Source organism: Rhea pennata, chromosome 1 (genome assembly GCF_028389875.1).
Source record: "Rhea pennata isolate bPtePen1 chromosome 1, bPtePen1.pri, whole genome shotgun sequence".
NCBI lineage: Eukaryota > Metazoa > Chordata > Aves > Rheiformes > Rheidae > Rhea > Rhea pennata.
Window position 1 is genome coordinate 179496961 of NC_084663.1, and position 288358 is coordinate 179785318.

General features: G+C 35.3%; 1 protein-coding gene across 1 annotated transcript; it reads left to right on the plus strand.

Moving 5' to 3' along the window:
* Positions 1-3588: 3588 nt before the first annotated feature.
* On the plus strand, positions 3589-232701 carry DIAPH3 (diaphanous related formin 3). The gene is made up of 29 exons (XM_062576182.1): positions 3589-3738; positions 10642-10674; positions 23841-24014; positions 29767-29871; positions 38302-38432; positions 42201-42275; positions 42378-42447; positions 42811-42947; positions 43424-43529; positions 53193-53303; positions 53731-53849; positions 53995-54111; positions 55273-55391; positions 55538-55602; positions 56247-56351; positions 58705-59037; positions 60279-60393; positions 94121-94153; positions 95903-95998; positions 96947-97041; positions 103343-103444; positions 126887-127126; positions 135730-135859; positions 149239-149363; positions 157419-157583; positions 162750-162885; positions 174646-174741; positions 175142-175201; positions 232367-232701. Exons 1-29 carry the CDS (start codon positions 3589-3591, stop codon positions 232624-232626), a joined length of 3603 nt encoding a protein of 1200 aa, XP_062432166.1. The 3' UTR covers positions 232627-232701.
* The last annotated feature ends 55657 nt before the right edge of the window (positions 232702-288358 follow it).

A 288358-nucleotide genomic window follows, 5' to 3' on the forward strand; every position in this document is an offset into this window, starting at 1 on the left:
AAAAGATATGGCAAAATTGAGGCAGCACGAATGGAGCAGCAGATTTAAAACACAAAATCCTCCCGAAATGAGGACCGATCTTTTGTGAAACAATGATGCTTTCTCAGTGACCTAATGAAAGGTTGTGGTTATAGAGGACATAGGCACTTATATATAAGAGCATTGCAGTAGGATTCAGAAATACCAATGAAGTCAATGAAGTTGGACTATGCTAATGGTTTTTGCACTAGCTGCTTTGGTGTATACAAGCAGAAGCCAATTAGGATTTTGAGACACCTAGCAAAAATGTTGTTACTTTCTGTAACAGACTCAAGAGTTTGTATCTTTGATGTAAGTGAAGAATGGTTTATTTTATTTCAATAAAAGGCATAAACACTCTTTTAATTGAATAATTACAGCAGTTATTTTGTGTTATGTGTTAGATTATACATGTCTAGTAGCCAAAAAGGATGTTTAAGCATCAGTTGGCTCGTAAGACATGAAGACAGGCTGCGTTTTTCCAACTTATTTTTTATTAGCACTATGAGTTTGGCAATATTACTACATAGTAGGGTCTAACTACTGCATTAACTGTTAGAAATAATGTATGTTAGGACTAGTGTAAAATACATATTCAATGGATATGACCTGCAAGTATCTATGCAATTTTGCTGGATTTGAGATAGAAGAATCTGTCTGATGTTTTTCATTACAGAAATGAACAGCCATTTTTCTGAAAAAGACACTTCTCTCTGTCATTCATTTTGCTTCTGCTAAGCTAAAGAAACTGTGGCTCTGGAAGGTTTTCTTGTTAGAATACTTAAGTAGTGTTAGCAATAAAGAGCATTAAACTTGTATGCTTGCTCTATAAAAACAACAAGATTGCTCACAATATCTTTCATAACTTTTATGTGACAGTTTAGGAGAATGAACCTAATTAAAGAACAGTTAATTAACTGCTTTATCTTCTTCTAATAGTGAAGAACTAGTCATCTCTGAATGAAATATGGAGTACTGCCTGAACTCCGTCAAAAGCCAGACTACACATGCTGTGCACAATGATTTATTTGAAAAACTGCCTCCCCAGGACAAGAAACCTCCAGAGGGTATTCATTTTGTTCATTCATTAGACCTGAGTCCAAAATAAGAGATTGGCAGCTGAGTTGGGAGAGTCTAGCTAAATCCACTTCAAGGGCCCAGTTCAGAAAAATCCGTATGTTTAATTTCATGCATTTGCTTTGTCGCACACATTTTTATAACTGAGAAACTCTCATTCTAGAACAAAAAGAGTGCAAAAATGCCAGGTTATATGCATACTCAGACAATACACACGCTATGACTAAGTACGATGGCTGCAAAATTATTATAAACTCTATTCTTTCGCATTCTTTTTCCCTGGCCATGATTAATCTTGACCAACTAAGCTGTTGGGTAGCTGTAGGAAAGAGTATATTTCTTCCATAAAGCACCTAACAAGTACAAGAAGGGCAGTATAAAATAATAATTGACCAAAAGTACTAACATTTATTTTCAGCTTAGTAAATTTTTTAATAAATTATTCTCTTTAGTGTTTCTCCATTATTGCAATAGAGTACTTTGATATATTGGCACAAGTCATTGCATTCTACAACACTGCAATTAGGAGGTCCATTTAAACAGCTTTATCATACACATACATAAGCTGATTAATTTTCTAATCAAATGTTCCAGGAAATCATTAACCATGGCATTAAACAGTGTTGTGCTAATTATACTCTCCATGAAGAATTCCAGTGTAAATTTACAATAAAAAGATCTATAGAAACATGCCAAAGAACAAATGATTGGATCTATACAAATAATTCTAGCATTTCCAACTCTAAATAAATCTACACTTCCCTAATACCTGGTACCACAAAGGTCCAGTTTGGGGCTGAATTCTCTTGCACTTCTCCAAGTAACTGTAGCCATTACCTTTTGTAGGAAATTGCCTGTGTAAGTCATGCTGAAAGACTGAGATCTTTACTTTTTCCATGTCACTGAATTGTAATGAAAGGCATTCAAATCATGTGAAAAAGTAAATGCAATTTTTTGCTGGGGGGGCAGTATTATTTTTACTGCATTCAAGATAAACAAAATGATAAAAAGAACACAGAAACCTTAGCATCTTTTTAATGAATGACTGAAGAAAAAAGAAAAAAAAATGTGTATTTCCCTGTAAAATGCTGTTTTGGTGTTGTTTTCTCTCTCTTGTGTTCTTCTACGTTCTTTAATCAGTACTAGCAAAGCGGTCTTGTGAGTCAATTCCTTTAGTAATAATAACTTGAGAAGTTAACAGGTGAATCATCTCACAAAACTCAAAACACTGGCTCAATGTATAAAACTGGAATTTGCACTAAACCCAGCAGTTTTTAGAAATCAGCATCTTTGGCCAAGATGAAGGGCTTGGAGTTGATCAGATGCTTCAGAAGAAAAGGCAGAAACTAAGATTCAACGAGATAAAAGTCTTTCTTGTAGGGCATGTGTGCCTTAAACGTTTAGATGGAGGCGGCTGTACCCTGAATCACAAGGATTTACCCGTGTTTTCCCAGTATTTTAACAAAATCTCCCCTGCAGCGTGACTTATGAGGGGGACTGTGCGGAATGGTTTCCCTCCCACACAGGCTGTGGGGCAGCGTGCTGCCTCCCCCTGAAAGGCGTTAACCGGCCTGCGCGCCCACGGAGCTACACGGGTGGGGTAGCGCCCTGCCACGGCAGACCCTCGTCGCAGCCATTCCCCTTGCTTTATCTTACTTCACAATAAGAAACTTTCCGGGGCCAAAAATGAAATCCTGAAACAAACAAAGAACTGCCAGAATAGACAACTCAAGCTCTGAGGAAAACCCACGCGCACCCACAAACGCCGCAGACAGCGACGCCCTGCCCCGACCGGCCTCACAGGAACGCGCAGCAGCTTCCCGCCCAGGCGCCTCGGGACTACAACTCCCGGCATGCAACCGCCGCCAGCCCGCGCGGCCCGAGCCGCGCTGCTTCCTGGGACCGGTAGTCCGGGGAAGCCGGCGTGCGTCAACAGGCGCGGTCACTGGGGCTGCTCGATGGCGCCTTGCGGGAGCAGCCGATTCACTGCAGATTGGCAGGAGGAGAGCGAATCGGAAGAAAGAGCACGGGCAGCCTGCCGCCGGGGATTGGCCATCGTGGGGACGCCGGGGGCGGGACCAGCAGTGGCGGGACGATTCGGACGGCGGCACATTCCTGCGCTCTGACAGGCGCCGGGCAGCGGCCGTTGGGAGCGCGCGCTTCTGCCCCCCGCCCCGCCCCCCCCCCCCCCCCCCCCCAACCGCCGTCTGTCCCGGTCTCGGGCGCGGCGGCGCCTCGTTCAGGGCCGCGGCCGGGCCAGCCGGGAGCGGGCGGCGGCGGCCAGCGCGGCTGCGGGGATTAGAGGATCCTCGCTAAATCCCTTTCTGGGTTGAGGCGGCCGTGGCGGCTTTAGTCCTGAGCCGCCCCCTCCCCCGCGCAGCGCCTCGGCCGGCCGGGCCTGGCTAAGCCGCGCTAATCGGAGCCGTGGCCCCACCGCGGCCAGGGAGCAGCCGCGGCCCCGGCCCCGGCCCGCTCCGCTCCGCGGGCGCCGCCATGGAGGCGCGGCGGCCGCGCTACTGCGCCCCGTCCTCGCCGCCGGGCCGCGGCGGGAGGGAGAGCAAGGGGCTGCGTCGGAAGGGCCCGCCGGGGGCCGGTAGTGCTGGCGGCCCCGAGGAGGCGGCGGACGGCAGGAAACCCAAATTCGTAAGTACCGGAGGGGCTGCCACGACCCCTCGCCTCTCCTTGGCGCTCTGGTTCAGCCTCCCGGCAGGGCCCCGCTTTATTTTTTTTTTTCAGGTCTCGCCTTGCAGTATCCTGCAGCTTAATTTTTTCAGTCCCTGTGCGACTGCTGTAGGTGGCAAGGGAAGCGGAACACCCCTTCTGCTCTAAAATGATGTTACTTGTATTAGAGGTGGATTTAGGTGGTGAAAGTTCCTCACCTTTCCAAGCATTAGGCCAGCGTAGAAATTGGGAAGCTCATGAGAGCTGGCAATTGTTTACAAGACTAGGTATGCATGAGATATGCTTTAACACCTTCCCCTCCCCCCCACATTTCCTCAGGAACACCCAATTCTTATTTAGACATGATGCCATTCCCAAGTATTAAAGCTAGGACAGATATATTTGACAGATCTTGCATCCAGGTGCATGCAGATGCACACCATGCTCCTGTTTTAGGTTTTGCACTTGTTGGTCTTCATGCTTGGCCAGCTAAGGCTGCCTGCTCTGAGCAGTTATGCACCTACAGAATAGCTACGGTATGACATGGATTAGATTCTTGATTATAAGGCCTCTTTGTGTTGCATACAGTACTGGACTGGAGTATCTGTCATTTGAGAGCAGTTTCCAAAACATATACTGTATTTCATATGAAGCTAATTAACCAGTAGCGATACTGAGCTTTAGGCTGGACAAACTACCCTGGAAGGCCACAACTTGCTCCTTGCATTCCTGTTTCCTGGAGTTTCTTTCATGTGGTAGCCATATAGATTGTCATTTGAGCAAACTAATTGTGTCTATTTTGACTTGATAGAATGTGCATGAATGTAACAGTGTATATAAGTGCGACTGACAGCAGTTTACTTACCCTCCCAACTAGCTATGCATCTACTGAGGGATGCCTGCATTTTAGTCGTGCAAGTGACATGTCTGGTCACTTGTCAGGGAACATTCTTTAGCATAGAGTCCCTAAGTAAAAACCTGTGGCTTGCCCAGTCTGAAGGTTGGGGAGTACGAGCTGATGGCTGGATCATTCCTTTAAGAGTGGGAGACAGAAATGTGTGTTTTCTTCAGATTGACATACTTATTGGTGATAACTTAATGATAAGTTCTTAGGCAAATAATGCTGCCATCAGTTTAACTTTTTTTTCCCCCTAGCCACATGTTAAAATAGAATTACAACAACTTACAAGGAGTGCAACCCTATCAGGTATGTGGTATGAGCGATGAAGAATTCTTTGAGATGAAGTCTTTTTTTCTTTTCTTTTTCTTTGTTTTTTTTAAGTGAAGGAAGGCCTTGTGTTTGATGTGGTTTCTCTCTCTTTCTTTCTTTTGAAGTCACAAAGTTGGACTTGACTCAACCACGGAAAATAAAATGGGTTGAGTTCAGGTATCTGGTTCAGTGTGTGTATGTATACACAAGAGTTTCCAATTTTTGAAACTCTTTAAGCAGGGATAACTGAGGCTTTGTCTTCAGTTCAGGAGAGCATCTTGTCAAACTCTACAAGTTATAAAAACATTTGATCTTAGACAGTAGTCCTCTTTTTCATCTTTTAAAGTAATCTCTTAAAGCAAAGATCTGACCCTTAATTATACCTGATTAATACCTGATCAGGTATTAATGGAGAATTGAGAGTGACAGTCCTCCTTCTAACCTGGACTGTGTTCTAGATATGCCATTAGTTCACTGGGGGACCTTAAGGAGAGTCACAAATAATATTCCCGGTCCACAGAGCACTTTTTTTTTCTTTTTTCTAATAGTTCACTCCTTTGAAATGTTTGGAAATCATAATGATGGGTGATAGATTACTTGATTAGGTGACTTCTATTTGTGCTTTGTTGGGACTAATTTTTGTGGATGCTAGTCCTCAAAAATATCAACTTCATTTTCTAACTATAGTTAGTGTTTCTGCTAATTTCAGTACATCATTGACTAGTCTTCAGTGACTTCCAGATTGTATTTTTAATTATTTATTTAAAAAACAAAGGAAAACTTTCTTGTTTGCACCAACCTATAAAAATAGAAAAATTAACACTTGCTTTTGACATTAATTGTAAATCAAAGAAAGATGCATTTGAGAGAAAAAGTATTCTGTTTTACTAGCACTGACAGAGGAGAAAGGTAAGAAGGATCTGTATCGATGGTTTTAATTACAAAGTGACAGAATTATTGTTGCAGTTACACTGCAGTGTAAGACCTTGAATATAAATTAGTCTTTTAAAGAAATGATTGCTGAACAGCTGTTACCTAAAACACTTTACGACAGCTTTGTAAAATTGTGTGATTCCTCATGCTGTTGTCTTTGTTGGCTTGAATTAACACTGTGGGTCATAATATCAAATTTCATCACTGTGGTGTAGCACTTTGTCATATAAAGTTACCTGTAAGCATCAATTTTGAGTTTTAACTCATCAGTGCCTAAAGAATATCAGTAGGTAGAAACTGTTGTCAAGATAATTTTGCTCCTTATTGCTTTTCGGACTGATTTCTAAAGTGTGTGTGTGTGTAAAAGGACCATTAAATAAATGCTGAAATTGTATATTAAAAAAGCATAAAATAGTTTGATGGACAACAATTCTTGAATTGTTCTTATGATGTAACATTTATTAACTTGGTAATTTTATTATGAGAAAGAAGATTGTAGACTGTAAGCTACTAATTGTAGACTGTAAGCTACTCTTAATTTATCAAAGAAACTATGCAGGTTTCCTTGCATTTGCAAGGAAGGCAAAGAATATCCAAAAAAAGGATTTAGATACCAAAATATCTTTTATGCATGTGTGGATTATTTAACTACTTCAGTATGATGGATGGAATCCTGAAATTCTTGTTTAGCAAACTGATGTTACTTTGTATGCCTAGAGCTCCTGTTCCATTGGCAAGGGCATATGGCTGGGTGCTTGTCTGGACTCTAATTCCATTTACGTTCTGCAAATGACATACTAACTAAGTCCTCTCCTCTAATGACAGACTAACAATGACCATTTCTTCCAAGCAGGATCTGAGTTTCCATACGAAACATAGCTGTTTCCATTCAGAAATTCAAATGAGTGATGTTATGTGTTTTTAAGACAGCAAATACAGTTATCTTATTAGGTGGGAGAATATGGAGATGCTGCCCCTCCGTACAGTCTAATGGTTTGATAGAGTGCTCAAACCTTTAGATTATACTCCATACTGTTTCAGGATATTGTTCATCCTTTCCAGCTCAAATTGAACTGTAGTGTTGGAGGAAAAAATAACACAGATACGGGGCTGAAAAGATAGTCTAAAATGAGAAGATGGTACCCTCCTGGTTTCTGGTGCTGTTTTCCTGGATTTTTTTTTTTTTTTTTTTGTACTGTATTTAGCTATAATTTTGTTTGTAAATATGCACGTGCAAAGATACGGAAATACATGTAATCACATAGAAGATCAAAGAAGTACTGTTGATCCATTTTGAGTGGATTTCTCACTGTTTTGCTTCACACTCTAGTGGAGCTACAGTAATCATAACAATGATGGCCAAAGTTGTTAAACTCTGTCTTGCAGATTCAAATTCCACTTCTTGTGTGTGTGCTACAAAACTGTTCATTTGGATATGCAACGTAAGATCATCTTCTTCTATACCATAATAGGATCCTTTATTGTGTAATACTGAACAGTCTTTTGACTGTCTTTCTGTAGCTGGATGTTAAGCTGCATCACATGGCTTGTGTGTGACCATTTTAAGATGCATTTTTTCCATTTTGTGGCTGGTCTGCTGCTTCTCTGAGCATATGTTGTGAACCTTGGTTGTTGTGTCCTATTGTACTCATTAGTATTTACTAAAGGCTTTCAAATCTTTTATCAGGCCTTTTGAGAGCTTATTAAGAACACTGTACCATACCATACATTGACTGTATGCATGTATCTTGTGTCCTTTCAAATCAGTTATTTATCAGTAGGCCTGATGGGTATTTTCTTTAATAAGGGATAATTGCATGTCAGATGTTTGCAAGCTTCAAAATCGTGCTTCTATGCTCTTCTTCTTAATTATTATCTGGCTTTAACAGAGCTACTTCTCTATTTCTTCATGTTCAAGCTAAAAAGCAAGTTAGCCTGGAAAATTTCATTTCAAAATGTAACTTTTATTTAAAAAAAAAAAAGTGTTTATATAGCTGAAGACTAAGTAATGGTGATACTTATGCTTCTTCCAGCTGTAGGTGCTACTGATCTATACAAATTTGGATTTTCTAAAAGCCCAAGTCAACTTCTTAATCTTTTCATGTTTTTATCGCTTTGAAAATAAAGTTAACAGTATTTTAAGTATGTAAACATTTTAGTCAGTTTGACATACCCAGCTTCTTTGTGATAATTGGATTAGAGGAATATTTTTACATAGCTTTTGTGTTCTCACAAGCAATAACTTTTACTTTTCTGGAGTAGTTCCTAGAAGGCACAAAATAGCATATTAGTATTTTCATCTATTACAAAGCAATGCCTTTCTGTAGGGTCATATAATGTTTTAGCAACAGCTGAAGATTGAAGTGGAACAGATCATCTGAGTTTTCATATTCTAACTAGCATCTCTAACTGAAATGTGATGTAACAAAATTCACAGTATAGGTCTTCCAGATATCTTTTTGCAAGTCATACAATGCTTTAATATTAAAAGTTCTAGAAGCTCTGAGCACTAGGTCTTTATAGAATTCCTAGTACTTTCTAAAGAGATCTGTAAATACAGTGTTTCCAAAGTTGCCAGGTAAGTGCTAGTTAAGTAGCACTTACTTTCAAACCACGTCTCATAATGCTGTCTGCAAGAGCTCTTACACTGGTATTTTCAGGCTTTTGCACTGTTGGTAGCCAGTAAGCTGAGGAAAAACAGGCTTAGAAGACTCATAGCTGCATATTAAGTTTCTTAAGCCATTATGGAGCCCTAAGTTGGTTGCATAGTATTTTTCACTAAGCAGTTAGATGAGTTAAGTCAGAGAGATACTTTGATGTAGAGGGTAGAGAACTTTCAGCCTTTTTCATACTAAATTCCACTGCTAAATATCAGTTTAAATGAAAGGTATGAGACTGGCTTGAACCAACCCATTAATTTTTACCTTTTCCAAAGAATGATCCCTTAATCTGAAAAAAAATACTGTCTTGATATCATGGATGATGATGGTGTTTTCTATTAAGCAGTCTAAGAACATCCAGTATCTGTTTCTAAGTAACAGTGAACCTGATATTGTGGTTCCTATGTCTGTTTAGTGGTATGTATGTGAATGAGCACCTCCTCAAACTTTCCCCTCAAAAGATGTAATGCAAAAGACTTCCATTCTAAGTAGATTACTCACTCTTGTACCATGAGCTTCACAATGATGCCTGTGCATTGCTTAAGGCTTAGGTACTCTAGTTGAGAGCATGAAAAAAGTTTAATTTTAAGACTGGATATTAGTGTTTTCTCCCTGCTGTTTTAATTACTTCAGCATAAAAGTGTTCTACTAAGAACTTGCTAAATGTAAATTAGGGGGCTCTCATGTGAATGGCTAGCTAAAGTTAGTACTCATGCTCTCTTTGCTATAGTTATAAACTCCAGCTGCACAGCAGTATGTGGAGCAAATCTTTGATCTGCCACTGCAGTGATGGAACAACAGTGGGAAGAGTAGGATGGAAAATTCTCCTGACTAGAGTTTGAAATATTCTCCCTTTTGTTACCGTCATTTCACTTCAAATGGTCTTCTGTTGGAATGTGGAAAGGATCATCATAAATGCTCAGTACTGACATAGCTCTAACTTTTTTTGTTTTAATTATTGATGGTAGAACTTGCAGTTTGTCACTGAGTACTAAGTGTTTACTCATACTTGAATTGCTTTTTATTAACTTCATAGCCTTTCATCAGACATTTCTTTAACAGTTTCCCGACAATACTAATAAGCTATCACAGTGTAGTATTTGACTTAACACACAATTTGTCAGTGCTGGGGGAAAGGCCAGTGAAGATGTTTTCAACAACAATTTGTATGTGTTGTTGATTTGATGAAGACATGGCAGGAGTTCACAAATCTGAATAGCTTGGATATAGCCATTGACTATCAGTGTGACTGCTGCCAAGTTTGTGTACCAGGCAGTGGTTATATGTACATGAAGTGAGGGAAGTGAAAGGATAGGTAAAGAGTCTGTCTTGTCAACTATGTGACTTTAGATCACTGACTTCAGTCGCCTATATTCCTCAGTGCTGCTCTTAGGTTTTGTGCAGGACCTGGGTACCCTAGCACTTAACTACGTTTGCTGTGCACAGTGCAAGAGAGTTGGATCAGGAACTGCTGTTTCATGCAGCAGTGAGCGATAATTTATAGCTTTTTGGATGTTACTAGTAATTAATGCTTGTGTGAATTTCTACTAATAGCTGCATTTTCTTCTTGCCACACTGGCATTGCTGAAGGTGGTCAACAGTCTTAATTGTTCGAGTATTGTAGCTAGGCAGTTTGAGTTTTGAACTATTGAAGAGTTCCTTGGTTGTTTGTCACAGTTTAAGACCTCTCGACTGTGGGGGCACTGCCAAAGAATTGACCGTTTTGGAGAGACATAATTTTAATTGATGAATTATGGGCAGTTCCTCTGTTCTAGTATATTTAGCTAAAAATGTGTTAAAATTTGCTTCAAGTTGTGTTTGGTTTATGTCTGCACAGTATTATTCAATACAAGGATTGGAATATCACATTTTTGAATGTATACAGTATTGTCCAAAATAACTTGCTGTGCAGTGTAAGCCAACAAAAGCACAGCTTGCCAAGAAAACTACTACTTCAAATGCCATGATTCAATACTGTTGAACTTGTACTTTTTTTTTTGAGTAACTGTAACTGACACTTTTTTTTCCTCTTTTTTTCCACTGAGTGATTGTGACATGACTGGTTTCTTCTTTGATTTACAGCATTTAAATATCAAGACACTGACAGATGATGTGGTAAGACAATTTAAGTTTTGCTTTGGCTTTGCTAAGCTAATAACCTAATTGCTATTTCAACATAAGTAACCTGGTTGCTACAAGAAACTGTCTTAATTGGGATGTTAGCTTAGCTAATTGATAAAGTCTCACTAAACTGTTAATTATCTGTAATATCCTCAATACAGACAGCAAAATTTGTGGATGACTTTGAAGCATGTTCTAATCGTGGCTAAATGAGTTTGGTGCAGATAATTTTACTAGGTGCTATGCAGTATGTGTAAGATATTATCTGTGTTTGCACGTTTAATATTAGTTACTAACACTAGGTGACTACTTTAAAACACCACATTTAACAAACTAACGGTTGCTTGTAAAAATCGTTAATGCTTGCTTCAAACAATGTTAACTATGTTGTGTCATGTTAACAGGGTGTCCCTCAAACTTCATCTGTCTCTTGATAACTGCAGATGATGTTCTGTATCACAAAGTAAATTTTTCTTGTCATTAAAATATACCTATATTTCCACTGTCTGTGCTATTCCTTTGTTGGTGTGAGCAGTTTTTCTTGAAGTGGATCATTCCATGAATTTTTGAATCAATCAGGAAATAATGTTCTGCAGACATTTAAGGTTTATCTATTATGAATTTAGTGTATTTTTTTTGTTGCACAGTATTCTTGCTTAAATACTTGTGTGCATAACCAAGTCAAAGTGCAGAGTTTTATGCTGGACAATATGCAACACACTGCACTGAGAAATTTTTTTTTTTTTTTTTTTTTTTTAACCTCAGAAACCAACAGTCTGCTTATTGCTGATCAGATATGCAAAGTTAGTTGTGTAGTACATATTACCTCCACCTACCATTTCTAGACTGTTGGACTTAGTGTTTGTTGGTATTAGAGGTGTTTCATGGGCTAGAAATAATTATGAATAAACCATTTTTATGGATGACTTGCAATAAAATCCATGTTCTCTAGACCCATGCTCTCTAGAGAGTAGAGAAAACTTTCACTTCTCTTCAGATGAAAAACTACTTTTTGGCAATCAAAACTGAGTAATTTTTCTAATGCTGCAAAAAGGTTATAGACGTGGTGTACGTGATCTTGCTGATTTACTTGTTGAAAAAGCTAACATACTGCCTTGTGGCTTTTGTCTTCATACACTATTGAACTTGTCTGACTTGTAATTTTAGCCACTACAAGTCAGCAGTTTTATTATGTTAGCTGCAATAAGGAAGAGACTAATGTCTCTGTAATAGGTGATTATTTTTTCTCTTGCTTCACATTTATTTCTCAGCACATGCAGAAAGAACTGCAGATGTGTGGCTCTGTGTAGACCAAAAATTGTCCTACTAAATAGTACTAGATTGTTGATATTAATATATCAATAAGACTTTTTTAAGAAACTGCATCTGTGAAGTAGAAGACTGATCTCAAATGTTGCAGTGGCTTACAGTTTTAAAGCTGGGTATTTTGTTCATTTGCTACTTCACCTTGGAACAAGAGTATGCTTTCCAACTGATTTTTTTTTTGGTTTAATCTTTTTGTGGCAAGTTCTGGGAAACAGCTAATAACAGGTATTTGAGTCCTAGGCAACTTAAACATGGCTTAGAGCAGAGGGGTTTTGACATTTTATCCATTTAACAGAAAAACTAGCAAAGATATATTCTGCAAGTTCTTTCTGCAGCAAGTGGGGAAATTGTAATAAGAGAAGATTAAGCAGCTGAAGATTAAGGGCTACAGAATCAAGTACTCTTAATGAAAGGATGTATTTCCTTTCCTCTCAAGAGTAGTCACTTCCATATTAACTCTCTGCTACGTAATGTGTTCTAAAATATTTATATTTTGTTTCTCTCAATCTGTTTACTAAAAATAGTGTTGCATGACAGTGGCCAGAAACCAATGGAATATGTATGCACTTTTTTTGTTGCTGCTTATCTAAGTTCTCAATGTTTTGAGAACCTAAAGTCAGGCTGCATTTCAATATTTGAAGTGTAGTAGATTGTTTCAAAGATGATGCTGATGAATTCTAGAATGAAGAATACCCACTGAGTTCAGAAACATCTCATTCTTAGAACCCAATCAATACATGAGTGCTTATTTACGAACAGGAGTCTTCTTTTTCATTATGCAGAAAAGAGGCAAGCAGGTATCTGACAGAATACCTACTTGCAAGATCACAGGCAAAATAAACTTATTTTCTATCCCAAGTGCTTTGCTTTCCAACAGTGGTTTGTAAGGCTTATAAGAAAGATTAGAATCAACATATTAACAAATTTTCATTAAAAAACAATGTAAACAGAAATAATATATATTAAAATTCCCTATTTCATTAAGTTGCTTTGATTTCATAGCAGCTGCTACAAAGATAACAAAGGCTTTATAATCTCCTGTAAAAAGAAAAAGAAGATTCAGAATAAAATATGTTCTACAGATTCAAGATGTGGCTGTGCATTGTCCTATACTCTGCAACTTTTAATCTTCCAACATTAGTTAAATGGTTTACTTTGAAGAAAGGTAAAAACATCTCTGGGAGATAAGCATGTTAGAAATAATCCAAGATGCACAGAAGAATCCTTCTGATGAGATGACTTGTTACGTAACCCTTTTCGTTACTCAGCTCTACTGCTACAAGTCAAGTTTTTCATATAATAAGTTAATCTTGTAGTAGAGCTACTTGACTGTCAAAGAAGGAATGTACTTTTTTTTTTCCCATCTTTTGGAAGAATCAAGGAGAAAAAGAAGGTAAGAGATATTACTTTAGAAGTAATTTCTTTGATCTTAGGCAAAATATTTTTGCCAATAAGAGAAAATGATGGTTTGGTTTTTACTTCCAAAGGTACTGATGCAACCTTTTTTTTTCCTTTATGTTCCCCATCCCCTAAAATTCATAACTATTTCAAATGAAGTCATAGGAGTTGTCCTAGTATGTCCTCTCCTTCCCTCCCAGGTTATTCAGAACATTAATTCTTAGTCATGTCTCCAGATCAGGGTGGTATAGCAGACTTTCAGGACTAAGCTGTTGGCTTCTGTGACTAATATGACTGGCAAAATACATGGAGGGGTAATCTATGCTGTATTACTTGAGCAGATTTTCCAGACATGAAACTGTACTTAATGAGTATATAAATATGAACTTGAAAACTGGAGAATGGAAGTACTTTGTCCCACAGATCTGTAAGGCAGAATAAGGGGAAACTCAATGAAAGAAAGAAAAGCTCTGCAGAACACTTATCTTTTATTGCATCGACCAGAGAGTGAAGATTACCTACCTGTATATTTCATACAGAATTTTTCAGTTAAATTGTGCGTAAGTGATTTTTATTTGTCTTGATTTTCTTGTCCGTTTCTCCATAAGAATGGGATAGGGAGAGGAAGAGAAAGAAGACTCTTAGTATTTCTAGTAGGTCAATTGAGGCTGAAGCAGGACAATTTTGTAATCCCACCTTTTCCTAATAAGATATCAGAAGCAGTGGACAAATTAAACATTTCATTTAGTAAGAATTTTTCTCTGGTACTGAGTGATTTTTTTTTTATTGGCAATTAAGTTTTTCCTGTAATGCAGTAATGTCTTTTAGTGATATATACTACATAAACTTGTCTAAACAGCAAACCTTCCACATTATCTGTCAAAGAAAAAAGCAGAAATCAAAACACTTCAAACTGATGATTAGCTTTGATCTGCAGCCTTAGATCAATTCTCTTCTGTAGGAACATTTCAGAGCTTGGCACAGGGACTTCAGATGGGAACAGAGGATAATCTTACAATTTTAGTCTACATTGACTTCACAGAATAGATCTGCTTTCTACAGCTGGAGAATATATTCTGTAAAAAGCTGGAGAAATATGTATATAAAATGTACATAATATGAAGAGGTAGGTGGCTATAGATCCCATGGTTGTTTAAGGAGTGTCAAATCTGTTGACTTCAACCTTTGTGTGAGAGGATTTTGCATGACTGGACTACCACACTTTACGTGGTCAGGCATCACTGTTCTTTGTGCTAAACCAGAATGCAGAGATTACAGAGCTAATGCCAGAAAGCTCAAATCCACATAGTACGGTGCAGCTGTTGTGTGGGTATGTTAGCTTGGGTCCAGACCAATGCATGTCATGTCTCATCTGATGAGTCTGTTTCCCTGAAGGAAAGGAAATGAAAAGTGTCAAGGAACTGAACACTGTGATAGAAGGAATTTTAGTCTGTCTGTCTTATTATATCACTAAGCTCTTCTACCCCAAAGACACTGTACTGTGCTACTGCTTGCCTTAGAAAAGAATAGCTATTTTTGTGGTGTCTTGTGAATTCTTCTAGAAGTCTTTTTTTTTCTTTTTCCAGTGACTTCAAGTGAGTTTTAAATTTAAGCCATAAACTCATCTCACTTAGTTATGATAGACCTCTTCCATAACTTTAAAATCCTGCACAAACCCTTCTCTAACTTTTCAACCTAGTACCTTCTCACTAGCGCAGCTATTAACTTTTTGCCAAATGGTAAAGTCCAATCACAGCAGTAAAAACAGTCTAAACAAAAGTTTAAGAAATGTAGCTTATGTTCATAGTGCTTGCCTATTTAACAAAATTTAGGTTGCCCAACCAGTGATGAGATGTTGGATTAGGTCTACAACTTTGAATACATTTAGCATCTCTTTCGAGATAAAATCCTCTTCTTGGCTAGACATGTGGACAGTGGGCTTGGTAGCTTTTTACCTTAAGAGACCTACAAGGTTGATGTAATGCTAAACCTTTTACTCCAGATGTTGGCAAGTGGAAATGCACTTTGTGTATAAAGGAAAAAATATTTAAACTCAATAGTAATCTAATCAGAATGCAACAAATAGTTGTTATGGGTCCAGTTGCATTGATGCTAACGTTCCTAGTCCAAACTATCTCAGTTTTAGTCTCATTAAAAACACTGTTGCAAGCTGTTCTACAAAAAACTTCCTAGTATTTATTTCTTTTCTGTGATGTTATGCTCATTTTTCCACTGCCTGTTTGGGTCTCATGGCTTCAGTCTGGGAGAAGGATGTAGTGAGTTGTCAGTGCCCCACCACCATCCTACTCGCCTCAGTGATGGGCTGGTGAGTTTTCTCCTTTCTGCTGGAAGGAGTATAACATTGGCTTATTTCCCATCATGCAGGGCCCACTTAGGACTATTTTTATACATTTCCTACTACACTGTGTGTTTTCTGCATCGCCTCTCAGTTCAGTGATGCATCTCTGTGTGTTATATATGGTGTGTTTTATACACATTGGCTACTTGTTCTTCATGCTCTTTGTTATTGCAAAAAAAAAAAAAAAAAAAAAAAAAAAAAAAAAAAACCTGCTATACCTGACTTCCAGGTTCATTCATGTAGGGATCACAGTAAAAGAGGAGTTGTTCATAGTTCTGACACCTCAGCTATCAGCCAGTGCCCAAACTTTCATGGCCTCTGCTGTTGTGCTATGCTTGTACTTATCAATTATTATACAATGCATACATCATTGGTCTGAGATCGTAGCTAATTCACTGTACAAAGAATAGCTGCTACCTGTTACCACTACTTATTTGTTAGCAAAGATACTCCATGAAATTGTATACAGCTAAGCAAAAGTAAAGCAAATTTGGTAATTGATCTTTAAGTATTTGTTGTTATAGCAACAAGTGGAAACGAAGTTCCACATAAGCTAAGACCAATCCAGACAAAGCAAGTTGGAGGAGCCCCAATCCTGAACCTTCGCGGGGCTGGTACCATGCTTGTGGCCTACTACTAGCAGTAGTGATACCACATTTTCTAAGTTGCAGGGCTGCTTTCTACTTTGGAAACCTATGATGTTGAGAGGGACAGTCTTCCTGTATTGCAGCAATCTATATCTAGTTGCAGTAATACTTGCTGAGCAATAGCTGGTGCACTTTGTCTGGGTGGAATAATATCCCTATCATTTCTAGAGGATTAAAAAAAAAAAAAAAAGTTTGTCAAGACACCTTAAAGATTACTGGAACACAGGAGATGCTAATTGAAATACTGATTGTAGGATTTTGATTTTTTTTTTTTTTTTTGATATCTATTCCCCCTTACTAACCATGCTGCTGTTCCTGTTAATGATGAGTTAGGATATTTATGTAAGTGCAGAAACCTAGTTATCAAGATACAGACTGACCAAAAACAGTTTGGACTTGGAGGAAGTTCCAGATTTGAACTGAGGAAACAGCTTTGATGTCAAGATTTTCTTAAGGAAATATAAGCAGCTGATATTTCCTACAAGTCTGTAGCTGTTGTGTGTCGGAACAGCCATGTTATTGCAACTGTGAACTCTGGAAGAAATATGCTACTCATAAAAGTTTTACTATTTAAAGAACTTACAATTGTTTCACCAAAATTAAGTACTCAGTTTCTTGAGAGCCTGTGAGTATTTCTAGAATCTCTTATTATTGTAGTCTGTTGAACTTTGTATTGCCAAGTTCAAGATGCTTTTTTGGCGTGCTTTTGAAGCATCTATGTCCAACACTGTCATATTTCATTTTTTTAGACTCAGTGTAATCTCTGTTACTAATTCATTTCTGTTGCTCATTTCAGTTGTTCCTTACTCTCTTTTCTGTGCTAATAAGATGAGCCATGCAGGCTGTTCCCACTTGATGTGTTGATTCCCAGAACATTCACAAAGCAGAGGGAGCTCCTCAGGAAGTAACTCATGTAGGAAGTAACTCATGTTTTCTTCTGTTTGGATGATGAGCTATTCTAGGAGTTACGGTCTGCTAACGGTTAATCAGCTTCAGCTTAGATTGCCCAGGTAACTGGGAACTGCTTCATTTTTGAATTTACAGCTGTTATTTCCAGGACTAACAAAGAGTTCAAAATCTGATACTGTTGTTAATAGCCACAGTGAAGGCGAGCGTTCTGTGAAGTTTGATGGCCAGCTTACAGGCTCGAAGCTCTATGATTATTTATTTGAAGTAGTAAAAATGCTGTTTCCATGTTAAGAATTTGTGACGTTCATACCGTGTTGGCTATGAATGTATGAGCTCTGCTAGGTAAAATAAATCTCTTTTCTATGATGCAAGAAAAGACCATTCATTTAATCTTGATCCTACTGCATGCATCTCCTCTCCTCTTGTCTTTCATAGGAATACTGGGCCTTGAAAAAACTGTTGATACCCCCTGTCAGTTGCTCCCTTTAAAGTAATATCTTTAATATAATTGTTTTAAAACTCTGATTAGAAATTAAACCCCTATGAAATTTGAACATTACTGTGTTGATACGTAATTTATAATTTTTATAATTATATTTTCTTGTATATCCACAATAAAAAAGTGCAGCTTGGATCTTTTTGACCTGCTTGCTCAACTTTTTTGTTACATGCAACTTTGTAATTTACTTGCCTATCTTTTGCAGCAGAGATGTGCGAGACAGCTCTTCACTGTGTAGTATAACTAACTATTTGCAGTGCAGTAACAACTCATATGCTGTAAGAGCCTGTTAGTAATGTCAGGTCACCATATTTAGTATCTGAATTTGTAGCTTCATTAAATTTTGAGATGAAACAGAGTACTGCAAGGAATGCTACCTTAAGACACTTTTAAAATCTATTACAGATTCTATTACAAGAAGCAACCAATGCTAGAGTTTCTACCAAGGCTCCTCTGGGATCTTAAGGTTTATAAATGTAAAGGGCTATTTAAAAGCTGGCTCACAGTAACTCATGTTTATGTTGACCATAGCTAACTTTTTCACTGTATTTCAATTCTAACATTAAGATTTTTATTTCAGTTGCTGTGCCATGTTTGTGTCTCAGAGAACAAACTGCTAGACCAAAACGTATGGCTAATTAGTGGAGTTCTAGCCTTTGGCAGTAGGTGGTATAACGACTAAAAGCTAAAGCATATATAAACAATCTATTGCTTTAAATCCAACTTTCTGAGAAAAGACTCCTCGTGCCTTTCCTGTTGAGGATCTAGTCTTAGGAGAGAAAACTGTGTGAATTACATCTTTAAAAGTTTCTCGTCTGTAAGGTCATTCTTCTCTTCTTTCTCTCTGCTTTTTTCTTCCCCCACACCCCACATCCAAAAAAAAAAAAAGGAGGGGAGGGGGCATGGAGAAGTAAGAAAAACCAACCAAACCAAAACCAAAACAAAATCTGTCCTTTTTTTTTCTTTTTTGAACGAAGTAGTGATGGATATACATTACTTCTAGAATTATGCTCTTACTCTAAGCTCTTACTGTCTTCAACTTTTTTTTTTATTGAAGTGCTTTTTATTATTTTTTTTTAATTACTTTCTTTTTCTCAATATCATCTTACTTTTAATTAAAAGAACACTATATGGGCTATTCTATGGTTATACAACCAGATTATTTTTACAATTTTTAAATTGTGAATAGCTTTTAATGAATATTTCTGCTATGTTTATTGTTCTTAGAATTTAATAGTTTTGCTTCTCTTGAAGAAAACCTATTTCAGGTACATATTTATATCTTCAGTAACACTGAAGTGCTAAGATGATAAGAATATACTTTTGTATACTTTATTAGAAACAGTTCTAACTTTTTTTTTTTGAGTGGTTAGAAGCATTTAATTGCAGTCACTTTTTGTCTCGCTCCTTACTGCCTTTGAACTTTCAACTTCTGCTAATCTTCCATCAGTGCGTCAAAATAGATCTCAGTTTAGAGAACTTCAAAGGAACTTCACTATGGAAATACTTTGCATCAAGGCTGTACAAAACAGTTCCCTCCCCCCCTTTCTTAGTTAATTTTAATGTTTGCTCTATGTAGACTTTAAAAATTTTTCCTGTTCAGAAGATTGTTATTCTTAAAAACTGTTTCTATACGGCCCTGTATATATTTATTGGAAAATGCAGGGCAGGCATCTTAAAAGATGGAAGGTCAAGCCTTCTTTAAATTGTAGCAACTTTTTTATCAAAGCTAATTCTAGATATTCTCTATTGGTTAGCCTGATTTAAAGTGTTTTTGATGTAACATGGAAGATTATTGAACTATATTTTTACCATTTCCTCCTCCTTGTGCTTGGATCACCAGTGGCATCAAGCAGTAAATTTCATTACATTCAAGCAATGAAATTTCTATTCTTTCTGCATTGTGTTTTCTGTGAACCATGAAATTATTTACTTACATAGAATAGCAATAGATGCTAACTCTTTTTAAAGCACTGTTGATGTGAAATTCGAAAGAGAAATCTATATAGAATACCCCCACTACTACTACGCAGGTGGTGGTGTGGATTTTTCATCTAAGGAGCCCTATTTTTAGGTAGTACTGTTTTAAATTATTAAAAATAACTACTTTGACATGTGTTCAAATGTGTTCTTAGGCTAGTGTCTGACTTCTACTTGACTGACTCATCTGACTTGTTCTACATGATCAAACAGGTTCCAAGAGTGTGCTTTTGTGAAAACTAATGGAATAGCCTAAACTGTAATGTTGCAAGACATCTATTCTACATGCTAACATTTTACAGGAGTTTAAAAGCAAAGAACAAAATGAAAATGTGAACAAGCAAAAGGAAGCAAAATACCACTTTTCAAGTAGTCTATGAACCTGTGCTACTCCTTCTGATGTCATAACAGTAGTTCTGGTATTTCATGGAGTATTTTGTGTCAAAGATTGGAGTGTTTCTGGCCTGCTTCCTTTTGTCTTAAAGGAACTTTTATTGGTGCTTCCATGTGAAGAGCAGCCTAACTGCTTGCGCACAGCTAAAAAGAAACATGAGAACCATGTGATGTGCAAGAGAAAGTCTCTAAATGTCCCGTGTTATATCATTGAATTAGATGATTTGATTTGCTTGGCTGAGCCAAAGATTGGCTTGCTGTTCATACATCTTGTATGTTTGTATATACTATATATAAACAATGCTCTATATAATAAAACATACGGCTAGTGGGGCCCATTTGGTGATGAAAGAGAATAAGAAGAAATAGGAGGAAAAAGTTATCATTTCATGCTGCTGTTCTAAGTGATTGTAAATTTAGGACACTACACTAATATTTTGCCAAAAATGTGCTAATGAAACTTAAGTGCTTTTTATGCCAAGAACATTCTTCCCATTCCTGCTCAATTCTGAAATATAAACAAGGGTATCTAGCTGGCTCTTCATTGAGCAAGTGTAGAAAACTTGCATCCTTCCCCTCTCCAATCTGTCCCCTCTCATTCCCTCCTTTACTGAAACCAATCTGAGAGCCCTTGTGCATCTAACTGATGCAGGCTTGCTCCATGCTGGTGTTTTTGAATTTCTAGTTCCTTTTAGAATAAAGATACTAATGAAAAATACCTAAGTTGCTCTTTAAAGTCTCTACTGTTCAATATTTTGTTCTGTTTTCACTCTCTTGACCAAGGTTTTTGTGTACATGTATGTCTTAGCAACACTTTCATGAAGTCATTTCTGCTTGTTGACACGATATTTGGACAGTATTGACTCTATTCTTTGAGGCTTGGATGTGATAATAAACAGGATTTCTTTTGTAAATGGTATGACCCACATACTAGTAATACTAGTTATCTAATCAGGATTTGGGTAGGAAAGGTCTCCATAAAAAGAAAAATGAAAATAACGGTAATTTCTCTAACTTCTAAGATTTACTCTTCTCATGACAACTGCCTTAGATCAACAGAAAAGTCCTTCTTCCAGAAAAATGTCAGAATATTTGATCTAAGTTTATATCAACCCCCAGAATAGCTGGTTTTGGAAGGGACCATCAGATCATCTGTTCCAACTTTTTGTGCTCCAGCAGGGTCAGCTACAGCAGGCTCCCCAGGACCATATTCACTCAGGCTTTGAATATCTCCAAGGATGGAGACTCCACAGCCTCTCTGGGCTTTTTTTTTTTTTTTTTTTTTTTTTTTTTTTAATACCTACAGCTTACCTTCTCCTCCCTTCCTTTTCAGTAATGCTCTTAGTGAAGTAAATGCAAGATGCTTCCTACCTCCTGTTGACTTCCAAATAGAAATTACTTATGGTTATTTGGTTATTTGCTAATAGTTATCCTAGCTTCCTATGGAAGATGATACAATTATTCTGTTTAAAATCCATTGAAACCAGCTGTTGGCTGGCTTCTGAGAGAAGACCAAACTACTGCTTTTGCTAAAAGGAAAGCTGCTGTGTGTAACCTCTTTTCATTTGTGTTGTAAAACATTGCTAGCTAATTAGGGTGTGCACTATGTTTTGTCTGCATGATGAGTTGAGAACTTGGGAAGATAAGGGTAAATAAAAGTATAAGGGATGTACAGGGGAAGGAAGATGGGAAACTTGGGAAGAAGGATTATAAAGAAGGAGCTGAAATATTTGAGGAAAGATGGGTTGGGGTTGTAGGGCACAAATCTCTTAAAGCTAACTTAAATCTGCTTACTCTGCTTACTGAGCCATGTGCTGAAATCTACCTACTGCTGCTCCAAAACTTTCTCTGTGCACTGAGAATCTTCAAATATCACAATTTGTTTCTTAGGAAAAAGGCCCTAAGAGGTAGGGCACAGGGAAGCAGCCACTGTTTAATGCACATTTTGGAACAAATATACTCTCCTGACATCTGTGCTCATTGAAATCCATTATTTAAGGAGAAGATTATCATTTGATATATTTTCTTGAGATTCTAGTCTGGTCACTTCATTCTACAATCAGGTTTCATCTCCATGCTTGCTATAGACTCCTGATTTTAAAGACAGGAAGTCAAATAGCTGCATGCTTAAGATGAGAGTTATTCTTTGCCAGAAGTAACTTACGCTTCTCTTCCAATGATATTATCCTTCCTTTGGTTTTGTTTTATTTTCTTTCTTCCTAGGTCTCATCTGTGTAATTTTTCCCGTAGTGTGATTTCTTCATTGCTCTGCTCTGGTTTGATACGATGTTGAAGGGCTCCATCTTCCATTCTGTGTGTGTTTTCTCCTCTTTTTTTTTTCTTTTATTTTTACACTATTTTTCTTCTCTACTTTTGCAAGTACTACAACCATTTGTATGTGAGTGGCTTGCAAACTAATTCTGAGTTCCAAAGATGCCCTTTTCAGTTTCAAATAGAGCAAATTACTTTTTTTTTTTTAACTTTTTTTTTGAACTTTTTGAACCTTTCCTCATGATAGTTAATTCCTGCTCTGGTTGGATTAGAGTGGAACACTGCAACCATATTTTTTGTTACCAAACACCACAGATATTATGGTAATTTGCCATTTAATTTAGTTATTTTGTTCTTAAGTGATATCTCAAAGTACTCATACACAACATATGTTGAAGTCTCAAAATATTTTTGCCTTGTATTTCAAAGACATAAGACCATACTGTTGAAATCAGGTCCAAAATCCTTCATGTATCAAGTGCTACTGGCAGTTTCTTCTGTTTTGACAAATGTAATGGTGCTGTTCTAGTCCAATGAAAAGACTTGATTATGATTTAGATCTAGCTCATCTCATTGACTGTGTCAACTTTGTGTTCTGCTTGTCAATATACATTAAAACATACAAGCTCTGTCAGTGAAAATAATTACTAAAAAATCTTTATTTAAAAAGTCACTTAAGTACCAAACCAGAAAGTAGGAGGAGGTGGGGAGAAAGCTTTTCCAAAGAAGTTTCTTTGGCTTTTCAATGGGTAAAGTTGGGGTGTTTGCCACATGCTGATGGTAAGCCCTAAGGATTATTGGTAAAACTTTAAATGCATTCTACCTAGCCTTACCAAAAGAGCTGATTTTCTTTTTGTACTTCTCCTAAATGAATTTATTTATAAAATCTAAGTTTTGGATAATATAATACAGACAAAAACTAAATAGAGAAGTATCTTAGTTATGATAACTCATCTTTTAACAAAGCTAACTTTTTTGCATATCTGTATATTTAATTACAATGTTAGGAGAACAGCAGTTCCAGACTAATGAAAAATACTTTAAAACCATGCTTTTGCATATGCTCCATGTAATGGTTAGGGAGAAGTCTTCAAAGCATTCGTTTGTTTGGTGGATAACTTTTCTTCCAAAGCTCCCTTAGAATTTTCATGTTCTACGTGATTTTTCTAAAACTTAATGTGATTCTAGTCTGTTTACTGAAGTACTAAGGCAACTGATGGTTGTGTGTGTCCTTAGGAAACTCCTTTAAAATTAGATAGCTAAACATAAAGATACTCAAGGAAAGATAAGAATGTTTAGCCTCCAAAAATGTCTGTCTGTATTAGGACTACAAGGAATGGAAATAGTATCTGATATAATATACCTTTTCTGTTTTCAGTTGGATAGGTTTGCTAGTATAAGAATTCCAGGAAGTAAAAAGGAGAGACCTCCTCTGCCACACATGAAACAATCGTACTCTACCGAGTGGTCATCATCACCTACGGATGTGGAGGATTTTGTTCCCAAACCCCTGTCAGAAAGAGAAATCATAGCACTGTTTGAAAAAATGATGGTAAGAGTCATACTACTGATCTCTTAAAGACCCACAACATAGTTAATTATCAGCTAGAAGCTTGCATTCCTGTGTTTGGATCTTTACCTGAATTATTATTATTATTGTTATTTATTTTAATGGTATGTTTTCTAAGATGCTTAGAGGGCAAAACCTCTAGATTATTTTGAGAATGTTTTGCTGCAAATGCACTTGAAGTGGAAATGAAAGGTTTCTGATATTAGAAGTGAGGTTATGCAACAGTGCTAGAGAGGACCAATGAACCTGGGAATCCTGCTTGCTTCTAAGAGGATTTGAAAAATTCATAAAGGAGTTATATGCCTTGAATATGACAGCAAAGTTTTGTTCTGGTGTTATATTCTATTTTACTTATTGCAAAAAAGCATTTAAAGCTCTTTCCTCTAAAGCAGGGTCTGTAAAAGGGCTCCAAAACCCATGCAGTCTCTTGCATGCTCAGTCTCAGGGTCATCTCCCTCCTTAGCTGCAATACTTCCATGCTATGAAGGAACAGTTGCTTCCCTGAAGCACCATGTGGCATTGGTACTCCCTCAGAAGGCTCAGAGTTTTTGGCATGAGGAAGATGATAACATTTTGGGCAATTGCAAACTAAATGTGGAGTGTCCTTGAGAGAAAAGGGTGACTGCAAGCTAAAGAGCATGAGACAGATGTTAGCAAGGGAAGTGATAACGTAGATTATTTCTTTCTCTGCCTCATAGCAAGATGCAAGTAACTGTTGCCTGTTACTGAGGAGCTAGCAGGGACCGGCATGTTGGGAAAATTAAATGGGTTATGAGAGAAGTACCTTTATGAAGTTTACAATTCCTAGTACTCAGTATGATTGAGAGATCAGTGGTAGAGTAACTTTTTTGAAAATATGTTGCTGCTGGTGTATAGTATTTCTGTTCTGTATTGATTCTGTGTGAGTTCAGACTAGTGGTAATGGTTGGTCACTGTTGCTTGTTTAATTTGAGGGAGACTTTAATGTGCTTGAAGACTGGTATCCATTCTGGTATGTATAAATGCAGGATTCAGGTTTTTGATGATGCTGGTGAAGGGAAGGGTGATTTACTATGTTGGCAACTTTTGTGTTTGTATTTTGCTCCTGTAGTGTCTGTGTGTGCGTGTGTTTTTTTTTTTTTTTTTTTTTTTTTTCCTCTTTGGTATACCTTGGTGTCTAGGATATTTTACTTACGTTAAGAAATGCTTAAATGTTAGGAAATGGGAGAAGGACTTGTTTTGAGGGGGGAGGGAAGGGGTTGTAAAAAAGTTCAAGTTGTCTCCCACCCCCAGAATGCGTTATATTTCTTTGCTACCTCATTATGAGCTACTGTGCAATATTGAGACTAGGCTATTAAAAAAAAAATGAAACTTTCAATAGATTTTCAGAACCCTAGTACTGCATGCCTAGGAAAATAGAAGTATTAAAATCTTTGGTTCCTCATGTAGTTTATTCCAATTTTATAACTTGTTTGCAAAACTATGTTAAAGTAATGATGATTTCCTGGATAAAGTGAATGCTTTCCTAGTTTCTGTAATAACAAAGCACTTACAGTAATTTATCAAAGAAGAATCAGTACTATTTTAGCCATATTATGTGACACAGAAAGGATTATTCAGGTTATCCACATTTGAATGGACCAGATCAAAGCCAGCTTAGTTATATTTAGTCACAATGGATTATATAGCTAATTATTCTAACCTTTGGTTTGCAGTTTCGATCAAACTAAGTGACTTTTTTTTTCCTCTTCCTTTGGAACAGTCTGAGTGCTGTAATCAAGTTTTTAGGGCTAGTTTTACCAAAATAAAAATAATCAGTTGGCTAGTATTTAAGAGAAGAGTATCTCTGGGTTTTAAAAACACCGTGTATATAATAATTTTAAGAAAGCTAATATTATTAAGCATACATGTAAAGCATATTTTCATGTGAAGTATTGCCGTACAGTTATGTGGCTGTGGAAAGGAATCTTGTGGCACAGTGCTCCAAAGATGGTTTTTGGAACTTATGGAAGAAAAAAGAAGTCTGTTAATGTCAACCTAGACTAATTTTTAATTTTATTATAAAAGCTGTCAGTAGTCATTTACAGTTTTGTTTGTAATGTGCGTATCATAATGGATGTGTTGCCTGGCAATAAGAGTTGTCATACATAAGTTGTCTTGCATTTAATACAGAAAGGTAGTTAATTACATTGTAATTATTTAAAATGAGAAACACCTATACAAGATAACAATTGGAAGACAAGAGAGATTGCTAACACTTTAGTATTTTTGAGTCTGGCTTTAGTTTAAAAAACAGTAAATAAACAAACTAAATAAAGAAGTGTCTTAGATATGGCACAAAGACATTCAAGCAATTCTTGTGAATTTAAATTTATAGTACTTTTTTGACTTCATGAGAATTTCTGGTTTTAAAGAAAAGTTAAGTAGTTGTTTGCAATTTACTTCAAGTGATCTGTACTTTTTTACCTGCTTTTTTTTTAGTAGCCTCTAAAGCTTTAAATTCAAAAATACAGTCATGTCCAAAGTCACAGATGTGCTGTAAAAGTCCTGACAACTTATGTAATTAATTGCTAAAAGTTTGAATAGTACACAAAAAATATTTAGATTGATTTGTTGACGAACTGATTTAAATTTTAGGTTTTGACATTACCATTTAAAAGAACATTTAATACAGGAATTTGTGTCCTTATGTTGAACAGATGATTACTGTATGTCTTTGATTTTGAAATACTAAAAACACTTTTTTGTGGTTTATAAGTCTCATCTTAAATCAGCAGTATCTTCTGAAAGTTATGATAGAAAAAAGTAATTTTGAATGACTTTCAACATTTTATTTCCCCCAAACGTGTGCGTGTAAGTAAAAGATTCTCCCTACCCCTGTTTTATGTATCTTGGAAGGTCATGCTGTTTGCTTGCAGTCTATGATCCCACCAATGTTTTAATGAATGTGTGCTTATGCTTAAAGTTTTCTACCATTGAATGGTTAGTGTCAGTGCAGTGTTCTTGGATGATGCGCTGTTTCACATCATTAAATAAATTATAATATTGTAGTTTTGTTTTTTTTTCCAAGAAAAACTAGAAATTGCAGTATTCCTTGTGAAGGTAATGCCCCCAATATTTAGTTTAATCTTAGGCAATATGCAAGTACTACATAAGACAGTTGTCAAGTTGATTCATGGATTGTGGTTGTTAAAAGGATAATGTCAGGGCCTAGCTATTTCTTCCAGATCCAGATAGATGAGAAAATAAAAGTTTTAAGAACACTTGATTTAACATTGACTGTGTTCAAGTAAACTGGATAAGAAAGATAGTAATGAGAAGAAAAATGATGAACTGGTGATATTCCCGTAACTTCTGTTATACAGAAAAATGTGGCCATCACCATGAGGAAGAGGTGTTCAAGAGTGTATGTGTTTGTGTGTCCTTATGTACTGCTAGAATTTTTTCTTGGAAATAAGCAGGTAGTTTCTTCATGAAATTTTTGATGAAAGGAATACAGTATTTTGAAGTACAGAACAGCTTTGAGAAAAGATTAGGTATGATTTTCTCTGTTTTAGTTGTTTAAGGGAATGTTTTACATTTGTTTTCAACTGTAGGAAACAATGCCAATATATAAGGTAGTTTCTGAGGAAAGAAAAAACTATATTATTAATATTGCTTGAGTGAGGGATCCTTTTACAGCATGTACTCTGTACCAAATAGGTCTAAGCAAAGACATTATTTAAGTGCATACTGCATTGAAGTGAGCAACTTCTTCTAGGCCTTAAGAAAAGCAGGCAATAACACTTGGTGGGGGAGGGGAAACAGAGTCTACACAAGATTATCCTAAATGTATTTTAAAAAAACTCAGCTTAATGAGATCAAGTATTTTTTGCGTTGTCTTCTCACAGCTCAGGCTTATACAAAACTCTAAAATTCTAAGAACTGTGCTTGATTCTACATTATTCAATGTAAATAAAATTAGTGAAAGAGAAGGAAACTAAATTATCACTGTATTATAAAATTGAAGTGTTTAATTTTCTTTCTTAAAATTTTACAGGTGTAAATATGCTTGCTGACTATTTTTTGATGTCTGACTAGGTGCAATAACTTGATATTGAGGTGGTTATCCAGTGATTTCTTATCACTATTCTAGTGAAAGCTGATGGTGATGCATCTTATAAGTCTCAGCTCAAAATTACTGCAGTTATTCTTGCTAAACTTGAGTGACTGTAAGAATATCTATGTGCATGTACATACATGTGTGTGTGTATATAAACTGTTTTTAAAGCTTTTCTTATCTCTAGCATAATAAGAAATGCCATTTCATATAGATACATGACTGATTAATGATCAGAGCATTTCTATGCTGGAACACTAGAAGTCATTGCATCAGAAATGTCAATGAATAGCTACTGTGTGGCTTTGAGTGCAGTTTTGCTTCTGTTTTTATCAACCTCTAGGTTTATGTTGGCATGAATTCATTGTAACAGTAGTTTTGACAGCAGTTGAAGATGTTGATATAATGCTCAAATCATCAAGATTTGCTGTAGAGAAGGACACCAGACCCTGATGGGTGACAAGTTGACTTTGAGCCAGCAATGTGCGCTTGTGGCCAAGAAGGCCAATGATATCCTGGGGTGCATTAGGAAGAGTGTTGCCAGCAAGTTGAGAGAGGTGATCCTTCTCCTTTACTCAGCCCTATTGAGGGCACACCTGGATTGCTGGGTCTAGTTCTGGGCTTGCCAGTACCAGAGAGACATGGAGTTACTGCAGCAAGTCCAGCAAAGGGCCACAAAGATGATTAAGGGACTGAAGCATCTCTTGTATCGGAGAAGGCTGGGAGAGCTGGGACCATTCAGCCTGGAGAAGAGAAGGCTGAGGGAGATAGGGAGGGATCTTTTCAATGCATATAAATATTTGAAGGGGGATTGTAAAGAGGATGGGACCAGACTCTTTTCAGCGGTGCCCAGAAATAGAATGAGAGGCACAAACTGAAACACAGAAAATCCCATCTGAATGTGAGGAAAAACTTCTTACTGTGAGAGTAACAGAGCACTAGAACAGGTTATCCACAGAGGTTGTGGAGTCCCTGTCCTTGGAGATATACAAAAGCCGTCTGGACACGATAATCCTGCTTGAGCAGGGGAGTTGGACTAGATAATCTCTAAAGATCCTCTCCAACCTCATCCATTCTGTGATTCTGTGAAGAAGTTAGGTCTTGCATATTGTAAGGTGACTCTTATTCTGTGAACTACTGTTGGGGCAAAGCTGATTCCACTGTCCAGGATTAAGTGTTTGGGAACTAGGGGGAAGACTTAAAGAGCAAAAGGCTGAATATCATTTAAAAATCTCTTTCGGAAGAGGCAGGCTTGGGTAAATTTATATGATTTCTAGGAAGTGTTGAATATTTTTCTTCTGGTATCTTTTTTCTCTGTATTTTTTTTTTATTACAACCATTGCTAGCATAATCTTGTCTTAAAAACTCGTTTATCTCAATGCAATTGACTAATTTTATTATGATTTACTAGGAAAAGTGGATAAACTTTTTAATAGCTTGAATTAGCATGTAGCATAAAATTGCCTGTATATTAGCTTTCAGTTGTTCAGATTCATATTTTAGTTCTTTTATTTTGCTTTAGAAGTAGAAATTTTTCCTTAGTAGTTCTTTGTTTCAAAATGTATGTACTGAAAAGCTACCTTGGAATCAGTGTCTTAACAGTATTGTTGGGAGACATTTAAAACTTTTTTTTTTCTTTTTTCTCTCCCTTATTAGGAGGATATGAATTTAAATGAAGATAAGAAGGCACCACTGAGAGAAAAGGATTTTAATACCAAAAAAGAAATGGTGATGCAATATATTAGCACTGCTTCAAAGTCTGTAAGTAGATCTCTAAAGTACGCCAAAAAAGAGTTGAAACATAAATTATTTACCACTTGAGAGGAAAAGTGGTGCAGACATATTTTTTTCTGACTGATTTTTATTTCTCACAGACAACTTCCCCCCCGCCTTTTTAAGGCAAGATTTCTTTATTTTATAAACTGCGGTGAAAGATGGCTTTTCGTACCCGAGGTGACTTCTGTATGAAGAGTAATCTTTATACTGGAGATATGACTGGTAGTGGAGACAAAGATTCTTCAGAAGCCTTTCTGTTTTTGGTGGCTCGCTTTTTCTTTCCAGTACCATTTAAAATTTTTATCTAATTGTTTAGCTTTTCTTATCCTTGATGCTGGTACATAATTTATGTAGTGATACTATGTTAACAGGTGTTGCACATGAACTCAGGTAATAGTCCTTTTTTTACATAGATTATTATTTGTAATAGTGATTTTTACTGGTTGTCTTAGAGGGTAGTGTGAAGAATTGTGTTCTAAGCAGCTTAAGAATTAAGCTGACATTAAAAAAAAAAAAAAAAAAAAACTTAATTCTTGCAAAATAGGGGCTATCCTCTGTGTTAGATGCTTATATTTTTGGACCCTTTGGTGTAGAATTGATATATTTGCATGCATGGAGCAGTGAGAATCTAAGAATCAAAGCTAGTTATTTAAAAATAGCCAGTATGTAATTATTACTAAATACTGAAAAAGGAAAACATTAAATATGATAATTTAAATGAGGTAATTATATTATTGTCTATTTAAAATGAATTATCTTATTAGTTCAGTGCTCCAGTGGTTTTAATAAACTGGTTGTCTGGTTCAGGACAGAACAGTTTGGATATTATTCTACTTAAAGATAAGGTTGTCAAAGCTGCTTGCCCGCAACTTTTATGGCTAAAAGGCCTAGTTTTAAATTCCATGATACCATGATTGGGGAGACTTCAGCAGATTTTCTTAGCTTTCTAAATTTATTTTGTATTTTTTATTTTTTTAATAAAAAGATATTTCCATGGGAAATCAGGAAACTTCAGGCTGGTAAATCTCATAGCACTCTTGATTGTGTTCCCTAGCACGTAACAGCTAAGGGTTGTATGTTGCTGATACCCCAAAATTCCTCACTTATTTTTCAGAACTGAATTGTTTGGCATAAAATATAATGTGATAATAAGATATGAACGCCTGTGCAGAGTTGCTGCATCAGTATCTTCTTCTGGAACTTTAGTATCATGATGATGTTGAGACTCTCTTCCTGCTTTCTGACCTTGGGTAGAAGCATTCTCTGATTTGTTCCAACCCACTCATTTTTCAATGTTTTACAAAAGAACCTAATAGCGTTATTTGCTTTCCATCTCCCTTTGCAGCAACCCACCCATCCCCGCTTCTGCTGTGGGAGATCATGAAAGATTGATTCATGCAGAAAAACCCTTGTCTTTCCTGAACTTAATGTCTTTACTCTTGTATCCTTTACTGAAAGTAGTGTTCAGCCACTGCACAACTGAAAGAGGCTATTTTTGTGATGCAGAAATTCAAACTTTTGAATATAGTAATGTTGTGGATGAATTTGCCTCAGTGCTGGAACTAGTGTGATAGGAAAGTTTCCTCCTCACAAACTCTTTGTTGTCAGTATGTTCTTTCATGCCCCAGGCATGCTGGCCTATCAAGGTATCTATCTAGAGAGAGTGCATGGCATGCCCAAGGTGCTTACTTAACTTTTACTTAGGCTGAGGTGATGCAAGTGGCATCATGCCTTCTTTTCAGAAGAGTTGTCTAAATGCTGCTGAATATTATTTGCAATTAATACTATCTCAGATTTCCTATGAATGATACTACAGTAACATCTTTTAATAGTTCATATTTTCTGAAGTTGATTTTACTCCCTCATCTCTCAATCTTATCTTCATTTCAAGCCAGCAGCTAATTTTAGTTTACTTTCTTCTGTCTTGAAGTCCTCTTGCCACTAATGAATGGGTCTAGATGTTATGGTTTGGAACAGTTTCATATGCTTCATTACGCTGTTGCTTCCAAACTCCTTTTCAGAGACTGGTCTTACAAGATTTTCTCTGAAAGGAGATATATTTTCTGTTGATAGTGTGACTTCTAGAGCTGATTCTTGCCCCTGCTTGGTACTCAAAAGAAAGAGAGGATGAAGTTCTAACTTCAAACCTTGGGGGCAAGTATCTTTATATCTCGTCAGAGATCCTTTTTGGCCCTTCAGAGAGACAACTGAAGGGTTATTTCATAGGCAGTAGGCTTCTTGGTGGTGTCAAACTACTTGTAATTTAGGCTTCTACTGCCTCAAATACTCTGTGGCCATGAGGAGGCCTTACCTTACTAACAATCCAACTTGAAGAGACTGGGTACAATCTAGCTGAAGAAGGAAACAGGCTAGCTGAAGAAGTTTTTCTTCTAATACAACCTGCACGCTTTTGATTACTTGACTCACCTGAGAACCTCAAGAAGTTACAGTTAAACCTGTGAGCTTAGTCCCTGAGATTTGCTGAGGTCAGTGTATGTGGTTTTTGGTTATAGTCTCCCTTTGGTTATAGTCTTCCTCAAGGTTGTTTTAAGAGCATGGCCTAGCCTTATTGGTAGGCCCTAAGTGGACCTCTAGTACAGATAGACTGTCTGGGCATGCTGTGGCGTCTATTTTGTGAGCCTTGTGTTGGGCTTTGCTTGTTGTGGACATGTCAGTGTAAGCACACTGTTGCATGTTTTCCTTGTGATAGCTTTCTTAGCATCTGTCTCCTCAGATAGATAATTGAAAATCTGAGTCAATCATCCCTATGGAAGGAGGGGGGGGGAAATATTTTGTATGAGGACAAAAAACCTCATCTTCAGCCTGTCTATAGCGTTATGACCTGGCCTCCTTTAAACTGAGAAAATAACTTAAACCCCACTGCTCCAATGAATGAATTGGTTATGCAAGCTGCATGTCTAAAGTGTCTCTGTTGTGGATTTCGTATACCGAAAACAAGGTGCAAGGTGATCAGATTTCTGTGGAAAGATCTAAAAGACAAGTTATCGTTATAAAGACAATTAAAATGAAGAACAGAGGATACAGCTTCTGAGTCACTGAAAATGTAGCGGCCTCTAATGATAAGAGTGCACTCCAATAGAGACAGTTTCATCAATGACCTCACTATCAGAATTTGTTTCACAGAGCTGCAAAACTCCTTTCCAATATTCACAAAGCATAGCTCTGCTACTGATGCATCTAGAAATTGAGCTGGGGTCAGCAAGGCTACACCTAGGTGCTAATTCATATAAGCAGCACTGAGACCTCAGTGCTTCACCCATGCATGAGATGCTGTTTAGAATGAATCCATCATTTCTGGGCTTAAAAAGGTTACTTACACATAGCCAGAGTTCCCCTGACATGCATAGTCCAATAGTCATTCATTTCACTTCCACTTTGCTTGGTGGCTATGCTTGTACATATTATCTGTAAGTATTCTGCTGTCATTACTCTTCATATCATGTTAAGGGCTCCCTGTGGAAAAACTGCTAAAGAGGAACAGTCTCAAGGTCTTGTGTGTAGTAGCACTTGGTAAAAATTTGACTGACTGCATAAATTGTATACATGGAAGAATTTTGTTTATGTACTTGAATAGTCTGCTAGTGCTTCCTCAGCAATTTACAATGTTTAGATAAAGTCATATTTCTTCCCTTAAAAAAGTCACTGTATTGCATATTGCTTAAACTATTGTGACTTGAAGATCTTGAATAAAACTTCTATCCACTGTGTCATGTCTTATTTATCAGGAAACAGCTGGAAAAAGATGTGTCGATTGTTCAGTCTGTTATGTGAGTGTGCATTCCCACCTACTAAATGTGTGGATCTGTCTGTTGTAAAAGATTATAGTGTCAGATATATCTTCCATGTTTTTATAACTGTTTGTATGTACTGTACTTCATCTGAGGTCAGATTTTAAGTGCTATGTAAGTATATACAGTTCCTACCCAGAAGAATTAAAAAAAAAAAAAATCAATTTCCACAATGTGGACTCCATACTCAAGGGGAAACAAATGTCGCATTACTATAATGTTACCCTATCATAAGTTTCACTGTTCTGTATGTTGAACATGCAGAAAATGTTTTTTTAAACAGTTGTTGCAGCTAGATTTATTTTGTTCTTGTGCAGCTTATTCCCTTGTAATGTTATAATTGAATTAATTAATGCTGACTTCATACTGCATCTGTTCACAGACCAGTTATTCTTCAGCTGAGTGATCAAATTTCTAGAGGCACTGATGCCTCAAGATATTTCCTGTTTCTCAGTTAACTCAAGCATTTTGAACTTAAACGTCTTTTCCTGTGCAGAATTATAGCTAATATAATCTGTTTCACATTAGTAACAAATACAGTTCTCATTTTACTTGAGCACTAGCAGATGTATCATATTCTTTTTATGTTGAAGAGCCTAAGTATAACTGTGAATGATAAGTGGTACTTGATACTGTGAGTGTGTTTTGCAGACATTGAGTGCTTTAAAACAAAATAAAAATAAAACTTACCACTCTCTCTTTCTAAAAGACAAAAAACCCAATAAAATAGATGCATGGTTTTGGGGCTCATTTGCACGGGTAATGGTCACATGGGAAAGTGAATTTAAAGCAGGGTGGTTGATGACTACCTGGGTGTTAATGGGAATCTCCATTGCTTGTGACAGTGTCTTCAGCTGGATCAGATGAGACTCTCTGAACCGTCATTCTTGTGAGTTCTTAAAATCCTGATCCAATTGGGCTAGATGTGGCTGCTACAGTGCATAGTCAATCCATTGCTTATGGGCTTCTTAACTATGTACAAAAGACTGTTTATATGACCATTTCTATTTCAGAAGGAACAAATTTAACTGACCATTTAGAAGTATTTTAGCTATATACAGCTTGGTCAATTTTACAGCAGGAACTGCAGGAGGAAGTCACTGAAAATGACAGGTTCTCCTCCATCCAGGATATTAATTTTTGCACTTAAGCAGACATGTAGAGCTTATCAATTAGTCTACGCACAGCAGGAGCTGTCAGGAGAATTCCCACCCGCAGAGCTCCTATAACAATTAGTCAAATGCTGGGTTGTGAGGGCAGCTAGGAGCAGAGTCAGTTGCCTGTCTCCGGTCAATCTGTTGTCTCCTCTATGCAGAGATAAGCTGGGGACTTTAATTTCTTCCTTATATCACAACCATAACTCAAATTCCATAGCGTCTGCCTGAGACACTTCTCTAGCATAGAAAAACCTAATCTTAACATGTTTGGAGATTATTTAGAAGGAGGTGTGCACTGCTTGTGCGCTGTATACAAGCCATTTACTGACACTTGTCCCTGATTCTTCTTCACCAGTTAATTTGCAGCATTCTGTGCAATCTAGAGTGTCGTAGCTTTTAAATTTCAGATTTTATCAAGTCTTTGTTATGTAGTTCTTAATGTTATGAGTGCCTTCTTTTGTTTAAGATCTTTTTCTCTCATTTTTGACCTGGAGGGTTTTTGTTTTTTTAAATACCTTTTTAGATATGGCTGTATTTAAACTGTAGGGGAGCCAGGCTCATGGAAGCACAAGTTATTATGCCATCTTGATGAGGTGGATTACTTTGGAAGCACCTTAGTTTTAGATTCATGGCTTGGAATATGATACAAAACCTGTTTATAGAATAAGCTGCCAATTAGATTTTTTAGAGAAGATGTTATCCTCTCATTATCAAATACATGCTGCTAAATCTTGGACCCAGATAATATCTGAACTGGTTAAAGTGAGTTCACCCTCTGTAGGGGTAATTCTGACCTATGTATTCTATGGGTATGAGGTGACCACGAAATGTAAAAGAAAATTGCAAACACCAAGTTTCTTTTTGCCTGTGGAGCAAGAGCATGTTACATGTTATTGGCTTATGTTCACCTTGCTGTCTGCCAGGATCCCCAGATGAGTCTCTGAAAAGCTGCTCTACACCTAGTCAGCCTCAGCCTGTTGTGGTGCATTGTGTTATTCCCTGCCAGTTGCAAGACTTTGCACTTCCCTTTGTTGAACTTCACAAGATTCTCCTCGACCTGTTTCTCCAGCTTGTCAAGATCCATCTGAATAGCAGTACAACCCCCTGATGTGTTAATTATTCTTCCCAATTTTTTTTTTTAACTTCATCTCTCTACCGGAAGCTACTCCATCCTGTTCCAGGAGGAAAGTGTAGTTTTTCCACACTTCTTGAGGACCTGTTTTCCAAAATGAGGAAAAAAAAATCTATATAAGCTATATATAATGATGTAATGAGGCTGCCTAACCACTGATAGTACATAATTTTAAGTTGTTAATGTAGTGTAAGTAATTATCTTCAGCTCCTGACTTAACAATAGGACTTGATTCTCTGCTAGGTTAAGGAACTCTCTTTAATGCTGTGTCGTAGAATAGTGTTATATGTAGGGGCTTTGGCATGTGAGCAGGAATCACATGCACACTCATAATGCCAAAGTGAAACTAATTGGGGGAAATGAGTTCGAATGATGCCTATGCAGCTGCGATCTCTTAAGGTTGAGAGCAGCAAGCGCACCGCCTGAGATCTAAATTCGAAGTGAAAGTCACACAGATCACAATGTTCATAAATTCAGACTCTTATTTTAAAGAAATAATATACAGGCATGTACAGACCTACATATCTTGTTATAGGGGTCCTTAAAAATAGTTGCTGGTAATACAGTATTTATACTACAAATGAAAAATTGTATATTTATTCAGTCCTTTGTTAATTTAGCAACTCTCAATTTAATCAAATCTTAAATTTAGTGGTTGTTGTTACTCCTGGGCTGAGTCTGGGGCACAGTTGGTAGCTGCGGTTCCTGGGAACGAGAGGGAGGTTCCAGAGAGCCATTACTGTGGAAATCCAGCCAAGGACAGGCTTATCAAGAGTTAACAGCAGGTCTTCCTAACTCTTTCTAGGTGCTGGGGGATGTCCTTCTATGGACATCTTCCAGCACCTAGTATTTCCTTCTCCTGCCTGGAAGGATAATTATACAATCACGCTCTCTTATCCCATCCTAAACTGGTATGGGAGAGCATGGAGCATCCAATTGTTTAAGAAGCATTTGCCAACAGTTCCTGTCTGACCCACCTTTAGGCACTGCTGGGCAAACATTACTGTTTAACCTTCAAAGCTTCAGTTCTGACCCTCTGCTTCAGTCAGCAAGGCCACATCAGCCCAGCTAGCCCAATTGATTGCCTGGACGCAAGCTGGGAGCTCTCATTCCAATAGATATGTCGCTGCTCACAAAAAAGGGAGACCTTCCAATTGGATCAGGCCAAATGTGGGTCTTCTCCCTCATTGTATGTGTCTCTTCTAGAGTTTATGTATGCTCTGTAGAAAATATTTGTTTTATTCCTTGTATTATAGGCAGACATTAGGTGGAGTAGACTTGTTTTCCTCTTGACTTTTGACTCTAAAAAGAATTCTGTCTTTGGTGTAATGCCTTAAAATGTAATATTCTTACATAAAGAGTCAGTGCCTTTTAGACTTACAGTTTTAATAACAAATTGTAGGATTTTATTAGTTCAGTATAGCCATTGTTTTGATTAAACAAATTGATATTTTCCAAATTAGTATGGAGTGTTAACTGAAGAAGGCATTAATATCTTGAACTTTCTTTTAGGCAATGTTTGACACCAGAAATATGATGATGAACTTGAAGTCAGTGTATTTCAACATATACTGTGCAGAGAAGATAACATTGTGTTGCACAAAGCTTCTTTCACTGTGCTGCATTAACTAGACATTGCATTTTTGCTTCTATTTCCTTGTTCTCCCTGCCCTCCTGCCTCAAAAGAGGCATTACATCAGTAGTCTTTGTGTTGTGCTGCATTGTTATGGATGGCAAATACAAGTAATAATGGGCTACGATTTATTTCACTGAAAGAACTTCAGTGGTTCTAAAGAAGTCCATGTTTTTTGAGGTTCTTTGCTTTAACCCTTAGAACTAAAGCTATTCTGTTATCATAATCCCAGTCTAATTTAGTTCTAGTCTGTTGAGATCTTTAGGGGAAAATTGTTTTACATTATTTGGGAGAACTCAAGTTACTGCAATAACATCCTGAGTACTGTTCTAAAGATCTGGTTCTTCCATCGATATTCTTACATGGATACAGGGACCCTTGTGGACATTTGCCCTGTGAAGAATGTTGTTGTTATTTCTTTTTCCTGTTGAGTATTAGAAATTAAGATGTTTGTAAAGCTGAGATAGAATACATTCTTCAGTGAGTATTTCAGTGAGTGTGTCTGATATTTTTATTTGATGAATACTGCTTTTTGACTACTGACTGGATCATAAATTGGCAAAAATGTAGTCACTGTTCAGCATACATAGTAGATGGAGAACAAATACTTAAGTGAAGGTTAGCCACTTACCTGTTTTAATTCTGTATGTACCAAAACAAAAATTAATGTACTTTGTGTTTCAGGGAAGCCTCAAGAAAAGTAGGAAGATTTCACCTCAAGAGTTTATTCAGGAATTAAAATCTGGATCAACGGATGAAAGACTAGTTACTTGCTTAGAATCTCTTCGTGTGTCCTTGACCAGTAATCCTGTCAGGTAATACAGAATTTGAGCATCATTAATTGTATTCTTATTTCTTCAGGATTTAACTAATGTTAAATGTTTTTTAGAATTTCCAGTTAATGAATTTGTATGCAATAATGAATATAATTTTTTTGCATTGATATATACCTTCTGTGGGTCTGTTTTAAGTAGTTGTAAGAGAATGTGAAACAGATATAAATCAAGACCAGTTCAGTCTGTTTTGTTGTGCTAAGCAGTCAAAAGTATGTATTTTTGGCTTTTTTTTTTTTTTTTTTTTTTTTTTTTTTTTTTTTTCAGGTGGCTGAGGGAGAGGGAGGAAGAGGGATTGTATGTAACTTATTCCATCAAGGTGATGAATAGGATAGGATATGAGATCAATAATAAGAATGATTTTGTGTGTGTGTGTGCGCGCGCGCATGTTTTAACATACATTCCTCCTTCAGTCCAGTATGCTTTAGGTATCTTCCTGACTACATGCTAGTAATTTCTGTTTTATCTGTGGAGTTTCTGTACAGGACACACGTTATTAGTTTACCTGCGTTCCTTCCTGTTTGTAATCATAACTCTGAAAAAAGTCAGTCTTTAGGTTTAATTTAGGCTTTATCCATCCCAGTTGAACTATAGAAGTTGGCTTTATTCTGTTCTGTTCTATTTACTTTACAACTTTTTGTTTTAGTGTTCCTATTTCATCCGCTGGTTGGACACATGATTTTCTGCAACTTTTTAGTGCAAAGTAATGCAGATGAACTGCTGGTGGTTAGACATTGTTTTACTTTCTGCTTTTGGCTTGAAGAATTGTTGATGTGGGCCTTTTGTAAGGGTATTTCCCTCTATTAAGGCATTTTTATATTTGATTGTCTTATTATATGTCTTAATAATATATCTATTATATGTAATGGGTCTCATGGGAGGCAACTTACTTTGCCTTAGCCTGAATACTTCTGAGAGGGGATCTTCGAAGTTATTATTTACAAGCCATGGATACAAAACTACTTTTTGGATAAAGTACTACTTTCCACTCTTTATTCAAAATAAAACAAAAAACTAGAGATCTTAAACTTGTATTGGTTTAACAGAAAAACTCCTTTGCTTGTTAACTGCTTTGGGGTAGAAATACCAAGTATATAAAATGTGTAATAATGTAAGTTTAGAGTATTCCCTCCTCTGTTTCTGACATGATTGGATGATTTCAGGGTTTTGTGCAAGATGCTTCTTTTCTTCCCTACTTCCTCTGTCTCTCCTACCCACAAAAATAAAAGTTTTTTTCTTTCTTTTTTCGACTCTGTTTTGAGGACCAAAAAAAAAAAAAATCTTCATGTGGTAGTAATTTGGCAGCACAGGATAGGGTGAGGACAGCACAGGCTTGGAAGCACAGGCTTGAAGGATGGGACAAAATGGTGTCAGGGTAAACGAATAAGTGATGTGGAGGCCAGTTACAAGAGAACAATATAGGTCTATACTTAAGACATTTTATACAAAAGGCAAGCTGAATTGGGCTATGATATTGTAATAGCATTGATCAGTATCAAAGTCTGGTGATCAGTATGATCTGGAGGAACAATGTATAGAAACTTGAAGTTTTAGAGCAACTAAATATAATGACACTTTGTCCTAAGTAGATGTTGTTATTTTTGCATCTCACTTTATGTGTAAGGAAAGGATTAGAAAGTTTGGAGGTTTGTGTTAAGAGTGAGTGAAAAAGAGCAAGTGCTTTTGTGCATGGAGAAATGAAAAAATCCTGGCATTTTCATCTTTGTAAGCCTGATGCTTTTTATCTCTAAATTATGTTATGTGATACCTATTCTTGTTACATAGTTAACTTTGTCCACTATTCAAAGCATGCTAGAAATGTATGAAATGTGGTTGAAAACAAAGTATTGCAATCATATTTTTTGAGAGTAATTTGTTAAACTTGGTAGGTACAAAACAATTCTAGCATTATAACACTGATTTTTATCTGTGTTCGATCAAATGTAATTGTAGTAGGCGGTAGAAGTAATATTAGAAAATTGATAGTTGAGTCTAAGTCCTAAGTTTACCACAGTCTATTAAAATCTAATTATATTTCAAACGCCAATCACAGTATAACAGACAATGTGCAAGAATGTAACACTTAAAAAGATTAGCTAATTGAGATACAACATTGTGTAGTCCTGAAAGGAAGTTGGAGGAAACCGGAGGTTTCAGAAATCAATCCATATGACATATTTCTATTGTTTCAGTTTGTTTTGCTTATACTGGTATCAACTGTAGAAGTGCCAGCTTTCTAAATCAAAGCAGGATAGGATGATTTCTATGTGGGAAAATAGAGTTAACATGAGGGAAAGCACAATTATATTTAAGCATTAAAATAACAGTGGAGTGAAGCTCATTAATAAGTGAATGAGTGTATGGCCTGAGTGAATCTCTGAATTTGTACGAGATTCGAATTGAAAAGGAGTGGTTGAGACTTGTAAAAATACCAGAAAAGAGTCATTTAAGTAGGACTGCAGTGTCACAAAAAGTCTCTTTTACTCGCCCGTGAATGCATTTCGGTCTGTATATCTAGTGAAGGATCCCAACCAGCAGAACATTAAGGTTCAGAAACAGTCTTCCAGTGTATTGGACAGTGCAAAAAGACACCAGCAAGCTAGACCTAACTAAACTTAAAAAAACCAAGACATTTTAAATAGTGTTAGAGAAACTAAGTTCTTTCCCAGGGGTTATTTACAGAAATATCAGAAATGTAACAGCAGTGCACTACTCTTCTTACTAAAAATTTGTGGAGCAATCATTGTTTAACCACATAACCCCTTCTTTCTAATGATTAACAACAATTGATGTTCATTGGATACAAATATAGGAGACCTGAGGCATATGATCAGCCAGATCAGATTTTGAGTGAAAACTTACTTTGACACATAAGTACTGAACTTAAGTCCAGCTGCTGAAAATCCACACTTGTGTTAAACTCCAGTTTAAAGGAACCTTTGTATGATATGGACAATGAGAAATAATTGATTTAAATTTAGAATTTGTTTTGTTATACATGACTAACAGTTTGCTAGACTTAGATTGTTTCAAAGTAATAATTAAAAAAAACCCACACAAACTATGTGTTCTATACCCACAACAGAATCTGTGTGTTGATGATGAAGACTGTGAAAAGTATTGGATCTATACACATGCTAACTCACGTCTGTTCTAAATAGGGATGATTTTGCCATCAGCTAATAGACAAAAGTGTCATGCTAATTTAAAAGTGGAGAAAAAAAGAGTATGCAAGAAATATTTATTATGAATTCATTCAGACTTGTTGGTTGAAGACAATAATGAAGAGTTCTAAGGACTTTTCTTAAGTCAATAGTACAAAATGTGGATTAGTGTCTCTGGTAACCATTTCTACAATTCCTTTAGACATTTACCCCTTCTCAGCTGTTTAGTATTAGATTTTGACCTTAGAACCTGTTACAGTTTATAACAGAAATTTCTTCCCCTTCTTCTTTTTAAATATGGTTAAAATCAATTCTGTGCCAAAGAATTTATAATTGTTCATTCTTAAATAAACTTCCTTAATTTAATGGATGTATTACACTTTTTTCTACTTCTTTATTTTCAGGTATTCTAATTGAGTCAAGGAGTGAATGGAATGTCTCAAGATCTTCTGTTTTGTAAAATGTCAATTTGGGGTTTTAAAATGATCAGTTATGCTGATTTTTATCTATGCTGAAATTTTTCATTATTGCAATTACTCTTTGAAATATCAAATTTTATTATATTGTTGTTTTTCTTTCTCTCCAGCTGGGTTGAAAATTTTGGCCGGGAAGGTCTGGGACTGTTGTTGGATGTTTTGGAAAGACTGGTTGAGGCAAAACAGTAAGAACAACTTTATATAAAAATTGTCAACTTTTCTTAATATACATTCTTAATCAGAATTTAATTACTTTTTTTTTTTTTTTTTTTTTTTTCCCGATTTAGCCAGGACAAAACTGTGAAGAGGAGTCAGCATAAAGTCATACAGTGTTTGAGAGCCTTCATGAATAATAAGGTATGGGTTTTTCTTTAATAGGGAAATTCGAGTTACTACAGTTTAATCAGATAATGCATGTGATCGATGAATATAAGTCTATGCAATTTGTAGAAGTGTTATGCTGGTCAGCTCTGATTTGGAGTTTTTTCTGCTGACACTTCGTCTCTGCAAAAATACAGTTGGATAATAATGTAAACTTCTGATGCTGATGTATGCACTTATTACAAAATAAGTGATGTGTTTTAGATCACTCTGTAATTATATTTTTTATGAAGTATTTAAAGGATTTAAATGTCATTTGAAGTACTAACTGGAAGGAAGTGGACAGTGAATATACTAAATTGGATTTCTCCCCAACCTTGCTGGCTTTTTGTTCTTTAGTATGGATTGGAGAGAATTTTGGGAGAAGAGAGAAGCCTTTTGTTGCTGACCAAAGCAATTGATCCCAGGCAAACAAACATGATGACAGACATAGTTAAACTCCTTTCTGCAATATGCATTGTTGGAGAGGAAAGCATGTAAGTACCATATATTCCCAGAAATAGTAAGATAATCTTAGGATATCCAGAATTATAGCTGTATCTAAACGAAATGCTAAAATTTCAATTTATATTTGAAAGTAGTATCTGTACTATTGTTATAGAGTCAGTTTTCAAAATCATCTTGTAATCTCTGATTTTTATTACAATCTATCAATAAAGATTTTTTTTTTTTTGGTATGCTGATGTACTAATTGGATGGAAAGAGTTATGCAACCATTCTTTGTGATTAAATTTTTTAGCAGTATTTTAAGGTATCTTAACCATTACTGTCAAGTCAGTTTTTCTCTACCTACAGAACTCTCCAAACAGAACAAATAGTGCTTGAATCTCCTAAGTTTGCACCCAAGAAAATGATGCATGTGACTACTTCAGCAGTATGACTCTTTGTATAACAAACAAACAAAAAAAGGATAAACATCTCTTCTGAGCGAAATATTTTAACTTTTTTATAGCCTTGAAAAAATTTTGGAAGCTGTAACAGCAGCAGCAGAGGAAAGGAATGTTGACAGATTCTCCCCTATTGTAGAAGGCCTTCAGGATAACTCAGTTCAGCTGCAAGTAAGCAAACATTTTGTGCAAATAGTTTACCTCAAGTGAAAATGAGATAAGATATTTTTCTGTCTTGTTCAAGTCTTTACAATAAAATAGCTTTACAATAAAATGCTGTTCCAAATCAGGTTCAAACTTTGGAATGTTGTTTACAATGTCTTTTGAAAATCAACTTGAAGATTCAGTGTTTAAAAATATTGAGTGTTACAGGGTTAATTTGTTGATTTCCATGTATCAAATCTTAGAAAGACTGTGAGAATAAAATTCAAAAGCATGAGTTGTATATTCAGATGCAAAAAGCATATCTCACTTCTGGTGATACCTGCTGAAGTTTCAAGATAAGAAATAATAGAAAAGCAAGAGTTTCTAGTGACTGCTTTTTGGTTTTGCTTTTTGTTTAAATCAGCAGGAAGACTGTCCCTTATGCCTACTTCCTATTTTCATAAAACTTAACCCAGAGAACGAGATCTTTCAACTCATTTTTAATTTTCATTCTGCTTAAGTTGGGATGTAGAGTTTAGGACTGAAAAATACACTTTCAGTATATTTGAATGATTACTATAAATCATTTTGTAAGACTAAATACTAACTCAATTTGATTTTTCATGTAATTAAGTTAAACTGAATGTTGGTCATAATTGTCATTTTCTGTGGATGTTATGAAAAATGGCAAGATGTCTCAAGTTTGGAAGGAGTTGTTTTGTTACTCCACTTTATCATTAAATAGTCCATGTCTAGTTGGCAAAGCTGCTATTTGTTTCATCTTTCTCACAGAAAAGCTAGCAATAAAGAAATTTTTAAAGATGGAGAGTCATTTGTAGTTGAATTATGCCAGGACGAATGGGATTCTCTTTGGAAATATTACCACTCTCTTACTTTTTCTAGCTTCATCTCCTTCTTAATTGATTTTATGTCTCTTCATTCTAGATTAGAGCTTCTTACTGTTACAATTACTCCTTTACTTTTCTATTTGTAGTCTGTGAATAAGTTGCTTTCTAACCCTTGAAGTAAGCTAGATAATAATTTGTAATATAATGTAATGCATATTGTTAAAATCATTACCGAAATACTCTGTTTTCAGAAGTGCATTTTGCAATACCTTTTTAAGAAAGATCTGAGAGTAGCTAAACTAAGGTCAAAGGCAGATTAGATGACTGAGGAAGCAGTCTTCCAGAATAGTTATTTAAACTCAGCTACTTTGTTCTGATAAAGTGGACTTTTATTCCTCTTCCTATTTTACTGTGCATGGATGTCCGCACTTTTTCCTGAGCTCAAGATCTAATAGCAAGATATTTTTGAATCCTGCTGTCATAGGTGTAGCAGGAGCTGGCGACTAGAAACTGAAATAGGACAAATTCAGCTTTGAATTCCTACTCACTTTTCTAACATTAGGAATAAACAACCATGGTGTAATTTGTGAGGTGAAGTGATAGCTGGGGCAAGGACGATCCTGAAAATAAGATTTGCACTAATCTTAATGCTTGTTAACTCAGCATGTGTATGTGGATTTATTACACTGAGTTTTTGATATTATGTGTGAATATCAAATCAAACAATTCATGGATTCTCTTGCTCCTTTTCATGTTTTTTCCTATCTTTCCTTTGAGACTTGGTGAAAATATGTAAATGCCTGTATTGCTTATTGCTCTCCAATATCATTGGCTGTAGTCAAATTTTGTACTTGGGAATCTTAGTACTTTAGGGTCAGAATGCTTCCCATTTCCTCCCTTCCAATAAGTTATATTGGCTAGAAATGTGGGAGATGTTGTGGGATCACTTCATATGCTGTTTTATTTGTTTTTTGAAGTATATCATTCTGATATTGGTTTAATTTGGAAGATGCTGATACTGGGATAATGCACGTTTTTATGTGTGTGTGTATATATGTGTGTCTATATATATGTATACACACCCAAACATATGTGTGTACATATATGTATACATATGTACATACATATATATATGTATGTATTTTCCATTTTTTCCATTTTCATTTCCATTAGTGCATTTTACTCATATATTCAAAATCATACTTATTGCCTTTAGGGTCAAAAAGAAGACTTTGTATTGGCAAGGCTAGAGTGGTGCTGAATGGAGAACATCACTTTTGAGAAATGCTATGTTTGAGCAACAGCTGGGGGACTTTGTCTAGGGCTTGGTCTAAAGTTGGAGTTGAGAGAGAGAGAGAGAGAGGGAGGGAGGGAGAGAGAGGAAGCTTTGAGCTTTGTAGTTGGGCTGGAAAGTGACTACAGAATGAAATTGTAGACTGCAAGAAAACAAATTTCCAGAATCTCAGAGCTCTGGAATCTGCATTTCCCAGACTGGACATAAATTTCTAATAATAAGAGAACTCTACCTTTGATATTTTTGCAAGAATTGTTACACATCTTCAATATTAATTTTAAATATATTATCTCATACATTTATCTTCTACTCTGGGAATTCTGCCTCATTTAGTTTGCAAGGTGAATGATGTTCATTTAATAAGTTCCTACTTAGTAGGATTTTTGCTCTCTATTTTAGCATCCTGGAGAGAGTAGGCAGTATAAATTTGGGCCGGCTATGAAAGCTTTTGAATGTCAGACTTTCAGAACCATTTAATTTTGGCTTACTGCTGATGGCATACAGGTTTTCTTGTATGCTTTTTATTACTTCTTACTTTGGTTGGTTACTGTGATACTAGGTTATTGTACAGTAAGTCAAAAATCTTTGACTGATCAGCCTGAAAACTGAAAATATGAAAAGTCTGATTTTTTTTCAATTTTACTTCTGTGTATTGTTTTAGTATAATCAAGAAAAGATAATTGTATGTAAAATAAATTTATTCAGAAATATGATCAGGAAAAAGACACAAAAGGTCCAAATGCTCAAATTAGTTTTAACATTGATTTAGATAGTTGAAATTTTCTTTATATTCATTGGGCAGCTTTCGCAGAATCACAGAATGTCCGAGGTTGGAAGGGACATCTAGAGATCATCTAGTGCAACCCCTCTGCACTAGTCAATCACCCCTGCTCACCCAGAGCATGCTGTCCAAGACCCTGTTCAGATGACTTTTGAATATCTGATTTAGCTCAGTTGGATAGAGCGTAGTGCTAATAATGCCAAGGTTGTGGTTTAATCCCCTACGGGCCACTCATTTGGGGGTTGGACTAGATGGTCTCCAGAGGTCCCTGCCAACCTTACCAATTCAACATTAACATGTTTCTCCAAAAGTTTAAATGCTGAGTGAGTACCAGCAAAAGTGTTTGTGCCCTTCATCTAATAAGGAAAATGAACTTGTTTTATTAATCTGCAGAATGCTTGTTGCCATATCTCTAGGATCTTTGCATTATAGATGTTTAGTTTGTGGTAGGTCTAACTACTATCAGTTTGAGATTCATTCTAGTGTTTAGCTTTCTTAAGAGCCTCTCTTCACTTGTCATATACTGAATATACTAGAAGCATGTTGCTGCTGCTGCTGTTGTTTTCCTTTCTTCTGTTCAATGACTGACACAAAGGATGATACTGTTTGCAAGGCAGTGAATTTCAGGACTGTTGCTTTAATTCTGAGCTCTTGGAGTCTTGTACCGAATGTTCAAAAATCATGTTTAGTTTCTACTCTGGAATTAAAATTCATTAGAACAACATACTTTAGCTGGGGCATGCATCCGTTAGTGTTTTTTCATGTTCTGAAATCCATAGCTCGTGTAAATTCTCATTATTGTGTATCACAGAAATTTGTTGACCTTTCAGTGATATGTAGCAGTGTGTGTCTTCACTATCCTCGTTAGACTTAGTTGAAATACTTCTAGCCTTGAATGTGATGTCTAGCTCTAACTGACATAAGGATCTCTGTTTTAGAATATGTGTGCAAAACTGCCTGTTGGTGAAAAGACTTGAATAATGTTTGCAAAGGATATCTCTTCCACCTCCTAAAGCCAATATGGTGTGTTTTTAAGTTGAGGAGCCTACTTGAAAAGACTTCAACTTAAGTTATCTTTCAATAACGTGTAGTATGGGTGCTGCTTCTCAGATAGGTTTGTTACAGCCTTTTTTGTGCATCACAGATCACTCTTCAGGTTTCTAGAGATAATACTATTTTCTGTGTCAGCTTTCAGGGTTGTGCAGAACTGCCTCTCATCCCCGGGTTCCTGGATGAAGCTGCTACCTTTAGAAACTGGTTCATAGAAGACCTTGTTCACTTGTCTTGAAATCTTTTGATAACAGATTCTGAACATTAGTAGACAGCTGCAGTCATTTCAAGCTGTTAGGATTCTCAGCTCTCCAGGAGAGAGGAGATATTTTAGTAGCAATCTTCATGTTTTTTAGCATCCTAGAAATGAAACTTCTTTATTTCATAGTGTAAAAGGATTTTTTTTTCTTTTTCCTCCCCTCAAAGTATTTTCGATATCTGGGGCAATTTAGGATGTATTCATGCAACCATGATCAAAAAACCCTAATATATGCTTCTCTTTTCCTGCACCTTTCTTTCTGAATTCTTAGTTATTCTTAGTGAGGCCTTACCCTACTCCTCCTCTTTCTAATGGAGAAGGCCGCTGAAATTTTGACTGCATGCTTTGTTCTCAAAAGTGATCTTTTCAATTGCTACTACTTCCACCAAGAAAGTAGATGTGAGGGATAGATCCTTAATGTATTGTTACAGATATATTAACTTTCAGGACTTGCCCAGAATTTTTGCTCACAATGATTTCTGACTTCTTTGGAAGCTGACTTACCTGTCTGCCCACAACCTCATGCTACCTCAACAGAAGTAACTTCATATTTTGAAGATGACATCTTTTTCATATAGGCATGACCTTACCTCCTTGTGTCCATGACTGAAAAATTCAAGACTGTCAGACTGCTTGTAGAATCTTATCAAAGGTAACTCAATGTGAAAAAATGCTATTGAATTGTCACTTCAGGTACACTTATTTGGCATGCAAGCAACGACTGTCTCCTGTGACTGCTGTGTTCCAAGAGCTTACATTTATAGAGCTGTCAATGAAAGTGTCATTTGTATTTTCAGCCAGTGTTATATACTTTGAGAACTGTCAAGGAGTGATGTTGCATTTGGGATAGCGGTCCGATTTCTCCTTAATTAGGGATATTGGAGATATCTTTCTCCCTTTAGAAGTTCTTTCTACTCTCTGGACTTGTTGGTTTACTCTTTGGTCTGCCCCTTTGTTAGCAGCATTAGAGATTGGGCTGGCGAACTTGGAAGGCTTGCTTGTGCTTTGTTCTGATAGACTCTGTGAGTAGGTAGTGAATGTAGTAGGAGAGACCTTATTTCAACAGTTTCCTGACGAACAAATCTAAAGTAAAATTCCATCTTTGGAATTTTGGAGGTTCAATATGTTTGATCTCTTTCAATGGAAGAAATTATGGTATCTGTTATTTCTGCTGTATTTCTTTAATTAGTAGCCACCCTCTAGAAGCATGGAGCAAATTCATGAGACTGTTATATCTGGAAATTTAATAATTGTAAATACTGATCTGTATTTGAGTTTATTTCTGAAGTGCTAAGCAGATATAGCACTATTTTAAGATGTGGAGTTCATAATTTAGCCTTTTCTAAAGAAAAGGCACATACCTCCATCTTTTTAATAATAATAATAATAATAAAAAAAGATGACTGATCGAAGTCTGATGTCCTTGTTAAATTTGGCATTCTGTATTTACAAGGGAGGTTTTGTATGACTTTTTTCCTTTTCCTTTTCCTTTTCTTTTTTTTCCTTTTCTTTTTTCCGTTTCTTTTCCTTTTGTGTTTTTCATTTGTCCTGCTTCTGATTAATGGAAATGATAATCCAGTATTAATATAAGAACAGTGGCAACTACAGTATACTGATCTAAAGTCTCTCTGCTGAACATAAGATGTTCCTCAGATCTCACTTTAACTTCTGGACCTTCGTAACCTTTGTTCACTTACTTTTCATTCTTGATTGTATAGTTTTGAGGCATTTTTGTGCCTTATTGAACAGTTAGACACAGATGGAACTCAAGTACAGCTCTAGGGGCAAACGAGCTTTCTAAATAACCTGCAAATCTTATATCTTCAGCAAAATAAAATGCTACAAGTAGGATTTAGCTTGCAAGTAAGCCAACTATGACTCCATTAAGCATGTGGGAAGTCAAAATTCTCATATAGCCCAGGGAACTTTGAGGCTCAATTTACTTGTCCATACATGATTATCTGTCATTTCAGATGCATTTTTTTTAAAATATGAAAAGTATCTAGAATTCTGACAGATATGACTGAGGTCATTTAGGAAGTTCTCCCTCCTCTGGACCCATATTTGGAAGCTAGGTGGGATAAAACAGCTGTAATGGTACTACATGCTCATTTTTAAGCCAGTGAATTGAGCTCCTGGTCAGGAGTTGAGTTCTTTTTTGTACCTTATGCAGACACTGCTAATTGTTCTAAACTTGCTGCTTCTGTATTGACTTACCTTCAGACGTAAGATATTATTAATGTGTTTCTTCCAACTACAAGTTTTAGAGTAGCAGAAAGTTTCTTTACTCTTTAATCTGCCCTGAGTAGTTGGTTAAGACTGGCTTTTAATAAGCCACTGTGATGTTGTTCGTCAAACTTAAAGGGAGCATCTCTTGTCTTTTTCCTGTTTTTTATGTATTCCCCAAAACTTAACTTTCAAGATTTCTAGTATTACTAAAATGTTCACAAATTTCACATTACGATAATGTATGAGTTAAGTATTGTATACTAACTGTTGCATATTATATTTTTTTAGTTTAATGAAGCAAAGATAGATATAAGCAAGACACTGCTTAGACTTGTTTACTTCAACTTGTGCAACTTTTTCTCACTCTGCTTTTTGTAGACTTGTCTTTGGAGTTTTCACTATCGATTTATCTTCTTATTCCTGTACGAATAGTTCATTAACACAATCCAGTTAATCTTTTTCTTGTTTATCCCACAAAACCCCAAATATATTCTGGTTATAATCAGCCTTGCAAATTCCTGCGTGAGTGAATTTGACTCAAATACTAGAATAACAGTAGTTTGAAAATGATACAGCTCTTGCTTTTCATGGTGGTATCTTGTCTCTGTTCTATGGCAGAGATGAACAGCACATGCACATGTACCTTGTTGATATGGCAAATTAAAAAAAAATAGCAAATATTTTAGCAGCAATTACATCTGTAGACATCCTTGCTTCTACATTGTATTGCTCCAGTAAAGACAAAACTGTAGTTTGCTCTTAATCAGGATTTTCAGTGTAGCATATGGTGTTCAGTCTCTAATTGCATCTTTGTTGATGGCTTAAATGAAATGATATGCCAGATGCTGATTTCTTGCTTAGCTGTCCATTCTTTCTAGTAACAGTTTGTGCATCCTATCAGTGACAAGGCTTCTTGTTCTAAGAGATCAAGCAACGAGAGTTTCACTTCCTTTAAAATATTCCTGTAACCTTGAAGTATTGGACTTGATATACATTTAATATTGAGCGTGTGACAGTGCTGTGCAGTGAAGTCTCTAATCAATGAAATACCTCACTAATGTTAACAGGAATATGGGTGTTTGGGCTGGAGTCTGTTTATAGACTGAACTACTGGATTTGAATGGCAGAGCTAATTGAATCAAGAAAACAAAATTGAATGAGAGAGTCAATATTCTAGAGAGAAGAAACAAAAAATGAAGATAGGGTAACAAATCTTAGCTAAATAAGCCAAGTAAAAGTTAGAGGCAGTATAATTTTTGTCTTTACTGCTGAAGAAAAAAGCAAATACTGAGAAAGTGATTTGTAAAGTAGACCCAGCCTAAAACAAATACAGAAAAGTTTAAAGATAAAGAATATAGCCCTAATTTAGTGCATAAGAGAGTGTCTTCTGTAAGTCACTTCTGCACTGAATTTTAACTGTTTAGGTTGCCTGTATGCTGCACCATTTGTTGGATCTAAGTTACAGACCAGGCTAACCAGATTTTCCAACAATTTGTTGCACAGCGACTTTGTGCAGTTTGTAGGCCTAAGGAAGACGCCTTATATTCAAAGCCAATAATGTAGTCTAACTAAAGTCTTAACAGTCTAGAATTATTATGTACGGGTCTCTCCTGTTATTCCATGCCTGTGCTCCTCTATGCTGCATTTTTGTTTAGGGTAATATTGCTATCTATTAGTTATAGAAGCTTATATAACACAGACTTGTACAAGCTAAGCAAAATCTAAAATAAGTGGGGTATTAGTCATTGATTTATTAGACAATTGCTGTTGAGGCTAAATAAGCCGAAACAGAGGTCCAGGCAGGTTAAGCCAAGTCTCAGCAAAACCTGACAAGTCCAGAAGCCTGTGTTGTTAGCTTGATACAAAGCCTATAGCCTGTTACTCGTAAAAATAACACCACTACTAAGACGTTTTATTAGTCCTACAGTTTCTCTAGAACACTACTTTTTTTTTTTTTTTTTTTTTTTGGGGGGGGAGGAGGGAGAAAGGAGGAGGGAAGAGGGAAGTGATGTATTAATTTTTAGATAGATTTAGCAAGTTGTCCTTCAAACTTTTTTCTTTTTTTAGTCTGCCTTACCTCACTTTTGTGTTTGACTGAAGTCTCCCCACACCCCAGTTTCAGTTCATTTAGGTTTTGTAGCTAGAATAATTATTATTCTAAGACTAGAGTAAGTTACAGAAGTCTGTCTTGTCATTTTTAGCCTGCTTTGTGCTGTTGATGTCAATAAAATAAAAGTAATCTTTTTCTTCATTATTATTATTATCTGAATCTGGGTACTTGCATGTACTGAGCCTCATAGCAATTTTGAAGGAATAGAACTGAATTTCAGTTCTTCATTCATGTAAGGGGAAGGAGAGAAGCTTACCCCTCCTACTGTTCCTGTTTTAAAATTTTTTGACACCAGATATGTTGTATGACAGAGCTGCATAACAATAGATGCAATCATGGTAGATTTTAACAGCTGAACTAGGTTCTAGCTGAGCTGGAGTTTTAGACCTAGAGAAGAAGACTGTGGTCCCTTTTGGTAGATTTTTTCTGGTGAATGTAACAGACAAAATTTGCCTAACAAAAATGGTGACCCATGTTGTGGTTTAAGACCAAATTACTGTGGAAACAAAGCAGATTTTGATACCTAAATACTTTAAATCACAGATCTCTGCAATTTTATGAATTTCTGCACCATAGTTATCTTCGTGTTTGCCTTTTAGCTGAAATACTGGTTCCCATCCAGTATTCTATGAAAATCAGTACTTTGAGAGTCTGCAATTCTGAAGAAAATAATAAAAAAGCCCATTCCGTTCTTTAGTTTTAGTTTAGTTTAATCAGCATTTTATCATCTAATATTTTTCATTATACACAGACTTTAGCCTTTACCATTTTTATTATGTCACTAACTTTTTATGTTTATGTATAAATAACTATATATTTACACTTTATTTTTAAAATTATGTTTATGTTTAATTATGCTTTTCGAGGTGTTCTAGTATGTACTGAATGAACTTGGTATTTTCATTAAATGGCAAAATTTACTTTCTAAGGAAACTTTATGATTAATGTTTAGTATCTACAACTCGTGGCTGATAAGTTTAAGTATCTTAATTACAAGATTACAATGGTGTGATAATTACATAGAACTTAATGTGGAATGCTTTTCAAGTAGTTCATTATGTTCTTTTAACTGTACTGAAAACTAAGAAATACAATAGTTGAATTTTTCCTCTGTTGTAGGTAGCTTGTATGCAGCTCATCAATGCTCTTGTTACATCTCCTGATGATTTGGATTTTAGGCTTCACATCAGAAACGAATTTATGCGCAGTGGATTGAAAGAGATATTGCCAGTAAGTGTCTCCTAGTCTCTATTTGCATTACTGTTTAAATTATTGTGCTATTTAAGCTTGTGAGGAGGAATGGGAGCAAATTCTAATAAATTATTCCCAGAGGCAGTTTGTGAGTGTGAGCAGTTGGATATGAGAATCAGTCTTAAAATAAGAATGAAAAGATGAGGAATGTTCTCTGAAGTTTATGCTGAATTCTCAACCTTTTAAGACTTAAATGATTGAGAATGTGCAGCAGAATATTGTGTAGATGCTAGTTAAACCATGTTGAAGCCATATTTGGCTTTTGAATATTTAATTTAACCTGTATGTTCTTGTAATTTTAAACTTTAAAATAATGTAGACTTATAGAAGCTATTAAAAAGGTAAGCTTTATTTACATACAGAAACTCTAGTTTTTGCCAGCCTTTCTACTGTTTCTTCTTTGCAGCAATTGAAATGTATAAAGAATGAAGCTCTGGATATTCAGCTGAAAGTGTTCAATGAGCATAAGGAAGAGGACATGATTGAGTTCTCTCATCGTTTAGAAGATATTAGATCTGAACTAGAATATCCTTTCTGGTATTGGCAAGAGAAATATTAATGAATAGTGTATATAATGAACATTTTTATAATATAATTTTTGTTTTAAAAAGTTACCAATCAACACTTAATTGATTTTTTTTTCTTATTTAATTTTCCTTAACACTTTTACTGAAGTAAATGATGTTTACAACATGGTGTGGAATACAGTTAAAGACACTAGTGCGGAAGGATATTTTCTTTCTATTCTCCAACATCTTTTGCTGATAAGAAATGATTATTTTGTACGGTATGTTTAACGGTAAATGTTAATTGTGAATCTGATTATTGTATAGTCATTAATGGAATATTTATTCTACCAAATTTAGTGACAAATACAGTTTAGTATTTTTCTATGCAGACTGCAATTCATAAATATCCATTTTGTAAAAACCCTCAAATCTCTGAATAAATGAGCTATACATCTTTGTCTCTCCTGCTTAGAATACAATTATATATAAATCTAGAATACTGTTGAGATCTGAAGTTATTAACTGCCAGGGTAAAGTATAACAGATTAAAAGTCCTGTCCTGATCTATTGCGGCAGTAGCGTTGCAATCTTGTGACATATATGAGACAAAAGGCAGAAATAAGTATGTACAGAAGTGGATTTCGTTATGCAAATCTGAACACGTTTAATTTAGGGTTAATTGTTCTGTTGGGAATAGCATATCCCCTACATGTCATAATTTGATATGAATATGTTAGTGTCTCTAAAATTTATCAGATAAATTTTAGGGCAATATTTAATGTTGTATGTTTGAAGCTGAAATGCTTTTTATTCAAAAAGCTACTTGCGTCCTGTTTGAAGAGGCACTGGGGCAACCAGATATAAACTGGAGAGAGAGGAAAAGCAAGCTGTTTTTTTTTTTTTTTTTTTTTTTTTTTTTTTTAAAGTGTTTACCTGAAAGGGATACAAATGTATGAGACCTTTTTCACATGGAATGGTTTGAATTCATATTTCTCATGTTCTGGACAAGTGACCCAGTTGTCATAGTATTGGGCATTTTTGAGCAGTGCTTTTCATTCCTCTTAGTGAAGCAGAGCTGCAATGCATCCATGGTTGAAATAGACACAAAAGCAGATCAAGCTAAAGGGAGAGCCTAAGAGACTTTCTATCAGGAGGAAGCAGGAAGGAGTTTTCTTTCTATTGTTCCTTAAAAGAATAGATGCAGAATTTACTATATAAGAATAGTTTATCAATAGGTTCACTGTTTTTTAAGGCTTCAACTAAACCATTAGATACTACCAGATATATTTGTCCTTCACTAAAATCAAATGAGACATTTGATTTCTTTCTATCTATCATTCTGTGGAAAAAAGTAATTCCAAATATTTTGGTCTTACTGTATTCATAGACTGGATTTTAAGTATATGCTAGTAAATAAATGATCTTACCTCTGTCTTTAGTCCACAGTATTTCAAATTAATTGAAGAGTGTGTGTCCCAGATAGTGTTGCATCGAAGTGGAACAGACCCAGATTTCGCATATCGTAAAAGATTAGATATAAATTTCAGTCACTTAGTAGGTAAGTACTGCTTGGAAATGATTATGGTATCTTTTTTTTTTTTTTTTTGGTATGGTCCAAAAACCAAGTTAAAGTTATGTATGTGATTAAGAATCTTGTGTTCCTTTGCATGTATGAGAATATGTTTGTTTGTTTATTTTTTAAAGATATTTGTGTAGATAAAGCAAGATTAGAAGAATGTGAAGAGAGGGCTTCAGAACTTTCCAGAAAAGTAAGTAATTCTGAAGTTCTGTGATCAGAAGATGGACACGGAGGATTACAGAACAGCTTCATGAATAGTCTAACTGAAAATAGGGTAGCTTTTAACTTCAAAATCCTGTAATCACTTATGTATTAGTAGAAAGTTGGATGTTTCTTCTGCCCGCTGGGAAGCAGAGAAAATTGATGTGAAGTAGTTACTATAAATAGAAGGTCTTTCTGCTATTTATTTTGACGTTTCATGTACAAATCTGTTAAAAGTCAACTGAGTGCTTGCACTGAACAGTTTTTATCAGATTCTTCAACAAGATTAGCAATGAGAAAAATAAGTATTGGCTCATTTGTATTTACAGACTCTATATTACAGAAGTTGTTTTAATTTAGACTTCTCTATACAATTCCAACTCAAATTTTCTTAATGACTTCATGCCAATTTGTAAAGACTTAAGTCTTTACAAAGTTTATGGAGATGGTACTTCATTCACCCTCAGTGGATACATGGGGAAGTTAAAGTAGAATGGCAAATACGGTGTATATCCTTAGTTTTGTTATGTGTGAGTTTAATAGTAAGAATAAAATGAAATATGAAATTGGAATCTAGAGAAACTACATAAAACTAGCAGGTTGCAACAATCTCTTTTTTCTTTTCCTTCTAAGTTTGAAAAAGATTTTATAGTTCATCAGGAGACTCAGGCCCTACTACAGAAAAAAGAAGAACGAATCAGTGAACTTGAAGCAGAATTACAGGCTTTTAAATCACAGGTATAAGATAGTTTAAAGAATATATCAATATTGTTGTTGAAACAAATTTCACTTGGTACATTTTGCATATTCAAATAGTACATTGATGTTTTTTTAAAAAAGAATCTTCTTATCTATTATTACTGACTGTTAGTTTCCTTTTTTCTGTGTTTTTTACAAAGAATTGTAGTGTGACATTAATTAGCTCTTTGAGTTCCCCGTTGATCCTTCTTGTGCCTGAGCTCTGTTAATTAAACTAGTTTCTTATGTTTCATTTGGGTTTTGCTTTCAGTGTCATGTATTTCAAAAGTAATTAACCACATAGGGTAATAAGTCTTATGCTCTTAGATTAGCATTCATCACTGTGATCTTTATCCCTCCACAGGAAAATATTCGTTATATAGTTTGCTTTGCTGAAGCCTTACCATGGATATCCAGCAGTGAAATAAATAACCTGTGGCTGGATAAGAATATTTCCTGATAATTTTTCAATTTTCAAGCTTTAATAGATACTTTAAAATATGATGGAGAGAAGAAATTGAGATTTTAAGGGATACTTCAGATAACTAGTAACTGCTTCAGCTCTAAGATCTGTATAAGGAGGCTGACCAAATGATTTTTCCTGTGCCTTACAGCAGATATAAGAGGCACAATCTAAAAATGACTAAAAAAAGACAGCATTGAGAAACATGTATAAGGAGATAATGAACGATGTATTTTGATTGTACTTTTTTTTTTTTAAAGATTATGTAATTTTTTTAATAAGTAAATTAGTTCAACTCTGTTTATGTAATGTATAAAAATGTCATTCTGATTCAGGTTTCTGGTGAGAATTTACTGTTAATGTCAGAATCTATCTTAAAAAAAAAGACAATTGCAAAACTTGTTGCTTCTCCAAAATGTTTTCTTATTGACAGCTTTATATCATACATGAAGAAAATAGTTTTATATGCATTTCCTGAAAAACCTGTTTAAATACTCATTTTTTGGCAAGCAAAATAGCTTTTTCTCTCCTGTTTTCTCCTGCTCCTATCTCTTTATGGAGATAGACAGCACAATATATGGTTATACTCACAAATGATTATTTCATGAATTTCCTATAATTAATATTTCTTGGAACACATTATAAATATCAAATAATTCATTACTTCCATTTAAATCTATCCAAAAAGTAATGTTTTGTTTTCCATTTGGCATCAGCTTCTATTTAGCATTACTATTTCTGCATGTTATGACCATATTTTTCCTGATCTCATTCTTCTTTTACTGTTCTGTATTATTTGGTGTTTATTCATATTAATTATCTTTCATTTATTAGAACTTAATTGTTCAGTGCCTGCTTGTAAGTACAAAAAATACATCTGTTCAGCAATTCAAAAAACTAATACTGTTGTGTCTTTATTTATATTCTTTGATATTCAGTTATTTCCTTTTTACAATACTTCAGTCCTTTGGTTAACATATTCCCTTCCATATTTCAAAAATTAAATGGACTATTCCAATTTGTTGAATAAGTTGATATTATCACTAGTAGATAAATATTTATTACCTATCTATTTACTTTTTATTTGTTGAGTCCTATTTAATAATATTTGAAAGCCTATGATAGAAGTTCAAACAGCAGAAACGAATATATGTTTTTAGGCTTATAGAAGTGCAATTTAAAAAGACCCATCTCTATACAGCACAGATCTTCACCATCTAAAATAATAAATCAATTGAGTATCTTAAAATTTATTAATATAGTTGTCAAAACTGCTTGATTAAGTACTATAGAATATTGTGCAGTTGCAGCATTTCTTATCGACTTTGTTATAAAAGGTAAGGTTTCCTGATTTAAAAAAAAACGGCTATTAGTTTTATGTGTCTGCAGACATAAGGCAGCACTATATATATTAAGCCTGCTTTTTTCATAATTCCTTTGCCCTTTTAATTTTGCAGAAAGAGAATACTCCTTTATAGCAAAATATCTATTCTTTAGCGCTGTTTGTTTGTTTGTTTATGTGGTGGCTCCAAAAGCAAATTACTAATCTAGTCAGATTCTGTTACTTATTCTGGATTACTAAATCCTGGTGATACTTCCCTGTTCTGTAAGGCAAGCGAGAATATTGGAGACTTTAATGTTATTTTTTAATATGAGCTAAACTCTGGTAGTCTAGATAAACTTTCCTCAAGATACCTATCAGAGACCTTTTAGATCATGATCAGTGAAATATGACAAGTGGGTTATAACATTTCAGTTTTTCATTTTTTACATGCATCTTGTGGTCTGAATGTCCATTTAGAATATAGAGACTTTCAATTAGCTACAGGTGTTGTGACATCTTGTTTATTAAAAGTTATGAATATGAATAAGAATATTTTTACTTATCAGTATGGCTCCTTGCCACCTGGATTTCTATCATCAACACGTGGAGATGCATCCATCACTGTACTGGAAGTTGCAGGACCACATCAGTTGCCTCCACCTCCTCCACCACTGCCTTCTAATGGAGCAATCCCACCACCACCTCCTCCTCCTCCTCTTCCACCATCTTTAAATGGCTTGGGAATTCCTCCAGCTTTTGGTGCTCCTACACCACCACCACCTCCACCAGGCCTGCCTGGAGCACAGTGGTCTCCACCTCCACATGCTTTGCCATTCGGCCTGAAGCCTAAAAAAGAATTCAGGCCTGAGGTTACCATGAAAAGACTAAACTGGTCCAAGGTAAGCCTGATTAATGGAAAATTTCTGATATAAAATCTAACATAGAGCTTAGTCTTATTTCTGACAACCCATTTACCCTATCTTGAGCAACTGATAAATTAGTTAAAATTATGTAAGAACTCATATGAAGACTTTGTATCTTAGATTAGTTTTATTGCTTTTTGAAAATTACATTGCACTGGGCAGATAATCTGTTGATTGTCTGAGATGTCTAGATAAGTCAGTTCTGGTCAAGAAATAATACAATCCTGATACTCCCTTGCTTCCTCGGTCCTGCTGCATCTGGTCTTACAGTAAACTGCTTACATTGGATCAGTCACTGCACTGTACCGATGGTTTCAAGAGAAGTGTCTTACATCTATACAACTACCCACTCTGGTTTGTTGAAAGAAGCACTGCAGGTCTCTATTTGTCCTCTGTATTGATGTACTCATATAAATTTAATGCTTAAAAAGTATAGATAGAATTAGGTAGAATCGTAGAATCGTAGAATCACAGAACCAGTAAGGTTGGAAGGGACCTCTGGAGATCATCTAGTCCAACTCCCCCTGCTCAAGCAGGGTCCCTTAGAGCATGTTAGACAGGGTTGCATTCAGGCAGGCTTTGAATATCTCCAGAGGAGGAGACTCCACAACCTCTCTGGGCAACCTGCTCCACTGCTCTGTCACTCTCACAGGGAAGAAAGTGTCCATCTATTTTTTTCCTCTCTGGAACACTCAGTTGAGTTTTGGAAAGTATAGCTATTTAGCACAGAATAAATCAATTTAAAGAGCTTGAGTTTTATGAAGCAATCAAAGACTATTTTTTTTAAAAAATATAGTTTTTAGTTGAACCAGCTGTGTTCAGATTATTTAAAACTTGCTCAAGTTTAAAATCTAGACCAAAAATAGTTTGCTGTATTTAGACCTTAGGTAACAGAGTATATTTTCAGTACTGCTTTATAGTCTCAGAATCATTTTGTCTAAAAGTATTTACTATAAGCTTTATTATCTTGAATCAGAAGCATTTTACTAATTCTAAAGATGAGTTACATACTTGTAACAATACTGCTTGTACCAATACTTCACATGTTTTACAGATCTCTGAAATATTTCCTTTACTCTAGTTTCTAGGTAATCAGGTTTCACAGATTTATTTTAAAAATTAAAAGTTGTGTCAATGTAAAAATAATCAGAATTCTGTGTTAATATGTAGCCTTAAAAATGTAATTAATAAATGTTTGTTCTATTTCTTACTTGTAGATCAGACCTCAGGAAATGACAGAATCCTGTTTTTGGGTTAAGGCAGAAGAGGACAAATATGAGAATGCTGACGTGCTTTGCAAATTGGAACTTACATTTTGTTGTCAAAAGAAGGGTAAGTAACTAATTGCTTTAATTTTCAGCTTTTAGAGGTGTCTTAAATACTACATGAAAGACCTCTGTATATAACATTAATGTTCTGGTTTTTGAAAGGAATGTGTAGGGAAAAAATGAAAATCCCTGAACTCCTTTTAAAAAAAAAAAGTTCAACTCTTTTACTCACCAAGCAATAACAATCATGTGACTTATAAGGAAAATCTTATCAAAAGGTCAAGAATGTGTCTTGGTGGTTCAGACATTTTATTTGGTCATATTTGAAAAATCATTTATAAAATGTTGATGGAGTAACTTAATAAAATACTATGATCCAGTCTAGAGTTCAGAAGGTGATACGTTTATCCTCAGAATACATAAGCTCACTGATGTGCTTTGGTTCCTTGGAGGAGAATAGCCTTTATGATGAGAATTTTTACTTTCTGATAAGCATGTAGCAACATAGCTCTCCCCTGACATTTTGCTTAGTTTTTTCCTGGATCAGCTTTTACAGCCTTGTGGAAGATCAAACTCTTTAAAGTACTCCTGACTTTAAACCTCTTCTTCCTTTCTAGAAGTAAATACTTTCATTAGTAGTTTAGGTTACTTCTATCCCATATATAAAATGTTCATATTTCCACTGTTATTTCTTGACACTTTGTTTGTTTGTTTGTTTTTTTCTCTTGATTGCTGTCAGAGACTTGCTATTTTGGAATAGCAAAAAAGATGCAATGATTAATTCCTTTTCAGATTTTTAATTTTCCAAAATGAAAAGAAATTATTATATGTATTTGTTTAAAAAATAATTTAGAATGAAATATGTAGCATAGTGCAAAGTGTTCTCAAACCACCACCACCCTCTTTTTTTTTCCTCATGCTTTAATATCTTGTGGATTTTTTTGACATAACCAAGAACTCTTCTGCTTTTAGCAAAGTAGTTTTTTTTTAATGTTTGTATTGCTCTAGCTCTACTTCTACTGAGTAGAGAATTGCAATTTATTAATGTTGATACATAATATTAATGTTGTGCAAAGAATAAAAGGCAAGAAAACCTCATAGATCATAAAAGTTTTTGCTTGAATCTATTTGAAAACATCTGAAAGATAATTGTGATGTGTTTATAGCATTAAGAGAATTCCTAAAAAAGTCCTCTGAATTAATAGAATGGAGAGTTTAAGAGTCACTGGAGGAAGTATCGTTTCCTATGTGTAATTAAACAGTAAAACTTGGGAGACAAGATGTTCAGGCCAAACATCTTAATATCTCAGGAGAGAATTGTGAACCTGCACAGACAGCAAGAACGTCAGAGTTAATGAGATTAACATCCCATCAGAGTTTAACTGAATGGACTGAATACATTGCTTTGACAAAATTTAACAAAGAGAGTTAGTGGGTCTACAGATTAAAAAATTTATAATCCTCTACTGCACAAGCAGGGGGAATGAAAGTGCTGTAGCCTGCAGAGACTTTTTTTTTTTTTTTTTTTTTTTTTTAACACACGGGACTTGTAGCTTGCTTTGATTTTTGAAATGATTGTCTCCTGAGCGGTACAAGAATGTGCCATCACCTTCATTTTCCAAAGGAGATGGAGAAAGTAAATATTGTGTTTGGATGAGTAGGTGTCTAATAAGTAGGTGTCTAAATAGCAACATGAAACTAAATTTCACCTTTGTTCAAGTGAGTGATTCACAAAAAATTGCATGAATGCTTAAACATGTAGGTAGACACCATTGGGTATGTTGGTGTCTGTTTTATTAACAGCATGAATTCAAGTACAAAGAACAGCAAGGCAACTGTTTTTGTACTCAGGACCTTGGGGAGAGGAGATGCTTCTTAGTAGCTTATATATAATTTGTTAGTTAGAACACCACTTGCCAAAGAATTTGGATACCTCTGTTTTTTACTCTTCTCAGACTTGAAGAGATTTAGCACTATACTTTCTAATTCAGAATCATCAAGCTGTTCACTATGCTGAATTTGGGAACAGTCCTTGACTGTTCTAAAAAGCTCAGAAGTTTTGTCTCTGACACCAGAAAATCAAGAAGATTTTTAAATAATAATATAGCCAAATGATGGGATGGAGAGAATGAGCTGGTTTCCACTATGCTAAAGGGTCTGCTTATGTATTCTCTTCATTGAAGTTACTGTATAAAAAAGGGGTAGCTAGTTGAGGAAGCAGAAACCAGAATGTTTAATGATGCTTAAGTGAATTTTATTCTGATTAAGTAAAATTAGATTGAAGTACTCACATGTTTAGTTGCTGTGTATTACCAGCTGATGTTCCAAAAGTATTTCAGCTTTGATCCAGAAGAGGAAGTCTTATATGTATATGTATAATCCATTGAGGAATTTCTACTAGAAAGTAGTAAAGAATAGTATAGAATAGATTTGAAGCTTTAGCAGATGTTTACATAGAAGTTATAAGTGATGTTGATTCTGAATAGAAATTAAAGATGTGATAGAGGTATGAAAGAAACAGTACTGGAAGTATAAAAAAGTAAAATGAGAGACTGGTTTCAGACTGTAGGAAAAATCCTGAACAGTAACATGAAACAAAGATAATACATGAGCAAAATCACTCTTGGTGATATCAGGAAGGTCAAAGAGATACTCATAAATTTGTAGAATTATTTTATGTTGGAAGGAATCTCTGGAGGACACCTGGTTCAACCCTGCTTAAAGCAGAGCCAGCCTAATTCATATGGCCTGGGTCTTTCTCCCACTGAGTTTTGTATATCTCCAAGGATGGAGATTTCATAGCCTCTATGGCAACCTCTTCCAATAGTTCAGCACTCTCATGGTGAAAACTTTTCTTAATATCTAGATGGAATATCATTTTTTGCAACTTCTGTCTGTTACTGCTTGCGTTTTTTCATTGTAGACCTCCAAGAAGAGTCTGATTCTATCTTATTTGTAGCCTCTCATTAGGTAGTTTAAAATATATGTATGAGTCCACCTGCTCTTATGCTTCTGTTCTCAAGCTCTCTCAATCATAACTCTTTTAGCCTTTTCTTATATATTGTGTGTTTCTGCCCTCTAATCGTCTTGACTTTTCTTGGAGTGGAGAGCCAAAAACTACATACCCCTCTTCCTGAGGGAGGAAGGAATTAAAGGTGAAATAATCACTTCTCTTGATTTACTGACTATAGTCTTGCCAACTTACTGGAAGAAATGTTTTCATGTTGCTCCTTTTTATTTAAAAGCAAACAAACACAAAACCCATTGATTGTTGGTGAAGAGTCCACTTAAGGAGATACGCGTGAAATGAGATAATTCCTCTTAACTTTGTACTTGTTATAAAGGTGTGTTGGTTACTTTCCAGATGTTGAACCATTCTGTGAATGTAATACTTTTCTTTAAAGTCAGATTTTTGATATAGAACAATAAGAAATACCAGAACATTAGTGACTGACTGTGTTCTTATAGCAAATTATTGGAAACAAGGCGTAATTTGTTGAAAAGCTCTTTTTCGTAACTTGGAATAAATTCATGATCTTAAAGAAATTTGTAGTTTTTGATAAGAAAATAGACAAGGGCAAAATGAAAAACCTATTCATTTGTCATAGAAAACCTCGTAGATGTACTGCTACATATGGTTTTTAGAAGGAGAACATTAGTTCAGAATCTGGGAAATATAGATCAATTTAGAATATTTTCAGTGTGACTACTTAATATTGGATTATGATTGAAAAGTATACATGTACTTTAGAACATTTGTTTAGGGGATAAAAAAGTTTATTGTGAGATGCCCCAAGAGTGTTTTAAAAGTTTCTGGAATCCTCAAATTATTAGCTTTACCTCAGCAGTTAAAGTAATACAAGTAAGGAGAAAAATCACTGCCCAACGGACATCAGTGTGGTACTGCCCCTTACTTTATAATGTGGTGGAAAAAAAAATGTTGATGATTGAGAAATTCTCAAAATAAGGTGAATGCGAATGGTCTGCACTGATGTTTTTTAGTATGCTGACAACTGTTTTTTTTGAGGGCAGAAAGAAAGATGTAATAACAAGGATAATTTGAGACTTGAAAGAGAAAGAAATAATAAGAAATAAAGTGTATAAGCTTTATCAGGATTACATTCATGGCTGCAGATCAATGTGTAAATGTGAAACAACTCTTTCTGGCACCACTGGTCTCAAGAAAATAGCTTGTGCACTATAATTTTTTAAAAACATTAAACCAGATAGATTATTTATAGTTGACTGTCGTGAAATACTGAGCAGTAAAGCTGGAGCAAAGCTTACATGTGCTTTTATATTGTCTTAAGCCTAAAACATAAGATGGAGAAACAAGAATGATTCATATCAAATGACAACTGCTCTTCATATAGTGATCGCAATCTTAATGTTGTACCAAGAGAGAGCAAGCCAAATAAATCTAGCATACAGGCATTCAACTTAAGGACAGGAAACTCAAGGAAAGAGGTAAATGATCAAGCAGACAAGATTTCCGTGCCTACAAACAACCTGATGGCTGCTCAAAAAATGCCTGCATTGTCATTCAAAAAAGCCCAACCAAAACTATTTGATTAAAAAAAAAGAAGTGTGGCTCATAGGACAGTTAAGAACAGTATCATAGGGAGGAAGAATGATATTTAAAATGGAAATGCTTACCCAAATGAAGAGAACAGGAAACCTCATTAAATGCAGCAATGTAAATATAAGTATGACATTCATTTTTCTGAATTTCTTAAGCCGATATTAAAAAGTTTATTTAAATAATCAAAATTAGGAAGTTAGCTAGGAAATTGGTAGGACAACTTGGTGTAAAGTTAGCTTTAGACAAATTCAGGGACAACAGATCCAAAACAAATAGTAAAGGAAATAGGAAAGCAGGTATTTTCTGGCAAACTTTCTTCAACATATGCAGGAGGAAGAGATTCCTCTTTGGAGAAGTGAGGAGAATGGATTATAAATGAGACTGGGAGAATCTCTCCAAGTAAGGTGTCTTACTGTTCTAGGGGACAGAGTATTTGATGCGACAGAGAATTTAGTTAGACAGATTGTTGGTTTGACCCAGTAGGACAATTTGTAGGTTCTTAATTTTCTTAATTTTGAACATAGCAAAAAGACCTGTGATTTGCTTGCAATATTTCCAAGCTACTATGTTTAAGACTTAAAATGCTTAAATAAGGTGAGTTATTATATACAGCTATTCAGCTTGGTCACTTACAGAAGAGAGAAAAGAAATGCCTTAAAGACAGGTACTGAGTTTTTGGGGATACTTTAAAGAATACTGGTATGCAGAAGATACAGCAAGAAGTTGGTGGAAATCTGTGAATAAGTGTAATTAATGTAGTAAAACTCGGGTAATTCTGCTTGATGTGGGGTAATGTGGTGGAGATAACTGATGAAAGTCATCCTTCTGATGTTGGAAATGATTTGCCAAAAGTAGTTGTAAGACTCTGGAGGTCTATGAAGTGCTCACAAAATCAATCTCTAACCAAACAGGAATCTTTGGAAGTGTTTAAATACAAAGTGGCAACTTGTTTCATGTGTGCAGAATATAGGAAAGGTGGTAGTTTTATGAAATGGATGCTTTATAATTTGTGTGCTGAGTTTATAAACATACAGCAAACAAACAATAGGTTTATGTTGAGTCAGCAAGAGTAGTTTTTTATGTGATCATTATTTCTAATATGGTATGGTCCAAATGAGAATTTGTAATTACAGATCAAATAGATAAGAAACCATTTCTAAATACTTCATTATTTTCAACAATATGCAGATAACTGCATCAACAGGAGATGACAAGGAAATTTTTTTAAAAAAATACTCTTTTTTTTCTCTAGGTATCAAAGGAACTGATCTAATAAACTGAAGAGAAAAATTGCATGATTTTATATAGCTCATTTTTATTTTTTATATTTATTGACTGGGATAGATTTTCATCCTAATTGTATTGGAGATGGCAGTGTCTGATCCCATCACTCCAGAATCCTGCCAGATTTGATTATTCAGAAATGAAGTACTTCTGGGAATATTATCTCTGTTGGCAGTTGACTTGAAAAGGTCAATATACTTCCCTCTGATTTTATCTTTTTTTTTCCCCCCTAATTCTGTCAGATTTCTCTGAAACATGCCAGAAGGAAATACTGATTTTGCTTCCATTAGTAAATGGAAATACCCTAGCTGAGTTTAGTAATATTTGGATCAATTCAAGATACAGATTAATATTAGAGCTTTAGTATGAAGACCTTTCCCTTTGCACTAACACCTGTAGTAGAGAACATTCTTTAAGAATGTATTGGACTGATTATTTTTTGCCTCTGCATATATTCAAAGGTGCTTTTCTGTTGTGTTAGTAGATAGGTTTTAAAAATGAAAACTTAAGTCTATGCAAGAAGGTTTTTTGTAGACTGATGTAATCTTTAGAATATTGAAGAGATTTTTGGTTCTGGGGTTTCACTGCAAGTTGATAAAGATCTTGTTCCCTTTGACCAAATTTATTTTTCAAAGTGTCATTTTTATATCCTAGTGATATATCCATTTGCATGTACTCTGTAGGGAAAAAAACCCAACAACAACCAAAAGACAAGCCTAAATTTCTGTGATGTCAGCTGAGTTTCTTAGTAAATACTCTAAGGATTAAGTAGAAGTCTGTATACTCATACTTTACTCATCTGGAGGGTAAGAGAGCGAGTCTACAAGTTGCACAGCCTGGAGCAACTTCTGTTCAGTGCTTTAGCACTGAGTAACTTGAGTTACCTTTTAACATAATCTTTGTGAACTGTAGTAAAGTAAAAATCAAGCTTGCTATGTGTTTAGGTTTGACTGCTTTGCAGTATTGCTCAAACTACTTTCAAATCCAAATTACTCTTAAAGATTTTTTCACATAAAATGGAGGGAGGGAATTTTATTTTTGAAGAATGTGGGAGTAAGTTGCAAGCAACATTTACAAGGGATGGCAACTGATCAGTTATTACTTTGTAAAGCACTGAAATGCAATGGCTGCAGTGGCATCTAGTAGTTTTAATAAGTCATCCTTACATGGAGAGAAGAGATGGCATATTTACTATTGTGTCAGTAGTTAAGATAGTGTAGTTATTTCTGCTCTTAACACAGATAGAATGATCTATACTTTTATCTTTATATTTGTATCAGATATATGTGCTATGTGCAGATAGACATACAAGAATCAGTGAATGAATATACTTCACACTGAAATATATGAACTGGTTCTCTGGTGGGGGAGGGCAATTTTACATTCTGGTAACACAAGGAGGACTTAGTTAACTGGTCAAGTATAAATGACACCTAGGCTGATAATGCAATTGTTATATCTGCAGGGAAATGAAAAAATGCTCATCATGATTAAGATGTAGCTTTCTGTTTCTGAAAGAAAAACAGTTTTTGATGTGCATGCGTGCAAAAAAGGCAAGCTGTCTAGATCCTCTGGAAAACCCTAATTGCATCATGAAAAAGTTCTTTTCGAAGATGCAGACTTAGATGTCAAGTATACAGAAACACAGACTTTAGAGAGGTGTCCTTCACGGATATTTACATAGGGAGCCTTCTGGTCGAAGGGAAAGGGTGAGTTTTTTGATTTAATTGTAGATTTAAGTGTAATTTTTGATTTGAGTGTAGATAAATAGGATCTTTTTAAAAATGTTTGCGCTGCTTTGGATAATTGGTATAAATACTTCGGTTTTGCTTTTGACCATAATATAATTCAAGTTAAGGGCAATTCTAGAGTAACTGGTAGAGAATGTTTTCACTCCAGGATTTATTGCATCTATAAACAGGGATGCTTGCTATTCAGTGTATCCAGAGGGCAAAAGTGTTGCATCTACAGAAGCAGCATAGATACTGACCTGGTGTCATGTAATAAGCAAAAAGGTGAACTGGAGTGCAACAGGGAGGGTTTGCAAGGAGTTTTCCACAGTCTTTCTCAGTTGTACAGATCATTTTCTTCCTTTCAGTATTTGAAGGGCCTCCTTATGGTGGAGAGATGAACCAATGGTATCCAGCAAAGGCTTTATGTTCCTGCAGTGTGTAAATATGTAATTCTTTTAGACTGTGTCTAAGAGAAGTAAAAAATAATACATATATACACACTCTAACATGCTGAATCTTCTTTTCTAATGATATCAAAACATTGTCCAAAATATAATCCATTTTAAAAAAAAATTATATGAGGGAAAAAAGTAGGCATGTTCTTTTTATAATGCTCTACCATGGGTAGGAAAAAACTTCAGTTCTTCAGACTAACTGCTAAATCTACTTGGGAAATGTAATGTGACTAACTCCTAAAACATGACTTTTGTATCCAGATAGCCCTCTCAAATATATGGCAAACAAATATTAAAAATCTGAAGAGAACATTAACATGTGATCTTTAAAATTATTTTTCTCTCGTATTTGTAACTAATGATAGAATCATATGATAATAACATTTATGCTATATATTGATTTTTTTTTAAACTAGAAATTGTGGGTTTTTCATTTTTTTCTGTGGCAGTTTGTTGGGATGAACTCACATTTTAGAAGTTTTCTTTGTTTTTGTGTCTGTGCTTTAGGCTTTTCTCCCCTTTAAGAAGTAGTTTTTACTCATCTGTTTTATATCCTTAGAGAAGACTTAGAGGGACAGCTCTTACCGTGGGTATTCTTTTGGTCTATACTTTCAAAAAAGAACCAGGAAATACTCTTTCCTCTTTTTTGTGTAATGCAGTGGAATATTCATTTTCTACCCCTCAAGCCACTGTTGAATAAGTGGGCAAATAAAGGTTACAGTAAGAAAATGTTTGGAAGAGTGGGGGGTGTTTGTTTGGGTTTGGTATGGATTATTTGTGAATTTATTTAATGTTTGTCAATTTGGCGGGATAATAAAAAATTACTGATTAGTATTTATTACTGACTGATGCTGAAAATAAACACAAAGATTTACAGGAACATATGCAGCTATTACGTTCTGTCTGCTATAAGCCTCATCGGTTAGCAGTGTGCCTGCATCCTTCTACATGGAGTAGGTTCCGTTTGGTGGTAATTGAAAAACCAAACCAAACAAAAAACAAAAAAAACCCTTAATAGGAAAGTTCCAGTATGTATTATTATTAGATGACAGGCTCTTGCCTTCTAAGAACAAACTGGTTATTATTTCCTTTCAGCTTCAAAACATATTAAAGTGTTTTGCTTTCTCCTCAGTGAAGTTTTTAGTTCAGTTTAGAGGGATTAGTTCCTATAGTTCACCTTTATCACCTTCTTCAAACAAGCAACTTTTTTTCCCTCTGCAAATTGATTTCTCCCCGAAATGCAGAGTTGTTCTGAGCTTGTGTTTGAAAAAAGTATAAAAGTGTATTCAGGCTGAAAAAACAACCCAATCCTATTCTGCAACACTGTTGGAGGGAAAGCTCTGAGCAGAAGAGGGAGGGTTGATGTTCTAGAAGCAACAAGAGTGTCCTTTTTTTGATTTCTAGTAGAGAATGCTTTTAAAAGTCAGCTCCTAGACATCATACGTCCTAAACCATAAATACCTATGGAATGAAAAGATAGTTTGGGAATTAAAATGCAACTTAAAAAAAAGCCATCATGATGCCCTTGCTCAACTTAATCAGTTGCTATTTTAAAGAAAAATACTCATTTTGTTGTGTTTCTAACATCTCATGGAATCGCAGAATCATAGAATCAGTAAGGTTGGAAGGGACCTCTAGAGATCATCTAGTCCAACCTCCCTTCTCAGCAGGGTCACCTAGAGCATGGTAGACAGAGACCGAGAGCATGTTAGACAGGGAAACTGTCTTTGTCATACTTTGTTTCTGTAATTGCAAGGGTCTTTCAAGAATTAATTTGCTATTTTTTAATGTTACAGACAACGTTTAAAATTCTACAAACCTATTTTTATGTTTTTTATGGTATTTTTTAATATGTTTATGTACTCAGTGCTTTTAATGAATTTCTAATTTTGTGTTACAAGCATTTATATCAGTCTGAAGGTAACACTATATTTGAATATAATAAAATCTTCATTACAACAGTGCTTTTATTGTCCTCTTTTCTTCACTAGGAGCTTAGAAAAATAGTGTTTGGCAAACCTCACTTGGCAAACCTTCAAAGTCACTGTTGATGAAAATTATTAACATTTAAATTTACATGAGCACTATTTTTTCCCTTAAAGAAACCTAGCTTTTAGATTCTCAGTGCATGGCTTGATCCAAAGAAAATTTTCTTTAAGGACAATGCATTTATTGAAAACAAAAACTGAGGAAATTATGTTTTAATGGAGCAGTAACTTCTGATTGGGCAGCTATAGAGAAAGTATTTGGACAAAGGCACTGGTATGCCATGCAGAGTGTGGCTGTAATGTGACAGAGCCTTTAGTTCTGTTTGAGTTTGGTTTGGTTCTGATGAGGCAATATTTTGTTAACAAAGCATTTAATTTACTCATATACAAGGAGTGGTTAGGAACATTTTTTTTCCTTACACAATGAGACTACATATACTTTTCTACCTATTAGCTCTTCTGAGCTGACCTTACATAATACCTGACTTATTTTCTTAATTAAGTGGGATCTTATATAAAGAAAAGTGAGTTGATTACTTCACATGAACATTTGAAATGCAGACGTCCATAACGGATTGCTGTTCTCATGTCCAGTTGGTATCTACACGATAAATTTCTCATATGCCTTTTTTGTTCTGAGCAGATTCTTTTAGTCTGCAAATATCTTGCCTTGACAGTTTCACAGCAGATTCATTAAAGGAGTCTTTCTAAAAACTTTGTATAAAACAGGCACCACTGTAAATAAAGAATGTATATACTATAAAGTTCTTGTAGATTTTTTTTTAACCATTAATAGCAATCAAATTACAAAGGTTATGTAAGAATGAAGAAAGCGTAATTGATCTCAAATGGTGGGAGGTTTTTGTTTTTTAACAGATTGTTCAACTTGAAGTTACTACAAAAAGTTCTCTTGCACAGGCTACAATTGAGCTACAGTATTCTGAAAACTGCTTGTTTTATTCATTATTGTTTTTTATTCTTATTAAGATTCCAGATACTTTAATGGGATGATTCTTCATCTGACCTGTCATGCGGAAAGAAATCTTTATGCAAAGAAAATGCTTAGATTCCAAAAGTTCTGCTAGGGTCTTGACCCATAGTGAAATGAAAGATCTGTTCACATGTGTGTGTGTCCTCAAAAAGATGAGCTATCAGCAACAGCTTTGGTGTTCTGCCTATTGCAAATCAGTGTTGCTATTTAATGGAGACAAAGTAAAGAGTATCAAACAGAGTTTCTGGGTTTGGAAAAAACCCTCAACTCATAGTGTTAATAGTATAAGCAGATTGGCACGTGATTGCTTTTCTTTTAAAGACTTAAAATTGTAGAGAACTTTGAAATGTTTTTGCTAGAGTCAAGTCCATTGTCATCCATTCTGGAAAAGTTTTAGAAGCTGTTTCTGTCTTAATGAAGTTCTTCATGTACAAACATCCTCAAACTAGCCTTCCTCTTCGATGAACAAGCAAAAATCCCCAAACAAATTCTTGTTTGGCAGAATGGGTAAATCTTTATAGAAAAATGAGAGATGTGAGGTTGTCAGTTGTTATTGTCAGATGCATTCTTTCTCTGGCTCAGTAACCAGTAAACTACTTCCAGTTTCATTTAAACTAAGAGAATGAAGAAAACTGACAACAATCTTCTCTAGTTCTCAACAACTTTGTATTTGTTTTATTTTTAAATATAACTCACAAGATACTTCTTTTGTAACAACCCTACCAGCCTCTAACAGCATCTGAGTAATGAAATTGAGAAACCTTATCTGCTCTATTACTCAGCCTAACAGCTGTAAAGACTTTTTTTTTTTTTTTTTTTTTTTAACTGTTGCACAGTCTGGCTTGTCCTTTGAAATGATATAGAAAATACCTTCTTTCTAAAATAGTAAATGTATATTTATAGCTTGAAAGGTTAACAGGCTAAAAAGAGCCAACTTAGGGTGACTGCTTATATTTACACTTCATTGATCATGCAGAGTGATGCCTCATGGGACTTAAAAATCTGGCTTCAGCTGCTTGAATCATGTGCTGCAGAATGCCACATTTTGTTGTTGTTGGCATTTCAGTGTAAAACCTCAAAGTACTGGGTCATCTAGTGGAAACAGTGGGAAGATGGAAAAAAACAACTAAGTGTTCAGCAAAATTACTTAAATGAAAGCTTTTATCAAAGCTGATAAAATGGGGAGTAGATATAACGAGAATGTGTGAAGGGAAACTGGAATTCAAGACTCAATTGCACATTGCTGGGGAAATCTGGGTGTATGAAGTTCAGCAGATCTATAATGCTACTGTGAAAAGAAATCAAAATTGGAAAGATACAGCTAAAAGCAAGTGAAGTTAGATCATCCGTACTGCAAGAAAGCTAAGAGAAAAAGTTTAGTTAGCGGTAATCTAGTAGTATGAGCTAAATTGTTCTTTTAATGTTCTGTAAAACAGAAGCAGCAGTGATAAATAGAGGATTAGACTTGGTCAAACTTTAAGTAAAAGGGGGAAAAGACAATACATTCACTGCTATCAGATGACATAAAATTGGCCTTGAGGGTCTTTTATTCAGCAAAATAATAAAAGAGGTAGTGAGAAAGTGGAGGAATAGTTAAGGTGTGCTGTGCAGGTGCTTGCTTTATAATAATTGTAAAGAACTTTGAACAAAAATCTTTTTTTAAGAGAAGCAACAGTAATCTGAAGATCAGAATTGTCTGCTGAGAGAAGCTGAAAATATGGACCAAAACTGAAGTATGAGGCATAGTTAGGACTGATTAAGAACATTCCTGAAGCAGTGGTGGCAAAAATAGTAGTCAGTATGAAAAGTGTAAGTGAAATTAAGAGTCAAAGATTTCTTGTGTCAAGAGGTATTTGTGCCTCTGATTTGTCAAACAAGCACTGTAGTTGATTTTGCTATACTGGTACCTACCTTTAAGGTGAAATTGAAAGTATATTACACTTAACATCCTTAAAAATAAAAAGTTTGCTCATTCATATTTATGCAAGTGTTTGGTCTGGACTGTTTATACAATTCTTGGTATAAGACTGTAGATACTGGAGATAATACCTATTCTTTCATCATCAGTTAGATTTTTTTCTATTTATTCGGGAGGTGTGGGGGGAGAGATTAGATATATGTGACATATATATTTGTGTGTATGTGTATGAAAGTACAATTTTGCTGCAAGAACCACATGTACTACTACTACTACTAATATTTCTGATAGTTATATATCCAGGTCAGTTGGAACAAATGCTCGTTTGCTTGTTCACAAGAAAAACGAGTAAATAATTTTGATATATATGAGATTAGACTAATTCTTCAAATGTCAGTGAGGTCTACTTAGTAAACAGTTACGCATATATAAACCTAACAGTGAGACAGATGATATTCTCTTCCACAGTATTTGGAGATGTTAATGTAATAGATAGTAAAAGGACTAAAATTTATACAAAACAAGACTTATTTTCTGCTTTTATCTTTCTCCACCCTTTACAAATTTGAGGGTAATATGAAGTTTTGTGATCACATAGTGAAAAAATACTATTGTTAGTGTTGTGTAATTAATGATATTTTTCTTTGTAAAAGATGCAAATAATTGAATCTGAATTCTAAATTGAGTATTAATAATCCCTTTCATAGAATTTACATTATCTTCAGTTTCAGAAAACTATAGTATGGATTTTGAAGAGTAGGAATGCAAGAAGTTCTAATAGTGTGCATGATTTTTGTGTGCCTGAATTGCTGAAGGAATTAAGTATTTTCTGGACAGGTCTTCAAATGTATGCTAATTAGGAAGCCATTTCATATGTAGTTTAACTATATTTGCAGTATTTCTCTGATGTGACAGCTTTTGTGATGTATATTAGCTTTCCTATTAGGTATTTGTAATACAGAAATAAATACCCTTTTTCAACATAGGAATTTAGAATTTGCTGTGAGTCTATGAGTGCAGGTATACCTATCTTTATAATATGATGTGGTATTTAGCCAGTGAAGGCTAGAATTCACTTGGAATTCCATCATCACCATAGTTTAGTCTCAATCAAACAATATGTAAAGATATGACAGTATAGTAGTGAGAATGAATGCTACAGTTCTTTACCATTTGCTTTTTAATATAATATTTTGAAATATTGTATCTTAAACATTTGCAATTGATGCTGTCTCAGTTTGAATTGCTTTCTCATTTTTGATTGGCAGATCACTTCATTCCTTAATGTACCACAAGAGTGTGTCATAGTACAGTAAATGATCTGTATTATTGAATATCTATTAATGATTTGGTAAAAGATGAGAGAAAACTCTAATAAATATGAATTTTGGTAGTAACATATATTATACTTCTGTAACAATGCTGAGGTAATATTGCTTTGTAATTGGAAGATGCATAGACATATTTTAAAGTGGAAAGCTTTTTTTTGGGGGGAGGGGGGAAAGTAAGCTCAATATTTCCAGTGAGTTGATATTTTCAGTGAAATTAGCAAGATTTATCTTGCAACTCAGAACTTAGTCTTCTAACTGATTCCTCTTTATTTCATTGATTTTATATTTGCCTTTGATATTAGGGAAATCTTTTAACATAATATTGTAAAGAAAATCTTACCAGATTGTCAGCTACTTATCTACTTATGCAGAATATTACACTTCATACAAAATCTTTGAATATATTTAAATATTTCTAAATACTTAGGCTATGAGCGAATGCAGAATGTTCTCTTATGGGTTAGAAATTCATGTACCTAAGTGAAATGTTTTAATTTACTAAACTTATTCTACTCTTTTAGTTTTTTATGATAACACAGTTAAAATCCTTTAATATGCAGATAGTTTAATACTGTTCTAAGATCAGAACACTAATACTTTATTGGGAAAATCATGTTGCTGATTCTATCTTTGTATCAACTTTGCATTTCTGCTTGCTGCTGCTATGTTCTCCATTTCTAAGAAAAAAGTTAAGATAACTTGCATGTATTTAATGCATAAGCATCCTTTCTAATTGTCATGTAGAAGTCAGATTTTGTTTTTTTAAACAATTAAATTTGTGTATTAACTAAACAAATAGATTTTATACTCCACTGAGTTTTCAGTGCTGGGAATTACTCCTCTTATTACATTTTACTTTACTACATATCTCATGTCACTGAGCACAAATTTATCTTTGTTCTGGGTATTATGGTGCTGTCAGCTGTTCTGAGTAAGCAGAAGAATTTGTTATTTTAAAAGGCTACAGGTAGATAGTGTTTAAGGCATATATAGTATTTCAGTGTTATTAGCTATTTAATTTACTTTCAGTTTTCCCAGAAATCCTACTGTTGGCTTTGGCTGTGGTTTGTGACCTTTCCAAAAAGCAGTTATGAAAAATGGGCTCCAAAATACGGGACAAATGATCAAAAGGGAGATAATACGAAAGTGGACTTGGAAGAAGTAGTGGTGTTTTGGAAATGTTTTTTCTATGTGATTTTTATATATCTGACTACAGCAAATGAAGATAAAAACTAATTACAGAAAATGTGTGGCTGTTTGACTGTGGAGGGAGGGTTTATTATCAGGAGGGCTAGTGTTGAACCCTGGAGAAGTATAAATACTGCTTCAGAAGGCCTGTCTACATTATAAAGTTGGACAGGATTTTCCAGTTTTTCTTGATGCAAAATAAAAACTTTCTATTGTGAACAATCATATGAAGATGGTTTTTCATTTTGCTTGGAAAAAAATTTAGTCTAGATTTCAGGAAAGAGACAGAAGAAAGCAAGGACTGTTTGCATAAAAATCAGCCTTTGAGGCAAGTTTTTTTGTGGATACATGGCAGCACTGTTAGGCTAAGCTTCCTTTGATAATGAAGTTTGTGCATTTTGCTTCAGCATCTCTTAATTCTGGAATTAAAGTATGTTTTACTTACATTAATCAAACAAGTTTTATCACTTACTGATTTTGTGGGAGAAAAAGATCCACACTACTTGTATCTTTCAAGAAATTGGAATCGTCTCTGTGTCAGGCCACACTAGGAAACTATATGCTACTTTTCTTTTTTTTTTTTTTTTTTTTCCTTTAACCAGAATTAAAAATAAAAAAGATATTGGCAAATATCTTTTGGCCTCCTCTCTACAAAATGTTGTATTTAAATATAAATGCACGCTCACACACACACACTTACACACACACATATGTATCAGGGGAGTTCTAGAGGCTTGTTTTACTTCTAGGGTGTTGAAATTATTACTTTCTTCTATTTAATAAATATTGTACTATAAGAAACTATAGCTGTAATTTACAGAGCATTGTTATACAAGTAGTACATGACAGTCTCTTTATTTCAAAGGAAAAAGAAATAATGTAGTATCTGAATAAACTGGTGCCTAAAGGTAGGTGATGTGATTTTCTCATACCGTACATACTTTCATGGGTATAGTATTGATAAAGAAATTATATCTGTTACATTTTGTAATTTAATGCTTTTCTGAGGAATTAAACTTGTGGGTATAGTTACTAGTTGCTGCTTATTTCTTTTTCTGTTTTGTTAGAAGTTTTTTTCCTCCTTTTCAAGGCTTTCTTCAAAAGAAACAGAACTTCAGCAGACATTTTATAAGGTCATAAAATTAAATAAATGATCATTGACTCATTTTATATGTTTTTCTTGGTACCTTTTATTAGTTTTTTTTCTGTATTAGAAGTGCTCAAAGTCAATACTTGAAATTGGTAGTTTTTTCAACAGCCTTGAATAACTGGCTTATTAGAGTATTTTAAAACATATAATCTAAATGAAGGTATGCTCCATTTACCTTTAGTTGCAATCTCGTTATGGCTTGAGCCTACAAGAGCTTACTACTTAATATGATGACCATGAGAATACTTAACAGTGTAATTCATATGCTTAAGCAGTATATCCTGTAACAGTATAATCTTTTGTTTGACACACAGTGCATTGCAATGTTTAAAACCTCACTAAGTATTCCTAATAACCTATCTTAACCACTGTTAGTGGACCAGGCAACCTTTAAACGTGTCCAAAGAAATCTTATAATTTGATGTAAACTCTGGTGTGTTATGTGGAATTTTCCTGCAATATTTCTGTAAATCCAGTTGTTTCCAGCTTAAGCATAGGTCAGACAGATCTTTTGACCTGTGTAAGTCCTATAGTATAATATCAAGCTTTTTCTCATCTTTTAACAAAAAACATCAAACAAAAACTATCTTTTGGAATATTTCAGTTTTTTTTGCTTTTTAATTTTCTAATGTTATTTAAAGACTTGCTTTGGAAGTAAATTAGAAGTGTTTATTAAGACAGAAGATGGGTTAAGATGGTAGAGATTCTGGGCCATAATGCAGGCACCACAGTATGCCTTAAAGTAATTTCTAAGTACCTAATGACCAAAAGGGGAAACTGAAACTGGCGAGAAAATACAGCAGCCTATGAAAAAATTGGGGATGAGTCCAGTTTAATAAACATCTCAGAAATGAATTACTAGTATTCAGACTGAAGTCTACAAGCAGTTGTCAGAAAGTTACTTTTAATATGCAGTATGACTGAAAGCCTAGTATTTATGATGGTTTTTAAATACCCATTGTAAAGTATATAAAGCAATTAACTGCTTGCTAAAGAGTTATAGTACAGAGATTTGTGCAAGGCAATTCTTTTACTACTTAACTTTTTTCTACAGAATGTAGCCTACATTGTTTATATTCACCTGTCAAGAAGTTAAGGCTGTTTGTGATGCATGAGTTATTTATTAGATATACCAGCTCTAGTAGCATGGAGATTATGTGTGACCTTAATTGACACTGAATGTAGTTAGAATTATATGTTTCTATATAACAGTTTGTTAATTCTAAAGGAACTCTGTTGTACTCTAGAGGTTTGACTTTCATTAAGTTTTTTTATTAGATTTAAAAATGAATTAATTTGTTCTTTGTTGGCTGTTGGCTAGTTTGAAAGATATATTAATGCTGTTTTTGATGAGAAAATATTTTGGGATCCTTTTAAAATTTATTTTTCTCAATTATTTTGTAGGTAGTCATACCTACTTACAAAAGATCACTTGCCTAACAAAAACTTAATGAAGATCTGGAATTATGGTTTACTGTCATGTTCTCGTAGAAATAGCCATGATAAGCTAAATGTATGTGACTTTACACTACTTCAGATTTCTCAGTAATTTTCAATATATTCCTTTATCTTCAGATTTCTATTATTCTTTAATTTCACATTATATAAAATCAGTTGTTTTAATATTTTGTTGTGTACTTGAATCACATCTTTTTGTTCTATATCCAAATACTTTTTTTCTTTTTTAACTATTTATGCATGCCATTTTGACTTTCTGCTTCCTTCTGTCTTCAACACAGCAACGAGAAGTTAGTGCATTTTCAACTTTTATTATGTCTTATATTATTTTGGCCTTTGTATATTTTAAAAAGTCTACAATTTTCTCGTGTTAAAGTCTTACTAGAAACAAATCTTAACATCATACTGAATAACTTACTAATTTGTGCGTCTCTGTACAACTTAAAAAGTCTCTTTTTGGCATATACTTAATACGTATGGGATGGTTTCAGATGTTATGAAGCAGAAATACCTAACACCCTCTGCTTTATAATTTAGAATTGTGATTTCAGATCTTTGATTGCAGTATTTACTTAAAGCTTTTATTAGCTTGCTGTATTTTGAAAGTAATGGCTACACAACTTTATTTTTTCTTTAAGTCTCTAAACAGTGACTTTTTTGATATAGTCTGTGTTTTAGTTAACTTGTGGCTCTAAATATTCTTATAGAGAATTATGGAAATGCTATGTATTATATTTTCTAATTCTGAAGCATAAGATCAACTATCTCCATAAAAAAGTTTTATAATGGTGGCTCTCAAAATAAAATTATAATGTAATATTTTGTAGATTGCACTAATGCATAAAATAGGATTTTTTAAAAAAACTCTTCAGACAAATACAATTAATAATTTAGAAATAATTGTCCTTTTATATAAATTTGATATTTTGTTTACGGTGCTCTAGTTATAGCTTTGATTATCCACTGACAAGAGCATACATTATGTCTTTGAGTACTGTGTATAGTCAATCTACATATATATGTTGATTTTAAGATAAATTGGACAAACAAAATAAGAGTATCTTAAGTATTGAACAGCAGTTTTAATATTTGTAGCTTTTGTACTTCCATCTGTATGCAGAAAGAAGATGGAAGAAAGCAACTCTGTTGATCATTTTTGTTCTGCAATAGTTTTAGTTTAGTAGAGTTATCATGTGAAGTCTCAGAACTATATTCTAGACCTCATTCCTGTTGAAAAAGTAGATTGATAGTGAGCCAAACTAAATATAAAGCGCATGTCCCAGCCACTTACTAATGAATGACTTTTGTTGCTACTGATGTTCAACACAAAGAATGACATTATAAAGCTCGAATAAGCCCATGGATTTCTAGCTTCAATGTCCTATTTCTGCAAGTGGATAGTACAGAAAGGCATTCCTTTTCAATATTTGTTTTAAGACAGCACTGAATACAGTTCATTTTGAAAATAGTTGCAATGATACAAATGCTACCGTATTTGGGGAGCTGAGGAACTTTTGGGACATTTCCTCTTTTTCTTCTAGTTGACTTGTTTCCAGTGGCAAAGGCAAATGCTTGAAGCTTTGTGGAAAAAATAGAGCTAAAGAGAATCAGAAAGATTTTGGGGGTAGGATTTTACCTTTTTTTGGTGTGTGTATCAAATACAGTACAGTCCTGACTTCCTTCTAGCTTAGTGTGAACCTTTTCGCAGTAGTCATAAAGAACTGAGGGCTCTAATTCGACGTGTGAACTTGCTGTATAGCCTCACTCTTTTCAAATAAAGGGCAGTGGAAACCCAGCCATAATTTTGTTCAGGTTGGCTGGACAAAAGATTGTGTTGGATCCAACAGCCAAATCAAATTGGAAAGGCAGAAACACCTCCTTTTCTCTTTCAGAAATAAAGGCTTCATGCTTTAGGAGGACAGAAAAGATCAATATACAAGACAGCATTATCATTTTGATTCTGAATATCAGTTAAGCCTATTCTTATATTTCTGCTTAATATTTATTTCTGTTAAAAAGCCCATTTTCCACCCTGCCCAGAATCTCTTTTTAATAATAAATCTTAAATTAAAAAAATCAAGGTTTATTAAATGTGACATGACAAATACTATCTTTTAACATGTTATCTGTCATTCTGTTCTTAGTCTGAATTTAGCACTAGAATCATAGAATCAGTAAGGTTGGAAGGGACCTCTGGAGATCATCTAGTCCAACCTCCCTGCTGGGCAGGGTCACCTAGAGCATGTTAGACAGGGTTGCATCCAGGCGGGCCTTGAAGATCTCCAGAGAAGGAGACTCCACAACCTCCCTGGGCAACCTGTGCCAGTGCTCCGTCACTCTCACAGGGAAGAAATTCCCCCTCACGCTCAGGCGGAACTGCCTGTGCTTCAATTTCTGCCCATTGCCTCTTGTCCTGTCACATGGGACAACTGAAAAGAGTTTGTCCCCGTCCCCTTGACATCCTCCCTTCAGGTACTTGTACACATTGATAAGATCCCCCCTCAGTCTTCTCTTCCCCAGGCTGAAGAGGCCCAGCTCTCGCAGCCGTTCCTCACAGGGCAGGTGCTCCAGCCCTCTGATCATCTTTGTAGCCCTACGCTGGACTCTCTCCAGTAGCTCCATGTCTCTCTTGTCCTGGGGAGCCCAGAACTGGACACAGTACTCGAGATGAGGCCTCCCCAGGGCTGAGGAGAGGGGCAGCATCACTTCCCTCGACCTGCTGGCAACACTCTTCCCAGTGCACCTCAGGAGGCCATTGGCCTTCTTGGCCACAAGGGCACATTGCTGGCTCATGGTCTACCTGTCGTCCACCAGCACTCCCAGGTCCTTCTCTGCAGCGCTGTTCTGCAGAAGGTCAGCCCCCAGCTTGTACTGGTGCCTAGGGTTATTTCTCCCTAGGTCCCTGCACTTGCCCTTGTTGAACCTCAAGAGGTTCCTCTCCGCCCAACTCTCCAGTCTGTCCAGGTCTCTCTGAATGGCAGCACAGCCCTCGGGTGTGTCAGCCACTCCTCCCAGCTAGAGATCATCAGCAAACTTGCTGAGGAGGCACTCTGTCCTCTCATCCACGTCATTGATGAAGGAGTTGAACAGGATGGGACCCAGTACTGAGCCCTGGGGGACACCACTAGCCACAGGCCTCGAACTAGACTCCACATCACTGATGACGACCCTCTGAGCTCTGCCTTTCAGCCAGTTCTCAATCCACCTCACTGTCCACTCCTCTAACCCACACTTCCTGAGCTTCTCTAGGAGGATGTTATGGGAGACAGTGTCAAAAGCCTTGCTGAAGTCAAGGTACACAATGTCCACTGCTCCACCATTAAAGAGCATGGTTCTCTAAATTCTATTATCAAAAAGGAAATGGCAAAAGAGAAATTTGACTTCATAGCTTTGTGGTCTAAGCTATAAGCATCTCCATCCTGCCTGAGTAATGGAGGCAGACCAATAGATTTGGAGGCATGCATTTTCTGTCCTGGAGCTTCTGTGCTAGTGGAAGCAGAGGGAGGCGGGGGGACAAGAAAAGAGGACAGATGACAAAGAACCCCTTCATATGGTTGCATAACATGTAGAAAAGAAGTCTTTATTTCTGAAAGCAGAAAAGAAAGAGGTTCTCCAGATGAGTTTATGGAATTCTCCTATTCTTCTTGCACTTGGTTTTGGGTAATGTTGAGTCTTTGCATAGATGCTGTGATGATGCTTGCTTTCACATTAGTGGAAGCTTTTCTATCTAAGAGTAAATTTCATCCATCCAGAATGCTCAGATTCTTTTTCCCCCCCTTCTCTTTTCTCTCCTAGTGTCCTTTCTTTCTGTAATTTCATCCCCAAAGTCTGTCCAGCTAAAATGACTATGCCTTTGTATCTTGGGACATGCTTCAAGTCCAGTGTAGCCCTAACTGGAGAAAATATTTAAATGGATAGATGGGATGGCATCTAATTGCATCTACCTTCTCTTCTCTTTTCTGTAAAACAGTTAGCATTGACCTGAGAGAGTCTTGTATTCCGGAGTAATTGGGGGAAATGTGACAATTTCCGAAGGACTGTAAAGGTGTTTAAATATGCTTCCCAATATGGTGTCTTGTACCAGAGACCCTTCTCAGTTACCACTAGTTACTGAAGGACACTCATTCGTTGTGTGCCCCTTCTGATATCAGCTTGCACCTTATGCAGCGTATATGGAGACACAGTCAGTTATCCTTTGTATACTCTGCAGAATATGCTCAAGACCTGTACATTAGTCAGTAATTAAAAATATTTGAATGCATTTGGCCGTTTACCTTGAAGTTGTTTTTAGCTCAAGTGAGGTTAAAATGAAAACACAACGCACAGAACTAATGATTAGCCATAGCCAAAATGGTGATAAAATGATTGTAAAGGGCAAAGGTGAAAATAAGAGAAATACCACCACCCACTAAGATTAAGACATCTAAAAAGATTTCCTTTCTTGCCTTACATTAAAGCAAGCCAGAACAGCACTCCTCTCCCTGACCCCACCAACCCCTGGCCAATCCATCATGACTACATTAATTTCTGGGGGTTCTGGAGGACCCGGAAGGCTTCATTTACGTTCATCAAATTTACAGTTACATTCATCAGGCAGTATTAGAAAAAGAATTGATGGGATTTGTGATGAAGAAGCACTGATTGCCATATACAGAGATGTGTGTGTTAATAGCGTGTTTCTTGGTTGCTTCAAGTGCATTTATGCTTTTATCAGCACTCTATTGCTGATATCTGCATGTATCATATTGCTTTTGAAAGAGCAATGTTTATTTTATTAAACATCAGGATGTCATTCCAGGTAAATGGTAATGTATGAAGTACTGGGCTCGCAGTATAAGCATATATACAGATAACTAACTATTCAAAATGAAGGTTATTTGTCAATAGATGGAATTCATTTAGATGTGTTATCTATGTGTACATTTGTAACTTTTCTTTCAGAATTTCTTAAGATGAGAGAAAGGGAGGGTCTTGTACCATGTTTATATATATATATAAATACATATATATATGTATATATATACACACATATTCATGCACATATATATATATGTAGATGTACCTACATACATACCTTCTGCAAGGACAGCAAGAAGAGTAAAGTTCTACTCTGTGCATTAATACAATATAAAATGTGTTTGAATTCACTGGTGAAAAGTAAGTTTATTTAAGACACTTTATTTTTCAGATCATTTATTACAGATTTTTCACATTCTTGCACCATGCATGTGTGCTTGCATTCACACTCTCGGTTCTCAAAACACCACTGATAATCTGCCACTTTTTAAGTTGTCAAATGGTCAACTACTGAAAGTCTCTATATTAAAGTATAGCAGACAGATGCTAGCATGGTCTTACAGAGATAGTAAGAAAATACCCTAACCCTAACCCCTTCTTCCCTTCTGGAACAGGTTACCCAGAGAGGTTGTGAAGTCTCCTTCTCTGGAGATATTCAAAACCCGCCTGAATGCAGTCCTGTCTAACATGCTCTAAACAGGCTTGAGCACGGAGGTTGGACTAGATGATCTCCAGAGGTCCCTTCCAACCTTACTGATTTGGTGATTTCTGTGACTGCTACAGACGTTTAATAAGAAAGATTCCTAGTTGCTCTTCCTGACCCTACACTCCCTGCTCCTCCCAACACCAGAAACCCTGTGGAGTGTTTCGGGCTGGTAGATAGCAATTAGGCAAAGACAGTAGCATTTAGTAACAGGAATAAGGAATTGAATATATGGAAGTTGTTTTGTTTAAATACAGACAACCCACATTACAACTTATTTTTTGTACAAAAAAGTCCTGTGGTACTTATATCATGGATCATGTATGCACTATGAAGAGCTTGAGATAGCTTGAGATATCCTTCGATCACACAAGAAGCTCTTTTAGAATTGACAGACTTACAAGTCATAGCAAAACTTGCCAATCACACCTAAGTATCTGGCTTTTCCCCCAAATTTAATTTAATCCTGTTTCTATTACTTAACCAGCTTCTTGTCTGCAGTAGCCTGACCTCTTTCAACTTGACGATGCCTCCAAAATCTGTCATCATACCACAAAGCTCTCCCTCTCTTAATGTGTGGAGTAACGTCATTTAGAGACTATTTAATTCAGAATTAGTCTCAAAAGAGAACCATCAGAAATGATAGCCTCATTATAGCCAAATAGAACCTTTTTCAGTATTTCACAGCTCGTCTTGAATGTATCCATTTTACAAATCTGCTACCAATTCCATTCTTCATTAATATTTTTTTCATATGTGACACAGTATCAAACATCCTATTGCAGTCCACAGAGACTAAATATACCATATTTATTTTGTTCAGGAGAGTGATTATCTTTTCAAAAGATGTCATATTCCATCAACTCAGTCTAGCATAATTTACTTTTCGCATGTTTAATCTGATCTCTTTTTTTTCCACCTCCATGTGTTTGTTTACACTTTTGTAGAAATCTGTTCAGTAGTTCTGCGTATCATTGAAATTGCACTAGCAATCCTATAATACAAAATCTCCTGTGATTTTAAATTAACTTAGAGAAGAGGTACTATAGCTTTCTTCCAATTGAAAATAAACATCAACAATCCTCAGTGTTCCCTTTCTACAACTGCACTGCAATGATCACTATAGATTATATACATTGTTGCTAATAAATTCAATAAAATGGATTTTTTAAAACTCAATATACAATTAAAAAAAGATCAACAATGCACTATAATATAATCCAAATCCATGGTTTTTACAGGCACAAGCAACCCAAATATTATACTGAAACAAAATATGACTTTAACCAACATTTTTCATTGCTAAATCAAGAGCTATCAAACAGCGCATTTGTTTATGTGGTCTCATTAGAGCACATTGCTTCAATCTCGACAGTCATAGTAAGGAATGCAGGGAGCATAACTGTATCTACTTAACCTTCATCAACCAGCATTCATGCTCCCTCATTAATTTTTTTCATCTCACTTTCAAGCATGACATGGCTCATACTAGAACAATAACTTGCTGATAATTGTTTGAGACAACAGCTGGACAGGCACAGTGCAGAGGTGAACTTTCTTGTAGATTATAGGGTGCCTGAGTGAATTACAATTAGTTTAAAAAGTCATCTGTCCTACTCAACAGTTTTGAAAAGAAGACATTTCATTAGCAACTACAGAAATCCTAACGTATTTTAGGCTTTTAATGACCCAATTGCATTGATAAAAATTTCTGCAGATCACATGACAAACCTAAAAAGGTTTGAGCTCACAGCTCAGTACAAGATCTAATATTTATGAATTATGTCATCTGACATAAACTAAAGAAGCTTAGTTTGCCACTCAGTATTACCAAATTTGGAGATTAAGACAAGAACAAGCTATACTTCTTCCAGATTGCAAACCATCTTTACAAAACTCTCTCGTGGTATCACTACTGTACTCCTTTGAAAGAAATTCAATGTCATACTAAAATGGAACATCAATATGGGAATTCAGATTATGAAGTATGCTTTGCAAAAACAAACTTCAAAGGAAAAAAGCCTATATATCTAAACCAAGAGGTGCTTACATCCAGGTGTTAAATGTGCATATGATCTTTAGATTAGGCCTAGAATCTGTGTTTTTTACTTGTGCTTATGTATCTCTATGAATATATATGTATGGATCAGATGTTTTACTTCCTACCTCCACCAAAAAAAAAAAAAAAAAAAGTGAGGGAAAAGAGAACAAATTCTGTATTTCAGTTTTAGTGTCTCAAGACTCAAGACATATTAATTTGCAGATGCATAGATCTTTGCTGCTACTGTCATCAGCTGAAGAGTTGAAATGGATTTGATTTCTTTAATTAAGTGAAAGCAAAGATCATGTAGTGCTGAGGTGTTTCCTTATTCTTTTAGATGAGCATTAGGAAGGGGAAAGAGCTATCTCATTTTATTTATGATTAGTTTATACCTGTTCTTCCTGGATTAAATTGGAGAATGATTTCAATCAACCAGATCAGAGAGATTCTGGAACACTTACGAATGTATCTTTGAGAAAAAGACCTCTCTATTTCAAAGACAGAGGTTAATAAAAATGTGAAAAGCTTATATGTTGTGCCTTCGAATAGCAATGGCTTGGTCTTTGGATTACAGCAGTTCCTATTTTATATTTATTAGATGGCACTACAAGTTAGCGTTGCTGTTGTAAAGATTCACAGCTTTCTTTCCTGCATCTTTTCTCCCCCATACACTACATAGGATGAGTTTGTATGAACAGGAAATGTAGTAGTATGTGAAGGAGACTGGACTGCAAATTGCAGGATGCAAAATCTGATCACTTGCCTGCCAGCTGTTCAGCTTTCCATAGCTGACACCATGAGCAAGTAATCTCACTCTAAAGACTCAGATGTAAGGTTTTGACCTGCAAGTCTATTCCTGTTTCCAAACTGACTTGCAGCATAAAGCTTTTGCCTTGGACATGCTGCACTTCCTGGTTATGTACAAATGTCCGATATCTTAATTTAGTAGAGATGATCCATCCACACCTCCAGGTGTTTGAGCTGGTTCAGGACTGATGTGAGGAAATGCTACTGTCTCTGATGGCCTTGGGCTGTGGAACGTAGCGGCTGGCTAATGACAGCAGCTTCCTCCTTCAGTTTCATTTGGGATAGCCTAGATCCTCCCTAGAAATCATGGTCTCCCTCAGCCCTGTCTGTGGAGTCCTGTGTGCTGCTGCTGATTCCTACAGATTAATGGTCAGTCCTCCATCGGGTTAGGACTGCCTCCTTTTTGGTACGTAGGGCGCTGATGTGTTTGAGGTGACAGTGCTGGCAGAGTAAGTTTTTGTCTCTTCTGTCAAATCATTCATTCCTGCTCTTATACTACCTCTTCTCTTGTGCTGCTTCATCCTTTTTTTTGTGTTGTCACTTGATGAATCAGATTGAAAGCTTGATCTGGTGTTTTCCTGCTGAAAAGATCTTGATTTTTATTTCTTTGAAGGTAAGATCAGTGGTTAATAAAAGAATTAAAAATAACATCGCAATATATTGTGTGCTCTTTAAATACCTGACTTTAAAGAAAGTACTGACAAAACTTTTTACTGTATAACATAAAACCTGTTTTGTGATGAAATAACTTTTACATAATAACTAGTATAAATTGTCTTTCTGTGAGTGTCTTGAGGTATCATTCATCTATAAGGATATGTAGTAAAACAGTTTAAATGATTTTGAGAGCTGAGTGCTGGCAAGACTGTACAACATATCTTGAATTTATGGAGTCAAATTAAAAGCATAGATTAAAGGAAGGAGATGAGATTTTAATGGAATCATTTTTCTGTCAGAAGTGTCTTCAACTTTGCTGTAGATATAAATGATACTTGTTAACTTTAAATCTTAGGCTAACGAAGATGAACTTATTTATGAAAAATGTTTATGTCTTATTAAGGTATTCTAATAAAACTTTCTGACAAATATCCTGTGAGAAAAAGGAAATATTTAATTGAAAGTGTAATTTTTTAATTTATAATTTATTATGTTAAATAATTTAATGGATTTCTTTTATGCCACATTTCAATGACAATTGAATCTGGCAGAGCCGGTGCTGCTAGAGAGGGGAAATCCTGTTCTCTTTCTCATTTGGCACAAGTGCTTACGAAGCATTCATTAATGAGGCAGGGAATGAGTGCAACTGAAAAATTCCTTCTGGCATTCCTGGTATAGATAAAGGTATGTGGATCAGAATGAAGGTCCAGGAAAAAGGGTGGGACAGCCTCTTTCAGATGAAGTGTTGGCTTCTGCTGAACTGGGATCCTGGGATTATGACTGTATTTCTGTGAGCAACGAAGCAGATGTCGGTTCATGGATGCTGAAAGGGAGAGGCCTCACTCATGTCCTCCTGCCTGCTCCCAGATGCATGTTCTGTCTGTTCATATGCTTGCTCTGGTGTTCTGGATTATTTCACAAGCTGATTGAACTTGCTGCCTTGGCAGAAAAATGCTTACATTTTTCAATTTTTGCTTGATAATTTTTATGCTGCATTAGTGAGTTGAAAGTTTTTCTTGAAGAGGCCTGATTTTCTGACATGTAGACACATTTGACTTAAACACTTACTTTTTAGTAAAACTTTTGTTTCAATAAGTGTTTAGATGTGTGAGAAATTTTACATGAGTCAAGAATAATTTAGAACAAAGAGATTTTAGGGGAGAGTATTGGGGGAAGCAGTGCTTTGGAGGATCTATCTCAAGTTGCATAGTCAGTAGAGGAAGCTTTAGAGTAGGCCAGTAAAATGCACAGTCGCAAATTGCTCAGAGAAGCAGATATCCACCCAAGAATTCTAAGGGAACTGATGGATGACATAACTGATCTATTAACTGTTACATGTAAACTATTATTTGAACATACGCTGTAAGTGTTGAGCCTTATTCCTCAAACAGTGAGAAACATGCTTAAATATGTTAATCTTTTTAGTCTTTGTTTTATGCAGTATATGCAGAACAGAAATGAATTCACTTTTTTGTTTCAAATACGATGACAATTTTTAAAAAGGTTTCTGGGGATGTTGAAAGATCTACAGAATATTAATTTGATATCTATGCCAGACTAATTGTAGAAATTTATTGTAAAGTGTAGAATTAGTGAACAAATAAATGATATGCCACTAAAGTCTCCTCTGTCTCAGTAATGGTTAAAAATAAGTAGGATTTGGGGAACTGTTAGGAAAAGAAAACAAAATAAAAAATACATAATGTCACTCTATAAGTCTGTTTTGTGCTTGCATCCTGCATACTTCATGTGATTTTGTTTGCTTTCTAGTAAAGGTTATAGCAGAGGTGCAGCAAAACTGACCAAGATAATCAAAACAAATAAAAAGAGGTATTTCTTTATACAATTCATAATTAAGATAGAGAACTCTGTGTCTCAGAACTTTATCAATGTCTAAAGTTTACTAGGTTGAAAAACCAATTACATAAATGCCTAGAAGAACAATCTGTCAAGGATTATTAAATAAAGATTATTAAATAAAAAGATTTTACTCTGGAATTAGGAAACCTCTAAAATACAAATAGTTGGAGACTTGCAGAGAAGCATATGCTTGACTTGTTCTTGCTTTTTTCCTGAGCATCTTAGTGATCACTGGAAGAGGCAGACTTTTGATTCAACAGACATAGCTCCTGTTATGAAGAGGTTTTCAGAGGAAGCAGTCTCCATATGTTTCTCACATTTTGTAATTGGTCCTTACTGCTGCTCTTATCTTTTCCCTCTCAGTTTGACCCATACTGGCTTCTTGTCCAAAACTCATATGTAGTTCTATACCTCCTCACAGGTATTGGACTCCAGAAGGAGGATTTTGAACAGTTGTTGTTTCATAGGATAATAAACAACTTTGATGATCCGAGGAGCGCAGTCATGTTCACCTCCCAAGTACAGCTGAACCTGTTGTTCTGCTTTAGATAGTTTCTCTCCAGTGGCAGATCAACACTCTTAAGGCCAGCAGCTTGATGGTAGGAATATACCTTATAATGTCAATATTTGAAAACTACAGGAGGACTACATGTCTACTGTAACTACACTCTAAATAAGTTTACTACTGTGTTCACCGGTATATCTGAATCTGTCTTCCCATCTGCTTCTCCCTTTCCAGGAAACGGCAGTGTAGTAGAATGTCATCTCTATCCCCCTTTTCTTTCTCCTCTCTCAGGAAGATTTCCAGGATTTAGGACTCACCATTTCAAACGGGAGCTGAATCAGTCTTGGTTAAAACCTTCAGTTCTAGTGTGGGGCAAAGGAGGTGTTCAAACTGTAAGAAGACTCTTCTGATTTATATATTTATATATATTATACATTTTTATGTATTTCTGAGAGTATTTTAGACAGTTACTTCTTGAGAAATATGATTCCAGAGTTGAATTTTATTTCAGAATTTTATTAGCTACTGTTAAAAATACAGGAGAAAGCTTAATGACATTAGCTTATCAATGAACTAACATTATTTAGAACTATTAGTATGATAACATTTCAATTTTAATAATGAAATAGAAGCTTATTTTTACTGTAAAAAGTCTTACAAAATGACTTAGTTAAGCTATTTGGCTAATCTGAAAGCAGTACTCCTTTTAACGGTAAATTGCAGTGTTCATTGTTGAAAAAGAGGGAAAACAAGTTAAAGCACAAACACAAGGCCAGTTCATTATCACTTTTGCTAATGTACTAGTTTTTTGTTGCATGATCAATCACCTTGTGCCAGTTATCACTGTCCTCCTGCAAACAAGGACCTTATATGCCCATCTTAATTATCTAATTGTAAAAGCTTCTTTTTATATTGGCCCACTGACTTATTCATTTTATGATTGTACATTATTTCAATGGGTGCTTGCAACTGTCTAGGTGCTAGGAGCTATAAAGATTCTAAGTTTAAGTGCTTGCTTTTATGTACTTAATGTGAGTGTACAAACAGAAAATTCATTTAAAGACTCCATTAAGTAATATGTATGGCGCTAGATGCTAAAACCATCTGTAATGATGTTTCAAATTGTATTTTTATTTTTTTACAGAGGTAGGAAGAAAAAGTGTTAATCCATGAAAGTATTTATAAAGGAAGTTATTGAATGCATTTAATAGCTCATTATAGAGACATGAGTTACTTAGCAGAGAAAATTAGCTTGCAGTAGCCTGTGTCAGAGATAAAATGCCAGGTTATTTGTACCTTTGGTGCCTTTGGTGTTGTCTGTTCTTATGTAGCTTTGAGCTACATAAGCTACATATTTGAGATAAAATCCTGTATTTTTACTGAGTTGTCATATTTTCTGTGTATATGAATGGATCAAATCAATAGCAGCACTGTCAAAAAAACAAATGATGCTGCATGTGTATATGACTGAGCATGTGTCTGAGGGAGGTAAGGAAGAACAGTCTCATACAAATTGCTTAAAGACAAACATTAAAATTTAAGAAATATCTCTACTCCAGCAATTAGCGTTCCAAAGATATGAGTTACTACTGAACAGAATTTGCCAAAAAGGACAGAAGCCCAAAATGCATCAGCACTGTTATATTTTCCACTTATGTATCGCAATGAAGACAAAGAATGACAAATGCCCATATTTTCTAAGAGGCTGCCATCAAACTTAATGTGAAGTATTAGTAACTTGCTCAGTTTCAGAGCTGAAACTGTGAAACATTGTGCATACTCCTACTACAATTAGCTGCTTCACACTGCTTTTCACGTTCTGTATATGTAGAGATATATAAAATAAAAGTTAACACGAAAGCTTTTTGTTAGTACTTGAAACGTAATCTAATCTGGCCTGTTTTGGGGGACAGAGTGTTAGGAGTGGATAAACAGTCCTTGAGGCTAAAATCATTTGTGTTGATACAGCCTTAAAGCTGGCTGGTCTGTTTGGAAAGAAGATTATTTCCTAGCTCAGCGGTCTTCCAGTTTCTGTGCTGTGCGCCGAGGATCCTCATTTTATTTGTAAAGATGAAAAGCCAAAGTGTTCAGTGGTTACCTTAAAAGTACACAAGCCAGGATAAGGCGAGAGTAGACAAATAGCGAATTGATATTAAAAGTATCTATCTATCTGTCTGTCTAAGTATTTGGGTAGATATACTTGCTTTATATGTTCCTCTTTTTGTGAAGTTCCCATTCAGATTCAAATTGCACTCTCAAATTCTTCAAATTCTTTAGTTATTTATTTCTTTAGGATGTAATTCTAATTTTGCCTTTTACTGGACATTTGACCACCTTTATGCTCACTCAAACTACCATGAAGAAAAACTTCATAGTATTATGCTCATGTTTTTGCAATATTGAAATTTTTATCACACAATCTCAGATTCTTTCTGCTGGAGCTGCTTTACAGTGGATATTTCTAATCTTTAGGTGCAATATTCTAATAAAAAAATTACTTTCCCTTGATTGATTTTTCTTTTCTGTATTTTCTAATGCCTTTCATGTTAAGCATGACAGTTTTGTTCTGTCTTAAGTGACTTGACGCTGTCTAAACCAATCACCTTTAAGTTGAGCCTGTTCCCTGCAAGATACATGGCAATAGCCATAAGTTTGATAGTTTTTTAAATGTTTAATTTAGTTAGGAGAAGATTGCAGAAAGACCTTATAAAGTTCTTGTAAAATGAGCATCAAAAAGAATTCAGAAGAGATTTCCTTGGAAAACTAGTTGACTCTGGCTTCCAAAGTGTGAGAATACTGGGGAACTCCTGAATTTTCTTTCCAGAAGATTGCAGAAAGACCTTATAAAGTTCTTGTAAAATGAGCATCAAAAAGAATTCAGAAGAGATTTCCTTGGAAAACTAGTTGACTCTGGCTTCCAAAGTGTGAGAATACTGGGGAACTCCTGAATTTTCTTTCCAGATTCTTTTTTCAATTTCTTGTGTTCTGTAGACTTACGTAGTCTAGTTTCTGAACCAGGAACTCAGTGTTTTAAATTTATTTATTCATTTGGCACATATGTTCAGAGCTGAATCTTTCTTTCAAAGTCTGCAGGTCAAGGGTGTTTTTATTCAGTAGATTAATCAGTAGATGCATGGGCACAGTTCATACACAAAGATTGTGATCAAGACCTGTGAGAGAGTCCTAGAATGGAACTGCTAATGGCAATTCATGAATGTACAGATTATTTCGATGGCACCTGCTAGGAATGTATCTATTTCTAGATCTGCAGAATAGCCGCTTAGGAGTCCATCCACATTTTCCTGAAACCTGCTGTAGGCTTCTGATCAGGATGTTCCCTTCAGGTTCCCTGGTTCCTTCAGGACTCTGATTTCAGTTAGATCGTTAGCACAGATGGAGAGAGTTAGCTACAGTTGGAAGTGTATATGGACACACATTTGAAGGAGACAGTAAAAAGCAATCTTACTAGCTAAAATTACTTTGAGCTACTTATCTGTTTGCACATTCATAGCCACACCTGTCTGCCTCTGCTTTGGAGTCTCGTTAATAAGAAAGAGGATTTATTAAAAGGAACTCTGAAGGTGTGAGATGAACTCTGCATATTTATACCAGTATGTTTCCCAACCTGAAGGGCAGAGAGATTGGAGCACTGTATCAGGTGCTGATGGCTAAAATATTATCCAGCCTGGGCCCTGTGTATGACTGCAGTGTAGATGTAGCATGTAGACAGATCATCTAAAGTCATCTAGTTACTAACATGTGACATTCCTTTTTATTTACGTAATACCTGAAGTGATTCAAGTGCTACAGATAAGACATCTAGTTTTGAAAAAGTTAAAAGTATGTGTTTTGAGATCCTCTGGTTTGATTCTTCTCTTTCAGCGCAATAGTGTCTTACCTCTATCCTGCTCTGTAAATAGTCTTCTCCTTTTTGCAGCAGCTGCACGTTCTCGCTGGGCTACTTTCTTATTTAGCATGTGAACAGATGTTTCTGATTCCTCCTGTGTACTTTCTTTTCTACTCCACTGCCCTCCTGAAGTAAAAATCTTATTGCTTATATTCTTATTTCCTTTAACTTACTGCTAACCTAGAAATTCAGTTCAGTTCACCTGTTCAGTGCTATTTAGTTTATTTTTTTTCCAGTGGGCTTTTTTGTCTTTTTAGAAATAGATAACAGTTTTGTACCTCTGTTTATTGCTCCCTTGAAAGGTAACATGCAGATTAGGTAAAAATGTCTTGAGGCAGTAGTAAGTATCAGAATTTTCATTGGAGAGTGCAGGATTTCCTGTAGAAAAAACAAGTAATATGTACCCTTTGCTTCTTTCTGCTGCCAACTACATAAGGATGTGATGTGAATTCTCCTGACGAAGTATCACGTAAGTTTACAGTAGTTTAGTTTGTTGTATAATTGTATAAGTCTGCATACAATTGTTGCATGGGTTCCTGAAGCAAAATTTTCTATACTTATCTATTTCCTTACGTTATGATGCTTTAGATATTACTATAACTTTATGCATAGCAAAAAATGATTTGCAGAATTATTTCTTAAATTGAGAATTGAGAGTTAAAATAAAGTGTGTTTAATTGCCATTTTCTTGTATGTGTGTGTGTGTGTGTGTATTAATCTGTGTTACGAGATTTTGTAATGCACAAACGTTGCTTTCTACTGCTGGAAAAGGTGAATATATTTGTAATTTTTCTATTTCAGTTCCCATTATTATCTAGTATCATTGAAGTCAAGTTTAAATTCAGAGAAATTCACTTCTTTACTATGTGACTGTTAAGGAAATCAAAATTTTTCCTATAAAATGATCTGTCATGTTCTAGATTAGGCATAAAGCATTAGTTTATGTTCATCTCAATTTAAGTCAGTAAGACATAAAGATACTAGAGCTACAGAGAGCTATCCAGATCTTACAGTGGAATCTCCAGTCTAACATTGATACCTATAAGATAGGCAACTCAAAATGATACTTTTACGAATTGCAACTTTCAGCATGTAGCCAATAAGGAATTTGAGAGGTCCCTTAGGATGTGTAACTGCAGGAGAAAACAGCTGTATGATCTTGAGATCTGAAGCCTTTAAAGCCCTCCTGGGTTCAGTTAGGGCTCTTCTTAATGCATAGCCAGAAAAAAAGTAAAGCTTTAGTGGTAACCTCCTCCATATCCTCTTTATGGTTCAAATATCATCTTGCTTCTTTCAAACATGGGTATTGAGATCTCAGATTCATGGTTCAAGCTACATCTTTTGCTTTTACATGTGTAGTAAGCAAACTGTGTAGGTTTCCTTGGGACAGGAGAATGCTAACCTTTCTGTTAAATCTGTGCTAAAAGACATTCAACAAGTTGCAGGGGGGAAAAGTGAAAACAGAAAAGGAAGATTGTGGTTTTAACCCAGTTACATGGATATCAGTCCTTCCTCCAAGTACTATCTTATGCCTTGGCTCAGAGACTGCTTCTTTCAGAACGTTGGGTTCTCTTCTGCACTGCAAATCTTCGGGAGCTTCGTGCTGCTGACAGCTGTGGAGCATTGAAAGGAATCTGTGAAATGATTCAAATTTGTATCTCCACCAATTCAAAAGCCCTTTCGATCCCTGTATGAGGTCTTTAATTTCTTGCCACTTCTATAGTATCATAGACAAAAAGGCTCAAAGACATCAAGAGGTCATTTAATGTGTCTCCCTATCCTGAGAAGGATTTATTATGTTTAGATAAAAACATTTGTTACTTAATTTTGTTATTGTTATGTCCAAATTTGCAGTATCCTGACCAGGTTAACTGAAATACATTACTTGGTATATTAGAGGTTTTAGTATTACGACCTGAGATGATTCCTACAATGGTATCTTTAATAAGTTCATATAAGAACAAACAAAAAAATTCAACAAAAATAGCCTTATAGAACAAGTTTTATTTAACATACTGTAAAATTTGAAGAACAAAAATTTTGAGGCAAACATAAGGAATATATGCAAAACCACCATATTTTTGTATGTTCATTCTGTAATTTGATTCTTTCTTTGTAAATTGACTAGAATTGATAGGAAATATGTTTCTTAAATTCATAAATGTTTTCTCTATATATTAAGAGTTAACAGTGAATATACTTGTGTTTACTTCGGTAGTAAAAAAAGAAGAAGAAGATTTTGAAGAAAAGAAATCCATTAAGAAACGAATCAAAGAATTGAAAGTTTTGGACCCAAAGATTGCTCAGAATCTGTGTAAGTTGATACTGCTTTGATGACAAGTTAATGTTTCATAAAATGTTTTTTGTCCAGCTGCCTTATAGGCACATTTTATTTAAAGCATGTGTGAGAGTATGCACATATGCACAGGAACTGGCATAAAGCTCAAACAAGTGAGTTTATACAATGTATATTAAAAAAAAAAAAAAAACAGAAAACAGAAAACAAACTATATGTCTCATTTAAGACTGAAACTATTCTCTTCTGTACAGATCTAAGTAATAGCCTACAGCTATATATTCAACTATTTACCCTTATTCTCAACCTATTTTTTAGATAATACTCAAAAAAAGTTAAAAACAAAAGAAGAGTTTTTTAAAAAAGCAATGTCTACAAGGTGTCTGGTGTTCTCATGTGTACTTTAAATAAAAAAAGCAACAGGCAGTATTATACAATAATATACAAATAAAGATACTGAAGTTTTGAGGGAGAGGAGCCCCATAAAAAATAGGTTACTAAACACAAACAGAAATAAAATAGAAAATTACTAGATTATGGTGAGCATATCATAAGCAGATATTAAAAAGAGCTCTTTTAAAAAAATATTTACATGGTTTGGTAGTGATATTTTCTCAGGGTGCTTTTTTTGTGAGAATGCACTAACTAAGACCATTGAAGGAAAAAGTGTAATAAATATCATCCCAGTGCAAAATAATTCAGCAGCAGTGATTATCCTGCAGAGTAGGTCATTGGCTGCTTATACTGGTCTTCTGTGATAGTGGATGTCTGTCTATGATAAATGGATGGAAAAGACTGAAACTAGAGGAGAAAAGTAATTAAGCATATTTAAAATTGTTATATCTTTTCTATATTGCCTTGTGTAGTGTTTGACCTGTAGATCATACAGCTTATTTAATTTATGTTTTGTAGATAGAAAAAAGGTTGATGTTGACCTCTTCATTATATTTTGAATATTTGTTTTAGCAATTTTCCTTGGCTCTTTCCGAATGCCTTATGAGGAAATCAAAACAATGATATTGGAAGTAGATGAAACAAAGCTGGCAGAGTCCATGATTCAGGTAAGAAAGTTGTCTATCTGAAAAGGATTCCAAAGATCTGTTGAAATCCAAAGCCGTAACTGCAGACTAGAAAGAAAGGAACATATTGAACACTCTATGGTCTCCTCAGCAGGATAACATTTTAAATACTGAGGAAAGTTATTTTGTGCACAAAACATGCAAACATAAATCTGCCTTTTTAATTTTTTGTGCTTTGACCTTTGAACACAAATTGCAATATGTCGCAGTGCAGGTCATACGTTTGAATCTTGGGGACATTTAACATTATCAGTCATTTTACAACTATTACCTGTATTTATCTCTTTATTAATCAACATTCCTGCAAATAGCTTAAATTCCTAAAAATCTACTTTTAGCTTTCTTTGATGTCTCAGTAAGGATTGGCACCCATTTGTCTAATACACTTTCGGGTACATTTTAGAGATCAGTCACATAATTCTCCTTTAAGTAAAACATAAGCTACATGACTAAAGATTGATAACAATTACAACTTGACATTTATAAGAACAACAGTAATAACTTGAGGCCCATTATACTATCTAGCAGTTCTGTCTAAAAGAAAGACAATCCTGGTATAAACAAGTAACTATAAGTCCAGTGGAGGGCCATCAAGATGATTGGGGATAGGCCACACAAACAAGGAGAGGCTGACAGAACTGGGTTTGTTCAAGCTCAAAATAATAAGAATCAGGTGAAACTTCCTGTGGGTCTTCAGGGTACCTAACTGGAAGGCATGGAAAAGATGGAATGAGACTCCTATTGCAGGTGTGCAGCAGAAGGACAAGGGGCAATAGTCACAATGAAAATTCCAACTAGATAAATGGAAAAAGATTTTCACTGTAAGGGTAGTTCAAGACTGGAATATGCATGCAAGAAGACTGTAGAATCCTTGACCATGGAGTTACTCAAAGCTCAATGGGATAAGGCCCAGAGCAACCGGGCCCAGATGACCTCCAGACATCCCTTCCAAATTAAACTGATTCTATGAAGAAGTATTTGTATTAAGACTAATTCCATTGAGATTTTTAATTTACGCTTTATATAATCTTGGCAATAGACGAACAGAGAAACATCAGGATCTCCCAGTAACTTTTGTCTCTATGGAGAATCATACTGTTTTTGTGTTTTAAACAAAATAATATGGGAGAGAGAAACACTATTCAAATAAGCTCTAGGGAAGATGAGCAGTAGATGTCCTAAGGTAAGCTTCCAGATTATATCAGGTCTAACAGAATAGAAAAATCTTTTTCAACCTAATTTTTAAACCAGAACAAAAGATTCGTCTGTTTCAGATGAAGGTAAGAAATTTTTTTAAAAAGAAGAAGAAATAGAATAATATATGCTACTTGAATATATACAGAATATATACAAAATAAACCGGTTAGCTGTAGAGAACATAAATGCAGAAAACAATATAAAACTCAGCTGATTGTATAAAAATTATTAGTGTAAATATATGCAAAAGAACCAGAGTTTATAGTAAAAGGAAAAAAAAATGTTGTAGTGACTCACTAGCCAAAAATTTTATGTTAAGAGTTTTCTTAGTTACAGGTTCCAATTTTAAAGAGAATTTTACCCTGAAATACCAGAATTTAATGTAGTCTGCAGTTACGGCTTTGGATTTCAACAAATCTTTGGACTCCTTTGAGTAGTTTGAACTTCACTTTTCTTTAAAGGGAGCTTATCTACTGATTGATTTGTGGCATGAGATGTTATCTTTGAGCAATATTTGGAGGAACCAACATGAGCCATCATCTCCAGTGACTGTACATATAATCATTGATAATTCTTTTCATTTTGTTCAGTGAAGCAGTTAATATTGGCATTGAAACTAGCTATCAGTTTAAGTATTAGAGGAACAGAGGAGTTTATATCTCTGAGCTGTTTGTGCTGATTTGTGCTTACATCAATTATTCAAGATTTTCTTCATGCTCATAAGTCATGTGTATTATTTTTTGAATACTAGCTGAAATTTTATAAAACAACATGACAAGCTGAGAGATGGAATATGCTACACTTATACACAGCTTGAACTCTGTCTCATAGTCCATGCTTTCTCTGAAACTGTGTCATGCTATTTGACATGAGCACTATTTTCCAAAAGTAAAAATTTATCATGTTAACAATATTAGATCATCAATAATGTTATTAACTGACCTATATATGAACATTATATGTCAATAATAATAAATGAACCAGGTGACTTGATGTCAGCAATTTCAAGAAGGCAAAAATCTTTGGCTTTTTAAGGCCCTGGGAAAAAGATCATCAAATATTAGTTCATAATTAGTTTATAATTAATAATGTTCTTTTATGTGAACATATGGCATGAACATTAATTGCAAAAAGCTGAGAGAAAAAAAAGAAAAAGCTTTACTTTCTTTGGGTTATTTACCTTTTTTTTTTCTCTTCTAGTTTTTTTCTGTGGATTATTATTTCTGTTTAGAGGGTATATACATAAAGTGGCTCTTCTCTCTCCTGGTGTATCCTTAAAATGGCTAACACAACCCACTCCCACTTTAATTCCCCGAATAGTAATAGTAGGCATGATTAACAAAAATAGGAGGCAATTTCCTAACACTACGCTGATCATTTTTTGGCTTTTGTTTTTTCTGCCATTAACAGTAGGAAGTCTTGGAAAGTCCACGTATCCAGTAAGCTTGCTATGTGGTTCTTGGCATTTGATTTGAGAATTAGAAGGTTGTTTTATAGTCACCACTTGGTAGTTGTGTTTTCGCACAAGTCATAATGCTTACAGTATCCTATATGAAAACAATTCTATACATATAACAAAAGCATACTGTTAGAGGATAGCAGGTCACACATAAAAGTGAATCGAGTATAAATTGCAGTTTCTGCAAAGAGATTAAATAATTACAAGCCTAAATGAAATGCAAAAATGAATGGGACTTCCAAACTTACTTACTTTTCAAGTTTGGAAGTAATCATTTTTATTAAATGACTTTATTTAAATTGTTTATTTCTGGGTAAAACAATTCTGTAATTACTTTATAAAGTGAGACTTGAAAAAACGACACCTATCTTTTTTTGAAAGCCATTGAATTAGTTGCCTCATTGCTTTAAAAATCCATTAGTCACCTTCCTATATGCTTTAGTCACTAAATAAATTCAAAGATACGGCTGTATGTCTCCATTTCTATCTTTACCAATATGGGCTGTGGACATCCTATGAAAATTTAGTTTGATGTATTTCATGATTCTAAGCTGAGCAAAACTATACATAGTTTTGCAAGCATATGGCTATTCTGATTTATTTGTATAAGATACTTTACATATGATAGTGCTTCTTCTTTTCAGAAAATTTTCATCAAAATTTCTGTCTTGTTTTGAGTATTTCCCAGTATATCTTAATGCTGCGGTTTCTGAAGTTGAAAGTTTGTCCTTCATCCTACGCCTTTGTTATACAGCATACTTAGAGAAAGGATATATTTTAGTTTCTGCTCTCTCCATTCCCATCTCCCTCTTTCTGCTGCTCAGAATTAAGTCCAGCACTGAAAGACATCAGAACTCCAGTAATCATGTTGTAGTCCATGTACTCATTGACTGATTGTCAAAATGTTACATATGACTTGGTAAAAATTCTTTTTCCTGCTTATTTCCTGTTTGAAATTTGAAATGAATTTCATCTCTAGAAGTTCAAAGGCTTTATCTGAACACCATAAAACTTCTTTGATACCAGCTGTGGCTTATGTTTTCTCTGATGCTCAGTATTGAAAACATTCATACAACCAATTGACTGTACCTTTTTCAAAAAAGTTGTGCTCAGTTTTTCTACGTGAAAATTATTTTAACATCAAACAATAGCATTTAAACTTCAGTAAAAATTAAGCAGCTGTAGTATATTTAGGATATTGGTAATAGCTGGTTACATGGCTGTTGTATTTAGTATATTAAAACATAAATAAGTGGGTTATGAATTTGTAGTTTAAAATGTATATTTTTATACTCTGACTGTCTGTGCCCTTTCATTTCTGCTGAGTGTGACATTTAGTGCTAGATACCTCTATCCATAAATAATAAATGTAATCCTTTTGACAAAAATATTTTTTAAATGTAATAATGGTTAAGATATATGTGACTACTCTCATAAATTCTTTATGCTGAATGTCAGTTTGGCCTTGTCTAAATCCAATTCCATAAAATTTAAGTTTACATTATTATTTTGAATCATCATTCATGCATTTTTAATAGCTTCTTTTTTTCTGCCAGAATCCTTATTCAAACAGGGGTCATTTATTTAAACCATCTACTCTTTAACTATCTTTTACCCTTCCTTTGGTTTATCTAGACCATTGCTCACAATTCCAGCTTTTCTCTTTTTGATTTGCCAACTTTACTTTCTTTATAAACTGTGTTGTCCTTACTGTAACTATCACAAAAAGGTGTAAAAACAATTTACTTACAAAACCCCCTTTTTATAATGGATAAAAAAGACTAAGACAGTTCTTCATCATTGTTTTGTTTTAAAATAACAATTATTTTTATATTAAGAGTTGAAATCTGTATTTGTTTTTAGGGACTTTAACTACTGAACTAAAATAAATTGATGACTATTATAAGAGCCAAGAGATTGAGTGTTGAACAAATAAAAGAAAAAATATTAAACAAGGTGATTTAAACGTAACTAACACTTTAAATATATTTATTCTTAGTTACAAATCCAGTACGTTCATTCTTTAAAAGGGGAAGATCTATATTGCAATCCATGGACATAATTGTAGCTTGAATAAAAACTAAGTGCCAGCTTTTAACTAGCTAATAATACAGGTTCTGAAGATCGACTAGCCACCAACTTCAGTACTGGTCTCAGGATAAGTTTTGGATACTAGCTGGAGTTGAATTCTTCTTAAGTTAGTGTTTAATTAGTAAGTGTTAAGCAATGCTTAGCTATGACTTTTATCTCTCTGACCCAAAGACCTAATTTGTGTATCCTAAATGTCTGAATTTCTTGTAGAGGAAGAAATTAGATTCTTCTGTAGATGAAGTTAAGTTTTTCAAAACTTTGAGGAAGACCATTTTCACTAACTTAAGTGATCTCTCTTTTCTGTTGATTGTATTGGAGAATAGCTACTTACTTGCAGAGTATGTAAATAGCTGTTGGCTTAACCTAAGTGTCTAACTTTTCTATCAAGTGATGCTAAATGCTGGTCCTTCTGGTGTCCTTGCTTGAAAATATGTTAGTAGGGAGTTGGGAGCTGTGTTCTCTAGGCCTAATTCAGTATTAGAAGGATTGAACTCCTATTTCTATTCAGAGAAATGATTTTATCAGTAGACCAGAGAGTGTTTTAAGTGAGGACACAATCTCTCTTCTCTGCATAACCAGAAAGACAGAAGTCATGAGGTCAGGAGGAGGGCGGGCTAGAGGGAATCTGATTATTGCCTAGTAGTTACAGCAATCACCTGGGAAGGGAAAGAAATGAATTACTGGTTGTCAAATTGTATGCCATAATTAGGTGTTTGAGAAACTCCATTTCTAAGAACCTGCTCAGAGTAGCTGTTTTCAGCCTAGCTAGCAGATTGTAATTAGAGTGAAATTTGGATGCCTAAATGTAGGTACCTATATATAAAGACAGGTGTCTAACTGCTCAAGAAACTCTAGAAAGTCTTGAAGACTTTTCAAATGATCAGATGAATATGACTTCTCCCTTTCTGGTGTTCATTAAACCTTCACTTATGTAAGTGTCACAGCTCCCCTTGAACTTGTGAATTCAGCTGGAGCTGAGTCCTGCCTCTGAATTCCTACTTGTAAGAAGTTTGAAGCAGTAGCTAATGGATTTAAGCTTTTGTAGAGATAGGCATTACTTTTCCTGTCATCACCTTAGAGTCAGGTTTTGTTTTGAATTACTGGAAGATGCATTAACTTTTTTTAAAGTTTTTTTTTCTTTTTTTCCTGTTTAGCATTAATCATTCCTGCCATCCTTTAGCTGGAAACATTACACTTGGAATTCTTACTATGTCATCTCTGCCCTATTTGCTTCTAAAAGCATTCTGTTTGTATAGTGTCTATAAAACATATAATTTCTTTCCACATGATGTTTAGAAAAGGACTACAGATATGTAGATGTGTGTAGAATCAGCAAGAGATGCTAGATGTCCATAGTTACTCACTTACTTTGTACATTCTTAGTTATATTCATGTGTTGCCTATTTACACCCTACAGACTCCAGAGCAGAAATGTTTGGAGTATATATTAATGATACATAAATAATACCTTTACCAACAATTATACAAACAATGCAGAATCTGAGATTTAAAAGTCTACTTTCTTTTTCTTTATAGAATTTAATAAAAAATCTTCCTGAACAAGAACAACTGAATGCATTGTCCAAGTTCAAGAGCGAGTATAATAATTTGTCTGAGCCAGAGCAGTTTGGAGTTGTGGTGAGTTCTGTTTGGGTTATCACTATTTTTTCTTTTCTTATCTGCAACAGAGTTTTACTGTAATATTACAGAAATAATACCAACTTCTTGTTTCTAAATATGAAGAAGCTCCACACTGGGAGAAGAGCGTAAGTGCTGACTTTTAATCTGACTTCAGTGGACATATCAATGAAGGCATGATTGTTAATGTCTGTCTGTCTGTCTGTCTTTAAAGTAGTAGCATGGTTTATAAAACAAAACAAAAAAAAAAAACAAATAACTTGCAGTGGTAGTTTCTATGATGAGCTCTCACTGGAACTGTGGAATTATTTTTAAATTTCTATAGCTAAAACTATTTGCCTTGCTTTTTCATTAGTAAATCATAATGTTTTCAATTAAGTTTTCTGCATTGTTGTATTTTCTTTCTATTCCATATGTAAATGGGAAGAAAATACTTTGTAGGCTATCACCATGTTAACCTATTCTACCTCCCTCCTCCTGTGTTTTATAGTTTATTCTATCAAGTGTGCTTATAGCTTCTTTTTCAATTCCCAGAGGGAGGACATGTTTATAATATGAATTGAAAAAGGAAGATACAGGAGAAAAATAAAGAGAACACTGCTTATTTAGTGTTGATAATTGATACTTTTAATGGATATATAGTTTGTGTATAGTTTTATCACTTCCTGTATAGCTCATAAATAACTTTAATCTGGAGTAACCTAGAAAAAGGTGTTTTCTTTTCCCTGGGGCATATAGCCATATGACTTTTTGATTCTCTGTGACTGTTAGCACTGTTGACTACTTTTTTACCCTGGGAGAAAATAATTATTTTGGATGCATCTCTGGCTTCAGGAAAAGGAGTATCATGTCTTTGTAATGATATACTCTTATTCTTAGTATTTATTTGTGTGGATACCTAATAGCCATACATAGATCTATCGGAAGAGTTGGAGTACAGCCTAGGACTTATCCATGAGAGTATTGATCAAGACTGAGTCACCTGTCAACAGCTGTGGTCTGGTCATGAAACAGTACTACATCTATTTGATGTCAGTTACAGATGTGAAGTACACAGAGCCTACTTCCCATATAGGTACTTGCAAAGCAGAACTATTTGTGAAGTGATGTTTTTGTTGAAAGCTGTTGTCACTGTTCATTTGCAATCCATTTTTAAGAAACAGCAACAGCTGGTGTATGTCTAGTGTAATGCTGATTTCTGTGTTCTTGGGAAGCTTCTAACAATGCTTAGGGAACAAGGAAAAAAAGAAAGAACACCCCCTTTTAGCATTCTTGTATTTATTTTCCTTGATTTTCATATACAGTTTTCTGACAAAAGCCAAATTGTCTATAATTTACCTTGGTCCAAGTATCCTAGGTACTTAGGTGCTAAGATAAAAGCTAACGAAATCTTTTTATTTTCAGTTTGAGGGCATGTTTTATCAGGCATATTTATAGTTCAGCCCTATCTTAAGCCTCTTTTATTTGATTAAACTATCAGCACTTTACTCAACAGATGAAAATTCAGTGCTGTGGTTTTGAGAGAGTGAGAACCTTCCTAGAATAACCAAAAAGTGATGCTGATAAAAAAAAAAAAAAGTCTATTATATTTAAGTCTCATGTAACTATCATGTATTTTTGTAATGCAAGATTAGAATTTTAGGAATATTTTTGAAAGTAAAAGACAATTTGGGGAATGCTTACAGTCTGATACTAGATTCTGGGTAAAGACTGAGGAAGTGTTGAAGAAGAATAATACAATATAATCAGTAGAAGATAGACAATGTATGAAACAATGTATTTACACAAATAGGTGGTGAAAATGCAAGGGCCTCCTGGTCTTGATTAATTTTATTGGGTATAATTGTGATCTACCGGTATGAGAATCGTTACTACTTTTTGTATGTGTGCTCATACTAAGTTGCACTATTTCACCCATGCTTATGCACATACATGCACGCTCATGTACACGTGTGCTCTCTCACTTATTCACTCAACCTAAGCTGTTTGTTCTTATCTTCTCTTATGCTAGAAAAGCAGCACTTTCTTGGAATTTCTTGGAATTTCTTGGTTTTATTCTTCTCATTACCTAGTAGTTGAAAAGAAAGAAAAATGTTTTCTGCTGTTACATCTTTTGGAACTCGTGTGACTCTTTAAATGGTACTTTGAGATCATTTAAAAGAAGTATTCTCTCTTTGACAACCACAACAAAATCAGGCAAAGGATATTTTCTTGTTTTATGAGATCCAGAGCTAATGCTTGAGGATCTCTCATCACCTCTGCTTGCAAAGTCTAAAGTCAGAGCAAGTATTACTTTTTCACTTACTTCTTTATTGCATTTGTTTATTCTATTCAGAAAACAGTATTTTCATAATGATAGTTTCTAATTTGTTTTTTAACTTGTATTACAGAACTGCTTAGAGAGCAACAGATTAACAATTAAATTTATCATGACAAACAGAGCTTAACCATTTGGTGGAGAGAAGTGGGAGGGCACTGTGATAATGATTACATCAGTATGTTTGAATCTGTTCTTCAGGTGGAAATTGTAGTTTAAATCTGCAATTTCATAAGTGAGAACTCCTATTTTATGTATTTAGTTATTGTAACAAACTTAAAGTTAAGATAATCAATTTATGAGTGTCTCTTTAAAAAATAATATAGTTTGCATTGATTTAAATTACATACTCAGACATGTCAAATTGCCTTTAGATTTTCCAAGGTTGAAGGTTTTGAAGATTTTTATTTTCTCATGTGCATATTATTTCTCTTTTTTGAACGTGGACTAAAATACTCTAATGGAAGATGAGGCTAATACCTCAACTGATTAAAGAGTAATTGCACATGCTTGGAGTGCCAGAACTATGGCATAGGAGAGATCTTATCTGTAATAAGAACTTTCTCCTTCCTCTCACTTCCATCTTCCTTCCACAAATTTCTTCAAATCTAAAGGGTAAAACAGCTGTCTTAGATTTCCCAAATTTCTTCCTTGACCTGGAATAATAATCATCATCTTAGATCCCATTAAAAAAACTGATGGAATTAAAAGTCAGATGTACCAGGTTTAGTTTGGAGTCTCAATTGTTCAAAATATAAATAATATATTTTAATGCAGATTTTTTAAACAATAAATTTCTTCATAAGATCATATATCAATGAGTATATAAATTGGATCATGCCTCAAGAATGAAATCTTTTTATATAATGAATAAAATTTGCTGGTAGAGTTACTGATTCATTTGATCTAAAAATTGAAATGTTTGAAGAGGATTTGGTAAAGGATCAAAGGAGGAAAAAAGAGGAAATTATCATTATTAAGGGTGAATGCACTAAAGTGGAAGTAAGGGAAACCTTGTTGTATTTTCACCTATTTGATAGGCTTTTATGTGAATCTGACTCAAACATTTAGAAAACATCAAGATAAGCATCACTGGCAAATAAAAGAAAGCTATAATTTTATATTCAGTGCATGGTTTGGATATTGTTCAGAAACTAGACCATAAGACCACATCAAATGATCAGGAAAAAATGTATTAATACCAGATTCATTCTTTAAGTATTGTACATTGTTTGCACTGATAGCATATGAACACATAATCAAAAGGATATTGCAGAGTATTTATGTGACTGGGAGATCAAGGTTGTGTAGATTCTGGCATTCTGACATTAACTTAGGAATCCACACACCACTCTACCATGTAGGCTTTTATTTTGGGATGAGAAGGTGGTAAAAGAGTGTTAACACTCTTGAATTTGGGTTTGTTGATGCCTGTAATTAGGCGTATTTTTAAAACATAATCATAATTTTATTTGTACTTGAAGACCTTTTCTTTTTTCCTACAAAAACTGAATTAGAGTAAGCAAATTACTTCCTTTTGAAGAAAAACAGGAATAATTTTTCAGTAGGATAAAATTGAAACATGCATTTCTTTTGAGTATTTTATGAAGATTTTATCTAGCTCCATTTTTTTTTGTCTTGTGCTACTTGATGGCACTGTAAATAGATCTTTCTATGCTTGGTGGACTAGGCCTTATGAAAATGAAGTTTTATGTAGATATTTAAGATTGCTTTCTTTGAAAATTTAAGGTTTATTTGAGCTTATTAAATGCTGAAGTGTTGTCCAATAATATTTAAAGCTCATGGCTTCCCAGAAAATTTAATTTGAAAGGCTAGTTTATTAACGTAGAGAAGAGGTTCATGTTTATCAGTCTTACTAAGAGACATTCCAATAACCTGGACTGAGCAAAGCAGACTGAATGTGGCTGCTCCCAGATAAGCTTGTTTCAAACTCCCTCTGTCTGCCCATATGACAGAGATGAGCACGTATCCAAACTTCAGCAGCTATTCTGCCTAATTTTGGCAGAATATCTGTGAAGATGTGTTTGCACCAGCAAATTTGACCATAAATTGGACTGTCTGAGACAAGTCATCTGGCCATAGCAAATCATTCCAACAGTAATGTGTGTGTAACTGACTTGCTGGGGAAATACTTATATAGGAAAATTACATGCAGAGGTATGCATCTGAATTGAATTAGTAATATGTAAAGTTAAATAGTAAATGCATTTTGACATTATTATCAAGAATAAACGATTCAAGAAAAGAAGACATTTAAAAATTGATCTCACTTGCATTAAGGCTCACTCTGCTTTTCTTTCCTATCTGAGCATCAGCCGCTTGAGAAGTCTGCCTTTTGCACTTTACAAATTTTCACATTTACTTCAATTGGACATACTAACAATTGTAGTGAATTTGAAGTTTACAGGGTATCAGTATTCTACCATTGATGAGGAGTCCTGTAACACTTAATATATGATGTCTTCTGGAGAAAAAATGGGGAAAAATGTGGGTTTTTTTTTCTGTTTACACTGTCATCAGAACATCGTAACAAGTGCTAGTTCGCATTTTAAAGAATAGTCTCTATTTTTTCTCTCTCAGAGCTTTTGTGGTATTTAAGTAACTATTGCTAATGGTTTTAATACCATGTTATTGTCTCTAATGCTCTTAATATCCTCATTGTTTATTGTGCAACTATAGAATTGGCTATCCTGAATAGCTTTGTCTAGAAATATACTTAGTTGGCAAGTAAAAAAAAATCTATTAAATAACTGTTAAACTTGCTGGTATCAATGTAGTGTTCTAAGGTCTCATTCTGTTCTGCTGTGTGTCTTGTTGTAAGTAGCAAAGATTCTTGTGACTTGAATATGCTCTCACTCACATTTGTGTTGTTTAGTTTTGTCAAACTATACCGGCTATTATTCCCTGTTCAGTACTACCTATTTGCAGAAGAAAGTACTTTGCGAATTAATTCATAATGTTCTTAAATCTTAAGCAATAATTAATTTCATTCCATTGTGCTGTATCCTTGTACTCAAGTATACATAAATTTGAGATAGTCTAAATCATTGTTAAACTTGTCTTAAAAACCATTACAAGATGAAGCATTATTGTTACAGATACTTTTAACTGTTATTTGTTATTCTGAGAACTACCAGTTCTGTTAGACTGTTTCTGAGTCCTGTCTGATGAGGAAAAGCTAGAACAGTAGTACTATAGGTCAAGTATTGCTGCATGTTGCCAAGTTGATTTGATAAATTTTCCTTAAAAGTTGGAGACAACATGATACCTGAGGGAAGTGTTGTTATTCAATAATAAGAGGTCTTAAACTTTCAAGGGTTGGTAGATTTCCTTTTCGGAAAAGTAGTAACCAAATTCCCACTCAAAAATGCTCATGGCTGTGTTCCCTAGTTTTCTATGCAAAGTATGAAAAAACATCATTAGGCACCAATTTTTTAGTGTCACAAACCTTTTGTGTGCATAGTGGAACTGAATTCAGGAACTGAGCTTTTTAAATAATCAGTCTTTAACACTAAACATTTTTCATTTATAGTTTGAGGGGAAAAGAAATCTTGTTTTGAAATAAGTCACCTTTTCCAGTCCTTCAATATTAAGTTTTATACATTTGATTTTCAACATCAAGGTTCTTGAATCTCCATCAGGTTCCCTTGTATCTTCTCTGTTTTATTCTGAGAACTTCTTGGTCATTTCTTTAAGAACTGCTGTGGACACACATATGAATCTTCTCAGAATAACTCTTGATTTTTTTTTCCCACCTTAGAAACATGGCTTAATGTCCTCTTTTTTATTTATTTAAATGAGAAGAATAAACATGCAGTGCCAGACTCTCAGGTTTGTCTTTTAGGTGAAGAGGTCTTTTAATTATGGCGTTTCAAAGAATTCAGATATCCCGTATTAATGTGCTCTGAAGCACATAAAGCATATTGTCTTAAGGCAAAGACAAAACTGTTTGGCCCCAAAAGAAACCCTTAAGTAGAGAATAAACTGATAATTACTACTTGTGTGATAAAGTTTTTATAACGCAAATCTCCTTTTATCCTTCTGACTTTGAATTCAAAGTCAAGATCTGTTACTGTGAAAGAAACAGCTAGACGCTTACTAAGATACTGTCATGCTGTGACTGTTACAGTATTGTATGTTTTACTTCAGCTGAACTTAATTAACTTTTATTGTTGGTTTAAAGACATTGAGGGCATGACTCTAAACAGTACAAGGTCCTTCCATGAGAGTGGCTTGAGGTTTTTTTTTTCTGGTGACTCTATGGCTTGCTTTTGTGGTTTCTGCACTTATCCTCTTCTTTTTAAGTCATTTTGCACTTTTATGTTTTCTGTTCATACAGCAGTAAGTGTAAAATAAATCCTTTATTACTCTTATCTTCCCATCCAGACTTTAGGTTTTCTTTAGATAAAATATTTTTTGTATGTTCTTTCTTTCGCTTATTGCAGGCTGCTGTATCAGAATTTAGATATTGTCCCTATTATTTTGGAGGGTGTTCATTTTTCTTTTCTTTTTTTTTTTTTTTGCTTGCACGCATCCTTGAACTATTTTATTTAACTGTGTTAAATCTATTCATTTTATTGAGTACTTTACCTTTGCTTCACAGTATGATCTTAAGATGTTTTGAATGCTGTATTTTGTTGTTCAAATTCTTGATGAAGTATGCTTGTCCTTGTAAAAATTTGAATATTCGGTTGTATTTGTTTTACTGTAGTTCATATTTTGCACTTAATTTTGCTCAGATTAACTTTTTCACAAATTAATTTAACCTCTATATTATTTTCCTGGAGATTTCATTGACTATGAGTGGATATTGACTGATATGTTGTATAAAACGTATCAATCATGAATATTGTGTGTTTAAAAATGAAGTCATATGACTGCACAGTTGCAGTGTGAGAATCATCTGAGCAGAAAGGGTATTCAGCTAGATGATCATCTCAGCAAGTGACTGTTGATATGTATATATATATATATATATAAAAAATGTTTTCTCCAATTAGCAGAATAAATATCATATTACTCTAGGACTTAACATGTAGCCATCTCCTCTGTGTTTATTTGTTTTACTGGTAGTTTTTCCCTATTGAAAAAAGTATAGAATTAATTTAAAGAAATAATTTTTTTCCTAGTTTTGACTGTAACCTCTGTTATCATACTCAAACATACAATGATTAAGGAGTAGATCTTTTAATCTAGTAATATCAAACTAATATGTTTTCAGGTAAGTTGATTTAATATTTACTAGTTAGATGTATTGATTGTGACTGATATTTTGACTGCAATAATCCGTTTAATTGATTTTCATTGAAGAACTATTGCCATACCACCACTCAAACCCTCAACAAGTACTAATAGTTGGCATATACATGGCTTTCATCTGAAATAAAACTTGGTGAATTTCCTATTAGCAGTGGTGCTTTACACCTCAGACACCTTTCTCCAAAGGCTTTTGTTTTTATGTAGTCTTGTCCTGGCCTACGTTTTGTTATATCTAAGTGACAGAATATAGATTATATTTTTTTTGAGTCTTTTGCATAAGTGATGATAAAGGCACTGAAAAACTGAATTTCTTTACTGAAGTTATATGAGAAAAGAGGAAATTGAGTTATTGAAATATACTGATTATCTCTCTTTCCCCCACACAAGCAAGATGGCAGAACAGAACACCTGAGAACTGTTGCATCCCTTGTTGAATGGTCTATGCTTCTTGATTTTTTTTTTTTTTTTGGTCCTCACAGCCAAGTAGTGCATCTAAAACTATAGATAAGGTTTTGAACATATCACACAGATTATTATGACAATGAAACTCAGATAAATACCTAATAAAATAGAAATTAAATTTTGAGATGTCAAGCAGAATTTTAGAATTTTCCAGAAGAATGGACTAATTAGTGATTTAACCCAATTTAAGAACATATTTTTATTAAATAACGTTTGAGATTTTCAAAATAAATTATAGACTTTGGAAGTCACTGTTACAAATAAAGCCTTTTTTGCATATTATTTCTATAGTTTGACATTTCTAAGTCAGGCCCAGACACACATATGTCAGCAAAAAAAATGATATTTACTTGACTATACTTCTTGAGCTCAACTTTATTGTATGCCTTGTTTCACAAAAAGATTGTAAAAGAGAGTTAGGCATGAGTATAAAGTTGATGACCATTTTCTGTTGGAGAAATCACATATCTTCTGCAGTGTTTTTCCTTCTGAAGCACTTAGTAACGGACATTATGTCCACCATTTCATATTTTGTTACTGTTCTTTAACTTGTCATTTTGTTGATAATCCAGATTTAAAAATTTTAACTTTTATTTTCTCCTTAGTACAAATAATTTGGCATTATAATTGTCTGTCTCTGTTACCAAATGTTTATGTTTGTAGCCCTTCAGATTTTTGGGCAAGCAAAAGAACTTGTTTGTGTATTATTTATTTCTGCTCAGGCTTGCAGCAACTTGTTTCTCTCAGAATTTCCTGCTTCTCAGCCTGGTCCATTCCAGATTGTTCAGAATGTATTCTACCTATCATTTAGACATTCACTCTGCTGAATGAGTAAGTCTTATGACACTTATCCAAAAATACATTCAGTTATGTCATTACTTACATTCGTCTGTTTTTACAAGATTGATGGTTTATCTTGTTTTTCAATGTTGATGAGCTCATTGTTGGCTTTTGTCCTGTCTTCTTTATGTAAAATATTTTTCTAAATTCTTTGTATTTCAATATCCTTCTCGCTCTTACTTTCTAGATAGTAATACTTCTACATCTTGATTGTGTGAAATTCTTAAAGGATTGGTCTCTTTTGGGGATAATTTGAAGGAAGAATTGAACTAGTTTGTATACAAAATTCTCTACTTTTTCTTCCAAAACTCAATGCCTACAAGCCCTCTTTTTGCATCCTTGTACTGAAGTCCTCCAGAACTTGCCTGCTTCTGACTATTTCCTCTTTTAGTTCCATGAAATATTGTACAGTTTCCTGTGAGAAGTTAAAGAAATTCTCTGATTTATTTGCATGTTATTCTATTCTATTCTATCTATTATTTGGATAGTGCACAATGGACACTCTCAACTTCTCATTTTTTCCCTGGAGTTCTTGATGGGTGACAAACTGGTTTTTGGACAGATCTTTTATATCCTTAGGAGTCATCAGCTTCCGTGTGGTTATTCTTTACTTCAACCTTCTAACTTCAGTTTCTGTAAATGTTAGGCTAAATTGCTGCCCATTGCCTGCTTTTCCGTTTTTGGAATCTGTTTGAAGCACATTTTTTTTGTGCTTTTAGTCTACTAGTGGGCTAATGAGAAGAGGAATAATATATAATATGCTGTGACTGCACTGCCGTTTTCTAGGTGTTAGGATGAAGTGTCATCTGCTGATCAGTCATCTGTGCTCTAGTCTTGCTGGAGTTTAGGCCTTCTGGTTGTCATGTGAACTACATGAGTTCTTCAGTTTTACTGCTGGGAACGGTGCTCTGGGAAACAAATACAGGTCATTCGGTTAACTCTTGTGCTGCCATGTCTTCCAGAGTTTATACACTTACATTTTTAATCATACTAACTTTAATATTTCTACTACAAATCTATGCAGCAGGAAGAATTAATATTAGGTTAATGACGTAGGCAGAGTAAAAAGGAGGTGCTACTAAGGAAAAGTAGACATTGTGATTTAAATTCTGTAAATCTGTTGAGCAAGAAATACGCAATTGAAAAAATTTGTCCACAAGCAACTCCTCCCTATTTGTAGAATAAAGATGATGTAGGAATGAAGGAATGAAGGAATGGTAAACACGTTTGGATACACTGACATAAAATTAATGATTTTCATTTCAAACTGAATGCATTTTGTTGGTGATGGCAGTATGTTTTCATTGAATTGGAAGTCAACCCCTCCACACCCCCGCTCATGAATTGCTTTTCTGAGATACTAAAAGATTTTCCTGTTTTTTTGTTTATATTTCACATTAGTGGTCAAAATTAAACTTTAGCTTCATATTCAGGTAGTCCACATCATAATTGGGTTATAGTAACTATCATCTTCTGTTATGTTACTCTGTTGGGATTGAAACTTGAATAATTTTCTTGTTGCTGAGCATCTCTTTATTAATAAGGCTTTGACAAGCATGGGTTGCTTGACTAGACTGAAAAGTATTTTAGGAACATCAGTCACTTAAGATTTAAATGGCAGGGATTTTAGAGTTAAATAATATAAATACAGATACAGTTCTGACAAAGAAACAGATTTGCAGTGGATCACTGATCAAACATGAATCAATCATCATTATTTTGCAACCAATAAACATTCATCAAACTCAAATATAGAAGCAGAAATATAGCCTCTCTGATTTGTGAAGTTTCCTTTATTCAGTATCGATAAAGTCTCAGCTGGAACATTACATCCAGTTTTGGAGGTATTTTGTACGTCAGTTATAAATATGTGGACCAAAACAGAGACTCCAGAAGAGGGCGATGATGACAGCTGTAGAAACATGACATATGAAGAAACACTGAAGTTATTAGGGTTGTTTAACTTAAGGCCAAGGCAAGCTTTTCTCTCCAAATACGTGCAGAAAAACTGGAAAAGGGATGGAATAATTTATCCTGCATCCTGATGGTTGGTACAACAACATGTAATAGGTTTCTATTATCTATGAGAAAGATACAGGTTAGATAATGGGAAGGGTTTTTTTTAATAGTGAAGATAACAATAGAATAGATTGACTAGGGAGCTTATGGAGTCTTCATAATCAGGGGTCTTTGTGAGTAGGTGAGCCTAATATCCCTTTTGGGTGATGTAGTTGATTCACTCAAAGGGGAACAGAGGAGAGTAAGGGACCTCTGAAGGTTGTTTCCTTGCTTTTTCTATGATTCTATATATACACTGATCTATTTTGGATAGCTTCTGGTATATAAACATTGCAATTACTGTGATATCACTACTTGAATATTTTATAAACAGCTTTCTGATGAAAATAAATACTGTGACCTATGATATCATATTGCAAATCTCAGCTATAGCCCAGATTATAGCATGATTATCTGATCTCTTTTTACCAGATAAGCTGCCTGAAAATCCATTTCAAACTGTCAGGGTTTTTTTCCTCTTTTTTTTTTTTCTTTTTTTTTTTTTTTTTAGGGGATTAAGTTTAAGAAAGATTTGGTAACACAGAATGATACACCATTTTTTGAGTTGCACTTACCTCAGATTTTGCATGTACAGCAAGTTATTATTTTAAATAAAGGAAAACAGATTTAGTGAATTCATCTCTATTACTGATTGGTTTTCTCTTCCTATTCAATATGTTTTTATTTGAGAGGAAGCAAAATAATTGTTTGTTAAAATAGCCTGCTCATGGTGGATTGAGAGAATCCATACAGGTTTCAATAGTTTTTTTTTTCTTGGGGGTTAGGGGATTTATTTTATTTTTTTTTGTATGAGGTCATGAACTTTTACTTCCTTTGATTCATCTATAAATGAAGTTTTGCATCTGCAGAGTTCTTCTTTCTTTTTTTTCCCTCTCTCATACAGAGTAGAATAGTGACCAAAATCATCCAAGTTCAGTTCTCATCGCTTTTTAAATTGATTTTGATTCAAATTCAATATTTGAAAACAAACTCCTGAACCATCTTGTATCCCAATACTTTTGGCAATTGTAAGAAACCACTAGATGACATTTTAAGGATATATGTTTAGTAATCCACTAAGCAGTACCAGAAAATGCTTCTGGGCATTGAAACTCCATTGTCTCCAATGCTAATTTGTTAGAATAGACACCAGCATGCTTTTGACCTGGGCAGATTTACAGTTTCCCAAAGATTTCCTAGCATAGTTTGGGAGTTAGCGTGAGCCAGGTCTCATGGGCTAAGGACCCAGTCAGTTTGAACAAAGACTTGTGGCTACTGAGGACTACTGTTTTATATAAAACAAGTTCTAATGGTTGCAAAGCATCTCTCTTACTCTTGATGAGTTATGACACAGGGAAGTTGGGTACAACCATGTCGGTTCCAGCTGTTCAGGGCTTGAGGGTCTAGCAGGCATCCCTGTGTCTCCCAAGCCAGACATCTCCAGGCCCTGTTGGAGTCAGTAGGTGCAGAGGTGCAAGGCAAAATGTGGTCCTGCATCAGTTGGCTCTTTCAATTTATATAGATCAGTGCCAAAATACTTGCAATATAGTTGGCTTTCTGAAGAGTTGCCTGTTGTTCTGGTAGGTTAGGCTCTACCGTGGCTACTAAAAAACCCCAGAAAATCCCCACAAAAATGGAAACTATAGTTAGAACTGCCCAGCAGGCAGCACATATCCACCTCCTCCTGTTCCCTTGTCCGCACAACAAGTTCAAAAGTTTATTTTGCATAAGTTACCTAACGTTGCTAATGCTAAGACTTAAGGTCTGTCTAAAGGCATATAGTCTATGTCAACTTATGTTAATGACCTGTTACACCAGGAACCATTTGTAATAGTAGTTTTAATTTGGTTGTACTACATGGAGGGAGCTGAATCCAATACAAGGGATTTGAACTGTTCCATGCCTGTAATCCTTAGTGACAGAGAATGGCCCTGGGCATGTTTAAGTTATTAATACGGGCTTAAAATCCAAAGTCTTATTTCTGAAATCATAACATTATCATTCTATCTAAACTATTTTGTTGTAAAATTTTGGTTTTTGGTTTTTTTTGGACCTTTGACACAGGTTTAGGCAGCTATACTAGCAGCCCAAGTCCAAGAGTAGGTTCCCAAGAGCCCTGTGTGATAGCTCCTGCTTTATTTCCTATCTTAAAATCTAGAACATTTGGAAACCCCACAACTGTTTCTGGGGTAAAAAAAGAGAAACACTCTTTTCCACTTTACTTTTATTTACTGAAAGATAAACCCAAGGAAATTATGGAATATTCTTTCAGAAATAATGAATGCCCAGACCTACAGTGGTAGCTAACCTGAACAGAATTTGGCAAGGTATCCTCACATGATTTCACAGCTTGTTCATTGATGGATGTGTTTTTAATGAGTTCATACCAAAGGATAGGATTTCACTAGAGTAAATTGAAGATTAGAGTGAGGCCTGATGAAGGCTCGTTTGTCTTAAATAATTCAGGAAACACTTAAAATGATTAATTCCTTATTCAACTGAAGATTTCACCTGTATGTTCACATTGCGGCTAGCTCAGAATGTATTAATGTTTTTCACTAGGGTCTGGAAAATATTCAACTCTCACTATACCTATAGATATGTACTCTGCTCTCTCTACAATTTGATACTTGAGTATACCTAATGCAATTTCAATTTATTTAAAATCCTGAGATGGTGAAATACAACATTGCTATGACATTTTTGATTGTGTTAACTCCTTTCCGTAGAATTTCTTGTGTAAACTTTGCCTTATACTGTAGAAATCCTGTAGAGATCATGTGTATCCGTTGTTCTGTCTTGTCAGTGTTCTCCATCAATAATTCCAGCTTTTCCAGGAGAGTTGCCATAGATTAACTTTCTACTATATACCACTTACAATATTTAAAATTCTTTATGCAAATTGACAGTGAAGGTACTTTAGAGGGAGAACACATCTAGCTCTTGTGATATGAGGGTCTTTCAAACTCTGAACCTGCATAAGGTGGAGATCTAGGCTTCGGAAATATCTTCTGAAAGGGGCCATTGTGACCTGCACTGCTCTTATTGTTGGCAATTGCCGAGAGTGATATTTGGACTAGATAATGTTTCTCCCTCCTTTGTGTCCCTGAAAAATTCTAATGCTGAATCATAGAGGAATGTTCTTCTATTGCATCAGCAAATCACACGCTTGTCCCTACTCAGTCCTGGCAAAATGACTTTGGATGGTTCTAATATCTTCAGCAAAGTCTAAACAATATTATCAATTATTGTTGTCTGATGTTACTTCAGATGGTTGGAAGTGGCTAATTTGTTGATTCTTGTAGCACTTGTTTAAGCTAAAATGACTTCTTTCAATTTTCTCCTTGGCAAATGTTTCTAAAACTTCAGATGCACATGTTTGTCTGATGGGTCCCTAGCTTTTCATTCTAATCCTAAGTCTTCTGCTTATTGTGGAGCTACATCAGTGGTTCACATTGCAGATTCCCCTAAATGTCTAAAGAGCTTGTCTTGACTCTGATTTGATGTTCTGTGAGAAATCAATTCAGTTTTTACAGCAGTACTGATGAAAATTGAGGCCTTATTGCTTCCAGGTTAGAAGTTTTGGCAAGTATGGCTGTCTGTTTATGACTCAGTGTGATTACAAACACTATCATGTGTTGGCATGGATTTTCTTTTACATATATACCAACAATCTTATACTGATCTTGTGGAGTACCCTATGAATTTAAAAGGTATCTATTAATTTAGGCAATCTGAATAGATTTATATTTTATAGAACCTGAATTGCAACTTTTCAGTTTTCCAATTTTTTCAATACTTTTGCTTTAGGTGGCAGTTTCCTCAGGTGAAACAGAGTAATTTTTCTGTAATAGGCTCTAATATTTTACTAGAAGTCTGGATCTTGGCAAAAAAAGATAAAATCTGTTATTGCTGTAAAATGATTTTTAGAAGTTCTGACTTGACCATGAAATGTAAGTTGTAGTTGAAACTAAACCTGAGGTAGTTGAAAGATTCTAAGATTAGCAGATATTTCACTAACCTTCTGAAAGAAGACTAAATTTGATACTTACTGTATTATGTGTTTTTTGTTCTCTATTTATTTCCATGTCTTTAGTAATCATGAAGAGGTATCCCCAAAGCAGACCTTCTGCACTGATTTCTTCAAAGACTGAGGGTGCACAGAGGAAGACTAACTGCCTTATGACTTTTTTTTTTATTCTCTTTTGCCTTAGGAATAGACTGCACAATTTTCAATCAGTTTGGAACTAGAACATCTAAGTTGCTAATGCCACTTACATTGCTTACATTCCTTACTGCCATCCAACCCATCGATCCTGACTTTGTTTGAAGAGTCTTCTGACAAGCAGTTTTAATACATGGTAGCTATTTTTCTTGCTTTAGGGGCTGTAAAACCAGTTCCCTCTTCTTCCAGTGCAGAAGAGTTCCAAAGCTCCTATATATCTTGGTGCCAAAGAAAAATGCAGACTAGATACTTGTGCTAGGTTTCAGGGAGACTTGAGTTTAGGTTGGCAGGCCAGGCTAGAAGAATACTTCTGTTTCACTAGAAATTTAATCCTCATGATGCTTTTTTTGTTTTGTGATTTAAATACCTTCAGAAAAAAAGAAAAAAACTTTTAAGTTTGGACCATTATCAATACAGGGTCCTTTCACATTGACTCTCAACAGCTCCAAAGGTTGTATATAAGGTTTTTGGAATTTACCCATCGAAACTGAGTGAGGAATCCAAATCACTGGCAAACATTGTGTGGCTGCCCTGAAAAAATCTTGAGGCTAGTATCTCTTGGATCCCTGGAGGCCGAGATGAGATATTTCACCTATTCCAGCTTCAAACATTATTGTTCAAAGAAGGTCCTATGGACACCAAAGTCCTTTAGAATTTACTCTCTTTGTGGTCATTTCCTAGATTTGGGGAACTTTCTGCAAGATGTGCATGCTATTTTCCAATGGCATTTACTTATGTGACTTTTCATGTCAGTCTGTTCTGGCTGACAATTATCTATGGTTCCAAATGCATCCTGTAACTATATGGATAAAAAATACCAAAGTTAGTTTTGAATTCTCTGTTAGGACTAAGATCTACAAGATCTACCAATGTGTTATCGTCATAGACACATGTCTTCCTACTTAGGAAACTGGATGTGTTGTTAGGTCAGTATAAAAGACCACACTAAATATGAGTGAGATGGAGTTCTGAACTTTTCTTGAAATATGTCATGTCTCTTGCATCAAATTGCTGCTATTATGGTCTGTTGCCACTGTGTATTACATAGCCACATAGCATCAAATTCCACTTTAATGTTGGAGTAAATCTGATGGTTGAATCTGACAGAAAACACTAAGCCTGCTGCTTAGTGTAGAAGCTTTAATCCTTAGATCTGCTGTCATGGTTTACAGACCCTGCTGTCCAGACCTTGATTATCTGTATCTTCATAACCTGTATGTTGGGAGACTAGAAGTTACAGAATGGACTTGTTTTTCATTAGGAGAAGTATTCTTAACAGTGGCAGGAAGGAAAATGACGTGCCTGTTTTGCAGTTAAGTTTATCAGATTTTCTGTCTGGAATGAAGCTAGATGCTTTTCACTTCTAGAAAATTTTCTCCATTTGATTATATTATTCTAGTTCAAATTCCTTATGACTTCTGCTCTTGACTGCTGGTGTGCATTTATTTTTACCATCTGGCTGAATTAGAGGTTTTATAGAGGATTTTTCATAAGCTAAACTCTGACTTGGTTTCGCATGAGGAAAGCTTTTCAGTCTAGTGGCATCTGCTCCGTATGTAGCTTTTAATGAAAATATTTTTTCTGACAGCTGTTAGATCTGCTAAAAATAGAAGATTTGGAGAGATTCAGGTCTAATATCAGATCCTTTTGCTCCTGGACAATTTCTTTTCAGGAAAATACCATCATCTAAACTCAAAGAAACTAAAGTTTTCTCTGCGATCCATTCTGATCAAGATTTCAGTAAATCCATATTTGACAGTTTCCTCCCACCCACCTCATCCCCTCCCCAAAATAAAAATGTTTTGCATATCCAGTTTGAAAAAAAATCCCTTTGTATCTTGGATATTAGGTATGTGCTAATTATTTATTTGGATAAGACAAAAAGAAAAAACAACTCTTTCTTTTAGTGGTGGAACATACCTATCTGTGAATCTCAGCATGAAGACTATTGCATTGTATAGCAGACTGTTGCCTCAGCTTATTTTGACAGCTCTGTTAGAGCCACTGTTGGCAATTTAGAAGTATTTCATAAGATAGGTGGCCTTTGGAGTACTTATAAAGATGTTCCCATTTCAGAGATCTGTGGATTGGCTTTGCTGGTGCTGTAGGTTCATCTTTGTTGAGCATAGTACAGTCAATAACAGTACGAGGTATTGTCTACCCTGTGAAATAGTGCACTATCATCCACAAGGGACGAGAAAGCTACTTGTGTGTAGCTAGAAGATAATTGATAGGTATTGTTCCTGTGTCACTTGCAGTATATTCCCTTCTCCTTTGTCCTGGGTAGAGGAGACAACAGATACCTGTTAGGAAAATCTTGGGCTTGCAAGCAATTGAGTAAGTGGAACAAATTCAAGCTGTTTATAATTCAGACTGGGGGAAATGGAGGAGCAATGAGGTGCCTTCTGTCAATGTTAGGAGAGCTGAAAAGTCATCAGCTCAATTGTTGTGTGTTTTAAAGATGAAGAATAGTATTTTCACATAGCTGTAAAACATCTCAATAAAAATATTCTATTGCATTATGGTAGGTTGAATTCCCGTACACTGAAATCACCTGTTTGGCCTTTCCAGAGTGCTGGTGCTCTTCACTAAGATTTCAGACATGTTGGCCACCCATCTCAAACTGAGCAGAGTATCCTTTTGCTGCCTTAAACAGGTGATCAGAGGTCTGTCAGCATATCAGTTCTTCCTTGCTTCAGTTTTACTCTCTTCAGGTACCTGAATCTAAAGGTGAATGCTCAGAAATTCACATTTTTTCCACCATGCACTGTGTACCGCTCATGTATGCTGCAGTAATGAGAACCATCCATTTTCCCCAGGGGATATCCTTCCACTTCACTCTTGTAGTCAAGTTGGCTGTAACTGATACTCTCCTTTTTGAACAGGAAAACATTCAGGTGGTCTGACAGCCTAGGATGATATTGGTCTTTCAAGGAAGGTATATCATGAAATTCAGGGTAAATTGTAGCCCTTGTGTTTTTTCACTACAAGCTTCTGATATGATGAGCTCACTTTCCATCATCAAGATCTAATATCAGCGTAATTTCTGCAACATATTTTTTTACCTGACATCCACAAAGCAGATAGTAGATATACACGTTTATCAGATGGCACTGTATGGCAGGTGATGTTTGTTGTTGGATAAAGGGAAGAGAGAGCCTTGAGCAGACAGCACATTTCAGTGGTTAATTACTGTTTGGACTTATGGATGGTGGGAATATTCCGGTGGGCTATTACTTGAATTAAAAAAAAAAAATGTTACCATACCCTGAGTTCTCTGATATATGTAGTCCACTTGTTCTTTAACTTTCTGTCTTGACATTTTTTAGTTATTCTAATTGTCTATTTTCAGGGTTCTAATATATGTTTGGGACATAAACATAACCCTCTTAATGTTACACCACGTACATTCTTAACATCTCTTGTGATAAGGTGCGTGAACCTGACAGTTTGAAGGTATTTGTAGACTACGTAGCACAAAGAAAGCAGTATACTGTTAAGGAAACTCTCCACCTCTTCCCTACTCAATTATTGACCTAGCAAACAGATAAACAGGTAATACCAAAAACATGCATTGTATGGGATCTATGGATTTTAGAGTGCATGTTTTTGGTTGGTTGGTTGGAGGGTTATCTGTTTTGTTTTGTTTTGTTTTGTTTTTTTAAACAGTGGCATTTCTGTTGTGATTCTGGTATGCACTTCTGTTTGTGATTTTTCAGATAATGTATTTCTGCTTTCATCTTTAAAACTTATTTATGAAACTTCATGATTTGTTTTGATTCTACCAATTCTGATAAAAACCTTGTGTCCTTTATGTGCTTGTTCATGTTCATATAATACATCTCTGTGATGCAAAGTACCTGATTATTTCAGTTTTAAGAAATTGTCATTCTTAGTTTGGTGTAAGATACATTAACATTAGAGTTGTTGTAGCACTTGTAGCTTTTTTATTTTCAAAATCGTTATTTCAGTGTTGACAAACATTTTAATTGGATATAATTAATTCCACAAAACATTCATAGTGAAGTCATTTGAAATAGATAATATATGTTGCATATTTAGAATAGAATTGCAGCATTTAAGAATAGAAATGCTGAAGTGAAACAGATTTTGCACATTTGATGAGTCAAATTTAAATTTAAATACTCTTTTGAAGCTGTTTTTCTCCTGACTTCCTTCTTCAACCCCAATGAATTTAAATTATGTCTTTAAAAAAGTGTGGAAGATCATTGAATGGTTGAAATTCTATATTACTGTTCTGGAAGAAGAATAAGCGGTACCTATAGTGAGTGAAAAAATTCAAATGTTAACTGAATGTTGTTCTAATAAGCTAGTGAGTAAGGTTTAAATTACCTTTTAGGAGGAAAGGATATTATTGATTATGAATGTATAGCAGTGATGAGAGTAGTATTGGAGGATTTGAGTAATTACAGTAGTTCAACAGTGAAATTTTATTTTCCCAAGGCCCATGCAACTAAATAAAATTAAAAATACAAGATTTAATACTTCATATACTTGTTAAAATGCCACATGAAACACACTACTAAATAAAAAGAAAGAAGTGATATGAAATGGATGAAAAAACATTTTAGTTAAACTTATTATTAGTTTGGGTGGGCAAGCAGAAGTCTCAAGATATTTATCAATCTGAGTATAAACTAAGTCTGTCACAGTCCACTTTTTACTTTTCAATGAGACATAGCAAAATAGTTCATCAGAGCAATACTAACATGTATATCTTTTTCTAGCAGTTAATGTCTGGCTCTGTTTTTAGATAGCAAAGTAAAAATTCTTTTTTCTTGAAAAACAGAAAACTTAATTATTAAAATTCTGGTTCATATTCTTCTAGAATAGGTGCAATGCTTATATTTAAAGACATTTATTTATCTGATTGAGAGTGGTATTTAAAAGGTGAATTTTTGTGAAGTTGGATATGTGTATTATGTATATACCAAATAAGAGTGATATTATAAGAGCAAAATTTGTCACAAATCTTGGATCATGTTTTTGCCTGAAAAATATCTCTTTGAAGTGACTTTCAAATCTCTTATATCAATCTTACATGTATAGATTCAGTCTAACTGCAGCTGTTTTTATAAAATTGGAAAAAATCTTTTAGACTTTAGAGAATAATTATAATATACAATTATATAGTTATATAATATTTAAAAACATAATTTAGCTTTATTAAAAACTAAAATTATTTTGAGATTCTTGGAATTTTATTTAATGCAACAACTGAAAAGTTTCTTTTGCAAGCTGCTAGTTTTCAGATGTTTTTCTTTAAGTCTTTTCACAAAGCAAACTATCTGAAAAGCCATGAGTCAGTCAGTGATGCATCATCTTCTGTTTTTTTTAAGTGGAGTTTTGCTCCACTTAAAATCAATGGAACTGACACTTTATTTTATTGGTACTAGAGATTTGATATTAATGCTCATCTCTATTGCATGTTGAGTAGGGACAGATAATAAAAATCTGGATAATTTCAGTGAAGTTCTGTGTTTTAGTTTGAGTGTCAAATAAAATGGAGAATTTGCTTTGAAATCCTTGTAAAGTTTGTTATGAATAAAGATTCCCCGGAAGTTTGAAAGGAAACTTCTCTAAGACTTACGTGCTTTTTCTGACATTAGGTTTTAGTTGCAACTCATATTAATAGATGGTTTGAAATGTAAAATAGCATGAAAAAACCCATAATAAATATTGTCATAAATTTATAAATCAGTGAAGTGTTGGTATTGATAAGGAATTTCAGGTTCTCAGCTTGAAACTCTTTTGTACTCTTGAACTATTTGTACAAATTAGAAAACTGATGCTGTTTGGATTTACAATACAGTAACTATGTATTTGCAATGAACATGTCTTTGTATGTAAGATAGTATCGATAGTCCTGTTTAACAAGCATTCCTGTCATTAAATGCAACTGATTTTTCTTCTGTGCACCCAATGCCATGCCTTTAGGAACTAATTCATGAATTCAATTTTTTTTAAAAGTAGCAATTTTAATTAGTAACTTGAATATAGTGCATTTTTGGATAATACTTGTAAGGTGTAAAATCACTAACTTAATTTTAGATCGTTTTTAGATATTTCCATTTCTGTTTCATTGTGATATGTACTGCTTAAATTCAAATCCTGTTATTCTTGTTTACCTGTTCCTCTGTAATAAAGGTACCGTACTATTGGATGCAATTTAATATCTAATTAATATGGAATATCTGCGTACGGTTGATACTGAACTAACATCCAAACTCTACTTATTTTGATGATTTACTGTAGGACCAGGCTAGAAGCTAGCCTGTGGGCTAAAGTTCAGTAGCAGTTGAAGTGTCCTGTGTGCTCTTACAGTTGCTTTTTCAATCTTTTAATCTTATCTGAAAGAAATCCTGTTTAAGTGCTCTGCTCTGTAGTGCAAACCAAAGTATTGCTAGTGGAAATGATTGCATATTTTACTTCAAGATTTCTTATCTAAACTAAAATGCAGAAGTGTCTGTTTACTTCAATAGGGCCATTGCCAGGTGGTTGCTTTGCCAGGCAGGCGTTGTAGAAGTGCCTTCAGTAGCATAAATTGTTACTCAACCTCCTGATCTTATTTTTACAGTTATCAAGGTAAAACCAATAGAATTCTCTGTAAGATCCTTCTTCTGCTTCTATGTCAAATCATTCGGATTAAGCAGCCTTCATTATCAGTTTGAGATAAACTGTTTGATTTTGTACTGAAATGGATGAAGAATGTTACTGTTACCCATTTCACTGAGTGAACTGTAGGATGATCAGCAACAAACAGCTTGTGAATCTTTCACTGTCCAAGCTATTTTTCCATTGCTGGCCTAGGTTTGGGTTGAGAACTATTCCATAAAACTTTGGAGGTTGCTGTAGTTTGAAGGGGGATGTTGCTGATTTCAAGGTGAACCTTTAAGGCCACTCTATATGAAACCTTTGCATCTGTGGGAAAAGTGCCCTTCCTGCACTGAGAAACACTAATAGCAGCAAACTGTTATATATATATGTATGTGTATATATGTGTGTGTGTGTGTGTGTGTGTGTGTATGTATGTAGATATGTAATACAGTGATGAATCTATAGACTTTAGGATCTGAGGAATTTTCGAGGCATTACTGGCTTGAATCATGCCTTGAAAGGAGAAAAACTATAGGGGAGAAGGATGTAAAGAATTGATTGGATTGATGAGAAAATACAGATAGGAAAAGTGGGGAAAGAAGCTCAAGGAACAGCTTGGAGGAGTACGTCTTGAGTGCAAACAGAATCACAAAGTGGGAGAAAAGCTGTGATTTCCAGGAAACAATATGGATGCATAAAATTCCTTGCAGGGATAAAAGGGGCAAGAGTGGAAAACAGAAGTCTTCTGGGATTGTATGTGATACCGTATCTAAGATGTGAAGATTCCTATGATAGAGTTGGATGGCTGAGTAGTACATTGGAAGTTTGAGAGGTTTATTGAATGCATTCCAATTTCCTTGATTTAAAGAACTAATAAAATTTACGATCTTATAGTCTGGATACGGGCAGTGATATGCAGAATGTCTCCAGAGTGGAAACTCATTGACCTAAGTCAAGCAGAAATATTGAAACTCCAGTTGAAAATCTCTGACTAGTAAAGCATAAAGAAAGCCAAGTCTTACGCATGTAATTTACAGAAGCTACTGTTTTCCTTAGGAACATTCTGTTTTATTTAATTAACTGTATAAGACCCAGGACTCTAGTCGGGTATGAATGCTGGCATATACAAACACACATTATTGTAAGTTTTTCATGGCTGAGATTGTTCTTCAAACCCACATTTTCCTGCAAGTTTATAGTATAATCTTATTGCAATCAGCTTTAAAATATTTGTACCAGAAAATGAGATTTGCCTTGTTTTGGTACATTCTGAGTTATACAAAATTTGTGAACTGCTTTTATTACTTTGCAACTACTGGGTCATAAACTTGGATTAGTTTTATAGGATTTGGTATATGAGTTGACAGATGTGATATATGATGACACTTTATCTTTTATTGCTTACACATACTAGTTATTGGGAAAGGATGGGAAGATGGAGGTAGTTCTTATTAACCACAAGATGAGATTTCAGTTGCTTAGCCAAGTGTCTCTCATTCATTCGTTCATTTGCTATCAGTTATAGCAGATATATTACTTCTTCAAGCCTGTCACACCAATAAATCATTTCAGATTGTATACATTTGTATAGTGCCAAAGTGTAGCATGAATTTTAAAGGAAATCTATTTTCTTTTCAATCAGATGAGCAATGTGAAGAGACTACGGCCACGGCTCAGTGCTATTCTTTTTAAGCTTCAGTTCGAGGAGCAGGTGAACAACATCAAACCTGACATCATGGCTGTCAGTGCTGCCTGTGAAGAGATAAAGAAGAGTAAAAGCTTCAGCAAGCTGCTGGAACTAGTATTGTTAATGGGAAACTACATGAATGCAGGTTCTCGGAATGCACAGACCTTTGGATATAACCTCAGCTCCCTGTGTAAAGTGAGTCCTGAAATGTCCATGTTGAGTTCTAATATTACATTTGCTCTTTCATTTATTACACTCCTAAATACTTTGCCTTGATGTCTTCCTTGCAGTTTATAATTTGTTTTCATTTTTTTCATTATTCTTAACAGTAGCTGATGGCTTGAATGATACAGAACTAATCTGTGTACAGTCACTTTGAGATTGGCTTGTGTATAAAATTTTAGAAGTTTCTATACTGAGGAAATAACATAAAGCCAATTTAAATAAAGTTATAGAAGTCCATACCAATGTTATCATAGTAGCATTACAGTCTTATGTGTCTGAACATTTTTGACTGTCACATTTAAATTTTTTTTTATATAGTTATGATGTCTCTTGTAAATAAAACTTCTCTTTATCTGACTCTTCTATGTTAAAGCTCAATCTTTTCAGGTCCCTATGTTTCATTTAATTTTTCTTATATAAAAGCTGAAGGAGGAAAGGTTAAGGTATATGCACTAAGATATCTATCCTTCCCTGAGTATTAATTCCTAAGTTTTAAAGTTCCATCACTGTGGTCCTCCAGTGTTGAATATGACACCTTATTTTCTATTTAAGTTGTAGCTTATATACCATACCTATTCTAAACTAAGTATTTAAGCATGCAGCAGCCACATAGAGGAATATAATGTAGATGAAATCATTGAATTAAAAGTACAATTTGTTGAGAAATAAAAAGATTTCAGAGGGTGGGAATTAAAGGTTCTCTTTCCAACTGAGAGTACTTTTAAAATATGTTTTTACCAAAATCTGTCCTAGGTTCAGTTATATTCTCTGCATTTTTAATGTGTAAGACGATGAAAAAGAAATTATATTTATGGAAGCAATAAGTAAAGTTAATTGTTACAGGCACTTTAGAGAGCAGGATCAAAGTGATCTTGGAGAAATAATCTAAAGTCTAGAACATGAAAACGTTGAAGACTATCACAACATACTAAATCTAGGGATCTGGAATGCCTAACGATGAAAATAAGGAATGAGTGGCTAAGCAATATTCCAGGAAAATTTTAAGTTCCTGGCTAACTGTACAGTGCACTGGCATTAAATGCATTTGATAAACTAGGATATCATAAGTTTACACACTTAAAGGTTATTTAGGGTTGTAGGACTCAGCAATAAATAATAGAGGCAAATTTTCCTGTCTGTGTTTTAGAAGGCCTTCTGTTTAATATAAAGATGGTAATTATTCCTATGTACTTGGTACTGATAGGGAAATGTTTTCTGCGGCACTGCAAAAAATGTATAGGTGACTGGTAAAAATCCAAAGTGTAGTTACATATAACACTTCTAAACTCCTGTAAAAGAAAAAAAAAAGATTTAGGTGTATTTTATTTAGAAAAGAAATGTGAGGAATATGAAGAGGACATAAGAGTGTCCTTATGTTACTAATTTATGATAGAGATGACATTTAGACATTTATCTATGTAATTGAGGTAGGAGGTGAAGTAATTGGCTTGGTGGTAGCAAAGGAAGCTTGGTTAAAAATTAAGAAAGCTTTCTAACTACAAAGATAGTTAAAAACTTTATAATGATGGAGATTGTGTAAAACTTTTGAAATCTGAGTATACTGATGATTCTCAGAGAGTTTCCATGAGGCCAAAGAGTGAGTCAAAATAAATGATATTTTGGATAGAGTATTCAGTTAACTAATCGAGAAGTGCATGAGGATTTCTTAGAATCATAGAATAATACAGGTTGGAAGGGACTTCAAGAAGCTTTTAGTCCATCTGCTCAAGAAAGAACTGAGCATTATTAGTATTCTATTTGCCCAAAATTTTAAAAATCCTAAGTATTGATAGATTTTAATTAGAGATTATTTGGCATATATGATGCTACTTTTGATCAGGTTGGTGAAGTAGACACAAGGCTCTAAGGACATGAAAAAGGTAATTTGATCCCAATACTCATAATGTAAAGTGTAATTTTGACATTGTATAATATCATATGATCAGAAGTGTTGATACTGGTTTACTCCTTTCAGGACTTTATTAACTGTGCATACACATACCTTCTTGCGCTTGATATAGTTAATTTACATAAGAAATCTTCAAGTATAAAATGAAGTTCAAATAACAAAACATTTCATATATATCATCTCAAGCTGATAGTTAGTAAATACTAGCCCATGCTGCTTCTTTTTTAATCTTTTTTTGAGTGAAGATAATGCCACCTTAATGACAGTGAAGATGAGCATATTGAGTTAGTAAAGGAAGACCAGCTATTACAGGTTTTGTTGGAGGCAGAGCAAAAGCTATGGCCATAGAGATATCTATAAAATTTCAGGTCTCTGTCATTGTCCTAGGGAAAGTGCAACCTACAGTCAAAGACTTGTCCTTTTGAAGTCTGACTTTTTTTTTCCAGAGAGAGAATCACTGAGAATTTGCATTTGTCATCCTTCTGCTATACTGAATTCATATTATCAGCATCAGTTGATCACCCCAAATAAAAAAAAAATCTTTTCTTCCACTGCTGAATTCACTCCAGTGACTCCAGTTTGTCTGTGTTGTACTGAGGAGCCCAGAAATGGACACAGCACTGCAGATGTAGTCTTACCAGTGTTGAGTAGAGCGGAAGGATCCCATCCCTTACCTGCCATTAACACTCTTCTTAATGCAGCACAAGATGTTGCTGGCTGACTTTGCTTCAAGGGCACATTGCTCTTGACAGGCCCAGCCTGTACTGATGCAGGAGGTTATTCCTCCCCAGGTGCAGGGGGAGGATCTTCTGCATTTTCAATTGCTTGGCTCCATGAGATTTCTGTCTGCCTATTTCTCCAGCCTGTCAAGGTCCCTCTGAAAGGTGGCAGAACGATCTGTTGTATCAACCACTCCTCCCAGTTTTGAATCATCTGCAAACCTGATGATCGTGCAGTCTGTCCCATATCCAGGTAATTAATGAAGTTATGAAACCATATTGGCCCCAGTATCAACCCCAAGCTACACCACTAGTGATTGACCTCCACCTGGACTTTGCTGCTAGCCCAGCATTTCAGCCAATTTTCATTCCAACTCACTGTCCACTTACTTTGTCAACACTCTGTCAGTTTGTCTATGAGGATCTCTCAAAAGCCTTGCTGAAGTCAAGATAAACAGCATGCACTGCTTTCTCCTTGTCTTTTGCACCAGCCTTCTCATAGTAGAAGGCTAACAGGGTTGGTCAAGCATGATTTCTCCTTTGTAATCCTGTGCTGACTACTCCAGTCACTTTCTTGTCCTTAATATATTTGGGAATGATTTCTAAGGTAATTTTCTCCATCACCTGCCCAGGAATCGAGGTGAGACTGACCAGCCTACAGTTCCACAGATTTTCTTCCTTAGCCTTCTTGAAGATAAGAGTGACATTTACTTTCTTCCAGAATCTCTTCTAATCACCATGACCTTTCAAAAATAATGGAGAGTGGCCTTGCACTGGCATTGGCCAGCTATCTCAGCACTCATTAAAGCATTTCATCAGGTCCCATGCACTTGTGTGTGTCTGATTTGTTTAAATGTTCACAACCTGATCCTCCTCTTCTGAGGATTTCCTTCCTTACTCTAGACTTTCCCACTGGTCTCAGGGACTTGAGATTCCAAAAAGCTGGTCTTACCAGTAAAGACATAGGGGAAGAAGGCATTGAGTACCTCAGCCTTTTCTGTGTCTTGTGTCACCAAGCCCCATTCCAATTCAGCAGAAGGCCTAAATTTTCCGTGGTCTGTCTTTTGCTGCCCTATATCAGTAGAGTCCTTTCTTGTTGCCTTTCACATCCCTTGCCACCCACATTCCACTCCAGGTGGACTTTGGCTTTTCTAACCCGTCGCTGCATATTCAGACAGTGTCTCTATGATCCTCCTGGGTTACCTGTCCTGCCTCCACTTCTGGTATGCCGCTTTTTTATGCTTCGTTTTGCCAAGAGCTGCTTGCTCATTCAAGTATGCCTTCTGCTGCCTTTGCCTGATTTCCTGCTCATCAGACACATTGTTCTTGAGCCTGGAGGGGGTGATCCTTGAAATCGACCAGCTTTCCTGGACCCCTCTTCTTTCCAGGACTGTCTCCTGTGGGATTCTTCTGAGCAGAGGCCAAAGTGTGATCCCTGAAGTCCAGGATTGTGATCCTTCTGTTTGTCTTGTTCCTTCTTCTCAGGATCTGAAACTCCATTTTTTTCATGGTCGCTGCAACTAAGGCTGCCTACAGCCTTTACATCCCTGACTGGTTCTTCCTTGTTTGTAACTATCAGGTCCAGCAGAGCATCTCTCCTCATCAGCTCCTCTATCACCTGTGTCAGGAAGTTATTATCAGTGCACTCTAAAAACCTGGATAGTTTGTGCCCTGCTCTGTTGCCCTTCCAGCACCTGCTGGTGGGTCAGGGAGGGACCTTAAGGTCCATTGTGAGGACTAGAATTTACAAACATGAGACTTTTTCCAATTGTTTAAAGAAAGTGTCATCTACTACTTTTTCATGATCAGGCATTCTGTAGCAGACCCATCACAATGTTGCCCACATTGGTCTGTCCTTTTGACAAGAAAGTTTGAAGAAGAGAAAGAAGGGCTTTCATGTATCCAGATTAGGAATTCTAGTTTAACTATGTTTACATGGCTATGTCTCCTTTCCCATGTGTTTAGATACTGGAACAGTACAACAGGAGGACTATTTCATCAATTATCCCTAGAAGAGGGATAACATAAGAGCAATAGGTTGAATTAGACACCCATTAGAATTCTGAAAGTTGTTCTGGAGAATGGATGCGGAGTTACTGACCACCTTTGAGAAGCTCAGGTCTTTTAGGACATATTAGCATATCAGAGCCAAATAAACGCTATGCAATTTGAACTTTGTACTAAAATATTTAAATGATTTTTTCCTTAGAGATGGTCCAAGGGAAAGTATGTGCTAATTGGCTGGCTAGTCACATGAAGATGGTTAAACAATTCAATAGATTATAATTTCATATTATATATATTGAGATTATAATCTCTTTTTGAAGATTTCAAAGAAAATTTAGACTTTTCAGTCAAGATTTCTCTATTCCTTATTATCTGACATCTAATAAGTTAAACTGAGTTTTTTCTTGTAGTAAAGGCAGTCATAACACTTTCTCCTGTGGATTTTTTTTGCATCCAATAAATGTTGCACTCACACTACACTCTTAGTATAATTCAGTTTAAAAACTCAATCAACCTTGAGCTAGGATTCCATTAAAGATGGTCTTAATCATTTCCAGTGGTCGTAGTGTTAGTGGTTAAAGAATATAGCCACGTGGAATAATACTGAAGACTGTAATTGTTTCATTCTGAGTAATGTTCTTCCCCAAGAGCTCTTGGCTCTGGATTTCTTCTAAATAAATTAAACCACCGCTTGTGCTGAGTTCATGTGAATTCCCTGTGGAAGTTTAAAATAGAATGTAGGTTGTATTTTCATCAATATTTATATATTCTTTCACATATAATTGGTGTGAGTGTGACTGTATTCCCTCACACTATTTGAAATAAAACTTTAGAAGCATACTAGTTACTTAAATCTCATTCTGAATAAAGATAGTGGTGATATCATTCTACAGAAAATGAGTTTAAAAATACAAGGCATCTCTGCTGTTGTCGTAGATGAATGCTTATTCTTTGCATGTTCAAAGTCAATTGAAAGTGATCTAGCTCATTCTGTTAGCGTAACACCAACTATGTTATTTGCTCTTTTAAGAGCCATAACTAAGAAAGCTCACATCTGCTTGCTTAAAAAATGCAGTCATATTCTTATCTAATAGAGTCATCATTCATTAAATTACAGTATCTTATTAACCATCATCATGATGACCTTCTAGATTTGTAACTGCTTTTGGTATGATATTTAAAAAGGGAAGCTTCTTTTCTAGGGAGCAAGAAGGGAGAAGACTAGTGCCTTCCTTTCCAGCACTTTTAGCTCAGGTATTGTGCTAGCATTCTTTTTTTTTTTTTCTTTTTCTTTTTTCTTTTTCTTTTTCCCATAGTCATCTATACCTTGACTAATCATGGTCTTGGTTGCAAAATAACCCTGGAAATCGGTTTGAATTTGTCAACTACTGCAGGATGCAGTTGTCTTTCTTCTGAATAGGGTAGGATAGTGTGCTAAAGAGTAAAACCCTTCTGGATAGATTCTTACATAGTATGAAATTCAGGGTACTAGTCACCAACTTCTAATTCATCTCATCCAGTTGTGGCCTCATTAAGGAAATCGTGAGTGCCAAGCCTTCACTGGTTATGAAATAGTGTCTTACACAGATCACTTTGTCTGGAAACAAGGAGGTAAAGCTATTTATGTATAAGTTTGGGGATTTTCTTTACTATGCATAGTGTCTGGACTAATGCAAATCACCTCTGTTCTGAGAATAATAAACTGCTTCACCTAATAAGAATTTTAGAATTAAATAGGAAAAAAAAATCACACAAACTTCTACTCTTTCAAGGCCCAAAACTAGAAAGCTGCAAACTGCAGGTATCTTGGCTGTCTTCACAGCAGTTTTCAGTAGGGTTTTACAAAACTTAAGAAATTTGCATTGGCTTCTGTCCTTCAAATTTGTTGATCTCTATAATATTTTTAGAATAGGTGATATATCTGCTAATCTTCATTGGTGACCAACTATGCCTCAGGAACTATATGAATATGTTCATACTTTGCACTTTACGTACTTCTGCACTTTACACTTTCCTACCTGCATATAGAATTGAACTGTAATAGTTGTTCTGCATCAAGGACATACTTGCATATTTTCAGAGCAGAGCTATGATACTGATGTGCTAATATTATATCATTTATTAAATACCAACATATTAAAATATAGATGCATGTTTATAACATTGGTTTGCTTTTAAAACCTAACTTTTGTTAATTGTATATTTTAAGAGAAGTATTGTAGTAGAAACTTTTTATCCAATAATTTAGACATTTATCACAGAAAATCCTAGTCCGGTATAAGTAATTTGTTTTATAACACTGCATGCTGTAAAGACCCTACAATAGTTTTTGTTGTTGATATATATATATATATATATATATATATATATATATATACACATACATACTTTCCATTTTCTGCTATTTTTAAAACTCTGTCTTACGTTATTATTAATCTATTTGTCTAAATGAAAAAATATATATTCTGGAAGAGTATATACCGTCATATTTATTAACATAGTATCATCCTGATCTTTGAAAATAATCTCTGAATTTTCATATTAAAATATGAAATATCAACTTCAGTGATAATTACCTGTACAAAATTCTGCATTTTAATTTGACATGAAAATTAAAATTGACATTCTAATTTAATATGAGAAAAGCAAATAGTATACTTCTATCTGATTCTTACATCACTAGAATGCCTTTTATGTGATCTTTGAGGCTATTAGGAAGTACAAGAAAAATGGAAAAAATAACCTTTATAAGAAATTGGCAACCATGGGAAATGCATTGTAATATAAGAATTATGTATGTGCATGAATATTTAGATTGGGATTGACTTTGTTTCTGCTTCCTTATTCAGAAGTAATCACCATATAGCTTTGTGCTTGATCTGAAGTTTTTTTTTTTTTTTTTTTTTTTTTTTTTTTTTGAAAGAAACACTTTTTTTTTCTTTTTTTATTTCTTCTACCTCTTGGCTGTAGAAGAGGTACAGTAGTTGGCTGTAGTTAACTCTTCTGCTGTTTTGCATTGCCAATCATTTATGTTCCTTGTGGTAACCAAATTAAGAAACAATCCTAAAGTTGAAATTAGCTAACATGAGTTTTCTATTTATTTAGTGCTAATTATAATATTTCACTAACACCTTTCTTGCCTGATGCTCTAATGTACTATATGTAATCTGGCAACCCTTTATGCATACACATGGTTCATGTGTATCAATATATAAAAAAGTATACTTTTTTTGTAGAAATTCTTAAGCAGAAATAGGTTTTAAAATATACTAGACAAGCACTTTCCTATGAGATGTTATTTTAAAATGATAAATAATATAATTTTCTATTTCTGGATACAAGTTTTAAAACTGTGGAGCTTCAAATCATGTTCATTGTGTACAGGGTTCAGACAAAAAAATTTATAGTTAAGAACATTGGAACGCAAACATTCTTAAATAATGAAATCTGTGCTATAAAAGATTGAATAACAAAATAATTTGCTCTCAAGAATGGATGACTTGAGAGGCTTCTGTTGCATACGTATTGTTAGGGTACAATTCATTTCACACATAGTGAAATGTCATGGTGTGGACTGATGTATCTGTATTGTTAGATTTTGCTGATTTAGTTCTGACAATTTTCACTTTCAAAAATTACTCAGTTTTGCAAACAAAACTATATTATTTAAAAGTTAAACTTACAAAGAAAAATATGTCCTGGGTTTGTACAGAAACTCACATATTGCATGGAATGCAAAAATAAACATTTATTGTGTTTCTTGTAAGGATTTTTAACAAGGTGAAAATATAGCAAACTACTTACAATTTTATTTAAGGTTTGCACCAGTTCAGCAGTTTGTTCTTACCTTTCTTGTATTCACAATTCATAGTGTATATTAATTATCAAAATATTAAGACAGAATCTTATTCTAAGTGTTTTAACTTTTTTTCCCCCAGCTGAAGGACACAAAGTCGGCAGATCAAAAAACAACATTGCTTCATTTTCTTGTAGAAGTATGTGAAGAAAAATACCAGGATGTCCTAAATTTTGTTGAGGATTTTCAGCATTTAGATAAAGCTAGTAAAGGTTTGTATTAACTAAAGGAACATTTTGATTCTGAGTGTGTATCAATGTCTTTTACTGTGAGTTGTTTATTCTACACTAGTGTTATTTTCAAAGCGCATATTAATAGTATATGTCATATATCAGCAATTTGAACTGCCGTAAGTATTCTTGAAGATATATATTGCTATTTACTCTTTTAATCTCTCAATCTTCTGTATCGTAAGAGTAGTAGAGTTATTCAGTGTCTTCTAATTCATAAATGCAGAAAGGCTTTCATACTATCATTTCAATTTTGTTCATTTTAAACATAAATCAGAAAAATTTCTTCTTTTCTGTATGTAAATTCTTCATGCAACAGTAGTGTTGGAAGTCAGGAAAAGCAAATTTGTCTTTTTACTGCTTCATCATACCGAGTGAAAACTTGTAAATCTCAGTATGAGCAGCAGCAGATTTTTACATTTAACTTCCTAATTAGGAGTTCTTTCTGCAAATTAAGTCACAAATTAACTAATTTAAACTGACTAAGCATGGAGTTAGAAATTGACACCACCTCAGTGTTGTCATGTCCTTGCAGGAAGGATGAGATTGGGTGGGCTGTCTGAGTTAATTACATTTTAGCTTATGTCAGTTTGGAGAATATCAATGTGTATCTGTATTGCTTTGCACAGTGTCAATCTTATGCCTCACTCAGTCTCTCTGCTACAAAGTATAGCTTTGCAAAAGCTCGTCCTAATAGAGAACTTGAGATAGTGGTCACTCATGTAGAGTTTTGTTTATGTTGTCACTGTTCTTAACACTTCCAATTTTAGTTAGTACTCTAAAAACGCTTGGAAATTCAGGTATATTTAAATAACTGCCAAATGTTTTCCACTCCTTTATATGACTGTTTGTATTGGTAATGGATAGAGTTTCTACTTTATATATTTAATATTTTTATGCACTATTTTCATAGAAGCCACTATTCATTTGTCACTGATTTTTCACTATTAAGATGTTACTGGCTATATTGTGGTTGAATTTTGTATATCAGCCAGAAAAACTAAACTGATCTTTATTAGAGGCCATTTTTTTCAATATAGATAATTGTCCTGTATGAAGCTACTGATTGTATAGTAAGTTTCCAAGGTATAAAAAAGGGACCGCACAGAGTAGCCTGTAAAATTATCATTATTTGCTATTAGATTTTATATTCTTTTTTTGGGTATCTGCTATTGACCAGACGGGTCTTTGTTCTGATTAAGCTGTGCTGTGGGACAAAAAATCAATGATCATACGTTTTCAGGTTTATAGATTGCATTTAATTCAGTGTATTATTTGAAAGGTATTTTGCATTTACATTTTACTGTAAAAACAGAGCCTCAGGATGTCTTTATTTAATCTGTCTTTAACAGATTAGTGTACCAGTGTGTTTTATCTGCACCTGTTTCCCTACCTGAAAAATTCTATTTTGTTTTGAAAGACTGTTTCCCTGTGTTGGAATTTTTGAAAATCTTGCAGAGCCCAAAACCCACAGCTTATTTATTCCTAAAACATAGTATTTATGCAGAAGTATATTTCTATAAAGCGAGCTGATTTAATATACACTAGTATTTGTACACTAAACTTCTAACTAAGTGGCTATTTTTACTTAAGATTACTAAAAGGTTAGTTCAGAATTATCTATGAATAATCTGTAGTTAGTCAGCTATATCCAACCTGTTGGACTAACTTGGTTTGATTTGACCTATTGATATACTGATCAAGGCTAGCAGATCGACCAAGAGTGATGGTAATCTTTTCCTTTGCATTGTCTCAGAATGCTTTCCTTTATAAAAACTCATTAGATGACAGTTTTGGTGTACTAAAATGGTTTTAGATCATGTACTTATCAACCTGGTAAACAGCTGTGTTTGTCTAATGCAACCAGATAATGATCCCTCTGTTTCTAAACTGAGGTAAGTAGATTCCCAGAGCTCTAAATTATTTATTTTAGAATATAGCCTGTAATGCTTTTATATTTTAGCCCTTCTCATTATTAACTTGTATTATGTTAAATTAGTTGTCATAACATTCTTTGTTGCTATATATTCTGCTAGTTTACTACTTTAGTGTTTCTGGTTTTTTTTCTATATTAATCTCTGTATGTTTGATTTTGGACTTTATACATGAAAACCACAAACTATTCAAATATGTGGCATAAAATGCCAAATTCCAAGTATTTTAATAGAGCTTGAAGGTACTACAATGCTATTATTTTTGCATTGCAATTTGTACAGTGAGCTGGGAAACACAGATTTTACAAGGAATTGTGCCCACTAAGGAAACTGAGATAGAGGGAAGTTCATCAAAGATCTTTTAACTTTATGATCATCTAGTCAAATAGGCTCATTCTAGAAAAAAATACTGGTTATGTACTGGCAGAATTTGTATATACAACTTAGAATTTCTCCTCCATCGCAAGAAACAGTAGTTAAGAATAATCCTTCCTGGGTTATATTTACTAGAGGCAATTCAAACTTCTAGAAAATATGGAGAACTGCTGGCTATGAATATTACATCCAAGTGTTATAGGATAATGACAGTACAGAAAGAGGGAAATTAGCCGACCCTTTCTCTGTCATCTAGTAGGAAATTCCTGCTTATGTATAGGCTTCTTTGGTGGAAAATGTGTTGAGTGAAAAAATATATTATGCTTTACTGGATCATATTATTACAGTGCTTGATTTTTTCTTTGAACCATACTGGTAGTATTTTATTCCAATGTTTTGTTTCTAAATCATATTCTCTACCTTTGTCCTAGCAAAGGTTAGGAGCAGCAAAGGGATGCTAGAATGCCAGTTCTCTTTATGGCTTCACTAAATTTTGTTCTCTGAAGTCATTTTTTATAATTAATTTGAAGAATAGATCTATGAAGTTGAATTAGAATATTCTCTTCTTCCATAGCTTTGTTACAAACTATTTTTTTTTTGTTGTGAGCTATTTTATTTCATGTCTATATATCTGTAAATAAAATGTGAAATCATTGTGGGATAAAGCTGTTATCAATAGGTGCACTTCTAAATTATAAATCAAAGCTTTCTGTTAATATTGTTCAAATTTTATTTACACATCTTTTTGCCATGTGAATTTTATTTTGAACACACTCGGAAGAACTGTACAGTGCATGTTGGTCTCTTATTTTTTTGTTTTGTTTGATCTTCACTTTCTCATACCATCGAGTGCCTGGTGACAGTCTTACTACAAGTTTTTCCTCTCTACTTCAAGGATGCCTTTTAGAATTCTTGCCTGACGTGGCTATCCTTGTTGCAGCCAGCCCCTTCGTAGTGTAACTGCTATCTCTTTTATTTTGTAGTCCTTCAGTCTCAGAACTTTTCTCTCAACTTACTTCTGACTCAAAATAGTGAACACTTTTCCATGATTCATACTTACTTGTATATGTTCTTTACTTGCCTCTTCTCCCTGAATTTCTTAAAATACTGTTTCCATATTAAATTCATCTTAGCAATTTTTTTTATGAGTTACACTATGAAAGTTGTTTTATACCAGCTGTATTCTGTTCCTCTTTCTTTAGCATCCTGCAGAGTCCACTTATATCTGTTACAATGTTTAGCAATTCTTTTTTTTTTTTCTTCCATCAGTTAAATTATTTTATTGTTTCAAAGTTCTCCATTGGTGTGTTTTTCCCCTGACTCTTTTAAAATCTATGGCAAGCTGCTTTATCCTTTTACAAGAAATATCCTTGTGTTTCATCAAATATTCCCCATAACATTGTTTTACAAGTGCCATGCATTAAGCTGTTAACATAGATTGTGAGACTTTAAAAACAGTATTATGTCTTATTTGTTGTCAAGCTAATATCTATTTTATAGTATTTTATAAATCTTACTGCAATTCCTGAAATGATATGGGAAATTCAAAAAGTATTAATTCTCTATTAGAAATATGTTTTTTAAAAAACTCCATTAGAAAAGAGAATTTTTAGATTTTATATCTATATGTCTGCAACAGGCAAGCAGCAAGGAACATGTGACCTATGCAATAGTAGTTTACCTCAGGTTATTAAATTTGTTTTTCCATTATGTGCTAAAATTTTCATTTCTGCTTTTGTAATACTAGAAGTAGGCTTAATGCACTGCTACAGTACATGAATTAAAGATACCTTTTTTCTTTGAAGTATAGCAAATTCTGTTTTTTAAGTACTTTAGATCAGCAGGAGGAACTTTCATTGCAACTAATGAGCTTACTGATAGGACAGTTTCTGAAGAGTCATTTAATTAAAACTGTCTCTTCCCTTAAACATAATGGCTTTCTCACTTTTTGGTTATTATTCCAGACAAGAAATTTTGGTAATTTTGTGCACTTTACTAATTCCTCATTTTGTTGCATTCTGAAGATTTATATTCTTTTTATGCAGGCTACATTTTTATTTGATTGACTCTAATTTATACTAACCTTAAAGGTAACTGTGTATAGAGTCTTCCTCTCACATTTTAAGCACAATATGAAGCTGCAGGTTTCCTTTCCTATAAAAGCTATTACTCTGTCATTTTACAAGTAACTTGTCCACTTTCTCATTTTTGAAATTTTACTCATTTTTTGCCTAGATAGTTAATGTGATAATTTCACTGTTTGTTACTATAAACCAAATTGTATTTTCTTTTAATTTCATATGGTAATAAATTACAAGCGTTGCTATTATTAATTTTGTTGCTAGGTGAGAATTATAAGCATTTAGTTAGATCTTGCTCTCTGATCATTGAAGGAAGGAAAAGAAAAATCTTAGGAAATAGCTGGTAAACACATAAGCACTAAATTGGAACAGAGAAGTGAAATAATTTGTTTTATGAATTTTTCTTTTGTGGGGGGGTAGGGGAGAGATGTATAAAAATATATTCCCCCATTGAATTATTTTATTAATTCATATTCTTATGAGCTAATACTTTTGGTACGTTGTCTTTATCAAATAGATGGTTTTGATACTGGAATTCCAAAAGTATATTCATGGGACTTCTGAAGTAATCTTTATCATGATGTTATCAGTATTGCTTTATATTAATCATTGCTTTCGTGGGGCATCTGCTACTTCTCTGTGCCTAATCTCTCTCTCCTACAAAAAGAGACTTAGTCTGAGAGTGAAGTTGAGTTCATATTTATTAAAAAACAATACTCAGTCCCCTGCCAAATGTTTAAAAGCATTAGGATAGCATGAAATAGCAGTATTACATATTGCCGATAGAATATACGTTAAGTCAAGAGGAATGTGTTTTTTTCCTCTTACTAAATTTCTAAAAATTTATGGCAAATTCCATTGTGGTATTAAATAACATACTTTCTATTATGCCTTGCTTAGGATTTTGGGGGTCTTTCTGTTTGTGTATTTTAAATAGCAAGTTCACATGGTGAGTTTTCAGATATTCCTCTTCTATTCTCTCACTCAACAGCAGGAAATTCCTGGAAACTTGTTAGCCTTTTTCTGCTATAACTAAGGCTCACTGTTTGCCTTTTTTTTTTTTTTGTTTTTTTTTTTTTTTTTTTGTTTTCTTCCTTGTAGGCAGTAAAATCCTCATAGTTCGTTCCACTCTAGTCACTTATGGCAATTTTTTCTCTTTTTTATTTGTTTAAAGGATAGATTTGCAGTTTTCATTACGTGTTCAGGCCCTATTAAATGATGAAGTTTAGTTCTATTAAAAATAAACAAAACTTTAGATATAGTGTACTGGTATTGTAATTTATTATTACATTTACTCCAGGAAAACATACTTTACTCAGTCAGTACAAAAATGATTCTGCTATCTTGCAGGATACCCAAGTGTATAAGTTCTTATAGTAGACTTGTACTGTAGAATAGAGGCAGAGTCAGAGATTTACTGGGAAAAATACTTGCAACTAACATGGTAACCAATAATCTTAACTTAAAACTTAATAATCCAGTTTTTGAGGATTTCTTTCTTTCTTTCTTTTTTTTTTAATGCAAGATTTAATTACCAGTTTGTACTTTTGTAGAAACTTAGTTATGTATGGAGTGGTCCTCTGTCTTCGTTGATAGTTTTCAAGAGCAATGTCCTTGAAAAACAACTTGTTCCTAGAAACTGAAAATCAGAAGACTTGCTACCAACTACAGGTCCATGTTTTTCATTACATGTCTATCATCTAAATTTTCTTTTTGGTGGCTTTTCAGGAAGAGAGTAATAAGATTTCCTCAGAATATTGAAAAAGGAATGATATATTTGTTCATTCTCAGATAATTCTAATTTAATTCAACCCTTAGAGAGCTTCACTTATGATATATAATAATATATATGATATATATAATAATGATATATGATATATAATCTTTACTTTTATTAGGGTTTTTTATGTAGGTTTGTGAAATATATTCTAAAGTATCTGTGCAGGTGTTTTCTATGAATGGCAGACAACAATGTAAGAAATGGCTTATGTTGCCACTATTTAATACACAAACTCAAAATCTTAACTTTACAGAAAAAAAAAATAAAAGTATTTTAACTGGAAATCTAGTATTAACACTAGTTCCAAAACATCAGGAATCAACCTGTTTGGTAGCACAGGGTTTATCATCTGAGTGAAATCAGTCCTACTACTGTACTTATGAGCATTTCCTAGTTCTTTGGTTTGTGATCCTGTTGGTTGCATATCAAGGCAGCACTTAAGGGAAGTATCAACTTTATCTCATGTCCCAATTTCTATATGGAAGAAGCCAGTGTAAGTTTACAAGAGCTATTGAGTACTCCTGTAGATTAGTTCGGAGGCATCTAAACAAACTATGGATTTTTCAAGGGTGCTGGTCAATTAAGATAAATAATGTATTTAAAAAGAAATTTGGACTTAAATTTCATTGATTTCATCATAGTCACCCAGTAAAGAATTTGACCTTATACCACATGGAAAACTGGTATCAAAGTTGGAGGAAATGAGGATTAGTGAAATAATCGCATAAACAAGAACGCAGTATGTACTTTTGAAAAGGAACTTACTAGTTTGTCAAACAGTCATAACCATTGTGGTTTCTAAAGGCTAGCTGTTATTTCCTGATTCTTTTGGGGGCATTGGGGAGGTAGAAGTGTTCTAATAGAAGAAGAGATGAGACAAAATTAATAACAGTTGTTGGTGTAGATGAAGATTAGCATATCACAGAGAATCAGAAAGATCACGAGAGTAGATGTGACAGGTAATAAAGAAGAGAAAAATATTTCACTGAAATATATTGCCACAAGTATAAATTAGCATAGAAATTAGATCAATATGCTTGACTATTAGAAGCATAAGGTTTCTGAATAGCCTTCCTGAGAGCTAATTTTCTTGGGTTAAAAAAAAAAAAAAAATCCTGCATGCTTTTAAATTGGAGTTTGGTAGTTAAGAACAACAGTTACATGAATATGGTGCTCAAAACAGCATCTACTAAGTTTTATGACCCAGGAGATAAATTACAGAAGGAATTGAAGATTTGTTTTGATTTGCCTTTCAGACAAGACTCCTATTAACTTTAAAGCAATAGTATTTCTAATGGCCTTAGAATAAGTACTGAAGTGTGGTAGAGTTTTGACAGACAGACTTCCATACGGAAACAGAGTTTTCAGATCTTTTTAAAGATCCCTGTCCTTTTTCTTCCTTTTGGGTTTTTTTTTTTTTTTTTTTTTTTTTTTTGTTTGTTTTCTTTTCCTTCTTATGCGGGTAAAGTTGTCAAGACTGAGAAAACATAGAATGTTTTTAGCAATTAATTTTACAACACCATAGCTCACTAGGCAATAGAGGAATTTATAAAGTAAATATTTGTCTGTGAATGTAGTATTTAGATTGGAAGACTATGTCAAGTTCTAAATTGGTTTGGGAAATTTTTATAGAAGATTGAAAAAGCATGTTAATTGTTTTTGAAATTATTTGAAGAGCATTTGTTTCTTTTTTAATCTTGAAAGTCTTAGGCAAAAAAATATGTGTTTCCCAGAAATTTACTGTTCAAGACAAAAAAAAATACACTAATACTGCATTTAAGATGCAACACCAGAAGCATTGAACATTTGTAATGGGAAATTCCTGGTGGTGAGGCGTGAGGGCAGATTTTTTTGTTTACTGATATTTTTGCACCCCTGTTCATACTCAGAAAAAAGATTCATAAGAATGTTTATCTACTTAACTATTGTTGACTGTGTTCAATTCGATATTAAAATGGTTCAGACAAGAATATGGCAAGTTTGTATACTGATGTGAGATTTGCATCCCAATAGTTTAGGAGCTGTTGATTCTTTCTGAGTGCATTTCACCATACAAAACATTTGTTTTTAAAAGCTTAGAGAGTATATTGAATACTGTTTTTTCCAACTTTTTTGAAAGTAATCTTTTTTGTTTTTATTATTACACTTTTGACTTTGAGTTTTGCACAGTAGTGTTATCTGGCTAGATAGATTTTAAAATATGATTATGAACTGAACTACTTACCTGTAAGTGAAATAACCTGTTTCCTTTATGGTGTACAAAAAAATACACACTTCTTCAAAGCATGAATTACAGAACCAAGTATTAAGGAAGAGTTTGAGTGTTTGCATATTTTAATCAAAAGAGCTCTTCTGTTTCCAGGATGGTAATGAAATTTTTCAGTAGTCTGTGAAAATAGCTTTCTTGCTCTATCATCTTCCACTTTTCCAACATTTAAGCAGCATGGACAATCACTGGTGCAGTCCTTGAGCCTTCAACTGTTTAACAAAGCAGGCAGCTTCAAAGATCCGGGTTCCAGTAATGCTATTCAGTATTTTTAACCTTTTATATATGCTATTTGTGTTTATCTGTTATTGAGAGACTCTATTGGTCTACAGCATTTTAAACATTATTTAGATTAAGACAAATAGCACATTATTGATGCACGACAGAAAAAAGGCTAGATATCTGCTAAAAGAGAAAGATAAAACATCAAATGTATTATGCAGAAACTGATTTCAAGAGGAAGATTAAAATGGCAGAAAAGGCAATGAGATTTTAAAAAACTGAATAAATGGTGATTATGTATAAACTCTTGAAGATGTAGCACTTTCCTTCCCATTAATTTTTTTTTCTCAAGTGTTTGTGCATACATACATACACTTTCTCACATGTGTTCATATATATAGGGATATGCACACACACAGACACACGTGTATATGTATTTCTCAGGGAGTTAGAGATTGCTGTAATGAGAGTGTTTAGAAGACTGATAAATTTGGCCAATTTTAAACTATAAAATAAAACTTTACTAGATAGATATTCGTTAACAACACATTTCATGCTAATGGTTAGTTCTTAATTGTTATTAATCACTATTGCTGCATATTCAAAGCAATTAGTTCATAACAATCATATCTTCAGTTAGCTACGAGTATACAATACCATGAGCGATCCCTGAAGTTATCAGTCTTTTATAGTCTTAGTCCCCAGGTGGATGTGATGAGCCTTGAGAGCGCTTCTTCGAGGGAAGCTGGAATTGATGTGGGTACCTTCTCTCTCTCTCTCTCTCTGTCTCTCTCTCTCTCTCTCTCCTCCAATTTGAGATCTTTTATTAGATCTTTCAGACTCTAGAAAGTTTGTAGTCTTGGACCTTCAACATTGCCCTGTGTCACTACATATTGCGCAATGTTGAGGAGTATTTTTCCATGCTGTAGCAGCTATCTTATCCTATTGCTTAACTGTTTTTTCCTTTTTCCTCCTTGTATAGTTGCTGCTTTTTTTCCAAAAGCACTTATAATTGACTGTCATCAGTTTGTCTATCATTTGGAGGCTTCTGTTTTCAGCTTTTGCCCATATTTCCAAGGCTGGAAATGTGCTCAATGTTAATCTGTACATTATAAGAAAAGACCCATGTTTCCAAGCTCCAATTCACACAGGAAGGTTTCTTGTTGATAACAAGGCCAGGGCTCCTGTACAGTTAGTGTAATGCATGGTTAGTATGAGGTCCAAAATGTATTTCTCATAATAGCAGTAGTATTTTTCCTAGTGAACTTGACATAAAAATGTGTATGTGTCAATTACAAGTTACACTATACTCTTGTACTTACGTTTACATTCAAAATAAAGTTAATTAAATCCTGCTTAGAGTGCCTCTGCTTTCATATGTGCAATTGGTCTCTGCTTTGGATGCAGAAGGGAAAGCTCTTTTAGAGCTAAAGAGACAATGACATTTTCAGAGTTTTGGGAAAAAATTAGAATTTCACCAGCCATAAAGTATGCTGCCTACTACAAAAAAGAAAGAAAAAGAAGGCCAGGAGCTGGCTATGGAAGGCAAGAGAAAAGGTCATCTTGGGAGAAAAAAGGCATAAATATTGGATTTTCAATCCTTTTCTGTAATGCTGAATGAATATATCCAGCTAAATCTTATTCCGCTGTTGCTGGATATTTGAGGCCTATGCTAGTATTTACAGAAGATTTCTAATATTTTGTCTCTGAAATGTTTCTGTTAGTGCTCAAGACCATGCAATGCTGCAATTTTTTTTCTCTCTGAGAGACATAAGCAGAATTTTGAGGCTGTGTTTTGTCATTCAACAAATACAGTTTACTTTGAAATGCTATGTCAATGATATGTTGATATTTTTAGATAATTATTCAGCAGATTTAAGTCTATTGCATCCAGTGTTCATGAAGTTCAAATAACAAAAGCAATAGTACATTGTCAGAATCTTTTTTGATTTTCATTCCTACAAGGTAGTTTTCTACATCAGCAGAGGATATAGGTCAGCTTGTTGCTGTCACACTGTCTCCTGAGAATGTAGGGGCCAGAATAGATACTAAGAAAGCTAAATATCTCTATGGGAGAGGAGGATTTGCTTGGTACAGAGACTGTGACCATCAAACAAAACTGTCATTGAGCTTAGGCAGCATGTAGATAAAGTGAGGATTTTTAAAATATCAGCTGAAGTATCTGTTGCAAAAAGTAGTGGAAAATTTACACCAATATAAGTGAAAAAAAACCACAAGTGGTATTACTTCTCTTTGAAGAATTATTTCTGAAATTGAAGACAAAACAGATATAGTCCCAAAGACAGAAGAAATATTGCCTTAATTTTAAGCAAGAATGATGATCTTGCCTGAGAGAAAGAAGGGGTCAAAATGACACCTTAGAAATTTGTGGAAACAAAAATCAGAGTTCTATATTGTCATACTGTCGATGCTATTTTCCATTTCTGAATTCTGATAAATGAGATACTGAACTAAAATTTTAATAAGTAGGATTTTTAGCAAGTTCACTATGGCATTAATAATGTAATGTGACTAGAGAATGTTTAAGAAACTGAGGGGAAATTAATGATTTGGGCAATTACACATCTCTTGTTGTGACCTCAATGGTTTGAAAGTTTATAGAGGAAAGAATAATCAAACGTGGAGTTTATTAAGAATAACAGAGAGAATCACAGAATGGTTGAGGTGGGATGAGACCTCTGAAGATCACCTAGTCCAACTTCCCTGCTTAAGCAGGATCACCTACAGCAGATCGTCCAGCATTAGATCCAGACAGCTTTTTTGCATCTTCTAAGTTGGAGACTCGACAACCTCTCTGGGCAACCTGTGGCAGAGCTCAGTCACCCTCACAGCAGAAAAGTTTTTCCTCATGTTCAAATGGAACTTCCTGTGTTTCAGTTTGTGCCTGTTGCCTCTCATTTGATCACTGGGTACCACTGAAAAGAGTCTGTCCTCTTGACACCCTCCCTTCAGATACTTACACACGCTGGTATGATCTCCCCGCTAAGTCTTCTCCAGGCTGAATGGTTGCGACTCCCTCAGCCTTTCCTCATAGGGGAGATGCTCCACTCCCTTAATCATTTTAGTAGCTCTCATGAGTTCGTTGGTATTTGACTAATCTGCAAGCTTTGACTATGAATTTCTTTTTTTTTGACATGTGAATCTATGAAAAATGTGAAAGTATAAGACTAGAGGAAAACTATTGTTGTTTTTAGTAAACAGTTTTTTTTTTTTTTTTTTTGATTATGATCTGTACTCACATATTACATTACACTTATTCTTTTTAGAAAGTTGATAATTGCTCCCTTGTCTGGAAATTGGTTATATGGGTTGCACTTGCATTTGCACAGGTTAACACAGATCATTTTGTAGTTGTGGTAACTGTTCTGCTATGAATGGAATTGTAGTTGCTATGCAACGTTTTAATCCAATCTTCTGGGGGCTCTGTCAGTCCTTTGTGAAAGAAATCATAGATGTGCATTCATTGACTTTATCTTATATTTTTTGTCATATAACTTTACTCAGAGGATGAAATCATGGATCTATTACAGATTCTGTTGATATCGTAGGTCCATAAATTTTCTCCATCTATTTTGTAGATGAAGTTATAAGTAGCATTACCTTTATAGGTATATTATGAAGGTAAGAAATAATGAAAAAAAAAACCAAATTCATCATTAGACAAAAATTCAGAACATGTTCTTATCAATGTGTGTTTTAGTCCTATGAAATATGGACCACATGACGTATGGACCAATTGTTAAATATGAAATGTATTTAAATGTTAGGTTTACTTCATAAACAATCAGGGAGAAATAAGTATATCTTTAACTGATTTAATTAATGTAAATCCAATATACAGTACATTCTAGCAGGAATTACCCTCAGCGTACTATTACTGTCCTAATATTTAAATAAACTATTTAAAGTTTAATTGTTCAGCTTCCATGCCTTGTTTCAGATGGTTGAAAGTTAAATATCTCTTCTTCTGATAAAGCAGTCTTGCAGTTTTTCTACATCCTTCTATAAATGCCTGATATTTCCTCTGTACTTTTGTTTTTCCTAAGCCCCTACTTCCCTCTGCCGCATGTGCTCGGTGCCTGCACTTTCCCCTAGACTTCGCAAGTGCTTTGGCTTTGACAAATTTTGTTTTACATTTTACAAGGCATTATGCTTTCAAAATAGTGAACAGGATTTTAGGTTTCAGCTTAGGCCTTTGATAGCCCCATTTTCTTCATGTTTTGAGGTTCTTGCTTTCTTCATTATCCATAGAAAGGCTCAGGTTTTCTGTTTTAACAAAATGAGACTGAGGAAGGCTTTGTAGATGTTGGAGTAACTTCAAGTCTTCGCCTATGGTAGTTAATCAGAAGAGACAGACTGGCATCTATACATCCCAGGTTACTGAAAAAAAAATTGCTAATTGCAGTGCAGAAAAGTTAAAAAAAAAAAAAAGTTTAATATGTCATACTTGAAGAAAAAAATGCAGACATTCAAGCTGCATACATAGAATAAGGCAACCGTATAAGTGAGGAGAATTGAGCATTGTAGAGTGACCCATTTGTCTTGTTACTGTAATTCATTTAATAAGATTTTTATTTCAGAAATAAAATGGTATGCTGATTTGGGTAATGTTATAACTCATGTACTTTAAAAACAATGTGTTATGTTTAAGGTTCTAACAGAATGCATGTACTATATTTCAGTCTCAGCAGAAAACCTGGAGAAGAGCCTGAAACACATGGAAAGGCAACTCCAGCAGCTTGAGAAGGATTTACAGACTTTTCCAGTTCCTGAAGATAAGCACGATAAGTTTGTGACAAAAATGTCTATATCCTTTGGAGTATTTGTAAAAGAGAAGTAATTTAAGTACATTGATTTAGACTTTTAATTTATTTGCATAATTTTTACCTAGTCTGTAGCATTTATTTTTGAAAAATACAATTATTTGCAAAATGAGTTTCATAGCTTTTGAAAGCATGCTTCTAATCTTATTTTTACCAGAATTTCTTTTCTCACTCTTTATTCCAAACTCTGCAGTTAACTGCCTGTGTCTGTCCAAAGAAAGCCTTGTGGTATGAAGATATTTAGTTAAAGTAAAGAGAAGCATTCTCTAGCTCGTACAGTTGGCACTGAGGATATCCTGGAAGTAGAATATCAGCAGATAGAAGGAGATAGGTTGAAATTTGCTAAGCAGTAATAGCTGGCTTTTTATAAAAAGACTACTTTGCCACGTACAAAGTCAGGAGAACTTAGTTATTCAGTCCTCTTGATTAATCAAATACTATTAAATAAAAGACAGCATGGGACCTGTAACACACTGAGGGATATATTGGCTCTTGTCATTGCTGCTTTCGGGGCAATTCCCTCTTCAGTAGACTAGCTGCAACCAAATTGCAGCTCACTTGGTTTGAGGCCCTCTGGACTTCCTGTGGTGTCCTTATAACGCTTCAATGTCGTTACTGATTTTTGTAAGGCTGGATGTTTTGTTGTTGAGGTTTTTCTTTTCTTTTTCTTTCTTTTTTTTTTCCCATTGGTATGGTTTTTTTTATTTGTTTATTTTTTCCCCAGCTTGAAGTATTTTCGAGAGAGATGTTGCAGCCCACAAGAATGGTGTTTCTAATGTATGATATGTAAGTTATATCCCTGAAAAAGCAAGTAGAGTAGGGGAGAATTAGGAGAACAGGTTCTGAAGACAAGCGGTAAACTACAGTTAGAAAGTTAGAGGAAAATAAACGCATGATAGTGTTCTCAGAAATACTGCCAGGACTAGACAAAGAGGCAAAATCAGTGTGTGGTTAAGGAATAATGTGTGGAACAGGAAGTTAGAAATGGAGGCATTTATTAAGAAATTAAATCTATGAAAAAAAGGGCAGACCCCTCTTAATCTGAAATAATCATGATGCTGGCACTTGGCACACCCTATAAACTTTATATTTTTAAGCTGAGGACAGAGGTTTGAAGTAATATGTAACTTAGTATACAAATTTATTTGGAGATGTGATCCATGATTGATAGTTCCTTGCCTTTGGGGAAAAAAATACTAAAGAAGTTGACAAAATTCCGTTGGGAATGAGTGAAGAATAGCTTAAAGAAATTAATTTCACTTAAGGAGAGCACAAAAAAGTGAGTTGAGGAATGCAAATATTGGACATCTAAAATCCAAAAGTAATTAATTGGGATGCCTCATTTCACTTTTGTATCATTAACATAATGGGCGTTTCTGACGCTTGATAGCAGGAAGTTAGTGGGATACTGTGATACAGGATTATAAATTGCATTTGAGACAGAATAAGTTACAGTAGTAGAGCAATAATGTAGCAAGTTAAAATACAACAAAAGTCGAGTAGGGTTAATAGGTAGACCTGTTCAATAAATACCATGACTTTTTTTATGGGTTTAAATTTTATTCCCATGTAAGAAAAGTATTATGGCAATTTCCTGATCACTTAACAAGGACAGTGATCATCGTAAGAAATGCAGAAGAAGTTCAATGCATCTTTCTTTTAAAGCATCTCAGAAGCAGGAATTATGCCAGAGATGAAGGCCTGATAAATGGCCAAGGTTAACAAAGAAAATAAAGCCATAATGGAAAAGCTAAATGAGTTCTTTACATGAGTTTTCACTAGGGAGAAACTTTCATTGATCCCTCTGTGGAATTTTCCTGTCTGAAGGAAATATCTGAGGAGCAATCTTAAATGATAGATTCAGTAGAAGTTTTAAAAGAAAACAAAATAAACAGCAACAAATCCCCAGGAGTAAGGCAGTGGTCACAGAAGACTCCAAATGATTTGAAAGTGAACTCACCTATGAAACTGTTGGGCTGTATAAACATAAGTGAACTAAGTTGGCTCTAGACACCATGGAAAGGAAGCACATCAGTCTTTTAAAAGTGCTGTAAAAAAGAAGTGAGGATTGCAGTGCAATAAGTCTGACTTCTGTACTAAGAAAATTAGGGAGACTAAATAGAACTAATGTGTATATACGGGAGATATGATACTGGGGAGAGCCAGTATATGTTTTGTATAAGGAAACCGTGCCTCACAAATCTCTTACAACATGCAGATCAATGGCAGAGTGTACTTGAATTTCCAGATTACTTGCAACAAGATGTATTGAAATCTCTTAGGTGAAAAGTAGAATGATTATTTTTTCTGGATTAATATCTAATAGAAACAATTTTCTTAAGTTATATCATAAGGTAGATATTGAATGATTAGGTGACAAAAAGGCAGGTAAATTTCTGTAATTATGGAATAATACATAAAAATACTTGTAATTTTTTTATGCTGTGGAGGAGGAGAGATGGGAACATACTAATTGTTTCTTAAAACCAGAGTTCACCCCCATGTTAGCAAGTTAAAACATACTAATGGAAATGCTTTATTTCACAGCAGGTGCTTAAACTGTATCGTTTACTTTTACTGGATTTTGTAGAGGTTAAAAATAATAAATGAAGTTCATAAAGGGCTTGGTTAACTAAAGGTGGTACTTCTAGAGCTATTAAACACAGCAGTCCAGGGGCAACTTTAACTTAGAAAATCACTAACCTGCAGAGTGGTAGAAGCTAGATACTATATCAGTTGAGTTACTGTGCTGTACTTATCCTGTTTATTTCCTGTTTTGCCTGATCATTGGGTTTTGACCTCTGTCAGAAGCAGGTGAGATGAATATTTGGTATTACTCAAAATAAATCACTACAGGTAAAAACAACGACACCATATATTTCATTATATTAGACTACTCAAACACAAAATTTTGAACAGTAAATATTATGACCAGAAATAGTTAGCCCTCACCTATTACCTCCCGCAGTAGACAGGCAGTAATTTACAGAACAGTGAAGTTGCATATGGTTTGTAGTAATGTCTGTGAACACACTAATTAAAGAAGCTCTCCTTTAGAAAAACAGGAGCTTCAGTAAATTACAAAGCCAAAAAGGTTTGATGTAAAGGTTAGATAATCCTGCACAGCATGATGAAGCCTGGACCTGTCTTTACTTTTATTCCTATGACAAGGAAAGCTGAATGATGCTGATGTCTTGAAAGGCATGGAGCTCATAAAAAGAAACCAGCAGGAAATCTGAAAAAGGAAGGATGGTGCTTTGTTGGAAATAATTTTTCATCCTGAGTACAATTAGGCTCCATGGATAAGCAGACTATTACATCCTGTCGCTAAATATCACAACCCAGAGGCCCCTAATGAACTGATTAGCATTCTTGTTTCTTTAGGAAGTCAGATATGTGCACAGTTGGTGCACTCTTTTATTGACAAAGTCTGTAATTATGAATATTTCTCCTATATATTAGATTGTGCTAGTTTGTCAGTCATCTTATGTATACTAACTGAAAAGAAATTATAGTCATTATTACAATTCTTTTGTTTGTTTTAATTAGGAGAGTCAAAGAATACTGATATTGATTTAGAGTATTAAATCAATTCAGTGAGATGTTCAATATTAAACAAAATGCTCTTAAGTTCAAAATAGAAATATAGTGGATTTATGAAGAATATTGAAATTGCATATTAACAGCTTCATTAAGTAATTAAGTGAACATCCTTTCTATCAACGTAGCTCACATTTTGTAATGTTCTGAGTAGCAAGAGAACCAATCTCTTGAACAAGTTTAAGTTCACTACTGAATGTCATATTGATGGCGATTTTCACAGAAGCTTATGAAACTAATACCTGAGAGACAAGGAGTTGGTCGCTGCCTTTCAGCTAAGACGGAGTCCTTCCTTTTTGATCAATTCTCTATTCCACCTGTAGTTTAAACGAACTTGTTGAATTTGTTAAAACAAAGCAAAACTGAACAAAAGCTCACAGAACTTACCCCAGTCAGAGCTAGACTCAAATGAGGTAGAAAAAAAAACCCCTTTCAACTGCAAAAGCAAGACTTAACACTGCCTATAAAGTGTTGGTTACCTAATCAGCCACATAGCGTGAACTTCTTTCTGTGGAATGTAAACAAAGTGAAGCATGTAAGATCTCCTGTTGTCCTAGGGTTTGGAAGATTATAGGACATGAGCTGGTTAGGTGAAAAGGGATTTTACATTGGTCTTTAGGAGAGAATCAAGATGTTGGCTGTGTGGACAGGTAGTGAGATCAGGCTTCAGCAAACAGTATGAATTGAAGTGTATGATTCCTTTTTCTAAGTCTTTATTTTCTAGTCTGAACTTCAGACAAATATTTTATAGCACTAGTTTTTATCACAACATATAGGATATACATACTGGATGCAGAAACTATGGGTGATACATGCCGATTTGTTTTTAGTATCATAGTGTAGAGAGGATGAGTCAAGGAAAATATATTTTTTGACAAATACGTTTCAGAAGGTTCTAATTTTAAAATCTAAACATTTGTGTATTTTTCTTGAACTATTACATGCAGATGAGGAATTACTGTTGAACCTTGCTACATATGTTACATATGATGAAGTATCTAAGACATTTTTTTTTTAGTAAAGTACAATTGCTTCCCAAAAACTTGATGCAGGAAATCCTCACTTGAGCCCTGCAAAAAATTCCGCCCTTCGGCATTAGTAAAAAATCATCTACTGAAATTTTGGGTTGAAGTGATGTCACTGTGTTTTTGCATAGGTCTTTGAAAGGTTTGCTATGCTTTTAGCAAGACTTGCTGGCTAATGTCTTGACAGTCTCTCAGATAATTCTGTTTTGAAGATTCTGTTCAAATATATGTAGCACCGAGGCACCTGTTAATTTTCTGTTCTTAAGCAGAATCATATTCCTTTTTTGGATTGTCTACACTTAATGCATTGGTTAGTTTGTGAATAATTCAAATGCAGTGTATATTAGTACTTTTGAGAGAATATTTTTGGTATAGATTAACATCAGTCTATATCTACTGTTCGGTAATATCTGTTTTTATTTGTCGTGATACCTGGCACTATACTACTATTTTATTTAGCATAGTACATTAAAATCTGTATAACTGTCAAGTGAGTCACTACAAAAAGATCTGTCATAAATATGCAAGACCAAATACAGGAGTATGAAAGTTTGCCACAGATAATACTCATCTTATTCCTTCATTGCTTCCTTATTCCATTAATGAGCAAAATGGTGATCTGTAGTCCCATAAGTCCAAAAAGGCAGTTCATGAAGTGAAGCTACTTAAGGAAAAGTTAACAAGTAACTCACTTCTTGATTCCCTTTTCCTCCCACCTGTGTTGCAACTCAGCTGTACTTCTGTCTTCATTCATCTAAAGCCAATAGATTGCATGACTGATGATGCATTTATATCAACCTGTTAATAATAATTACATTTAGGGTAGCCATACTTGGTTAAATTCCCTGTTGTCTCCAGATTAGCTATTGCTGGGTAACAAAAGCCATATTTATAGAAAAAAAGAAACGGGACGTATTAAAATTGCCTAAACTGAAGCACAGACTCAGTAGAATACCAAGAGCTTGGGGCATCCCATAATACAGCAGAAGGAAAAAAAATCAGAATTGATAGTGTCTGTCATTGAAATATTGGCTAGTAGCAAGTCTTTCCAGAATGCCATATTTTGGATATAAAAGTATGTATCACATTCCAGGGCAGTCAGTTTAAACGGTGAAAATGAAGCAGTTTGTAGGGACTCCTTTAGAACAGCTCTAACTATAGTTATATCCTGTAGGATATCTTAGAAATCCACTCACCTGCACAGAGGCTTGGGAATTTTTTAGTATGTACTCTGGCATATCTTTCTCTTATGATATGAATTATACATTTTATTAATCATTTTAACACTTTTTTCCTGAGATTTCTTCTTCTCCTCTCCCTTCCCCTGAAAATTGAAGACAGTAGACTGTTACTGGAATGTTTGATATGTGGTATTAATTCATACTGACAATAAAACAAAACAAGTTGGTTTTCCTTTGCCCTTCTTCTACTATGCAGAAATAAACAAGCTCAAACTTGGGAAGAAATTGTTTATTTCTCCCTAAATTCTGCTAATGATCACAGAATCACAAATAAATACCCTAAAAGGAAGGTTCTAAAATAAACAGTAGGTTAAAAAAAAAAAAAAAAAAAAAAAAAAAATTTGTTCTAACCTGACCTGACTTTAATTAATTTTACTTCTTTCCCTAATTGTAGTGTTTTTTGGTTTGGGGTTTTTTAACTGCTGACTTACATGTTTCAATAGTCCTAAGTAGTATTTGTGTCATGTCCTTATTTTTCGTCATCTTGTTTTGGGGCTTTTTTCCTTAAGACTTGGACAGTTGTTATATATTAGTCTCATCCACCTTCCCCCCACCAATAACTTTTTAACATCCTTAATAATTTTAAGTAAACGTAGTGGAAGCAGAGAGCTTGGAAAGATAATTAGTTTCCTATAAGCTTTGTGTGACTTGGGAGCTAAGCAGAGGTCCAAATCAATATGGAAGAAAAAGTGTGACTGCAACATCAATTCTCTTGAAGCTCTTGCTAACTAGGCAGCACAGGCAGGCTGAAGCTGCTCACAAGCTGCATCTTGTCTAGTCAATAGAAACCCATCAAAAGAAGCTCGTGTTGGGTAGGGACGAAGGAACCTTGCCAGCGCAGAAAAAATCTGAAATTATGTGACTGAAGGTTGAAGGAGATTCAACGTGCAAACCATCGTGACTTAAAAAAAGGGTGCATATAAAAAAGAATGAAAGCTAAAAGCAGTCACTGAGCACTAGGTTGTTATTGTCTGTATTTAGAACAGCATGGCAAACAAAAATTCTTTTTATCTAGATTTTAGTTCACTGGATGGAAAATGCTGTGCTTTATAATATAAAATGACTATAGTCTTTATATATATTATATGTAGTAGACAAATATAGTACATTCTGTTTTGTAATAGTTGGGGTGGGAAGTTGAGAAGTGAGAGAAAAGGTAAAGTTGACATTTCTTTTCTTTCTTGTACAGTCTTACCCGCAGCATGAAAATAATAGAACACAAATATTTGTTTAGCTGCCATTCCACTAAAATAAACACTTTATGAAGTAGTTCTACATAAGGAAATAACTGCATGTGGTATTTCTTCTTTGTGCTTCTTCTTTGACAAACTATATTATCACGCATGTTGAATAAACATAGTTTCTTGATTTTTATTTCATCTATGTGTTGCAGTATTTTGGTGCTTTTTCTAAATTGTCTGTCTCTTGTAGAAGCAGTTCTGTTGTTTTCACCTCCAACTTAATTAAATTGTATTGACATTGCAAATTGCCTTAAAAAGCATAAATACCTGATACAGGCATCATGAATAGAAATGAATGCTTTGCTGCTGGTCTTGCTACAACATTTACAAAAGCTGTTAAGATGAGGCTTTTGTCTTGCATGATTTTGATTCTTAATTCTGTTTTGAAATATTTTGTTTTTATTGTAAATTAAGTAGGAGCTACATTTTTTCTTGAAATGTTGAAGTATTCAGGTTAGTAAATTGTTTCTATATCTCAATTCCATTCTCAATTTTATGTAAATGCCATTTGTCTTTTAGTGATATTAGGTAATATTTCTAAATCTAATTTTAACATGAGCATATTTTAAAAATATGTCTTGATGCTATATTTTACTGTTACTTATATATTTTTGTTATGGATATTCAGTTAAATCAAAATGACACATTTTATCTTAAAATATATATGTGTATGTTTAAAATATATGTATCTATACATACCTATACATATTTAAAAATATTCCATTAGCCTATAAAAGTGGCTGAAAAGTCTTGATTTATTCAGACTGCTAATGTACGCACTAAATGCTATGAGGCATATACAATATGCAAAGAATTATCTTCATACTTTATCTGATAAAAATGAAAAATGTATAGGAAATACAAATTAATGTTAAAAATTGTGGTTTGGGCTGGATTTACTAAGTGTTGTTACAGCCTTAACAGCAATATACAGCTTTGTTGTTCGTGCCAGAGAAGATTTTCAGAAACTTTCCCGGATGCATGAGAACATGGAAAAGTTGTATCAGAACGTGATGGGATATTATGCTATTGATCTGAAGAAAGTTTCGGTGGAGGAGTTTCTAACTGACTTGAACAACTTCAGGACGATGTTCATGGTAAAATGTTTCTATTTAATGCTTAACATTGTTATTTCTTATAAATTATTTATATAATGATTCAGTTATTGAACAGACTAAAAATAATTTCCCCTTTCTTAATGACATTTGATATTCCAATAACCAATCTGATAGCCTTCTAGGACAGAATGACTGGCTGGGTGGATGAGGGGAGAGCAGTGGATGTTGTGTACCTTGACTTCAGCAAGACTTTTGACACTGTCTCCCATAACATCCTCCTAGAGAAGCTCAGGAAGGGTTGGTTAGACAAGTGGACAGTGAGGTGGACTAAGAACTGGCTGAAAGGCAGAGCTCAGAGGGTCGTCATCAGTGGTGTGGAGTCTAGTTGGAGGCCTGTGGCTAGTAGTGCCCCCCAGGGCTCAGTCCTGGGTCCCATCCTGTTCAACTCCTTCATCAATGACCTGGATGAGGGGAAAGAGTGCCTCCTCAGCAAGTTTGCTGATGCTACCAAGCTGGGAGGAGTGGCTGACACACGTGAGGGCTGTGCTGCCATTCAGAGAGACCTGGACAGACTGGAGAGTTGGGCGGAGAGGAACCTCCTGAGGTTCAGCAAGGGCAAGTGCAGGGTCCTGCACCTAGGGAGAAATAACCCCAGGCACCAGTACAAGCTGGGGGCTGACCTTCTGCAGAGCAGCTCTGCAGAGAAGGACCTGGGAGTGCAGGTGGATGACAGGTTGACCATGAGCCAGTAATGTGCCCTTGTGGCCAAGAAGGCCAATGGTCTCCTGGGGTGCATTGGGCAGAGTGTTGCCAGCAGGTGGAGGGAGGTGATGCTGCCCCTCTCCTCAGCCCTGGGGAGGCCTTATTTCGAGTACTGTGTCCAGTTCTGGGCTCCCCAGGACAGCAGAGACATGGAGCTATTGGAGACAGCCCAGCATAGGACTATGAAGATGATCAGAGGGCTGGAGCACCTGCCCTATGAGGAAAGGCTGCGAGAGCTGGGCCTGTTCAGCCTGGGATAGAGAAGCCTGAGGGGGGATCTTATCAATGTGTACAAGTACCTGAAGGGAGGATGTCAAGGGGACGGAGACAAACTCTTTTCAGTTGTCCCATGTGACAGGACAAGAGGCAATGGGCAGAAATTGAAGCACAGGCAGTTCCGCCTGAGCGTGAGGGGGAATTTCTTCCCTGTGAGAGTGACAGAGCACTGGCACAGGTTGCCCAGAGAGGTTGTGGAGTCTTCTTCTCTGGAGATCTTCAAGGCCCGCCTGGATGCAACCCTGTCTAACATGCTCTAGCTGACCCTGCCCAGCAGGGAGTTTGGACTAGATGATCTCCAGAAGTGCCTTCCAACCTTACTGATTCTATGATTCATATCAGGAATTTTACTTTTCATGTCCTAAATTCTTTCAGGTAGGGATAGTGGGATTTGAAATATTTGTAGATTTTCTTTCTGGAAGAATTGGAAACTTTAAATAACAAGTGTAATTTAAAACTGAGCCTCCTATATATATGTATAACCTAAAGGGGGGAAATGTAAATTAACAATAAATAAATATTCTGTTTTTTTCTGTTTAAAAGATGCTTGTTGTTTACTTAACAATTTTATTACTATCATTTTGTATTTATAATGTACGCTCTTCCCATAAGAAATCAAGTCCCAAGATTTTATTTTGTTTAATTTTTTATTTGCCTGTAAAAAGTGTCAGTGATCAGTGTCAAGCTGTAAGAAGGCTCTCTACTGGAAACCTCAAGCTCCTTACCATTGCTTAAAATATAACCTAAAGCTCAGTCTGTTTCCAAGAACATTAACTTTTGTGAGAGTAGGTTGTCTAGGATTTTATCTTGTATGCACTTAATAGCTTACTTTCTCTTTTTGCCTTTTTAAAGGATTATCTGGATTTTTTTATTTAAAGTTGGTTTTTTTGTGATGTTTTCATTATATTTGAAAAATAGACATTAGGCTGATCCAGATTTTTGTTAGTTACCTAGTTGTGTCCAAAGGTTTAGAGGGTGTAAATAGGGAAAATGCTTATTTTGTACACATTTAAAAATGTCTTTAAAATTCTTGTGTCTATCTGCTTTGAAAAAAGAAATTAAGATTTGACCCATATTAGGAAAAGTTGTTAGAACTTGTAAAGCCTCTGCTATTTCAGAGTTTATCAGCTGAAAACCTGAGAAGGCACCGTCATCAATCAGAATAAATTGCATGGCAAGTTAAAATACGTCAAATTTTTCAAACAGAGGCATTGATTATGTTTTCCTAATTTGCTTAGTGCCTAAGTTGAAACTCAGTGATCTGATTTGCAAAAATGCTAAATAGCCACATGAATTTACTTTGTGAAGTTTAAACCACCTCTCCCATTGAAGTGGTGTAAGACAGCATTTCTAAATATTCAGGTTCATCTCAACTTGCAGACACAAAGTAGTGGTTGCATATTTCTCTTGTATATCTGCAAAGCTAGCACTGATACTAACTCCAACTTCAAAGAAGTGTTATAAAGATAGATTAACTAGTGCTTTGAAACAGATATTATTGATGAGCATGATGGAAGAAAACTTGAATAAAACTAATAATTCTGTCTTACAGAGCACAATTTGAAGGCTATACGAAAAGGGTATATAGATAATGCATGAAACTACATATCATTCAGTGACACTAAAGCAAAATACAGAGTAGTTGCTCAGTTTTCAATCTTTTTGGAAATGATTTCTGAGGTGCCTAGCTTGAGACAGCTGAAGTCTGACTTTCAGAATTGTTTAGCTTTGGTGTTGATAACTAACAGAAAATGAAGGTATCCAACATCCTAGAATTCTTGGCTCAAAAACTGCTCAGATTCACTGCTGAAAAATCATTGAATTTTTTAAAAATCCAAAACTGAAAGACTACTTAGGTCAGCAGGTATGGGAGGGTGAAGCTCAATTGTCACTGGTGTCAAAGAAAACTGGTAATTTCTGTAGTAGATGTGGTCAGACCATATCTTAATTTTGGGGGTCTTTTAAGCATTAGCATTAAGGTAAGTAGTTTTTGAAATGCAAACAGAATGGGAGACAATATGCGTGTTTATTTCAGTCATTTGTGATGATTCTTGTTGTAAATATTTTGCAGAGGATTAGATATCTAGGTTTTGTGTTGAAAACATAAAGAACATGTAGGATAGAATTTGGCAGCAGAATTTAGACCAGTAAATGTTGGTGTCCGCATGTGAGCTTTAATGTCTAAACTCCAGTTCTAGTTAAGGGAGACGTGTATTCAGTACAATTAGTGGAGTCTGGAGAGTTGTTAACTCATGGTAAGTAGTCACTTTAATTTAGTTAGTGGAATAGCTAGATTTCAAAGGAGACTTATCAACACAAGTGCTTAGTATTGTGGAGTAGTGTTTCAAATGGCATCCAAGACATCAGCCTAAAATTTTAAAGTATGACACAAGGGCTACAGAAGACCTGTGTCCTGCTGCAGACAGGCTGAAGGCCAGATGTGATACTCCAAAACATCGGACTATGGAAACCCCTTGTTCTGATCGGAACTAGGTTGCTCTGTAGCAGAAATGAGGCTTGCAGAATTAGAAGAAGAGCAACCAAGTAAGGGCATGAATCTGTAGTACAGTTAGAATGTACAAGTATGAGAGGATATGCTAACATTTGTTTCCTAGTTCTTAGAGCATTTGTCTTTTATATTATGCAAGACTTGAACAAAAGTCAGAAATAATCCTGTGAAGCACAGCAGAGAACCCAATATTGCCTTCATCCTGCAAACTATAACCCTTGTGATGATATGCAGAAGGTGTCTACTTCTGTAATTTTTCATAAAGTTACCTTTCCACTGTGGAAGTAAAGTTCTGCTATTAATAAAGATTCCTTTCATTTCTGTGTTATTTTTCGTGATTGAAAGTTTATTATTCATCAGTTATCAAAGAGAAAGGTACTCCCTCTCAAAACTTACAGGAATTTACTTAGTCCGCATTGAGATGATGCTATAAACAGTGCCTGTGCAAATATTGTTGAAGTGCACCTTCATCTATGCTTTGTATTACTATTCAGTACCTTGTTACATTTTCTCTGAGTTTTTTTCTGCCCAAAAAAACTACATGAGGCATTGATTACCCTTACAAATAAGCAGCCTCTGCCTCAGACCTTATGAAGATGTTAGACATTTTGTAGGAAAGAATGCTTTGATCTGTTGTGAATGATGAGATTTTCCATATAACTGCATTTTGAAAATGGGAGCTTTCTGCAATGAAGAATAATGGGCTAAATTGTTTTTTATTCTAAACATTTTATTTAAAATAAAATAATATTAAAAGTCCTTCCTATACCACACTCATTTAACAGACACCAAAATTTGAGGAAAATTTGAAGAGAAGGAAGAAAAATTAAAGCTTTTTATAGAAACAGAGCAAGCTGGGAGAATGAGTATATAAATAAATGCTTTAGGCAAGGAGAGATACTATAGCGAAATTGGCATGTATATTCCAGCTACATTTTTTTTTCACTTAATACAAGCCACAGTCAAGCACTGAATTCACCAGTTATAGGAAACTGAAAGGTAATCCTAAAATAGCTTTGTTAAAAATTTAATTTGACACAATTAGGTGTCTTGCTTGATTTCCATATATGCAAAATATTGATTTTAAAAACTCTGAAATTCTCAGATAAGTCTGTTTGGGCTTCATTGGCAGCTTTGGAGTACTTATCTATAATTCAAAGTAAACAACATTATATGGGTATTAGCCAGAAGACAAGAATTTATAAACTCATTGAATTAGTAAGTTTGTGGTTAAGAATAAGAAAAATGCACAGCTAAAACACCCAAGCAGCCTTGCTTTTTTGGTGTACTGGCAGCATGAGAAAGAATAAATGTTGAAACTATTCTAAACCTCTAAGTAGTAACATATATTTGTGGTTCTGTTAAATCAGGTAATAAGATATTTTGATTTCTTCCTACCTTAATGTGTACTCTTAAGCTGTATCTTTTGCTGAGATACATATCTCCATTTGGAGACTAATTAATATGCTTCTAATATATTTATTCTGAATTCGCTTACTCTTCTGAATAAAATGTCTTAAATATGGAATGTAAAATTTGGCTTGATAAATTAAGGCTGGTTAGAAGATGTGATTTTTCTTTAAAACCTTTTTTTATTTTTAAGGTTCAGAATACCTCTTGATAAGACTTTAATTTTAATAGAACTCTTTTTTCCATAGCAAGCTGTAAAGGAGAACATGAGAAGAAGGGAAGCAGAAGAAAAACAGAGGCGTGCTAGAATAGCTAAGGAGAAAGCAGAAAAAGAAAAACTAGAGAGGCAACAAAAGAAAAAACGCTTGTTAGAGATGAAAACAGGTAAGTAATATAGAAAACAGCCCATTTTATCTGGCATTTTACTAGAAATAAAAATTCAGCTGTTATTTTTTCATTCTCTCCATGCATTTTTGAAAAAGGACGGAATAAATGATTTTCACCAATTAAAGTTTACGGCAGAGAGTTTCTTAAATTTGTTTTTGTTTACAAGTTTTTCTCTGGTTTATTTGGTTTCATCAAGCTATTTTAGTAACTGTAATGTTGATTAGTACTTTTCCATTAGAATCTATTGAACCTTGTGTGACCAAGTATTATCTGTTGCACTGAGAATCTGTTATGTTACCTGAGAACAAAGACACTTTCCATATCACAAAGACATTTTATTCATTTCTTTTAACTAAGACTACCTATTCATTTTTGTTCTTTTTATGACAATAAGCTCTTCCTGAAGTAGTATGGATTCCTCTTTGAGTATGTCAGTTGTTATTTCAATAGATTTCTATTGAAACACCTTAAAAAATGCATGGTTGGGGTTTCTTTTAAATGTATTCATTTATGCTGTGTTGTCTTTTGTACCAGAAAAGACCAGACACTGTGAGTTCTCTCTTACTAAAGATGATATCTGATCCTCCATACTGTTAGGTTTTTATCTCTTCTGGAATTCTTCAGAATGGTATATGACTTACAGCATAAATTACCATGAGCTGCTTTCATTTTTTTCTGAACAGACATTGTAAAACAGTTCTTCACTCAAACCCTAGTAGATACCTTTGGCATAAGTGATTCTCTTCTGTGTTTCACTAATAGCCATAGTAGTAGGTGAGTTTAATTTCAGAGATTCTTAGGCCAAGTAGGTCTTTGATTTATTTTTCAAAAGTACATGCATGTCATGAGGTATGAGGCTAAAGCTTCCTCTTAAGTTGGAAGTCAGCAGGCTGTCCTCTGAACACAGAATTTCTAATTCTGTCAAAGTAAATGCAAGACCCAATCAGAGAACTATCAGCAACTATCTTTTTAAAGCTCATGGAAGATAGAGGAAGCTCCAGAAGATTAGGAAAGTGCAAAATTGGTGTCTGTATTCATGCATGATTGGAGTGTTTCAAAATAGGTTAGACATTGTTCTCTAGGAGATGCTATATCTATGACTGATAGTGCTTTGGGGAAAAGTAAAGCTCCTTTCTAGCCCTGTTCTTCATAATTTTGAGTTAAGGCTTTACAGAGAACAGGTTCGGATGTTCTGGACCTCTGAGTCATTTGTCCACATATGTATGTGTGACTCTGGTTGCTAAACCTACTACTTCAACTGATATGGCCAGAAATTACATACTTGTCACCCACAAATTAGCTAAGTCATTGACTAAAATGCTGTTTTTTCCGTTCGTAGCTTGCTTTTTGATTAGAGGAAGAAATGCATGGAAAGAGGTTTCTAGGTTTTGTTAGCAGCCACATTTTTGTTTCAAATATATTTGTATCAATATTTTTTGCTTCATAAAATATATGTAGTATTTTATGAATACAAATTTTAGGTAGGCTTCATAATAAGATAAATTTGGATTTCTGGTTATAAGAACATAGATTTTTGTTATTATATATCGAATAAGTTGACTTCTTGCATGTGTTTTTCAGATTTGAATCTGAACCCAAATATTTGATCCAGATCCTTGTAAATTTGAATTTCCTAATATTTTGCATTTTGTAGCTCAGATGGTGACACTTACGTGTGTCCTAATAATCAAATGACTTACCATTATAATAGGCTGATAGTCTTAAGCCTACATAGTTAAAAAAGCAGGTCAGTAGGGAGTGCCATCCTAACTTGAAAAGTATATGGAATTCAGTCAAAACTTTGAACGTCTAAACATTGAATGATATTTCCTATTTTGAAATTTATGAAAATAAAATCTATCCTCTAAATGCTTTCTGGGATACAAAGTGATATTCATCGTGAGATGCTTTGTAAATAAGATTGCTCTACTTGTTTCTGTGAAGCCAGCTCAAACTATCACATAGTTCCAAAGGTACTTTATGTAAGTGCCACTTGGCCGCATACTATTAACATTCAGAGACATACTTTCTCATGTTATTCAGATTCTCAGTAGAAAGCACACCAATCAATTATTTTGATCTTATCGTAGTGTAAAGAATCCTGTAACTGTGATAACACCAGCTAAATTTATTGTAATATAATTGAGAGCTCCATCATTGTGGCATCTTCATTGTGTCTTACTTTGAATGCTACTTAGTAACAAGCCACTTTAATCAGTGATTATTTACAAAGGCTGCCCTTTCCTATGCAAAAGCAGTGAAGTGATGCCGGAATGCTCTCTTAAATCACCTGATTTCTAATCTAGAATATTACTTTGATTTTGTTACTTAGTTTCACTTTTATCACAGTTCACTGGTTTTAAATCCATATTTCAGTTGATTTAAACAGTCATGACTTTATTTGAAGTCAATTTTGCAGAATTTCTTTTTGCAGAAGTTGTGCATTTACCTGTTTCTGGAAGAAAATGTTTGTGTTTCACAAAATCTTTAAGAGTGTCTTAGGTTTTGGGGGGTTTTGATTTTTTTTTTCCCCAAAAAGTTTACTTCACAACTTAGCAGACAGTAATGAATATGGATATTTTCATTAGACCTGTAATACTCCTGTTTTACAGAAGTAAAACAAAAATGTATCACAGATCCTAGCACTGACAGTTTAATCAATGAAGACAGTACATGTAACTAAAATTCAGATTCCATCAGATAGAATGAAATTTTGAAATTAAAAAAAGCCTGTCTGTGATAGTAAGAACCCTCGAAAACCCAATTTTTGCTCCCTAGCTCAAGTGTATAAGGCCTCAATTTTATTAGTTTCTTCAAGTTCAGAGGAACGAATCAATACTACTTTTTCAAATGATCTTCTCCAGATGTCACAGAAGCAAAGAAACTTAGTGTTCTTTCCTCTGAGAAGAGTGAAGGACTGCAAGTATTGGATAAAAATCTGTCTATATTATGGCATTAGCAGTTTATGAAATGTTTGTAATTTGTTGTTTTAATATGTCTACCAGGCTACTTTCCTGCAAATGATAGCTTTTGGACAATTGTAGGATTATTACTAGAGTCTGTGCATTTAAGTAAATACGTTTTGCATATTTTTTAAAGAGTCTAACTTGTTCTCTTAAGTTAAATAGCATTGGGCAGAGAGAACTGTGGGACAGTTGTCTGGTCAGTACTTACTAGTATGAATACTTAGGGGACAGTTGACAGTAAGCTCATGACAAGCTTGGACAGTATATCTGACTTCGCTTTATATCCATCTAAGAACACAAAACAAAAAGTATACCTGAGGAGCTAGCTGTGACAGCAGTTGACCATGAATCCACAGGAATGGAGACATCAGCTGATATGTAACTAAATATGGAGACTGGTGTTCAGCTGCAACTTTATTGTTTGAAAATAGAGTATAAATCTGAGAAAATTACCAAGAGCATATGTTCCCGCAATAATATTTAAGTTTGTACTTGAAATGGTATAGAGAATGATAAAATACATGTAGGTTCAATTAAAAAAAAATGTTCTGAGAAACAATATGCCATACATTTGCAGTAGCCACAGCAAAAGGTGAGACTTAGCAAAATCTCATTAAGTCTCACACTCATAGCATATTCAGGGAATTAGATGTTTTTTAGTGCACAGAAAGTAGAACTGATCTGAATGTATATTTAGAAAAAAAAACACAGAACTAAACTGATATTCAGAAGCCATATTCTAACAAGATCTCAAAGGTGCTAAATCTCTGAAGTATGTAGACGTGGTTCATGCACTTGTTGGCAATCCAAGATCCAAGTATGCTGCAGTTGCTGTGCGTTTGTACTAAGCCTTAGCTCCAAAAGAACAGAAAAAAAACAATTATTTAGCAGAAAAAAACAATTGTTTTAAGACTTTTCATTTCTGAAAAGTATATATGGAAGTGGAACCTGTGGAGATAGTAGCTGAAAGTAGTTTAGAAACTGAGGTTTATACAAAGCCACTAAACGAATAAATAATATCAGCACTTGGGAGAGAGAGAAGTAATCAGTCAAAAGGAACAGAATTCTTGAAAAAAAAATAAAGGCTGTTAAAGTAATGTCTGTAGATACATTTTCTCCTAAGAATTTTCATTTATGTTTTAGTATGATAATCTCTAAAGAAATGTGAAAAGAATATTGCAAACTTAAAATGACATACCAATAAAAGCAATCTCTGCAGGTATCTTTTAGGATTAAGAGCTCTAACTTTTAGTAGACATGCAGACGGTAGGTTTGGGATTGAGTAAGTATTTCGTACTCCAAATACTATCTCACTTCTCTACATAGACATCACAGTCCTCTTTAAACTTTCACTTCTACTATATGTAAATGCTTTTATTCTTTTTTCTGAATCATCAAAACTTTCTTCTCTCCAGTGGGAGATGAGGGGAGGACTAAATATCCTTACCAAAGCATTACCTTTCCTTAGTCCAAGGCTGTAAAAAAGCTAAGAACCTCCTTTGGCATTGTTGGAAAGTGAGCAAAAGAGAAGGTCGTACTTCTGACTCTTCCTTCAAACAGACTCTGCTGCTGCTTCTGTTGCCTTGCTGTTCAGTATGGCTCTTATCTTCACTCAGCAATACCTCAGTGGTTCTACAGAAGTAGAGTGTTGCTACTGCATACCAAAATATTCTTGTTCTGAAGCTTGCTGCCAGCAGATGCTTGATTTCTCTGGGCAGCTTCTATCCACTCAAAGTTATTAAATGCAGATACAAAGTCTTTGAGTCATAAACTGCTGGAGACTGAGAGAGCATTCTGGGGAATGTCATTACATGTTTACCTTGTCCTTTTTGTAGATTTTTACTATTGGCAACTAATGAATTGAGAATGCAAGGCTAGGTGGACCTCTGATCTGATCTTCCTGGCTATTCTTTTGCACTTATGACCTCTATGCAAAGAGGGAAAAAGGGTCTTGCCTACCCAAAACTGTGCAGAAGCTTCTTGTGACTAAGCCCTGTCATGTAATCCAACCAGAATTTTCTCACTCCGCAAATGAGAAATTATATAAATTTTAAAATTTCTTCATCTCTGTAATAAAGCTTTCAGTGTGAGTGATCATCGTATGTACTTTCTTATTTTATTGGTTTATAAATTTGAATAGGAATAATGATGTCTTTCTGCATAGTGACCTCCTTCAGCAGCGTACAGTAACCAAGAGACAAGATATTCGTATGCACCTACCCACATATGTTATATTCAGCTACAGATATTCTTATACAAAACCAATTTCCTTTAAAAATGATAATAGAGTGGCTCTGGCTGCTTGTAAGTAATTCTGAAGTGAAATAGTAGTTGAAATATCTTGAATATGGTGGGGTCTTTTTCCCTCCTCTGAAAAAAATACTGGTGGAAATACCAGTTTTTGACTAGTCTGAAAAATTGATTGCATTCTTGTCAGTGTCGTCTAAGTTGGAGCTGTAATGTGTACAGAAAAAAGAAAAATAATGCATAAGCAGTAAAATTTATTGAACTGACCTCTTTGCATGTAGGTGATTTGGTGTTCTCACTAGCTGCTGCTGAATCAGATCTTAATCTTAGATAACAGTGCCTAAGGTTTGTCTCTTTTAGTTGTGAGTAATTAAATATAAGTAATTTAAGCTTAGCATTTTGCTTGCTTCAGTGGTTTTATTTTTTTCCTACCAAAACAGAGGATTATCTCCAGAGAACAGAAAAAGGGTTATAAGAAGGATACATCTTTAAACTGGCCTTTTTTAAAATATTAACATCAGGGAGTGCAATTTATAATTATTATTAGACTATACTGTATTGTGGAGTTGGTAAGAGAGTAGGAACACATGGAGATAAACCATTTCATTTTCAAATTTTTAGATACTGTCTATATAGACTTAGTAGAAATACAACCTCTTTGATTTTAGTCATATTTAGAGTTTCCATTGTGGATTTCTTCTTTCTCCATAACCCACAAGTTACTGTTTATATTTCTTAAGTCTTTGAGTTTTTAATTTTTATTTCAAGGATTTTTTCCCTGAAGGCGATTTTATTTTGAAATAATGCTAAAGCGTGTCTTTGTTACCTAATGTATTTGTGTGTGTCTTCCCTTTGCCTTTCTGACTGAGGAATGATGAGTCCTGGCTGAGGATCATCTGCAGGCTTTTACAAAAGGGGTTTATCTTTGCACAAAGTCCCTTAATGGAGTTCTGTAACTTCACTTCATTTTTACATTAGTATTGATTCTCAGAATTTCAAAATCTTTATAAAATAATTTTGAAAAACGTTTCCTGATTTTGATATTTGCAGCTAACTGTCTAGCTAGATGAAACAAAGTGTTTCTAACGTTCTCTCAACAGCAATGCTACTAGAACAATAGCCACTAGAATTATCATATGGTTTCCACATCAAGGACATATATCTGTGCAGATTTGCTCCTATTGCAAAGCTGTTTTCACATGAAGGAAAGAATGAGCAAATGAGGAATCCATTAAGTTTCTTTCTTTCATCTGATGGGTCTTGTTACTGTCAGTCATGTTTGTTTGCTCATAAAATATAATCTGTGTTTTATCTGACATGCTTTTTGTTATAGCTTCTCCAGAGGTGATGATCTCAATTGCGCTTGGGTGACCATATGTGTTCTTTGTTTCGCTATTGTTGTAAAGGCATTCTGAATTGAGTGAAAGTGACTGATGTAATAGCTGGGTAAGAGTTTCACAGTATGCTTTTGTTGTTGCTTCAGGAATACAGTAACAGCAAACGGAGTTGTTTTTATAGACTTGTCCAACAGAGTACTTCACAACTAATTTCAAACTCATTTTGAATGAAAAGGGGTTTTTGTACACTGATTATCTTAACTAAATCATACATAATTAGCACAGCTTTGGCAATAGTTCTTGTAACCAAATCAATGGAAAATTGACAGGCAGTGACTAATTTTTCATCCTCCATTCAGCTTTTTCTCTCTCCATTCAGCTTCTGTTTCTCCAGAAATACTTGTTTGACGTAGGAGTCTAAAGCCACTATCGTAACAGTTTGTTATCTAACAGAGATTTAACACTACAGAGAATTCTAAGACTCACAGAATCACTGGATAGTTGAGATTAGAAGACACCTCTGGAGATCGTTTAGTCCACCCTTTGCTCAAGTAGGGTCATCTAGAAAAGGTTGCCCAGGACTGTGTCCAGATGGCTTTTGAGTATTTCAAAATGTATTTTTACATACTGATAAGATCCCCTTGCACACCTTTGCTGCACTTGCTCCCATTTGTCCATGTCCGTCTTGTACTGGGGAACCCAGAACTGGACCCAACACTCTTGATATGGTCTCACCAGTGCTGAGAAGACAGGAGGGATCATCTCTGTTGACCTGCTAGCAAAGCTCTGCCTAATGCAGCCCTTGATGTTGTTGGCCTTCCATGCCGCAGGTGGACATTGCTGGCTCGTGTTCAACTTTTCCATCACATTCTTTGCAAAGCTGGTGTCCAGCTGGTTTGTCACTATCCTGTCCTGTTGCATAGGGGTATTCCTACCCAGGGGCAGGACTTTGCCCTTCACATTGTGAATTTCATAAGATTCCTGTCTGCCCATTTCTTCAGCCCACTGAGGTCCCTCCGAGTGGTGGAACAGTCATCTGGTTTATCAGCTACTCCTTCAAATTTTGTTTCATGTGCAAAACTGCTGAGAATGCACTCTGTCCCATCATCGAGGTCATTAATGAAGATGTTACAAAATTGGCCCCAATATAAACCCCTGGGGTTACACCGCTTCAAAGACTTAGCATTTAGTTAATTCTCCTATAAATCCAATTTCCCTCAGGAAAATTTTTCAGAGAACTTTCTCTGCAAAACTTGCTCTAGTGAACTCTTTATTGGACATGGAGTCAATAGAAATGATCCTGGATGAGCTCTAAGGCAAAGTAGTTTTGCAATAGATATTTTCTGGTGTCACAGAAAGCATGAAAGCTATAGACTCAGGATGAACATCAGAAAATTGCACTTTTTTTTTCACAAAGTTCAAGATTTAGATGATGTCACTATCAGTCTCATTTCTTAAAAGAGAAATTGTAAGATATCTATTTCTACATCTCATTTAGATCACCTCACTGATGTATTTGTTTCACTGTGGTACAGAACCACTTTTAAAACCACATTTTACCATTTGGCTTTCCTTGATATGAACCATCTAATGGAAGTTAAAATGGTGCAGCAACCAACTTTAATTTCAGCAACCGATTTGTAAGGGACTGCTCTCTGTAAAAGATCATGAGGAATGCGTGCACAGTTTGCATTTCACTTGTTTCAAACTCTTTGGGGCAAACTTTAATTCACATGGTCAGAGTCCAAGTCTATCTGTGTACCATAAACACATTTTAGACAATTTTTTTAAGACAATTTCAGCCCTTTTTGGAAGGGCTGTGGTATTTGTTTTTTGTCAGAAGTCATCTCTGAGAAAAGGCAAGATGAGTGAATAGTGATTTTCCTGGCTGAAGCTTGATAAGAATAAGAAACTTCTAGTTAAATCTAGGATGGACGAGCTGAAAGGACAGTTCCCTTAAGGCAAGCTTGCAAGCTATTTCAACTTTACATCTGCACGTGTGTTTTCAGGTTTTTTTTTATTTTTTTATTTTATTTATTTTTTAAAAAAGTTTTTTCCATCACAGTATTGTAGTAAGATTCCTACAGTGGTTGGTTAGGGTCAAAAGAATGCCTGTGCTCCATTATGAGTTATGACTCTAGTCTTTGCACTATTAATAAAACTTGAACGGATAGCCAGTTATTCTTTCACTCACCTATCAATAAAAATTATCCAATTGGTGTCTATGATTTTTGCCAGAAAGATAGATCAAGTTCAAGGCCTTAGGATTAATTCTGTGTATACTGTGCATTTTCTGGTCAGAGCTAACCTTAACACCTTAACACTCACCCAAAATTTCTGTGTAAGGTTGTGTCTGAATTTCATCAGAGTCAAGAGTTTATGGGGGAGAATTTTTTCCCCATAGGGCACATTGTTGCACATTCTGAAACCTTACTTTCTCTGGACATTGATTGCTTTGCATTTTTATATTGACAATATAAGTCTCTTCATAAAATCCCCTCACCTATTCATATATATGGCTGAAAGATCTAGAAGTTGTATACATTAGTACAATGAATACTTCACAGAATCTCTCCATCTTAGAACCTATGTGGAATTGAAAAGATGGAACCACTGCCAACCACTAGAGCTCATGCCGGCATTAATTGCTTAAATTATCTCTTTCTCTGTGGTCTGTTTCGTGGAGCTTAAGTCACCAAATACCTTACTACTGCTAAAGCTTCCTCTTATGATTTTATTAGGAGACTGGTCCTTCAGTTCTTACTCAGATAGGGGCCTCCAGTGAGTTAAATGTTGCTCTGTCGGTAATACTGCTTACACTCAATCATAATACAAATGAGTATATAGCGAGCCTCTTGAAGGAGGGGAAATTTTTTTTTTTTACTTTATTTTTAAAAACTCACTCTAATCCATGCTTAAGAGTTATGATATCTTGAAAGAAAAGATACAGCATTAACAAAGTTAAAAGAAGTACCTTCTTCTCTGATGCTTTGTCTTGTGTGGACAGTCTGGAAAATCTGCACAGCTGCTGTCCAAAGTCTCGTAGTTATTCTCTTCACTTAAATTTTTTGTAGACTAAGGCCCAAGACTTTCGAACTGCAGGAAGGCTGCAAAGGAATTAGACTGCACTTGATCAGAACTTGGGTGTAATATATCTGACCTGAATTATATCCTGAAGAGAGAAAAAAAAAAAAAAAAACAGTTTCTATTCTAGTCAAAAAAAAAAAAAAAAAAAAACAAACAAAGCTGTATGAAATTGCCATGTCATAAATTAGATCCCAGTGGAAACTGACAGTCTAAATCCCTGCAGAAAAATCTCCTAAGTGCGTAGACAGAGTAGTTAATATTGACAAAACACATGTTGAAGAATTCTTATTTTTGTTATTTTGAAGTTTCCTTCATGTTTCTTAAAATAAATAAATACTTAGTTTTTTTAAAGTAACAGAACATAGCCTTGATTCCTTAAAAGAGGATGTAGACATCTAATACTTATTTTTTCTCCTAATAAAGTGAACTTCTGTAGCCCTAATATGAATGTGACATTTTAGTTTATCTTTGGACAATTATGGGGAAATTGTAAAATGAGAGATTTTTTTAATCCAAAGTAATCCTGTTGTACCACTCTTACTTTGAAACAGTATTGTTAATGGCATTTGTGATTGTATCATATCAACGGATTATTATTACTTTTTTGAATTATGATGTATATCACTTGCTAATTAATAATTACATAAAATTCATGAATTATTAATGCAGTATCTGTTGCTATTATCCTAACATGTTAAAGTTGTGTTGCAAAGCTTTTAAGACTTAGCACACTAAAGGAGAAGAAAGATCTCTAGTATTCTTGACATTTGTAAAGACATTTAAATTTGAGTGATTTAAATTTGAATCAGTGCAAGGGAACGTCTTTTTGAATTTTTTATCTGTTTATGTGTTTCTTGTGTGTATGAAATTTTCATATGTGTATGAAATTTTTAAATACAAAATCTTTTATGAAATATTACTAACATGACTTCAAGTCGTGTGAGGGATTATTTTTCTTTAATTTTGTGGATAAAGAAGTTAAAAGTGAGAACTCTACCTGCCAGAAATTATTTTATATGTATTCTCAGAACACATATGCATGCACACACACAAATATATATATATATACAGAGAGAGAGAGAAACAAACAGAAATCGTAATTTCCCATAATAAATCACCTGCATATTCAGGACTAGATAACAGCCTTACTTCCTTACTGGTAGTCTAGCCCTTCTAGAACTTCTTAAATGTCGCTCTTGGGACAATTAGCTTTACTCACCAGCTTGATTAGATTCTGATTTGAATATTCACTGTTAGCTGTAACTGCAGAATCATGTGCTATCTCTGACTGCATCTAGGATGTGTATTGACCTAAGGAGTTTTGTGTAGTGAAGCAATGAGTTTTCTCCTATGTCATTCTTTATTCCTCTTAGAAGATTTTTCAGCGTGAACTCCTAGAGTTGTGTTCTTTGTTCTCACGTGTGTATAGAGAAGGGGTTAACAAGATTCACAAATCCACAATTTTCTGATGTATATTTGAAGAAATAAGAGTAGGGTTTTTTTTTAATGCTTACATATTATAATCTCATAGTAACATTTGCAATTCTTTCAGGAAGGTATTACAAATATATATGTAATAGGATGAGAAGAATTTGCCTGAATTACATAGGTCATTTAATATTGGCTGCAGGTTATTAAATAGGAAGAGAAAATGGGTTTTGATTAAAGCTGCCTATTGATATAATTCTGTATACTATCCAGTCTAGTGCTGTTCACCAGCTTCCTGCTGAGAAACAATTTCAACTTTTTATAGCAATAACTCCAATGATCTCTTTTGGATAGTATAGCAAATCATTTTAGGGAACAGCTCTCACAAGCTGACATGAAACTAATTATTTGCATTTGCAACGGGGAACTGAAATGAAAATGTGAGTGAAATGATATTTCTCTTAAAAGTACGATTGAATCTCACCAGAATAGAATAAAACTTGACCTGTTTTATTGTACAAAAGACCGATTCTCTTGTGATTAATTGTGAGAGAGTAATTTGTGGAAGTTAAAAGCCTAGTCTAAAATTGAAATAACTGGTTTCAATAACACCACATATATCTTTTATTATTATTATTTATACTTTGATATTGTTACTGTAATCCAGAGGTTTCCCCCTCTCTCTTTCACAGAAGGTGAGGAGACTGGAGTGATGGATAGTCTGTTGGAGGCCTTGCAATCAGGCGCTGCTTTTCGAGACCGAAGGAAAAAGACACCAAGATCTAAAGGTGAATATTTTATTTTTCATTTTATTTTCCAGGGCATTTTGTTAGAAGCATTATGAGTCCAGTGCTCTAGAAGTTAAAATGCTACTGGGTTTAATTCTTTCCTGCAATGATATCTTTCAGTGATTCTCATGCTCTCTGGCTGATGTCAGTCACACTTTGGAACTCAATGTATTGAACTTAGCATAGCCTGATTATTACGACAAGACTTTTCCATTCAGCTACGTATAGTTTAGCTTTTGAGGTTTACAGTAACAACAGTTGAATGAGGATCAAACATTTCACGGGTAGCTTTGCCTCTAGAAATATCTAACTTTTAAAGAATTCTGCTTAATAATATTGTTACTGTGGTTCAGTAACTTTCAGAAAGTATTTTATTTCCATTGTTTTCTTGCTTTTGCAGATATACCACAAAATCTCAGTCCAACCACTCAGAGGCCTGTGCTGAAAGCCTGTAACCATGGTAATAAACCATATTCATGAATTGCATGCTCTTCTTAACTTAGCTTGTCATGTTGATCTGTGCTTCTAGAATACTGCTGTGATATTTTCAGTTTACTACATTAGCGGAATAGTTAAATAGTATTGGGACCTAGTTTTTAAGGATCACCAGTTTTATATTACATTTTTAAACTCTACTTGTTGATTACTTTGCAAAGCTCTTCTGTCTTTTGCAGGTTTTTTAATTCATTTAAAATGCAATTATGTTTATAAATGTAGATTTTACATAACTGTTCCTAAGGTTTATATAAGAATTTTTTAATGAATTGTGAGCTATGTTAGAAAGCAGAGATTGTGGAACATATTTTAAATGTTGCTAAGTATTTATGATACTGAATTAGAGAACCTTTTGCATTCACTCTGTTTTTTGTTTTCTTGATATTATAATTAGAATGACTTAAGCTACCATTTATCAGTACAACACAAAAGAGATGTTGTACCACCAAAAAAATAGGAAATTAGTTACTTCACAGCAGACTTCCAGGGCAAATATTTCTTCACATTTGGACCACAAACGTTATTCATATGTTTAAATTATACTCCTGAATTCTCATTGAACTCAGTAGGACTACTCATGTGTGTAAAACTACAGTCTGGACATGGGTGTTTTTCAGAATCACAGAATAGCTAAGGTTGGAAGAGAGGGCCAGAGATCATCTAGTTCAACAGCCCTGCTCAAACGAGGCCAGCTAGAGCAGGTTTTCCTAGGACTGTGTCTGGCTGGGTTTTCAATATCTCCAAGGACGGAGACAACCTCTTTGGGCAACCTATTCCAGTGTTTAACCTCCCTCACAGTAAAGAAGGGTTTTTTATATATTCAGACAGAATATTTTTAAATAGAATGCCTATCCTTTGATTATTTAAGTAAACTTGAGGATTTATAAAGTAGTGCCATTAAATTAAGGATATTGATTACACCTCATGTTTGTTAAATGTTTATTTCTTAAATGACTATAGTAGAAAAAGAACATATAGAATTCAGCATTAGTAGAAAAAGAAAATACAGAATTCAGCATTATGGAAATTAAAATCACAGAAAATAGAGCTGGAGAAATTAAACTTGAAAGAGTTTAATTCACTTCTAAGAATTGACCCAAGGAAGAGTCAAGTATACTTGACAGGTGCTTGTATAACACACAACACACTGATATTTAAATAACGGTTACAGAACAGATCTGAATTTATCCTGTGTGTATTTATGCTTATAAGAATAGTTTTGTTAACTGTTGCTGCTTTTCAACCCATTCTATATGTAGGCAAACAATATAGTTTCCAAACTAAATGCAGTTGGACAAACATGAGGGTTGTGTTTCTGTTCAAATTAATAATTAACTGCCTAAGCTGTTAATTTTGCAAAATCTCAGTCTAATCTAGGAGACTCGTTTGCACATCAAACTTCAAACCCAAATTATAACAATCTAATTATAAGTTCAAACAATTGTTTTAGAGAATTTGATAATCTGTTTTTGAATTTTTGTTTTCCTGCTTTTCCACTTCTTCCCCAGAACAACCTGACACAATTTGATTCCAAGACAATTTCAAATGATTTCAGTTTTTCTTTTCTTACTAGTTTAGGAATAAGATAATACAGTTCTAAGCCTGCTTTTAAAGAATGCAGTAATATGTTTTCAATTTGTTGACACTTGTCACAACATCTACATGTTATCACTTCCTATTTTGAGCCAACTAGAGCACTAAACTTTGTAGATTCTAGTGAGCTCATCAAAGTGTCTCTGGCTTTCTGAAGGAAATATATAATCACTAGTTGCTTTGAATTCATCTTTTAGATTTCATATATGCTTTTTTGCTTTTATAGTTTTTATTTTTACATTATTTAGAAACTGTATATATAATTTGAGAATTTGCTGTTTAATAAATTATTTTGTTATTAGGAAATCAAAAATTATGTAGGCTGTATACTACCTAGAATATATACTGTATATACCAGGGGATCAATGTAAAAGCTTATTTCTATAAAATAGTAACCTCACTGAAATTAATAATGTGGTCTGTCAAACCACACATATAATTAAATGTTTGTTTGATTCGCTATTATAGAGACATTCAACAATTTAGACTTTAAGGTATTACATCATTTTTTTTCAGTTTTGTCCTTGAAGTAATTTTATCTTGCACTTTACATCTAATATAAGTATAAATGCAATAGCATATTCTCTTCATGTATATGTATGTATTAAGTGATGTGTGCTATATATAATGATTTATTATTATTATTTGTAACATACGATCAAGACATCTCAAATTTCATTACAGTTCATAAAAATTGACAGTTATCATTAGACTGAAGTATCAGCTTGATCTTTTATTGATTTATCATTTTTCCCAACCTAAAGTTTCAAATGCTAAATTTCATATCACGGTACCAAAAAAGCTCCTATCTTACTTAGCTGAGCTTAAAATATGTGAAGACCAGTTAGCAGTTCAAGCACTTTACTTCTGATGATGAGACTAACAGATTAACTTAGAATGGATAAGCTTTACCAATAGACACTGCAGATTCATACCTGAGGTGAACAACTTTGACTCACGATGCAGGCAAAAAGAATTACAAGCCATGACTTGAAATATCTGCCCACTGAAACATTCAGAGTGTAGCAATCTCTATTGGGCAGATGCCATCAAATTCTAGTTAATCTGTTTTTTTCTTAAAAAAAAAAAAAAAAAACAAACAAACAAACAAAAACTACCACTGTTTAGTCATTGTAATTAATGATACTTCTCCAAGAGTGGAATATAAATCAGACTCCTGCATAGATGGGAATTAGAGAGTAGTGGCTACATGTCTCACAGGGAATGAGAAGGAAGAGAATCACAGACAGAATGCACATTTTTCTCCATAGCTGTAATACAAACACAAGCGGAAAGGAAACTTCTTCAACCATCTCCCATTGTCATCCTCGGTATGATACTGGTCAAAGGACCAAAGTAGCATTTACAAGTGAGGCTGAACCGAACGTTATAAAGAAGTAATATAAAGGAGCAAATGAACGCTACTTAGCTCTAGAACTGAGAAATGGAATTGCTTCATTTAATTAAATGGACTGCTAGAAAAAGAAGATGGGGCAGATTTGGTTGAATGTTAGCCATAGGTTGGCCATTTGACTCTTCATGAACTATTGAGAGTCCCTAGAAAGCTCTTGTAGTGTTTAACTGAGATTTCTGATTTAAAAGGTGTACTGCTGCTTCCCAGGGTAGCCTCCTAGGTGTGTTATTTTATTTTCAATCCTACTGTACTATTCTTTTATTGATCAGATTATCTTTTTTCTAATATGGTATGTGATTTTTGTCAACATGTGATTTTGTGTCTAAATCTGCTCTTATTGCTGTAATGAGAATTACCAGTTGCTTTTCCTTCTCCTTGTGACAAGGTCCATCAAGTCAGATAATTTCTTTCTGAAGAAAAGCTCTACTGCATAACTATCACAAATAATATGCATTTGAAAATGTTATAAATGTCATAACTCCTTAAGAATATAAAACTTTTTCACTAGATCTTTTTCATGATATTGCTATAATTTTTGTATTTATTTCTTTAGTTACCCTTCATCCTGCTTTGTGTTTTTTCATTAACAACTGAATTGCACATAAATTTAAATCTACTTGTTAATGTTACTCTTAACTACAAAGCAGTTGCAAAGCGAAGAACTGTAAACTGCAGTAAATATTTTGGTATTTGCTTTTCCTGTAATTCCTGTTTGGAGTATTGTATGACATAGGGCAGTATCGTACATTAGGAACTTTTTGATTCAGTGGCATCTAACTGGGGAGTTTTAAGTTCTTTTAACTTAAGTAAAAGTAGTAGAAGACACTTATTTTTGAGTGATCAGGATTTTACAGGTTAGATCATTTGAAGCAGCTGATAGCTAAGGCTGAGTCTGTCAGTTATTTACAACACTCAAGGCATAGTTGCAACTTGCACATTTATTTTAAGCTAGTTAAGTTCAAATATACATAGCAGTATCCAGTGTAGCACAGAGTTCAGTGCAGCATAGAAACCTGTATAATTCCCTAAAATTTCAATCAGGCTTCTCAGCCTGCATCAAGTACTCTGCTGCTATGGCTACACATTTCTTTGCAGTAATGTTAGCCTAGTTAATGTTACCTGAAATGCATGAATACAAATTTCAGATACATCTTTGAATGTTTACATACTTCAAATGCACCAAGAAGTGTGTGTGGTTTTTTTTTTTTTTTTTTAACTAGAATGTTATATTCAAAAGGGTTGAGTAAAGAAAAGCTCTAGTAAAATGCAGTTAAAAATACAAGTTGCTTTTGTATCTATGAAGGCTGAAAGAAATATTTCTTTTGCAATCAGTAATTGGATTGTGGACTGCACTTCCAAAGGTGAAAATAACATCTTGTTTCTATATTAAAATCAAACTTCTATGATAAGAGATAGTCTTTACTTAATTACCATTGCTACTTGTTCAATAAATCCATAAACAACAGAATAATTTTCACATCCCATTTACTCTGAAGCATTTTAAACACCTAATTGTTAAACAAAATTCTTTTTAAGCAATGTCATTCTGGTCCCAATTAAGCAAAAGAAAAGCCTTTTTTCTGTTCTTATTTGTAACAGAACTGTCATCCGAAGTTCAAATTAGTGTCTCTGCTACCTTATTTTTGACAATCATAGCTGACAATAAGCTCAGCCTCATCTTAATTCTTGAAACTAATAGTGGTCACTATTTTATTTCAGCATTGCTTTATATGACAGTATGATACTTCGACTGAAATTTTAGCCTATTTTTTTTTCTTAAATTTGTGCACGTCCTTTATGTTGCTGTCTTTTCCATAGCTGTATGTAGTGAGCACTAGGTTAGATTAATATAGAAACCTATGAAGATAATTTTTTCCCAGTAGATATTGCTTAACCTGTAGTACTAAAGATGCATTCTTGAACAAAACCAGTTCCTCATGTTAGAATTGTTTTGAAGGCACTGTGTTCCTTTAGCTTATTCTTCTTTCTTTATCTGATTTAAAAACATCATTGTTTGTACCTCTGGAGAAAACTTCTGTAAGGATTTGTGAAGTTTGACTCAATAAGCTAGTTTCCACGGCAGAAAACTTTGAGTATCTGTAGGCATTGGTGTGAAAATGAAAACATTTACTAGGATTTCTGTAAATCAGGTAGTTCTCAGTTGTTCTGCTCAAGACCAACACTTCACTTCAATATTCACTTCATAGGTCAAGTAAAATTACTGCTTATTCTAACAGAAATAATTCCCCTGAAACAATTTACACTGTTTATTATAAACAGCTTCTTCTTAGAGTAGACAACAAAATTCAAAGAAACTGTGACTGTAAAAGTCAATTTTGCATGTGTGAGAAAAAAAATATTCAGATGAGGAAAGTTTATTTACTCATTTTTATTTGTTTGCTGAACAGTGTTTGCTGAACTACTTCAGCACTGGTATAGTTCTAAACACATGCAGTCACTCACAGAGACAGCCCTGAGGAATTTACATTCTAAAATAGATAGAAATAAGATTAATTTTGACATAAAGTTTCTAGTATCCTTATCTAGTGATTTCTTGTAATTTAATGTTGGAGAGGAGAAAGCATTTGAATCCTAGGGGATGACAGCAAATGAGAAGAGATTTGGATAAAAAATGAGAAGAAAAGTTGGATTCTTTCAAATCCTTTTCGACTAAGTTAGGGACATCAATCTTTGTAATAAAAATAGAAAGACAGATATAAAAAGTATACTCATTTATTTTAAAATGCTGAATGCTGCAAAATGGATGTGCAGGTTTTGTTAAGACCATGTTAAAAAGAGTACTTTAAATGCATTTTAGTATGCTGTGAAGAGATGGGCATAGAAAGGAAAAAATAAGTTCTGTTAACATTTTGTGTAAGCCAAACTCGAACTGCCAACCTTAGCACTACCCATGTTTAGAAAAAGAGATAAGAAATTATAATCCTACAAAAACTTGAATGTCTATTTCATTACTCTTCTTGTAAAGTCTTTTGAGACTTTTCAGGTATAAAATCTCATGAGTAAGGTGTCACACATACCCTCCCATTATGTATGCTATCATAAAGAATTATATGTGAACATAATATAGACAAGAAAGGGAGTCAAAGCTTTTTAACAATAATGATGTTAGGTGCCACCTTGCAACAAGAATGAAGCCTTATATGGGGACTTATCCTGTACAGGTTTGCAGATTTTTTTCCTGAAGAGAGTCCCTTTGAACATGTCAAATTAGGCACTCAGAAGTGCTAATTGCTTTTGTAAATATCCTGCCAATGTGTGCTGCTGCTAGTTTAATATGAATGTTTCTCTCAAGGGAAGCAAGGACGTTTGTTGCAAGATAAGAACTGTGGCAAAGAGGTGATATTTGAAAGCAGTGACACTGTATATTCCGTAATTGCACATACAGTAAATGTCAACCTCCTAAACGTCTAGCTAGATAACCAGGTTTCCAAAACCTACTATAGGCAATTTATATATTCAAAGCAGTATACTGAATGTACATCAGTGAAGAATCTTAAATCAGCTACAGGAGTTATAAATTACCAACAATTTACCCGTATTTGTATTTTCATTGTTTAGTCATGCAGAAGTTTCCTTTCAAAGAAAATTATTGAGTTGATCTGTATAGCAAAGAGGTTCTGTCACTCCTCAGAGTACTTTTCAAGTCAATTCCATAGCTGTTAAACAAGATTTTAGGCATAAATTTACATGGCTTTGAACTTTGTTTATTGTTTTGCTAATGTTAAGAACAAGTGATATCTAAACTCTTGCTTCCTTCTTCAGCATCTTCAAAAACTTTGAACCAAGCAGAATAAAAAATATGTACCAGCTGAGCAAGAGCCATAGTGCTATGTGTATACATATGTGCATATATGTGTGTGTATATATATATACAATTTTTTTAAAGGATTATCTTTTCTTGAAAGCTGTAATGTTTATGAAATACTGAGTAGTGAAATTTCACCATCTAGATACTAGAAATGCATTTTGTTAAAGGGCTGCACTGAGAACAGAATCCCAGGCTGATACAAGTGATGCATCCTCCCTGACCTGAATCTAAATCTGTGATTCAAGCAATGTCTGGTTAATGGAACAGTATTTAGTCAATATTTTAAAAGCTTAAAGAAAACACAAAATATTACTCATGAAATGTTTTAATTACAGTTCTTAATTCATCTTTTGCCAGATAAGTGAATATATTCCCTTCACATTCTTTTTTTTTTTTTTTTTTTTTTTTTTTTTTTTTCCTTTGGGTAAATTCAGTTTCATTTGTAACCCAAGTGTGTTTTGCAATAGAACAAAAACGTAGAGTGTAAAGGAAACACTGGATTTAACTTTCTGCCCGATTTATTTTTTTTCCTTTTTAAAATCAGCAATCAGCAAATGTACAAATAAAAGATATTAAATAGATGCAGGGAAAACAAAAGTATTGTGTAGTCTCTTTCCTTTGTTGGGGTAGGAACACTTGGAATCTTTCCTCTCAAGTCTTGGGATACTCTAAAGGGAAATTAGCATTTAAGATAAAGCAAAACTGCTGGATTTGCATGTAAGTTGCTTGATAAATGCATTATCATCTTTGTTCCATTCCAAAAATAGACTAATCTTGTGTATTTTCATCATATAAGCCTAAGGGAAAATCTACATCAACTATCCAGCAAAATAATGAGAAACCTCAAAAGACTTAGAAATAAGTTACCACAGAGACTAGTGGTAAGGGAAGTAAATATAGGGGCAAATACAGCTTTCACAAGAATGGCAGAAGGAGAGATGATAGCCAGAATTATACTGCATGATCTAAACTAGTGCTAGGTAGTTGAGCTGTAACTATATTACATTCTATGGTAATTGTTTAGGAAATTACTGGATTTTTTTTAATGTGATACTCTGACCCTGGTTTTCATCAGTTTCTGTTTCTAGGATTGTACATGTATGCAATGTAGTATTATACGATACGATTAACTTATACGATACATTTATGTGTCTCATCAATGAGGAAAGACTTTGTGAATATATCACTCTTGCACTGTGATACTTTCACTACTTCTGACTTTCTGTGTTCAGTTTATACCCTACCAGTTATGACCTGTTATATACCTACGGCCTTTTATGCCACCATAGCGTGTCACCCACACGCTTTACCATTTCATTTCCATCAGTGAACACCTTTTCTTAAACTGATGTAACTCGTGACTCCAGAATGAAAAGCTATGCCTTAAGCAATTTCAGGAAACAATTTTTGGAGGATGTTGGACTAATCAGGGAAATAGTCATTTTCAGCATACAGGGCAAGCAGTTCTACCCTTGTTCTTTAATTGGGATGGTAATGCTGTTTAAATTAAATATTCTTTAAACAAGATTATAACCAAACAGAAAAGTCAAAAACTTCCTGAAGTCAATGTAGTTTTCTAGCAGCTTTAATTTCCTCCATCTAGAGATTTTTTGAAAGCCCAGATTGCTGATGTATGTTTTCACCATTGAAAGACTAACAGTGCTGCCTTATTTGCAACAAAAAGGCTATGCCCACTATATTTTGTCATGATATCTCAACAACAACAACAACAAAAGACTTTTCCTATAATAAGAGAATTTTTTATTTTATTGGGGGAGAGTTTATCTCCTGCTTCATTAGCTCATGACATATTTATCTAACTGTCTACAGAGGATCCAAAGAAAAACTGTTATCTGACCAAAATGAAGTTTGACTTCATTTAGCTTAAATTTTTAATGAGATTAGAAAACAATTTATTCTACATTGCATCCAGATGTGCAGTCCTAGCATTTGATTCCCTGTTTTCTTGTTACATAACAAAATGACAATGTAAGTTGAGAAAAAAGTTGAGAATACTTAGTTGTCATAAAAAGGGGAATGGATTGAAGCAGCTTTTAACCACTGGCAAATACTTATTACAGAGTAAGGTTCCCCCCTCGCCCTGCCATTTTCTTTGATGCTAAGTCTGTTTCTTTGTATTTGAAAAGAGGCAAGTGTACTATACAGTACAGTACAGTGTGTACTGTAGGTACATAGTATATAGGTACTTGAGTTAGATCTGGACATGCTGTTTTCTCTATTTGAAGGAGGATAGTTGTGTTTAAATCAGGAAAATCATGCTAAGTATGCTTTCTTTCTTCCAGGACATCAGCTCACTTATTCAAAATGAATGTATCTCTGTACAGTGCTGAACTGAGCTGTGCAGAGGCACCTTTAAGAGCTATGTCCAAGAATTTTGAAAAGTCTTAAACCACAGTATAGTAGTATACACTTCCATAATATCTTTTCATAGGTTTCTTTTCTATTTATAAAATCTGAATTCAATAATTTATTAGGGTATAAATTTTTACACTGAGAATCATTGTCACCTGTATTCTTTCTTGCCATTTGAGAACATATATTGACTTGAAATATAGCATTTTCTGATAATCTCCATTCATAAACACAGTTAAACCATTCTAATAATCTGGTTTTTGTTTTTGTTTTTTTTTTTTTTGTTTTGTTTTGTTTTTTTTAATGAGACAAATTTCTAGAACTTCGCAAAAAAATCATAGTGGGAAATTGAGAAGTTTATCTCAATAATACAGGTATTTTTTTCACAAATGGAATGAAATCACAGCATTTATCTTTGGATAAAAGAGCTTAATAGAAGCATGAGTTAACTGTTTGTTGGAAAATGCCTGCCTAATGGGACATGAGCCAATGAATAGACCAGTATTTTCATGGTTAGAGCCTCCAGGCTTCCATATTTTACTTTAAGCAGTCATTGGATTAAAGATGATAGTTTTTGTTGCAGGATAACCAGCCTTCTCCATTCAATATGAATATCTGAATCAGGAAGCTCAGTAATGGTGTTAGTTCACATTCTTTTTGTACTTATTTACTGTGGTATTCTGTGAGAAGAGAGGTAATGAACAGAAAAGCACTTTCCATGGATATGGAAAATATGGTTTAAATCCCCTTAGAAAGGGAATAATTGAACCTGGATGAAACAAAGCCAAGTGCAACTGAGTGGGATTTATTATAATCTGTTTTGAACTTGGCACTTGGCCCTGCCTGAGCACAGGGGTTGGACTAGATGATCTCCAGAAGTCCCTTCCAACCTTCCAACCTCAACGATTCTGTGATAAATGCTTTCTTTTTTTTTCTTTTTTTTTTTTTTTGCAATCACAATTAGATTTAGTGATTTATTTTCTGTTCTTTTAGTTTAAAATATAGAGAGATTCCTCCCCATGTACCTTACTTCAGTTCCTTGCTAAAATTCCTTTCTCGCAGGAAATTTTTCATGAGAAGTTTATCTGAAGACCTACTCCTATTTCAGTATGTGTGTTTTATGCATTACTATCATTACTAGGGAGAAAATTGCCCATTCTTCGTCATAATACATTTTTCTTACTGTATTCTAAAATGCAATTATTTCCTTTGTTCTATCCTTTTCATGAAAAAGTAAAATTCACAACAGCTGATCTTTTATTCCTTCATTATTAGCTCAGAAGTGGGTGAGTGAATCTAATCATTCCAAGCCTGCTTATAACCTGTGTGAACGTAATGCCAAGTTACAGGGTTAGAGGAGCTGGAGGAGGATGTTGCAGTAAATTCTGGACAGTGCTTAATGGATGAAACAAGGACTACAGCAAAAGACACAATTTGTAAAGGTGCCATACTGGGAAATAGGCTCTATCCTTTGCCCTAGTCCTAAATGGTTGCTGAGTTTTTTGGGTTTGTTTTTATTTTTTTCCAGTTTTCACTGTTTGGTTACAAAGTTGCGATCCATGGGGGCTGCTTTACAGAAGTACCAAACATCCACAGCTACAAGTGAATTTAGTAGGATCAAAGCTTTAAAAACATGAAGTGCTATATAGTGTTAATTACCCTGGATGTGAGGTATTAAGCACTTTTGATGCTCCAAAATTAATGTATGTATTTGATTTCTTAAAGAGTATTCAAGTTGCATAAATAAAGATACCAACTTAGGGAGGTTAGGCTACTTATACTTAAATAGGGAGAGGGACATACCCATCTTAGACAAGAGTTTACATAAACTATAAATATATATATAAATTGTTGATAATCAGTGAGCCTGGGTATCAAATTTAAGTGCCTGAGGTTGACAGGACTAAAGGTGTTTCTCCCTGTTTAAATTTTATATCAATGTAAGTTCTTGAGGTTCAGAGACCTGAGGGTGTTTTGTCATGTTTTAATTCTGTATCTATTATAAAGTTAATAAAATGTGGGGGCAGTGCACTGAATACTGAAGATAAAACAATAGCTTGAATAGCTGCTCTTTTTGGTAGTTTTTTCTGTCTACTGAATGATGCAAGATCTTGTCAGATGAAAATAATGAATTGTCTCTTAGAATGCATATATATAAAACTCTGTGTTAAGTTTGTATAGACAACTTTAATTCTTACATTTGTGTGTTTGTGTAATTTATATAAAGATACTGCTAACTACAATGTTAATGTTTTTCAATATACTAATGTTTCATTAGAGTAGCTGGATAACAGCTAATGAATCAGTACTGTGATTTTAAATTATGTAGCCTTCCTCATATGCAGTATTTAAAGGTAATGTTTCACAACTGCTGACTAGTATAACAAATGCAAACGTTACATGAAATGTAATCCTGGTAGAGTTCAGACTGCATCAAAGTAGTTTAAAAACAACAAGATTGTTTATACAAATTATAAGAATAGTGTCTCAGCTGTGTATCTTTTCATGGACGTTTTATGTTCATAGTTTTGGTATAAAGGGTAACTCAGAATGATGCGTGAGTAGTTGCACACTCTGTTCTGGCTATTCTCAGAATAGAGAATACTGTGCTATCAGGTAATCTCTAGTTTTATAATTGTACTGTAGATGGTAGTCTTCCCCTTTCCCTAAGAAATATAAAATCTTTTTAATTCTGTGTGATCCATCATCAGGCAACTACTCAAAAAAGTAATGTTGTTAAATGCTCTCAAATGTCCAGTAGCAAAAATAAATGAATGGCAGAGTGCATTAAGGGATTTCCAGTTGTGTCTCACAGGGCAGAGAAAACTGCTGTGAGGGAGCTCTTGGGATAGCTCCTATTCTTGCTGCCTTTAGCAATAGCTTCCTGACTAATCAGTCTACAGGCTTACACTGCTGCTTTAAGTCTGTTCTTTCTCTGTTTGCCAGTCACAAACTGAAAACAGGACACAGCCAATTACTCTCCACTGAGTTAACTCAGTCTCTGTTTATCCACCTAACAGCAGTTGTCCTGAGATCATTTTATTGAAAACTTGTTAGGTAGTGAGATCTCCTATTATAAAATGTTGGTTTTGTTTCCACTTTGTCAAAAAATGAGAGACTCATAATCCACACTTTAGTGGTATTACTTTTTTTTTCCATTCCAATGCCAGTCAGTTAAAAATAGTCTGCCTTTATTTTTAAAGATTTATGTGTGTTCATGTGTGTCTTTAGACATTACAATCCTAATTGGCTAGTCCTCTAGTCTGGGGTTTGATCTTCCTTCATGGCTGTGTGTGGTTTCCCCCTGCCCCCCCCCCCCCCCCCGGTAATTTCTTAAGCGTTATGAGAGATACCTAATGACAGTTTTTCATGTTTCTTACCCCATCTATTCACTTTCTTATTCTAAAGCCCATCTTTCGACCCATCTATCAGTGATGCAGGACACTAGAACATTCAATAGTACCACTTACTGTAGTACATAAAACATTTTCCTGCTTCAGTTACAAATTTAGTCGAATAAAAAGGAAGTTTTTTTTTTTACCTGTATCAATAAACTGCAGAACACAGTGTGGCCTAAATGAGCATATAATGTATGCACATTTGAAGGAAATACAACTAGAAATGTTGCAAAAGAAAAAGCAAATAAAAAAGCAAATTCTAACAGGTCAAATTTAACATCGTTATCTTTGGTTTTTGTAGGGTGTCATGCTTAAAACAAGAAAAGCTGAATGTGATCAGGTCAGCAATAACTTAGTGATATACTGTCAAAACTTAGTAGAAAAATTTTAAATTAATTAATTAGGCTATTTTCCCCCCTTTAAAGATCATGAGGATATTTAGGTTTTTTTCATCTGTGCCCTTAAAATGCAATCAAGTTTAGTTGAGTATTTTCTCTTACATGTAACTCTTCTCTGCTTTTACTATTTTTCATAAGGCCTCAGAGGCATTGCATGAGCCCAGAGGAGATTTTGAGCCAGGCTTTGTAGCATGGAGCCTGCTAGTCTGTTTAGCCTAGTGCTTTTAAAAGTAGGAGTTATCCATTGCTTTTAGTATGCAAATCTTTATTCCCTTAGCCTGCATTGATGCACTAAATGTCTTTTTTAAATGTTTGCTATTAGTAATATATTTCTGCAAGTGATAAGAAAGCACATTTAGTCAAGAACACTTTATAACAAGAATACTAGACTAGCTGCATTTTATATGGAAATAAAGTTTGACTAAAATAAATCTTCCAAGGTTTGGTTTTGTGAAAGCTAAACTGAACAAGTTAGGGAGAACAATATCAGAAATCAGAAAGCTCTTCTAAACTGCCAATATGTACATTAGTAACACTGCCTCATGCTCCTAGCTTCAGTTGCAGATTTCAGCCTTAAATTATTTTTTGTAATTATTGATGTGGAATTGTCTTTAAATCAAATTGTTCATCTTCAAAAACTGAGTGGAGTGCAGTAAAAGTTTATAATCTGCTAGGTTTTTTTGGACTATGATAAGCATGCTAGTGCAGAAGTCCATTTCAAGGAGCTTTATATTCAAGAGTTTTGGAACCTTGCTGCCCTAAGCCCTAAACTGCACTTTAAGATTTTAGAGATAATGGCACACTTGCATGAAGTATACTTGCATAAACTGGAAAAACACAAAAGAATACCATTTTTCTTAAGACTACAGAGGCATCAGATGAGCCTAGAGAAGATTTTGAGACAGGCTTTCTAGGATGGAGCCTGCTAGTCTGTTTTAAGGACAGAGCATGATATGGGCCGGTCTATGCCAACTGCATAGTGGCTGATGCAATTCAGTAATGCTTCTCCAGCCATTAAAAGACTAGCTACGTTGTTCAATAATGTTCCCCTTTTAAGTTCCAAATAAGAATATATTTGTATTCTGAGGGAAGCAGAAAGAGACTGAAAGAGTGAATCTTAGAATGTAGTTTGCAGTAATGTTTCGACATCATGTGTTTTTTTTTTTCCCTGCTGTATGAATTACCAATGCTTACAAGTGCAGGAAAAAAAAAACACTGAAAATCTGAACACTGTTAAGGACGTCTTATTTGAGTGCTTATTAGCAATTTATATAAGTAATCCAAAGATTTTACATAAATACAGTAAAAATATGCATCTAAAATCCAAGCCCCAAGTGGGCTACTTTAAGGAATGATCATATTTCAGACCTGATTTTTCAGACCTGTTCATTGACTCCTGTTTTTAAGCTTTGTGGGGGTTTTTCTTATGAAATCAAAGATGTATTTTGCTTTGAAGGGCAGGAAAAATAGTAAAAGAAAATATAGAAAAGATATTTTTTATTTAATATAATTTAATTTAATATACAGATAGAGATTAGAATTCTAAATATAGACACTAACATAGCTGTTAATAGTCACTTGATAAGGTATGAACGAAGGGTACCTTTTCCTTGAGTATGTATTTCAGCTTTCTTTTTGATTTAGGAACAATGGGCATATCTATATGTTTTTGGTGATCTGATTTCAACAGAGCTATCTTAGACTAAGTTAACAAAGAACCTGGAAATCTGGTTTTTTTACAACAGACAAAAAAAGAAAGTGGCCCACTCTAATAAATTGTCACACTAATCAATCTGGTGCCATCCTGGATTTTGACACAGAAGTTTTATTTCTTCAGTAACAGTAACTCCTGAACTTCCAAGATAAACCCCCCTTTACTCGCAGAACAGTATGATTCTTTGTTGCCTAGCAATAGCTGTTAAAATGTTCCAGAAAAAGTAAGAGAAAATACTAAGACCAAATCCTTAAGTTGTTACAGGTTGGATTAGCACATGGTAGCTTACATGAGTAAGTGTGCATGCATGTGCACACATACGTGCACAAGCAGGGGGCAATATCAGCTTGCTTAAATGCATGCCTTTTATTTATATTCCTCTGTTGAAGCTCAGAGTGGTTCTCTAAAAGCTGTTCTGCCTCCTCAGGATGAAAGTTGTGTGCTTCTTGCACCAGAAAATACTCAATTAATCATAAACACTATTATAAGTCTTCTTAAAATGTTCTTTTTTGACATAAGAAAGAAATTAAAGTTGAGCTTCAAATCTATGTCATTTTTCAGTGAAAGGCAGAAGTAGAATTTCAACATGTAATGAAAGTAATATATACTTTACAATACTTTACCCATCATTTTTGTGGAGTTGCTTATCTTTGAGGCACATGAGCTCAGCACTGCAGTGTTGGGTTTAATTTTAGCTCTTATACATGTATGGAAGTGGTTTGTGAAATTGAACAAATTCATCCAAAGAAAGTTGAAATAACTTTGAGTTTACTCACTAAATCAGTATGGACTTGTTAAATCAACCTAAGAATGGAACTTCTATCCTTTAAACTTTCCACTGGGATTTATTATTGGAGTGCATATAATAACTCATTACTGATCAATGCACAAGAGATGTTCTTGGGTAATTTATATTCATGTGAAGTATCTGTATTAGTCTTTCTTTTACATTTTTGTAAATAAAATCTCATTAATTATTAACAAAAAATTGAGTGAGCCCTGAAACATCAATCAGAAGCAATGATTTTCTAGGATTTTTTTTTCATGTCCAATTAAGATTTCAAGTTAATATTGCTTATTTCTTTCTTATTGATGAATTAAATTTTCAACAGTTTAAGGAAACAAGAAATAAGCTGATATAACCAGTATTATTTATCAAACTGAACTAGAGCTTAACACAAGTTAAATTAGACTATTTTCCAAAGCAGCAACAAGATAATATATAAATTATTGCAATGCTATTTTTGGAATTAATTACCAGAAGCTTACTTATTTGTTTATCAAAAATTGTAATTTACTAAAAAAAAAAAAAAAAAAAAAAAGGTTTCTAAATCAACAGCAGTGATTTTCTTAAATAATTGTAAGGTTGTGGGAGAGGCCTTTTTGTTTCAAAGAAAAAGTGTTTGGAGTTTGAGGTGGTTGTTTCTTTTTCAGAAGTTCACTTTTCTGAGCTTATTCCTCATGCATATGACAGAAATTAAGGAAAGAAAATATTTCACAGAAACCATGATGCTAGAAATGAGATTGCGATGTATCCTGCAAGTAATCACTTTTTTAATCCACTTGCATAATTGCTGTTATGTCCTCTTTAAAAAAAACAAAAACAAACAAAAAAAACCTTTTGCAGAAAGGAGTTGACAAAATTGGAGGAGGGAGGGTGTTATTTGTGGGGTTTTTGCCCTGTCTCAGTGTCTTTTGCCACTGGAAACGTGGCAGCTGCCATCCTCACCGAACTGACTGGTGGAGACCAGCAGCACGCTAGTTTCTGGTGCGGAGCACTTAACCACCAGCCTGGCCACTGGCCCCGCTGCAGACTGTTATAAAACAAATCTGCCAAGGGACCTTTTATTGAGAGTGAAGTCCGCATTTGATAAACTTGAAGACATTATCTGGAAAAAAAGAAAAAAAAAAAAAAGGTAATTCTGAGATGGTTTAAAGGGTTAAAGTATTCACAGCAGCTTCCTGAGTTAACTGTGTGGCCCGACAGCAGAAAGCAGTATGCAGTGCTCTGTGTTGTTTGGTTTAAAAGTTTTTAAAGGAGTGCTTATGGAACAGTTCATTTACACTTTTCAGTTTCTGTTAAAATATTTTCAGTTAATTCAAATTCAGCCCAAATTAACAACTCAGTGTGCTTTGGGATAATTAAATTACAGTCTCCTCTTATCTTGACTCACCATGCAGACTATAGCCCACCCATATAGCTGCCTTTACTCCATTGCTATAGCAGCTCTGTTATTTAGGAATAAATCTTTTCTTCTCCCCATCAGCTGCTGTGAAGTGAATGTAAACCACCTGTGAAAAAATTAGCATATTTGGAAGGACTTCTTGCATTTGGTTGTCTGGCTCCATTCCAAGTATTTTTTATGGCTGTATAAAGGAAGGAGTAATAAAGGAATTTCAGATGTTTCGAGTTGTTTAAATAGTCATGGCTATATTACAGGCTAGAAAAAAAATAAAAGGAAAGCTGGCTTTTATTAATTAAACTCGGAAATAAAGGGAGCGATAGAAAGTGCCCGTGAGTAAGTGCATGAGGACGAACCGCGGCCATTAACGCTCGGGAGTGTTCGCAACGACACGAACTGCCCTGAGCCGCAGCCCTGCGTCGCCCGGGCAACCCGCGTTGCCATGGCGATGGATGTCCGCGGCGGGAGCGCGGCGCATGCTAATGGCCGGCGGCGGCGCGCCCCGGCGCGCGCGGCGGCGGCCGTTGGGCGGGGCGGGGCGGGGCGAGCCGCACCCTAGCCCAGCCCAGCCCAGCCCAGCCCGCGCGCCGCTCGCGCGGGTGGTGGCAGCCGCCGCGGGCTGACAGGGTGTAACCGCTGTTCCCGTTTCACAGCAGCGGTTACGCGGCCTTAGGCTTCCCCCGCCTCTCCCCCCAAAAAGCCTCAGCAGCGTTAGGGTGGCTAGCGAAGATATTTAGGTAGCGCCGTTAACACTGTAATCAAACGTACCGCAATTCCTGTTACCGCCTGGGTTTCAGTGGTCCTGAAACTTGGCCGCTGAAATGTATTTTTGGCTGAAGAAACCCATGTTGCAAAGACTCTTGCCTTTTTTTTTTTATGTTGTAAATTCACTGAAATTTGCTAGTTGTGAGTGTTTGCACTGCTTTTAGAAATAACATACAGATAAAAGACAATTTTGGAAAACAAATTCACACTGATATTAAATAGAGGAAACTAGTGATGATGCAATTAAACTTTCTTTAATATTTATGTCCAAAGGTGTCAGTTTCATAAGTGGCTATATAATTGTCCCGAATGTGTTCTGTGAAAATTGCATAAAAATGAAATCATGAAATATATTAGTTTGTGCCATTCAGATTTGATACTGGTAACATATTCATATAATTTCCTGCACAACTTTGCATTATATGTGGTTTTAAATGTGTATGTGTCCTAACATAGCAGAAGGAGCACTTAAAATAGCCAGCTGCATTCAGTCTGGAAGAATTTCATTGAAGTAGGATATCATTTGTGTTTGTTTCAGAAAGTTGAAAACAGGGTTCACTATTAAAGACAGTATTTTCAGGTGGCTGTGATCTGTATTACCTTTAGACCGCATATACTGGCTTAAGAGTCAGTATGTCTATCGTTCTCCATTTCTTTTGTTTTGGAATACAGATACTTACTCATCTAAATCAGGTCTCAAGGGTGGTGAGGAGTGTAAGAGTTCATGAAGGTATTGCCTGAGAGAAATATCCAGAGCAGAGTGGTGCAAATATCGGGACTGGGGAGGCTGTTTGTTTGTTTTCTGGTGGGAAGACAAAGAAAAAGTAAGTCTGACAAAAAGCAAACTTTTTTTTTCCTTGTATTTATTCTCATTGCATTGAAAACTGAAATTTCGTTTCATATGAAATATCTCATTTTTCAAGGATTTCTGTGAAAGTACAGGAAAAAAAAAGTGAAAGAACTGGATGTTACTACCTTTGCTCACCATCCAAATTACTTGGTCATTTAGCTGTGGCGTGAGAAACACAGGTTCAATATGTTTTGAGAATATTTGCAAATTTACTGGAAATGAAGAAGTCACTTACTGGGTTAGATATTCCTTCTGAATCAGTGCATACTCTGAATATCTGTGAATAGTGGAATAGTCCTGGCAGGGGTAGAGAGGCTGAACGCGAATAGTTATCACAGAGTAGATCAAGACATACTGTCACTGCATTAGATCTTCTAGCAACATTTTAGGTGAAGTTGTGAAGTTTGTCGCCTCAGTTGTTGTGATTCAGACAATTTAAAAAGATTTAGAGTGATATGCAGGCCTATTTTGTGAGGTGCGGGATTTTCTATGTGGATGGCGTGCAAGTAAAATTAAAAGAAAACGACTGCAGATTTTATTTCGCAGTTTTCATACAACTGCTTCCCTTTGTAACAGACCTCAAAAACATGCTACAAAAAAAAAAAAAAAAGTCTTTTTTTTTTAATCAGTCTTTGAAGAAACACTAGTCCTGAGGCACTTTTCCTGAGTTCCTTGGGAATAAAAGATACTGTGTTTGACATAGTCCTATAGATCATAGGACCAATACTACCTCTGTATGCTTTTTTTTTCTTTCTGTTCTTTTTGAGGATCATGTTTTGTTACAGGATTCAGATGAGTATAGTGATCTCTGAGAAAACTTCAGTGTTCACATTTCAATTCATATTTTTCCAGATTATCTTCCTCATTACCGTTTTCCTGGTCCTTCACAAGAGAAAGTGTTTTAAAAAGTTGATACAATTATTTAAGCAAAAAACAAGTTCTTCTACAGTTTCAAGAACATGTCTTTTACATTTTTCTTTAAAGCAGTTGTCCATACAGATTAAGTTCTGGTATAAGAGTGTTAGCTAGTCTTTGCCTGTATATTTCATTTATTTGTATTTTTCTTCTTTTTATCTTCATCTTTCCCTTCTAAGCCATCAGTTAAGGAAGCCACTGAAGAACATAACATATTTTTCTCATGTCTCTATCTTTCTGCATATACTAACAGAAGGTTAGAAATAGCATTCAGGTTAGGTTTTTATCCCAAAGAAAAATGTCCTTCTTCTCTCTATGTTTTTTAAAAGTCAGTGCATTCATTCTCCAGTTTTACACTGTAATGTTAGCATCTTTATTCATTTCATTAGCCCATTCATTTCTTAAGACAAATTTTTAGCTTTCAATCTGTTGCAGTAAAATGAAGGGGGGAAAAATCTCTTTTATGGACTGGCTACACATTCCACATTCAGATCTGGCAGTACTTTGCAGTGGTGAAATGACACTTTAGGCATAGGTGCTCATTTGGATAGTAGATGAAGTACTCTGAGATTCCATAATGTAAGATAGAAACCTCTCTTTAATTAGCCTATGGCACTCTAAATAAATTTGTAGGTCATTTGTACTTTTTAAATCTATGGGTTCTCTGATGTGTTAGTCTGCCTGTGAAGTATAAAAATTAGAGAAGGCTGTTAGTCAATGATATTTGCACTGAGTCCCCAAGGAAGGAAACTCAGAGAGGCAAGTCATGTGGAAACTGGTTATAATACCTGTGCCTTGCTGTAAATACTAGTGAAAGACCCTAAAAGATATTCACGGAAAAAAATACAGGCAACACTTGGAAACATCAGAAAGGGAATTTCAGACAGCCCATAAACATGACTTACATTTTTATAAAGTTGGATGTCTCAGAACAGTCGGGAACCTGTTTGGGCTACTTTAACTCCTTTTGCTGTGTTATTCCATGAAGCCTTCAGAGATTAGCACAGGGAATGCTGTGCATGTCTGTGATTATGGTAATTTCTTGTAGAAGAGAAAATGCTGTTATCTGTCCTTGATCAATCAATCCTACATCTCTCCCAGAGGAATACATATTGTAGTATTTTCAAATAGAAAAGGTAGGGTTAATGGAACTATTTTCTACTGACTCGATGGCTTATATTAATATTGTAGATCAGAAATAAACTTCCTAAGAGGTTTAAACAAGGATTTTTTTTAAATCAATGCCCATATTATTAATCAAAATAGTATCATTATTATATAGTACCACTGTAGGGAGTATCAGCATTATTTCGAATGGGAATATAATGTTGTGAGTCTCAAAATACAGCTCATTAGAACAGCATCTTCTGCAGTAACTTTTTTTCTTTAATATATATGTTACTTAAACAATTGTTTACTAGAAAACTGAGTGTTGGAGACCTTTATTTCTAAGCATAAACTATAAGCTGTTAAATAATATGGTTCTGAACTTTTTTCTTCTACATCAAACACTTCAGCGAAATTAAAACATTCACCACTTGCTTTAAGCAAATGAAGATTCTAATTCATTTTGTAATACAATTCTTTCTAGATCAGCCCTTGAAACTTTGATATGAAGTAGATCCATGTGTTAGGATATGAAGCTTCTTTCTTGTCACACAGTTCATTGTGCCAATTGGTAGATCAGTGAATTCTGTTAGATAATAAAAATTTAAATTTATAATTATTCATAATGTTTTAAAGTATTATAATTGATCTTTTTTATGTTTGCAGAATATTATACTTCTTTTCTTATGTATTGACAGCCAAGCTAAGCATGGTAGGAAGAATACAGAGCTTATCTATCACCTCATGCTTAAAAAGTAAGAGTTTCATTTAAATGATTCACTTTTCCAACTTGCACATACAATTACTCTAAGGCCATAATAATGGGTCAGGAAAAGCAATTTCTTTTTGGATCAGATGATAGTATTACCTAATAAAGATGGAATTCCTAGCATAGATGGTGGTAGATATATTGTTGAGATTATAGGGCATAATTCTCTTGGTTCCTCCTCGAGTCTTTATGAGTGATCGATGCTTTATATTTTGTAAGTGTTGCTCTGATGCCAGGGTATAGGAAATTCTGAAAGAAACCTGTTTTATACATTAACCTTCCTGAATAGTTTATGTGTTAAAAATTATAACAGTAAAGTGAATCCAGATGGACAGAGTAGAGTTGACAGCACCTTTCTGAGTGATGAAATTGCTATTGATTTATGACAAATGCCAGTAAAAGCAGGCAGGGACTGTTTTGTTGCTGTCAGATGAGAACTGAAAGTAGGCAGGTTTTGTTATCAATCATTTGTTGTCGCTGTTAGACAGTGGCAGGCTGTTATAATTGATTTGATAGCTCCGTCTGACTTGAGCTCTAGTGGCCACCGCAGATTGTGGCAATGCAGTGGTGCAGAGAGTTGACATAAAAAGGAAGTGACATGACTCCTCAGAGGCAGAGTAGTATGATTTAAAAGGATATGTTTATCAAAGCATGCATAAATCAGAATTTTCAGACTGAGATGCAGTTTGTTGATAGCGTCCAGTTTTAAGGCTAATCTGGGAATGAGGTTATCATATATTGTGGCATTAAATAGAGATTTTATGACCTAAAAGGATTTGCATGGATAAAGAAACCTTTTTCTTTGCTTTGCTTTAAACAGCAGCTTACGTGATTTCATTCAGTTTAGACTTTTGATGAAACGTTTGCTCTGATATGGTATCTGTCCCAGTTATGCCTACTATGACTATAGAATATCACTGTGACACTTTGATCCTCTATAATAGGCTGTTTTTCTGTAAAAAAGAAAGAAAGAAAAGTGATTGCTGTTGGAGACCTACTAGGATTATTGGATAAGGCTATTGGGACCTAATTCTAAGGTAACCCCAAATTATTCTACAATATAATGGCTTGTATTGCAGAAGATTATCTCAGGAAATATTCAAAACTTATTTTGTTATAAACACATGGAACCGTTCCCCCTCTTTCTCAATTATATAAGTATATACAAATTAGATGCAGACTTTCATCTCCAAACCAAACCAAACCATAGATAACGATTGCATATATTTAAGAACAAGAGGAATGAAAAAGCGTTGTATGTTTTACATAAGAGTAGGGTTCGTGAGCTAGGAAGGACTCCAACAGGCAAGGAGATGGAAAGATCAGACTTATCTTTTAGTACCAATGCAGTGTAGCTGTAAGAAGAATCAACAATTCCCTGATTGTAGCAAGTGAAGTATTTTCCAGGAACAAAAACGATGTATTAATGCAATTTAGTTCGCCAAGAATTCAGAAAGAATTAATTCAAACTAGTGTTAAAGTTATTGGAGGCTTTTAGGATAATACTCTCCAAAAAATGGAGACTTCAATTAAAATGAAGTGATTGAAGCAGCTTGGCCTGTTTAGCTTAACAAAGGCAAGAAGAGCTTGTGTGTGTGTCTATATAAAATAAATATGTGATAATATATACAATATATACACATATTTTAATATGTTTGAGGGCAAATGTGGAAGAAGAAATGTTGAGCTAGCAGCTTAGGACAAGAGCAAGAGGAGATAAACGAGTTATGAATACATGAAGTTTTGAAAACAGCATTCTATGAGGATGGATGAGGGGCTGAATGTTTTAAAATGTCATCTGATTAATAGACAAGTGAGGTTATATTAGCATCACTGATAAAAATAATAGGGAACTAGAATCTCTTAAGACTTAAATCCTGTATTTTAACCATGATTTTTTCCAGACTTATTTGTAATCTTCCCCAGTCTGTGCCTGTATGCTTACATGGATCATCTTCTCTTTTATTTAAAATGAGGGATTTTTTGCATTCCAAATGTCAACTATAACTAGTTATTCTAAAACATTTATGATTTCTCTAAATTCTGTCCATTCCTCATTACTTAAATTCTCTCATTACATAGATTCTTTTCAGAGAGATTCTATCTGCATATTAATAAAAATGTTTATTTTGTTTTCTGCTGAATTCAAAATGGATATTCTTTCAGAGCAACATTACAGATAGGACAGAGAGAGAAAAGACAACTGATGGAAGAAAAGAACCTTCATATTTCATACTGCTTTCTTAAAAAAAAAACAGTTTAAAGAGAGCATTAGGTGGATAAGAAGTGAAAATCTATTTCAATTACATGGATGTTTTGATAGAGCACTTGAAACTGATATTTAAAGAAGGCAGAGAAGGAGCATTGAAGTCTGAAAGGAATCTGGAGAGAGTGAGAAAATTGAAACAACTAGGATTAAAGATGTAAGTAAAGGCAATGTTACGTGTATAATCTTGAAGATAAATAATTTGAGCTCCTATAAGTGAAAACAGTTGAAATGAAGTCACTAGTCCAGCTGCTAAATATGGTACTTTGGAACAAATAACCAAACACTGTTCCCTGTGAGAGAAAACAGTTTCTGAAGATTTGAGGTCTAAAGTATTTGGGCTTTATGCAGTCTGAACATCTTACATCTTACCTAGATGCAACTACAGCCAGACATAAGAGCACAAGTGCAATATGCTGCTTCAGATTACTGAGCCATTGCAGCACATCTGGAAATACTGGTGAAAACTCTGTACAACTGACTCATTGAAAATGATGCGTCTACTTCCTCTACTGTTGCACCACTTTTGTATTAAAAGGGTTAACAGTGCAAATCTAATCAATTTAAGCTGTGGGGAAAAAATTGAAAGCTCTGTCCAACAAGAAACAGATCTAGGACTTGCAAAAGACAATCTGGGTTAATTAGCTGGAACCTTTAAGACACTGTTGTAAGGTGCTAAAGTTCATAATTTTAAACACAGACGAAGTACTGAAATATCATAACTGCTTGTGTCAAAGGTATTTGTGCCTAATGATGTATTTAAACTAGTGGTGCTTCTGTATCCTCGTCTCCTTATTTTATCTGTTCCACTTCATCATTAATGCTTTTCTTCTTAAGCTTGTTTTCACAAGAAGTTATTTTTATATCCTAGCGATTTGTGTAATGCACTAAGTTCTTCAACTGGGTAGAATGCTTGCTCATTACAGACTGGCACTGCACTGAAGACTGTTACTGAGACTTAGAGCTAAAAATGCCTACTCTATCCTGATTGTATGCTCATTATGCTATCAAATTCTATCTCCTCCCGCCTCCCTCCCCCCCCCAAAAAAATATTCTGAAGTGTTATCTCAGTCATTAAACTAGTGTTTCTCTCCACCCTCTCACCCAGATTCCTATTTTGATTGCTGTTTTAGACTCCTATGTCTACATAGCCAAATTTGACGGCAACACAAGTCACTCACATGCAGTATTTATAATCCAGCCTCTGAACTTAATGGGCTTAAGGGTGTAAATTCTAGAAATTCCATGATTTGTCACCTTTCCTTAGCTAAAATGAACCTTTTCTTTCCTTGGGACAGTTATTCAATAGGAGTCATACAATAGTAATAATTTATCAAAACAGTATTTCTACTAAATAGATATGAAACAGAATTAAAAGATAGTGTCTGAGTGTACATACTCTGTAAGCTAAATAAGATATGGCATTTGATCATAGTTACAGATGGAGATAATTAAGAGCTTGTTTTCACTGATGTGATTTCGTTACTTTGACCACCTTTATGAAGCTAATATGTAGCTACCAATTTTTCCTAGTACACTTACTTAGTGGTGCTCCTTCTGGTCACCTGTGTTAGACCATTAACATTTCAGAGAGTATTTCATTAACATTTACATAGTCATCAGACTGTCCTTTGACTTGATATAGCTTGAGACCAAATCACCTCTGAGATTTCCCAAGGTGTTTCTTGCCTCAGAAGTTGGTATGTCAAAAGCCCTAGAAACTCACATGTTTTTAGATTAGAATATTATGATGGGACTCCTAGTCAGTCAAAGCTTTGAAGTAAGTGCACCAATAGAGACCAAAGGCTCCCTGTCTATTTCTTCAGTTATATAAGAATATAGAAAAGAATAAAATAATTCTGTATATAGTGAAAAATCAAAACTGATAGGAGAGCTGATGATATTAAAATCTTCAAAAGCCATTTGTATCCTGTCCTCAGTGACCTCAGTGACTCAGGAAGAGTGCATCCGTTCTCCATCTCTTCTATTCTGGATAAGGAAAGTTCATTAAAGTTCATTAAAGCTGAGCATGTTCACTTTCTCAGGCAAGAAGCAATTTCCCCCCTGTCTCCAGAAGGTTCAACTTCACCTGGTCTGCAATGGTCAGGAGGTGATAAACAGGCAACCTTTCTCCCTGCTGGTACATTCTTCTCACAAAATGTGCCTTGCTATACCCATGCAGCAAACTGTGAACAAGCTTTGCAGCTATTTCATTTGTCACAGATGGTCATCATTTTTTTTTCTTTTTATTTCTTAATCTGTTTTTTCAGTAGGATCAAGATCAGGCCCTTTAGCTATATTCACACTGTCTCTTCCTTTACTGCTGGCATAATCAAGATAAGACTTTTTCAATTTTCTTTAATTGCTTGTATCAGAGCACATAGTCTAAAAGACTGCTTTATAAAATTGGATTCAGTTCTACTTTTATTTATTGAAAATTATTTTTTCACTATGTTGTTATAGCTGCTTCTCTGTGTTGTGATCCCTTTATGTTTTGAGATTTTCAGAGGAATAGCACCTTCATTCAACTCCAGATGCTGGTTTTGCTTGTCAGCAAAAACTTTATTTCTGCTTACACTTACTAGCATTAATTTCCAAGCTTTCAGTCCTCCTTGGAATGGATGTGTATTCAAGTATCCAGATGAAGTATCCACTGCTTTCCTATTTTTTGTCAAGTATTTGCTTTGCTTGTTTATCTCTTCCCCCTTTTCTTTGACAGCTGTTTTTTTTAATGTAGTAATTTATCTTATTCATCAGGTTTGAGGTTAAATGACATTTGTTTCCCACCTATAAAGTGAACAAAGTCCTTCCAAAAGTTTTTTTTTGTTTGGTTTTTTTTTTTTTTTTTTTTTTTTTTTTTTTTTTTTTTTTTCCTGAACTATAGACCAGTCTGTGTCAGTGTGGCTTTTTGTGGTTTGTTCCTTTTATTTTACTGGGGTGGTGGAGGTGAGAGAGGCTGGGAAGAGAGAAGGGATGTGTTCTGTTTCTGCTTTTTTTTGTTAGGGACTATTACAAGAACATAGAGGGAAAACAGAATTTCAGTAAGTGCTAACTGACTACTAACAAAAAGTATTTTTCATTAAAGTAGGCAGGCTAAGATCGGAGAATCATGCAGCTTTTCCTAGCTCCAATTTTGCAGTCCCCCATACCTTATGAGTTATCTTCTTTCCTTTTTGTCTGGACACAATATTTTAGCTTTGGAAAAATTCATCACTAATTGCATCAATTACTGTTCTAGTCAAAGAAGTGTCATAAAGCTCACTGTAACTTTGAAACAAGTTTCAGTGCAGATGCAATGTTATTTGTAACCTGTAGAGAGGTGTTCCTCCAGCTGGCCAAGTTCATCATCTTGTATTCTAGACGGTCACGATTTATATAAAATTCTAATATACACACAACTATATCTCTTTCAGTTTTCCTATATATTGCTGTTACATGGCTGTAAGCTGAGATATGTTGAATCACTTAAGTTGTTTAAAATATATCTAATACCGTAGAAAAAGATATAGAAGGCTTTCAATGTTTGCCTCTGTAACACTGTCCATGAGTTTTAGGTTGTTTTATTTCTTTTTTTACAATTATTTTTAGCTTTATTTTTTAATTTTACTCTCCTCTATTACAACTTGGTGTGTAAGGCCATGCCATGCTGCTGTGTATTATGTGTTTACAGCTTAATACTTTGTTTTAGGAGTTTTCAGAGGACACTTTTTCACTTGAAATTTTAATTGTAGGCATTTATACTTAGTACTATGTATTCCACTTTTTTTTTCTTTGGCTTTATTATTACATTTTTTCATGTTTTTCTGTCTATTATCACTTTGCAAAAGACCAATGCAAAAGAAGAAATTGGTAAGCTAAGTAAGGTAAGTAATGCAGAATGTTCTCTTACAGAAGGCATATTATTTTCCTTATTCTCTTTCTGTGATTAGCAATTGGGCAAATGTGATTTTTAATTTGTCTATGTCCTTGTTCTAAAGTACTTAAAAACCTTGTACCAAATACTGGCATTTAATTAAATTCTATCAAGGTACTGAACAAGTTCCATCATTTTTTATCTTACTAAAATCTTCTATTTTTCCCTTCACTATATCTTTCCTGGTTACATTGACAGAGAGAAGGAGGATATAAACAATACCTATTCTAAGGATATTGTATTCTGAAACTTTGCAAACCTAAAAATTACAACATGGAGGTCACCTAATATAGTAGTTTTATATCAATACTTTTAGTAGGAAGGCCAGTGGGCCTCATCTACTTACTCATCTACTTACCGTTCATATGCATGCACATGTATGTGTCTGTACCTATAATGTGTTAAGATATGTAATATTTCAAAATATACATTAGTGCATTATAATAATATTGCATTAATGCACATATCTGAATCTGCCCTACTAGTGCTAAGCTTTGTGCATTTTTGAGATGTCTCTGAATGAGTACTTCAGGTATGGACTATAATGTTTATTGTCAGCTTGCACATCAAATTCAGTATGTTTTAACATAATAAATAATGTGTCTGTATGTGAAGATACATCCTAGAGTGAAAAGAACTAGCTTTAGAAAAGCATTGTAGACTGTGCTGCCTAATATTATTATGAGATTTATATGTAAAATGTGCATTTATGTGTTGTGGAAAAAGGCTCTGAATGTGCTGTACAGTTAGTAAAAAAGAGAAAAGGGGACTTCAGTAAGCTACTTGGGCACCAGAAATGTATAATTTGATAATGTAATCCTAAGAGTCCTAACCAAATTCTATGATAAAATTTAAGGGAAAAACTAACAGAAAGGGAAAATAGTTATCTCCAATGATCCTGTTGTGAATTCTGGGGAATTATAAAGATATTATGAAGACTCTGTCATTAGTTTAATCTGAGACTTGTAATTTTAATATGAGATGGGTAATCCTAAACTATGGATCAGCCACAGTGGTTTAAAGAATAACTGGGAACTAAACACTGAAGTACTGTTACTTGGGAATGGAAATGAATATGTGGTCTGGTCTGCAGATCTAAAACCATGGGTGTACATACTGTTCTAATAACAGAGCCTTTAGATCTACCATTACGTCTGTTCTGACTGTTTTATTGTTGCATTGCCCAGTTCGTTCATTGAATTAATTCTTTGCAATGTTCATATTCATCACTACAGAACTGTAAAATTTAAGGGCTAAATGAAACAAATTGTTAAATATAGTAGAAAGAAGGATATACACTAGCCAGGAAAAAAGCTGCAGTAAACAGTGGGAGAAGTTATCCTCAGCTGCTTGACTGGCACACAATTTGTACCTCATCTTGCATATAAATACATATTTTAAGCTTGTTCTGATAAGGATTTACATAGTTTTAATTTGTTTCTTTGTTTTTAGGTTCATTTGGACTGTTAATATTATTCTAGCAATTATTTGCAAATGAAATTAGTGTATTATTTTGTTCATGTATAAATCAAGTAGATTTAGAGTATTTATACATTCTTGGAATATAACTATGTATATGTTCTACAAGTTAAAAGGGGGGAAAAAAAGACTCTATAGGAAGAAGTAGCCAAATAAAAATGTTCCGTATAGACTACAATGACTATAAGACTTCAAAATGTTTGATCTTGATTTCCTAAGCCTGCAGTAAAAGTCACAGTTCTTGTGCCATTATATCTGTCCAACTTCACCACAAAATAAACAAATTTTAAGTAAGAACTATGTTGGACCATTTTAGATACTTCAGCAAAAAAAAAAAAAAAAAAAAAAAGTTTTCTGTTTTAGCTCCATTTATTCTTACTGTGGAATAGCGGTTAATGAATGCTAGGAAGAAGTTTGTTTAAAAAATGGGTTCACGAACAATTTAACTGGTAAAAACATTGTTATCTTCTCACTGATGCTTTAATAAGGATTAAATGGAAGTTTTATGTTCTTTGTGACAAATGAGCAACAGATTTTTACAACAATCCATATTTGCATTATTAGTGATCTTGCCCTGTTTCTGTACTTTCTTTTGATTTTGAGGAAAACAAATTGCTGTTACAATACTCACGGTATAAGAGGAATAGTAAACTCATGTTTTTATATATTGGATACTTCTTCCTCCTTCCCCCATGCGCCTGAATCATAATACTTGGCAATGGCTAAGAGGGTATTTAGTCCATCTCCCTATCATGTGGATAGGTCCAGTGTACGTTCGTGATAGATCTTTCTCAGGAACACTTTGACAAACATACCATATTCACACTGGGCAAGGGGAGCTGCATATTGGCTTCTTTATTCAGCTTTTTGCATATATTTGAACAAAAATGAATATTTCACTGTAGAGTGAAGAAGATGGACAGAAATCTTTAAGAAGTGATACAGGTGGAATTAATCTTGGAAGGAAGAGACTAGGTGCACTTTTGAAGTACCTTTCTGTTCTGTGTCTGTCTTTGGTGTTTTGCTGTCTATAGACTAAATGAAACCAGATTTTTCCCAAACTTTTCATGTAGATTAAGGGTTTAAACCTTCATTTTTATTAATCTCCTGATAACTAAGAGAAAAGGTCCATTTCTTCAGTTCAGTGTCTAAAAATGGATAAAGAGCTGAAGTTGATGCAGTTGTTGGCAGAACTAAAGTATGATTTCACATATCTTAAAAGGTGAACTCCTGTTCAGACTACTTAGAAACAATCTAACATGTTGAGTTGTACTGAACAGTTACTCTCTGATACTTCTGCCCTTTGTTATTATTGGAGTTACCATATTTTCATTCTTTCAGTCTTCTTAAATCAAACCCGTTCTACCAGAGTTCTCAAATGTAGCCCTGAGTGGTTGAAATTACTTAACTAATGCCCAGATTTTATCTGACTCAGTTATTCTGAAAATACAAAGCTAGATATATATTCTGTGACATATTTTTCCTTTACTCCTACTGGACTCCTAACGCTCTGTCACTGGCAGTAATTATGCTCAAAAAAATGATTTTAGTGAATGATGCAGTAAAAGAAGTCATTACTCCCTTTTGAGTAATGAACCAAGTCTTTATTTGGTTTCCTTCTTACTAATGTACTTACAGAATGATTTTATTTGCTAGTTATATCTCACTGATATTTCTTTTTTGTCCTTATGCAATCATATTATTCTTGTATATTCATCATTACTAATTCTATCCAATTACAATATTCTCTGCTTTTTCTCTTCGAATTTCAAGTCATAGAAGATCTTGTGAATTAATCAGGTTGATTTCTTGCTACCTTTTCTGTACTTTCTTTGCATTGAGATAATTTAAGTTCATAGCTTTCATATCAGGTTCTTAAAATTGTGCCAGTACTTTTGAGGCTCTTTTTTCCTAGAATTTCTTGCTATGTAAAAAAATATATGTAGGTTGTGTTTATGATAAAGCTATTAAAACCTGTATTCTTCCTTTACTAAAGCATTTTTCTGAGAACTTAAAATATTTCTAGTGCTAATCTAAATTAAAAGGTTGGTATTATAACCTATTTTTTAATAAAAATAGCACTAAGTAAGTAATATTTTTCCGTGTAAAGAATAGGTGTATCCTATGAATTAAGCGTGTTCTTTTTTTTTTCTAGAGCAGTTGAAGAAAAATTGCTCTTGTGATGAAAACCAATTTTATTTTATTCCTTTATTACATCCAAGAAAAGAGAATTACTAGGTTGTCTGGCATTAATTCTGATTTCTGGAGTACTTTGAAATCTGTGGTAAAATTTCTGGTTGATAAAGTTCCTGAACTCCCATATAAGGGAGGTTAAAATAGATACCTCTTCATACTGATAATTTGTTTGATCACATTAGACCAGCAAATGGTCTAGTATGCTTTAATTATTTTTAAAAGATTTCAGATAACAAAAGGGAATTAAGGATAGCAGTATTTGTGGTATCTGAAGATGTGGAACATTTCATCTGGCTGCTATCCAAGATCACTTGATAGTTACTGATTAATCTGCACACAAAAAGACACCAAGTTCTCCTTGATTTTGACCATATTGTAGAGCTTTCTTGAGCATGTTCTTCAGCATATCAAATTCAACAAATTCATTATATACAGCGTAAAATTTCTCTGTTGTATATTTTTTTTAGTTTTCTACACAGAAATTATCCTTAGTGTTCTAGCATATGTGGAGTATGTTGGTGGAAGGGGGTTGTTTGCCTAAATGTCCTTATTCTGAGCTATACATAAACCTGTAATGCATAGGTATAATGATGTCACGCTGGTCTCGCTGTTAGTACAAAGTGTTAGAATCTATTGTGCAATAACTAGGTGATAATGTTATTAGAGGTAAGGGCATAATATTTCCGTTAAAGTTACCACATTAGCGCTTGATAAACTTGCAGTTAACTAGCTTCACAGCCGCAGCAGTTGACCAGTGTTAACGCTGTGTTTTTCATCTTCACTGAATGGGAAGTGATTCTAGCACTGAAAGAAAGAGAGTAGATTGTGTCTAGAAGTCTATTAGAAGAGCATTTCAAATATTAAGAAGAATATAAAAATTACTCTGAGAACCAGTTTGTCCATGAAATTTACTATATCAGTTGTGGAACTGTGTAGCTGAGCTGGTTTATATTGTAGGTGCCACATCTTCTGTGATGGTAAATTAGGGGAAAGAAACTCCTTGCAGAATTGTATTGCCATCACATAACTGGGAAGAAAAACAGCCAAATAATAAACCGAATATACCTAAAAATTACATCCCTCAAATTACTATTCTATTCTACTTGCTGAAGTTTGTAGCCTGCAAACCTGCAGTGTAAGGTTTATCTTCAACACCAGCACAGTTCAGGACATGTTGAATATAGCCTGAAGTTGCAGAGATGAATATAAACTTAGCTAGATGGGGAGGAACCTATTAAACACAAGAGAATGTTTACCTATCTATTGAAAAGATTGTAATATTTGAACAGAAGAAGTTTAATTCCTCATTTTGAGAAGGTTAAAAATGAATTTAAAAAATAGCATTATTCCTCTCTCAAAGAAATCGATTATCTTTTTTTTGTTGTTGTTGACTAAGCCTCATTTATAGACATGTTTGCACATCTTTGTACTTTTCCCCATTATATTATGTAAATATTCTTTTAGAATCCTTGTAAGGCACTTGATAAATCTTTCTTTGGCAGAATAGGTTAGTTAAAAGGTGAAATGCCGTTTTCTAACTGAGCTTAGATTGCCAGCTGGGATTTTGCTAACTGTCACTGTTTTAAAGACATAGTGAAGAGCATTGATAAAACTTGTGTAAGAATTAGCAGTTATATTAAAACTGTTTTGCTAGATAGATAAATAAAGATAAAGCTTATATTTCTTATGTGTGTGCGTATTATATTTATGTGTATAAATATATGTATTTTTTCAAGTGGCATAGATTTGTGTTTCAGTCGTACCAAAGTCATGGATACGAAGAATACTAGTAGTAAAAAATACTCTTTATAATACTTATTGTTAAGTGTGGAGATGTTTTTGGTCATTTTTGTTTTTCAACTTTAGGAAAACAGCTTGATTTAAAAAAATAAAAATGAAATGTGTTTTTTTAGACTTTTGGATAATAAATGCTGGCTTTCATGCCTAGATCACTGGCTGGAATTCAGAGCAGATCAGTGGTTACTAAAAGTCATCAACTTCAGATTGACCTATATAAAACAATGTAGGCAAAAAAAAACCCATTATATAAAGTATATCTGCCATTGAATAGTGTAGTGGATAGTGATTATTGTTCTCTTGTTTCCTAGCTAAAGTGTAAGGTAGAAAATAAAACCTTTTAAAGAAATACTATTGAAAGTAGCTAGAAATAATATAATGTATAATGAAAAACATCCCATTGCTATAATATTTAATTTATTATTGTTTATGTGTGTGATTCTGATTTTTCAGAAGATCATTTTTTTCATATTTATTTACAATGCTAGTTCATTTTCAAACAATTATCATATCTTAAGCTTTGAATATCATTGTTTCCCTTTGTGATGGCTATACCACAAGAGAAGTCCAGCTTGCAAAGCCTCATTACACTAGAATTCTGTTTCACTTAGATATTTTATTGGCAAGAAATCTAGGCATGATGGAAATACATTGGTAGCAGAGTTGTATCAAGAAATATTTTAAAAAGATTCAGTTTTAAGGTCCTTTAAAATTATGTACTAGACATTATCAAATGGTTTTCCAGCAAGTGCAGAAGTATCCTGAATTATTGTAATGTGAAGTTCTAGCCATTTGCAATAAGAATGTAAATAAGGTGGCACAAAGCCTTGTTTACAATGACTAATGAAAGCTGTTATACTGCAATCAGAGTGATGCAGAGCAACAGGGCAATTCATTAGGAAAATCACAGTTAACAAACAGATCATGTGTGCCAGTTCGGACTTTTTTTTCTTTTCAACTTCAAAAACTATACTCTGGTTTATTATGTTGTCTAATTCTTCCTAAGGAAATAGAAGTATTAAGTAAGGATATGCCTGTCTGCTAATTTCTGTCAGCTCATGAAAATGCGTAGAGGAGATGTATCCTTTTTGGCTTTGTTATAGGTAGATAGATAGGTAAATATGTATGCCCTGTTAAGCTTGTTAAGCATACAATACTTGTGATTTGCTGCAATGGGATATTTATTCAGCATGTAAAGATATATGTGAGTCCCTCCTGAATTCAAGCACTCCTTTTTAAATTCAGTGTTCAACTAGGCTAGATCAGGGAATCAGTAATGTAAATCAGACAATCTGGACCTAACATTATATACTTCTGCACTGCAGCGTCTTTAATGTTACGTCTTAAAAAAAAACAGTGCTGGCAATTGTGATTGATTTCATTTTCTTATCTTTTAGACACAATTTCAAGAGACAAATTATAAAGCTGGACTTAAATTCTTTTTGGTTTTGTACTAACGATATATAGGGAAAAGAAAAATTTTCACAGAAGCTAAATGATAAGTTTTGTATTGTTGAAGACAGGTTTTGTCTGATACTTTGTTTTGGAAACAGTGAAACAAAAATAGTAGTATTTTTAGACATTGAATTGACTGGGAAAAAATATCCTTCTGAGAAGCCTAAAGAAGGAATTCTAAGAGATACGAGTAGTAATAAAAAAACTCATGTATTTCTATTTGAAAGAGCATTTAGTGCAAAGTAATTCTTGTAATGTAATATCCAAAGCAAAACTGTAAATTTCATTACCTTAAAGCATTAAAAATATTGTGTACTAAAATCTTACTCACTGTGATCTTAACTACTTATGCCCATTAATCATCATTTCCTTTATCTTTTAATTGAATAGCATTTCAGGAAGTATATTTTATTTAAAAAGTGAAATAGATTTAGATTTTTAAAGCTAAATTTCACTAATCAAATTTTCAAATAAAAATGTTATGTGATAGTTGGTCGATTTTAGCTACGAAACATACCAAGGGCAACTAAGTGGTATAGAGGTACTTACAGAACATTTGCACTTAGGGCAGATTGAAGCAAGATTTAGATTAGATTTCAGTCTGATTTTATGAGATATAATCAGTTTGCTAGACCTATATTTCATTTTTTTTACTAATATTTTCATGTAAGTAGAATAAGAAGTACAGGGAATATGCAGCAAAGTGAAAACGATGCCCTGAAAGAAGGAACTAAATTGGACTACTGTCATGAATTAGAGAGGCTAATCAGGATAAAGATAGGTAGGAGAACTTTGGCCACTGGCTGCAGCTTAAAGCTGCAGTTATTCAAGCAACAGAGCAAAGTAGTAACGTTTCAGTTGAGTTGTCACCATCCAGATATTTCGTCATTCTCTAGAATCTGTTTAGGCCTTGCAAAGAATAACTTCCTGTATGTATAAATAGTTAAAAGTCAGTGTTAAAGTCTTACAGAGAGGTTGTATGAATCTTTCCTGAGATTTCTGATCTATTGTGTGGTGTTTCCTATAGGAAATGTCATGATAGGAAAGTGTCATTCCTCTACTTAGTGGTGTAGAGTATACATGGCACCATCTGCAGGTACTTTACCAAGTTTAGGATGCAAAAGATGGCCTTCTCAGTTTAGATTTATTTTAGAATTCAATAGAAGTATATAAATTTACATATTTTCAACCACTCTAGTTATTCTTTATCATTCCCTGTCTCTGATTAGCACTTCTTTTCTCAGTGAATGAACTTACAGACTCTTAAGAGGGGCAGGAGATGATTGTCTATACTCACCTCCGGTTTCATTTTCTGTAGTTGATGCTTGTCTGCAACATATCTAAGGACCAGGTGATATTTAAGCATTCAGTATACGAAAGTAAATGTCCATATCTTCTGCCTGTTACAGAATACTTTAGAAGCTCATTTGCAGTGAATAATTTTGGCAACAGACATAGAACTTAATCTAGTGCAAATTTGAGGACAAGCTTATTTCTTAACTTTAGGAGTTTTATATGAACTTCTAAAGAAAGCTCTCTCTAATATTTCAGGTTGATTCCAGTGTGGATAGACACAAAATTTTAGCTTGCTTATATGCTAGAAGGAGGAAAAGAAAGAACTATTAAATGGCATAACTACCGTATTCCTACCTCACTATTCTTAAAGAAAACTGAGATCTTACAGTTCTATGAACCTGTTGTTCAAGAAAAACCTCCTTTTCAAAATTCAAAAATCTTGGCAACTGCAGTTCATTTATAATATTATTCAACTTCTGTCATTTATGGTATTATTCAACTTCTGTGATATTCAAATACATGTATTTGTGAAATACTGTCAAATTTCTCTGTAATCATACATGTCTGTTTCTGTTAAATATGTACAAAATTCTACTCCTAGTGTTTAAATCCTTTGTATTATGTACGTTATTCAAAGTAAGTAATTTTAATTTCCACAAATCTCAAATCAGTCAGGTTTATTATGGTTTACTAATAATGACTCTCTTTAGAGCATTGTAACAATGAAGCTTTTACAGAATTCTGTGTCGGTCTGCTATGTGCACTTCGACCTACTAGAGAGGAAATGCTTATGCTTTAACAAGTGTAGTATAGTCTATTAAGTTGTCCTGTCTTTTGTACTTAAACAATAAAACCAGCTTTCCAGAATTATGCTGGATGTTGTAACTCATTAATGACCAGCCAATCCTGACATACAGTATCGTTTTCTATACTGGTAAGAACTCTGTTTTTCAGTTGCTACTACTTTCATTATGACTTCTATCCAAAGTGCGTGTCTCCTTTAGAGATGTATAGTTGATCTCTGAAATCTCTTTTCCTTTAGGATGAGTGGATGAGTTTTTTATTACTACTAAATTTCTGCTTTTTTGCCATTAGTATTTCCTCAAAATGTTAGCATTAATTTTAGGAACTTTCGTTGCCATTGTGCTAATTTGAAAGGCATGATCTACTACTCAGAATATAACATGTCTGTAACTGTATTTGTTTGAGTTTGTTCAAGTGTGTTGAAAGCAAAGCAATTCCAAGTTAGAAATCTCAGTTCAGTTTTAAGGAAAAAGGAACATTTGTGGGAAGAAAAACATGCTTCTTAAAATGTCTGAGGGATATAATGTGCATATTTACTTTCAGTGAGTTGCACATCATGAACCAGTTGGCACTGCAACATTGATATTGAAATATACTTCTGAATTTTTTTTAACTATTTCATTTTTGTCAGAGCTTTACTAAGTCATCAGACTGGAAATCATACAATTGCTGTGTTCAAGTACAGAGATGCACATATCTAATACTGCCTGTAGTTATATTTGTATAAGTATAGATGTATGTATTTCTTAGTGAATAAAAAAGATGAAGTTATACAGTCTTATTTTTACAATATTATAAAATCCAAGATATTTGTAAACATTCTCAAGTTGATAAGTCGCATTTTGAAAGTTTCTAAAACTTCTTCTCATATCAGTACGGAGATATGTGGAGTAGTGGAATCTCGGATGTATTATTACACCTTCTCCCAAGCCCTTTTGTTCAGTTTGCAATACATAAATCTGCAATACTATATATGAATGTTTTTGTTTTATTTGTGTTTTTTTAACAGAGCAGCACCATTAACTTTGAAAACTTGTTGATAATGCTCTTGTGCATGGTAGCAATTGACAGACATATTACGTTAAATTATCCCATTTACCTCAAAAGCAGACAGGAGTAGATATAAGTCACATGCTTGAAGTTATAAGAGGTGATAAGAACATAAAGAACATAGAACTCTGCTTCATATTCTCTTGCTGTGGGATAACAAAGACAGAAAATTCAGACAACAGATGATACATTATCTTAGAATGTGAACCTGGTCTGGAATTTGTGATTACGACTGGGTCACGTCATCCCATTTCCATGTTGTAGAAGGAAACAAAGATTTTCCCACAGTTGTGCCGCAAATAGTCTGATCAATGTCAAAGGAAGTTTATAGATGCAGTTAGGTTGATACTAAATGTCCAGTGGGGCAATTCTCCTGGTTATATGACAGCAAAATGAATGTACTTTATGTGAGAAAGAACTACAAATTTTGTGAAACCTTCTGTCAAGAAAATTCTGTTTTTTGTAATAGAAACTCTTCATAAAAACACAACTGTTTCTAAAAAGCTTTTGACTGAGAGCTTAAGAAAGATTTCATACTGTGGTCATCTATGATCATCTATGAGAGGGTCCTTGTCAACAGGCTGGAGAGTCCATTTTGGACCTGTTATTTGCTAACCAGTGCTACCATATATGAGCAAACCTTGAGGTTCATGATAGTACAGTCCCTAAGCCTGTCTGTGCAACATAACAGAGAGACCTGATCTCCTGTTCCTTTGATAAGATTTGGTCCAGTTTTAATTTGGCCATAAAGAGGGACTCAAGATTTCTGTAATTAGACAATACCAGAGAACGGTATGTTTTTTTATGTCTCTCTTCCCTTTCAGGACTGTAGGCTCCCTACTGTCTTCTTGATTTGTATGCTCACTGTCTTTAAATACCTTTCACTGTATGCAGGAAAAAGAAATTTCATATGCAAAGGCATATGAAATTGAAAACCACAGTGGAAAATATCAGACAATTTAAGAACTGGCACAAAAAGGCCTGCTGAGTGTATCTTTTTTTCCTAAGGTTAAATTTTCTACAGACTTCTGTCTCAGTTTGATCATCTTCCTTGCCTCAGGATATTCCCTTTCTCCTCTATTGCCCCACATTCAAAAAAGAAACCAAACTATATATATATATAAAGAAAAAAAGAAACTGAACTAAAACTCATCTGTTGGGGGAGAAGACCAGTCCCTCACTTTCAAGGCTCTGGCAGACTAGAACTATTAATCTTGATCAGGGAGAGGGCAACTGGGCTAGAAAATTTGTCAAGAAAGAGGATGAGAGTGAATGAAGAGTAAGGAGAGGAGAGAAAAAGGCTAGCTGGCTGGTGAAACTGAAACTCAGCACTAGATTTTTAGATAACGTGAAAATCAGAGTTGATGGTTTAAAACACATTCACTGAATGAGGAACCCCCAAAATCTTTGGAAAATTATACAGTAAAAATTTTGTATGATAATTAAATAGTTGCATTTAGTCAAATGCTAAAGATAGAGAAAAAACATGGAACTCACAATGTTGAGAGTGTGGAAAAATTCAATATTCAATATTCAAATGTGTATGAGAACAGTTATGAAGTATATCGTCTACAGAATGAAATGTTGAGAATCTTACCTATTTTTCATCAGAAAAGTAGAGTAATGCAACTTGATTAGATTATTAAATATTTAACATTACTTTGAAGACTGTATTTGATAATTTAACATATTTAATCTATTTATAGAATACAGTTGTTCCTAAATGCTTAACCATTCTAACAGGTTCAATGTGATTCTTGCAGCAATTTTAGTAAAAATAAAACTATATACATTATGTTCTTTATACTTTTGTAAAAAGAGAAAAGAATAGTATTACTGAGCATTGTCATACTCTTATAGATATTCCTGAAATATGTAATATTTAATGTTCTAATTTATTGAATTTGATTTTTCAATGCATTAGAATATTTTTAGCAAAAATAAAATGTTTCCTAAAAGTTTAGTTTCCAGGAAACTATATTTCTCAATATTATGTAGATATTCATCTTTTCCTAATCTAACCTTTCAGTCATAGGTAGGAATAGTTAGGAATAGCTTAGCCATATTTTGAAGTGTTATGTGGCGAAGGCGTTGTCGTAATACACAGAAGGAGACACTTCTTACTCCAGCTTCTGCAATTCTGCAAGCTGTATGCTATTATGCTTTACCTGCTGACGATTCACTTGCATCTCTTCAACTGATCCTGAATTCAACTGTAAAATTTTGTAACTCATACCCATGTTTTGGCCCTCTATAGATTTTTCCTAAAATATATATTTTTGATACTTACAAGTTTATGTCTAACTTTGTTCCAGCAATAATTGGTATCTCAATTAATAAAAATGGAAAATGCTTTGAATTGATGGAATTAAACTTACCATAAATTGAGTAGCCTATCCTGTCACATTCAAATTGTAAAAACAAAAAAAACAATGTTGAAAATTCAATTTAGCATTACAGAGATTACTGCAGTATAACAGCCCTTTATCTGTAATAGTGTATAAAAGCACTTCTAACAGTGCATCAATTTTCACAGCCATTTAGTAGATTAGAAAGCAATTGTAAACAGAGTAAAACCCACATTAACTCCTGTCAACAGCCTGCCTTTTTTTCAGTTATGGATTTGTTTGAAATAACAGTGAAGTCTAAAGTGATTGCATCAACATCACAGATTGTATTATAAATATGAATGAACCTATTGTAATGGACTGCATAGTAATATATGGCAGGCATTTGTCCTCCCCATCAAAGTAACAGCTTTTGTAAAGGAAGAATAGCTGTGACATAAGGGAACATGTCACTCCACAAGAAATTATTCCTCCCGTTGTGATACAGTAATTGCATCAAGCGACAGGTTTTTAAACTGCCCTAATTTTACATTATAGTAATGTACCATTAATAACTGTCTGGTATTTCTTCTAACTGAAATCAACTAAAAGTTGTATTTAAAAAATCACTTTTTTGAAATGAACAGTAGTTATTATACAATGTTATTGTTGGTTGTGCTAGTTGGGGGGAGCAAGTATATAAGATTTTGTTTACTTTGGGGAAATAATTCTTTCTTACAACTGCTTATAAGCAATACATGTGGTAAGGATGAACTGGATACTTTTATACTGAATAGAATGTCATCAGTTAGCCTAGTTGTAATTAGAATCAAATGATTTATGACCAGAGATGGAAGTTTATCTTAAAAGAATTGAAGGTCCTCCATATAAAATATCATCTAAGGTACAGTTTCTCTTTGCATTTTTTCTATTTCTCTGGGGCATTATTTTTCACAACCATGTATCTAATTTTATTATACTATCACACTGTTTAGACTGTAGATATTTTCCAATGCATGTTACTAAAAGGAGTACTAGTGAATATCTTTTTAATTGCTTCCATCTATTGTGTTATTTCTCTTTTTTGTCTTAAATAACGGTGTTTTCTCTCCTACTACTCATTTTGCTTTGTTAAAAAACTCTGACTACCAATAAAGTGTGATACAGCTACCACTGTCTTACTTGCAACAGTATGCATTCTACCACAAACCTGCGTTTCAGTTAAAAAAAAAAAAAAAAAAAAAAAAAAAATGCATTGAAGTGTATTACATTGAAGACCTATTTTTTTCAAATGAGGCCAAATTTAATGTTTCCTGTTTATCGGAATAAAACCTGTTAATGAAATGAATAATAAAAATGATTAAAAAAATAATTTGCTGTAAATTGTAAGGATGAATAGTGAGATTATTTATATTCAATCTGCTATTATATTTTACAGGTTTTTTTTGGAATATGAGAATTATTCAATGAAAACCATTTTTCATGATGACTTTAATAGCTAAAAAAAGGCTTTACAGTCATACTATATTGTCTTTGATAACCTGTTTGTAATAACACTATTTATCACATGTATATTTACATCTCAAAGAATTTAGAATTCCAGGAGTGGTGATTTAACATTAGTGAATATTTTGTTTTACTCTGTAGTACTTGTATTTATATCAAGAAGTAATAATTAATGTATTTTTGAGAATAAAATACTTAACTTGTTTGCTGTATATAGCTTTATATTACTTCAACCCAATGAAAATCTCATGCTTTAGTAATAATAAAGGTTATTTAATTAGGTTGTTAGCTGACTAGCTCAGCTAATAAAGAGTAGCAATATGAAGCATTGATCAAAAATTATACTACAACTGCGAGACTTAAAAGATATTTTCACAGGTATGGAATTTCTTCATTTCTAGCTTTTCTCTGAGATGTTTTTCCAAACCTAGAAAATATGAGTGGTTGAGTGCTGTCTTAAACTGGAGCCAGCATCTTACTGTGTTGTAACTTCCTATTGTAAATGATCCCATTTAGTGGATTTCACATGTTTCCAAACCAAATAAGTCTGGATAAAATTTAAGTGCTGTTTTGAGCCCTAGATCTATATTCTCATCAATTTGGATACCGTGTCTTTCCTTGTCCTTCTTTTCCCTACATACTATTAAGCAGCTGAAATAGATTTTCCAAAATCTTCTCATTCATCATAATTGCTCACATTAATTTTTCTAAGACATCATGTCATCTAAGACCAATACATATATAGTTATGAATACTTTATATAAATATACATAATTAACTCTATCTCCCAGTAAAATATTTATTTACCATTTTCTTTAACTATAAATAAATCTGTCTTAAAAACAAGTAAAGCTAGAAGTAAAAAAACAGTCAGTTGATACTGGAACTGGTGAAGGTCCTAGAATTAGGTGGTAAGTTGCACTTCCATTAAGACCTGATTTAGAATTAAACTCTCACATGGGAAACAGAGTGCAGCTGAAACAATTCTGTTATTACTGAACTAACACACACAGTACTGTCTTTTCTTAACCACATTCGCTTCATCCTTAAAGCAGTGACAAGTCACTGTTCTCCAAAAATAACAGAAATGCATACCAGTGGTGGTTTAGGTACATGCATATGAAAGTGCGTCTCTTATATTTAAGATATGTTTTAGCAGGACCTCTTCTGTGCGGAACAGATCATTCTTAGACGTGTGAAAGAATATGGAACTGTACATAATTTGACAAGGGAAGTGACATTTCTTTTTTAATTCTGATAGACAGGAATCACTCAGACTTGTTTGTGAACTAAAGGTGGAATATAGTATAGAAGTCTGTTAAACATAGGGAAAAGTGAACAAGATTTACGTCCAGAGATGTGCAAAAACTGAGGCCTAAGTAGCTGCCTGTATTCATTTCATACCAAAGATAACCTTTTTTTTTATTATTATTATTATTGCCTTTCTCATGGTGGAACTTTAACTTTTGTTAATGCTTTTCTTTATTAATGCTTTAGCTTGATGTTTTATGGAATAATTCAAATTTAACATCATATTTAGTACGTTTACAAGCGACAGGCAAATAAACTTTAATATATGCATAAAATATGATGATAAGATCCAATGAAAATTTTTTGTTTACCATGTGTTTTGAATGGCAATAAGTGTCTGTATGAATTAAAGCAGTGTTGAATAACAGGTGCTGCTATAGTTTGTCTCATTATATACTATTTTTACCTTTTTTTTAAACTTGCTGCATACTTTCCACAAGCACTGTTATAGAATTTTTTTTTGATGATTAGTAAAATTTGCATGGGACTTAAATCACTTTTCCTTTAATTCCTTCATCTAGTAACCTAGGTCTCTTAATTAACAAGAATTCAAACACAGGCATCTGAGTAATAAATATCAAAAAATGTCAGAGTTGCTTGGTTATGCAAAGCATCACATTTATATCTTCATCCCTAAAGACTACAAATAAATTCTGTGGTCCTCCACGGTTGTGAAATTCCAAAATTTGAAATTATATTGCTGATATTTAAAATTTTTGGTAGGCCTGGATTAAATCTAACTCAACTTCAATTTAAGTCAGTGATGATTTTCATGTGAGGCGTGTATTCCATTTATCAGTACAGAAGTAGGTATTATTTACTTCATAGGTCAATTTTAAACCCTAGACAATGTATCAAACTTGTCAGAAACTTGCAAAATTATAAAAAAATATTGGTATCACAAGTCTGTAAGAGATGGGAACCTAAATACTTTTAAGATCTATGCCTACCTAGAAAAACTGTTGCAGAACAGAAAGGTTTTTATAAAAGGAGAAATTTGTGCTAAATAATGACTTAATTTAATAATGGCTACTTTCCCTTCTATGGTTCGTGTTGGTATATTATATAAAAACCAGAGTTCTAGCTGTACATATCCAAACAATTCACAACAGCAAACAGAAAAGAATTTATTTCAATTCTATTCTTACTCAAATTTATTCTTTATCCAGAAAAAAAACACTGTGAAATTCTACAGCTTATATATCTATAAAAGTTCATAATGTTCTATCAAGCTTTAGTAATGTTGAATCTGTGAGATCTTGCCCTGTTCTCCCTCCTTCATCTTCTCTCTGAGAGAAAAACTTGCAGTCTGTAAAATTTGCTGTCTACCATTTATGTAGGTTTTGCTTCAAGTCAAAAGTTGGAGCTTTCTGGATACAAAAGTTATAACCATTAAAAGTACTACACTACTTTTAGTTTTAGATGCCTAGAGTGCAGGCTTTTGCATCCAAGTTAGTCATCTTCAGCTGTTTTAGATACCTACATTAGGAAGAGCTGAACCACACTCTAGAAGTGCTTGTTTCTCCTCATTGACTGTGGAGGGGGCCTAAGGCAATGAGCGCAAATTAATTTAGTCCAATGTATTTCACACTGGGATCAATGGTCTTTGGTCAGGCACAAGGACACAAGAGGACTAAGCACGCTCCCTTGTTTCAAATAAGCCTAATCAATTTAATTTCATATAATATCAAAGAAAAGAGATGGTTTCATTTCTCCAATTGCAGTACATAGGTATCTGTGGTCAATGAATTTGGTTCGTAATAGCCATTATAATAAGCCCAGGTATATTAGACTTCCCTCTATTGGAAAGAATTTCTGTGAATGCTTTAGAGTATTCATTGCCACCAAAAACCTGTTTGTTATCTTAAAGAAATGGAAGGTGTGCCTACGCAAATGTAATCAAACTTTTGGCTTGTATACTCTTAGATAATAATAAAGTTAAATTTACAAATTCACTTCAAATTATTGAAAATGTCCTGATTTTAAGCTTGAAGTGTGGTAAAACTCTGTGGTTATTAAGCTTAGAAGGAGCAAATATTTTAAAATAAAGACACTAGATAAATTCTTGCTTGTAATAGTTTAATTCTTAGAGGTAGAGAATATTCCTTGTTTTTTTCTCCCTTATAAACTTCCTCATGTTTCTGAAACAAAAATACGTAAATATCTAGCCTAGTATTTTTTACTACAATTTTTTTTACAGATTTCTTTGGAGTTTGCTGGATTGTCATTCTTTATGAATGTGTGCTAATGTTGTGAATCATACATGGAATTTTTTTATAACACAAAACTGAAAATTAATTTTCTATAGGCTATTACTTTGGAATGAGTGTTTCTGTGTTTGAGATTTACTTTTTAATAAATTTTACTTAGACCATAGTGAGTGCTGAATGTAAGCATATATTTCAATGGTATTTGGTTTTGTTCACAACATCAAAGCTATTTAGGTATAGTATTACTCTTTTGAAATGAGCACTAATGAAGATGCAAGAAAAAAATGAAAATATAACTGTAGCATATTTAGCCTCGGTAACTTAATTGATGAGTTGGCAATGTTTTTAGAAAATGTATTCATTCTAGGAAGAAGTGTCATTAAGACAATTTCAATTATTATATGTACTATGCTTCCTAAAAGATGTTTTTAGCTTTTCTTTAGAATAGGATGAAAGAAAAAGAATTTTCCTTTTTTAGAATTGTGCGGTGATCATGAGACATGAGAGTGTGACATATAGGCAACCAATGGACATCTTGGTCTACGTGAATTTGTGTATACATAATCTATATGCTGATCTTATTCCAAAAATTCTTTTCTAGTGATCTCAGTTGTCTTGAATATTTAAAGGTTATCCACAAAACTGATTAGCTGCTTTGCTGTATCTTTATAGAAATAGGGAGTAATGAAAAAAAAAAGATGATATTTCTGAATTTACTCTTCTTCTGAGCAATCAAATAGTTTCCATCATAAAATATCTTGCTGCCAGAACTAGATTGCTTTGGTGAGTGTGTCTGCACTGAGTAGACATCTATAATCACTATAGTCACAAACTCATAACCATGAATGATTCCATGCAGTCTGCAAAGCTCACGCAAAAAGCAGGATGAAGAGCACAGATGTGAGGCTATATGAAGATAATTTCTTTCATAACAAGACTGTCAATGGCTAGTTTAAAGACAGTTATATGTATATAAGTGTGTCTGCATATGTGCATGCAAGAAGGATGTACAGAACACTTGGTGTGATTTGGGAGTGACTGGGAGCCATGTGCTTTGAGCTACAGCATAGGGTTATAGGGGGATGTGTGCCAATACAGACTGATGTAGCAAACAGTTGAACAAAAGCCTAGAGAGAGAGAAGCGGAAATGTGTTAGGCAAGTCTTAAATCTATAAAAATCTGTCGTGAAAGTCTTGAAAGTATTGGAAGTCTTAAAACAGTCATGTGAAATATAATACAGTTTTTATCAAATTTAGATATACAATGGCAACTACGTACAGAAACTTAGTTTACAGGTTTTGTGCTTTAATGTGTCATATTTTCAATAATATTTAGTTAAATGCCCAGAGTTATTGAAGAAATAAAAGTATTAGTGCTAATTCAGATTAACTTCAGCGGTCATAAACATCAATGGTCTTCAGTGTAAGCTGTTGTCCTGTGAGTTCTTGCGTTTCAAACATATACCTTTAACATGAGAATGCATTTAACCATGCATGCTACAGAAGGGTAAGTTAAGCATGTATTTTTCTCTTCGTGACTGACTGGACTTGTGTGTTATTATTTTAATTACCCCTCAGGCAATTTTCTGATGTGTGATCATGTGCAGGTCAATGTTCTGCAAGTCCTTCAACATGACAGCTCACAGAATAATTATCCTGTCATCACACCTTGATTAATCATTGTGTCGTTTCTTGGGCTTTTTTTTCCTATTCACATTTGCTTAGCAACCAGATCACACATCTCATACTTATTATTCAAGTAATCACCCTCTGCAGCACATAGATGCATCAATTAAACCTTTACAATGAAGTATATTGTTCTGTGCAGAATCCTCAGGTGTCCGGAGGTAAAAATTGATTTTATATGGTTCAGACCTTCTTCAAATTGCTAACCTGTGTTTATATTAAACAAATAAGCACACTAACATTCTAAACAAAAAAAATAGATCTCAGGCAATAGGAAATGGATGATGAAATTATATTTTGTTCTTAAAGGGCTTAGTCTTTTTTTAAAAGATTAATCATTTTAAATGCAACTCTCATGTCTTAGGGATGAGCATTTATTTTAAATAAGTTTTTTCAGATGCAAATCAATTTTTTATCTGCTTTATTGACTCTCACCTATATTCTTGTAAACATTTTCTGACTAATTTTCAGATTTGGGTAAATTTCACAGCAAATTATTACTGGAATGTGACTTGAGTACCCAGAAGCTGTCAAGATGGTTCAGTGATTTAATGTTGGCATCCTGCAGCTTTGACTGTAATCAGCAGATGCTCTGGCATTACCATAAATGTTTTCTTAACCGTCTCTGTCATAAAAAGGGAAGATTTTTCCTGTTTGGAGAGTGATGCTTCTGATAAATTCAGCTTGGCTTCTTTTGCATAATTAATATACCATGATGATCTCTAACCTTTTGTTTTTACAGCACCTTTTGAACTAGGAACATTTTGAAGACTACTTTGTAAGTTAGGATAGACAAAGGAAAACCAGTCTATGTATCAGAATTGTTTCATTGCCTTGGGAGCTCTGAACTGCTTTCTGCCTTCAGTTCTCAGTGCGTGTAAAAGTGAAAAATATTCCTTTTTCAGTCTTGGGGGGGGGTTGTTGATGGTGGTTCTCTGTTCTACTTTAAGCTTATCTCTAAGTGATATTACCCAAATTACGTATTCTAATGCATAGTGTCTTAAATTCTTTGAAATAGAAAAGAAGTCTTCTCTTATACAAGTTTAATTTTTGGTTAGCTGGGCTCTTCTGATATTTGGTTGTGGCTAAACAGTAATTTTGTGCAGTCAATTAAGGAAAGAGGAAACTGGAAATATCACGCAGTTCTGACGTTTAAAGTAAAGCTTCACACAGTAAAGTGGCTACTAAGCCTAATCATTGTAATATAGGGCAATAAAGTTGGTCATTACTTGAAAAATGCATATCATTAATGATGTTAAACACTGCATTTTGAATTCACAATAGCACAATAACAGTTAATTAGTCATGACAATGTATCTAGAATTTGTACCAGATGATAATTCAATGATATTTGGAATATTTAAGTCAAGATTCAGTAAAAAAAATCTTTAAAAAATATTTTCTTGTGTACACTCTGTGAAGATCCTGGTCTGTCTTCAAAGTGACCTGTCACATTTGCATTTGAGGGTCCAACACAGCTATTGCTGGATCATATGCAGAACAGAAATTTTTATGTATCTCATCTCCTTCCACACAATTACAAGTCCCATTTACAATCCATCCCAAAGAGAGGAAATCGTTCTCTGAAAATACATAAAGAGAGAGAGAAAGAAGATCTGTCAAAACAATTTATATATAATCTTGAACTAGCAACAGATGAATCACTTTTCATATGTCTTTATTACCTAATATTCAGTTTTCTGTGAGGAACTTCTTAAAAAGGTACTGTATTTCCTGCTACACAGTTTCAGTCTACTTGATAGCATGCCGTAAGTTGTCTGCAGCATTTTATCAGTGAATGGACCACAATAAATGTGCTCGAAGGATGAAAGTTACATGAATTAAGATGATTCTTCTTCATCCCATCTCCTGTTTATTCATTAGGCAAACTTGGATGTCAGTTTAAAGAGTTTAGACTTCACAAACAGTCTTTGTGCTGTAGAGAAGCCCCCACACTATAAGGAAGCACAGCTATCTTTAAGCTGACATCAGTGTTGTGCAAATCTGTTTGTTTGGTTGGTTGGTTTTTTTTTAATCTACTTAGGATTTGGAGCTCTCCTTACATAAATACTTTTCTGGTTATTAATTCAGCACACTCTCACCTGTCAGAGCAACAGCAGCATGCAGCGCTCTCTTTGCTCTGTTTGCCTCCAGAGACCTGTTTTTAAAAGAGCAGCCTGAGAGCCATATGCTGTTCTTGTAATCTTTGGGATAGTAGTGAATGACAGTGTACCTAACTCACTTTCAGCTCCAGTCCTTTATGCTTCTCCCAAAAATATTTGTAGGACTCTCTAGATTTCCCTTTCTCTTTAAAAAAAAACAAGTTGATTCATTAGGAAGGAAGTGCAACAGGTATTCAGAGATGTCACATCACTTTCTGATGATACAAAATATTTTGCACTACTTTCTGTAATAGAGCCTACCAGTACCTTGGTTCTCCATATAAGTCAAGGAATGGAAGTTTGGGCTAAAAATAGAGAATATAAATTGAAAGTTTTCAGTAGTTATCAGAATAGTTAGGATCTTTGTTTGTAAATCTTTAAAGCCAGGAATGATGGATAAAAATAATCCGGTGTTAAACTCTTAAGGCAATTAGTAGATGTAATTCTATATTTCTTTTTGCAAAATGTTTATTTATTTATAAATACTTAACAAACAACAGCATTTTTAGAACTGCAAGAAGTAGAATTACATAGCTTAGTATTTAGGAGGTTTCTTGTTTTGTTTGTTGATTTTTTAAATTTTTCATGGGCTTCCTACTGCGTTTCTTCCACAACATTTGGTAAAAGATAGACACAAATTTTGTGCTTCCTTTCCATTTTGGATTTGCATCAGCATATTATTCATCATTACTCATTGTAGCTGCCAGTGGCTTTCCTTTGATGGCAGCAGCTTTATAAGTATTGCTTAAATTCTTTATCAAAATGTACCTTGAAAGCAGTATTCATCTATAGGTAGATACTGTGCAGGCAGACTTGGAGACTAAATGTATCTACGGCTTAAAGGTATCAGTGGAAGTTTAGTGTGTGGGGTCTATGTGAATTATTGTCAGTCAAAGAGAGAGAGGATGACTTTAGACTACAGGTCTTGGTCTATTTTGATCGTAGATCACCATCTGATACAATCATCGTTTTTGACTCTCAACTAACTCTAGACTGAATTTGAAGTAGCAGGCTTCAGTTTGCCTGAGAAGAAAGTAAAAACACAAGTAATAAACTACATTTAAGGAATCTAAAATGATCTAAATATCTCTTGTCTTTAAAAAGAGGAAAAGTTGGTGTTAATTGTATTTTTACCTCTATTTGTAATTCCACAGACACCAAGGCTGCATAACATTTCTGGCCACTTCCAGAAGTCTTACTGCCACTGTGCATGCCTCAGTCATGTAGATAGTATCACAATTTATTTTTATTCTCTTCTTCCCAATGTAAATAAAGAGGGAATTAATTTGCTATTTATTAATATTTAAGTTATACCAATTTAGTTGTTTATTTTACATTAAGAGACCTGGACATTTAGTTAAATTTAAGAGTGATTCAAGCCACGTGCTCTAAAAATCAGTAATGACCACAAAGTATGTTTCCGTTTTGGAACGTAGTTTCCTAGGAACTGCTGAATGAAACTTGGGAAAGAATACATAGGAAAAAGGCAGAGAAGACGCACTGTAATTCAGAGTGGAACAGGGAATCAGCCTGTGGAGACCTTCAGAAGTCCCTTCCCTCAAGCTTGCGTGAATTCTCTCAGAGGTCTGATAGACACTTGAAGGGGCAGGCACCTAACTTTAAAAGTAATCTTCGTACATACTGCCCGGCAGTTTGAGTGTTGTGAATAGCCTAACCACACACTGTCCAGGTATAGACATCATCCAGCCAGCCATCACCAGCTTCTCTGAAAAGAAGGATGTATGAATCACATTCAGAGGTTAATGATAAATTCAGAGAGGGAAACAGGTATCATCAACTGACTAAATACTTAATCTTTTTCCTTAGACTTTTGTCTATGATGTTCTCTTTTAATCCTGACAGACACCCAAGACTTTCATGTAAATTCCAGTAATTTTAAGTTGCATTTCTTGTAATGAAAGTCGTTGCCATATTAGAGATGAGAATATATTAGTTTCAACAGAGAAACTGGTCCCATTTCAACACAAATGCAAAGTATATCTGGAAATTATTGTAAAAAAATATTGAATGAAATGGTCAGCAAGACCTTTAAGTAGTCTTTGGAAAAGTGTAGGTAGGTAAGCGATTAAAAAAAAATTTAAAGGCATTATTTTTAGTGCCAGGTATAAAGGAGCTGGTGTGGCATAGTTGGTTTCTTCACAAATTAGTTTACTCACAGTTTGTAATTGATTTTCTTTGAAATTTAGTTCCTATAAATCCTCTATCCTTGCCTCACTTAGTGCTGACCTGCTCTCTTCTTTCTTTTGAAATGAGCAAAAACTTATATTCACTGGTTCTGAAAACTTAGTAAATCTCATCTAAATTTAATTTATGGATTACAGTGATTATTCCTTGCATTCCACAGCTTTTATACAAGAAAAGCAGCCACTATTAAATGAAACAAATACTATAAATGCTTTAAAAATCTTCCAAAATTCAGTAACACGTTTCAGGGCTTCATTAATGTTGCTACTGTTGCCTAGTTTGGTTTAGTCAGGTGAGCATCTATAAGGAAGTCTTAAGGAGTCAGAAACCACTAATCAAACAAACATCATCTGAGTACAGCTGACACTACTTCAGGTGTTGAGGCAGGGGCTGCAGGGTATAACTGAAATAAGTCTTTGGAACCCAGTCCTTAAGATTTCAGGATCACTCTTCAATCCTACTCTTGTCAGTCACAGAAATTGTTGAAAAAAAATATTAAACTAATAAAAAGTGGCAATAAAAAGTATTTTAAGTATTTTCCATTATACTATGCAGCAAGAAGATTTCCCATTTTTTATGAGTGATGTGATGTAATAGACATGGAGCTTCTAGCTATAGCAGTCTTTCTCATTACTTCTAAATTCTGCTTCTGGGTAGTAAGGTAGACTTTAGAGAATTAGGTTTTGTGTTCCAACACCAGTGCCAAGCTTTGGAAATGGATTTCACAAGGCTGACTTTGGGCTGTATATATTAAGGAAAGTTGGGTGCCCGAAGAAAATCATGGCTCACCAGGGTCCAGTACATTGAGTCTTAATGGGAATGCCAATTCAATGCAAAATGAACCCTTCATTTTCTACAGGAGAGGAAAACAAGAAATATCCATTTTCCTTTTGGCATTTCTCATGGTAAAAAGCCAGAAGTTTGTAATCTGGAACTTCAAAATGACAATGAAAAATGCCATTTTTTTAACTAGAAAATAAAATGGGAAATGCTAAAAGATAGGTTGCATCCTGTTATCTCCAAACTAGCTACTTTAGAGCTGCAGCTAAATGCCTCTGCAGCTGGAATTCAGAGCCTCAGTCTTGTCTTGAATTTAAAAACACAGATTCTAAAAATGTCTGCCAGCAGTGATCATATTCAGCCTATCAAACTTAAGAGTCAATCTAAGTAATTCTCAGCTAGCTGAAACATAAGCTCATATCTCCAGCAAAGCACCAGGATTGCTTTATAGCTTGGTATATTCAAGGGAATCCATTAGAAATTGATCTGCTCATTAAGTTCTCAGGGGCTTCTCTTCATTTAGGTGGCGCATATGGAAACAATGGGGGTATACACTGATCCACTGACATGGCCTGTGGTATGCAATCAAGGTCTAAATACGCTTGGAAAGCTAGCGTAGGAATGTGAATGATGGCAACGTCAATGTAATGTGCGGAAGATCATCAACTCTTCCAAAAGCACATTATCTTTTCCTGTGGTGTGGTCCTTGGAAATCAAGTGAACATTTCCCTGACATTCAGTTTCACACGTCAGGGCTTAGTAACCAAAGACAAGCTATGGCATCATGCTGGGGAGCTGATGATGAGGATTATGGATAGGGCTGTTACTTTTCCAAGCTGCACCAGCTTGACGTGAGCACATGCTGCCAGAATATATTTCAGATACATCATGACCCATAATGGAGAAGTAATTTGAATTGTGGTAAGGGTGGTTTGTACGTGTGGGCTAAAGAAAATCTATTAGCATAGACATAGCTTCACAAATGCAATATTGCATGTGGAGCACAAACCAGAGGTACCAGAAATATTCCACTGGGGTTTTGAATAGTTTTCCTGATTAACTCTCAATAAAAGATGTAATGAGATCATAACTGCAATTATTCTTTCCTATGTTGTGATTTTATCAAGCCCTACATTGAGACATATGACCATAGTACAAGCATATGGTGCCATGTAAAGTACTATTTTCCTTCTTGTTTTTGTAACTTTATTTTTCAATCAATGTACAAGTATTTACATAAAAAGTAAATATGTCCTTAATATCAAGACTTTTATTGAGAAACTATGCAATGAGATAAAGCTTTTCAAAGTACTGTTTTATTTTAAATATTTATTAGTGGCTTTAAAAAAAATCCATATCTCTGCTTCACTAAGTCGCTTACAATCATTTTTGTTCACTCTTAAATGTGATATATAGCAGCATTAAGCAGGATTTTAAAATCTCCAACTGATTGTATTTTGTTTCCTCAGGTTAACAGGAGGCAGGTCTCACATTACTGACTCTTTTGTTCACATATTATTGGACAATTTCCCTTTTCTGAATATAAAGTATATAGCCTTTAATAGATGATAAGCATACTATTGTAAGTTATTTTATGCTAGGACACCATTTAAACTAAGGAAAGCTATTAAGCATAATTTCTGTCAACCAAATTTCCTGAGCATTGCTGTTAATCAAAATAATTTTAAAAGTCTTGTATCTAGATAATAGCTATTTGGCTCTAGGTTATGTGAATATGATTTTGACATGTTTTTGATTAACAGCAGTGCTCAGGAATTTCATATCTAGGAAAACTAAATTTTAATAGGTCTGGAGATGTCAAGGACCCACAACAGTTAGGTATGGAACAAGGGGAAGAAAAAGATTTAAGTATCATGGAATCTGGACACTGAAGCTTTAGTACTATAAAATGCGATCTCTGCCTAACCATTGCCTAGAAGCATTCAGCACTGATAAAGTCAAAACTAGTATGGGTAAATATTTTATCACTCCTGCCTGCCTTTAGGAACCTTTACTGTGAATTCAGTTTTTCTGCCTTTTTTTTTTTTCTAATCTGCAGAAGTAGGGATTGTTGTGATGCAGGTGAATGACAACTTTTGATTGTTGTTAATATTACTAAAAGTGACCAAACATTAGAAACTTCAGTTTTCTGCAAAACAGGGTATATCTTTATCCAATGATTTTAATGCCTTTTTGATTTTTTGACTTACTACTACCTGAAAGTAGGTTTTCCTACACTAGACGGACAAATACCAGACAAATCTCAGAAATGTAAATTCTCCTCTTAACAAGACCTTCTGTAAATGTTCCTTTATAAAGATAGTTTTCTTTTAACGTTTCATAATTTTATTAAGTTCTTTAAAAGTGCATTTGAACTGAAGTGTGTATGTGTATAAATACATGTATTTTACTCTGCATTTTTTTTCAAAAATAGTTACTGACAAAAGCACAAACTAAGTGAATTTCCATGATGAAATATGCTGATGAAATGACCACAGAAAAGCCTTATAGGACTTTTTAGGAAAAGTCTGTTACTATCTGTCTGGCTTTTGGAGTTTCTATGTGTATCCTTGTTCTAGAAATGTTGGATTAAAATGGTGGCTCGATGTCACTAAGCCATCTCCCTGCTGTTGCAAGCAACCATATCAAATATTCTTTTCAGAAATAGATCAAATTCCTTCTTGTAACTAGTTATGTTTTTTTTTGCTTACTTCTACTATATAGGTATTCCAGAACTATTATAATGGTTAGAAATACTTTATTTTTTAACAAATTTATTAATACCAATGTATCCTTTTGTCAGTTAATCTCAACTTGGTGTTATTTCTGCAAATAAATAGCCCTATTCCTCCTACCCTTTGTTACACTAAAGAAGTCTAATTCTTCTGTCCTGATCAGTGAGGTGCTAAGCTGCAGCAACTTGCAGCCTCATGGTTTTTAATTCATATGTGATGTGATGTACGCTTGCTTTTTTAAACTACCATTTCAACAGACTGAAAATGCACTTTTTCAGTTTTAACACTATAGCCTAGCTTTGGAGGGAGGTGCAGCAACAATCCAAAGAAATGCTTGTGGAATGGGTGAGGTATCAAATCGCCAAAGTATGAAAGCTTTAAAGGAATGCGTGAAGCAGTACAGAGTGTGTGAGTGTTTGGAGTTAACAAAACATAATTCTTGTTTTATTTTAAAAAGTAGCAAGGTATTTCTGAGAAAATAGTGAGAATTTCTCCTTTCAAACTTCTTAGTACCTAACCAACTTTAAACTTTGACTTAAATGGAAGCAATCCTTCAGTGTGGCTTTTTGGATGCGAAGAGTACCACCAGAGGTATATAGACCTCAAGTGCTGCAGCATTTAATTCCCTTAGATTCATATTTACTAAAATGAAATCTAGGACTCTGAGTAAGGTATGTGTGCTTTCTAAATAGTGCCAGGCAAAGTTCTGTGTTTCTGAGTGGGATTCACAACAGCTAACTTCGAAGCAAGGAATTGCCTACAGACAAACCTGGACACACACTACCCCATCTACCCAATCTACCCCAACATTTACTATTTCTAAATAGCTTCCTTTGAAGTAGATCCCTGCTTAGACTTTTTGCTGTTCTAAATCTCACTAAAGACATCTAACTCTGCCCCTTGTGCAATGTGAGAAACTGAGGAACATATTGCTGGATTTTACTCTGAGGCCTCAATGCATAAATGTTAACTGCAACTGTTCTTCAGCCTAGTTCATCATACTTAATCCTCATGCATGCCTATTTTGGGGTGAAGACTCCTTTGAATTGCAAAGTAATTAGAATTTGGGTTTCAGTATGCTTGAGGAACGTATGCCTGGAAAGCATATGTTCAGTACCTAATTCCCTTTGCCTTTTTTAAAGTCCAACATCTATACTTTGATTATAAATCTTTTTATGCTTAAAAATATATGGATTTTCGGGAGACTAAGTATTTTTCTGATTAACCCTACACTGTCTTCAACTGAATATAAATAAAAAAGGCTAAGGAACAGCTGGTATTTTGTATGTTGATTCAGTTAGTATATCTTTTTATCAGCCTACAAATATGTGTTCAAAATAAATAAAAATAAACATTTTAAATTGAATAATATATTTAAGACTGTACATACACAGTTATTTTACTAAAATATGATGGATTTATTTTGTGTAATTATAAAGATGTGTTTATCCTCCATCTTTGGCCTTATGTGATTCAGGAAAAATGAAATGTGTGCTGCTTCATCTTCAGTGTTATTTTCCATAGTATAAAATAGAAATTATGTTTTTCAACTAAGTGAAAAATTCACCTCTTCCTAGATTTTAATTAAGAATTATTTACCTGATTTAGAAAATGATAGAAAGAAGATATTTATTTTCCTCCAATTGCTGAAAGGTGATCATACTTCTAAAATTTGCTGAGATTGTCCAAGAAACTGTGTAAAATCCTCATCCATCACTGTGAGCCCCTGGTCAGGGTATGACAGTGCAGTAAATATCTTCAGCAGCTGCCTTTTAATGTACAAGCTGTTTTCAGTAGGAATTTTCAGCGCTCACATAAAACACACTGTCATGAGTGACTGCCTGTGCTCCAAAGTCATTACTATTGGGATGATGGAACATCTTTCAACGAATAACCAAAAAACTTTAAATGTCATGTCAAGTTTGTTGAAGCCATTTTCAAGCCTTGTTCAAGGTTACATGAATATTGAGTATGGCTGTTTTTAAGAAGTTGGAGGTGTAGGAGAGGGATTACTCAGATACTGGTTTAGAAAACAATCACTTGATTTAAGGAAAAAAAAAATCTATCTGTTACTATATGTCAATCCAGCAAAGCTCCTGAATCTTAAACTGGTCCCATTCCTTGTGACAGTCAAGATCAGTAATGTTTAGCAAAAAGTAGCACCAGTTATGCAGCTTTTTAATAGTTAGCTGCTTAAAAGATCATAAAGGAAAGAAAAATTATCATTATGGATAATTAAATTGAAATAGATTTTTTTATGAATTTAAAAATTTGGTCAATTACAAAACATGTAGGAAATATAATTATCTACATACAATTTTGGAAGCCACTGTGAAATATTGAGTGCATTTCTCGTTGACACCAGCATGCAGGGAAGATCTTGGCAGCATCTATCCCTGATTTTGTAGGAAATATATGCTAATTTAATAAAGGCCAGTAAACTCTGTATCATTTCCAATGGGCCAAGCCCACTGCTTCTGAAGTCTGAAGTATTTTTTTCCTGCCTCCCTGGCAATTATTCCTCTTTCTAGTACTTCATCTGCATGTAAAATTTGGTCTGATCAAGATGTGTTTTCACATTAAAATATTCAATTTCAATATGTTGTGATTGTGAAGTGAGGCTTGTTTTGTTTTATCTTCCCCAGAGAACCAGAAAGCACAACTAGAGAAGTCATGTTCACATCACAATATCAGTTTAAACTCAACAAAAAGCCCAGTCACCAAAGAGATTTCTTACGACATGGAAACAAATTCTTCTACAGCATGGAGCAAGGGTGCTGGGAGAAGAGAAGGCTGTAACGGAGAAGGCAACAAAGAAAAGAAAACAGAGCGTATTGGGTCTCCTTCTAAGGGAGAAGCCATTCCAGAAGTAGAAGCTCTCCTGGCAAGACTGCGAGCACTGTAGGCTAATCATATAAAAGATTAAATCAAAATATGCTGTAATAGCTTGCATCTTGTAAAGATACTCTAATTTTCCATTACTGACATTACACATTTTTGAATTCCCAATATGTGAATACTCCACTCCTAAATTGTTCAAAGTGACACTACAATATTGCTTCATTGTAAGCAGATTTTTATGTTTTTACCTATTGAGCGTGCAAAAAATATTAGAAGAAACAGATACTAAATTATTTCAAGGCACAATCCTTTTAGTAGACACACTGCTGACCACAGTGTTTTGAGAGCTTCTCAAAATAGAAGTAAAATACCTTCTAAATATTGTTAAATCATCATGCCTGGGAATCAGGGTCAATAAATAACAGGAAAAGTATTATATTTTGTACTACAGTTTTTATGCTGAAGTGATTTTAGCACCTAAGAAGTATCGTTATAGCATTCTTTGCAATTATAATGATGGGAAATGTATATCATATAAATTTCTCAGCTGTGTTCCAGTTTGCGTTCACTGAAGAGCACCAAAGCTTGCTGAATTATATATGCATTTACAAAATGGAAATCTATGGGCAGTAAACAAGAAATCTATGCAAAGAATATACTTTATGATTAATATATCACTGCTGCTAAGTTTAGCTATATCAAAATAATATATACAGTTTCTGTGAATGCAATGCTTTGCTATTGTGTCCATAGCAGAAGAAAAATCTTTCTTCAGAGTATTTACCAATGTAATCTTTTAACTTTCCACATGTGAGTTAATATGTTTCTGTAAAAGGAACATATAATGGAAAAGATTTTTGCAATTGGGTTTTCACAACCTCATTTTCCAGTAGCCTGTAAAGTCTTATTTGCTGGCACAATAGGAATCTTGCACATAATTGCATCTCTTTTATCGCACTGTCATTGTACATTGTAACATGTTCACTATCATATTTATTAATAGCACATCATAAAGATTGCTAGCTATGTTATCAAGTAGGAAACTACTAGTACTATCTTTGCTCCATTATTTAAAGCTTCCTTATAATAAAAGTGTATTAGTTATCTAATATCTTTCTTCCAAATTACTCTATTTTTCTTTACAAAATCCTGAAAAATATGTCTTTCAATAAGAGGCAGTTACATGAAACCAGTGTTTCAATGCTTCAGTGCTTTTTATATCCTTGTTTAAGTTGCCTTCTTACTTCCTGCACTAAACATTAATAAAGTTAATTAGAACTCTGAAAGTGGGCCTGTCTATAAACACTGCATGGGGTGTTTTTCAGCCATCATGGGAATCAATCTCGTGTTTCTGAGGCTGTTGTAATTCTTTAATTACACTTCCTGCTTTGGCTTAGAAAAAATGTCAGCTATAAACAGAAGTCAGATATGTAAAGATGCAGAGAAATCCTATCAGGTGGTCATCTCTTCAGCCCTACTTGCAAGCAATGGCCAAAGTTGTCATACAAGGCTGCTTTTGGTAGCTCAAAATAGCACAGCGTTGGGGTTTAATGCATCTTTAATGGATGAGTAGCAAGTGCTGGTCTGCATAGTATAGTAGAGTATGAGTCACACTGGAATTGACAATTTCCTGAACAATTACTACAGTAAATTGTATGCAATAATTGTATGTAATACAAATATTATTAAAGCTCTTTTATACCATGACTGTCAAGACTTAGTACCGCCATTTATGAGGTACAGTACAAATTACAATCTGCAAAGTACATTACATTTGACTAACTAAAATAGTATCTGAAACACAAAGAAAATGTATATTAAAGAAAAAAAAATATTAACCATCTAGTGGATGTCTTTAATTGCTGAGAGGTGCTAAAAAAAAAGAAAAAGGGGGGGTTGGGAGTGGTGAACTGTCTGAAATAATAATACAGTGACCTATCAAGTGAATGTGGAGGAACAAATTCATTGTTCTGAAAACAGTAAGTTTGTTCATTTGAATTAGTGGCTAGTAATCCACAACAGAAAACTGACAGTTCAGGACAGTACTGTGTAGTTTATTCAAGAAAATAAAATTTACAAAACTGTTCTGGAATTTGCAATGAGCAGAGAGCTTCTAGCAGCCTAGCATATTTTATTTTTAAATAGGTATTTATACTTAAAATTACAGATTTTAAGCCACCTTTTTACAGTTTGAGAAGCTTTTAGAAGTGTGTTCCAATGCTTTTAGTCCTGCTTAGACATTGTGTTTCTGAACTAATCTTTTCAAGCAGCCATCATATTAATTCTTGGTTTCTTTTGAATAACTGTAATAATAATAATAAAGAAAAAGCTATACAACTTCTTAGAATCCATTCAAATACCGTATGTAATTGTTTTCCCTTCAATATTTCTTTGTACAGTCATAATTTGATGATTGATTCAGAATTGTCCAGTTGAAGTACACAGTAGGTTTTCTTTCTACATTTTATCTTTCTCTAATAATTTTTCCTTATAACCAAACAAAATGCAGAATGCACAGGACGTTTTTAAATGAGAAAAATACCTATATTGCCTTATAAGTTCAGATAAAAATAAATTTGAAAATATTGTGTCTGCATTCTGTTTCTGTATGTTTATGTTTTATTAAGGTATAACCCTCAGCATCTAAATTATATGGAATAAATTGTATGGGATCCTAGTTTTATTTCAGTTCTAAGAATTAAAGAACACTTTTAATGCTGTGTGCTAGTTATGTTTAGTAAGACATTTTTACTGATTATCAAGGCTATCACTTGAACTATAGGATTGAACTCAGTACCACTTGTGCTAGCTATTGAAGAAGGTTTCACAGGCAGTAGAACCCCTCTGTTTCTATAATAGCACACTTGAAAATTAAATCCTTATGAAAAGAACTTTCTGCTTTATTCAAACATGACTGTTCAAATAAAGGCGTTTTAAATAAGATAATATTGTGAGGTGCATTCCACTGCTCATTCTTTGCTTGAGCAGCTCATACAAGGCACAAATACCAACAGCTTTTCGTCTCAGCACAGTTGTAAAGGTCTAATGCTTTTGATTCTTCGCATTCATTTTGGATGACTCTTCATTTCACTCAGTAAAAGAATTTTGATTACTACATCAATTTTTAGTTAATATATACCATATTATTCATGGCAGTGGTCTCAGTTCCTATGTACCAAATTGTACTGCTTTGACCTTATCAAGATATTTATGTTTGCTCTCAGTCTCCTGAAGCTACGCGCAACCAGGCTTGACATCCAGCTTATGGACCGTAAGTAATATACTAGACCATGTGAACCCAATAGGAAAAATGATGGTAGCAAAATTATCACAGAATAGCATACCAGCTGCTTAACAGCATAACATCGGAGGCAATGGTTGCCATGAGATGTGAAGGTCTTCGGAACCAGCTGCACTATGAAAAGAGCAGGGACCAGCAACCTGAAAGAATTTTAATTACTCTTAGGTCCCCCTTCCTGATGGCAGCACTACTGCTTATGAGACAGAAAAGACCACGTGTTGAAAAAACATTTCACATACATACAGTTGTTATTAACTCCCTCTCTCCAACACACAAACATAATTTTCCTTGCTTTACTCACCTACAACCACTTCGTTTGCCTGAATCTCACCCTAGCCCAGCCAAAAGCACACTCCTGTGAACTGAATGAGTTAATACTGAGTGATTTGAGGTATTCCAGCCCTTTACGGGGTTTTTTTTAGTAAAACCTGAAAAACAAGACATTTACTGCTAATACTTTTTCCACATCCATTCTAATGAACAGGACTAAATTACAACATTTTAAGCTAATCTTTCTAAGCATTGCAATACTTAGTACTTATAAAACAAATGGGCAACAAGCAAGGGTCAATAAACCCTCAACTGTGCAACCTAAAACATTATAATAAGCAACCAGGATCAAATTAAAAAGCTCAGGAAAAAAAAACAAATTACATGAATATATTGCGTTCTCTAGACAAAAAAAACCCACAACTTTTTGTTGTACAACAATAAAACAAAGCCACTTTTTAATATATGTATGTATGTGATGTGTGGGTTTTACACAACTGAACTAGAGCAGAAAAATACCTTCACTTATAGTTCAGTCTATGCAACCATTGTCTAGTTTATGAAATAAAAACTATTAGACTTGCAGATTTTGCCAGTTTTGAGCCTCATTTTATGCAAAGATTCCTATATCTAAGAAATTCTAAAATGACTGGCTGCTATTAAATTAAGTATGCCATGGATTAATCAATCTGAATTTAATTATTTTGGCATACAAAGCAAACATATTTTCTTACTCCCCAAATGCACTTTCTACATCACATTACTGTGTATTTACCTGAAGTATAATGTTAAGATTGTGGCTATATATTTTGTTGTAAAACCACACTGACAAAACATTCCTATCATTCTAACACCAGCCAAGAACAAACAAGAGGTGGTCCCATTACTATTTTTTCCTCCTTCTCAGTTACAAGAGATATAGCCACTAAGTTTCTTATGTTGGCTGAGTACATTTTAAGCCCTTCTGTATATTTATTTCCTTCGCTAATGTGGCTTTTCCTTTTTGTGATCCATGCAGCGTTTTACACTGAAGAGTTCTTAATGGAAATATTTTCTGACAACATACCACAAATGCAGGGAGCAGATGACTTGCATGCAACATCCTCCTGTATGCCACAGCAGGCGTAACGCTTGCCTGTAACCCGACTAGAGGCAGATATTTCACTCTACCAAAACAAAATTGCTCCTTTAATCTAAGTGAGCTCGCACCATTGTTAGTATCAGAGCAGGATGAATTCTGAGAGGGTAATATTCCCCCCTATTTTTAAATCTGTGTTATGTTAGGCAGAAAAATAAACCATGGAAAGACAGAAGTGAGAAGACTCGGAAGCGGAGCTGATTAATGTGCTGCCTTATTTCACTTGTGGGACCTGAAATTGCATCTAGTGCAGAATGAAGCAACTGGAAAAAAATTGTCTCATCTGACATCTTTAAAGGTCATGAAGGAAATGATGGTAGGTGATCCAGAGTTGGTACGGCCACAGGTGTCTTGTCTATTCGAAGACATATATCAGAACATCCTCCGAATGGCAATGCTGTTGGGCTGTTAGTTCTCAAAGCGCTCAGATGAATAAAGGGAAGGAAGAGTCTGACAGAGACAGATATGAGCCCCCATAAAAACCTAAGGATACTTTTTTCTTAAATCCAAGGGCCAGTCCTGCTCCCTTTCACTTTGATACACACAGGGAGGAGATGAGGAATGTGAGATGAGTCCATATAATGATAATATCTCTGTGCTGCTCTGCTGGAAAATGCTGTTCTTGGTATGTGCAGTGGCTGACATAGAGGAAGCTGCACAGAAGGCAATCCATCCTGCTAGTGTTTCAGACTGAGAAAGCCAGATATAAGGGTGAAGACCCTTATATCTGCACATTTAGGGTCAAATCATAGGATCATGATAAGAAAAGCACAGTTCTATAGACACAAATTAAGAATAAAAAAGAAAATATATTTTATGTATTCTAAAATCTTAAGGTGTCCATATGGCAGCAGAATACCTGCATACTGCTGATCAAAAAAATCTTAAGCGATGTGAGCTGTAACATCAGCTCTCCAGTTCTGACGACGCCACACAATCTACATGTTCAGAAGGAGCTTTAGTTCTCAACTATTTAAGTTTCTTCATTACGTATTGTTCAACCTCTAATGGAAATTTTCAGTCCAAACCAAGCCATATAAACATCACAGTCTAAAACAGTTAGTTAAAAAATGGCTTCTGTAAAAGCCACTGCTTAATTTATTGCATTTTAATTTGAAGATTGTTGAAAACATGCAGTGCAACAAGCCTCCTTCCATTAAGTACAACCAAAAAAATGGCAATTATGAACTCTGTTGATCGGATTTTTTACTAATGAAATGTAGTTTCTGCAAATGGATAGGAAAGCAAAACAGTCCAGTCAAACAAGTCATCTTCACAGTATAGTGCAAGATCCATCAATTCTGCACAGGACTTCTCCAGTAATGAATCTTAGAGTACCACCTATCAACATTTCTCCGGAAAGACCGCCACTGAGGCAGAAGAACCAAAGAAAGGGGATTGAAATGAAAAATGGGATAGGAGCTTTCCATCCCTTTCGAAGTGGAATTGATTATGCCAAATTTATCTACAAGGTGCCTGGGCACTGCATTAAAAATGCTTAGACAGAAAAAATGTGATCCTGCTGCATAGCTGGTGGCACCTTGCCATTCTGTGCTGCAGCATCACTGTAAGATAACTAAAATCACATCTTCATAATTATCCCTTGAATCAACTGACACTGTGGAAAATCAGGTTGAATAGTAACTAAAGTGGTAAGAGATTTTTTTTCACTCCAGGTGTAACAGGTTCCACCCTGCAAACCCACACTGCAGGATTTATTGCTGAAACCTCAAGATGAAGGGAAACAGGAGCCAGCTCCTCCCTGTCCGTTCTGGGGGCAGCACAGAGCAATCTAGCCCAAAAGGCACAGAATGATCTCTCATTAACTTTGGCTCTCGAATACAATTTTCTACTCCTTGATTACCAAATCCCCAAAGAAGAATCAAAAGTTTTTATTTTTTTCTCAGAAGGACCGCACTACAGTAAATCTTTCCACAAACTAATAAACAGTTTAAATTCAATAGCACCTGGACAGAGCATCAAAATCAGTAGGCAAGAACAAATTAAACTCTTCCTGAGAAAGGCTGTGCAGGATCATTGCTTCTCTTTTCTCCTCCCACTGTCTATACTACACAAATCTGTATTAAAATAGAGTTAGAAGATTCAGTATTCATGCTGTGCATTTTACTAGCACAATTTCAGCAGCTTGTCCCAAAGAATGAGCCCATCCTATTTCTCAGATCAGAACATAAGTCCAATATATGAATGCAGATGGCCAAAATAAGAGCCTAAACCTATGAGGTCCTCTGCATATCCTGGTAAGTACTCACCATCCTCAAATTACACAAAATCATTCAGAGCACAGGGTTACTGTAGCCTTTCAGGATCATGCCCTAATGAATAAAATATACAAAGGTGACTTGAGTAAGATCCGCTCCAATGTGCTGACAAAGATAAAATAAAATATTCCTCCTAGGACATTTTCCTGGCAGGACAACCTGACCTCTGTCTGACTGGCCTTGACAAAGGAACAGGTAATGCTCTAACCAACAAATTCATCTGCCCACTCTAATTGCCTCTTGGGCAATTTTTTGCCAGAGGATTGTTATGTTGCGTAGGTCACCAGTACAAAACAAAAATTCTCCATATACGCAGTAGATACTCAATAGATGCATCTAAAACTGCTGTAGAGCATCAGGGCAGTGCATAATACCTTTTCAACTGCAAATACCTTGCATGCAAACTATATTGTTATGTTTTTATTTATAAATGATTGCCATGTTTTCTCAACATGGTTCTTTTTGCAAATACCTCTCATGCTGGACATCAAGCGGTAGCCTAGAAACTCAGCTTTGTCCTTGCTAACTGATGAAATTTTAATATTATGTAGCAATTGCAGTGCACTGAACTCTCATCCACCTGCAGATTTAACATTCCTCTGAAGGGAATGGTACTTCTTTAAGTGATATTATTTTATCTGTACTGCGTATCTCACTAAACTTGCCTTTTGGCCCCTTGTTCTTAGACTTTAAAAGGAGACTACAGCAATCTGATGCAGCACCCACTGAGAAGAAATCAAAGGCTCTTGTTGACTTCAGTGACTGCTGGAGACAGCTCCTAAATGGGATGACTCAAAGTGCAGCTCTAGCCTGGAGGCAGCTGTACAGATGGTATTGTGGGGCTTTATTGTCTCATTGCTTCCAGCTCCAATCTGTGCATTTTGTAAGTATAATTATTATTTTCTATTTGCCAGCCCAATAAATACAATGCTGAATAGGCAAGTTGAATTCTTTCTGCCTGATATTTTAACCAGCAGTAAAGATCCCGCAATCAGAATTCACATAACACTTATGTGTTGCCATAACACTGGCTCCTCAAGGAAAAAATCGAAAGGCTCTCAAGCAGGAGTGAGGCTGGGTCTTACCTACAGTTCACATTTTTCTTAAAGGAGCCTCAGCTACTGAGTCCACTCAACAGAAAAAGACATGGCAAAATTTCAGTTAGTGCGTGAACCAACTGCGGGGCAAAGAAATGGGCAAGTCATTGCTGAAGGCCTAATGCTCAGAACTGGATGTTTTATTTTCCTCCTTACTAAAGCTTGACTTGGCCACAGCCCTAGAAATTAGCGTAGCATGGTGGGTGGTTCAAGGGCTATTACTTCTTGCAGAGGTAAATGCACCTAGAGTACATAATCTTTCTACCAAAATATAACAGATTCATCATCTGGCCCTGAAGGCAAGCGCTATTTCCTGGCTTTGTGTGGACAGATGATAAACGTCTAAGTAGCCCAAAACATATGGTCTCCATATTGCCTCTTGTCTTACCCCCAAAATTGTGTAGGGTCTGTCTGGCATGGGTCAGGCTTGTGTCAGGGACGGCTTTAACACTGACATAGTAAGGGCAACCAAGGGGCAACGTTTGAACCATGCCTTGACCCTTTTTAATGTATTAAAACAGAGCTTTTACAAACTTGCAATGCACGTTCTGACACAGTCTTGCTTTTTCATAGAAACAGAGTAGTTGAGCACAAATCCTCTGTCCATCCAACACTAAATCTTGAATTACTGACTGGAATTGAGAAATCCTGGCAAAATTTTCTCAGTGCCACTAAAGTTAGTCATGCTGGACTAAACTAACTTATTGCTTTAAGATCTGTCGAGTTGGAGGTACATGGCCTAGGTGCGCCTAGGTGCAGTGCAAAACCTTACCAGGAAATCTGTCAGATTTGTTTGCCTTCACTGGTCCCCACCAGTGGACTGTGCCTATGGTCACCTCTAACAAGTGGAAGAAAGTTAATCATGGTAAAGTTAAATTAACATGAAATGCCTGACTTTCTCATTCACATTCATTTGACAGTGGCATATGCTCCTGCTTTACACATGAAAGCTTAATTACAACATTTCAGGTGGCAAATCAGTTAATTATATAAAACTGGGGCCCAGAAGTCTGCAATATGACACCATTCAACGCTTCCCTGGGAGATGTCATGCACAAAAGAAAAGGCTCATAGCTAGCAACATTAGACTGAGGGTGCAGAAGGGCCGTGCCACCACAGTCTTGGGTCCTCACACACCATCCAGCTATAATGGAGTGCGAAATGCATTTTGTACAAATACCTCTTGTTAATAACAAAAGTCAAAAGAAAATTCTTTTCGCCCAGAACAATGCACAATCCCTTGTGTGGGATTCAGCTCACCTAACTTGAGATGTTTCTGAGGTAACATCTCCAACTGAGAATATCATTCATTTGGCTTTCCTTTATCATTCATGTTTGCTTTCTTCCAATACAAAGCTATTTTGACTGCATTGGGAAAAGAGCCATGACTCTGGCCCTGCTCTGGCCAGAAAGAGGCCTTGAGCTCAGATGTGGACAGATGACCCTGAGCATTTGCAAATGACAACAGAAACGAGCATGCTACCTAAATCGAGAATAAAGGGAGGAAGGAGCATGTCCCTGCTCAGTATCGTGTCATGAACCTCACTTGTTTTGTTCTTTCCTGCTGGACTTAAAACAGCAGCCATCTCTGCAGCCCTCAGAAGAAGCAGATGAACTGAGTCCTCCTGCCACAAAAATGTCTTCTTGAACAGTGTAGGCACATTTTTTCCCCCAGAACATAAAAAATACCTGGGACTATTTTCTTCCCTGGAGCCATCCTTTCTGCCTTGCAGATGACTGTATGCTGTTTATACAGCTCAAGGACTGGACTCCTAGCCATGATCCAATATTTTCCCCATTTTAATCTGATGCTTAGCACCAGGGTGTCTATCATCTCAGGGATTTTCCACTCAGTTTACCCCTTGAAGTTAAGTAGCCACCTTTGACCTGGCCACCAAAGTTTAAGCCCACTCTTTAAGCCCAAGGCAATAAAACTATTCAATTAAAACAATCTATCAACAAAGCAACAGATACTGCAGCTTGAAGAAGACAGCAGCATAAACTTTGAAGAAATCACATGGCAAAGAACTATCTTCCTTTCTTTTTCCTATATGTTTCTCTGCCTTGCATCAACCTTTGTCTTGTACAACAACATTTTGTGGCTTGGTTTATATTCAGAATAAGCGACTTCTGCAAATGCCTCAGCTTTACATCTGCATGCAGTCACCTATAAAAGCACTGTGCTATCTCATATTGTACCACTAAGAAAATTCCCTCTTGAAAATAATACATATAAAATATACAATACGAGACTATATTTTTACCTCAGGCTTTTGATGACAAGAACGGACTATTTGAACTTCACCTTGAAGGTTTATAATAAGGCTGTAAATTCTTTATAGAAAGAAGATATAGTTTAGGTTTTACATAGCAAAGGACTTGCTGTGGTGTCTTCTACGGGCATTATCTAAGAAAACCCACTGAAAATAATAACAAAAAACAATTGCTTAAGTCCACAAAAACAAGGACATCCCAGAACGCTGACGTCCCAGTTTCACCTTTATCATCTCAGCTAATTACAGCTACCTGCAGAACTGCATAATCCCCTGACACAGTGTTCCAAGATGCTTCATAGATCATAGGTGCAACAAGACACAAAAAGCCTCTGGCTTCGTGGCAGTTTTGCACCATCTCGCAGAAAGCAAAGGGGGAATTGTCCAATGTTGCCTTGCAATAGCCTGAGTGTCACTTTTCTGCAAGGGACTTCTGAAAGGCATAGCTGTTATTAGGTAGCAAAACACCTAGCTTCGATATGCATTTTTTTAGCAATGGGCCAAGTAAAGTGCACAGTCCTCCAAAACCGCTGTACACACATGGCATCAAAACAAAAAGCAATAGGATTTTATTACAAAGTAAAGATATTTGTACCACTGAATCCAGAGAAACCTTTATTGCAGCAACTTACAAAGAACATGAGACTTTCTGAAGATAACTGGAGTGCAGTTTAGGGAATCTAGCAACAACAGCAACCCCTCTCTGATCCCCAGAGGGGAACGCAGGGACTTACCTGTGTCTAGCAGACTGCAGATTTTAGTACAGGATGAGTTGCCTGCTATAGAAACGATTCAGTTCTGTAAGCAAGCCAAGCACCCAGCTGATCTCTCTTTCTGGTATTTGTCCAGCCATGTAAACATCTCTTGTCCACAATGTCTTTTGGCAAAGCACTTTTCTCATTTACCCCTGATTCTGCACCTCCTTTTATTTGTTTTCAACCTGACTCCTGCTCCATCCATGTGATGACCCCTACCTAATTCTTGTGTTGTAGGTATAGTTCCAGCCTTCAAGGCAGTTTAGGAAGAGTCACATACTCCAAAGGCTCTGTAATTCATCATCATTTCCAGAAGGAAGCAAAAGAGCTGTGGTGGTGATTGCTTACCCTTTCCCAAGGGCAAAAGAGGAACATATCTGTCAAACAGACATGACATCCTGGGAAAGTCAGTACCAACTGCTACCCTCTGCTGCACTTCTACATAGTATTTACACTGACAAGACTGACTCTTGCAGACCAAAAGTGACTACAAGGGTCACAGCATGGGTGGAAAAACTCGCATGTGCCAATTCTTCCTATAAAGAGTCATGTTTCATCAAATGGAGAAGCTTTGGATGTGCTGGAGTACTGGCTTTCGCATCTGTGGGCTGTTGTTCAATGAGCTGTTGGGAAAGGATTAAGTCCACTTTATTGCTCTATTTGCATTTAATAGAAAAGATAGTGAGGGGAGATAAAGGAAGAGAGGAACAGTATAAACAGACTGCCCCCAAAAGTGATGGGAGACTGGGGGTCTTACGATCAGGTCAACACACAAAGATGAAGTAAATCAGTCCCCAGAACAAATCAGTTATTGTATACTAATGCAAGTAAGCAGGAGAAGATGGAAGTCTTAATACATGATCACGTTTATAACTTAACTGACATGACAAAACTAGGTGAGTAATGCATACCAGTAAAAGAATAATAATAAAACAAACTAACAGATTCTGGAAAGGAGACTTCAATAAATTCAGAGATTTGCTGGGTAAAATCACCTGGGGATCTGATCTAAAGGAAAAAAGAGAGATGGTATCATCTAAAAAAAAAAAGGCAACCCATGGGGATAAGTACAAATTTGTAGAGAAAAAGGTAATATATATTGCCAGATAACAATATGAATAAGTTGAATTTGAGAGTGACAAAGATTTCACAAGGAGACAAATCTAAGGCTGGCTTCTAAGAAAAAATGAATAGCACTGAAGGCACAAAAACGGAAGTAAGCAATACAACATGAGATTCAGTTAATAAAGAACATGATGGGCAGCAACAAATTGGTTTGTAACAACACTGGAGGTAACACTGAGATTGAGAGAAGTGTTGGTGTGATATTCAACAGAGAAGGAAAAATATCAACAGATATCTTCAAGAAAGCTCTTTAATTTTTTTTGCATGCTTTACGAAAAGAGCAACTGTGATAAAATGGCTGTCACAGTTCATATGTGTGAGAAAAGGACAAGTTTTGAATAGGGAAATACAAGCTGGAGCGCTTTAAATGCATAAAGAAGTTAAACACTTTCAAATCAGCAGGGACTCAGGAACTTCATTGCAGGTAGTGAAACATCAACCATCACCTCTGAGAACTCTGGAGGGTCAGGAAGGTACAAAAAGACTTGAAACAGCAAATGTGCTGCCTGACATAAAGAAGGAAAAGCAATAGAGTATTTGCTAAAAATGTCATATGCCTTGACATCATTATGACATTTTGTACGGTTTTGTATGACTTTCTCAGAAGAAAATGAGCAAACACAGACTACATGAATACAGTTCCAAATAGTTAAAAAGCTGATTAGAATAATGTGCTCTGTAATAGGCAGGTAATTTTTTGCACAAATACAGACAGGAGACAATTTTAAGTAGCAGCTATGTAGAAAAAAAAAAGAATTCAAGAACAAGGGAACAGGAGCACACTGTTGGAAAAAAAAAAGGCAGATACCATACTAGACTTATAGATACTTGTCCATCATGACACATCCTTAAAGTAATCCTGCCATTTTATTCAGGCATGGTAAAATATCAGCTGGAGAGCTGTGTCTAGTTTTTGGGCACTGCATTTCAATAAGTGTACGATCCAGACACAGAAATCCTGAGTACAGCATGGAGAATAATCAGAGAACTAGAAAATATGGCCTAGAAGGAAAGAGTTAATGACCTGAGGTTGTTTACCCAAAGAAAAAAACGAGAAGGGACATGATAAAGTAGGGATCACAACAAGAAGAATAATAATCTCTTGTCGATGCCTATGATTCGGATGAAAGTCACCAACTTCAACTGAAGCAACAGAGATTCAAGAGAGACAAGAAGGAGAACTTTGCAGCAGCACGGAGAGCAGCAGGGACCGCACTGCGTTCACTGTAGAGACCCCCATCGGCAAAGGCTATGCAGCCCCACGTTGCAGGTCTTCTGCTGCTTAGTCAAGCATCTATCAGGATTTCTGCAATTAGAGTTGAGCCTGCCCTCTGGCAGGGCGGCGGATTAAGTGACCTTAAGGTCCCCTGTTGTCGTCGAGTTGTTCGCCCATCTGAGAAAACAGGACTTTCCTCCTCCTCTCCTCCTCCACAATGTGCTGGTTCAGAGTAGTCCTCTGCCTGCACTAACGCCAACATGTGTGGTCCGCACACGTTGCTCTTCTCCTGGAGCCGGCACAGCACATCTAGCGCTCACGCAACGCCCTGCCCCTTGCACCCAAATACAAGCAACGGCTTTTACTGAATTCAGCTTAGAATAACTGAAGTACAAGAGGAGGGTGGAGATTTCCATTTTGGTATGGAAATTTTTTTCCTGCTAGAATTCCCTTCCTTTTCTTTCCGAAGCAGAGCACGAAGAGGAGGCTGCAAGAACAAGGGTGAAACAAGAGAGACAGAGGACGAGGCAGCAACAGAGCTCTGAACACCACCTCCTCCTGCTCAGACAAATCTGTTATTTTGGATATTTAAAGGAGAAAGCCTGTCTGCTTGACAAACCAGAATGGTTCAGAAGAAACGATTACAACCTGTCATATCAGGTCAGCCTGAAAAGAGCTTCCATACAGCCAATGATTCTATAAATTACATTTGCAGTCACTTCATTTCCCAGCCTGAAGCAGTGCAGACCACGGCAAAATGAACAGTGACAAAAAAGTGCACATTTTTATGCAGTGGGATTGTAAAGAATAATATGGAGATAGGAATGAACTTGATCAAATCGCAATGAAAGATTAATTGCGTGACGTGTGAGTAATTGGTTAATGGGACTGGGTCAGCACCTGGTGTCTGATGGTTTGAAAAGCGGGTGAGAATGCAGCTTCAGCTATTTGAAAAAAGGTTTTGCAGGCCAAAATGTTCCCAGCTCTGTAACTTGCACAGTCTAAGAAATGAAATAAATCTAAATGTAAATTGCAGAGTTTTCTGATAGGCAGAGGAAGTTTTTGCTTTGAGACTGATATTCATATTGTCAGTGTTTGGGGCACAGAGACACGGAGAGGCCAGAATGGGCATCCAGCAAGGAGCAACGCAGCCCGCGCAAATGAACCTGGATGAAACGTGATGCATTAACCTGGAAGCAATTAAAAAGAAAGGGCAGGTGGTAGCCTAGTTAGTGCCTGCTCAGTGTATAGCAAAGAGCCATTACGATAATGTGGAACTGTAAAAAAGGAGGCCTTGTCTGCTCCGCAAGGACGCTAAAGAACGAGCGACGCTTTTCCCCTGAAAAGAGGGATTGCCCCCACTGTCCTTCACCACTGTTTTCTCTGCCTTGTCAACAGGCTGCCTGGCTACTGCCCTCCGCTCCAGAATCGTCTGCATTTCGGTTGCTCTATACACACATACTTGGGGAAGGTAACTTACAAACTTACAGCAGCTCTCAGAAAAAGCATAATTTGAAGATTGTTCCACTGGACATGGACTAGCCTACTTTCCAAGATTACATGAAAGCTGTCTTATATTTTTTATTATAGCATGGTAAGTCTACATTGTATTTATAGGAAATCAAGAAATTCTAAGTGATCCAGTTCAATTTTCTTTAAGTCTTAAAGATCACATTTACTATGATGGTCAGTGCTCCCTGGGAACAGATAAGGGCTGAAGACTTCCATCTCAGCATCTCACAGAAATGGGTTTTAGGTCTGGACTCCCACATTTGCCTACTGTAACAAGAGGCAACTCTCTATTTCGAGTACTACAGGCAAGAACCTGCCACTTTATTTGATTGCACCAGTATCAAAGAAGCAGCAAGGGCATACAGGGATAAAATCAGAAAAGCTGAGCTCCAAAATGATTTACAAGTAACAAAGGACATAAAAGGAAACTAGAAAGGGGTTTACAAATAAAATAGGGGCATGAAAAAGACAAAAGAAAAGATTGGCTGATTATTCAGATCAGAGCACAGCAAATAACTAATGGCAAAGAGACAGCCAAAATATTTTATCTCTTTTTTTGCATCCATTTTCATAAAAATGATTATGTGTGATCAGCCACTTAGAGCAATAATTTTATAAGGCAATAGAAACATAGGCTAGGAGAGGGATAGAATACTGAAATAATAATTAAATAGATAAAATGAACTCTTGTCAGTATTCCTCAAAGAAATGCCTCCTAAGGTATTTAAGAAGTAAGTCACAGCAGAAGGAGCTATAAGCTGTAAGTCTTCCTGATCTTCAGGAACATGTGGATATAAGGAAGGTCCAAGTGATCAAGAGAAAGGTAAATATAGCATCTGTTTGATTAAATAAGGAGAAATTGAGGGACTAAAATTAACTGGTTTAATTTTTATATATGGTAACAAACAAGAACAAATTACAACACAATAATTTACAAGCACAGAAAGCAGCATTACTGACCCTTTTCATCTCCTCAGACATACTCACATGGCAGGTGGGTCTGGTGTGACACCTGGCAGGCTTGATAACAGAGAAGGAGACGACAACTTAACGTGGCTCCTTTGGGAGCAGATGTCAATCATGGACTGGCTCCAGGCCACTTACAACATCCTCCTGCGCCACGAGCAGTTTGAGAGCCTACGGGGTGAGACTGTGATGGACAACCAACACAGAGCTGTGAGAATTGACTGCGACAAACCTATCTCATTTCTTTCTTTGACAGGTTTGGTAGTTCTGAACGGGTAGCCAGATTGTGTGAAACACTAACTTGAAGAGGACAACTGACGTTAGTCCGGATGATAGTTTCTTTTATTTAAATGCAATTGCCATTACCACAGCTATAATGCTGTTCAGCAAGGCCTTATGCTATGAGTAGCAATAAGACCTTTACTGTTATAAATAGGGAAAACATTTAGCATAAGATCCTGAGAGCTGATCATGGATCCAGTTCTCCTCTAGGTTTATTTTGAACGGGTTAGATGATGGAACAGATTACATCTGGAAAATGTACAGATGGTACCTGGCCATGAGGACTTGCAAGCATTTGGGATAATAGGATTAAATTTTTAAATTACATTGTAAATTGGAGACATAGTATGAAATAAGCATGATGATATTCAATAAACTGCAAAGCGTAATACTTAAAAGGATTAGTATAACAATAAAAAATATGGAGAGCTTGATTAATCCTGCAGTGTACTGTCAAGCAATCCTAATTTGAGACAACAAATTGCAACTGAAGTTTGCCCCTTTTTGCATTTTGGGATTTATTAACAATTGTACTTATGTAAGAATGCACAAAATAATTATTCTTCACTATCTCAGTGATGACACTCCAGCTAGATTGCTATGTTCACTTTCTCACAGCATACTCTAATAAAGAGTTGGAAAGAATGCAGAATATCCAGTAGAAAATAACAGAGATGACACTTTTGGAAACATAAGTTCTATAAGGAAAGGTTAAAAAACTCTGTGTCCGAGAGAACAGACTGAGGGGGAGTAAGAGATATAAAAATAAATAAATGCCTACACCCACATACATGCACATTTGTTACTTATACATTTACTTTATAACTCCATATATATATATACATATACACACACACACAAATATATATACACACATACACAAAGGACGAAGTACCAGTCATTCTCCAAATTCACTAAAAGGAAAGACAAGGTGTAATCCACTCAATTCACAGCACAATTCTCACTGTGCACCCCACAGCCGAATAGGTAAGGTACTGCCTGCCTTTAGAGACAAGTCAAGGGAAAGTATGTAGTTGTGTGGTACCTTTTTAATAATAAAAACTTGCAACCGAACATACATAAAACACTTTTTGCAATGCACCATGCATGGAGTATTATAGATGTAAGAGATTTTTAAAGACATGTATGAATCTCCTGAGCAGAGATGAAGCAGCTAATCCTGAAAAATAATGATCTTCTGCTAAGAAGAGATTAAATGGGAGAGGTAGTCTATATCCCAGGCCAGTACTGGAACAAAGGACATATCCCTCTGTTAGGACTGAATTTTACTTCACTTGTAATCTTATTTCCCCAGCCTTTGTATCTATTCCTCTGATATATGAGGGCTAGATAATTACATTTGTAATTTATTTCATTAGAAAGCCAGCCTAGTGTCATGGGACAAGCTGAGCTGGGGTGGAGCTGATAAACGGTGATGCATTGCCTCTGTGGAAGCGACAGATCAGTCCTAAGTGCTTTGTAGAGCCCTGAATCCTGAAGAGGTTCAATGGCTGGAGGATACATGTACCGTCCTGCAGTGAGCCAGCAGCTTTTGGTATGAAAAAGATCCAGCAGTGAGCGGGCAACAGCTGCACCTTCGCCCTGAAGCATGATACCCATCACCAAAGATTTTCAAGGAAAAGGTTAGACAAACATCAGTTTGAGATATTTTAGGTGTGGTGGATGTTGTCTCAGAGCAGGAGAATGGACACTCATCCTGCCTTATCCTGCTAATGTGCCATATGGCACTCCACAAGACTGACAAAAAGACCTTTGGGAGTTTATACTGATCCAATTTTTCCAAGAGTCCTCCAGCTTCTGCTGTTGTCCTGCCTGACCAATTTAGTACCCTTTTTTTACCCAGAGAGGGTCCTTGTTGAGAGACGGATCTCATGGCCAACTAGCAATATTTTAGCAGTGTTATAGTAAAGTTCAGTCCACTGAACTTTAAAAATTGATATATTTTTGATATATCTGAAAAATTGATATATTTTTTTTCTTTTGCCTTTTTTATTATGCAGGGGAAAGCACATAATTTTTAATCTATCACCAGGTCTTCTGACACAGGTACAAAGAGTCAAGAGCCCCCCTTCACAAGAGGTTTAAGTCCTGCTCTGACCTGTGACAGTGCATGTTCACGGATCACAGCAGCTTACATCTGCTATGGAGATTGTTCAGCTCCACTGGTACATGCTAATGTCTCACTTACATTTTCTCCAAACAACACAAAGTGTGCATTTTTTTTTCTACTCAAAGTCCTCAAAGACCCACAGATGAATTTCTTTCACAGTATTTCCTTTATGCCAGTGATCTTTTTTTTCCTACCGACTGCCATATCATTGGTTAGGACTGTTCAGGAGACACCGCACACCTTGGTTTGGAGCTGGAGCATCTGCAGTGCCAGCTTATGTGCTGGAGGAGGGTCCTGTGTTTCACTTCACAGGATAGAGGATCTCTCACTGAAAGTCTCTGACTTCTGCAGTCAGTAGAAGGCAGAAACTGTTACAGTCTAGGACATTCCCTGTTTTCTGTATTTTCTGAGTCTTGCTGGATGTTCTTCTGCCAGTACTGCTGTCTCTCCTTTCCTCCCCGCTAGTTTTCAGAGCATCGTCCAGCCCATTAGTTCTGCTGCCTGGTGGAGGGTGGCAGTCACAGAAAGTAAAGGAAGGCATAAAGAAAAGAGAGACAATGTTGTCACCAGCTGCTCAATCCACAGAAAACACAGGGACAAGAAGAGTAAGGGAGAGGGAGAAGGAAGAGGTTATCAGGAAAGAAAGCATGTGTCAATTTGGCACAGACCAAGTTCCCACAGCCTCCTTGATCAGTGACACCCAGTGATGGTTCCAGACCACGTACTAGTGGTCTTCCCTACCACAAGCTGCTCCCTCTCTCCTCCTGTGACCAGGGAAGTGGGCATGTACTACCTAGGGGAGAAGGAGATTTTGCAGTAGTAGAATTAACACAGTTTGGAAGCAGCACAGACAGGGATTCCCAAAGGAATAATATTGTTACACCTTTCCTATTTGTCATATATGCAATGGCAGTTTGATCTTGATTGCTCAAGCTAATAAAAAAAATCAACAATTATAAATATCTTTGACATATGATACCTTTTTCTGCTCTTCTTAGCTTTTGCCTTCTAGTTTGTGAAACTGTGACAAATATCTCTAGAAAAAAAAAGAATCCCACTATAAATACACAGGCAAGTTGATCTAGTTGTGCTCATAAAATAATCCCCCCCTAAAGACTGAAGTTTAGACTGAGGTTTCCCAGTTTCCTAGGTTCTCTACTGATTGAATTACTTTTGATGATGTAAACTGGGTATCATCTTCTCAAACCAAGTTAGCTCTAATACCAACCATGCATAAGTTTGAAGGCTTTTTCTGGTGATGGAGTTGAGGTGCTTATCCTGCTTTCTCTGGATTTCTGAAGATTAATTAAGGACAAGTACATATTCATTTTTCCAGAACAGGTATGTCTGAGTCATATAGGGTGGCATCTTATGAATCTAGTTATGTACAGGGTTATGCAGTTCTGAATCACTATTGGAATTTTTTCAGTGGCTAAGTCCAGCTTAAGTAGAAATCAACTTGACAATCTTTAAAATGACAATCTTGAATCATGTCCCAAATGTATTTCAAAGGCTGAAAAAAACCACAAAATACACAGAAATACAATCATAATTTTTACTGGGGGAGGGGAGACATGAATTCAGCAACGTAGTATTGCTCCAGTACTGTAGCTGTGTTGTTTGCTTTTCTAAATCAGGTCATTCCAGTACAATATAAATACCTACTCAACATTTTTGCTGCAGTATTTTCAAACTAAAAGCTGAGTGATAAGGAAAGACTTAAGAGAATAATTGACTTGTTTGCAAATCTCGTATTGTTCTTTGACTGAGACCCTTCTTTTAGTATTATTCTCTTCCCATTATACATTCCAGAAAAACAGCACCTGCACCAGAAACCACTCGGGTACTGGCTCTGCTCATGTGGTCAGTGAACTACAGCTGGCTTGTGTTGAAACAGCTGGTCCCACAGGACGATCATCATTTTATGATCTCTAATCAGTAAATCCAGTTCTTAGATCTTTTTTTTTTTTTTTTTTTTTTTTTGGGGGGGGGGGGGCAGACCCATCCTTAAGGCAGCAGCTTGCTAGCAGTAGCACTTCACTTCCTCAAGTCTGACCCACCTCCAAATCATGACCTCTGCCATCATGATTCACCTGCTGTAAAACAACTATTCAACATACACACTGCAAGGCAACTCATGGAGGAGTTTCTATCAATTAAGCTTTAACGTCCTTTTAACCCACAGAAAGATGATGTATTCTCTCTGATTCTCTGGAGCACCTGCAGGCTTTGGAAGTAGGAGTCTAGCAAGTAAAAAAGAATAACAATTTTAACCAGCTCAGTGAAGGCTTGGGCAAACAGTTCCTAAGACCAACCCTTTAAAAATATTAGCAGCTTTGTTATTCTTCTGCATTCTGAACTGAAATAAAAAATAAGTTACCGAATTTTCCAAAGTATTAACTATATTCAGCAGTTTGCCAGAACTTCTAACGTAATCCTAACCTTGCTCTTGAAATCTAAGTTTGTCAAGTTTCAGAGAGACAATTTGATGCATAAAGCTTTTTCCCCTTAAAAATCTTACCAAGCTGTTAAGAAACAAACTTGGGGATATTTTAGAAGGCAGACTCCATCCAAAAACACTGTAATTTCGAAAGTTCAGATAAAAATTCAAGTCAACCACATATAACAAAAATTCAAAAGTGTTTTATAAGCTTAGCTCTACTTTTCACTGCAGAAATGCTATTCTTCCAGAGAGGACTCTAGGCAGACCTGAGCCCTAAAAGATAATATGTATCATTTCTTTTTTTAAGAAGCTTAGAGACTACAGAATCAAGCACTTATTTCAAGTCTGAGTTTCTTCCATCTTCCGAAGCCAGCCACAGTTCACACAAGGACAAATGTTCTCTTCTGTGTGAGTCTAATTAGATGATCAAATAGGAATTTACTATTTGGCACAAAATAAGTCAAGGTAATATTTCTGCAAGATTGTCATTTAAGATGAATGAATTCCCACATCCCCTGTAAACTAAAAAATGTGAGCCCAATGAAGTAACTTGCCATCGTTATGAAAGAGAAAACACTAGCTAACAGCACTTGCAGGGTTATTCTCAACTATATATTTTTAAAATTATTTGAAGAGCCATGGGACACTGCAATCAAACCTGCTGGTATTTTCTTAAGTGTAGATGCACTGGACAGAACTGGCACAGGGGAAGTAAGTAAGTGGTGACACTTGTGGGAGGAAACCAAGGAAAACAAAAACTGCCTACACAGGGGAAGCAAAATAACTGTCTGGACTGAAAGTTAACTCCAAAATTTTACCCTCAGAGAGACCCCAACATACAATGTCATTTTCCATACAAGGAAACACACAGACTACTGATCTGAATTTGGCAGCAAAGTGTAGGCTGCAAATGATCTCATTTATCTCCATTTATAGCAAATTTGGAAGAGGTTATATGAAAATAGGAAGCAAGGGAGTCACAAAAACATAGATTTTAAAGTCTTTAAGCAAAAATGACTTTTCATAATGCCTGATCTTTTTAATTGAAGTCCCTTTGGTAAACAGCAAGGAAATCATAAAGGGCAGGAAGGGATTTTTTTTTCCTTAGGAAAGGTAAGAAATAAAAAATGTAGGCAAATAAATTTTTCTCTTTTTTACAAAAGGAAAATCATACTCAATCATGTGATAAGGTGAAACACAAAGAGAGATACCTGTGTGCATGTTTACAGCAAAAGCAGTAATCAGTCAATCATCAGACCTACGTGATTATATACTTTGATATACAACCATTAAGCATAAAGCTAAAATGCCATAAAATGACTCTGCTGACATCATTTGCAAAAACAAAGCTCTTATGGCAATAAGAATGATTACTACAGGAAAAAAAAAGGAAGGAAAGAAAAAGATTTTTCAACTAAAAACATTTAAATCAGAGGGGATGCAAGAGATAAAAAGTGTAAATAATGAATATGTAAAAAAGATAATTACTATCTTCTCTTTTCTTTTCTCAAGGTAAGACTAAAATGACATCTAGATACAATGAAAGACAGCAAATTCAAATTTGAATAAAGAAGAAAAGATTGAGTAGGAAAAACAAAAAAAAAATTGTAACCAGTAGAACGGATTGTCACAGGACACTCGTGAGATTAGTAAACCTGCATGATTACAGGCAGTCTACCCATAAACCTATTAATAAAATTGTGCAGCTGAAATGTCAATACTAGGTCGAATTTAAAGTTTCAGGGAAGACATATTAGAAATGAGATCATATCCTACTGTTACCTTTCTTGCAGTTTTCTCCAAAGTATTTAGTATTAGCCTTATATAATGCAGACTAACCTCCAAACGTGGACAGACAGGTGCCTCAAGTTAATCAGTCTGAATACCCTCATATGACAATTCCTACATTAGTATGCAGATCAGTTTCTATATTCCACTGCAGTATACGTTATTGTTACTGATAGCTGCATATAACGTAACTTCTCTTAAGGACCTATCAAAAAAGGGATGCTTTTTTAAGTAACTAGGAAACTAATTTGCAATTTTCCAATCCAACAATGGCCTTGAGGGGAAAAGACGGAATGCAAACTTTATTCCTATTACAAACTTGATTCTATTGGGGAAAAAAACAAACTGCCAAAGCTAAATCTGTACCCTGAATACAGACAGTATCAGTTGCAGTAGTATTAGTGCTCTAATTAGTGCTCTATGATCTCAGGACCTAAGTGCAAGCAAGTTTGCAGGGACATCTGGCATCTATCAATGGACACACTACTGCAGGAGGAACAAAAGAACCCAAACCAAACTGAAAACAAAACCCAAAAGCAGATGAGCTTTCAGTTGTGCAACACCTTTCTCATGGGCCAAAAACGATTTTCTTGAAGTGCAAAAAAGGTAAATACAAAGTGCTGCAACTGTGGTGGAATAACTGCATGCACCAGTATAGGCTGGGGCTGTCTGGTTGGAGAGCAGCTTTGCAGAGAAGGCCCTGAGGGTCCTAGTGGACAAGTTGACCATGAGCCAGCAGTGAGTCCTCATGGCAAAGGTGGCCAACAGTATCCTGGGCTGCATTAGGCAGAACATTGCCAGCAAGTCGAGGAAGGTGATCCTGCTCCTCTCCTTAGTTCTGGTGAGGACATAGCTGGAGTGCTGGGTCCAGGTCTGGACTTCCCAGTACAAGAGAGACATGGAACTAGTTCAGTGAGCCCAGCAAAGGGCTACTAAGATAGTGAAGGAACTGGAGCATCTCTCATATCAGGAAAGGCTGAGAGAGCTGGGCCTGTTCAGATTGGAGAAGACTTTTATTTATTTATTCATTTTTATATGAGAGTGGTTGAACACTGGAACAAGTGGCCTAGGGAGATGATCCCCACCCCTGGAGATATTCAAAATGCCTCGGGAATTTACTGAGTAGGGGAATTAGACTAGATGATTTCCAGAGCTCCCTTCCACTTACAACCATTTTCTGATTCTGTGCTTCTTGTATACACAAAAATTTACTACTTCTCTAGTGATGTGAGTTGGTCCAACAGAAATATTATCTCTTACTCCAAGCTTTGCCTGCCTGTAATTTGTAGGTGTTCAAAATCTGGAATTTCTTCAGCTCCAGAAGACTATGTTGTCTTAATGTTCTTTTCTCCTTTTTCTCTCTCCTGTATCATTGTGGTCTAATGGTATTATTTTCACCCCTTTCTGTCTCATCTCTCTTCACAGCTGCTAAATAGCCAGTGGTTTACTTTTTAAAATTAAGTCAGAACTTTCATTCTTAAATATTTTCTAGGAGCAGAAAACCAGCAAATATTTATTTTGGAATTCAGTTAGAACTTCTTGATGTGGTCCCTGTTCTAAAAGACTTCTATAGCTTTCCATATCAAACTGTGTTTACTCTAATTTACACTACTGAGGAATGCCACTGTCTAAATTGAGAACATTCAGGTGAGTAATCATGTTTAGTATATGAGTGGCAATATGAGGTAAAAAAATTACAAGGACTGCAAGGGTGGGATTCGTCTGTCATAATTTAGGGGTCTAAAAGTCAGAAATCTAGATTTAAGCTTGTCATTTACTTTCTTCTGGTGGTCAGTGAAAATACAGTTGCCTGCAGAGGACACTTTATCTGCCCTCCATTTGAGCACAATTGGTAGTATCTACTCTTCTCTGAAGACCATCAGCATTGGCGTTTCACCTCTTAATGATGGTTTCCTGGAAAAGCCTACGTCAGACATAGCCACAGGCTTATTGGGAATGCTTAACTGCTTAACTATAAGAAAAAATAAATTTTACACAAATTACTGATGCAGTTTATGGCAATAAAAATAGGTCTTTCTCTAAACTATTGTTGGTTAGGATATGCAATTGCCACAAAAAACTTAACCCCTACCAGTAGTTACAAACACTATCTGGAATATAGACGATATTAAAATTTCTATCTTCTAGTGTATGCCGGCCTTCTATTTCTTATTATATCTCTTTAAGGGAACTACCCTATTTCATTACTTCTAATAGAGACAAAAAGACTGAGCAGACTTACTTTCATTAACCTCCTAGGATGACTGGAGTTTTAATTACAGCTTGCACCCCCAGACAGGACCCTACTGAAAGAGTAATTTCCAAAGCAGAACAGTTCAGGAAGCAGTTCGTGAAACGGTTCCCCTCATTTCCCTAACTTTTCTACTGTGTCCTTGCTATTTCCAGAATTCTTCACGAGATCCATAATGGTATTTCAAAATCAGAATCTGGACCAGAACACAGAAAATATAGGTTATGCTATTATTTATTTGTTCAACAGTAGAGCAATTGAGGCTGTATCAAAAAGGGATTTGAATGAGAAATCATGCAGACCTACATGATGAACTAACTATCTTAAGACTAAACCAATGACCACAGTTTTTTGTTTTGGTTTGGTTTTGGGCTTTTCTATACATGGTGAAATGCTGTTAGTGGCCTCAGACTGTCAGTCATTGCTTTTTATTATCTTTGGATTTATTGCCTGTTTTGCACTTAGACACTTCTCTCATTTTTCTGTCTGACTATGTTTGTAACCTAGCTGAAGTCATATCAGGAAATTCCCATCTTGTCCTTTTTTCTGAACACTTAGTCTCTAAATATCAACTCATATCCTGGCTTTCACCATTCATTACTATTAGGTACTAGATAGCTGGCCTATACAAACTGAGTTGCTGATCTCGGTCCCATCCCAGTAAAGAGCAGAAATGCTGTCAAAACTGCCATTAGTTGGTACCTTATTTATAGACTCAATAGCATATTAATCAGTATCTCATGGAAAAAATGCACCATAGCATTCACTTTAAAAAATGCCAGTATTTTTTCAGTAATGTCATGGCACTGCATAATACAGTGTCAAAGAGCCGTCGGATGTTTCTTCAGTGATTTTATGTTGTACCTCAGACATTGCAAGTCATTTCCCTACACATGGATAATAATAATATTTTAATTACCTCCAAGTTAATCATCTCTCTTATTCTGGACTTTTCTGTAAACAAATGCTGATTTGTGTTATGCAAGTAAAAAATCAGGGGTCTTAGATACTTTGAGAAAAAGAAGACTTCTAAGCACCCTTGACAAATCTAAGGTGTGTCCACCTTAAACCCGTGCCCATCTGCCTATGTCTTTCCAGATCGATGACAGACCATCGATCAGTACATACTGTAATTTAGAAACACATGCAGCACTTTGTAGCACGTGGCCAGCCCCGAGTACACACCGTTGCAAGGGGAGTACCACGCGGGGGTGTAAACTGCACCGGCAGAGCAGGCTGCAAGGGTGCCCCCGCTTCCCCGTCCTTCGCAGCGTCGCGCCGTGGTCTGCCTCTCCTTTTGTAACCCCAAGGCGTCCGTGGGGCCATGTTGACCTGGCGGTCAGGAGCATGCCTTTGGCTTAAAAAATAACCCCAGTCGAGGTCTGTCTGGTTGTATTCAGTCAGATGGTTTTGCTGCTCCAGGTTATACAGTTTTCAGGTGCAGACCTGGAAAAAATAATGTCGGTAAAACTGTTGGTGTAGTAAGCTGAGGACAGAAACTTCTTCAGCTGTATTTGTTGCTTGCTAAAAACAGACATAGAACAATATCAAAGGTCATCGTATTTAGGAGAGCTTCCCTTTGGACCGTTTTCCTCCTTCATCCACATAGCCAAGGACAGGGCCACTCTCTCGAAAGACGCTACCCGAAATGGATCACGAGCCAGCCGTTCCCATTTCTCCACTCTGGTAGCATGACAAGTGCATCTGGCATCTGTGAACCCTTCTTCCTTCAGGGATTCGTGACTACTGAGCTGACGGAAGCTTTTTCAAAATGGCTTTTTCAGAACAAAGCATTCACTTTTTCAAAGGTGCACACATGCAGAGCAGAGAGTTAAAAATAAAATAACCTTCTTTGGCTATTCCCCTCCTCCCTCTAAAGCAAATTTTCCTTGAAGCTTTGATATATTCCAGTCAGTCCAGTATGTGCAATCTGCTTCCTTCAGTTTATGCATCCCTTTCTCTGTGAGAATCTTCCATCCAGCTCCTGGTAACAAATTATTATTCATCTTCATTCCTGGTAAACCCTACCAATCTTTAAGGCTTCATTTTCTCCTCTGAAACTAGATTTAGCCTGGCAGACTAAAATTTCCCAGCCTAGCTAAACTACTCCTCAATAAATGCCTACTCACTAACTTCTCCAGAGAGAAACCCCATGGTGTAATACTGTGTCTTTTCCATCTCCTGTAGCTTTCCCTGCTCTCCTGTAGCTTTACCTCTTAAAACCTTTAACTCTGTGTAGGCAGGCAGGATAAAATTTACTTTAGGAGGAGGAGGGGATATCCAAATGGAGGCGTACAGGGTACCGATAAGCAATCAGACTGGCATCTTTTCATTCTCTAAGCAAGAGATATTAACATAAGATGCCATTCAGATGCATTTGAAGTAAATGTGAACAGAGCTCCAGTTTACTAACAGAGCTCCAATTACTCCCAAATTAGTGTCTGCACAGTGTGAAAAGAAATGATAGGGAAGTACCCAGAAGAATGTAGTGTTTCTTATGTTCTCAGGAGAGCAAGGTGACATCTTCTGTGAAAAATATGTATTTGTATGCCTTTTTATATATACACATTTTTGCATATTCATTTTTATGAACATTTCTACTTCCTGTGTCTCTGGGGAGTGCACTTTTTCAGGTTGTGGAGGACTTGGGTTAAATTCCTCCCTTTCTCGGAAGGGGTTGAAGCCAGGGCTGGTGCCATACAAAAAAGCATCCAGGAAGGAATAGCACAAAATAATAATAATAATGGAATAAAGACAGGCAGTAGGACATCTCAGCATGTGCATACTTGCATCTAAAAGTCCTTGGTCCGGTTCATGTTTGGTTAACAACAAAAGCAAAATGGACTTCACTGGGAAATGAGAGTTCAAGTCCTTTTACCCAATGGAGGGAATTGAGCCAGGTTTTCTAAATTTCAAGAATATTCTCTAACTGCTACATTACTGAGTAAAAGGTTGTTGGTTATTTCAGCTTTATGAATATTAGTTGCTGGAAAATCAATTACCAGCATAGCCCTAATTGCAATATAGAGATCATTATGGGCCACAATGATGACATCTGGATTTTATTTTGCCAAAGTTACTATGCATTAAGGAGATTTCTGATTAACATGAATGCAAAGTTTGGTTTTCTCTCAGTAATAATAGACCTTTTCATGAACAGGATTGTGGGATTTAGCTTTATACATAACTTTTGTCATTTGATCGCAGTGGTAAACATGCTGCTGATGGCAATTTACAGACTTCATGTAAATTCTATTTTTAAAAAGTTTTATTCGAATCTAAATGTGAATATTTGCCCGTCTCACTGATACATTTTCACTCAGAATCCTCATGTGAGTCATCCTACAAAAACAATGGCATTTTATAGTAATATATTAATGTATGGGAATTATATTTAGAAGTCACATATCTTTTAACATGATCAAACACAGAGCTTAGTCACATAAATATAAATGAAAACCTGATTGTATTACTGTTTGCAGGCGCATAGTGTACTGCATTGATAACAGACACGCTAGTGCCCACAGTATAGGTTATGCAGGACAAAGAAGGATTTCCCATTGCAAGTCTCTGTTGCTGAATTTTTTACAATAAATATAGACTTTGGTTTGTAATGCCAGCTGGGAAAATGGTGGAAAATGTTGAAAAGTATTAGGGAAAAAGTATAGGGAAAAGATGGAGAGCTGTGTATCACTACATAATTATTTAGAGTCTCTAAGTTAAAATAAAAGAATAAAAAGTAGCGTTACTTGTCCTAGAAATATCATCTCTGCAGAGGGTGGTTTAGTTGTCATTTCCATAGACTGTGAGTGGGCATCATTTCTGTAATTGTAACAAGGACATACATACAGCAGAGATGTGTTCGAAACTAATTGCTGATAAACATTTTCGGCAACAGCTGATTTTTCTCTTTGAACAGCTATGTATCCTTAATATCAGTTATTATTTACTTGATGAGCACTTAGTTCTTGATTTTTTAAAACCTGAAAATGTTTCCACATACAGCTATAAGAAAAAGTAAAGGATATTTGGATATTTACCAACATATATACATATTTATCAAAATATTTATCTTATTTTCTTTAAAATCTGATCTTTTTTCCAAAAAAATCTTGTATTCTATTCTACCTAGTTTCAATTTCCAAAAAATAACAGATATAAAAGCTAAGCTCCACTTTTGAAAGGGACAGACATTTTGGATCATAAGTTTCCTTGACAGTTAATGTCATTTTGTTCCTAAATTACTTCTGAAAACAGGATTTGGAAGTGTAAATCAAGGAGATTCTTATTTTTCCTGCAGCCTGCAGGAGAAAACTGAAAAGCTTGAAAAGAAGAGTCAACACTAACTAACCTAATCTGCGTGCTTGCTAGAAACTACACATTTTATTAGTCACGGTGGCTGGTACAAGACTTCTCAGCATTGTAGGCAAAACTGCATTTTTCCACCTTGGGGATGTCAAATAATAACTTAAAGTAACTTTGCTGGCGAACAACTCTACCTGTACAATCTCAGCCCTCCCTTTCTTCGCAACAGCAGTGCGTAATGTGAGTAAAAGAGGCCCACAGAGCAAGGCCCACCTGCTCACCCCTTATCATCACCCTAAGTTCATGCCACCACTCTGCCTTGCACTGTTGCCGCTTGGTCTTGCCCAGGCCAAGCTGTTACGGAAAGAGCTGGGGACCCAGTCGGTGGCACTTGGGGTCAGCGTTTGGTCCTCAGCCTTTGTTTAGCAGTATAGAGATTACGCAGAATCACAGAATCACAGAATGGTTGAGCTTGGAAGGGACCTCTGCAGGTCCTTAATATCCCTGTGCTAACATCTAGCTTAGGTATTAGATAACTAAAGCATGAGCTGGCAGCTCTGCCCTTGGCACATCTCTGCTCGTTTTGCTGCCCCACCAAGGTCTTGGGGCTGGCAGCAGGCTGTGGTGGAGTTGGAGGTAGGCTCACGGCTGGACTCGGAACTCAAAAGCTCACATGATCCCACCATGTGGAAGGCAGGCTGATGAGAGAGGGATGTGCCCTGTTCCCAGACCTACCAGAGTGCGTCCCCGTGACCTCCAGGCTGCCAGCCTTGGCAAACACCCACAGAGCTAAAACCTGGACTAATAACTCTGTAGGCAATGGAGACTTGGATAGAAATGCAAAGCAATCTCAGAAGTTTAGGTAGGAGTCTCAATATCCTACCATTGACAGAAAAAAAATCCTACCTCCTTCTAACTGAGATAATACCCGGATTCATTCAGATTTGCCGGCCTCAGTTGTGCAATGCTCTATATATGCAAAACACGACAGCTTGGCAAACTTTACCTAGTAACAACAAACAAACCCTTGAACATCAACCCCCGTTTTTATTTCTAGAACATTTTCATCTTGCGTCCCTTAGATCAGAGGAAACTAATACTTGAAGAATTAAAGTTTACAGGAAAACATTGATATATTTTCCTATTCTTTTCTCTACGTATGTCCACTGGACATTTTAAAGCAGCCATTTTTACTATTCAAGGCAGATATAAAGATGAAATAGTGTTCAACAAAGAAAGTTTTACCACTTACTCTAGGTATTAAGGCAAATTAAAACTTCTGCTTAAAAATGGAATTGGCTAAGACAAAACATTCAAAATATATAATTTGATGTATTCTCATATTGATAGCTATATTGCTCAGCATTTGTTGATAAATAAGGAATTATGACTACCCTTGTCATTGTTCCTAAGGACTGGGCTACGATGTTTAAGGAACAGAGGAATCGTTCTTGTTTTTACTCTCAGAAAGATTGCATTTTTGAGGAGTGTGTATCTCAGCGCAGTTCTTGAAACTGTTTGGAAAAAGTATTTACCTAGAGAGACAATCTCTCAGGAATTATACACATTACCAATCTGACTTTTAGTCTGAAAGTTGGAAATGAAAGGCTCAAAGTCCAGCCTTTGCAGCCAGGATGCATGCTGTGGCTCTGGAGTAAAAAAAACTAGCGAGAGCTTGAGGATATCTGGTGGTGTTTGCTACCAGTCACTGATATATTTGGTTGTGTCTTCAGGATTCCGCCTGGTAGAAGCATCCTTGCTTTCAGCCTGTCACAAATACATAGTCGACTGTGGGTAACATCAGTGTATTCACCTGGAAGGACATATTCACATGCTATGGAATTATCAGACAAAAGATGAAAATGATACATAACTGAAACTTTATAAATGCAAATTTTGCCTTTATTTACACCATTCAGGTTCAGAAGTGCACAGCATTTTAGTACAGAACATAAGAGCAAAATCAAGCCATCCATTATAAACCGAGCTAAATTGTCTTTTTAGATGTAGAATTTCAGTATCCTGCAGTCCTTGTAACCTTTTGCTGATATATTGGAGGGAAATATGGTCATGTAACAGCTTGGTAAAAATAAAAATCAGGTAGCATTTTTTCTTAACACATTCAGGGGCTGGTAAGGAAACATAGAAGGAATGTGTTTATTGCCTGAAGACAGAAGTTCTCAAGGAAATCCTTGTACTGAATAGTACAACTAAACATAAAATCCTATGAATCTCAGAAAGATATCAGAATACACTGCTGAAATAAGTGTCTCACTCACCAAAAATAAAAAATCCACCTACTCACTAGGGTTAGAAGAATAGCTGGGAACATTTTAAAGATGGACATTGAAAAAACTCCACAAATAAATCATGTGAAATTTGAAGGTGATTTAAAATTAGTATCTGTAAATAACTCTGTAAATAAGTAAATAACTCTGTAAATTAGTATCTGTAAATAACTTTCCATGTAAATACATGGAAAGAAGAAAAAACTTTTTAGTTATCCTGAGACAGCTGGAGATATTTCTTAAAACTAGATTTGAAGATTACAGTTCATATGATTAATCGTTATTACCTGCACTGCTTTATCAGACATAAGACTGAATTGTTTGTTTAAATCCAAAAAGACACATACTAAGGTGCTTTACAGACAAACGCAGAATGACAGGAATCCTGCCCCAAAGAACCTGCATGTGGTTTATTTATGTACAGTCAGAAATATATAAGCTCAAGAAAGTGTATCTCAGTACTTAAGTCACTCAATGGCGGGGAGGTTGCAAAGAAGAAATACGCTTCTTCTCTTAAGCCCAAGAGAGCTGTCAGCTGTTAAGGTTCTCAGATATGTATTTGCTTTGAAGGTGTAGCAAACAGAGAAAGGAACCCAAGCAAGGGACAAAATCTAAATAGCTAGAATAAATGAAACAACTAAAATAAACATCCCCTAGAGGACTCAGTAACTTCTAAAGTTACTCCAGATACACTGACACTTGTGATTATAATGAATTTTGTAACAGCTCTGGCTTTTTATACTGTATATTGTAAAAGCAAAACAAAATGGCAACAGACTCTTTTTGACTATGAAAAAGGCCAGGATTCACGGGAGTATTTGACTGAATCTTCTGTTGTATAGTCTTCTGTGCTCTCAAGGCAAGGAAAGACCACAAAAAAATGGAAGAGCTTCCAATCTTCCAACTGTCTCCAAGCTTTTCAGCAGGGATTTGCAAGAAACATCATGCCTATTCCCATCACATTAACCCTGTTGTTGCCTTAGAATACTTCTTGTTTACACTGCAGATTTATATTTTTAACCATTCGCTACGAGGTGTATATGATAAAAAACTTAAGCAAGTGTATGTACACATAGACATTACCCTGTCCTCCTCTTTACAACTTTTGAACCCACCAACGTATTTAAAAAAAATCTGACAAATGTTAATGATATCACTGATACATAAGCAAGTGGCCAAGTACAGACGTCCATTACTCCAAGGAAAAGCTTGCGGATACTACTTGTCATCAAAGACACTCTGCAGTGGAAAAAGTGCATTAGAAATGCTCCAACTAGCAAAAATTTCAATTGAATTATACCAGATAATCTGTTTGGGAGACCAAGTGCCATAGGAAACCTGGCTTCCTTAGCTCTGCTGCTGGCAATGCTACTTATTTGTTTTTTGCTTTTCAAATACAGAGGTCCTCTAGTGTTCTTGGACCTCAAGTCTGCTTCCTTTTTAGAAGTCAGAGAAGATTCCTTAGAACCGAACACCTCACGTTCTTGGTAAGTTCTAGGGATACTAAAGAATATGAAGTTTTATGTAAATTTATAGGAAATCATTAGCTGCATTATATGAGATATTGCTACTAAAAGTAGTTATTTTAGACAGTGATATTCAAGGGACATTTTAAAGTTAATTCTGTAAATACTACTTATCACCTTTCAGATATGACATTGAAAGTGAATATGATCAGCAGCATGGGGGTGAACTATTTGCTTGTTCCTACCCTCATAGATAGGTGCTGACCTCTAGCTGGAAGCCACATGAAGTCCCCACACTTAAGCACATCACTACAGAAGCTGTAAACTCTTTGGTTTATATCAATAAGTGTGCAAGAGTATACATGCACCTACACATATCTGTGCTCATCACTGTGAATTTTTAGAAAAACTTTCAGTTAAGAAATTATAATTGTTTCTTCAAAGTAATGCACATAAATCAAATGTCAATTTTTAAAAAATAAATGTGGTGCAGTGAAAAAATGCATGTTTAATACCTTTCCTCAGTAGTCAACCTCTCCCAACATCATACTTACACGATGAAAAGTCTCTGACAAGACAGGCCAAGAGAGCATACATACATAAGCCAAAATAAAAAAACCTCTGCTATTTTTGTAAATAAAGATTTTTTTGTGATGTTGTCTAAAGCCTAAAAAGGCACTGAAGATGCAATCCTATGAGTCCTAATAAAGATTTACCCCTAAAAATTTCTCCCTTTTTCAGTTTTCTGGGAGTTATTGTAGGTATATCCATTTTCATTTACACGGGAGGATCAAAGGAAATCCCTGAATGGAAGCTACCATGAAAGCTGAGTACGGTAATGTGAAGTGCATAACTACCAAGTGCCCTGACTTGCCTCCGTTATTTGTGCACAGAGCACGTACAGAGCTCAGAGAGTAAGCTAAACTCATTGTGGCTAAGCCAGAAAGAGTGAATCACCAAACGACTTTCTCCCTAAACCTCTGCTGTGAAGGGAGGAAGAGGTTCCCACCCAAGAACGATGATGGCTAATCACTTGCAAGTTGATACGGCTCAAGGGTGACAAAGACACGTTGACTGTACACCTTGAGGTCCTCTTGCAAAAGTCGAAGGACAGGCAGGTATAGACTTAGCATACTTTGACCTTTTAGCATTTAAACTTAAATGTTATCACGCTGACTCGATCAGCTGAAATTTACTTCTGCGCAGCAGTCTCCTCAATAAGGATGAATACTTTACCCAGACTACTTGAATACAATAGGTATGACATGTCCTGCTTATGGACTTCCTTAAACACTCTAGAAAATTAAATAAGAGTTCCTCTGGGGAAAGGAAACAAATCAATGGCTTCCTAGCAGAACAAGGCTTTACCAATAAATGAAATGAATCTTCTGGAGCAGAGTATCAACCACTGCTGCCAGATAGGCATTCACAGAAAATCAGTTAAAGATTTAACTGGTAGCTGCCAACAACGAAACAGGGATAGGGCACTTCCGCCTCAGCCATGCTTACCTCTGTAATTTCCACTTCAAGAGACCCTTTTATCTAAACACCTCAAAGTACCATACAAACATTAAACGTGTCAATCAGAAGCTTCCAAAATACTATCTTCCTGCTACCTGAAAGGAAACTGAGGCACAATATGGTTAATCAAAGTTCTCACAGAGAAAAAATAACAATACAAAAACACATCAGAGAGAGAAACATGATCCTAGGTAACTGACTTCTAGTCTTGTACTTTAATCATCAGCCAAAATCTTCCTTTGTACATGAGATAAATTTCCCTTCCTAATGAGCTGACAAAGTGCAGCAATTCTGATTAGCACAGCACAACAATTATTCTGAGTTTTGTTGGCTTTTCTGCATAGCTGCTAAGGCTAACAGATACACAGCAAGCCAGACTAACGCTGTAGCAACCTCACTTGCACCCTGCTATCACACATTAGAGACTAAGCAAGTTATTGAGCTAATGGGGCCTACAGAGATCAGCATCAGCTTCTCCTGCTATTACTTTATTTTTGAACTCTGACATTTCAACTGTGAGAGAGGTATATATTTCTGAAGGAACAAGAGAGGAAGTTGACGCTGTCAGAAGCCTCCCTACCCACTTTCCTCAGGGAATCTTTGTAGAAAATATCTTCACGAGGATTTTGCAGTCCTGGACAAGTTTGGCCAAAATGGGAATAACAGCAAGCACGAGCACCATGCGAGTGCTTCTGCGCTGTGGGCAACGCTTCTTTTTAACAAGCTGCTGCTGGGGGAAAAAAAAGAGTTAGCTAGCATGTTTCTGTGAACTGAGCACTTGTATATTCCTGAAGCAAGGAGACTTTCTCTGACAGATTTCCACATATGATCCCTTCCCAGATGGAATCCTGTATCATTAGGCTGAGCTCAAAAAGACTGAAATAAAATTTAATTACTTGGGCAAAAAAAGAAGTAGCTTGTCACTGCACTGCCAATGATTAGACAGTAGACAAAGATTCATGTGGAGATTTCAAGCCACTGATGTTCCGGTGTATTTTCTTTACTCCTTTTAGAAAATCATTTTAAAATACATGCATTTCAGGGGTTTTGAAAAATCTTAAGGAATCTGAAAGGACGTGATCGCTGTAAAGTTACGTCAGTGGGAGAGAGTGTAATCCTGTATTACATTCTATGATTTTTAAACTAATTTTATCTCTACTGAATCCTGAGATAGTTCAGAAAGTATCTTACAGAGGAAAGGCATAGAAATCAACTTTATTAGGATGCTTGACAAATTCTTGTAGGTAACATAGTCTCACTGACTTCAAGGAGGGGTGTTCAGGATCTGTCTCCATTCCAGAAAGGATTGTGGCAAATAGATATTTTACATGTAAACATGTTGGTATTGCCTGGCCTGCGAATATCTAACTTACTTGCCAAGAAACGATGTGAAAACTGAAAGGCTGGAAGGTACCTTGCTATAAAGAATTTTGACCTGTGCCTTTGAATCACTAGTTTTCACACATAAAGAGGTAGGCAGGGGGGAAAATATGGGTTTGATGTGGGCAGAATGTAAATGAAGGGATATGCAAACATGTAACCAATGACATGTTCTGTGACCAAAAGCACTACAGTGCCCTTCACCTCCCCATGTACAGTAAAACCAGACCTGAGGTAAAAAAGAAAAAAAAAAGAAAAGAAGAAGAAGAAGAAGAAGAAGAAGAAAAAGAAAAAGAAAAAGAAAAAGAAAAAGAAGAAGAAAAAGAAAAAGAAAAAGAAAAAGAAAAAGAAAAAGAAAAAGAAAAAGAAGAAGAAGAAAAAGAAAAAGAAAAAGAAAAAGAAAAAGAAAAAGAAGAAGAAGAAAAAGAAAAAGAAAAAGAAAAAGAAGAAGAAGAAGAAGAAGAAAAAGAAAAAGAAAAAGAAGAAGAAGAAGAAGAAGAAAAAGAGATTTGGAGACACAATCCTGACCCAGTTTTTTGAACTTGGCCTTTAATCTCCTTCCTCCCAGCTCTGCTCAGAGTTTCAGCGGAGCCTTTCAGATAATGAAAACTTGAAATAAGTTCTCATACCCAGCTCCTTCTCCACTTCCCCTTTACGCACCGGTGTCTCTTCTAGCAGGGAGGTGGACAGGGTCAGGGGTATTCAGTTCTCTCCTACATTGGAGGCAGAGACAGGGAGATCAGAGGTTTCACGCCACGTTCCCCAGCTGCGCGAGTTTAAAGGGCAGTCTGGCTCTCAGTCATCGCCATGCCAGAAAAGAAGAACAACTCGTACTGACTGCCTGAGAGAGAAGGGAGCTTTGTCTAGCCCCAGCCTCAAGTTTGATGATCCCAGGCTATAAAAAAGTAAGAGTAGTCTGGAGGTTTTCCAGGCAAACATCAACCACGGTCTCAGTGTTACTGCACTTCACTTGGCATCTGTCAGGCCCTACAAGTTTGCTTGCCCAGAACTCCTGAAATGGGACACAACAGTCCCTCTCTGGCTTAAAATGCCTGGTGTAACCTAATAGAGAGCAAAATTAACTAAGTATCAGTGTACTGTAGATTTTGACTGTTTAGAAATTTTTATCCTGCATTTTTCAGTATTTCAAAGGAAAAGGAGATACTTCCAGTAATAGCAGAGGGTCATTTTACCAATCATCCTGGTAATATAAGAAAACCCTGTTCCATCCTAGTTGTGCTCATGATGGACTGAACCCAGGCAGAAAGGGACACTGGAGATTCAGCTTTTTCCAAATGTGAATGTCATTTTTAATCTAAATAGTATCAGAATGCATTTAGAAAGTTTCCAGAAAGGAGTACACAGAAGCAAAGTGTTAAAAAATCAGGTGGAAATCTGAACTAAGCCTTTCTTTTCCTTCCTGAAATTCAGCGATCACCTGCCTGCCAGTTAACAGTCTGTGTTTATCTGCCGCTGTCCAGCTGTGTAGGCAGGAACAACTCTAATGCCTGCTGATCAGATCAGCAGTATTAACTCTTCCCATCTTTTCCCTCATTAGGCTAACGAGATGATTTCAGACTGATGTTGGGGATATGAGAAAATGCTTTCCCTGGTCAGAGTCACAAGCAACAGCAAAAAGTCAAACTGGCAGTCTCACAAAGAGAATATTTATTTTCAGTCCATTTTTCAAGGAATATGTTGAAGTCGGAGCAATGCTGTCTATTTTTGTCACTGCTTTATGGATGTAGGCACTTGCATAATGCCTTTTTCTTCCAAGAAAAGAGGACAGAAGGGAAAGTGCTCTGAACAAGTATTTATCAGAAGAATAAATGTGTGGTTATAAAGCCTGTGAAATGTTAGACACTAATGGTGGGAGAACTGTCTGAGCAGATGTCAATAAAGTGTATGTATAAAATATAGCTGTGCTAAATCAGTGGGCCAAGCATTAGATTGATGTAGACCCATACTAACTGCATTTGTTTTCTTTTAAATTCATGCAATTGGCATGAGAAACTTTCTTTTTTTGTGTATGTGTAGCATAGGTTTATTCAGTGTTGTGGATGAAGGAAAATATTGATATGTCATAAACATAAAATTTTCCAATATTTTCAATATGAATTACACTTTACTTCCATTATCACAGTTGTCTTAGAGATTACCTGCCTTTCAGGTGAGCCTCTTCATTATATTAGTGTATTTTGTATTGTGTATTTTATTGTATTATGATCAAAGAATGGCCTACAAAATGGCATTTAAGACCTCAGAACACCTGAGTTGTACAAAGTGACCTATTTAAAAAGAAACCATTTTCCTTCACAGAATAGCTATGATTTACATGATGGCAGCACTCAAGAAATGCTCCACTCTCCCATGTACTGTACACAATGATAATACAACATAGCCCTTGTTGCAAAGAATTTATGAGAGAGCTTAAACAAAACATTAGAAACACTTATTTCAAAGTAAAGCATTTCAGAAATCAAATGGTAAAAAATTTATCCTACTTTCTAAAGCAAGGAATCCAATTTGCTTCCTAATTCAACAGTTAAGCTTCCAAAGCCAACAGCAAATGCAACTGCACAAAACAGCGTGAGATTATAATTAGAATTTCAAGAACTTTGGACTTTGAAACTTCTAGAACTGTACTTGCATGTACTAAGCCAAGTAACTTAACACAACAGCATGAAAAAGTAGGAAAAAAAGTCTTCTGTAAATATCTGATACGCTTTTCCATCAAGCACACTGAAATCTGTTTTAATATACTTGAGCCAGATTAATATCTAAATGAATCCAGCTTTCCATTAGCAGGCACCAAATGGGAAACTACACCAGGTTTTCAAAATTACTCTACAGAAAATGGTATAAATCAGAAATTAACTTTAAGAAAAAGCATCATTTTGACAAAAGTACATTACAATTAGCATAAACTGTATTGATTGGTCTGTAACACTGCACCATTTACCAATGCAATCTAAAACCATCTGCTCTTCTCTAACTGCTCATTTAGGTCGCAGTTTATGAGTTTTCTATGCTAAACATTTCCCTTTAAATCAATTCTTCTTGCAAGTTATTGAATGAAGGAAGAATAACTCTATCTTATAATTAGTGCCAGGACCAGAAAGAGATCAATAAAATGGCATTAGCAAGGCTTCAAAGGAAAATATGTGGCAATAAAAGGAGAAGGAGGTACTATTAAAAGTAGTAATTGTAACCAAATAATAAAACTGTTTTAAGAAATTTCAAAATGTATCAGAAGATGTTAAAAGGCTTGTATCGTTTTTTACATACAGGCTGATTAGAAAATTCCATATCATATACACCATGTTATATTACTATCCTGAGCTTCTTGAGGTGGAGGTCTGTAGTCACGGGTAGATCCATTTTCTCTATTTGATGGTCTCTGCTTGAAAAGAAAATCAGAGGTAAAAAAATATCATTATCTAAATAGAAGATAGTCCTTTTTTCTTCTGAAGAGAACAAGCTCCAGATAATAGGTGTGAGGAATTGATGAAGACTGCACTTTGCACAGCCAGGTCTGTCAAGACATATTTTCAATGTAATCACTTGATTTCAGTTCTTGTAAAAGCATAAATTGGGCAATCATCCCCAAAGAAATCAGAGACTCCATCATAAAAATCAAATGGAATACAACATCCTTACATTTCTCTAATTTCTGCTCTTGCCCCTTGCTCTGTATAAACCATTTTTGTTTCTCTTCATTAAAAAGGAAGCTCACTACAAATGTGGGAGGATAGACCATGAAACATGGGGCAAGAAAGTGGAGCTATCTAAATGAAGATCAAAATTCACACAAACTCAAAATGTGAAAGAAATGGACAGGATTATTCTTCATCCAATGTGGAAACAAAGGAATTGCATTTAAAAACTTCTGATTAGCTGCCAGCTTCTAAAGTAACAGTGGCTAGAGTCCAGCTCTGCCCAAGAAAATGGACTGTGACTGTCTGACGGACCCTTGGGTAAGAATAACAAAGAAACACATTTATATTCAGAAAAATCGCAAAGAAATATTGATGGAAACAGAGCTGAAGTTCATCTTTACCAATGTAGGGTATATCATACAAGAAAAACAATTAATTTTCAAAGGGCTGTGACCACCCAAGTATAAGTAATCAGAGTTGAATGATGAATAAGAAAATGAACCCTACTTCTGTGTATATATGCTCACAAATGAAACTGGTCCCAATGAAACTTTAAACAACTAGAACCTGAAATAAGAAATTCTGAAACATGGATGTCAAATCTAGTCCACATCTGAGTATCACCCAGTAAGTTTACCAAACAGTACGCACATCTTGGACACTAGGATACCTGGACTAATCTCTGTATTTCAGAAAAGTTTGGAATGATAATATTTTGTGTGCTGAATTTCTTTCCTCATAATTTTCACTTCAGATGACAGTACCTTTCAAAAAGCTTACTATTTTCTACTTTTGTTTCTATATATTTTTTAAAATTTTGTAATTGTGATATTTCTGGAAGTTCTTTAATCCTGATTCAACATCCAATAACATAATTTGCATCTTTTAAATAGATATATAATCTGACTAGAATAATGCTTACATCTTTCCAATGTATCCAAATAAAAGCAGAAACTGAGCTTTCTCTTCCTGTAAGTGAGAAAAAGATTTGTATATGCTTTTTAATGGTCATAGTTGTGTCTTTAGGTCTTCCTATAGCATTTTGCTTTTAGATTTGAGCAACAAAGCACTAGCCACTTCATCACAGCTTGCACTGGCTTTCATATTTTAGAGCAAAACTCCTGTCAAAAAAATACCTCTTTCCCATGCCTAAATGCATGAGCAGTAGCTACTGGACTCTAATCTCAGAGCTCAGAGAAAACATGTATTGCCTAAGAGAGTTTTACAGAAAGCTCCACATGATAGCCCACCAAATTAGAACCAGATTGTATATTGTTGGAAAGCAATAATGGATTAGGAGTACTGTGATTCCCACCGCTTACGGTATGTTAATAAGTTTGTGGCAACTTGGGTTGCTAGGCAAATGGGTGGTGGCACTACACATTACAGCTGAAGCTGTAGATGATGAATCCCATTCTTCAACAGCGGCTATAGAAGTCAAGCTGTCTCATCATGCTTGCGTGTCTAGCAGGAAATGTCTAACAGAAGAGGACTCCATTTTTTGTTCAGCCACCAAAAGGAGCGAATGAACCTCAGTGGACACAGAAGATTAAGCAATTCAGAAAAACTCTACACTCATAAAGCAGCTTGGTTTAAGATTGGGCACTCTCAAGCAAGTTCTCAGATGTTCTCTTTTCCAGCCAACCAACAGAACGTTGTTCAGGCCCAGTTTGAGCAAGCAGATTAGAAGCCCAGATTGAATATACAGCACTGAGAGATGCAACCGGGACACACTACTGATATTTTATTAATATAATGAGAGTGTTGAAATGAACACCCATCCACTCCTAAAGCCCACAGCACAGATACCCTCTCTTACATGCTGAACGTGAAATAAGACTTTGTATTCTAGATCTGCATGCTTCAGAACCTGTACAAGAAGTTTACAGAGGAGTTTACAGTGATAATCACCTCAGAGAAAAAAAATGAACTATTTATATTTTTCTTTGCATAATATCAGAAACAGGGCAGTGTGAAAGCTTAAAAACAAAGAACAGAATACGAGCCTAGAAAAAGAAAGAAGGAAAAAAGAATCAGGGCAACTGAACACATTCAGAGAAGAGGTGTTAATATATTCAGATACACACAACGAGGAATGCTGGTTATAAGAGAGGAGCCTACAGTCAGGGATCAGTCAGAAGGGCAGAACTGCACCATTTGGCAAGCCATCGCAGGACAGGACTGAAAGGAAGGTCTGGAAACAAAAGATCAAGTACTTCATTTTGTTGGACTGAATTTATTCTCTACTTAATTTGCATGTGGAAACAACTTTAGTCCCACTATTCTTAGTTCCAGAGGATCAAATCTTATTTAATCTAATCTTTATTTAAGTAAAATTGTTAAAGTCTTCAAAGAGAAATTGGCCTCAGTAAAAATCGAGTACGGAAATAATGATGTCATTTTAGGTTTGTTTGCACCCTAAGACTAGTCACCTGTTGACAGTTTCTAAATGACGGAAGATAAGGAAGACAACGGAAAAGAACTAACACGCATTAACAAAGATGTGAGGGGAAGTTTTCATGGTATCTATTTGCCCTATACCTGGCATAAGGAAGTACTAGTACCTTCATACATTGATGAGGATTGAATTAACTCCAAAATGAGAGGGAAAAGAAAAGAACAGTTCTGGGAGTGGTTCTGGGATAACTAACTAATAAAAAGTTTAATACAATGCAAGGACAGTTTCACTGAGCACGCACAAACCTGACTAATGGTGACAGGACAGGGCACTGGCTGATATTTCAGACCAAGCAGACCCAGGATCAGAATGTTTTCTTTCCAGATGAATGCTGAACCTGCTGAGATTGTAATTAATAATTATTTCACTAAGCTCAGGTAGAACACTACAATGGATTCTCTTTTATCCTTGCAGAATAAATGGACAGCTGGCATTTATAAAGATAGTAAAGAAATGATTGGCATGTCCTCCCATTTTTTCTTCTAGATGAGATCTTCCACTATCATTGATCTCTGTTCTTCCATATAATATTGTGTATCCCTAGACCTACACCCACAGGTCAGCCATAAAGGATTCACTGCCAATTTCAAAGCAAGATTTCCAGAATTAAGAAATACATTTGGAACCTTACATTTGGACACATACATCTGGAATACGATCACTTGCCAAGTTGGTCTGTAGGATTCCAGATATGGCAGCTTCCTATTTTAGAATGCGATTTTCTAAAACATTTGAATGGATTATAAACTTTTAACATGATCAAATCCTATTGACTAGAAATTGCAACCCTACCAAATTACATTTGGAGATAGAAACATTGCAGGCTTTTGGCTTTATGGACATAGGATATACTGGAAAGTAATAGTAACAGACCATATCAGGTGGGATATATTTTTATCAGCTCACTATCTGGATTTACTTCATTCTTACAGTACAAACACTACCCCAGGTCCACGGGGTCTTGGATTTCACTCTTCAAAGTGAATGTCCATTCTTTACTTAGTAGATTGATCAGCAGAAAAAATATAACTGTGGAAATGTATGGGAGTCTACTAGCAATTGGCAAACTGGAGAAAAAAGCTTCAGGTGTCTTTACAATTAAAATATTTATTATCTAGTATCAGATTATAAAACAGGGAAAGCAGGCAGAAACCACACAAGTTAAAACTATTATGACATCTTTAAATGACTTTATTTAAACAAATAATCCTACATTTAAAATAAAACATCTTAATAAAAAGCATTTTATTCACTGTGACATTTTCAGGTGGAAAAACACCTAAAAAGACATATTAGCTCTATAGGAAATATGAACTGAATGAAGCCTGCTGGGCTACTGATCCATGTGGTGTTACTGGCAATTACATCATACAGCTCCTTCTGTGAAATGATTGTATCATCTCTGTTGGAGATCCATGAAACATGACATCATCTTCAGAAAATATATTATGCATAACCCTGATTATCAGACCATTATGACTACATTCAATGCAAAAAAGGATCAGAAAAAAAGCATCTTCTTCATTTTGTCTATTCCTCTCCCTCCAAAATACACTAAGATCAGAAACAAACATATGCTTCAAGTGAATGAAAGAAAACAAACTGAATCATACTCAGCCTCCATGAAAATTGTTCTAAATCACCACTAAAATAATCTGCAAGCTTGTCTTTTTTCTCCAAACCATATCAGTAAGTTTAATCAAGCTTATTACATTGCCCTGCAAAAATTGCCTCATTTATAACCCTTGGAACATCACAGCTACAAGACTGTTTCTACATGCAAACCAGGCATTTTTGCTTCTCCTGGATAAACGATAGCAGACAGCTGGCGTGTCCTTCCTGCCACATCTCTAATTTATTTTGAAGTTCTATTTGATGAAATAAAAAAGCCCAGTCCAACACTTAAAAATAAGTTAAATGACTCTGTTCAGCTATGTTCATACCAGCAATGAGTTCTATGATCTTTACTGAGACTTGATTAATATTATGCTTACATGTGAACCGGTATGCACAATACCTATAAAATCTTACTTTCATTGTGATACAACTATCATATACTTATTTTGATGTCTGACTTGCTTGATTGGATGAAAAGTATAGTATAATACATCTGGCATTCACTTAAACATATTAAAGGGTGAGAGTCTTCACTGGTGCAAATGTCATTGAACCATCTAGTCCAAATGAAGCTATGTAAACTTAGAACACCTAAAGAGATGATATCTGGGATTCTGACCTATTAACAATAAATTGGACTGTATTCTTGTGTGCCAGGCAATTCAAACCCATCCCTCCCTGATTATATAAGGCTAAAGTGGTTGTCCTTCTGACCCAAGGGAGTCATTAATTCAACCATTTCTGGAAGCATTAGCTTGCTGGACTCTGCAGTGTGATGCACTGAATAAATGAGTTAGAGAATGGAAAGAGTGACAGATAGAGAGGAGAAAGAATCAAACAGGAAAGAGGCAATAAATACATTAAAACCCCTTTTAAATACAGAGAAAAGGGAAAATAAGGACAAAAGAACTAAATGGCAAGAGGAAAATAACTAGATGGAAGATGAAAGAATGCACAGTAGGGCAGGGGATGAAAATATTTTGGATTGCTGATTCATCCTCACAAGGCAGAGCTCAAAGAAAGGGTTGATAAGCAACTGATTAAATTCACTGAACAGTTAATGTTGCAAATTCCATGTACTGTGCAGGCTCATAAGAACACAGAGTTAACTAGTCAGGGGACACAAACAGAATTAGGTATAACAAGCTGGAAGGCTAGCACTTGCAAAGTTGATGTTAAGCAACAGAAATCCGTTTTCAAACATGAACAGTTCATTCTTAGCATATGTCACATATCTAATGTATGTCTCTCAAGACTCCAAGACAGCAAGAATGACATGCAGCAACCAACATGCCTGGCACTTTTCAAGTACTGACATACTGAGTGAAACAGCAAGTACAAGGTGAAGAACAGCATGAGCATATTAGCATCTTCCATTCTTCTGGAAGCTGAGAGCAAGAGACATTCTGTAGTTGCCAAAGGCAATATCAGCTTTACACAGAGACACTAAGGTAGGCAGAAAGTGCATTACTTGTGTTACAGGAGAATTACACTATATAGCAAAGCGGGATGTCTAGCCAGGTACCAAAATACTTACTCTACTCTCAGCCAGTATGTATTTTGTTCATTCAAAAGTGGAATTACAGAGCTCCTGGCCAAGATATGAAACCCACTTTTACAAGGAGCCATAGGGCAAAAGCAGAGGTGAGTCACCCCTATCTACAGAAACAGCACTAGAGGAGATCCTGGGAGCTACAGACTGATGATTCTGATTTCCATTGCTGATAAAATGGTAGAGTTTATAATACAGAATAAGATTACTGAAAACAAAGATGAACAGAGATTGCTGGGAAAAGAGTTGGCACAACTTCTATAAAGTCAAATCTTGCCTTGCTATCCTGCTGTTTTGAAGAGGGCATCAGTAAGCACTTGGATAAAAGGAATCTGTCTACATAATAGCTGTGTCTGTATGAGTCTGAAGATTCTACATCAAAGGTTATTAAAGAAACTAAGTTGCCACAGGAAGTGGACAAAAGGCCCTTTTATGGACTGAAAGTTAAAGAATAGGAGCTAAGCAGAAGGTCACTTTTCCAAATGAAGAAGAGTCATCAGTGGGGTGTCCTAGAAATCAGCATGGGAACTAGCTCTACTCAATATTTTCAACAGTGACCTGGAAAAAAGAGTAAACAGCAAAATGTCCTAATCTGTAGAAAGCTAAACCACCTAAGGTAAAAAGTTGAGCAGGTGAGCTTCAGTGTAGATAGACATGAAGTAACACACAAAATAATTTAAATGATGTCTGCATCGTACTGACCTCAGAACTGCTGTTAGAATTAATGAAAGAGATCCTGGAGTTACAGAGCTCACAGTTTTCTGAATCATTGGCACGATGTGCAATAGTAGCTAGAAAAGCCTACAAAATGCTAAGCATCATCAGGATAAGTACTGAACATTAGACAAAAAGGGCATCACTTTGCTGCTATTTAAAATCCTTGTGCACACACACTGAATTATGTGCGTGATTCTGTTGTCAGCATCTCAAAGAATGGTGTAGTGGAGTTGGAGACGATACAGAAAAGAGCAACTAAAATGATCAAAAGTGAGGAGCAGTTGCCTTATGAGGAGTACAGGCTGAAGCGTCTGGAAAGGATAAACAGGAGAGAGGATATGACTGAAGTACTGAAGTTTACAAAATAATGAAGGCAATAGATAAGCTGAGTGCAGAACTGTTGTTTACCAAATCCCATATACTAAAACTAGGATCACTCAATGAAATGGTAGGAGCTAAGTTTCAGCTAAATAAAAGAAAGTTTTCCTTTCCTTTCCTTTCCTTTCCTTTCCTTTCCTTTCCTTTCCTTTCCTTTCCTTTCCTTTCCTTTCCTTTCCTTTCCTTTCCTTTCCTTTCCTTTCCTTTCCTTTCCTTTCCTTTCCTTTCCTTTCCTTTCCTTTCCTTTCCTTTCCTTTCCTTTCCTTTTTTCCATAGCAGACAGTATCAGCAAGACTTAAAAGGGGTTAGATAAATTCGGGACAACACATCCATTAAGGGACACTAAAAGGACTAGACAGGGATGCATCCTTTAATATCTCTAATACAACATTTGTGAATTCCAGAGTAGTACAAGGGGGTGGATCACAGAAAGTAGGCAGGCTCATGTGTTCTCCCTGTAACGTATCTTATTTTGCCACCCTCAGATTATTGGCCCTTATACATACTGTCATACACCAAAAGATAGATACAGCTTAGAGGTATCCTGCCTTGGGAGACAGGTACACATCTCTTTCCAAAAAAGTCCTGAAGCATCAGGCAGAAACACTTAGCTTTCATATTCACTCATAGATCCCCAGTTTGAAGAATGTCTACCAGATGCTGACAGAATTCAGTTAATTAAAAAAAGAAAAAAAAAAAAAAAAAACAAAAACAAAAACAAACAAACCAAAAAAAACAGCCAGTGATGAAGATAGAGAGAGGCACAGCATAAAACTGAGTTAGAGCACAGCGTGGATTTACACTGACACTGGTCCATGTTTCTCTGAATCAGACTGCAAGTAAAACTACATTGCATCTGTCTGCAATTGCAAATATGAGATCTGTCCTGGAGAAAACTGGTAGGAGCAGTTCAGGGTGTAGAAAAAGACAAAGCTAATAATTATACAGTGAAAATTAGGGTCCAGTGCTCAAGTTTGCTCCTTAGTCCACCTTTATTTAGCAATACCTCATGAGGTTCAACAAGGGCAAGTGCAGAGTCCTGCACCTAGGGAGAAATAACCTAGGCACCAGTACAAGCTGGGGGCTGACCTTCTGCAGAGCAGCTCTGCAGAGAAAGACCTGGAGTGCTGGTGGACAATAAGTTGACCATGAGCCAGCAATGTGCCCTTGTGGCCAAGAAGGCCAACGGTGCCCTGGGGAGCATTAGGAAGAGTGTTGCCAGCAGGTGGAGGGAGGTGATCCTGCCCCTGTCCTCAGCCCTGGGGAGGCCTCAAGTATTGTGTCTAGTTCTGGGCTCCCCACTACAAGAGAGACATGGAGCTACTGGAGAGAGTCCAGCGTAGGGCTACAAAGATGATCAGAGGGCTGGAGCACCTGCGGAATGGGGGATGGCTACGAGAGCTGGGCCTCTTCAGCCTGGGGAAGAGAAGACTGAGGGGGGATCTTACCAATGTGTATAAGTACCTGAAGGGAGGGTGTCAAGGGAACAGGGACAAACTCTTTTCTGTTGTCCCATGTGACAGGACAAGAGGCAATGGGCAGAAATTGAAGCACAGGAAGTTCCACCTGAGCGTGAGGGGGAATTTGTTCCCTGTGAGAGTGACGGAGCACTGGACCAGGTTGCCCAGAGAGGTTGTGGAGTCTCCTTCTCTGGAGATCTTCAAGGCCCGCCTGGATGCAACCCTAACATGCTCCAGGTGACCCTGCTGAGGTTGGACTAGATGATCTCCAGAGGTCCCTTCCAACCTTACTGATTCTATGAATACAGAGGCATCCATTGGAGCTGGATTCTTTTGTCAGATCCACTGAAATGGAGCTAGACAAAGGATGACTTTGCCTTACTCACTGTCAGAAGAGTCTTAACTATAGAATTATAGAAGTGGCTCATACTGATGTATCAGAGGCTGTTTTAACAGTAGCTAAGCTCGAATCCTACTAGCAGTGTAGTGAGGACAGAAGGGTGCTTAGGATTGGTATTATTTATACCAATTACATACTTAAGGTCTACAAAGGGTTTATTCAGCCGGCTTTGAACCCTATGCTGATTTTACTACATTATCGTTGTATGTGAGCTAGTGGCATACAGTAGTTGCACTGCATTTTTGGTTGCAGTGTAGACATGTTGTAAAAGCTGAAGCAGCAAAGAAGGTAAAACCCATTGAGATCACTCGCCACCTCTGTAATTTATCATGTACAGCCTCTTCTTTTCCTATATATTTTAAAAGGTAGACAGAAAGGTGAAAATGTCGCTTGTTCATTTCAACCAAAAGAGAAACTTCTCTCGGGGGTTCTTTGTTGGTGCTTTTCCTGGCACGAATTTGTATCACATTTTCTGGCAACTGATTTGCCAATGACCAGGAGAAGTCACATTTAGTAGAAATAGATTCACTCCATCTCAAGACTAGCAGACATTGATTCACAACTTCATTAAAAATCATTCTCATCTTAAAGAACTATAGAAGTGAACACAAACTAGCTCACTTAGTAGGCTTCAGTTCATGTCAGAGCCTAACTGTTCAAAAGGATCAGATACATTATGTTTCCACATATTTTAAGTTCATTCCCCCAACACAGCTGCATCGACTTACAAGCTAAAGAGTTCTGTGTTCAAAGAAAACCCTTTGTTTAACAGCAAAATAAAGAAACCTTGTGACCTCTTGTCTATGGAAGACAAAACAGTGTCTTCTGGAGAGGAAAAAATCACATGCAGGGAAATCAAGTGTTTACAAGATATCCCTAAATTAATCAAGTTGCACAGAATAAACCCACAGATAGGGGGCTCTGCAGGATAGGAGATAGAATTTCATTTTCTAGCTGAGACTTTCATAAATCTAACACAATTTTTTGTGCTCATGTCACCAGTACAGTAGACCTTGTCCCCCTGTGCAGATGACAAATGGTGATAGATATTCTCCTTATTGCATTTATGGATTTTTTTTCCTTAAAATCTAGAATAATTTATCTATAGGTAGTGTAAATAAGAATACGAGTTTAACTGACTAAACAGAATAACTGTACTATGTAACTACTAATCCTGTTGTTATCATCATTTATTGTAGAAGAGCCCCTCAATCCACTTATTCTATTGTTTTTAAACACAAACTTGCACTCATTTCTATGTACAGTTTTACTGCCCTGTATTTTATGGTGTAGTGTCATGAACCGTAATGATGCTCTGCATTGTTACAGAGCATAACGACAAATCTAGGACACTAAATGTTTAAAATCACTGTTCTTCTCAGTCTGCAGCAAATGCTGTTTAGAATTATTTACCTGAGGCTGGTATGACACAGTAAAGAAAGCAGCAGCAGACATGATCTTGCTGTTTGGCTTTTACTAGTGAATTTCCTTCTCTAACATTCAGAGGGTTAAGTGCTTGCAGTAAGCCTCTTGGTGGTCACAAGACCCAGCAATATTAAGTCCATCTCAGCTGAGCACATACCCTACATGCATCCGACTTGCTACCATCATTTATACTGCAGGTCACCACATGCAGTGCCATCCTTCAGACTGTAACATAAACCATCCCTCACTCATTTCTAGCACATCACAGCTATCAGCTACTTGCCATTTTTCCAAACTTCTAACTCTCCTGTGTCATTTCTAACCCCCAGGTCCTCCGAAAGCATCACCTTATGATGCTCCAACAATATCTGCACCTGTTTCCTGCATCTCCCTTTCCTTCCTCTTCCCAGCGGACACACTTTCTCACTGATGGCTACCCATACTTTTGCTGTGCCTATTTTCTCTCTGTGGCTCCCACCATGTTACACCATATACTGTCTTTGTCTTTTTTCAGGAATATTTCCTCGCCAGCATTTCTTCCTGCTAATGTTTAAGCTCCCTTTTAATCTGCCTGATGGGCATCTCCTTACCTCTCTACTCTCAAAATACAATAAATCTTAATTAACTCGGTAGGATGCCAGAAGATTCAAAGTATCCAGCAGGGTTACTTGAACAGCAAGTGGGACTGTGCCGCACACCTATCTGAGGTGCAACCTGATATTCTCTGTGACTGTCAAACTCTTGCTCATGTCACAAACAAGCAGGATTTCTGGGTAAGAAACCAAGCTCGCGCGTCTGGATATCCTTCAGAGTAGAACCAACTTTTGATCAAGCAGCAAGGCGTTCCTTCACTCCCTAAACCACATTCATCTTTCTCCTGTCTCCTCCTCAGTCCTTCCACTGAAGGAAGAAATCAAACTAGAAAAATTACAAAGAAATTTTGTGACAGAAAGATCTGAAGGGAAAGAATCATTAGGGAACTCATATGGTTAAAAAAAAAAGTCCGTAGTATAATACTTTTTTTTTTTTGTAATCAATGTTCAAATAATCTATTGTTATATTTTTTATTGATATTTATTTATTTAAATATATATTGTGGTGTGATGCTCTTTTCTCCCTCCGTGTAGTGTGTGTTCCTCCCATAACATTCCATAATAATTTTGCCTTTTTTCCTTTTTTTTTTAAACTTGAAATCTGATTACTTTATCACGTACAGATTAATTCATCTTCTTTGCCTCCTAGCTTTCCTATCCTCTTGTCTTCTAGGAAAAATATACTTTAAATAACACAAGGAAAGTATCAGATAGATAAGTTCACAAAGAGTACCCATTGCAGGGAAAAAAACAGAGACAAGCAGCCAAACATGAAAGAAAGCATTTGATACCTAGAATACTGAAAAGAACCATGTCCATTCTGCTGCCTACAGCATAGAGAGGACTGCTTATATAATAATCTATCCAGTAATTCATTTGCTAAATGCCTGGGTTGCAAACTGGGGAGACATCTCAGGAAGAACTTAATGATGTAGAAAGATTGCTTAATACATTTAAATAAATGATTATTCAAACCACAGGAATAAGATGAGAGAAAATCCATTTCCTGGCTAAGAAGTCATTGGCCACTTAAGGACAGGAAACATGTAGTTTAGGAAGGGATAAGTTTTGCTAGCACTTTTCACACTGAAATACATAACAGCTGCAATGAAACATTTTGATAATCTCCTATGTTTGTAGAAGCCTTTGACTGTAACATTGCTTTTATAACCATATTTATCCAACCGCCAATTGGTTGCCTCTTATTTCTTGGTCTATCAAGCATTACCTTGAAATATCTCCTTTTGTTTTGTATATATTTGGCTATTCCTTATGACAAGGATTCTTCTTTTATAACAATTGATGAAAAGTCCCATTTCCCACCAATACAAAAGCAGTGCTCCTTTAAAACCATTTCACATTTAAAATGATCCTGTTAAGCATGACTGGAACACCCAGTTACTGTTATTTTGAGTTGCCCAATACGCGTAAGTTTGAGACATTCCATTCATTTGTGTCACAGACTTTCGCTAACCATCCCTTACCAGCACAGGCGACTGAGCTGACTGCCTAATATGTGAACTATTTCAGAATTTACTGTAACAAGTTGTAGTTACAATTGCTTTTGCCACCCAGTGTAACAAGGTGCTTTCTAATCCAAAAAAGTCTTATCTCAGTGAACTGCTGCATTTCTGTCATTGTTGCAAGCAGATAGTGCGGGAAGAATTTTGGATAGGATTACATCTGCTAGTAAGACCTGTACTGTTCCCTGTACAACTGTGCCTCATTTCAAAATAAACAGAGAGGAAGGAGCTTTTCAGATGCACATTAATTAAGCCTTGTTATCAGTCAAGCAGACGATACTACCTGGAAAGTAGAAGCTGATTTGCAACTCATGATACAGTTCAACAGAAATCAAATATCCATTCGGATGAGTTGATACGCATATTCACTGTAGTGGAAAGACCTCTCTCCTCTCGCTTACCACGGATGTGACTTACATACTTTCAGGAATCAGCTTTTTTATACCTCCTTGCTGTACAACACAGGCAAGCGTCACAGACTTCCAGCTATGAAAAGCACTGTGAAACTACACTCCTGAGCACATTGTTTCCCCACCCTACAGTGCTGAGTAATACACAATTGATCTAAAGACCAGATCAAACAGCAGTGTCTTGAAAAGCAGAAGGAAGAGGAGGTGCATACAATTTAAATTATTTTTATGATCTCCATTGTATCTCTTTGATCTCATATAAAAAGACTCAGATTAGTTAACTACAGAATTATTCCAGGAAGCACTAAGAGCAAAAATAGGAAGGAAATATTTTTTTCTCTTTCTTGGATGTTCTGAAATGGCATGTTAGTGCAGATATCCCTGGTGGGTGTCACAGATTATACCAGCCTGGCACCTTTCAACCTTCACTTTGATTATGGAGGAACCAAATAAAATCAACTTCTTTTCAGGTCTGTAAGAAAGGATGACATGTGTTTTAAGAGATGAAATTGGAACAATTGGATTCAAAGGTAAAACTGCACCCACTTCAATAGATTTGAGACTTTGGTATTCTTTAGGAGACTTGTGCAGTCAAGTAGGTAATCCATGTTAACATCTCATCTCTGAAATGTTGACCCTGGTTTGATTCAAAGTTTATAGAAAAAAGATTCACTCCTTCTCAGTTTCAATCTGTTTATGTGGCTGAGAAAAATAACTGCTTTAGCAGAAGACTTTCTACTTGTCTGGGTAAATTCTGTTCCAATTTTTACTTTGGCCACAAGTCAAAGATAACAGCTGTACGCTTGTGGGTTCACTGAACTTTACATGCTTGTTGGCTGCATCACCAACTAGAGGGAATAACCCATATTTAGAGCATTTTGGGTCATCTTGAGAAGAACAGAGTTTTCCTGTGTTTGGAAAGGTCATGTGACCTTTCTCTGATTTTCCCAAATGTGGAACTGTCAACCATAAAGCACAGAGCTGCATAAACAAAACAAACAGTCATTATTGTTATAAGAGACCAATGAAAAAACAACACGAGCATCCTGGACCTGATGACAAATATTTCACACAAATTTTTTAACTCAATATAGCAGTTGTGGTTTTTAACTCTGCATGTCCATAGCAGACCCAAGCAACACCAACAGAACTCATCCACATATTCTTTGTACACAGATAATGCTGGTCATAATGTTTTGCAGCACAGACCTTGAAAACCTTAGGGTTTTTTTTTTTGTTGTTGTTGTTGTTGAATCAATATCAGTGTACGTAAATATATGTTTCTATTTTCCTATTGTTCCTGCAACAGCATTTACGTCTATCCACTGACAAGAAAAACAACAATAAATGTGGTAGGATGAAAGCAGAAAGGAGAGAGAAAATGGAGATGATTCAGATTAAATGGCTTTATGTGTGTGCAAATTCCTCTGCTACAGTGTAAATCTATAGTGCTTTAGGTTTGTTATTATAAAGAAAAATAAAAGGTACCTCTCTTTGGAAAATCAAACTGATAAAACTGTGCTTTTCTTTTTACTAACTTTATAGAGTTCTCCTAATATGGAAAGGAATCAAAATCAATTTTATGTAACGCCATTTAATCCCCAGGTATGCAAAAGCAGTTTGCAGAAGTTACATCTAGTAGTTCAGTAATACATGCTCTAGACAGTTAGATTATCTGACAGTTTTGGATAACTTACAGATGTTAGAAAGCAAATGTATATGTGAAGGATTGAATGATAAAATATGATTATGGCAAAGATGCTACAGTTAGCATTACAAAGCAGAAGTTTCTTCATCATTACAAAACATGCCTTGGGAGCTGTCAGTTCCACCTGATGTACCATCAGAGACAGGGAATTGCTCAAGCATCATTTGATACTGCCAAATAAGGGCATCAGTGGAAAGGAAAGCCCTCCTATCCTGCTACTGATATGTTGTATGAGTTCAAATACACAACAGAAAACACAGACATCCTCACACAATCGTATTTGGGTAATCATCTAAATTAAGAAAGGCTAAAATTCAAGTGCTTATTTTAGGTGATCCAGTCAAATAATTTAAACATCGGTCTCTGACATCCCAGATGATTGTCTAAGCCACCAGGCTACTAAGCAGTTAAGGAAATTGAAGGGTTTCTAGTATTCCTTTCTGGAGTTACTTGATGTATAGATAAATATCCTTTGGAAAAGATATCTGATCTCCTGTACCCAAAAGCAATGCTGAAACCAGTCTCTTTCATTCTGTCTCAATGCATTATTAAGTGGAATGACACCAAAAGGAGAGAGACATCCAGAGCAGCTGCAAAATGTGATAGTCAAGCCACTCATCTAAGAATGGAAAATCCGCAGATTAAATCCTCCTGAATCAGGCAGAACGACAAATCAACTCTGATTTTGCACCTCATACTAAAGAGCTCAGAGTTAACCTCCTGTTTTGATCTTAAATTCCATCGTTGTTGAAACTAGCACATATATTCCTGCATTTTTTAATGTTATCACTTACAAATAACTTTTTTCATCAAATAAAATTTCCTATTGGAAAATTCCTGACCAGTTATATTTATGACAGCTATAACTTTATTGCCAGATTACCATTGTGCTTACAAATTATACATACACTGCACATAAACTCAGAGTTAAGTCCATTGTTTACAAGATGCTATTAAAATGAACTGTTGAGGCTGTTGAGGATATGCATTCTGCTCTCATGTTATTTCACAAATACCTTCTGTATTTCTTTGTATTTCTATAGATTACACCTGAAATTGCAATGGAGTATACACTCATTTAACAGTACACAATTGCTCCAGTCTTTAAAAATGAATGCATGAAGGATCCCACATATGCTATAAAATACATAGAATTCTGACAATAGTTCCCCAAAAGTCACACTCCCAGGCTGCTTTTGGGACAGCTAACTATTATATGACAATTTGCTTGATACTGTCTATCTCCCGATGCCTTTTTGAGGAATATGTCTCCAATACAGTAAAGGACTAAACAGAAAACCTATACTGAAACCTACACAGAAAGGTTGAGCAATACAGTTCCTTGAAATGTCTCTGAGGTGATGTTTTGTCTTCTCCGCTGGTTTATTTTTCAACCAATTGAAAGTGAATAACTATTCATTAAGACTCCAGGGAAGAGGGGAGGGAGAATGAATCTGGATAGGAACAATCAAAATAACAAATAAATATACCTAAGGCAGCCAATTCCATTTAGAAACATTAGCCTGCTCTGTCCGGCTTTTAAATAGCAGTTTCCATGTGCCTGCTTGTCTACAAATCCTTGATAAGAGTATGGGAAAATTAGTTTTGCAGAAGTCTGCCAATCTTTTGATAATATTTATGCTTAAGACTACAGCTTTTTTGAAAGCCCTCTTGAACAGTAAGGAAGGGGGACAGTTGTTCACTAACCTCTGCAGAGAGCAGAATGAGGAGAGCATGAGATTTATGGGAATTAATTTTATATTCTGAGACAAGTCTAAAAAGCTCAACCTATGTAATTAAATTTTATATTGAGGTTACCGAAGAAGAGACATACAACAGGATGCCATCAGGATATAATGCTAATTTTTATCAGATCTTGGAGTCTCTGTCTCAGGACAATATTTTATTATCCACGCCAGCAGCCTGTTAGTAAAACAAATAAGAGAGTGGCTACCACTGTGCTGGAGATGCAACAGCCTTGCTGAGCTGCAGGTGACTGGTAACGATAATGAAACAGTTGAAAATACCGGAATGGATGTGAAGACGAACTTGTACTTGCAATGGCAGAAAATGTGAGCTACCTTTGATTCAGTCTGGATCAATACTCCG

Excerpts from the sequence above, each read along its gene's own strand:
- DIAPH3 (XM_062576182.1), top strand. The coding sequence starts at position 3,589 with ATGGAGGCGCGGCGGCCGCGCTACTGCGCCCCGTCCTCGCCGCCGGGC. Across the intron at positions 54,112-55,272 it reads AGAAATGATTATTTTGTACG|TCCACAGTATTTCAAATTAA; the intron begins GTATGTTTAACG and ends CTCTGTCTTTAG. Across the intron at positions 135,860-149,238 it reads TTTAGATAAAGCTAGTAAAG|TCTCAGCAGAAAACCTGGAG; the intron begins GTTTGTATTAAC and ends ACTATATTTCAG.